Source organism: Balearica regulorum, chromosome 5 (assembly GCF_011004875.1).
Source record: "Balearica regulorum gibbericeps isolate bBalReg1 chromosome 5, bBalReg1.pri, whole genome shotgun sequence".
NCBI lineage: Eukaryota > Metazoa > Chordata > Aves > Gruiformes > Gruidae > Balearica > Balearica regulorum.
Window position 1 is genome coordinate 49,066,479 of NC_046188.1, and position 256,224 is coordinate 49,322,702.

General features: G+C 42.9%; 1 protein-coding gene and 1 long non-coding RNA gene across 5 annotated transcripts; both read right to left on the reverse strand.

Annotated features, from left to right (window-relative positions):
• Positions 1-20,195: 20,195 nt before the first annotated feature.
• On the reverse strand, positions 20,196-140,267 carry LDLRAD3 (low density lipoprotein receptor class A domain containing 3). Of its 4 annotated transcripts, none has more exons than XM_075754716.1 (6): positions 139,871-140,267; positions 102,891-103,037; positions 84,583-84,708; positions 81,238-81,369; positions 25,388-25,733; positions 20,196-23,735 (listed from the first exon to the last, which is right to left on the reverse strand). In XM_075754716.1, the coding sequence occupies exons 1-6, from the start codon at positions 140,229-140,231 to the stop codon at positions 23,474-23,476; spliced, it is 1,374 nt and encodes a 457-aa protein (XP_075610831.1). In that variant the 5' UTR covers positions 140,232-140,267; the 3' UTR covers positions 20,196-23,473. The 4 variants fall into 4 exon arrangements, with proteins under 4 accessions (XP_075610831.1, XP_075610830.1, XP_075610832.1 ...); XM_075754715.1 differs by having other exon boundaries at positions 81,238-81,372; XM_075754717.1 differs by lacking the exon at positions 81,238-81,369.
• Positions 140,268-148,312: 8,045 nt separating this feature from the next.
• Positions 148,313-156,277, reverse strand: LOC142602071 (uncharacterized). The gene is made up of 3 exons (XR_012835737.1): positions 156,159-156,277; positions 153,809-153,958; positions 148,313-148,574 (listed from the first exon to the last, which is right to left on the reverse strand). It is a non-coding gene; the product is annotated as an uncharacterized LOC142602071 (long non-coding RNA).
• Positions 156,278-256,224: the final 99,947 nt, after the last annotated feature.

The following is a 256,224-nucleotide window of genomic DNA, read 5'->3' on the forward strand; positions in this document are numbered from 1 at the left end:
TTAGGGGTGGCTCCTGTGAGTAGCTTCTAGAAGCTTCCACAGTGTCTGATAGAGCCAATGCCAGCCAGCTCCAAGATGGGCCCGCCCCTGGCCAAGGCCAAGCCAATCAGTGCCTCTGTGATAACATATTTAAGAAGGGGGAAGTCTTTTTTGCAACTTGAGGGGGAAGTGTGGAGATGTAACATCAAGGTCAGAGGAGGAAGCGCTCCAGACACCGGAGCAGAGATTCCCCCTGCAGCCTGTGGTGAACACCATGGTGAAGAAGGCTGTTCCCCTGCAGCCTGTGGAGGAAGGATGAGGTGGTGTAGAGATTCCACGTGCAGCCCGTGGAGGACCCCATGCTGGAGCAGGTGGAGGCACCTGAGGGAGGCTGTGGCCTGTGGGAAGCCTGGGCTGAAGGCAAGTCCCTGGCCAGACCGGTAGACCTGTGGAGAGGGGAGCCCAGCCAGGGCAGGTTTTGCTGGCAGGACTTGTGACCCTGTGGGAGACCCATGCTAGAGCAGTTTGCTCCTGAAGGTCTGCACCCCATGGAAGAGACCATGCTGGAGCAGTTCGGGAAGGACTGTAGCCTGTGGGAGAGACTCCATGTTGGAGCAGGGGAGCAATGAGAGGAGTCCTCCCTCTGAGGACAAAGAAGCGGCAGAAACAATGTGTGATGAACTGACTGCAACCCCCATCCCCCCCTGCCCCCCGTGCTGCTGAGGGGGGCGGAGGTTGAAGCAGGGAGTGAAGGTGAGCCTGGGGAGGTGTTTTAAGACTTGATGTTATTTTTTTCCTTTGCTCTATTCTGTTTAGTAATAAATTAGATAAATCCCTTTTCTAAGTTCAGTTTGTTTTGCTCGTGATGATAATTAGTGAGCTCTGCCTGTCCTTATCTTGACCCAAGCCTTTTGTTACACTTCTCCTCCCCATCATGCTGGGGGAGGGGTGAGCGAGCGGCCACCTGGTACCTTGCTGCTGGCTGGGCCTAAACCATGTCACTAACTTAACTAAGATCAGACTTAGCAAAACCTTTGATTTAGAAGATTAATACCTATATTCACTTGAAAAAAACAGCTTGTATTAAAAATATATATACTTATTCTGGCCTGACCCAGAAAGGCTAGATTTCCCCACAACCTGTGCAATGTTTAGAGAATGCAGCAGATGCACCTGGTCCTACAGATTTCAGTGCGGAGTTCAAGTCAGTTGTTTGAGTGAGCCAGGCCAGGTACAGCAGTAGGGATCCAGGTAGCGGCTCAAAGGGGAGAGCTGAGAATAGTGCTTTAAACAGACAATAGTCAGTCAGTATTTGCAATTTAGCAGGCTGTAAGCACAAAGGCCTCCAAATAAGAGAATTAACTGCTACATAAGGGTTTTGTGCTTCAGGTACTAGCTGGCAACAAAATTTGTGCCAATTCTGATGCAACAAGCTTTAATCCTGCTGTTATAGACAATGTATATTTCCTGGTTTAAACACTCCCAGTAGATAAAATGTCCTTGAAAACTCACTGTGTCTTTATTCCCAACACTTAAATTGAAAAAATAATCTTAAATATCACATTAAGCAATGGCCATAGCATCCTTCATCCATTCCAGGACCCTTTTCTATTTGATATTTACCACATTGTCACAATCCATTGAAGTAGACTCAGAAGGTCTGTTAAGAGACCCAGTGTAACACTGCTGAAGTCAGATGATGGATTGCCCTAAAACTACATATCCTGACATTCAAGGAGACATCTAAAGAAGTATCTCAGGAAAGGCAGAGTCTTTCAGAGGAGCAGAAAGCTGGACAGGGCACAGTAGAGACATTGTCCATGCCTTCATCTGATCACAAACTTAGACTGGTTGAGAATGAATCCTTAGAGAGCAATTTCATTTTATGGTTTTAAGCTCATGCAAATTTCAGGGTTCGGCCACACGATCAGCCTACCACCATTTAACACCTTGTTACATGTCATCTGAGCCATGCTAACTCACTAGTGCCTTCTGCTTCCAGCGCCTGAGAGCACACACAACTTAAATGGCAGCAATAGGCAGGTTAACACCTTTTACCTTACACTTACCTCATTCAAACAGGACGTGATCAGGTTGGAAATGCCAAGTTAAGGCCATACTGTATTGCCTTCTGAATGGTTGGGGCTAATCTGTCTCATCGTGTGTTGTGTTTAAATGTGTTTTGCTAGAAAAGGATTCACAGGAGATGAACCCACTCAAGCATCCATTCACTTGCTCTGCAAGCTTTCTGAACTCAACCTCTGAACTAATTTTTGTGACCAGTGCTACTCCAATGGCCAACTTGGCTCAGAGCTCTGCAGTGCTCAGGAGATGAGATGGAGTGTAATTTTGCAGCACAAGCCACTCTGTTGCAACAGAGATTCCTTGGCTTGCATAAACAAGCTCTTCGATGATGAGTCAGGGATGTGGCTTTCATGCCAACGTTTCCTCTTGCACACTGTCCCACTCTGAAGAATTTCAAGTGTGTGAGTCCCAGCTACAGCTCTTGCTTCGCAGACAGGCAGCAGCCTGGAATGATAATTGGAGATCATAACCTCAGTGAGAAGATCCTTGTGGCTTTCATTTCTGGCTGTTGTGCCTTCAGCATTATCAGGAGGAGTCAGAGAAAATCAAATGCAATGGCATCAGCATTTCAGGCAGTGGGAAGGAGAGGGCATGGAACACAGAAAAGTTTTTGGGAATCTGGGATGGGGAGGTGGTGTTTGGTATTTAAAATAACAACGCTACCAATTTCAAGATTAACTCTCATCGGCTGCAAAAGGCCTCAGATTAATTCCAATACTCCTGTCTCATCATCTCCTTCACCCAAACGCGTTGTGGTCCCCGTTGCTTAGGAACCCTAGAGGGAGGCTGGAGGAGGGAGGTCTGTTCCCCTCAGGCAACTTCTGCTGACAGGGACAGCATCCGACCCAAAGGGGATGTGGGGCTCAGTTGCAAATAAGTGTTCGACACAACCGCTTGCAGCTTTGTATATAAATTATATGTCACTGAGCAAAGGTACTTGCAGATCCTAGATTCACAGCCCCACAGAAAAAGGCTGACCACAGCCAACATCAGCAACAATGCAGAAGAAACACACACTCCAATGAAGCGATCAGCAGGAGGGACCAGTGCTGGGATTTTCAGCTCTGCCTGCAGGAGCTCCCACCAGTCAGACGGACAGATAGGACCCTGTGATCTGGGAGTCAAAACAGCATGTTCTGTCAGCCTGAAAGTGGCCAATGTTTCCCTCCGTGCCATCTCACTCTGAACTGCTCATTTGTATGTGCTTGACAGTGAAGGGGTTAACTGGGAGATAGTTCCTCAATACCCTCTTCTGAACGTGATGCAAATGTCAAGTGACCCCTCTGGTCCAGCATGTTCACTCAGACCAGAGGCTGCTTCCTCATTAGCAACAATAAATTCAAAGCAGCTGGGAAAACTGTGCTCCATTCTCTGATCCAGCTTTGAAAGCCCTTTGATTTCAGAATCCCTTGGCTGCTCTTTGACTTTTCTTGCTTGTCAAATTCCCTGGCAAGATTGATAGGGTTTGGACAGGAGGACATCAGTGCAAATTCTTGTATTGGTCCTCTTCCCTTCCAAATTTCCCACATTTGATCATGTTAATTGCAGTGTCTCCCTCTGCCTTTGACATAAAGACTCTTTGATTTTTTTTTTTCCTATCCTTCCTCCATCACCAGTTTATTACGACACTTTGCAAAGGCCAATGACTAGCTCCTTACCGTGTCTGCATTACTTCTCTCATACACAAACTGTATATCACCACGTCAGTCTAGGAACTGCTCAGATCTGTGGTAAGTTTCTTCAGAGAGCATGCTCTACTTTTTCCACACCACAAGCTAAAAGCCATGAAGTAAGGGAAAGCTTGGAAAGGACGACAAGATAGCAACCGAAGTACTAATGTCTGGAGAAGACTCCACAGCAAATGTAACGCCAGGACAGGGTCAGTGAATGATGCCCTCCCAGCACAGCTTGCAGACAGTTGGTCAGGCAGGAGCTGCAGAGCAACTCGGGCAGGAGACAGGTGCACTGCTGCTTTCGATGACTCTTTCCCTCAGCTGGCACAAGACATTTCCTGCAGCCCAACCTGTGCCTTGCTGCCTCTTTCACAAAGATCCTTTTCCCAGTCCCCAGCCTGGATGTGAATTTTCAGCTGACTGCTTCTTGTCCCACCTGGACAGTGGGAGACCAAGGGACCCTCTCCCTGCTGCCATTTCAGTCTCCTCTCACAGCTCCTGAGGCTGCGTGAGAGGACCCTGTGAAACAAGGAGGCACAGAAACAGTCATTTACTAAACATCACCCTGGAGACCAACCCTCACCCTGATGCCCTGACAGTTCAGCATCCTTCTGGAGGCTCAGAGCCATCTGCCTTCTCACTGCTCCTTAGAAAAGGCCTATTTTAGCTGTTGCCGTCCTGCCCCGCTCCATCCCATCCTGCCCTGCTAAAATCCCCTGCACAACTACTACCCCTGAGAAAGGAATCGTTTCCACCGGCGAAAACTCTGGGGAGCCCCAGGAGTAGGTAGGGGTCCCTCCCGCCATCCCTCAAAGCTCAGCTTGAACAAGGTAACACTAGCTGAGTAGGCTCAACATATACCCCATCTACCATCCCAGTGCCATTGCAGACAGAGTCCAGCTCTGCCAGTTAAGCCAGCTGCTATACTCCAATACACCGTTTCCACCTTTGATAAGCAAACTCGTGTTTCCCTGTGGATCTGTGATCTTGGTGGCAGAGGTTTGTGATCCCTGTTCCCCGCTGTCCTCCAGGTCACTGCAGACACTGCTCCTCACACATGAGCCAGGACAGGGGATAAAGAAACACTCCTGAAAACTGGACAGGTCCTAGCCGTCCTGGAGCTGTTCTGTCTGGCCCTGGCTCTTCAGGAAGGCCACAGCAAAGTTTACCTAAGCAAGGCGAGCTGAAATAATGAGGTTAAAAAGCTGTTGCATTGCATATAAACCTCTAGGAAAACCTAATCAATAAAACTAGCCTCAAATCACATTAGCCTGAGGTTTTTACCTCTCCCAGAGCTGCTAACCCGACAGTCTTCCAAAGTACAGCAAAATTTACTTTTATACATCACTATGATGATTCCCTACTCCTTGAAAAAAAATGTAGCAACACATATTGCTAGAACTAATGAATGGCTACTGGGATGCCTCAGCTGTCATGGCACATGGCAGGTGTGAGAGCATGGGTAAGATGCAGAGACATTCCTTTCACTAAAAGGAGCTCTCTAGTCACTGCCGGCAGGATTGAGCTTATGATGCACAGATCAGCGAAAAGCTGATTCCATGTAGTGAAAAACAACCATGTGTCAATCAGGTTTTTGACTAGACATTTACTTATGCCCAGTGCTTGATAATCCACCTTTTGTCCTCGAAACTATTGCAGGCAATGGATGTTTTTACACACCCCATAGTAACGCAGAGCCGTGCCAGTGGTGTATTCAACATGCACGAAGTAGTGAATTTTTGGAACACATGTTGAGCTTCCCTTAGATGCTTTCAAAGATCTCCCCATCATCATCCCTTTTCACTGAAGCCAGAGCACACAACTCACTTGTTGAAAGAACAAGCCAGGATCCAGGGGTCCCATCCTGACTCATGCAGCAAGCCTTATGCTCAGGCTGTTTCACCTCTCTCTGCCTGTGAGGTACACCAGGATAAAAGCCGGATCATAATTTCTTCCTAGCTTACACACAGAAGGTGAAAAGCTTTCATTCTCTCTAAGGGACTGCAATATAGCCTGCATAAGGATTTTGGGCCAGGACGGGGTGATGGTTGTTTCAGTTCTCTACAGAGATACAGCAGCGGGTGCACCCACACAGAGCTGATGCATGTCTGCATGAGAGGAATCTGCTCTTGCTTAAGCTACATATTTGTTATTCACTAAACCTAGTAAAAAGCCCAAAGTGACACTAAAGTTTCTCTCTGAAACTGAGCAGCTGCCACAGTTGTTTTGGCACGAAATGGAGTAGCAGCGAGCTGGGCCATCAGGGCACCCATGGCTCCTACTTGTTTCTGCTGTGGGAGATATGATCATAACAATTTTAATGATCAGAGAGAAGGGTGCAGGAGGGAACCTGCCATACAGCAAGGGGAGGTGCAAGATGTTGCTCAAAGGCTGCAAAACTGTCGTTTGATGATTATGGCAAGACTGAAGGCTGCTTTGCCTTCCTCCTCCTTTCAGGGTGCAATTGCAGGCACAGCAGAAACAAGCGTTTTGTTCACAGCAAACAAAAGCCAGGCAAACAAAACTGATTTCTAGTTCAGCAAGTCAGAAGAGAGAAACATCTGGCTGTGTGTTAATGAGGCTGCTGTGGAGACTTTGGCCAACAGAAGAGCACAGTTAATTTTTACTTGAAGTATCAGAATGTCAAACACTGAAATACCAAAGCTTTGGAGGTGTGTGTGTGTCTTGGATATTGATTTACTTGTTACCTCCGTGTAGTCAAGTATAGATGAGGGAGGGGGTTACTCTATAGCTAAGTGTACTTCTAAAATTCATTCCTTTCCTCCCAGCTTTGGTAGCTGGGCCTGAAACACAGGTGTCACCTCCCCTCTTCCCAGTCCGAGGGACTTCATCTTAGTTTAAGTGGATCACTTGTAACTTCCCAAAGTGTTCAACACTTAGGTAACTGCTTCCAATGCCATGACAGGGGCCAGCAACAAACTAGGACAGGGAAGGGAGCATAAAGGGGTGTCCTGGTTTCAGCAGGGATAGAGTTAATTTTCTTCCTAGCAGCTGGTATAGTGCTGCGTTTTGGATTTAGGCTAAGAATAATGCTGATGATAGCACACTGATGGTTTTAGTTGTTGCCAAGCAGTCAAGGACTTTTCAGCTTCTCATACTGGCCTGCCAGTGAGAAGAAGGGGGACACCCAAGAAGCTGGGAGGGGACGCAACCAGGACAGCTGCCTCAAACTGACCAAAGGGATATTCCGTACCATATGGCATCATTCTCTGTATATAACTGGGGGTTGGCCAGGAGGTAGGGCAGCTCGCGAACTTGCTGAGCATCAGCTTCAGGTGGTGAGAAATTATGCTGTTCATCACTTGTTTTGTATATTGATATTAACATCATAATCATCTTCCTTTTCTGCCCTATCAAATTGTCTTTATCTCAACCCACAAATTTTACTTTTTTTTTCATTTTTTGATTCTCTCCCCCATCCCACTGGGAGGGGTGTGTGAGTGAACAGCTGCGAGGTTGTTTTAGCTGCCAGATGGGTTAAATCACGACAAGGGGAGATGCTCCATTGCTCCAGCAGCGGAAGCCTTGGGAAGAGCAGCAATAAAATCAGTTTAGGGTTTTTCCTCAGCCTGCAGTCTTGGGGCAGATTCCACTACTGTGGACTTGAAATGAGTAAATTATTTGGGTTTGTCATTCTCTCACAACAGCTTATAAGTCTTAAGTCATAGTGTTTGTAAAGCAGACTGTAATGCCCAGAGAGAAAGTACCACTGAAAGGCCAACTAGCAGCATCAGCCAGCCTGCTGTCATGGAGCACAAGGCAGACCGGAGATGGTGCAGAGGGAGTAGAACCAGGGGAGCGATGAGGCAGCCGACCCAAGGACCTTCCTTCCCCAGCCCCTTTCCTGACTGAGGGAGAAGGTACTCAGCTTGCTACAATGCAGCCTGATATTCAGAGGGTCACAGTTTCAACTTTTGCCTTAGGCCTTCCAGACTCTCTGGCACAGCATTTCAAATTGCATTAGTTTGGGAAAGGAGCAAATAAAAAAAAATTGTGGTTTTGTTTTTGGTTTGTTGTTTTTGTTTTTTTTCCCCAGGCATTGCTTAAAATAGAAAGCAAACAAATGTCATTGCTGATACACACAGCCCCAAAGACAGCAGTAAGATGCACAGACCCAGACAGATGCATGCTGGCCCCTGTGCTTGAACAAGACTACAATTCCCTATCTGTCACCCCCAACATTTTCAGGATAGATTTTTTTTTTTTTTTAAATATCAGATTATGGAAGATAATTAAACACCTTTCTACTCACATGCCGGGCCACTTGGTGAGTAACATGAATACTGTGGTGGTTTGTTCTCAGTTTTCCACCACTTTCTTTTCCCCAGTCTCCTGTGTAATTTGCTCTGTCTGGCTATTTCAAAGCACATCTTTATGATGTCCTTTTACTCTATTCAAATCACCATCTGTTTGTTTCATTAGCAGTCTCATTGGGGGGGAGGGTTTATTTAGGAGGGCATTCAACATTCAAAAATTAAAAGCCTTGGAACTCGCATTATTCAACTGGAAAATGATAAAGTGCTGCTCTTCTGCATTTTTCAGAAGTTTGTTAAAAAGCACCCCAGTGTCAATTTCTTGATACTTTCTCCTTCTCTTTTACCTTTAACTGAGAATCACTGGTTTACTTGCAGACTAAAGAGAACTAAGCGCTTCATGCATTTCAAAGAGAGGTTGTTAAATAACTAGGCTTCTACTCAATGGGTTCACTTATTTATCTGAGTGCATGGCTCTTAGCAAAGAAATGTGATGTTACTGGACACAACCTCAGTCCCCTTATAACCACTGGCCCCTTCTACCCTGCCTTTAGTGGGGGTCAAATCTAATAAAGATTGCTCTAGGCCAAGCATGGCCACCACACAGCTTATCTAGAAAAATGCACAACGCCATAAAATAAGCAGGGCATAAAAAGAGGAGCGTTTGTCACCCACAGTGCCAGTGACACATGGAAGACAAAGGATCATCTTTCATGTCTCTACCAGAGAGCGCCAGGTTGTTGGGACATGATGGCAACTCATTGATCTAAGAAAAAATCTGAGTAATTTCTTGCTGAACTAGAGGGGGAGCAATGAATTCAGCTTCATGTCTGCAGGCCCCCATTGTTCTGTAGAACATAGGATGAAAAATAAGCCCAGCTGGAGAAAGAAAAGGAGACTATTGCATTGCATTTGATTATATTGCATTGCATTTGATTTTGGGGGGATGAGAGTAGCTTGGCTGCAGGGGGAAAAATGGAGATCAGGCAGACTAGAAGCATGAAGGGTCACACAGTGATTTGTTCCTTCACTGGGCCATTAATTCAGCAGTAACCATCCCAGATGTTTTATTGATTTAGATCCTGGATTTGAAAGATTCTTCCTTAAGTTGTGACTCCTAGGTTCACCAGACTACAGCCAACGCTATCATTTCTGACTGGAAAAAAGAAGACACTTGAAAACCACAAACACATCGTAACTAATGCACTGCTAATCTGCCTGAATCCAGGGTCCTGCTAACTGAGAGGTACACTACCACTTCTATCTGCATGGGCTGCTGACTGAAAATATGACTGCATTAGAAAAGGGTAAGTGGTACCTCAGACACTGGGGATGGGTGGTGTCACCAAGCCATTGCTTGTGTACTGCTAGAGAGAGACTTCTCCAACCTGCCACCTCAGAAGAGGGATGTGTACTCGTCTCTTCCCACTGCCCACCTAAAGAGAGTGAGCAGAGATCCAAGCAGTTGGTCAAGCCACAGCAGTGCAGCCAGACCTGCTCCATGCTGACAAGCTTTGGGACAAAACTGTCAGAAATAGTGTCAGAAATAGTGTGGCCAGCAGGACTAGGGAAGTGATTGTGCCCCTGTACTCAGCACTGGTGAGGCCACACCTTGAGTGCTGTGTTCAGTTTTGGGCCCCTCCCTACAAGAAAGACGTTGAGGTGCTGGAGCACGTCCAAAGAAGAGCAATGAAGCTGGTGAGGGTTCTAGAGAACAAGTCTTATGAAGAGCAGCTGAGGGAACTGGGGTGGTTTACCCTGGTGAAAAGGAGGCTGAGGGGAGACCTTATCACTGTCTACAACTACCTGAAAGGAGGTTGTCGCCAGGTGGGTGTTGGTCTCTTCTCCCAAGTAACAAGCAATAGGATGAGAAGAAAAATCCTCAAGTTGTGCCAGGGGAGGTTTAGGTGGATATTAGGAAAAATGTCTTCACTGAAAGGGTTGTCAATCATTGGAACAGGCTGCCCAGGGAAGTGGTTGAGTCAGCATCCCTGGAGGTATTTAAAAGATGTGTAGATGTGGTGCTTAGGGACATGGTTTAGTGGTGAACTTGGCAGTGCTAGGTTAATGGTTGGACCTTGATGATCTTAAAGGTCCAACCTAAACGATTCTATGATTCTAAAACCCATCATACAAGAAGGTACAAAGCCCATACAAGATGGCTTCATCCCAAATTGTGATAGAAACCGTTGGCAGATGTTGGGCTGTGAAAATATCCCAGAAAAGTTCAGAGATGGCCTTTCATTGCTTGAGTAACCTTCCATCAGCAGGGCACCGTAAAGCAGTCATGTAAGCTGAAGAGAAAGCAAGGGCAGAAGGCGGTCCTCAGACTGAGCAGGCACAGAAGCACCAGACCTTCACCAAAGGGAAACATAACAAGAAGCTGGCAGAAGAGATCTAACCACAGGCACAAATAAACCAATAAATTCTTCAGGGCATCTTAATAAACTCTCAGACTGAACAGAGATGAGGGTAGACATACCCAGTGGTGTTTTTCTAGTAGCTGTGAGTGGTGGGGGAAAGCCCCCCCCAAAGCCTCAGGGATCCTTCGTAGGCCCCTGCTTGGTAACAGTGTGAAGTCAGACACTCACCAAAGAGTACAGCACAAGCTCGTTTCCAGATGACATTTCATGTTCTTATCCTTCCCCCCCTTCATTTCCCCCTGCCTCCCCCTTTGCCTTTGGACCTGTCACAGTCCATTTGGTAAAGATGAACTGCATTGCTTCTGTTTAAGGGGATGCTTGGATTCCATAATGTGGTTTAAAGGCTTTCAGACAGACTTACTCCTGGGGCTACTGTGCAGGCTCAGCTACCATTGTCAGTCACTGGAAGAAGGCTGAAGCCCAAAGCCCTCATCTTGAGCATATCTAGCAATAAGATCTCCCCTCATAAAGGAGACCTGAAAAATAAAAATCTAGGGATAATTAATTCCTTAAAGGCTCTCTTAAATCAGAAGTAGGACAGTGTGGTGGGTTGACCCTGTCTGAGGGCCAGGTGCCCACCAGAGCCGCTCTATCACTCCCCTCCTTCATTAGACAGGGGAGAAAAAGTACAACGAAAAAAACTTATGGGTCGAGATAAGGACAGGGAGAGATCACTCACTAATTATTGTCACGAGCAAAATAGACTGAACTTAGGGAATTCATCTAATTTATTACTAAGCAAAACAGAGTAGAGGAATGAGAAATAAAACCAAATCTTAAAACACCTCCCCCCACCCCTCCCGTCTTCCCGGGCTCAACTTCACTCCCGGCTTCAAACCTCCGCCCCCCTCAGCGGCACAGGGGGATGGGGAGTGGGGGTTACGGTCAGGTCATCATGCGGTGTTTCTGCTGCTTCTTCATCCTCAGGGGGAGGACTCCTCTCATCGTTCCCCTGCTCCAGCATGGAGTCCCTCTCACGGGAGACAGTCCTTCACAACCTTCTCCAACGTGAGACCTTCCCACAGGCTACAGTCCTTCATGAAACTGCTTCCAGCGTGGTCTCTTCCATGGGGTGCAGACCTTCAGGAGCAACTGCTCCAGTGTGGGTCCCCCACAGGGTCACAAGTCCTGCCAGCAAACCTGCCTTGGCGTGGGCTCCCCTCTCCACAGGTCTACCGGTCTGGCCAGGGACTTGCTTCAGCCTGGGCTTCCCACGGGCCACAGCCTCCTTCAGGTGCCTCCACCTGGTGCGGCGTGGGGTCCTCCATGGGCTGCAGGTGGAATCTCTACACCCCCTCATCCTTCCTCCATGGGCTGCAGGGGGACAGCCTGCTTCACCATGGTCTTCACCACAGGCTGCAGGGGGATCTCTGCTCCAGCGCCTGGAGCACCTCCTCCCCCTCCTTCTGCACTGACCTTGGTGTCTGCAGAGTTTCTTACATCTTCTCACTCCTCTCTCTGGCTGCAAAAGCGCTCTCTAACTGTTTTTTTCTCTTTCTTAAATATGTTATCACAGAGGTGCTGATTGGCTCGGCCTTGGCCAGCAGTGGGTCTGTCTTGGAGCCGGCTGGCATTGGCTCTATCAGACACAGGGGAAGCTTCTAGCAGCTTCTCACAGAAGCCACCCCTGTAGCCCCCCCACCGCTACCAAAACCTTGCCACACAAAACCAACACAGCCAGCCACCATCAAAAGTCCACTCAGCACAGCTCAGCAAGACAAGAGATGAACGACTGGGTACTGGTGATTTTAGAAGCTCAGTTCAGACTCTGCTTCCACTGAAATAAAGGTCTGTTTCTTCAAAAGAACGTGAAACCCTCAGGTGTGCCCGTGCAGGCAGGTTCTGTGTCACTGAGAAATAATGGATAACCCCTGAAGCTGCTGGTGCTACCAAGCACACCACGCAGCAGTATTAACCTCCACACAAGGGTTATAAGCCTCATTACCCAGCAGCTTAATGGATGCACACCCTGACACAGCAGTATTTATTTCAGCTCTCATGTTAGCTGGGATCTCACCATACATGTGGCATATGTACACCCCCAGGAAGAAAACAAGGGTGAAGGCAATTTCTGCCTTGATGCGATTAGCAGGCAGTAATGCTATTAGCTCTCCAGCTCCCTGCCTCCCTCCTCCTCCCCAGCCAGGGCCTCATCCTCCTGGGATTTTGCATTCAGTCCTCTGTCATGTCTCATCACACCTTCCCCTTACAGCCCGAAGCATGCGCTCAAAGCCCACCTTGCTGTGCACAGTAAGTGCTTCTCTATTCTGCACCTAGTCTGTGCTGGAAACAGAGCTCCTCTGCTTACTTTGTCAGATTAACACAAAAAAATGCTATCAGCATAGTGACAGGCTCTTAATAATGATTAATAGTTGCAACTTAGGCATGATTAATGAAGGGAAGGGTTAATGTCAGTGTTTGTGTGACTGAGGCTGTCAGTGGGGATTAGGGGAAACACCCATCACATCTCCAAGTTCTTGTCTGCTTCCACTTTCTTTTAAACAGAACATATTTTGGATAGTATTAAAGTAATTGGGCTCATTATTTTTTTTGTTTTTCGTTTGCTTTCTGCAGATCATGGCTTTTTTTTCTTCCTCTGGTCATCATCACCATTGGAAATTAGCTCCAAAAGTCTTACTAATGCTTTGCTGACCGTCTTTAATGGCCTCGGATCTCACAAGCATTTCATTCATCTGGCGACAGCCAAGCTGTGAGAGCACTGGGGTGCTCTCCTTCCCGCACCCCCCCTCCTCAAAGCAGAGATAAGAGTGCAGCTATTTTAAAAGCAGGAGGTGAGATGAAAGAGCCTGCTTCAGATCAGACGCTGATGCCGTTCCATAATTAACTTCACCTAAATTTTCAAAGGAAGAAAAAAAAAAAATATCCAAAAATCATTTCAAACCACTCTCTCCCTGACATGTCATCTCATTCTTGGTACCAATATCAAGAAAAGAAATTGGGGACATTTTTTTTTTTTTTTAAATAATATTACCAAGCCACCTTTCAAAGCACTATCCTGAGCTCATTTTTCAAATGCCAGCATAAAAGGCAGCCAGGTTGCTTTCTTCTCTCTGTAGTTCCCTGTATCACTTTGGGCTACCTGTATGCTCAGGGTCAAAATGACATTTCTTCCTCCCGCTTCCTCCCCATCCTTTCTCAATTGCATAAAGCAAAAAATGTTGGTGCCGGCTGTCCAACAAAGTGTTCCCAGAGCCCCTGTAGGAAGCTGACCCTTGTGGCAGGAGCACCTCCTGCCTCCCTGCAGGTCTAACAGCACGGCCCAGGGGTACGTTGGTGGCTGGTGTGGCAGAAAGCACGTGTGCTGCCTGGCACATACGCAGAGACCCCCCCCAGCAGCGTACCCCAGATACCTGAGCCCACCAGAGACCACCTCAGCCAATAAGTCCACTTAGGAGACCCCTCAGCCAAAAGGAGCTGTATGCGACTACGACCAATCAATGACCACAGTTCAGATCCAACCTAAGGTATAAATGGGGCCCCAGCTGGAGACCCCCTTTGAGTGGTTCTTGCGGGAGAGCAGGTCTCTGACTGGAAGCCCTCCCGTTGGATCAGGACACCGTCCAAAGTAACTTCCTGGGACTGAATGTCCTCACCTTATAGGTGAGTGTTATACGCATTTTGTGTCATCATTCTAAGCTTAGATTCAGTCACACATCAGGTAGCATTAGTTCCCAGTTGACATCCTGTACTTGTAAATAAGTTGTGTCTGCTAAGCGTTTGTGATATAACAACCCTGTTCAGTTTCACCGTTCTACCTTTTTCCTGACCCCATTAAACTCTTGTTTTAGAACCTATTTTGTCGATCTTAGAGTTCCACGACAGCCCCTACCCTCCAGAAACTGCAATTGCAGTTTGCATGTTTAAAGCAGCATTATTGATGGCAAGCCACTTCCAGTACACTCTAGCTCCCTTCTGGGAGACATTCACAGTCCACATATTTGTTAACCTGTGGAAACCTGCAGAAATACCTACTCTAGGTTAAGTCTCAGCCTGGAAACTTATTCTAGAGCAGAATCCTCCACACAAGGAGCTATTGTTTCAGTAAGTCTGCAAATATAAATAAGGCAAACAAGAACCTAGAGATTAGATCACTGCCCAAATTTTTGCAAAAAGGAAGAGAACTCGAAACAGTTACCTGCAGTTCCAGACTTGCTACTTTTTTTTTTTTTCTCAAATCTGCAAAAATCTTCTGCTAAATTGAATGAATTTAAAAGATTACAAACGGATGGATAAGACACCACCCCCCAGTGGTTAGGAGGCTAGATCTTGGAAGATGCAGGTTCTGTTATTCCTGAAACTCATCTTGATGCTCTCCCTGTCTCAGGTGTTGCCACTTAAAAAACTGCAAATCTTCCTCCCTCCTTGTAACTGATAAAAAGGAAGAAAGAGAGTAACAAAAGTGATTAGTTGCTTGAGAAACATGACTTCAACAAAGCAGTCAGAGGATTTCTATCTAGCTTCCTGAAGGAATGATTTCCACATATTTCAGGTATCAAATACCAGACAGACCAACTCATGCTACCGAACCCGTATCAGCCATTGCTTTCAACTGTGAGTGCTGCATCAGCACCAGTTCCACCCAGGCTTATGGCATGGGAATTTCTAACCCTGACCTGCAGCCAGATCCTAGAGACTGGCTTTGCTAATGAAGATCTGCTCCATCGCTCAGATTGTTGGGTTTTTTCCCCTGTAGAAGTTCGGGTATGATTTTATCTTATGTAATCCAGGTCTTAACCAGCATATCTAACACGACCCCTTGAAAGTGGATATTTAAGCCAGCTCCATTATTTCTGAAGCAGACCACTCTCCAAATTCACTTTGGATAATTCATTGGTTCTGCTAACTCCTCTGCTCTGCAGAAACTGCCAAGGGAGAACAATAAATATAGCAACAGATGCATGGAGAATTTTTGCTCTTAACTTTGCATCGTATTCGAGTAAACAGAAACTAGCAAAAGAGCAGCAAAATATCAACCATGTTTCCTTAGTCTGCAAACGCACTTATTGTACAGCATTTAAATATTTCTTATTGTCATGGTTTAACCGCAGCCGGCAACTAAGCACCACACAGCCACTTGTTCACTCCCCCCCTGGTGGGATAGGGGGGAGAATCAGAAGAGTAAAAGTGAGAAAACTTGTGGGTTGAGATAAAGACAGTTTAATAGGTAAGGCAAAAGCCGCACGCACAAGCAAAGCAAGACAAGGAATTCATTCACCACTTCCCATGGGCAGGCAGGTGTTCAGCCATCTCCAGGAAAGCAGGGCTCTGTCACATGTAACGGTTACTTGGGAAGACAAACGCCATCACTCCATACATTACCCCCTTCCCCTTTCTCTTCCCCCCAGCCCCTGATATATGCTGAGCAAGATGTCATATGATATAGAATATCCCTTTGGTCAGCTGGGGTCAGCTGTCCCGGCTGTGTCCCCTCCCCAGCACCTCGTGCACCCCCAGCCTACTCACTGGTGGGGTGGTGTGAGAAGCAGAAAAGGCCTTGGCTCTGTGTCAGCACTGCTCAGCAGTAACTAAAACATCCCTGTGTTATCAACACTGTTTTCAGCACAAATCCAAAACACAGCTCCATACTAGCTACTGTGAAGAAAAGTAACTATCCCAGTCCAAACCAGCACACTTATGGAGGTTTAACAACCAGAACACTTAACCTCTTTGGAGGTTTTTATCTGTATCAAACAGCCAAACTTAGTGTCCTCCCTTTACCCTGCATCTCTGCAAGCTAGTTTGACTTTCGATGCAGTGCTGGGAGAAGAGCATTTTCTAAGATAACTCTGTCACAAACAAATGAGAAGAAAAATCTACTCTGTCAAATAAAACATCATATTTCTTCATCACTGTGCTGCAACATGACTCACATTTGTCAAGGAAATAGCAGGTATTCCAAATAAATGCAATAGACCATTCATTCATGCAATCAAATTGACGCTGCCAAGGCACTCCTCTGGAAGTGGGTTAGGGTCAAGCTGAGCTATTACTCCTACTGTTCTTACACAGATGAAGGCTCTTGTACTTTTGTGCTGAGAAATGACCATGGTTGAAATTCGAAGGAGTTACAGGCTGTGGTATCAAGTAATGAGATATGAAAATTTTTACCTCAGGGTAACTGGTAGAAATTAACCTTAGGTGGAAGGCACCAAAAAAAAAAAAAAGTACTTACCTGTACAGTGGTTGTGGGGAAGCATATAGGAAGTGATGGTCCCAAATCAGTTCTCAGTGAAAAAGGGGTCTTCTGCATGGTATCCAGCACCAAAGCATCTGCACGTTGTGCCCATTCCCACAGAAACGCTAAGGGCTGGATCAGCTGCAAAACTGCTCTACCTTTTCATCTGCAGTGGTCCCCTCAGTAAGGCTGTAAGGAATACTGTTAGGACTTTGGGAAGCAGAGAATCATGTTTTGATTTATCAATTCACAGGAAATTTGGTAGAAAATCAAAATTCCCTAGAGAGATCAACCCAGTACTTTTCCAAAGTGCTTTATGCAATATGTATATCCTCAAATTTGTTTTGAAAAGCAAAGAAGAGCTGTGAATTTCCACATGGACGTGTCTTTACCTCAGTTAATAACAACACATAATTTTGGACTACAGCTCCCCAGAAAGTGAAAAGCTACTTAGTTCTCTCACCAATGAAGCTGAAGCTGCGTGATTAACAGACTGCTTGCAAATCAGCAAAAAAAGATGCCACACTCAAATCACTGCTAAAATAAACTACATATTTAATTTTTAAGTTGTAAAAATTAAGATCTTTAAACAAATCGAAGCAGAGAGAATTAAAATGATTAATCGGGGAGCTTCACTGGAGAGTATGCTATTTATTTTCATAAGTGGCTGTCTTCTGAATCAACATTTCTTAAACATAGGTCTTGCTGGGAGATGATTGAATGAGCCAGCTCTGAGACCCCAGCGTTCCCTCCCCTGCAGAGAGCCCATTGTGGCAGCCACAACAACTCCATCTCCCTTGTGCCACTGCTGTGAATTCTGGACCCACAGCTATTTATTTTGGGGCAGTTTGCCAGCATCAAAGAAAGATTACCATCTGAGAATTTCAGTGAGGGTATATGACTTAATTAGCCAGGATAATGATAAAACTGACATGCCTTTGTGAAGGTAGCAAGTGGAGATGAGTCATGGAAGTGAAATATGTCAACCTCTATATACTTATATAAATTGAGGTATTTGGATGCAACATTTGAACCCATTCTCCTTAGTCTGGGAAAATAACTTCGTAACTTAAGGGGTACTTCTTAACGCTAGTCCCTTGTGTGACAGGACTGTCTCTAATGAAGTACCTTGTCAAGAAGAGTGGCTATGATCCAGACGTGAAGTGGGTCTGGACTTCATGGGGCTGGATGGTTCCCATGACAGTGGTGGTGCCTACATCAGGTGTCTGCTAGGGAAATAGCCTGCACAGAGAATCTCTACCTGAATCCGGCTCACGCATCTGGCACATGATCATGGACCTGGAGATAAACAGGAACATTGTGCTGGGAATGCAACTGGTGGGAAATTGGCAGGCAGAAGGGGGCAGGTAGAAGCTAATGCTAAAGGCCCCTTAGCTCTGCTAGTAAATCTGTATGCAGCAACCAGCACAGAGCACCAATCTCTGCTGAAGCCTCTACAGCTTTGCTACAAAGCATGACTGCTTCAGATGCCTTGTTTTTGATAGTACAAACAGAATGGCAAAATGAGAATGAGAAATTACGAAATTAAGCTATTTTCATTTGTATAAATATGGAGCCATATGTATCAGTATATCTTTATACACACATGTAGATCAGAAGGACATGGACCTGTTGGAGCAAGTCCAGAGGAGGGCCACAAAGATGATCAGAGGGCTGGAGCACCTCTACTATGAGGACAGGCTGAGAGAGTTGGGCTTGTTCAGCCTGGAGAAGAGAAGGCTCTGGGGAGACCTTATTTCAGCCTTCCAGTACCTAAAGGGGCCTACAGGAAAGATGGTGAGGGACTGTTTACAAGGGCATGTAGTGATAGGACAAGGGGTGATGGCTTTAAACTAAAAGAGGGCAGATTTAGACTAGATGTTAGGAAGAAATTCTTTACTGTGAGGGTGATGAGGCACTGGAACAGGTTGCCCAGGGAAGTTGTGGATGCCCCATCCCTGGAAGTGTTTAAGGCCAGGCTGGATGGGGCTTTGGGTAACCTGGTCTAGTGAAGGGTGTCCCTGCCCATGGCAGGACAGTTGGGACTAGATGGTCTTTAAGGTCCTTTCCAAGTCAAACCATTCTATGATTCTATGTGTGTTTCCAATATCATTTCCTTTTAAGAATATGTTTCAATCCCATAAAGATTTAAAAAAACCTTAACATTGAATGCAAAAGAAGTTGGAAAAAGCCTCATGTAGGAGGCTAGAAATCTAAACCGAGACTTTATGAGACGGGGACATCCTCACTTGTGAACAGTATTAAAACACCAACTTTATTCAGGAATACAGAATACATTTTTGAAGATTTCCAGTTTACAAAACTTCAAGACAAAGTTGGGTTTCAACATACAACCTCCCTTAAAGCTCTTATATAACATACCCATTTCAAGTTGACAAAACCCCTCAAATCAGAAAGGAAAAAAAAAAAAAAAAAAGAGACAAATGAAGGCCACAGTCCTGTACTGGGATACATTCAGACAGAATCCAGCACGGTATTGAAATTCTGCACATATTTTAGTCCATGGGTGCAATATAGCCTTGTGTTAATAAAAAATATTTCAGATCTAGTATGAACTGGAAGAAGACCACTTACTTGCCTTACCATTTCAGTTCCAGGCATTATATGCAAAGTAGCTTCTGATGAGCAACAGTTATAAACAGTACTTGCCATCTGATCACCACGTTAAAAATACAGCTTTAAATTCTTCCTTCATTTATACAATTTTAAATATTCATTAAAAATTAAATTCAACATCAGTGCCCCTCTATCCTTTTCATCATTAATAGTTTTTCTTATCTACTAAACCCATTTGTTTTTCCTAAGATGTCTAAAAAGTAAAGCACACAAGATTAACAAGCTGCAGCATTAATTAAAATGAGAGTCATCATCTCTTTCCTCCACCCAGCTTCTAAATCTATCGCAAGGGCCCTATCAGCTGTATTAAAGTGAAGTGGTGTAAATAAACTGATTTGACTTAAAAGGAGAGGAAGAAAGAATACAGAGTTATTTAAAAATTGCAATGCAGTCAGTGTTGTCGTGTATGTCACTGTAGACAAGAGCTGAGAAAATTATTCACAGGCTTTCTTATAAAAGCATTACTGCCAGTTTTCCATTACTACAATACCAGAGAGGTAAACTGTAATTTGCCTCACAAGGAACTTCAGATTATTATCAAGCAGATTCACTAATGGCCTAATTTTAAATACAGAGGACTCTGACTTCAGCAGAGGTTACAGACACTCAAAACTGAAATTTATTTATTTATTTTTAAATAACCCAAATCTTATTTCCAACAGGCTAATCCAATTCCTTCATTTACCTCAAGTAGTCATCTCTTCAAATTGTTCTGTTGGAATCAAATATATTAATACCTGCACTGAGGAGAGCTACTCATTACAGTGGTCACCATTCAATACAGATGTGGAATCAGAATTTGGCTCTGGAAGAAAACTTTATTGTTTTACTTTTGTAAAAATAGATCTTTGAAATAATATCCATTATTTTAAATATTAAGTATAAAGGAAAGCTCCTAGAGGACTCACCTGAACTAAAACTAACCAGCTACTGAAAAGAAATCCTACCACATGGTATTTGATGAACATTTAACTTCAGCCTTACAAGCTGCAGGATTTTCAATGAAATATTTAATTTCATCAGCGTGGTTGTTGCTACCATGCTTTCCTAAAGATTCCACTGAATAATGCAGTATAATGTTGTATTAACACTTCTACAAGTGACATGTTATAAACAATTTCTGTGTGATATTACAGCAATTTCCAAAGAAACCAGCTAGCAAATCTCTTCTATAAACCAGAAAACTGGAGTAAGATGAAAACTCACCTTAAAATCTTAGCATGCCTTTTCGGAACAAGATACTGAACTTCTGTGCTCCTCAAAGTTCAGTGGTCCCCATAAGTAACAACAAAGAGGAAGACAAGACTTGCTTCTCTTTTTGGATCTCTAGACAATGATATGTAACAACGCCCAGAAATGTAGTTAACAGCCTCCCAAATCAACATTCAATCAGAAAGGCACAATCTCCTTTCGTAACTTGTGTTCTCAAAAACTAAAAAGATTCCTATACAAAGATAAATATACCCTTAGCTGGAAGGGAAAACATCACACCATTTAGAATGTTTTTTTCCTTTTTTTTTTTTTTTGTAAAGTCCAAATGCAAAAGTTATATGAATATATACAACCTGAAAGAGTATTTTTTTAAACATACATATATATATATGTACATATATGACAGTGACTGACATAGAAGGCAGAAGCAGCAGCCTATGTCCACTCTTTTCCTATTTCTTAGCAACGCAAGGCGATGTTTTTCAGATGCCCCAGGCAAGCAACATTCTGTTTGCACACACCCTGGTGTCTCAGAATACACGTGGTGAAATGCAGTTCCCTGTAGAAGGCTTGTGTGAGGGATACGTGCCATGTATCTGGACACACTGAACACTCTTAACAGCCTTAGGCAACTTTAAAATTAAAAAGATGTCTAATTCTAATGGAACTATGGCAAACTCTTCAAGAGTATATTTTAAAGTCCAAAGTAATGTTTCAAAAACTGTGACAGAAAAATGTTAAGGGTAATTCTGATACAGTATTATGTAGCTCTCTTACAGAGGCCGAGCAGAACCTTAACAAAAGACAAGAGGGACAGCAGGCCCAGTGCTCACAGGAGACACCCCTGCACCCACCTTTACTATTATCTCAGCTATGTACCCAAGTTTAACCTACCTGTAAAATAAAGAATAACTGTCTGCTATGTGACAATGACAACAGTCTGCCTATCAAGTCGGACAGTCTAATTAGCCAAGTCCTGCTTTGTGAAAGACAGCGTAATTACATTGCTTGAAGCTCCCAGCAGGATGAAAACCTGACCCAATCTTGTACATTGCTTTACAAGGACCTAGGAGCATCCTCACCAACGCACTTCAAGCTGCTTAACTCTGTAAAGAAAGGCTGCCACTAATCTCCCTCCAAAGTCAGCCAAGCCCATCAGCATTAGAATTCTCCAGTGCTCCCCACCGTGTCATCTCAGTCCTGGAATGACCTCTGCTTGCAAATCCATCCAGCCCCTCCCTCCTACTTACCATGGCAGTAGACTCCAGAGCTAGAAAAAAAAGAAACACTATAAAAAATTTCAGGTGTACGTGTGGGAACTGAGACTGAACTCAAGTTGTTCCCCTGCCTACACTCAAGCTCAACAATCCTTGGGTTGTGAGCACATCACCTTTGGGTGAAAGAAGTTACCTTAGAAAGATGGGGAGGAAGAAAGCGGATGTGGGCAGTCAGCTTCCTTCATTTCCATTAAACAGTGAAGTCTGTTTAATGACACTGTTCATTACATAGAAGAAAGAGTGGGAAATATGTCTGATAGGCAAATATAAATCATTTTACAAGGCCAATTTCCCTCTGGACAAGAGGAAGACACTGCATTGTTTTCTGTATACTGAGCACAACCATAGCACTGCAGTGGCATTTGAATTCACAGCTTACCTCCCCTCTTGCCACTCTAAATACCTTTACCTCTGAGATGCTTTCACACAGGTGATTCAACACTGTGCACTGAAACACACTTCACAGGAGACCATTCAAGAGTCAGGACAAAAGAAACGCACATAATTCTGTTTTTTTGCAGAAGCCAGAATTTCAGCCAAATGAACATGAATATTGGCAAACTCCATAAAAAAAAAAAGAGAGAGTATCATAAGTGAAACTTTGACATTTTAAGAGTTCTACTGGTGCAGTAGAACTAAACCTACGCAATACACTACTTACATACATACGCAGAGTATTAAACATCGTGTACGTATACGCGCTGTAGACAGGGCTGACAAGCCCAACACCTTTCACTACATGACCTGCTTTCTGTTAATTTACAAATATAACAAACAAGACATTCACACTAAAGCTTTCCGTGCCGGGCGTTTGCCTCTGGCTGGTTTTGGTGTTCAAGATTTAGCTGAAACAGTTTGGAGTTTTTTGTTTTGTTGTTTGGTTGTTTTGGTTTTTTTTAAGAAGGAACACACGGAGTAATGTTGTTTTGCCACACTTGAAAAGAAGTATTGCGCTGGTTTGTTGAGAAGCTTCAGTGTCTCTGTACTCAGCCTTGAAGTCTGACAGATAAGCCAACCTTTGTGGTGGTCCTGAGAAAACCTGTGCAAATTTGGTCTAGATATTAGCATCTGGGAAACCCCCTCATTTGCTCAGTTACAGAGTTGTTTGCCATCCTTACAATCTTAAACTTTGAAAATTACATTCACAGTGATAATGTTCAGGCCATGAAGAGAAGGGTCAAGTAGGACATTTTCTGCAACTTGAGCACTGCCAGTGGGCTAGCATTGGGCACCAGACCTCCAAGCAGAAAGACTGCCTCTGATGTGCTTCAGTGACAACCAGTTGGCACCAGGCAGTAATAAGAAACAGCTCACATTGCGACAGGACAGGAGACAGTCTGAAAACAAGAGTCCTTTTGGCATAGTTTTTGTGTGCAACATTGGTATATATTACACATGCACATATATACATTCATATACAGTAAATAGTCCAAGAAATACATCACATCAGTTCTTTGACACAGCACTGATGTTTCTCTTACTAGTCTGAACCAGAACTTGCTTGCAGAAATATTGTGGAGAGCTGATGTGACTCTTAGGTTTAATTCTCACAGCTCTGTCTTTGATGAGCCCAAAATGTTGAATTCACATATTAACTTAGTGTGGATTCAAATCAAGTAATCATTCAGGCACATGTCCCCCTGAAATCTATTAGCTACAGCAGATTAACCCATACAGACTTGAAAAAGTAAATGTCTTCCTGCCCATCTCAAAGCAGTTACACTTCTCTTTCAGTAATATGGTTGACCAGAGAATCGCTTTGATCTGCTGTCCTCTCGAGAAGAGTCCTGTGGCCATCCATGCTGTCATGGATGTCTCTTGTCCAGCTGCCGACTGTGCCCAGAGGGATTCCTGCCATGGGGATGTCTGTGCTCACCAAGCTTCCCGTTCGAGATCGGTAAGGAGGAAGATCTGGCTGATTAGGGGATTCAGACGCAGAACAGTAAGGTGGTGGAGGAAGGTCAAACCAAGGAGGTCTGCTGTAAGATACACAACATAGTAAGAGGTTACCAAAAACAGTGGTACAGAAGAAAGTACATATTTTCCAATTATGAAAAAAACAAACACTATTTCTTAGCTTTTCCATGGTGACACCTATCAGATCTCAAACAGACCGGCCTACATTATTCAGGTCATTCCAAAACATCCACAGCACCACTGGGCACCAAGGTTTTTGGTCAAGATGCAACATAGCTAATTACATCCTGCTTAACACTCTACACTCCGATTTTCATGGGTATGTACTTGCAACAAATCTCAGCTTACCCTCAAAGAAAACTGCAAGAGGTGAGAATTTCTCCTATATAACATTTACACAACATGAGAAAGCACTTTAAAAGAAATAAGGGAAGTAGTGGATTTATACCTATAGATAATGATGTGGACACAAGAAAGCTCTAAGGAAACCTCTGTTAAGTGACAGAGGTTAATTGCTTATGGTCTACAAATAAATAAAGAACTGAATTCTCCACATGACAAATCACTGTTGCTGTCATGATATCACATGCAGAGCAACTGCTAAGTAGGCATAAATGAGTACTGGATTCAGGAAAACTGTTTTTTGGTTCTGATAGTAAACAAGTAAAGGGACTGAAGGGTTTAGCACATTGATAACAGATCCTGGGAGCAATAAGCTCTGAAATTGCTGATGGTTTGTATCAGCCCAGGTGAGAAGCGATTACAATCTGGACAGCTGCTTATTTAGTTCTCCTTACTAATGAAAAGATATCATTATTCTGAATGTCAACATTAAGACATGGGAGCTGCTGCCAAATGCAGCAGAGAACAGGAATGTAAATAATTATATTAGCATTCTTAGATCCCAGAGTTCGTACCAGAAAATACTGACAGGGTGACAGTGGACAATATGGATCATTAAAGTTCATACCATACCCTTTTTATGTACAGAGGATGTCAGTCTAAGAGTTTTGTTTGGAAAGACTTTACAGACAGGTTAAAACGAAGGTTAATTATCTACAAATAAAACCAGTGTCATAACTACAAAAACATCATAACCCAAACCACACCCACCCACAAAACTTCAAAGCACTTTAAACTATTTAAAATGAGAACAGCACTTTCCATTTCAGAATCCTATTCTTATCTTCTATTGGTAAAAGAAAAGCAGTGCAGAGCAGAGGGACTATACAATTTCTTTATGCAAGAATTGAAGACCTGTTACCTTTATATACTTACCACATATGACCAGGGTAATTTTTTTATAAATAGTATGACCTACAACCTAGCTGGTTCTTGGCAAAACTCCAAATTCAGTTTTCATGTTTTGATTCCAGACTGGCACAGGATATCACCACTAGACAAGTGATACATTTCTTTGCATTCTCCTGCCATCCTCAAAATCTCTACTACTGACGACACGTGCTAAAGAGAGTATGACTTAAGTTTGCCTTAAATCCCTTTACTACCAGTAACAGTAAGGGAACCTGAGGACCATGAATTTTTCATACACAGGAGGAGCTCAAATTTGGCCCTATGCATGTGACAGAATTGCAATGCCGTATTACTGTCAAAAGCAGTCATAAGGATAAATGGGGACCAGCAGAACAGATTAACAGAGTTGCAACCAGTAGCCTGAAACTTTGGTGAGCTCAGAAGTAGCTCCTGTACATACCTTTGGTCAAGCACAGCCTCTGAATAGGATGGTGGAGAGTCCAGGTCCACTGGCCTGTGGTACGCCTGGTTGGACATGTACTGGATCCCATTGTTGACGTTGTAGGTGACGCTGCAGTGGTGTGGGTGATCAAGGACCACCAGCCGGGACAGCAGGACAGGGTGCTGCAGTCGATGCACTGGCAGGGTCATGAGATTGTTGCGTTTGCGTTGGTGATGCAGGACTAAGGCAAGAAAGGCCACCACAAGTACGAAAATGACAGAGCTACCAATGATAGCATAGGTAATACTAGGGTAGTAAAGCAGCTGATTTTCTGAGGTCACATAATCTTGGCCACTGCCTGCCTCTGCAAGACAAAAGGAAAAGGAAGCCTGAGATTTGTTTCAGTATAAAACTGCTCTTAACCTATGCTGTGTTTTCTGGTAACACACTGTGTGGCCAAAGCAAGTTTTCCTTTTTCCTTTAGATTGTAGAAAATTACCTTATTTGCATATGCATGCAAATCAGAGATTGGCTAAGACTGAGTGATAGTCAGCCAATCTTTGATTTGCATGCATATGCAAATAAGCTGCTTTTCCACAATCCAATCAGTCCATCCTCACACACAGTAAGTGCCAGCAGATAAACTACTAGGGAGAGACAAACCGAGAAAGAGGAAAACACACACAATAGTAGGAACCATGTGCACTATCATGGGACTATCTCCCCCCCATCCCTACCTATTAGTCACAAATTTTTGCTTCCAGAGGTAAGACACCCAGTTCCGAGGCATAAACAGAGTACCTCAGCTGTATCCAGCAAAGCACGCTAGAATCAGAGATGTAAAAGGCCTGATCTTTACTCTTAATGATAACTTGGCAGCACAGTCAGAGTTTACTAAATCCTATGTTCCACAGATCTAACAGTCCAAAATAAGTACGGGAGAAAAATATATATAGCTGCTCAGTAAAGGGTGGTTATTTGGATGTTTGTGATCACAAGACCGCAATGTAAGCCTAGTAGATGTGATACCAGTAAGAGATGTGAAAGTCTAAAAGCAAAGAGTGCAATGAAAGAAGTGAATGGTAAAAACAAAACAAAACCCCCAAACCAAACAAAAAACCAGGTTAGGATAGAACAAGATGAGGAAAAGAAAAACATGAGCTGGGCTAAGGCCATTAAAGATCACACAAGTGAGCTTCAACTTGAGATGGAAATGGTGAAGTGAATGGTTGGAACCGAGTGGCAGGGAGCAGGAGCAGAAGCACGACCCTAAACAGCAGTATTAGAGGGATGATGATAAGGCCAAATCAGAATAGGTACATTTCAGAGAGCATATACGATACGTTTCATTTGCGGGAGGCATCAAGCAACCGGCAGTTAACAAAAATTGTAACAGAAGTTATACTTGGATTTGTTCAGAGTCATAATATAGGAGAAGGAATTCCCGCCCCGGCTCTGGGCCCAGACAAACAAAAAGGTAATGGAATAATGACTTTGGACAACATTTGAATGGATCTTAAACTTCATACAAATCTTATGAGAAAACACAATAAAAGGCAACAAAATACAAATGAAGAAAGAGGATCAGAGAAGCAAAATGGCATAAACACACAGGTGCGACTCTGCCACACTCAAGGTCCATGCCAGCACCATAGAACCATGTTCCACTGACTCCATTTCAGCCCCCTGTTCACAAGGTCATACAGCCTTTGAGTATTGTTTTCTTTTTTGGGGGAGAATTTCTATTTCTGTGCAGGCTGTTACTCCTTATAGCCCAAAAAGAAAAATACTATTCTGATATAGGACATTCATCTACCTCAAGAAAAATGAGAGGTTGAGTAAAAAAACAAACAAAACAAACTCAACCCTTGACCTCCAAAATCCACACAATTACAAGAGGACTATCCATCCAAATTCTTTATTTCCTACTGCAGAAGGCTGGGACAGTAAATCTTAACATACGATTTTCCTATCTCTCGCCTATCAACTAAACCCATTTTTTGGTCACTAAGAATTGCAACTGAGCCACTTACAAATTTCCCTAGCAACAAAATAATGAAATATAGACAACTGTCTGGCATAACAGAAGATCCTCCCTCAAGCACCCATTGCTCCGCACCAAGATGCTTTGGGTATTTCTCTCAATATTTGATTTTGGTAGTTTGCTTCCATGGTTAAACACCAAACCACGTTTTCCAGCATCACTAAAAATAACTTATGCATTAGTTAGGTTAAGATAATACAACATAAAATGGCTAATCCTTTAAACATCTCCATTTTAAGTCATAGATATTTTAGTAAGAACAGATGAGATGGGAAAGAAAGACTGTACCAGAACTAAGAGAACATGATTATTAGTCCTGCTACTAAGAAAACTACTTCTCTTAAATAGATCTGTTTTACTGATGATGCCACTACAACCACAGACCAGAGCTATGCAGGCCAGCTGCAAGCTACACAGTTTTCTTGATACCCAGTGTCACACCTCAGCAAGGATCCTTCCTAAATTTATTTCCCCATGCAACTGTGCTGGAGAGAAAGCAGAAATCATTCTCACCAGTCAACACCAGGTCTCTGCTCACTCAAAGTGAACAAAGTCTGCATGAAGAATGTAAATCAAAGCAGAAGGGAGGAAAGGAACTTACATGCATTAGTAATTTTAATTACAGCTCATCACATATTGCTGTGGCTTCTTTAATACACTCCCTAAATTCACCAGCTGAGAAATGAACTCATGTCACATATCACGGACAAGGGCCAGCATAGGGAACACAGTGACAAGCAGATCATTTTTATGCAAATGTCAACAAATTTATTTGCAAGGAATGATCCATGGATGAATACCAATACCTGCAATTCTTCAGTGCAAGAAAAGTAAATATATTATGACATCCTGTAAAACATCACAAGGCTTTCATATAACTTGGCTTACTGGTTACAGCGCATTGGCATAACAATGAGAACAGGATGCCTTTGGAGACCTGATGAGACCTAATTAGTTACCGTGGGATCATTCTGCAGCAGCACAGTCCCTTCTTTTTATAATCTCCATCTTACTAAAAGTGAAGAAAATTGAGAGAAGTGAATTATATGTCAACTTCTTTTCAAAACTGTTAAGGTTATCCATCTGTTTAGGATAACATCTTCTAGGTCCTGCATGAAAAGCCTCCATAAATCCAAACAGATCAACCAAATTGCTGAAGAACAAATATTTTGTCAAAAGTCAAATGGGATCTGATGACCAACTTTAGGAAAGTCTGAAACAAAACATCTACTTGATCTAGTTTTATGATCCTTTTCATGCAACAACCACCCACATATTTTGCAGAGATTTTGTGTCAATTTGCAGTTAACATGCTGTTTTGGAGCTTTGGGATTACTGTGGCTAATGAAACATCGTTTGTTTACCAGTAAGTCTCTATCTCTTTTTAAGTTTTTAGATCTATTGCTTGTATTCCCATTTAGTTCACTGTATCTGTGAGAACAAGAGCAATCTAAGGACATGCCTACACTAGGGACTACAGGTCTCTGTAGAGATCTCTGAACCAGAAGCAGAAACATGAAGGTACTGTTTGGAATAGTGCTATCTGGTGCAGCCTTTGAACTGGTCAACACGGCAATATTGCTTTTGGGATTTGAATGAGCATCTCCATCAGTTCAGCTGGTTCTAGCTTGTGTGTCTCTCATATGGAGCTGCACTGAGGAGATATATCCTGTAAAGAGGGAAAGAACTTGATTTATCTGTCAAATGTTTTTTCTTGTGTCCTGAGCAGTGCAGAGACACACTCTCCCTCCCCATGCAAAGAATCCAACTCCCTAAACATGCACAGTCTTTATACCTTTACAGGAACAGACACAGAGCGCACCATATCTCTGAGATCATAGAGTCATAGAATATCCTGAGTTGGAAGGGACCCATAAGGATCAGATGGAGATAGAGTTCTGCCTAGGAAGATTCAGCTATCATTGAAACAAAGTCGTCCTCCACCACCGTAACAACCTTATTCTTGCCTTGTAGATGGGTTTTCTGGGCCAAGATGACACAATCCTTAGCAAAACATGCTCGCAAGTGAAGTCCAGTGGTATTTAGCTTCTGCTGTGGCATATGTAAACCAAGAAAGATGAACATGCATCCAACCTCCCTTTTCTAGCAAAGTAAATCCAAACCTACAAAAGATGAAAGTGACATTACCTGATCCTATCAGCACAGCTTGGCTTGTAGCCCTAGAGATGGTACTTCCCATTTAAGGAAAAGAAATGAACTGCCCTTAATGGTCTTCCAAAATAATGCTCCAGCAAGAAAACTGCTCTATAGCACAGCTAAAAGTAGCAGAACTATGAGACAGTTTTGCATAAAAGAGACTTTTACATCAAGTTTTTTCTTTGTCTTACTACGTATCTGGTCATGTTGAAATGAGTAACTTCTTGGTAATTCCTTAGTAACATTCTGGTTTTTTTGGAGAGACAGGTGTGGAAGGGAATGACGAGTATCTAGCTGAGACTGCCCGATAAACCTCTATCCATTTTGTGCACATTGTAATAGGGAGAAGGTGAAGATATAAGAACATCTGAAAAAATCATAGCTGGACATGCACGACTGCTTTAGAAAGGAAAAACCATGACTCTCTAGTTCAGCTCTAGTAACTTTTAGCAAATGTTTACACATCACAGAAGTCATTGAACTGAATTTCTTGATAATTTGGTGTCCTGGTTTTCATCTGGGATAGAATTAATTTTCACAAGAAGCTGGGAGGAGGCACAGCCAGGACAGGTGACCCCAACTATCCAAAGGGGTATTCCATACCATGATGTCATGGTCAGCATATAAGGGGGAAGCTGGCTGTGGAGGAGGAGTTGCTGCTTAGGGACAGTCTGGGCATCGGGCTTCTGGGCGGTGAGTAAATTCCATCGTGTATCACCCCCTTTATATACTCTGTTATAAGTGATGTTGTTATTTTCCTCTTCCTTTGCTGTTGTAATAAACTATCCTTATCCCAACCCATGAGTTTTACCTTTTTCTTCCGATTCCCCTCCCCATCCCACTGAGGGGGGAGCGGGGGGAGTGTGAGTGAGCGGCCACATGGTACTCAGCTGCCGGCTGGAGCTAAACCATGACATTCAGTCATCTTCTCCCAGAAGAAGCAGCTATTACACAAGCAGGTTTAAAAAGTTCTATCTGCTCTGCTGTTAAATGCAAATTCACAAAAAAGGTGAGTGGGCAAGCTAATTTAGCTTAAATTCACGGAGTATTTATTCTTTCATGCCCCCCCCCCCCCCAAAGATCTATGTTTTCTAATCACAACACATATAAACAGTTTATCAATGTCATTTATGCCTATTAGACCTTATTACCTGGGAATTGCTGAATTTGCAGATTAGACATTTTTGGAGTGTAAAAAGCTTTGCAAATAATTTAGGAAAAGACTGATAAAGGAAACATAACAGGTTGCACTCAGAGAGTAACTGCATTAAGCCTGTCAGACACAGGGATGAGGGACTATTATTTTATCTTTCGCAATCCTTTGCTCAAGCCTGGCTTTTCACAGTTCATCAGAGAAAAAGCTTTTGAAATACATAATCTGAGCAGACATCTGTAGCCTTAATGAGCACAAGCCACGGTCCATCTCCAACAAAGACGCTACTGTAACAACACATTTAAATTCCAACTGGTTAAAGAGCAGAGCTGCAGCTTGGAAGGTTAAAGACGACAAAAATCAAATACAGACAGGCAGAGCCTCTGCACATTATTTACTTTCTGTGCTAGGAGTTCCTAGGGCATCCAGCTAAATCTCCAAAAGCTCTTAAATTTCCCATCTTTAATGATTTTATGTCCCACTAAAACAAGTCATGTATATTTTGCGTACTGGACTTTCAGAATATTCTTTATTCTAGTAATGTCCTTTCTAAGCCGGTTATCTTTTTTCGCTACTGCCCTTCTCCAAGCTACAAACAAGATCTTGCCCAGACAGCACAGCACCGTGACTTCATGGAGTATCACACTCAGTTACCATTTGTTCCCCTCCCCAAACAACTTCGTATTTCCCTTAGACACCCAAGACAAGGATTTGTTTTCAACTGCATTCAGAGGAGTGTTTCTGCCCTGCTTTGGCTTTCTCTGTTTCATGCACAGGAGAGATTTGTTAACAGATCTGTTACACATACTGAACAGATCTTATCTATGGAATTGGCCAAAGTAATACAATATGATTACATCTTTGCTTACCATGTACTTGGTAAATGGATAAGCTTTCTGGGAAAGCAGCAGGATGAAACCTCAAGCTCCTTCCAGGTATGTCTACAACACTGATGGCTTCACAGCCAGACACCACTGATCTGCACAGATGTCCTGGGATGAAATGGCACCAGATTATTCTTTGTTTCACCCCATGGTAATCACAAGTGTCCCTAATACCCATGGACCAGAACTACCAGCAGCCAGCACAGCCCTCGAGAGAAGAAATTGGAGCAGAGGGTGGCTTTCTTCCCAGCTCTTGAAGTTGCCTATCAGGTAATTTTCTCCACCTCTGCCTGGCTCCCTGCCCTGCTATCCCACCTAAAAACTAGATAATGATGTTCTTGGGCTCTCAGGACATTCTCCCAAGCTCTTCTGTACTGACAAGAACTACATTTTCCTCAAAATCGTAAGTGTCAAATATTAATCATCAGTTTCAATATCACTGGGTGCTCTGTCTTTGCCTATTCTTTCAGATGACTGAGAAGACATTTATGACCTTGCCTGCATAAACAGAGTAGGACATGTAGATATGGAGAACTTGTTATCCATCCATATAATTTTTTTAATCATTATTGGTATTAGTATGGCACCTTGGTGCTCTAGTAATGAAGTAGAATTTCTCTGGATAATGTACTGTGTGGGCTCTAAGCAAGACAATGGCCATTGTTCCAAAGAATTTAAAGCTAAGCATAAGACTTGGAACTATATATAGTTATAAACCTATATGACTAGCCAGCAAGACACAGATAAACCTCAAGACAGTATTAGTCAGCAGAATTAGCAGTAGTCTCAGCACATCACATTCAGTGCATCAGAATAAGTGCATTATGCATGCCTTCCTCCCTCACCCTGACCACACGTTACAAAAAAAGTGCTTTCAAGTCTTTGCAGCTGCTGAAAGAGCAGCTGAGTCATCAGACTGAAGATCAAGAGCCTCACCTCTCACATGCCCTCCTTTTTATCTTCTGCAGAGTAGGATAAATATTCAATGCATTTCACACATCACAGTTCAAATGTAAAAAAAAAAAGCAGCAAACTGAACAAGTAAGTAGAGAATGAAGAAATACTTAGCAGTAGCCATGGCAACTAAAGTTCTAAAATTAACTTGGCAGCAATGTAAAAACCCGTAAAGCCAAAATCTGCCATCAAGCATAGAAACAAAAGGTCCAGGCTTGGCAGCTGGATGGAGGCCAAGGAGGAAATTAAAGTATTACTCAAATGCAATTCAGGATCATTCTGACATTGATCTAAGCAGCACTTCCTGGACACGTGATAGCCCAAAAGGCTAGTGGTATAATTTGATTATTTCACAGACAGTACAGAAACTATAAAGCAGAGGCAGAACATAAAAAGGATGAACTTTCTCCTAATAAAGTCCTTCTCTCTAAATAGAGGGTTCAGTTACTTATGTTTGTCTCATCTTTCTCCTTTGAAAATGGAGGGTCATCATCAAGGAGACTGCCAAGAAGTTACTTACTATACATTTCTCACATTTTATGACAGGAAGATGCCACTCAGCAAGAACTTGATGCACTGAAAGTTCTAGGGGCTTCCACTACTATTGTCCTCCTCCCAGTCAGTAAATTAAATCTGTTCTGCAGAATGAAAATCTCAAATAGCAGCAAGGCTAAAAGGCTCTTTGGTGGACCAAGCTTACAAAATAAAGCAAGAATGTGCTTCAAAGAAAGTAAAACTGCATTGTTTTCATAGCATAAATGTGCTCTTGGTGCTCTTGCCAAGACCTATGTCAACTAGCAGCAGCCCAGGCTCTAGCCCCAGTGCAAGCACTGTGCCTAAGGTGGAGATAACAGCCCTTGATCCGGTCCCACAGCCTGCTCCTTCCCCTAATCTCCCAAGAGATATTCCAATCTCACCTTGTTCAAGTCACAAACAGTACTCCCCAACAGCAGGAGAAGTCCAGATTTTGGATCTCTGGTTGCTGTGTAATCCATTGTGTACAATTAATAAGTAGTATTGTATAGTCTTGGAAGTTAAAACTTACAACTTAATGGAAAAGTTAACAGAACTGTCTGTGAAATTCAACCAGCAAGACCCAAGCAGACTCACAGTTAGCCTCCAACATCAGCTTTATCTTCACTTCTTCAATGGCATAACAAGTATATTCTTTACCAAATACCCTTGGGAACACTGGCATATTTATCTGCAAGTGCACCATCCTGTCTTCTGCAATGGTTAATTGGAATAACAGAGCTCTGAGGTTGGCAAGAGCCTGGGCTTTGTATCAGCTCCCTGCTCCCTTCCAGCACAGAAGCATGGTCTACCTACCTTGATTAATTTTGAAAGGTTTTAAGCAGTTTCAAGGCAAAAGTATGAAGAAAAATAGATTTGTCAAAGGCCATGGGTGGCTTTGCCTTTCCTATGCCAGTCTGACCCTGAGAGTTTAGAATCCAAGTTTCCATTGCATGCTCTGCTAACATTCCTTGGAATCATTTGAATACCTAGGAGGAAAAAAACAAACTCCAAACAAAAAGTAAACTAATTAAAATGAAAATCGGTGGATTAAATGCTTGTGGTTTTATCATCTATCAACCCTGAAACTAAATTATACCATGTTGCAAAACTGTTACCAATTTATCTTGGGTGATCTGCATGCCTGCAAAAATGCATGTTATTTCAATAGAATGTCTGGAAAAAGCTGAACATGGGATGCTGTACAGGACAGACACATGAATCACATTTTTACAGCGTTTATTGTGGAGGTTGGTAAGAACAGACACATACTGTTTAGCTAGAATGGGCACATTAACTTTTTCCTAAATGCGGCATCAGTGGTACAGACAGCTGGTGCACAAGAAGGATAATAAGGCTTGAAGAGATGCGGTGCAGGGTTTACAGAGCCTGCAGAGTCAGCTATACTTGGCAAAGAATACTGTTTAAGTGTGATTTAGATATACTGTAAAGTAAGTTTTTAATCAGCTTTTAAGTTTAGTCTAATCATTCAAGGACTGTATTGTAATGGCTTTGCTTTTTGAAAAAGAGTTAGTACAAAGTCCATGCCCTGTCTTATCTATTATTATTATCAATCCTATTTTTTTCTAGAGTTGTGAAGAGGAAGAGATGTCAGATATGCAGTCCACATAGCTTCACTTGTTCAAAATAGTGTCCTAATGATTTAGAAACCATTAGCAGGTTGTGATCTTGAGTTAAAAAAGAATCAAAACAGAAAGCAGAGACAGACAAGACCTGCTAGGTCACCTAATCCCTTTGGTAGGGTCACATTTCACATCATCCATTCATACCTACCCAATGCCCCTTCACTGACGGCTTCTAGGATGCAGCAGGTGGCAAATCCATTCTAGCAAGAGCCCTGCAGGCTGCCCTGTTTGCCTCTAGGAAGCAAAAGGAGACAGGGGAGGAAAGCAAGTCCACGACTGAGTGAACTTGGGTAGATGTGCAGTTCAAACCAAGATGGAGCTCAGTGCTGGGTTCCACCAGAGAAAGCACCTGTGTGAAGTTACATCATCAGATGCTTTGCTTCTGAAAGTTATCCTGACTTCACATTACAATTGTTTGGCGTACAAACGAACATTTCTTTCTAGCTACAAGCTCTGTAAACTCAGTGTAAACTGAAAGTATTGCCAAACGGTGGCCTCAGTAGCTTCACTATGTTCAGGTTACACCTTCAGGAAGGTCTTAACAAACATCATACTTGGTTGTAAATCAAACTCTAAGTCTTTCCTTTAATATTATAAAAGAAGAAATAAAGCATTAAATGAAACAGCAAAGATGGCAACAACTGGTTGTGAAAGTAGCTATTGCATAGCCCTGTTTGGTCTTCCTGATCGCAAGACACAGACTATCTAATGCCAGAGAAAGAGAGGGGGAAGAAAAACGAAAAAAAGATAAGCAAGCAAAGGGAAGAAAAAAAAAAAAAGATAAGCAAGTCAAGCAAAGAGGAAAAAAGAAAGGGGAAAAAAGCTGCATCTGAAAGCTAGTGTACACAAATGGGACACCAACGAGCATCTAGAAGGCATTAACTCCAGGAAGAAGGTAAACTTGTGCTTTTCATCGTCTGGTAAAAATCTAACTTGATCAGAAAGTATGACATGGCAAATAGGGAGTAGGAGGAAACCATTCAAAGGCTGTGGCTGCCAGTGGTTCATTACAAAATGGAAAGCTTTTCAGGGAGGCCCAAAGGGCTCTGCTCTGAATCTGATACTATTCAATAACTACCTGAATGACAAAGTAGAGAGAATATGCTTATTCAGCTCGCTGTTAGGCAACACAAGCACCCTGCTAGACAAGATTAAAATTCAAAATGATCAGAAAATAGCGGAGATGGTCAGGATCACATGTAGTCAGATGTCAGCAGAGAACAGGGTGTTAACTGGTGGTGAAAAATGCAACCCCGATAGTACCCAGCCCTAGCAGGGTGTCTGCTCAGGACACCACACTTCACAAAAAGCAAAGATGAATCAGAACTTGGTGGAGAACAACATGACTTACCAGATGTCCATTAGACACTAACTACCAAGAAAGGTTGTAAGAGTTAGGGTTGTTTAGGCTGAAGAAAACATTGCAAAGAAGCTTTTAATATTTTCAAATACAGAAGTTTGAAACGAAAGAGAATCAAAACAATGCCTGCTCCAACTAACAACATAAACTCAGTAATTTCAAAAGCTGCAGGAAAGCATCCCAAATGACTAACATAAGAGATCACAGCTTTACTTCATACATCTAATTGATTAGAGCTGCTGTCTTTGTCTATGAGTGAATGGTAGTAGCACCACATGGCTCCATGCCTTCGGATTTCCAGTTACCCTTACCGCTCTGATGGTTTTATCGTAGGGCTATCATCCCTTTATGTCCTTGGGAGAGTTTCCCAATTTTTTTCTGCAGAATATCAAAAATCCTATGAAATTTAAGTAACTACAAGCCAGATTGAATCTGAACCACTTACCCCCAAATCACCACAAGAACTTACTATAAACTTCCTAAGCCACATGTGTAGCTCTGGTGTCAGATGCAGCTTGCTCATTGGCAAGAATAATGAAGCACTGGAACATATCACCTTGAGCCAGCAATGGTTTAGATGCATCTTTGGAGTACCCCAAGACCTCTAATAGTCCTGAATGTATATGCTGGCCAAACCCACCCACTCCATCCCACCCCCTGCCAATCAAATAACCCAAAACACCCCATAAAAAACAAATTTGGGTTATTTCTCTAAGTGAGCTGACAAACCTGCATTAGTTTCACCAAGCCTGTCTTTCAGATAAGCAGAAAAAAGACCAAAACCACCCTATAACAATGAGGATGGAGCTGCTCTTACAAAGAATTTTATTTCACTTGTTAACATGATCCCATCCTACTGCCAAGTTCAGCAGAAGTTCATACTTCACTGACAAATCTATAAATTCTACAAGCCTTAGAAGCTAATCATGCAGTCATAAAAGAAGAAGGAGCTCATCTCCTCCTCTAACGTGTAAAGGAAATTTGGATAGCTTTCCTCTGTGGATGGACTCAGCATAACATTTCAGACAGTAAATAAAGATATTATAGTACCTGGGACTTTATCCAGAACCTTTTCGAAATATGTATTATAAAAACTTTGGTCTCACTTCAGCAAGTTTTCATATAAATGAATTAAGCAAAAAATATCTTTAATTACAGAACGAGGAAAATTGCTGCACTTGATGAAAGGTTGTTTATTCAGTGCTGAATAAATAGCCTAATGAATGTGACAGTGCCAGACTTTTTTCTTGCGGAAGATGTAGTCTTGCTTTTTGTTTCCACAGAGATTGTGGAAACACTTATTTCCCCTTTGACTCTGGCTGACTGACTGAACTGTGCAATTCTTGATATGAAAAGCATGTGTACAATGCAAGAAAGAAAAATGTATTTTAAAATTTGTATTAAGAGGCAAGAATCATAATTATTAATCACTATGTCAAGATAATTACTGTATGCAAGGACAAATGAAGAGATTTTTTAGTAGCATACTTATAGTTCACATTCTGCATGGAAAGACTGGAGGCAAATAATAATGATTAGTACAGCTAAGCATAGTTTAAAAGGCACTGAATTAGCTAATGTGTCACATGAAAATGAACCTTTATTGACAGAATCTTGGTCTAATGCATAACAGTGGTACAGAAGGTTAATAGAAAACTGGCTTATCACAAGCAAAGGATATTAAACATATTGTTGCATGATTCTACAAAACCCCAATGAAACCACATTTGAACGCTGGCATCCTATTTTGGCCAGCTTATTTGAAGAGAGACAGAATTAGGTTGGTGAAAGTACAGCATGAGAAACAAAGATGATGAATGGGGAAACAGGGCTTAAATATCAAGAGAGAAAAAAGTAGGATTTATTTAGTCTTGAGAAAATACGTGATTGAAGTATTTATAATAGCTATGGCTTATAAAAATTAAGCTCAGTGACTCATTTTTAGATTGTTGGGCACTCCAGAACTAAAGGCAACATGGGTAAAAGAGAATAGACTCAGGACAAATTTAATGATACACTTCACAGAAAGAAGAGAAAATAGGTGAAATGATGTTTCGTGACTATACTTAAACAAAAGCTGGGTGACCATATAGAATATGTGCTGTGGAATAACCACATCATGTGGGAAAAACTAGGGAGCATAGCTGGGACATGTATCTATACACACACACACAAAAAAGCATCTGCAGAAATTTTAAAAAATCATTGTTAAAACAAAAAAGGTTAAGAGCTTACCTAATTTCGAACAGGAGGAAAAAAAATTTACTAGTACTCCTTTATAATACAGAAGCAAATAACTAACTATACTATTTCTTTTATAGTAGTCTTCCTTCAAGTATTTACAGACAAATCACAGAAATGTTACAGTGGTCCAATAAGACAGGTAAACCTATTTCCTACCTAAAAGACAAGGCTTAAATCAAAAAAATTATTCACCTAAAATTGCAGAGATAAAAATTGTCAGTCAGAATCCGAAATGGGAGTTCTCAGCTTCCATCAGCCTGCTCTCCACACACAGACTTTAATGGATTATTTACTTTTTCTTTACCATCATATAGGAGGTAACTTTGCTTTACTCTTAGGGTGCACTTAATTATCCTTGAGCAACTCAGTACTGTCCTCTCCAGCACTTTGTGGTATTTTAACAAGCCCTCTACAGTGTCCATACATTCAAGATGGAGATTGATTTAACATGCCTACTTACCAGCCTAAAAGCTTGACTAAACACAAATTAGGAGAGAAAATTTTAAAAAAGAACAAAATCACACTGGATTCTAGACTAAGTGGAACATACTAAATATCTAGAAAATATTGAATAAAAACCCAAAACAAATCACATACATACATTTGATCCTCACAGCTCCTTGCTCCCTTTACAAAACCACTTTTCTTGAATTTTTCACCTAATTTCTGTTTCTATACATAAGGACCCCATAAAAAAGACCTCTGGATGCTGACTCTGATTTTAACATTGTGTACAGCAGTCATTTGTGTCTCATGCTATTGAAGATCAGGATGGTTCCTCCACCTCATGCTCACCTGTTCAACTATACATCTTTCTCTTTGAACATTTTAAATACACAAACAATAAAATGTGCAATTTGCTTTGATCAGGCTTTTCACAAAAGTTTCAAGAGCTGAAAAATTGGAACATAATGGTTACCTATGACTCATCGAGTGACAGATGACCTGGGAGACCTCTACACATGAAAAATAGATCCTAAAAAGTCATTTTCACACTCTGGGGTGTAACTACCCTGCCTTGGGAGTTTCACAGCAGTTTTGGAGGGATGAAAACAAAGAACAGCCTCTATAACTAAGCCAGCTAAAAGTTTAATTAAATAGAATTGCTTGCTGTGCTTCCCTTCCCCAAACAGCCTCATGAATATTCATTGCTCTAATTACAGCAGTAAAAACCTCCACAACTAATTATGCCACGCTCCTCATATTCTATATGCCTGGATTTTTTTACATAATTACTACTGAAATTAATTGCAAGTTACTTAATTTTGCACTTTGTCCTTTCAAGCTTAATTGAAAATTAAAATTTTTCAAACCAAGTCATTCTTGTAAGCATGGTGCTTTTACCTCAGATGGTGCCATATACCAAAATGTTCTTTTAATTGCTTTTAGTAATGTAGCATTGAGGACTAGTAATGTGACATAGAGGAGTAGTGTAAATTTTATCATTTAAAGTGAGAGTGTTGCCCTAATACATATTTACTATCTGCTTGTTAGTTGTATACTCTTCAAAGAATATTCAACCTGCCCGCTGTCACTTGACATCTTATGCAGTACATTAGTATGTCATCCCCTGAAACACAGGCTACTCCATCAGTGCCACAGTTAGCTTAGGTCAAGCTCAAACCTGGAATTTTCTTTGATTGTGGTTCAAACATTGTGCTTAAAATTTCAAGGGTGACTAATGATTTCAGATGTCCAGTTCTACAATGAATTTTGAAAAAAGTAACAAACATTTCTTCTCTTGAGAGGTGGGGGAAGAGAAACTTAATCCCATCACCTGTGTTGAAAACTGCTTATTACAGCATGTGACATTAGTGCTAAAGGCTTGAGCAATACAAAGCTGGCACAGGGTTAAAGTTGTCTTGGACCACATCTACAGACACAGAAAGGGACTTTCATCAAGTCAGGAGGAGGTGTACATCTTAATCACCAGAGTAGCTACTAAAAGGAAGGTGGAAACTAAATAGCCAAGAGGAATTCCTCGTTTCAAAACTCCTGAGTCACGAGCCAATAGTGAGTTCCCAGGGTGGATGGGGAGTAATTAAAAAGGTAATTAAAAAGAAAAAGCATTGAAAGTCAAGACCCCAAGAATGCCAAAAAAGCACTTTCAGTAAGTGCTGTACAGACCTATGATTAGTGATCCCTTATCAGTAAAGCAAATGAATACAGTATTTGTTCTGTCTCAGTAGTCTGAAAACTGTTGAACCTGTGAGCCACGTGTCTATTATTATCTAGGAGGTTATGAACAAACTAGACTGGTACACTGCCAGAAAGCAATGATTTCTGTTTTACAGATAAATTGCAATTCAATGGGGAAAAATACCTACTTGTTTACCATGTCCAATTTAAAAAGTAAAGCAAAATATAAATTCAGTTGCATAATTTCATTGACTATAGTTAAATACTTCTAATCACATAAAATTGCAAAGTTCTTTGTAAACAAGTCTAAAATTTTCTTAACGAAAGAGAATTTTTTTCTTCATTCTGCTAGTGGCTAGCAATAGTATTACACAGATATATACACAAAAATACTATGAATAGTTTGGCGTGAAATTTTTCAAGTTTTTATGTAGTCTTTCATCTGATGAAAGTCTTTTATGCTATTATTTCAAACGTGGAAAATTCCTGCTAGGAACATCCCAGGGTAGTGCATATTTCCTATGGATTTCTCCATGCATACCTACATACTATACTTAGAAACATTTTTAAAACGTAAGAAGAAAAAAAGAAAAAAAAATCATATTATGACAGTCTTTTAAATGTTGACTGTCATTTATTTCAACTACTGAACCATAATACTTCTGCTTTTATTAAATATCAAATTGGTCAAGTAGGCATGCAGATTTAATTACTGCTGTGGTTTAAAATGAGCTTTTTTCCCCTTGAAACCAGTGAAGGTTAGCAGAATGACCTCAGTCTAATGGAAAATCCTCAGTCTGGCAAGATTCTGGACACAGGAATTTGTCTCTTATGGGATAGTTTAAATACCATTCTCAATAATACAATGCTCAAAGTAGTACTGGTTTAACAAGTTTAATCCAAACATACCTAAGATCTATGGCAGCTGAATATTTGATGGAAATAAATGAACTGGACCGTTATAGGGAAATGGCTGATTCAGCATTAACTTTGTCAGCTCAATAAGAGCGGACCTGATGTCAGAAGTCCCTAAACATCTTCAGGTTTGATTGATACTTTTCTCCTCTGACTCATTATTCTCACCAACCATTTCACTCAGCCACCTTGGTACAGGAGTCAGGGGTCAGGTCACTTCAACTGAAATGGTCAGAGCTCCCATAGGCAGTATAGGAAAGGGGAAAGAAAAGAGGAAACCTAGTTAACAGCTTTGAGGCAGAAGTGAGAGCAGAGGTGACTGAGGGACAGAAGAGTGTTTTAGGTCACAAAGCATCAGTACAAAGTGTTTCCCATCAAACACTGAGAATGAGGATTGTCACCCTAAGCAGAGTCTCTCTGCAGAGCTTCCTGTTCACATCAAGAGTTTGGAAGAGACCAAGAACACACTCAACATGACAATGATAAGAAGTTCTGTTCTCTCCTGAGGTATGTCCTAACAGAACTTCTAGATTAGTTGTCAGCAATCTGAAACCTACCTCACTGACTTCCAGTCCTCTGTGAAGGAAAACCTGTGTACATCTTCATTCTTTTTCTGCACTAAGATTTTGGACCAAGAATCTCAAAAGCCTATGTGTCAGATGGAGACAGTGATTCTGGTTCTGGACAAAACCCAAGCAATGAAAGCAGTAACTTGCTTAATAATACCTGAGTTGCTGAACACAGGCCAAAGCCATTTAGTAGGAAGCAACTGCAGGCATTTGGATTTATTAAAAAAAAATAACTATTCAGTGAAAAGCAACTGGCAGCTGAGAAGATACTTAGTAATATAGTCCTCTTGCATTTAAAAATTGCAGATGTTCCCGAGTATCTTTATAACCCTACTTTAATACTCTGTCTAGACAAAAAACTCATAGAACTTATAGCATATGACACTTTCTACATCCTCTGTGGGGATTAACCAATAAATCAGGTTTACAGATCAGAAAAATTGCATCCTTTTAAAGTGACTTGCCAAATTTCAGTAAAGGAAAAGTTTTCTGCACTTGGGAATAAAACTATGATGCTTTAAGGACAAGTAGCAAGAGACCATAGTCAGGAAAATTATTAAACCAGTATTGAAGTAATAGAATCTGTAGAGATGAAGGAGAAAATGACAATTTCTGTGCTGCACACCATCTTTCAATGCTGCATCTTACACAAAGACTCCAAACTTGACACTCATTGTATAGAACAAGTATTATGCATATTCTTCATTGCATGCTAATTCCGTAACAGAACTGCAGCGTTATGACATTTAACACAAAATTCTAACTAATAACTCTTCTATTCTCCTCCTTCACCAGCATCTGATAGCAAAGGAAATTGGGGTTGTGTAACCTTATCTGTTCAAGGAAGGTCAAATCCATGTTCTTTCATCTCCCCAAAGTTACTGAACCTACTAGGTCATGGCCTAGCAATTAGATAGTTCACCTGGGAAACAGGAGATGTCAATTCTGATGTCTTGTCCAAGGACTTACGCTTTTCTATACAGTGCAACATATAAATACATAAGCCATACTTAAGGAGGAGAATGGAATACAGAGCTGCCTCCTCCAGTGCCATTTTTGCAGCCTCCTTCCTCTTTCTCCCCCTTAACAGCTCAAGGACTCTCAAATTCTCTCCTGCAAAGGAAAAAAAAAAAAAGAATGTTTCCACACAAATAGCCTGAAGCTGTACAGTTAAATGGTCTCTCAAGGTGTTTTGGTTTTAATCACCTTGGGATGAGGGCAGCAAGCTGTTCCATACCCTTGGACAAAGATTTAACTAACTATGATAGTGGATGAAAGGGGAAAAGCAGCTTATTCTGGATCTTTCTGAGCTAAGGAGATGCAAATGCTACGTTTCCGGTAGAACTTAATCCTCTTTGTGCATGTGAGTCCTCCACTTGGGGAGTCTTTGGCGAATGAACTCCTGCTACGAGTATCCCAGTCAGATACAGATGCGAAAGCAAAGCCAAACTGCTTTGCCTTTCCCAAATAGAAGCAGAGACAGAACACTTCAACAGCATTAATCTAGGTCTATTTTTTCAACCAACTACTTGCCACACCTCAATGACATATATCTTTCAAACATGCATCCTTCTCATTCTGTTGTCTCCACCATTATCATCAGTGTAGTTCTAAATTATGGGGGACAGATGAGGAACAAACTTTCTTTCTTTGGCATAGTTTCTTTGCTGAAACTCTAAATCTAATTATTTACTTGCTTACTAGTTGCTTGCTGTTTCACTGCTAACTGGATATAAAGCATTTCATTTAACGAACTGCACATCCTTATTTAATGATTCTTTATGCTGCACTGCATTTTAATAATGTGGTGAGTGGAAAAAAAAGATACTGCATTACATCACCCAAGGCTGATACTTTTTTAAATAAGGGAAATTTCCCTTAATCTGAAGTCCAACAGACCAACTTCATCTGTCCTGTTTACTTATACTCGGTGAACGCAGGCCACAAAGCATAAGCATTTGCCATGGCAATATATTCAGTACTAGGGCTTTTGGTATGTGATAAACATTTTAAACCTATATGCAAATTCCTTCTCTTCCAGCAGAGGCAAGCTCCTATTCATTTATCTACTGTGCATTTTTAACAGTTCAAGGGGTCACTCCAATAAACCCTAACCCAGACTGAATTGTATAGAAATAGTCCAAGGCTCTGATTTTCTCCTGTAACTAATGACACTTTCTCCTAAAACACACAGTACGCGTCCCTTACTATTGTTCTTGATATCTTACAGCAAACCAGGTACCTTGGAATTCTCCTTTCACCACTTCCTGCTTCACAGAGAAATCAATTTGGTTTTTTATACTGGATCCAAAGTTTCTCACGCTCTAAGTGTAACTCCAACAAACTCCGGAACATGAAAATGTCCTAAAAACATGCAGACAAATGCGTTCACCTGTCTAGGTGAATATTCCAACCTAGGTCGAAAAGCAGGAAACAGAAGATACAGGCCTACACTTTTCAAGTTACAACTTGCCCGTGGATGAAGCCTGCTGTTCATTACTGAAAGCGCTTTGGCAGGAAGAAAATATGCCAGGCACCCTATTCTCCAGTAATACATGCACATGTATGTAAAAAAGAACACATCTGTCAAGACTGTACTAACTTTCATGTTTAAATACTCTGGTCAAACAATTAACCTGCTTTGCTAATTAAAAAAAGTAACTGTCTCCCCCTTCTAGTTAATAAATAGTGTTTTCCATCAACAAAAGAATACATTCTTCTGTGGGACACTCAGAGCTGTGTGTCCAGGTTTACTGTTCCGCCTCGGGGTTGTACCGTGCATCTTAAATCATACAGCATTTAAGCTAAAATAATACTAAGTTTATGATCCTGTTGGTTTTTAAAAGCTAATGATATGTGCTACTTGCAGCAAACTGCAAGCCCAGTGGGAGGCATTTTAATTAATACAGTTTGTTCAAAGAAAAAGAAATGCAATTCCCCCTCAGCTGTCAGCCAGCTGTACTGCAACCTGAATGCAAGGAACGCAGAACAATAAAGCAAGCCCATGAGAAAATCAGACAGAACTGGGACTTGACTAAGAACAGTAAGAATATAAGCCAATTATGTCAATATTAGCCAGGAAGATTTGAATTTTGTAGCATCTACTTCTTAATAAATATAAATTTTCACCATCTGTTCTGATTTCAGGTTTATCTTTCCTAGCAGAGATTAGCAGACAATTCTGAAATACTCTCCCCCAAGGAGAACTCTTCAATTGTACTATACAGTGCTCTAGTTCATGAGAGCTTGCAAATTCAGGTATGGAGGAAAAGCATGGTAGCAATGTGGGGAAAGAACAAAGAAAGGAGTGTGCACAGCAGAATTGGCCATGAGCCCCTGAAGACATACCCACACCCATCAGAGGCCTCCAATTAGTCACTGATCTGATATTGATTTTAATCTCATTTAAACGAGATTAATTACTACAATACCAGATGACTTACTACCCATTTAAAATAGAGTATGTTATAGTGAGATCAGTTCTTTAACATTTTGACAGTCCCAATATTGATTCCCCTAGGGCAACTAGTCTTGGAGAATTCATCTCAGTAACATCTACAAAGCAATTTAAACTACTTAGGTATTCCTTTCTTTTCTTTTTTTGTTTGTTTGGGGTTTTTGGGGGTTTTTTTTAGACAACAAAAAAACCCTCAAGACTGGTTGACAAGTTCTCACAACAAATACTGTCACACCGATCAGTACTTGGTAATAATTTCGTGCTTCAGTATTAGCGTTGAACTTCAAGCACTTGCCGAAGCTTGAAACAACAGAGACATTTCATTTTTTGGACCGATGCAAATGTAAGTTTATTAACATACCGTGCTGTTGAAATAAGACAGCCTCTATATGAATATGATACCAATCTTGTGGACTACAGGTTAGCTAATAGTTTCCAGTCAGGACACGGGGATGAGAACAGATATCCTTTGGCAGAAATCAATCTAGATAATGGAAGGGAAGCAATCTCTTCCCTTCCCGCTGTGATGAAGCGATCCAAGAGCTGTCAACTGAATACTTAAGTTGAGGCATATATATCTGTATGGCTAAGTTTAACATCATGCCAGCAGCAACACATTATTGGGCACGTCTTCACGCACACAAGCCTGCACATCTCCATCTTCCTTCACCTCTGGGCTCCATTTTGCAATGCCCAATACTTGTTTCTATCTTAAGATGTTCAATACTTTTAATTTCAGAAAAATGAAGAAAAGATTCAACCTGTTCTTCTCTATACTGTGTATAAAATTCACCTGGCCCATGAAAGAAGTGATTGCAAGAGGTGTAACATCAAGATCCTTCCTCTTAGCCCATTTCCCCTCAAAACACAAAGACTACTAGTGTATGCGCTGCTTCTAATTGGGTTAAAAGGAAATGAAAATTGGCAGGTAATGGCATGTACTGCAGATCTACTTACAAAGAAAATTACTCAAGATCTGGCATTTTTGACATTTTAAATATTTTTTTCCACTGTTTCTCCTCCTTCCCTCTCCCCACAACTCTACAGACATGAAACAAATCTAATTTGCAAGTCCCAAAATTTCCCTTGGCACAAAACTTGTAATAATATACCATTTTTTGAGCAAAAGGGCAATTCTAAGACCACACAACGTAGAGGAGCTCAGGATAGCATCCACCAGCACCCAACCAGGTAAGTGAAAAACTGCTGTCACCACCAGCATCAGATCTTCTCCTCGGAGCTGATTACCGCATTGCTCCATTTTTTGCTTAGCTTAGTATTACAGTGCTATGTAGTGAAGCTCTGTGGTAAATCATATTCATTTGAAAATGTGTCCACCATGAGGAAATGCAATAATAGATAACTGCTTTATTTTTCACTGACTACTATAAATTTTAATAATTGTTCCAGCCTCTGTTCTTCTCACTTGGCCTTTTCTATTTAGAAAATCATACACTTTAAGGCAATGGGTGTTTTCACCTCACACAACATCCTGACCCCAATTTGCTGGATTTTCAGCTTGACTGGTCTCTTCTTTGAACTGATGATTTAAAGTGGTAGGGATTGTATTTCCCCCACATTTATCCATGAAAGAATTATTGATATCTTTTAAATTTGAGTAATTTGAGGACTGTTTCACTTAGTTATCCAAAGAAATTGAACAGAAGCAGCTTAATGAGCAGCACTGAATATAGAATTCGTATCAGTGAACTGTATATCCCACATAATGTTTTATATGATGTGTTTTTTATATTAATTCTTTTCAGCATGTACAGAAACATATAAAATTCAGAATTGTCTTCAGAACAGAAAAATGGCTTTTATTTTTAATTGTTTAGAATTATTCTTTCAGACTGAAACAACTTTTGGAGATACCAAAATGAAACAGTCTTCTCACATATAGATTAGAAACAATTAGCAAACAAAAGCTGTTCTTTGTTGAGCTGAGGTAGGACAGGAGTATCTTCATATGCGTACAGACTTTGGATTGTCACAAAATCAAGCAGTAATGAGTCTCTTATCCCTAGTACCTTCACAGCATTTGCGTCATCCCCTAAACTCCAAGGGGCTTGTATATTTTAACTTCAGGGGAACAGAAGCTGGCATGTACACAAACTGTGTGAACACGATCATTATGAAGATGCTAACAAAGAAATTACTTTCCAAGTAAAAACCCTCTGTAGAACACCAGATGCTTCTTCCTGCTGCTAATAACAATGAAAATCCTCTCCCACCCCTATAATAAAGTGAAAGCCATTTTACCAAATGAAAAAACCTCAGTGCCTTCTCTGTGCTACACCTCATGTTTACTTCATGTTCTGGCCTTCATCACTCATTTACAGCTAAAATCCTCTCTTTCGATATCACTGACTTCCAATAAGAGCTGCCCTGAATAGGCATAAGTTTAGCTCTTGAAGAACACTATGAAAACACTCTTAACTAATTGCATTATTTTAGCTAACAGGTATTTTTCTCTTCCTGATGAGTAGTGGATTTGATTAATAAAGGCAGTCTTTCAAAGAACTAAAGTATGCCTTTCTAATACACACCAAGCTTGATTAAAAAAAACCCCATAGAATCAGAAAAGACTTCACTGGAAGCAGAGGATAACATACCTACACTCATTAGAAGTATATGCCAAGACTAGGAAAAGTCTACCTAAGCCCTTCATCCTCTCAAGAGACACAAATTGATAAATTTCTTATCCATGTAAGCAAAACACCCCCAAAGAATAAGAGACAACTGATAAACTTCCCATCATAACCACCTACTTGCACAGCAGAAGCAGAAGAGTGACTTAATTATGTTCTGATATTCTGACATCTATATTTAGGAACCGCTGGATTGATTTCAAACAAAAATGTATAAATATGAAAAGGGGTAAGTGTGTTTATGTTCTCCTATTTTGCTAGATATGAATAAAAAACATTTTAGAGAGACATTTAGAGGTCAGAGTGAGTATTTTGAGATCTGAATGTAAATGGTTCTTTTGCAAATATCCTCTTGTCCCCACATTATTTTTTTTCATACAACTCCAAAGTGTTAGCTTCCAGGAATTCAGAGGTGAAATGGGTCTTCTGTATTAAACTGTCTTCTCGCTGCTTGAGAGGATTAACAATGGATAGAAGAGTCATGCTAAAAAAAACAAAGATAAAAGGTCTAGAATCAGACTGGATTGATCAGAAAGGGAACTACATTTTTTATTGCACTTCAAATTGCTGAGTGATACAAACATTTTCCACACACAGAAAGAAGGCCATTTCACCTCTGCAGAGGTCAGACAGCAGTTCTACTAGCATTTTGGGTAACAAAGTTTTGATTTCTTTTGGGAAACTCCATATACACAAGCTCCATGTTATTAGTGAAATAATTGACTAGGAGAAACACAGTTTGAATCTAACCATGTTTAAGACCACTGGTAAACCCATTCATATCTCAATGCAAGGTATTGCCCCATTCACTTAAAAAAAAAAAAGTATTTTTCCTATTTACCAGAAGTCTTGGTCTGTTTAGATAGTAAATTCGTGTTTTGCAGCTTGTGTGGATAATACAAAACACCCTGCTAAAAGCAGAGATATAATCTTTCAGCAAATAGGTAACCTACTGCAAGTTCTGGATACCACATTAAGGTGCAAACAACATTACCCAAACACCATGACTTGGAGATTTTGCCACTTTCAGCATACAATTGACTGACTACTCACAACAGAGCTTTGTGGTTTTTGTTGGTTTTTTTTTTTCTAATTACCTGAATTTATAGCTACTCTGTCAAGCTTAAAATCATGTAAATGATTCTCCTCCTCCCTTAAAATTTATAAGAGCCCTTAAGAAGAAAGATGAACTTATTTTTATATGTGTGCTGTCAAAAAATAAGCAAGCCAATGGTAACAAGCATGAGGAGATATTCAGTACAATTGCAGGATTGCAAAGAACAAAACCGTTTTCTACTAATGTATTGGTTTGACAATTAAAAATTATTTATGCAGCCTTTTGAAAACACTGCAAATCAAATAATGCATCTGTTAAGTGCCCACAATCAGATGATTACAGTGTGCATTTATCACCTATCATTCTTCCCTGACAATCTGGAGAGTAGTGAAAGCAGCTATGTTAAACCCGCAAACTCTGCCCCACTTCTTTAGAACATGCAGATGTTGCATACATGTAAAACACCACCATGCCCATAGTCTTCCAAAGAACAAGTGCAAGTCTGCTGAAGGCTATTTATCTGCTGAAGAAATCTATCAACTTTGAGAGTGAAGCTCTCCTCCTGAAGAAAGAGAGCTCAAACACCAGAATGCTGTAATGGTAATGGCTGAATTTTGCACTGGAATAAATCAGAAGTGCTTATCTTCCTGCAGCTGCAAAACAGCTTCCCACAGCTGGGCACAACTGAGCATTAGTACAGGGTGCAGTTTGTGTCATGGTACTTGCATGCTTCCCCACCTACCCGTTTAAGAGCCATGAACACACACATCACTTTTCAGAAACACAACTCTCCTTTGCCTCTTCTCAAACTTTTTTCTAATAAAGGGCGTTGGTGGGTTAGCAGGTCTGTGCTTTGCCTGTATCTGCCTGGTGGACAGGGCAAAAGCTGTCCTTTACTTTTGCTGACTTCCATCCCTGGATAAATACTAAACAAGTATGGCAGCACAAGGACTAAGAGACACTATTAAATCTGGTGTATGTAGGGTATCCTTCCTTCAACAAATAGAGAAAAACACCACGCAAGTATTAGTCAATCCCACGACACACCTTTTTCAGTGTCTTAGCACAATGTTAAAAAAATTTTTCCTTTTTTGTTTTTTTTTTTTTTTTTTGCTTAGAGTCTTCAGTAAGCAATCAACAAATAGTTGACATAATCACCAACTACATACTTGGGAGATGAGGGAAGCACTACTGCTATTTTAAAAATTGGGGGGGGGGGAAATTATCGAGACAGAAACTTGCTGTAAGTCATACAGTAGGATCACAGATGATCAAGGAACTTCATTTGATTTCTCAATTCTTTGATTAGGATAGCCCAAGTGGCAACAACACTTTCTTTGATCTTTACCCTTAAGATCTCTGGTGACAATTAAAGTATGCCAGGAAGCCTACAGACAGATTGTCCCTATATTTATACTCTAGCTACAATAGTAGAAAAGTATTTTTAAAAATAAAAATGACATCTTCTTTGACTTGCAAAATTAGTTGCCAACAACGCAGATCCTCTTATTAACATTGAGGAGTTCAACAGCAAGGAATACCTCCACATATTCAGCAAGTAAGCACGCTGTCGTGGCTTAGCCCCAGCCAGCAGCTAAGCACCATGTGGCCACTTGCTTACCCCTCCCCTTCCCCCAGTGGGACGGGGAGGAGAATCAGGAGAAAAAGGTAAAACTTGTGGGTTGGGATAAGGACAGTTTGTTACCACAGCAAAGGAAGAGGAAAATAACAACAACAATACTTAGAATATACAAAGCAGGTGATACACAATGGAATTGTGGAATGGAAGCCCGATGCCCAGACCGTCTCCAGGCAACGACTCCCCCTCCCCAGATAGCTCCCTCCTCTTATATACTCACCATGACATCATGGTACAGAATACCCCTTTGGCTACTTTGGGTCACCTGTCCTGGCTGTGTCCCCTCCAAGCTTCTTGTGAAAATTAGCTCTATGCCAGATGAAAACCAAGACATCATCAACTCCTTATGCTATACCATCTATGTCACACCCAGATCCTACACTTCCCAATTAATTACCAACATTTTCTCTATCATCTTTGATATTTACATATACACACACACACACACACAGAGACATCATTCCCTTAGTCAATGGGCCATCCCTCTGAAATGTCCCTTGAGTTCATTTAGTCCATGACTTTGGGCTCCATCTGTTGTAACAGTCTCTCAGGGCAGGAGAGATGGTGTGTACTGCTGGATTGTTGCATGCTGCATCCGGAGCTCACGGCTGGTGTATGTGGCATGGCCCATGCTCATGGCCTGTGTGTTGAAGATGTCAGTTGCTGCAGCCAGTTCTAGTTCCATCATCACTGCACTTTGCTCAGTTTCATCAAAGTTCATAGTTTGTTAATTTGTGTGATTTTTACTGTAATACCATTGATACAGCATATAGCAACTGTAGTAGTGATGACAGACGATGGCAGGGCTATTTAGCAATTAACATCAAATTAATTTATTGGCTTTTCCCACCCAAAATCAAATCCCCTTGAGGTACACATCAGACTTCCCCACCCTTCTGCATTACCCACCAAGTGCACCCAGGTCCTTGAGCAAAAGCGATCCAGTGAATGGATTTGCCTTTGCCTGAAGCAGGGCTAACCCAGACTGTCTTCCCTAACATATTCTTCATCTGCACTACAGGGAATTTATCCCCTTCTACAGTACATGGAAGTTTTGACTGGGCAGGGCCAGCTCGATTGGTAGATCCCCTAGTGTTAACTAACCAGATGGCCTTTGCTAACTGTGTATCCCAGTGTTTGATGGTCCCGCCACCCGGTGCTCTCAGTGTAGTCTTTAGCAGTCCATTGTAGCGTTTGCTTTTCCCAGAGGCTGGTGCATGACAGGGGATGTGATACACCCACTCAGTGCCATGCTCTTTGTCCCAGGTGTCTATGAGGTTGTTTTGGAAATGACCCCCATTGTCAGACTCAGTTCTTTCTGGGGTGCCATGTCACCACCAGACTCGCTTTTCAAGGCCCAGGATAGCGTTCCAGGTGGTGGCATGGGACACGGGATATGTTTCCAGCCATCCGGCAGTTGCTTCCACCATTGTGAGGACATAGTGCTTGCCTTGGTGGGTTTGTGGGAGTGTGATATAATCGATCTGCCAGGCCTCCTCATATTTATATTTCAGCCATTGTCCTCCACACCAGAGAGGCTTTAACTGCTTGGCTTGCTTGATTGCAGCACACGTTTCACATTCATGGATGACCTGTATAATAGCATCCATGGTCAGGTCCACCCCTTGATCATGAGCCCATCTATGTGTTGGATCCCTTCCTTGATGGCCTGAGGTGTCATGGGCCCACTGAGCTATAAATAAATCACCCTTATGTTGCCAGTCCAAATCCACCTGAGCCACTTCAATCTCAGCAGCCTGATCCACTGCTGGTCGTTTTGATGTTCCTCAGTGGCTCAGCTTTTTGGTACATGGGCATCTATGTGACATACTTTTACAATCAGCTTCTCTAGCCAGGCAGCAGTATCTTGCCACAGTGGGGCAGCCCAGATGTGTTTGCCTCTGTGCTGCCAGTTGCTCCAAAATCCCAGGGGTCGACTTCAAGTCTCCCCTGGTGCTTTCTGCCAGAGACACCAGGTAGGGCCATTCTCCCCAGCTGCAGTGTACAGCACATTTTTTACATCTAGTCCTGCCCAGACTGGCCCAAGGGCTACTGCATGAACTATGTCCTGTTTAATTTGTCCAAAGGCTTGTCATTGCTCCAGGCCCAATTTGAAATCACTCTTCTTCTGAGGCACCTGATAGGGCTTACAATCAGACTGTAATTTGGAATATGCATTTGCCAGAAACCCACAATGCCTAAGAAAGCTTGTGTTTCCTTTTTGCTAGTTGGTAGAGATATAGCTACTATTTTGCTGATTGCATCCGTTGGAATCTGACAACACCCATCTTGCCATTCTGTTCCTTTAAATTGGATGTCCTGTGCAGGTCCCTTGACCTTGCTTTGTTTTATGGTGAAACCGGCTTTCTGAAGGATTTCTTCCCTTTCTCAGAGACAGCTTCTCCTGTGCTGCCCTGTATGATGATGTCATCAGTGTACTGTAGGTGCTCTGGAGCTTCACTCCGTTCCAGTGCAGTCTGGATCAGTCCATGGCAAATGGTGGGGCTGTGTTTCCACCCCTGGGGCAGCTGGTTATGGGTATACTGGACACTCCTCCAAGTGAAAGCAAAATGTGGCTTGCACTCTGCTGCCAAAGGGATTGAGAAAAACACATTTGCAATATCAGTTGTGGCATACTGCTTGGCTGCCTTTGACTCCAGTTCATGTTGATGTTCCAGCATGTCTGGCACAGCAGCACTCAGTGGCGGCATGAACTTGTTCAGGCCACGACAGTTTACTGTTAGTCTCCACTCTCCTTTAGACTTTTGCACTGGCCATATGGGACTGTTAAAGGGTGAACAAGTTCTGCTGATCGCTCCTTGGTTCTCCAGTCAACAAATCAGCTTATGGATGGGAATCAGGGAGTCTCGGTTGGTGCCATATTGCCTCTGGTACACTTTTGTGGTAGAGATTGGCACCTGTTGTTCTTCAACCCCCAGCAACCTACAACAGAAGGGTTATCTAAGAGACTGGGCAAAGTAGACAACTGTTCAAATTTCTCTGTCTCCAACGCAGCTATACCAAAAGCCCACCGATACCCTTTTGAGTCACTGAAATACCCTCTCCGGAGGTAGTCTATGCCCAGGACGCACAGAGCCTCTGGACCAGTCACAACAGGGTGCTTTTGCCACTCATTCCCAGTTAGACTCACCTCAGCCTCCAGTACAGTTAGCTGCTGGGATCCCCCTGTCACTCCAGAAATACAGATGAGTTCCACCCCTTCATAGCTTGATGGCATTAGGGTACACTGTGCATAGGTGTCCACTAGAGCCTTATACTCTTGTGGATCTGATGTGCCAGGCCATCAGATCCACACAGTCCAATAAACTCATTTGTCCCTCTCCTCCACCTGGCTGGAGGCAGGGCCCCTCTAATCCGGCTTATCACATTCATTACTTGCTTCTTGCAAAAATGACGTACAAGTCCCTTCCAGAGAATCATATGTACAAGGAGGCCTTCCACTCTGTCTGGGGAACTGCCTACTGGAAGTGGAGTGGCATTTTTCCTGGAAGAATCCCCTTTTGTAACTGTTTTTCCTTGCAACTCACACACTCATTCCTCTTGGGTCAGGCTAGGTTTTCCACCTCACTTCTTCATGTCTTCTCTGTGGTCACACAGGTAAAACCACAGCATGCCTTGTGGTGTTTACCCTCTATATCCTCTCTCTTGAGCAGAGGAACACTTACTCCTAATAGTTGAGATACTGGTCCAAACAGGTGGGGAATATGACGTATTCTCTTTGAGCTGCTGGAACTCCCAGGACAGTTTCTCCACAGCTGAGACAAGGGAGGAAGAGAGATTTTCTTTGTATTGCCAGAGTCAGCCAGCCACTTCATCCACTGTTGGTACCTCTTCACCTTTCCTGTCCATTACTGCCAGTGAGTTGGCATGCAATGATGGTGTGCTCTGTACAAACTTCCGCCACGTGGGTCGGGTACATTGGACTTCATCAGGGTTTGTGGGTAACTGCACATTGTCTGGGTCATAATAAACCATCTCCCGTACAGCTAATTCCCTCAGGTAATTGATACCTCTTCTCCATGGTGGTTCACTTGCCTGGATGGCATACAACATCTTCACTGAAGGGACACATTTCCTTCATGCTTGAAAGAAGTCACCTCCAGAGGCTGAGGGCTTGTGTCTTTTTCCCAATCGCCTTGTCAACACCCCCTTCCCTAGACAGGGATCCCAGCTGCTTGGCTTCCCTACCCCCTAATTCCAGGCTATGGGCCCCATTATCCCAGCATCGGAGCAGCCAGGTGACAAGTTGCTCACCTCGATGGTGGCTGAAATCTTTTCACATATCTCACAGCTCACTGAGGGACAGAGATGGGGTAATTACTTCTGGTTCTGCCTCTTCCTCCTGTTCTTGTGATGGTCCTGGTTCATCATCATCCCTTACTAAGCAAACTGAATTTTTTTGTGTGTTTCTTATTCTGCATAGGGGCAACTAATGCGGGCATGTGTTGTTTCTTTGGTTCAGCTGCAGTGCCTGTCACTGGGGTTTGAGCAGCCACAGTGCGGGTCACTCCATTTTCCCTCTCTTCCCCTTGAGAGTGCTGCCTAATATCAAGCAGTGTTTGGTAGATACTGGCCAGGGCCCAGCACAGTGCGGTAAGTTGTGCCTCTTTGGAATAACCAGAGCGTTTTCCTTTCAAATATTCTATCACTTTATCAGGGTCCTGCAGTTGTTTGGGAGTGAAGTTCCACACCACTGGAGGTGTTAAGTTCTCTACATACCTGCCCATGTTCTCCCACATGCCACGCCATGCCACCCATGACTATCCAGCCTTGGGGCAGATCTGTGGGTGGTATTCTTAAAACAATTTTTGGTAACCCTAAACAAGACCTGGAACACATTCAGGAGACATAGCAATAAGAGCACAATGGCTTGAACATCCCAAGGGTATCTAAAATTCTCAAAAGCTGTTGTAACCAGCCTGAAGGCAAAAAAAGGGATGTAAAAAAGCAGGAGAAAGTTGTTCCCCATCCTGTCTTCCCCATAGATTGGGTGTGATTATTATATTAATAAATTCTCAGAGATGTTGTCGAAGGTATGGGCATGACAGCAATGCTATGTACAAATAACCAGCTTAACCTCACGACCGGTGGTGTTACCATAAGTTGATATCACACAGTACAGCAAAATGAGAATCCTGACGCCTCTCCCAGGGGTGACAAACAAGTCAGGTGGTCTATTTCAGCTCAGGATAGCAGTATATGAAACATGCAGTGAATATCTGCTCACCTATGGTGCTTCAATATCCTTCCTAGATTAGGTGCGTTCTGTCGAGCCACTGTATCCCCAGCACAAGTCCTGGGGCCACAGACTGTAATCTGAAATCAAAAATACCTGGGCCATGTTATGCAAAGTGCTAGTTTGGGATAGGAAATTTATTAAAAACAAGTAAATTATTGTGTCTGAAGACTTTACCTGTATAGGCATGATCTGTCCTCCTTCATCCGACCTAAACCTAATGTCATGACTAACAACAAAAGTATTGGTCAAATCTGTACCACTGGCAGATACAACAGCACACATCTGATAAAACAGCACACATCCCCAGAATTAATCATTCTGGAATCATGGTCTCAAACCAGTCCTATACTCTGGCACAAGGCAGTTTGCAAGAAGACAGCATTGATCATCCATGCCTCATCTGTGGGTATTAATTCTTTGGGGCTGAAAACAGGGGGCTTGTTTGTATGGGTGGTTTAGGTTTACAGCTACTGGCTACTTTTAGAAATTCTACTATAGTTCAGAGGCAATATTATCCCCTTCCATCAGGGAACAAAAGAAACAGGAGGTACAGAAATAATCAGAGCCACAGGGTTTGCAGGGACAGTTACCCAAAGTATGCAAAGAATTCATAGTGTCAAAGGATGCAGACACAACAAGCTAAATGTTAATCTGATGTGATGCCAAAAAAAAGAAAAAAGAAAAAAAAGACTGAAAAGAAAATATTTGACAGTACATTCTCTGGATTATTAACAACATCTAGAAATACCCTTGGTCAGCAACTTTCCTTGTCACAAGCGATCCATTCATAAAGGCAAGTCAGCCTTCCACTAAATCCCAATCAATAAAAAAATCCACATGATATAGAGACATCATCTTTTGGCAAGTTAAATAGCCAGTGCTTTGAATGCTCTGACTAAGCATCGTAGTAGGGGAACCAACAATTAAAGTAGCAGAAAGCTACAGAGGAACACGAGGGGGAAGTGCAGAGGACTGAAATTTATAAGACTAGCATTCAAGCTGCATGTCACAGCGCCTCTCACAAGCACTCTATTTACATAGCTGGTCTGAAAACTCATGTAAAATACGTATTTCCTTTGGAAAAAGTATCTACTTGGCATGCAAGAATCAATCACATGATTACATGTTAATAGACAGAAACAGAATGCTCTGAATGCATCTAATTATAGTAATTGGAACCAGAAGGGAAAACATTATTTTCTGGAGTGACAGAGGCGATGGCAAGTTATTCTGATAGGAAATCAAACATATTATTCCAGAGCTTTCTATATGTAGACCAGAGAAGAAAGATCTTCCCTTCGCTCTAATAATTTTAAACACAAACCAAACTCAGCATTTACACGATACCAGTAATAGCAAAACAGAAACTACAAATCTAACTAGCATAACCCTGGCATGGCACAAATATATGAAAGGTTGATAATTCCCCACAGAGTGACTGTAACACAGCAGAAAAGCTCAGCTGCAACACAACCCAGAGCAGATTTCTTTATCTACACTACAGGAGCACAGAAGCTGTTCAGACACAAGCTTACTCAATAACAGCTCAAGACATTTCACTTTTCTGTGACAGAGGCCATGTGGTTGTCATCACAGCAAATTATACACAACTCTGACATTGAAGTGTGAAGTTTCTCATTTTAAAGGTTCATCTTGAGAAAGGTCTAGCTCAAATTTTATACAGGAAAGTGTCTGAAGTGGCCCATATTCAAGTCATAAAAATATGATGAAACAGGCACATCCACGGCTCTGGGGCAAAATATAGGAAATATTCCAAACATTAGTTCAGCTTTCAAAGAAACTTCTGCATTGAACCAGGAGGAAAAAAAAATGTTTAAAACTCACAATGATGTGTTGCATATGCACGAATCAGATCACAGAAAATGAAACCACTACCAGTAGAGATGCTCTGGATCTGCTGATCCTTGGAATGCAACATTGTGCTCATTGCACAAGGGAGGTGTTACCACTGAACACTCACGCTGCGGCTAGCAAGTGTCTCCTGACAGTGAGATTGCCATTGGTGAGATGCCTGTGATAGTTCACTTCAAAATGAAGCATTACCTTCCATCAGTATCTGGTCGCAAAGACTAGGACAACAGAATGCAACTCATTTACCTTGCTGGTGTGAGGATGAAGGAAGGTGAAGCATTAGTGGAAGGATCCATTGTATGATTGAGACTAGCAGAGTAGTGTTCAAATCAGACCGTACCATAAAGACACTGCAGAGATTATACTGAGTAATCATCAAGTTACTCTAAGCCTAAAGCCACAGGAAAGTGAACAGATTTCCATATTTTAAAAAAAAATCACTCACCTCTAGCTACATATATTGCTTATTAAATATTCTGCAACAATCAAACTACAAGTCTAGTAGTGCTAAGAAGCCCCACTCTCCATGTTCTTGGCATAACACAGACCTGCAAAGGAACGTTCTTTGCTAAACATAAAATTATCTATTTAAGAAGTGAACCTCACCTCCCATCCGGAGCAGTGTTTTAAGATTGGTAAAATAACACATCAACCATTGCAAGCTTCAAAGTCAGAATTAATGGACTAACACTAACAACCTTTTAAGGTTAAAGACACGTTAACTAATGTGCTTTGAAGTATGATCTTGAACCATCTGTCTACTCAATCTCCTTCCCTACTATGAAAAGCTAGAAGGAATGTATTTTCACAGGAGGGGACAAACTTGCGTACATTATTTCAAAAAGCATTTGAAAGTGTTCACAAAAGGTAATTTTGGCACCATGTACCATACATTGCAGCTTCACAGAAGTACACAGTTCTCCAAGTGCAAATAAATCCTCCCATGCCCATCACCTGTCCCCACCAGCTCCTGCCTGTACACAACTACCACCCACACAGTAGATTTTAAGGAGGCTTCTCTCCTGCTCTTTTGGTAGGGGAACTACCTGACAGGGGAACTTCCAGAGCTGTGCCCCAGCCAGGAGAGCTTCAGGAAGCGGGGTGTTCCAAGGGATTTTCTCCTTCCCCTCACGCTGGATGAGACATGTAATCAACAACAAATACATCAGGCCTCCAGAAGCAATAGGAATACGGTTTTGTCAAGTATCACCACCCCTAAGCATACACATCATGTGTCATGTTAGACAAAACTAGGGATCCAATACTATTTTTAAATTTTTTTTAACCAGATAGCCAGAAGCGCTTGTTCTTAAAGCATACTCCTTTCTACACATTTTCAACAGGAGCATGGCCTCACCCAACACGTACCTTTTCTTTAGGAAAGCCAGCAATTACACAGCAGTAATCACCAAGCCTCAGTGCGATGCATACAATGCAATGCGGGACACTGTCTCATCTGGCAGCCACTGTCAGACAGTCGGATTTGTGTGTTTTATACTGTCAAGATGTTTTAGAGTCTTAAAGATTAATTATAAATCAAAGTAACACGACTCTCTTTCAAAAGAACAGATAGTTCCGCCTAGCTTTCGCAGGATGCATCCCATGCAGTGCTCTAGACAGATGCTTATTAATCTCACGGCAACTGCTCAAGTTAAAGAAACACATTTACATAATGAGATTGTGAGATAAACTCCTGGAAACCAAGAATTCAAAGTTAACAGTCAACTCTTTGTCAATGCTAATGATGTGCATACTTACGTGCATGTGAGTGGGCAACAATCATCTGCAAAATGAAAAAATTGCATTAGCATTAAATTTTGAATTTTCTGTGTCTTGCTTGGATTGCAGATTTAATTACTTTTTAATACAGGCTTCTTGTCCATTTTTTCAAAAGGGGAAAAAAATAGAGGGGTATGAAAAATAAAATATATCCACAGAACTTTATTGCTTTAGCCAAGTAATTATTTTTAAACTGTTTTAATGTTTTGAAAGCTTGATGTCAAGTAATCAAATATCATGAACAGCTTTCTTAAAGTGGTATTTATGAATGCAACTGCTACAGCAATTTATTCTCAACCTATTAGCTCACTGGGTCTCATGAGTCAAACACAGGATTAGGGTGAATGAGTTTCCCGAGATACCTGTGACAGTGTGAAGAGAGGAAGAAAGGGAAGAAAAAAGCTACTGCAAACAGCAGAAATAGAAATTCAGCAAGTTAAATGCCCACTTTTATCAGGAACACTGCCACACCACCATGCTAGAATATTATGCAATATTCAAGGCTTCATCTCAGATGAAAACACAAGGTCCTGACCGAAATACAGCCCTGTATTTCAAGTTACAATACCTGATCTGCAGTTTACTTGGCATTTTTCACAGGACTCAAATTACAATTTAGCTTAGTCTGTGCCCCACTACCCTCAGTGCAATTCCTCTGGAAAGGTACCTAAAACCAGAAGAACTATCACCACACCACATCACTAACTGTTCAAGGAGAGCAAAGCAGTTTCTCTGTGCGAGCTCTTAGGACTCCCACTTTGCCTTCTGGACTTCACTGAACACATCTCTTCTGAGCAAGCTGTTGTAATTAATTTGGCTTTCGCTAGTCTGCAAGGAAAAACTGAACGTAGGATGCACCTAACAACACAGACTGAATGACTTTCCAATTGAGGGCAGCAATGCTGGGAGGAACAGGTGGACACAGTCCATAAATGCATGGCTCTGTGGCTGGTGTCAACGCCATAACTTTGGGTTCTTTGACAATGGGGCGGCCTACACGGCACCAGGCCTGATGAACTCTGATGGGATTCACCTCTCTCAAAGGGGGAAGAGGATCTTTGCCCAGGAACTAGCGGGGGTCATCATCAGAGCTTTAAACTAGGCTCGAAGGGGGATAACATCAGGCTTCCCAGCGACATGTTGTGGGACGGCATGCCCAGGTTGGAGGGATGGGGCGCTGGTGAGGGCCCTCAGCCTACTGCTCAGAGACCTGCTGGATGCACTACAGCACGCTCAAAGCCTAGAGATGAGCCAGGGGCTCCAGATGCAACAGGAACCAACAGGGTAACACGGGGAAGATACATCAAAAGAATTCCTGCCACTCCAGCCAACAAGTCAGCCTCATCGGGGGCACAACTGAAATGCCTCTATGTGAATGCACGGAGCACGGGGAATAACCAAGAGGTGCTGGAGACGTGTGTGCGCCTGCAAGGCTATGACCTTATTGGCATTACAGAGAAGTGGTGGGATAGCTCCCATAACTGGAGTGTTGGGATGGAAGGGTAGAGGCTCTTTAGGAAGGACAGGCAGGGCAGACGAGGAGGGGGCATTGCCCTCTACATCAATGACCAGCTGGAGTGCATGGAGCTCCACCTGGGGATGGATGAGGAGCTGACCGAGAGCCTATGGGTCAGGATTAAAGGGAGGGCTGGGGCAGGGGACATCACGGTTGGGGTCTGCTACAGGCCACCTGATCAGGGGTACTAAGCAGATGAAGCCCTCTATATGCAGACAGGAGCAGCCTCACGTTCACAAGCCCTGGTCCTTATGGGGGGACTTCAACCACCCCGACATCTGTTGGAGGGACAACGCAGCAGAGCGCAAGCAATCCAGGAAGTTCCTGGAATGTGCTGATGACAACTCTCTCCTCCAAGTGACAGAGGAGCCCATGAGGAGAGGTGCCATGCTGGACCATGTTCTTACCAACAAGGAGAGCCTGGTAGGTGATGTCAAGCTCAAGGGCAGCCTTGGCTGCAGTGACCACGAAATGGTGGAATTCAGGATCCTCAGGGCAGTGAGGAGGGCGCGCAGCAAGCTCACTTCAGGAGAGCAGACTTTGGCCTCTTCAGGGATCTGCTTGGTAGAATACCATGGGACAATGCCCTGGAAGGAAGAGGGGCCCAAGACAGCTGGCTAATATTCACGGGTCACCTCCTCCAAGTGCAGGAGCGATGCATCCCAACAAAGAGGAAGTCAGGCAAAAACACCAAGAGGCCCCCATGGATGAACAAGATGCTCCTGCGCAAAGTCAAAAAAAAAAGGAAGCCTACAGAGGGTGGAAGCAAGGGCAGGTAGCCTGGGAGGAATACAGAGAAACTGTCCAAGCAGCCAGGGATCAGGTTAGGAAAGCCAAACCCCTGATAGAAATTAGTCTGGCCAGGGATGTCAAGGACAAGAAGAAAAGCTTCTATAGGTATGTTAGTGAGAAAAGGAGGACAACGGAAAATTTGGCTCCCCTCCAGAATGAAATGGGTGACCTGGTTACCCAGGATATGGAGAAGGCTGAGGTAGTCAACGACTCCTTTGCCTCAGTCTTCACTGGCAAATGCTTGAGCCACACTGCCCAGGTCATAGAAGGCAAAGGCAGGGACTTGGAGAATGCAGAACTGCCTACTGTAGGAGAAGATCATGTTTGAGAGTATCTAAGGAACCTGAAGGTGCACAAGTCCATGGGACCTGATGAGATGCATCCACGGGTCTTGAGGGAACAGGTCAATGAAGTGACCAGGCCACTCTCCATCATATTTGAGAAGTCCTGGCAGTCTGGCGAAGTTCCCACCAACTGGAAGAGGGGGAAACATAACCCCCATTTTTAAGAAGGGTAAAAAGGAAGACCCAGGGAACTACATGCCGGTCAGTCTCACCCTCCGTGCCTGGCAAGATCATGGAGCAGACCCTCCTGGAGACTATGCTCAGGCACATGGAAAATAAGGAGGTGACTGGTGACAGCCAACACGGCTTCACTAAGGGCAAATCGTGCCTGACAAATTTGGTGGCCTTCTACAATGGGGTTACAGTGTTGATGGATAAGGGAAGAGCAACTGACATCATCTACCTGGACTTGTGCAAGGCATTTGACACTGTCCCACACAACATCCTTGTCTCTAAATTGGAGAGATGTGGATTCAAAATAGGGACCACTCGGTGGATAAGGAATTGGCCGGATGGTCACACTCAAAGAGTTGTGGTCAACAGCTCAATGTCCAAGTGGAGAATGGTGACGAGTGGGGTTCCTCAGGGGTCAGTACTGGGACTGGCACTGTTCAACATCTTTGTCAGCAACATGGACAGTGAGTGCACCCTCAGCAAGTTTGCCAACACCACCAAGCTGTGTGGTGCGGTCGACACGCTGGAGGGAAGGGATGCCATCCAGAGGGACCTTGACAAGCTTGAGCGGTGGGCCCAAGCGAACCACATGAAGTTCAACAAGGCCAAGTGCAAGGTCCTGCACATGGGTTGGCGCAATCCCAAGCACAACTATAGGCTGGGTGAGGAATGGATTGAGAGCAGCCCTGAGGAGAAGGACTTGGGGGTGTTGGTTGATGAGAAGCTGAACATGAGCCGGCAGTGTGTGCTTGCAGCCCATAAAGCCAGCCGTGTCCTGGGCTGCCATCAGAAGAGGTGTGACCAGCAGGTCGACAGAGGTGATTCTCCCCCTTTCCTCCTCTCTCATGAGACCCCACCTGGAGTACTGTGTCCAGCTCTGGGGGTCCCAGTACAAGAGAGACATGGACCTGTTGGAGAGAGTCCAGAGGAGGGCCCCAAAGCTGATCAGAGGGCTGGAGCACCTCTACTATGAGGACAGGCTGAGAGAGTTGGGATTGTCCAGCCTGGAGAAAAGGCGGCTCCGGGGAGATCTAATTGTGGCTTACCAGTACCTGAAGGGGGCCTACAGGAAAGATGGTGAGGGACTGTTTATCAGGGAGTGTAGTGACAGGACAAGGGGTAATGGGTTTAAGCTGAAGGAGGGCCGATTTAGATTAGATGTTGGAAAGAAATTCTTTACTGTTAGAGTGGTGAGGCACTGGAACAGGCTGCCCAGAGAGGTTGTGGAGGCCCCATCCCTGGAAGTGTTTAAGACCAGGTTGGATGAGGCTTTGGGCAACAGGGCAACATGGTCTAAGTGGAGGGTGTTCCTGCCTGCAGCAGGGGGGTTGGAACTAGATGATCTTTAAGGTCCCTTCCAACCCAAACCATTCTATAATTCTATGACCTGAGCTCTGGACGTCTACATGAAGCATTTTAAAAATGTATGTTTATATGCAATGTGGCAAAAGATGCAGTGATATGTTGTATGAACTGATGGTGACTGTAGAGTGGGAAGTCCACTCTCTCCTGAAGAACACGTTAACACTAAGAACTCCTGCTGCAGTGACAGCTCTCCCTCAATGAACCAAATCCGTGCTTCGTTTAAAGCACACTTGGGCAGAGCAGAGGTGGCACTGTAATTTATAATAGTAAATGCTTTTAAATGACAACAAGCAGGAGTTTCATCCTTGTGCGGAATGATTGTAACCTTACCTAAGCATGTGAAACAAGAAAAGGCAGCAACTTTCTCCAGGGCTGACGGAACATATGGCTAAGACGCAGCATGAAATCAAGAGGGATAAGACAGGTTGACACTCTCTTCTGAAAATGCATTCACTCACAGCTTGCAGACGTTCCTCACTCATGCTTTCCTGTCACAGAACAGCCTCCTCTCTCCCTTAGACTGCACGGTGGTAAAGGGTCACATCTCCCACTTACATCTACTTTTCCACTTTTCCCACTACCGCTTCTCCACCAACAGAACAAAAACCATAGCATCCAAACAGTGGTTTTACCCACAGGCCATTTACCAACAGTGGTGGAAAACTGCCCTGGGGAAGGGTGACACCGAATCACCAAGCTTGCAGGGCCACGCAGAAAAGCCCTAAGCTTCTCATGTCACTCAGACATGCTGTTCAACAGGCAGCATCTCTTTCAGATTAACCAGAAACTGCCAAATCAGCTGGTGTGAGGACACCAGAGCACTTTCCCCAATTAAGTAGAGAACAGATTGTCTTCAGAATTACCAATACAAGCAATAACCTCTCCTTTTTGTGCTGTGCAATAGCAAACATTTCAGCAGAGCACCCCTGACTCAGGAAAGGCCACTGGAGAACCGCCTGCACTACAAAGCACTCTTTGCTTGAAGGGCAAAGGAAAGGCTTTTCACCAACAGTGGTGAGACAGGGGACTGGTACAGTGCTTTCCAGTGAAGGAATGTGAGATGAGAATGATTCAAGAGGATGGGGCCAGACTGTTTTCAGTGGTGCCTGGTGACAGGACAAGGGGCAACAGGCACAAACTGCAAGTTCCATCTGAACATGAGGAAAAACTTCTTTACTTTGAAGGTGACCGAGCACTGGAACAGGCTGCCCAGAGAGGTTGTGGAGTCTCCTTCTCTGGAGATAATCAAAAGTTGCCTGAATGGGATCCTGTGCAACCTGCTCTAGGTGAACCTACTTCAGGAGGGGGGTTGGACTAGATGATCTCCAGAAGTCCCTTCCAACCCCTACCATTCCATGATTCTGTGATTCTATGGAGCAATGAATGACAGAATGAAAATACCTTGTAACAAGCAGCAGCAGCAAGTGCAAATTTTAAGACATACTGGGATGGGGGGGGAGAAAGTAAAAGGGGGACTCTCACAGACTTCACTATTTTGGCCAAAGAGATCCCCCTTTCCACCTCACTGATCTCCTTCTGACAGCTTCTGATGTCTACACACTTACAGATGTAGAAGTTTCTGCCTGATGTTCCAGCAGATTCTTCCAGCGTTGGGTTTTAATGAAGAGAAACATTCCAGCTACATAGAGATGAAACAAAGTGGTGCAGAGAACTGAGGGCTGAAGGGGGCACGCACAGCACCCCCAGCTGAGCTCTGGATGGGGCTTGTACTGCCTGCGCCCAACCTCAGCCTCTGGGCAGATCATGCTTTTTCTTCAGGCCACGTAAAAGGGGTACATACACAGTATGTCAACATGTTCCACACCAGTAAAGCGTACACACCTTCCCTTCTCCCTCCCTCTTCCTGTAATGGCTTGGCAATGTGGCACCAACTCTTCTTGACACTTTCAAACCTGGCTTGTGTGCCTATTTGCAAAAACCTCATCTCATCTGCTGAGATGTCCTGAAAGTAAAAAAAATGTCAGTGGGTAGCTTACACAGTCCTGGAGAATATGACAGGTCGTTTCCACAGTCAAAGGAATTGTAGAAACGTTGCTTTGAAGTCTCACCACGGAAAATATCTTTAAAACGTATTAAAGCACAAAAAAGCCTAGAACATTTTCCAAGCCAATGAAGATACTTAACATTGTTCTTAAGTAGGATAAATACTTTGAAGCTGCACATAAACTGCTCTGCAAGAGGAACTGCCAGAGAAAGCAGTATACATAAGTGCTCTGAAGAACCAGGTCACTCAAGTCATATTACCCTATTTCTATACACTCATGTTTATAAAATTACATTAATTACATCCAGGTTTGAAATGAAAACAAACAAGTCAATAAACAGATAGATGTAAGTACATGGTAAGCTGTGAGAGGTGCTGTTTCAAAGCAGTAAAAAATACAAAACTGCTACCTTCCTCTTCTCCTTGCACCCTCACAAGGAAGGTCTCCTCCTAACCAGATCTGTTTTCTGGACATTTCACACAATACTTGGCAAGTAAAACATGTTTCTGCTTCCTGAAATCATTTTCATGCAGCTTGAAAGCACCTAAGAAAACAGATGCTGTTGAACACTCACAGCAGAGCTGCCTTTCACCCACAGCAGCCAGACGCCAGGCACAGTCCTCCCCACAGAGGGGCCCAGCTGGGGACATGGGCCTGGGCCTGCACCCCTCCCGGCTCCTCAGGGCATTTCCATGCTGGCCACCAGGAACTGGATCCTGCCCAAGAGACAAGCAAAACCCCCAAGCTTTTTCCCAGACCCACAAGATACACTTTCAGCCTGAAACACTAAATGTAAACTATGTAGGGCAGAAGAAAATTGAGATCCAGCAAAAAGAGAAATAGGTAATAAATTCAGCTGGACTGAGGAATGATTCATGTGATTTATCAGTCACTGACTCTGTAAGAAACAACTTCAGTCACTTCCATCCAAGGAGAGTGAAACTAGTCCCAAGAAAAATGAAAGAGAATCCTTATTCGATCATTATTTTGAATTCCAGAGATCAGAAAAGCCCAAACAGTATAATAAATAAAGTCATAACATCTGCATCCCTCCTGTACTCCTCTGAAATGAAGCACCTATGCAAACACATGAACTTGGGCCAGGGGCAGCGGGGGAAAGGACACACAACCCACAACAGATAAAATGCAGAGAACAGAAGGAGATCAGGGCAGGCCGAACCACACACAAAATGTTAACAGAAAGGTCATTGTTTAAAGATGAAGCCACAGAGCAACAGTTTAGTAAGTTCCTAATGACAGAATGGGCCTGAATTCACTGGAAAAGTAACAAGCCAGAAGACAAGCTCAGCACTACATGATCCTACCTCAGGACAAACAGAATCTTCCTGCAAGAGAGTTATTTAGCAAGACTCAGCAACAACTGGTCCATGACATCTTCATTAAAAAATGCAGACAGGATGGAGTGTTCATTAAATGCAGGGCGCATGTTCACTGTACAGTTCACAGCAAGAGCAGAAGCAGCCCAGTGTAGGGCAGAGCTCTCTAACATCAACATCAGTCTTCACCCACAACAGTTGAGATAAATCTACTCCCCTATTTGGGAAATCAAAAAACTAGAGAGTTTTTTCTGCATGGAAAACAGAAAGGAAAGGTAAAGGTTAGAGTCATTCTGTACCCACAATAAGTGACCTGAACTAGAGGCTTGTAGAGGCCCAGAAACCAAGTAGGGAATGTAATACTTGGAAAGTTTTACTTCAGAGCAGAGGTGAAGTTAGAACAGGAAAAATTGTGATAACTGCAGGTACAATAATCATCCAGGAACGGTAATGAAATCCTCACAACCGGAGGCCTTGAAACTTACACTGAACAAAGCACAACAGAGTGGTGCTGCACAGGGCGAACTGAATTGTCAAGCAGTGGAGATCCTCTTTGAAGCCTCTAACAAGGAGGGAAGCAAAAACAAAATCTGTGCAATATCTGCTGAAGTTGGTGTTCTTGCAAACAGGGAGAAGTTTTGCTTGCATCAAGTTGTCTTTGGTGCTTCATTATTTACCTCCTTTAAAAAAAAAAAAAGACTTTACATAAAAAGGGTGATGCCTAAGAGCACAGAACTTACTAAAAGTTGACCTTACTTGTGTATCTAAACAGACACTTTGGGGAAAAAATCCACCATCATAGTTTTTAGCTTTCTTGTTGGGACATAGCCATAGCATACAAGAGAGAGAGACATTCCTTTCTCAGTGTGAAAAGGGCAGAGGTGTGCAGCACCCTCTTCATTTCCCTGGCGCTCTCATTACTTTGCATAGTAAAAGTAGAAGGGAAAAGGGTATGGAAAAAAAGAGAGAAAAAGGAAAAAGCTAAAAAAGACCCTTCTAACTACCAGGAGAAGACACAGACTATGTTGCAATTGCAATTCCAGAGGCAACTACCATATGAGTAATATAACAGCTTTGGAGAGGCAAGTCCTGTAACACCTGGAAAGGAAGGAATTTAAAAATCTATTTTTTTCCCCTCCCCTCTCTCCTCAATCAGCTCCCACAACTGAAAAACTTGGGGAAGAGCACTGCAGAGAACTCCATCCTGTTGCAAATGACAAAAATTTGTGGTTGAAAAGCATCAAAAACCCAGGGGAGATTTTTCTTAGAAGCATAATTCAAAGACCTCACAGCAGTGACGAATGCTTCAAGACAACTGCTGGTGGCAGCCTGCCCTCAACCCAGCTGCAAAGGCGTCCTCTCCCTCCACCCTTTTAATTAGAGTGGGCACCTTTAAGTAGTACAGCTCCTGCTCTCCACACCAACTGCTCCAGTGCTGTGTTGGCTGCCATGTGCTGTGCGTGGCAGGGGGCTGGCCAAATAGTTGCTCCCAGCTTACACTCCAGAATCAGACTATTAACCCAGTTCCTGTGGAGACTTCGTCCTCTAGCATGTGTTTAACACAGTAATTTCTTTCAAGACCCCCTTTCCACTGCAAGGGCTCGGTTCCAGTGTCAAATGGGAACGTGCTGCGGTGAACGCACACACCTCATGTCAAAAGCATCAGGAGATTGCTCCCACCTAGCAAACCACAGCCAGGGAACTGCTAGCAGTGTCAGAGAAATTTGTGACATACACTATAAATCAAGGCCGTAAAATAAAAGCAGTACAAATAATGTAGTAAAATAGGTGGAAAAGAAATTCCTGCTCTAAGAACCTTTAGCACAACCAGAGCAGAAATTGACTCTTTTTCTCACCTGATTGTGACTTGCAGACAGCATTAAATTTGTAATATTAAATCTCTGCTGAAATTATAATCAAGAAACACACACTTGGTATGAATATTGCCATATTGTTAATGTTCTCGTAGAGAGCCACTGTCTGGCATTTGTATCAGAGAGGAGAGATGTGGTCCATCTCAGACAGTTGGATGGAACAGAAAGAAATGTATACCCAGTCTTCTCAGGGAGATGTACGATTTCTCCCGCATATGGGTTTTGGGGGTTGTTTTCTATTTGTTTGTGTGTTTTAAGTCTGGAGCACTTCCTGCCCTCCAGGGTGACACTAAAATATGAGAACAATGATTGAATAGGAAAGATTTACCTGAATAGGGCAAGAAAACTTTTTGACTATTTTAACTGTAAGTAGTGGAATGAAGTCTGAATATGGCTTAATGTATAGTTCCTCTTGTTTGATACCTCCAGAAAAGCCAAAAACAAACATATGAATAAAGAGCATGATAAAAAAACTGAAGAGAGAAAGAAACCAGAAAGCAAACAAGTGAGGAAAAGCCCCTGATGGCTTACAGGAAAGAGGGCAATTAAAAACAACAACAACAAAAAACCAAACCCCAACAAAATCCCAAAAACAAACCAGGGGGAAGCACAAATTTGACTTAATTTTTTTACAAATAAAAACTTAATAAACTGCTTGAAGAGGTTTTCCAACAAGCGAAAGTAGACAATACGGTGAGGGTGAAACCATGAATGAAAGAGCACAGGAACAGGTTCAGTGTATTTTCTCTACTCCGTATTTACACTAGGCTTTCTGGAAAGACTGACCACATTACTGATTTACAGATAAGAAAGGCACAGACCAAAAGCATTCCTGTACCTTCCTGGGAAATTCATTATTCAAAGGTTAACTCATTTCACAGTATTTTTCCAAGTTGCTTGGTTTGTACCTCAGACGGGCCATAATATTGCAAAGGCATTGTGCTGCAGTCTCTCTCCAATATGCAACCTCACTTCTGCATGTTTCCTCAGGCACCTCCAACCACTGCTCCTTCACATATGGAGTCTTGAATTACATTCAGCTTGGCCAGGAAGGTACTCTCTGGATATTTTCTTGCAATTATTAGTCATGACTAGAATCTGATCTCATATGGCTGCCATCTAATCATTAACTCTGGGATTTATATATCAAGAGGTGGTGGAAATGGCAGTCTGGAAAACAAGGGAAAGATCAGCAGTGGCTTCTGCAAACACTCAGTGATTCAATCACACCTGTGTTGTGAGCTCAATGGAAAGAGCAAGAATTTGGGCTGTGGAACGTAAAACTTGGCAGCTGATTCATCACAAAACTGATGATGTGTACATAAGAGAAGGTTACCACCATCTCAGTCTTAATTATATGAGCTGGCTCCCACACAATAGCAAATGACAAGACTGTGGCCAAGTGAGCCTTTCATAAAACAAAATTAAAAAAAAAAGTAGGAGCATGGCTTAAGCTCCTATGTATGATCTCCACCCTCTATTTGCAAGCCAGTCTCTGTTCACTGTCACTATGTCTTATTTTTATCATAACAGCTGCTTCAGTCCTCTCATACTTGCTGTAGCCACCCTGTTGTCTGAGCCTGTGTCTGAAGAACCTCTCTATCTAACAGATCACCAACATACCTGTTCCAATCTGGTCAGACAAATTTGGCAAGCAAAAACAACAGAAAAAAATCAGCCTGGAATCTGATAGCTTTTGAACAGAACATATGGTCTTCTCATCTGCCTTTTCCTGGTTGATCACAGTCATCCAGTTATTAAAGAAGGATGTAACTTCCCCCATAGCATTGCTTTCCTGAACTCACATGCTTATTGTTTTCTGCTTCTAGAGTGTGAAAAAAGAAAATTAAATTTGACAGCAAGTTAGTCACTGTAAGGACACTCTCTTTCCCATATAGTATTCCTACAGCTATGGGTCCTTACAAGCATCAGTGCCAAATACCTTACAAAGCTTCCATTTAATTGCACGTAATGATCCATTTCCCTCAAGCCAAGTCCAAACCACCTCCTTGCAAACCAGTCAGCAAGGCTCCAGCCACCATGGACTTCAAAGTTAACTGATGCAATAGTTCAAGTTTCTGTTCAGAAAACCTTTCTCAGAGAAAACTCTCAGCTCTAGAACTTGCTCTGTAGGACAGTCCTAAGTCTTCTCCTGTAGAGAGTAAACCATGAGCACCATTTGCCATGGAAAAACCTGTCTCAAAAAGTCTAAAAGCATTTTCCTGGACAGCCGTCACTAAAACGAGGTTGGTGTTTGCGAGCTCTTCAGCATGTAGGAAGCAAAAAGAAATGACGATCTAAGAATAAACAGTTGAACAAATGGAACAAGCTAGTTTTTTAATTCCCAGAGGTTTTAGTGCAGTGTAACACATTTCCTAACCTCTTAACAAAAACACCAGATCCTCAAACTTACTTCCACTTAACAACTAGTTGGTAATCACTGCATTTACTGGGGTGTAATAATGCTACTAGAATAAATGAAGCTTTCAGCTTCTGCTTTGAAGCCTCAGAGGATGTAATTCAGCACCAATGCCCAGACCCCACAGTGACTGGTCCGTGCACTTCAGGTGACGGATAATATTCAGAAGTGATTCATTATATTTATTTTCTTCAAATGATGTTATAATACTGCGTAAAGCTTTCAAAAGTTAGAAGTTTGGTATTCTTCAACTGTAAAATAGAGATCAGGCATATGTCAGACGTTAACCCAAAATGCCCAAGGTCATTTACCATGCCAATACCAGGAAGCATCAGGCAGCTCTAGCTGCTGCCACCTCTGTGCTCAGGACACATGAACAGGCACCCCCATTGTCCCAACCTTCAGCCATATTAGTGGAAACACTGCTTAACTAATAGGGCATAGGTATGAACAGGACTTCTGCACCCAATGATTCCCACTCACCAGGTTGCTACATCCCTTAAGAGCCAGTACCTACACATTGACATCTGAACTGAATAGGTATACTAAAAGCACTTTATGGCACTGTACCCGCCACACTCTGCCCTCTGCTTGTTCTCCAGGTTTTACTGTTTGCATAGACAAATAAACAGAAAATTAATTATTGAGCTTCTAATTCCCATTGCATGTTGATGTTTATGTAATTGAAAACCATATAATCGCTTTACGTTTTTAACATCCCTCATAAATATGGATTTTTAACACAATCCTTTATAGCAAATTAGCACAGAATATCTGGTAATGTGAGATGAGAGCACGAGTTAGTTTGGCAAGCTCAGGGAACAGCACATAGACTAAAGACTGGTGTGATGTATCTCACCACCTCATATTTTTTAGCAGCCAGAAGAAAATCTGCTGTGGTGCTCAGTCTTCCAAGGAACCTTGATCAGACTATGGGATGCAAGTTTTAATGCAAAAACGGTAAAGAAGGGAAAGCTAGAATTCAACAGCCTCTTCCTTCACAGATTTACAGATACTGAAGTGCTTGGCTGAGGATGAATCTCAGCTTAATCTAAAGCCTGGCAAGACACTTTCTTTTCTGTGGTAATCCATTTGCTTATCAAGTTTCATTTGCTTGTTCTAGATCAAGCAGTATGAAATACCTTCTGTGGAACACTGGCTGGCAACTTGCTCAGGTTTTAAAAATCATCCTGAAGCAATTTATGCTCCACAACACACTGGTACAGCAACTTAAGTGTGACCTGCAATAAAGAAACAAATGCCATTTGCGTCAGCTGCAGAAAGTTAATGCTCCCACTGACCTGGCTGTGACCAACATTTGGAAGGAGTGAACATGAAGACACAGTGAGGTCTGATAGACACATTTTGATGTTAATACAACCTCATTTGTGAGGTATCCCCCCCAAATTCAGTTTTCTGTACCCTTATTTCTCCCATAAGATGATACAAAATGGTATTTTCTGTAAGGCAGAGTAAAATTGTAGCTATGCCAGCACAGTGAAACCGCTTAGAGAAAAACAACAGAATTACTCTAAGCCAGGATTTCTCAAAATAACAGACACAAACTGCCCAGACCTATCGAGGTCCTGCACACATGGGGTCGCCTACATTTCTGAGGGCAATTTTGCATTTCTAGCTGCTCTCCTTCGTACAAGTCAAGTGCATTGCACCAGCACAGTTTCTAGCTCCAGAGACATCTGGCTGACCTGGAGGCCCTGCATTTATTCTTGTGGAGCAGATGTCAGTAAAACTTTTCAACAGACCTTGGTAACCGTGCTCCAGGGGACTGTCTACACCAAAAAAAATGCTGCTTTAGGTCAATTACATAATTGATTATGTATTAAACTGCTAGAACATCTGAATAGAGACACTTTTACACCAGGTCGTGTTGGCTTTGTTTGTGGCTTTACATTTGAATAAGAACACACAGACAAGCTTTGACAGAGTTCACACGTCACAAATTATTCCTGGATATAACTGAAGTTGTGAAAAGATGCAGATTTTAACCACATGCAAAACTAGTTTCAGCTGGGGACAGAGTTGCAGCCTGACATTTTAGGAGCCCCATCTTCCAACTTTATTGCTGACAGCTGCAGGGGGAAGAAACAAAGCAAAAAAATCTGCCCCAAAGTCTGACACACAGGATGCTGGGATCTGTTTCTCCTATTCACACAGGTCTGAGCAGCAAAACTGGTCTTCTATTCAATTCCACTGCTGCACAAAAAGAACAGCCCAACTCCTAAAGATCAAGGAAGGAAAACTCCTGTGCTCTCTGCACAAGTCCCTGTGCAAACTGCTGGACGTAGCGAGCTTCTTCAATAGTTCACCTTGGGAAATCATTTCTAAGTCGTGGTTACAGACATGACAATGCCAGACCAAGATCTGCGAAGGCACTGAAGCATAAATTAACTTCAGGCTTTTTGCTGCCCTGGTTAATGCAGACAGGTCTCAAAGCTAGATTTAGGCTGAAGCATTATCACTTAGCTAAGATTGATGTTAATAATCAGGGTAAAGAACAAGGTTTGCCATTTGGCTGAAACTGCAGGGCTAATAGGCCGACACCTGGCACGAGAGTCATGCAGACCAGCTCCCAGCTGGCCTTGGAAGTAGAATTACAGGTTGGGACAGGCTAGTCTGCTGAATGAAGGTTAGGACTAGAAACAGAAGAGACAGCCAAGCTAACTCCCGTTCTGCTAGCAACAGCTTCTCTTCAGTACTTAAGCCAGGAAACCTTTGCTGTGGCTCCTCCCTGACAGACATTTGCTATGACAATGACCATTTTCCAACAAAAAACACGTCCCAGTACTGAAATTGCCTTAACAAAAATTACAGTTTTATTTTTAATACAAACGCTATGATCCTTTTCTACAATAACTGTAGAAAAAGCACTTGGTCACCTTACCTGGAATTGATTTTGTTTTACAGCAAGTCAAAGATTAACACCTGTGAGTTTTATTTGGATTCCCTCCATTGACAGCACAAAGACTAGGGGCTGGCATCTCTGGTCCAGCAACAGAAGTCTTCAACAATTAAATGACGCTGACATCTATGAAAAGTTAATGCAATTCAGCAGCCAGGACATGGTGTGACAGGCAAATATGTATAGTATATTTCAAACACATACATGCTGTTAAAAACTTGTGGAAAATGTATTTGAAAGGAATTGATTTTTTCTAATGAGAGCTCAAGAGAGAATTTAATTAGCTTCAAGAACTACAGGGAAAAAGAATGTCTTGTATTTTAAACTTGTCTTCCTCTAGTGTCACATTTTATCACCTGTTTTTGAAGTTTTGAAGTACAAGCAAAGAAACTGGATATTCATGTCATCACCTTTTTTTGGAACTGTTAATTAGGCATCAATACCACAAAGTGAAGGTAAAAATATCTGGACACAATTGTTAAGAGCTCATATTTCATTTCTGCACAGGTGAGAAAAAACCCCATGCCATGTACAGTCCCCATTCCCAGCTCCACTCCTCAGCCACTGGCTGAAAGGAAAGTAGCTGATACATACAAAAAAACCCCAAATAAATAACCCCACCCAAACCCAAACAAAAAACCCCAAAACCCCATGAGATTAAAGCAAGAGCCCAATAAGGCACTCCTATAAGAACAGCGCTTCCATCATGGGAGTAAGCTGTGCCTTGATGGAGGGCTACCATCAGCACCCTCAAATACATCTGTCTACAGAACAGGTGTAATATGAGCTGGAGACACAAAGTCAGTTCCCTGTCCTTGCTATCTTCAAGGAATTGTTTTCAGGGCAAGGTCATTGCTGCCAGATCCTCTTTTTCTTCCTTTTTTTCCCCTGCTAGAGCTGTTGACAAACATGGTGAGCCCCCAGTGATACAGCACCTTGTCTAAGATTTGACCTAGGTAATAAAACTGATTTTTATACTAGCCAAGTCATCGTCTGCTGATAACTGCTTTGAGCTTCAAGCCATCAAAGGTGGGCTGAACAGGACATCAGGTGAAGAGGCTGGACACCTCCCAGGTCTGGAAACACCCTTTTAAGTAAGTTTGTTGTCCATCTGGAGACCTGAAGTCATTGCTTGTCTATTGCCATGTTATAGTTGCTCTTAATAGAAGAGCTGCTCACCAGCGGTAGTATACCATTTTGGCAGCATGTCTGTTATTATTCTGCCAAAATACTAGGCCAAAGTGCCTGCAGAAGCAACGTGCTGATCCACAAGACAATGCTTTCTCAGGTACATATGCCTGTTCTGCAACAAAACCCTGACATCTTCACAAGCTGAGGGAGCTGCAAGATGTAGCAACTCCAATCCACCTAGCAAGGAGATGTAGCAACTCGTACCAGCTGCCTGGACCTCTCCTGGAGGTCCCAACATCTATTTTACACTACTTTAATTGCAAAGCCTCTGTGCACAGTGAAGTAAGAATTCCTCCCCTAGTCCCACTCAGAAGTTACCATACTTCTGAATGAGTCTGGGACCATCTACAATAATGTCTGTGTTATCTGCTGTTCAAATGAAGTGATCAATAATCAATTTTACAAACAACAGACTGGCCTGGGAGGCAGCAGGGACATGGAGTCCGCATACTGTTGAAATAAGAGCACAGATGAACTTACTGGAACATCTGCCTACTGTAGTTCACCTTACATTTTAGTCTCCATGCAGATGGACCAATTTTTTTGACAAGAACCCTCTCAAATAAATAATCTTATGAGGAGAGAAAAAATGGAAAGAGGAGGAAGCCTGGACTTAATCCAGGAATGGAGGAACAGAGGAAAGAAGGAATTCACAGCTGACAAAAACATTTCCATCTAGCAAGTGTTATAAAACAGGGATATTAGAGAGCTAAATATGCTCAGGCAAAGCCTTCATTTAATAAAACATTCAGTGACATTTTATTTGTATCCTTCCTTAAGGTTCTGCTTCTATTCAGTCTGCCTCTGAGTATTAAATTCCTGCTGTAGGCTGAATCTGGGCTAAGCTGATGCACAATAATTGCAAGTTGAGCTTTAGTTTGCAGACTGAGTCAATAATCAGTCAAAGAGAGACTCAGTAAAAGCTGCCAGGATCAGACTACAAAGCTTTGGGATGTGTAAGTGATACCATCACATTTGGGAATTTCAGAATTTAAATTTGCCACGTGCAGAGGGCTGGCTACAAGCTCCATATGGAGTGGGATGTTCTGGGAGCTATTTGTGTTTCATAAACTAGGTTTTGTGGTATATCACTGAAATTTAGAGTATGTCTGTTCCACTTGGCTGTCAGTTCTAAAACCCACATTTGCTTTGCAACTCAATTGTGCAAACACCAACAACGGGTCGTAGCATTTACCATTACAGCCAGTCCCCTTCCAACTTCTCACCTATACCTAAATCCACAGAAATTATCATTACAGAATTTACATTATCACTTAGAAGTTAATTTTAGTAAGTCAACCTTTTGAATCATTTTCCACTTGTTTCACACAGGGTCAAATTCTTCATTTTTAATATGCTGCCAATTTTTATTTATACATGCAATTTATACATGCTACAGAGGAAAGAACAGAGACTTCAACACCTTCTTCTAAATCTGTATATGCTTCTAAATCTGTTTTAGAATACTGGGGTATGTCAAAATCCTAACACAAATTCAATGAAAAACTATGCAAAAATAGAAAAGGAGGTATCCACATGTGCAACAGTGGACATTACCAAATACACTGTAGAAACATAGGGTAGGAATAAACTTCAGGACATTTGCAAAACATTTGGTTTATAATTTGACCACAATGGTACTGTTTACTAACAACTGCAGAGCTAGACTTGTAGGAACATTACTGAAGCCAAGAGCCTCTCTCTACAGCACCAGAGTGAATATAGACTCACAGCAATAAAACCCGCTTTCCTAGGCAATGGGGTTAAAGCTAATAAAGGTATTTAGCAAACTTAGAAGGAAAGAAAAGAAGTGTCATGAAAGGAAAAGGAGATTGAATTAAAATATTCAGTATGCTTTTGCTGGTGTTAAAGCCAAAACGGAAGAAAAACTAAAGGAAGAAGTAGTGTGAAGACGTTTACATAAAAAGCAATTATTAACATGGTTGTTCAAAAATATTAAGAAAAAGGAATTCCCTTCCAATTAAGTGGATGCCTGTCACAGAGCACGAAATGCCCCCCAGCAACAGGTGGGCCTGAGGAGTACACTCATAGTAGCTGCTGTGAATGATTAGCACTGTCAGCTAACTCGAGGCATATGAACTTTCCTGGATTAAGATCCATTAAATATAAACCAAGAGCAGAAATTTCCAATCACTGCAAGTGTTAAAACTAGAATAACGCCCTAGAAAGAACAATTCATATATGCAACTCGTGTGGACAATTCAAGCAATTATATGCTCCATCCAATCCCAAGACTCAGGCACATACTTTGATGAATACAACACATTCCAGACTAAGGGAAATGTCCGGCCATACTAATTCAATGCTGGAAAATGGAGATGACCAAAGTATAGGTGGGTTGGGATTAAATGAACAGCTCTGAAGTTTACTGTGGCAGCTACAAATAATTACTGTCAGGAATTAGAGCAGAATTATTTGACTTGCTGCTAAATTTTCACAGTTTAAGTTTTTAAACTGACACTTTCCCCATGACATACAAACCTTTGTAAGATATGTAATGCTCAATTACAAGTGGTAAGGAGAAAGGAAGCAGGAATTTATTCTCAAAAATTTGACCTTGCTCCCATTTTCACAACTAAATCCTGGGATCTCTGTCTTCCTCCCCTCAAATGAATCCACCCCTACCTTATGACTGAAATTAATTTCTATAAGCCCATGGCTTCAGGCTCATCACAAATTGCAGCATGCTAGCAAAGCTATTATTCATTAAGTACAGCACATTTTGAAGTGTTCCATGTCATAGCTGGGTCAATATGTTTTTCAGTAAGAGGTCACATTCCTGTTTTTCTAGCCTGCAGAGTGACCCTTCTTGATTGAAAGGACCTTTATGCATGGAGGAGTATCTGACACAAACGAAACAGATATGCTACTGGAGCTTTCCAGTAATGACAGCAGGATAAAGGAGGCCTTTGAAGTTCATGGAGGACTAGGAAGAGGTGTTAATTTAAAAAGCTTGTCAGTATACTCAAGAGCAGAAGGAGAGCAAAGTACCAATTAATAATTCACACTTCTATTCCACATGTTATCACAGTATCTCAAAACAGCTTGCAAACATTGGTTAAGTCTCATGACATCCCCCTGAAGCAGACAAGCACGGGTGAAGCTCTACTTCTACCAGCCAGGATGTCACTCTGGGACCACTTCATTTAGCCTGTCTATGCCACCTCTTCCCCATCTGTTAAATGGCGATAATGACACTATCATACAGTGGTTCAGAGGGCTTAGAGATTTCTAAATCAACACATTTTTAGATAGAAAAATAGCACACAAGGGCAATCTCGTATGTCAGACCACACTCAATCACACTGAACTAAAGCTACTGCATTCTACGTGATAACATAGCTAGTGGGAAGAAACCCGTTTATCTTGATTTTATAATACCCTACAGATTTGCTTTGCTCTGTCCCTAAGAACTAGAAATGAAGTGCTCTGGGTAAAGACTGTGATTCTTGGGTGCTGTGTTAACATGAAAACTCACTGTAATTACAGTAATTAGATCTGCTGTAGAAAGAACTGTGAGAAATGACAGACTGTCCACAGTAGCCTCTAATTCTCAATTAACACAAAGTAGTTTGTGTATTTGGAAGCCAGGACAGACATACCCATAGCTGCAAGCTCCAGAGGGAATCCTCATTTACATTCAGATGGGAAGTTAAGCACATTATACTGTTTAATCCTTGCTTTGAAAGACAGGTACAAGAGCATTGCCTACTTACCACGAAATGGCAGTTCAGGGAGGCTCTGAGCTGCCAATGGGCAAAGGCAATCACCTACATTCCCCACAACCAGCATTTTACTTTGGGAAATCCTCATACCCAACCCTGTACTTGGATTCTCTTTTTTTTTTTTTTTTTTAAATAAAAAAAGCCCCAAATCATTGCTGCTCTGGTCTTAATGAGAGAGACTTCCTTCTTCCCTGTTTGGGGCTCTTTCCTGCATAGAATCAGATAGAATTACTTTGCTTAAACCTCTTACTAATCTGACATTTCCAGAAGGGCCAAAGACAAAAGACAAAAGTAACGGCTTCATGAAATTCAGCTCTTTTCTTCTCCTGAGCCTGACAGTCACTTCCAAAAGCAGATTGTCATGACAACAAACAACCTGGAGGCAATCCAGCCAATTAATCTGCAGAGGAAGCAGTCATCCCAACTTTGGAAAAGCACACTGCTGCTTTAAGCTTCAGAAGCCAAAAAAAAAAAAAAAAAAGGACCCCAAACCCCAACAAGAAATCTTACCACCCACATTAATCTTATTAGGCTGCCTTAGGCTTGTAGTAAAAAACAATTCAGCCCTCAGTACAGGGGCAGCAGCATTGGTGCAGCAGCAGCAATACACACACGCTAGTCCCTCATCAGCCCTTTCCTCCCGACTCCAGACAGAGGGCAGGGGCAGCCAGATGCCCCTCTCTGAGGCTCTGATCTGAGCAGAGCTATGTTCCCAGGCTGCAACGTAGCCCAGCAAGCAGGCAAGTTACCAGGATGATCCCTTTCAGCCCTTACACACAGAGCCAAAGGAAACAATTTGTAGGTTAGGCAGAGGAATGGCACAGAAGAGATTGTCACATACCATTGCAATAAACCCTGTTTTGTTGGCATTGCTGTTGCATGTTTTCCCTCTTCCCCTGTGAGCTGTCAAGAATATTTATCGCCATGTTAAGCTCCGAATTATTTTCTCTTCCACAAAGGACTAAATCATCAGTGCAGCTAGATATTGACATCATTCTCTTTCAATTTCCCTAATTTCTTCTTCCTTCATACCCTACTTTATCTCTTTTCATGTGTCTTTCTTTCTATAGAGCCAAGCACATCACGTCTCCCCTGCAAATATCCACCAACTCCCATTTTTCGCCTACTCTGATCTCTCACTAGTAACTCAGACATGAACATTTTTAGCATTTGATTCCCACACACATCATTTCTTAACCTCAAGTCATTCATTTATACTTCACGTTTTACAAAATACTATGGTACTAAGTTATAGAAGACAAAACTGAGGAGCACTAGATGTAGACTTACAGCATAAGTTAAAACGGAAAAAACCCATCAGAGATTGTGTTTTGGGATTCTCGCAACACAATACAAAACAATTTTCAAACAAAAATTTTCTTCCCTATCCCCTTCCTTTTCTCTAAAGACAGAAACAAGGAAGGGTAGGAATAAATTCTTTCATTGTAGAGTTGTCCTGCAGTGTCTTCCAGAAAGTATCTGAGCACTGAGGATCTAAAGCTTTAAGCCTACACAGATTTACTCATCTGGTAAATAGACTGCTGAACTACTTCAAACCAAAGTTTTATTATTGATCCCTCTGGGCCCAATCCATCTCTCAAAGTCATTAAATGGATTCCCAGCAACTTCAGAGAGCACTGGATCACAGATCATAAGCACTTCCTGCAAAAGTACATTTTTACTAATCTGAAAAAGATACCAGTCTTCTCTGAGCACTGAGAATGAAACATATGCGCACACATACTCCACACATTTCACTCTCTTTATTTGCAGAATTAGGAAACCACAGCTCTAGCCAACACAGAGCAAGCCAACAGAGTCGTATTTTCTACTAAGCCTGTTCCACATTAATCGGAGTTGGTACAGAATAGAAGAAAAACCCTGTGCCTACCTTGAGGGTTTTCACAGCTTTCTTCATCACTGTTGTCTTGACAGTTATTTTGACTGTCGCATACAAAACTTTTATCAATGCAGAGACCATTTTTACAGTGGAATCGTGCAGTAGAGCAAAGCAAGGGATTTGCTGCTGCAAAAAGAGAAAGTGACATCTTGCATTAGAAATTCTCTTACCCAGGCAGTGAAATAGCCGTTAAGCAATCAATGACAACAGGTCACAACTCAACAGTTGGTCAATTCACTGAATATGTGGGAGTAACTTGGCAATCAAATCAACCTTGTCTCTATAAACAGAGCACGCTGAAATTTCTAATTCGTGCAAGATTCATTACAATTAGCAGAGATTTGGTACACCCACAGTTGTGATAAGCCTTCTGTTCACTTTCTCATGAGAGACCCTAGCATGATCACTGTTCCGTGCTCAGCATTTGCTCACACTGAAGACATGGAGGGTAGCACCGCGTACCATAAACACTGCCTGTTGCTTCCCACTATAACAAACTCAGTTTAGCTCAAGCTTCATATTATAAGCCAATAACCCTGGCTGAGAACTGCCTGGTAGTGATTTATTTACCTCTGTGTCTGTCTTTTTCCACCTTCCTCATTCTCCTCATTATTTTGAATTTATACAATGCAATGTTAACATTTCTCAGGTTCTCAGTGTTTTGAAGGAGCTGAATATGCATATTACAGTAGCTCCCTGAAAATCCTTTCACATAAGGCCCAGTGTTGCACACAGAGCAAAAACAGAATAGTATTTAAGCAGACTCGTTTAGGTGGAGTAGTCTCCTCACCCACACCAAACCCCGCAGTATACTGTAAGATGCTATGTCTAGTTCAGTTAAAGCTTCAAGCAGGGCAGTTTTCACCACTTCTGCTAGCAGTATACATCACAGCTTCAATGCATCTCACTGCCAAGGAGGTTTCCTTGATATTCATCTTAGTTTTCTCTTTCCTACTCTTAGCTATAGCCCAGCATACATAACTACATAATCCCTCCTTGAACAGTGTTTGCACCCTTCATATACAGCATGTATAGCCTTATCTTCCAACATAGCCATTGCTTAGCTGAGATATGCATAATTTAGCAGTTTTTAATATCTTCTCATAAATCAATCTCTCTGTCCCTTAATCATTTTTGGCACTCTTCTCTGAACTCTTGCCAGTTTTTGGTAATGAGGTGACTGAAACAAAATGCAACTTTCCAATTGAAAACCTTAAAAAAGCTGCTTACATGCCTTGTCTGCTTCAAAGTGCTTCTCTGCCATAATAACAAAGGGGATTACAGTTCCCAAATACTAACTGGCTTCCGTTTTTTTATTCTTTAAAGAGCTGCCTTTAAAAAGTCTTTAAAAAAAAAAAAACTAACATAAAAACTTTGAAGCCTGCCATGCATATAACCTGCAGTATATATAATAAACACTCCTGTCCTGTTTTTGTCTGGGATAAGAGCTAATTTTCTTCCTAGTAGCTGGTATAGTGCTGTGTTTTGGATTTAGTATGAAAATAAAGTTGGTAATACACTAACATTTTAGTTGTTGCTAAGCTGTGTTTACAATTAAGTCAAGGACATTTCAGCTTCCCAAGCCCTGCCAGCAAGGAGGCATGAGCCTTCTGCAGGAGGTGCACAAGAAGCTGGGAGGGGGCACAGCCAGGACAGCTGAACCAAACTGGCCAAGGGGATATTCCATACCATAAGACATCATGTTCAGTATATAAGCTGGGAGGACTTGTCCAAGGAGGACCATGGCTTGGGAACTAGCTGGGCATCAGTAAGCAGGTGGTGTGTAATTGTGCTGTGCATCACTTGTTCTGTATATTCTTTTATTATTATTATTAAAACACAACAACTCTCAATTCCTCCAGCTCCCAAAAAGCACATTTATCACGAACACACAAAATCTTTGGTCTGAAACTGCTGCTCGCTTGCATAGCATGTTGATTTTCCAGGTTACTTTATGACCTACAGTGTTGTTCCTCTACATAAGCAAAGCAGTGATTAGACACTTGGATATGCTAGAAAACACAAGTGTGTGCTTAAATGGCATAGAGAAATGGGGAGATTAGCAGCATGTTATCATCAGCTGTAAGGTCGTGTTGGAGTTACACACTATGAGCTCATGGGAAATTATGTCATTCTTAACCAACTCCATGAGCTGGTGCATTTTCAGTTGAGACCTGCCACTTGTCGGTCTATCACCTCAAGGATATTCAAAGCATGTATGTCAAAGCCTCTTTCTAGTTCACTTGTTTAAGCATAACCCAAAGTAATTTCCTTAGCCTTCAATCTTCTTTCCGTAGCTTCACTTGCCCTGCAGAGGTGCTGTCTCCTTGCCACAGTCCTCCCAGGGCCCAAACCAGATGCTCTAGACCAACAACAGATGGCACCTTAAGAAATGTTCATGTCATGGGGTAAAGCACACAAACAAGAAAGGCAAGTATTCCAAGAAGCAGACAGTGATGGATCACTGTAAAGATCGCCTCTTTTGTTATCTTTGAAAGCTAGTGTCTGTTGTCCTCCTCCTGACCTTTAAATGTCATTAAAAGGAAAAACTGAACACTCCAACAAGACAATGAGCAAGTATTTGCTCCAAGCTTCCGCCTACAGACCCATGCTTTTACCAGCTCCTGATACCAGCTCCAACAGAGCTGCTGGATTGAACATAACCTTTGCTTATTGCTATGATATACCCCTGCTAGACTTACAGATACAAATGGATCTATGCAGCCACACGCAGGGGGTTTAGCCCAAGTCAAGTAGTACTTCAGATGATCTCTCTGCTGCAACTTCCCTGCAAGCTGCTGAACAGCAGCTCAAGCTAGTGCACTGGCAGGCATGTTTAACTTCAAGAACCTCCTTCTCCTTCCCAGAATCTGTTTCACTAAATATCCCTTTATTTTCTTTTTTTGTAGTTTGAGAACATGTATAAACAGAGAAATCTAAATGTGCTGATGAACAAATAAGTCATATCTTTAGTGACAAGAAACAGGCAAGTAAAAATTAAACAATTTTAAGTCATATTTAATATTTGCCCAATTTGAGTTACATTTAAGTACAGAGAATCTGTTCAAAGCAAACATGCAGCTTAAATCTCATTTCAAAGTCACAAAGGGGCTTGAAGTATCATAGAGGTATTATATACAAAACAAGACTGAGCTAGATCTTAAAAAAAGAGACTGTCATTTACAAAGTGAAAAGCACAAGGATCATCTAGGTCTTAAATGACAGGGAGAATATTTGACTCAGAAACTAAAGGCTAACAAATACTTCCTCCCTAAGCAGTATTAATTAGTTGAAACAAAAAGAATCACCCTAACTTGCAAGCAGGCTTGCACTTACTGCAGTTCTCCTCATCGCTGCCGTCAGGACAGTCCTCGAAGCCATTGCACCGGAAACGGCCAATGATGCAGTGGATCCCACTAGCGCAGGGGAAGAAGGTCGCACCACATTTGGATTTGGCTTTTGCTGGGAGAAGATATAGACAGAAGAGGGTAAACATGAGAGAAATAATTAAGAAAGGTTAGAGATCCTTTTGTAGCAGTATAGGTTCGGGTACTCTAGGCAGCACTGGTGGCGCCAATGTTAGGTGCCTTCCAAGCTCCCTGTGGCCTGCTTTCAACTGCTTCAAGTTTTTTTTGTGAGATTTCACTTGCTTGGGCTGATTTTTTTTCCAATTTGTATAATTTCCAGAATGACTGAAACTTAAAACTAGTCAAATGACCTCTCCAAAGAAATTTAAATTGCTCAATGCTTTGGAGTACAAGCTTGTAAATTTGGCAGGCAGGTACTCCTAACTGTCCCTTAAATATCCATGTGAATTCAACCAACTTAGAAGCATTGGAAGAAAAAATATTAAAATAGAGGGTTATACTTCACAAAAACCAAAAGCAACTATCTCCTCTTTGCATGGAAGTCTGTTGTAAATGTCACTGCCCCAGGCATAAGTCTCGGAGACAGATATCTAGGCAGGTCCTTCGGTGGCAGACAACCACCCCTGGAAGCAAAGATCTAGCTGGACTAGTAGCTCTCCCCCACACCCAACCTACAGCTGTATGTCATGCTGAGTCCACAAACACTAAATAGCAGCAAAAGTCTAGATTTGGTACACCACCAAGCTTCTCTTGCTTGCTCAGAGAAGCCAAACAGTGAAGAGTCTAAGGTAGACAGAGATAATGAACACGGTAGCAAGTTCAGAGAATTTGGGATCTGGAGGCAAACTTGGGCAAAGACAGGTGTACAAAGAGTACGAAAACATCTGGAGAAGGAAAGGAGGACTACAGAAATGTCAGGTGAGTTAGTGTCTTCGTGAGAATAAGAAACACAAGAGACCACCATTAAAGTATTTTTCAGGCTGCAAAATAAAACCCAAAAAAGAAAATGATACAATTAACACTGCCTTTATTCAGCACAATTTACATAAAATTGGGTGCAGAAGGAACATGAGTTACATGAATTGCATCTATTGCTGTACTTTCTCTCCATCATCCATTATACAGCTCTTCAGGACATAAACTACATCTATTTCATAGTACCACAGTTATTCATGTAACACTAAATACTAACAATCACATCAAAATGTGTTTAACAAATGATTACAGAATCTCATTATGGTCTCCAGTACTTCACATTTTTTACTTCACTGCACAGTAGCTCTTCATGGCAAGAAGAGAACGCTGCCCTCAGCTAGAGTGATGCAGATGCTTCCACCACAATGCTCAAGGCAAGCACCAGTTAAGTCTTGTAGCATCACCAATTTAGAACACAGTAATTCCTGAAGTAAAAAATAATTTAACGAGACATGTGGTTAGATTTTTTTCTCCCTTTGGCTTTTTCAAATTAGCACATGACACAATAGACCACATCACAGGATGCTGAACTCTTCAGAAAGCCAGTCACTGCAGGAAAAGCATTCTGTTAACTGCAAGAAGGTGCGTATGGTGCCACGCGAACACACGGTAACACTATGCAAAGATCAATGATGGGAGAACACCAGAAAAGAGGCCAGCTCCATAACCTGCGGGCCTTTTGAGTAAATGTTTCCTACTCCTACACCAAATCTACAAGATGTGTTTACAACTCCCAGGTTTTGAGATGTGACAGATCTGGAGATCAGAGCGACAGACAATCTTTTTATGTAGCCATATGGCACATGAATACGCCAAGCTGTGCAGTTTTATAAGGCCAGGACAAGGTCAGGGACAACTGGAGTACAGACAAAAAAAAGTATATCCAATAGGGACAAACAGCTTCAGCATTAATTTGGAAGGAATCTTCCAGGGTTAAAAGCTAAGCGCAGCTGTAGCAAAGCTTTCTTCCACCACTCAGCAGAGTGCATATAAACTGTTTTAAACCACAGCTACAGTAACTCTCACTTGATTTGGTGTCGTCCAAAAGCAAATTCCTGCAGTTCCTCTCTTACATGTTTGTCTTTATTATACCAGTAGTTTTCAGTTAGGATTATGAAGTGTAAGACAGGATGTATCACTGAATTCCCATATTCAACTACACTTTTTCTGAAGAGTAACCAAGGCCTACTTGGGGCGAAAAGAAATGAGAACCATTACTTAGTAGAAAAATAGGTGATAAATTACCCTGAAGTAGATGCTGTACTTAACGCCACCGGCAATTGAAAACCCTCAGCCAAGACATTCAAGCCCCCTGCAATTCTTCACACAACTTCAAAGAGCAACTTCTGTGTGAAGAGTTTTGAGGCAGACTGATCTCAGCAATAAATCAGTAACCACAAAGTTCGAGGCAGTATCATACCCCAGTCTCTAAACAAAAGCAGCAAAACACACACCTCAGCAACAGATTCCCAGACCGTCACCGAAGCAAGAAGTCTGTATTAGCCTTTGACGAATATTCAGCACGCTAACCAAGCTGCTGCTGGGAGCGTGTGGCAATAACACACATATATGAAGAGCTGCCCAACGCTTCACATTATGTTTTTGTTGTTGTTTTTCTAAAAACTAACATCTTTTCAAAACTGTGCAGTGCATTTACATTCCCCAGACCAAATGACTGCCTCTAATCAGCTTCCTTTTTTTTTTTTTTTTTGAGATGTATTTTGAGCCAGAACAGTTCCAAGGGGAGAAGAGGGAGAAGAAATAAGAAAAGGGGAATGCAAGTGTGGTTTTGCCCCTGTTAACATTTACTGGATCTCATTTCTTCAAGCAGGTTTACTTCAGTCATTCGGGGTCTGAATTCAGAGACTATCAACTTTCTGGCAAATCCATATTTAGACATGCCCTTTGCCATCTTTGAAAATCCTGCCAAATTACCGCTTCAAAATTATTTACTTCTAAAATTTCTAATATGGAGTATCTCTTACAGCTTTACTCTTCCAGACAGACTTCAGACTGAGAATTGTCAAAACCTGAGCCTCTGGCCCTCTGAAGAGCAGAATTCATGTGCCTGCACTTTCCTGACCAGAGCTACAAGCTGTGGCAACTGCTGCAGGAGCTCCCTTTGAGGTACGACAGACACACATCGTAGCAACCTCAGCTCTCCTGGCCCCTAAGGAAAGAAGGCCTCAAGCACGTCTGGTGCATTACCTTGAGCTACCTCAGTAAAATCATAAGCAAAATTTAATGTTTGACAACACTGGGAGGAAAAAAAATATGCTGGAACAACATTTTCTCTCCAGACTTTTTCTTATCTCCTCCTCCTTTTGAAACAGCAGCCAGAGAGCAAGAAAATTCTGTTTCAAAATAACTGTTTATCAAAAGAGCACATACTTGTAACCACAGACCAAAAACAAACAAGAAACTAAACATCTTCAAATTATCTCTGAGTTTCCCTTTTACATAGTCTACTGATTTTTTTTTTTTTTAAACTCAAGGGAAGGTAAAAACAACAAACAAAATACAAATGCAATTCTCCATATTTGCAACAGGCACAATATATAAACAAACCAATCCCAATTCAAACCTACATTTACTCGAGACACCCCAAAAAGATAAAAAAGCATTTCAAATGCCACAGTGATTCAATAGTCACACAGCTAGCAGTTTACTAGACACAAGTCTGACTCCCAAACAGAACTCAGTTTTCCGAGTTCTAAATCCAGACACAAAATGCATTTCTCATGTGCTGTGCATAAATGCAGGAAAACTAAGAAACCAGTAACGGCTTAGTCCAAGCCACATCCCCTGACTCTGAAGAACTCGACTAGGGAATTTCTGCTTTATTTTCAACTTGACATCCTTCTTGTCCTCTGGCACAGTTTTCCCAAGGTTTTCAAGCAAGTGGTGTTTGGTCATTGCTCAAAAAGTTCCTATGCAAAGCACTACCATTTCTTCCTGAGCAGAAATACACCATCCCATTCTGCAATGATCTCTGGAGATCCCTTAACATGAAGGGGCTATCTATTTTCTTCAGGCCTTTGGCATCCTCACACGTAACAGATATGTATACCAGGATCATGACTGCCTACAGCAGATTCAAGTCATATTCTGCACTATTCACAGCACTCCTCTGCAATTCCTACTCCCATTACACCACTGTTAAAAAAAAGTTTTCTTCTCCTTTGCTCATCATTGTGTCTTCTACTGCACAGATCTCAAGTTTTCAGGCAGATCTGTATGTGAAAAGCTTTACGTTTATTTAAAAGCAGCTACCTATTTGGCTCCTTCAGTGACTTCAGCCTTGATAAGCTTTCAAGGACAGCATTATCTTGCAAACTATATCTTTCTGTTACACTCGGCTGAAATGGGCTCAGGGTCATCAAAAATTACCAAGATATCAGGAAATTACAAAAGAGAAGTGAAAAAGGAAACAGACATGTGTGGATCATATGACCTTATCTAGCCTTGGTGTTACAACCACCACGGAGAAGCTGGTTGTTTTTAAAGGAACTGGCAAGTCCTCCTGAGCCTAGGTCTCCAGACCCTAAGAAACTGTGACATCACACGTTGGAGGGGAAGGGGTAAGGACTGAGAGACACACTTGAAATACAGCAAGAAATCACACAGTAACTTACAAAATTGTGTCTAAAGAAAGGCTGCTCAAATAGCAGATCCAGTCTGGATCCAATTGTAGAAATATAGCAAGTACAAAACCCACCCCAAATAAACTGACATTTCACAAATTTGGGAACCTGTGCCAGAGAAGGATCAATTCACTCCAGTTCCATTTTTAATTTGTTACCTAGTCAAGGCAAAAGGAATACAGGACTGAAACATTTACATGAATTTTTATTTATATTACACAAAAGGGAATTGCCGTGGTATTTAGAAAGAGATGTCAGTGAACCACTGTGTACTGGAGGAGCACCCTCTGACTCCATTAGCCATGGGAAGAAACTGCTCTTCACTAAAATAGTCTTATCTCTTAAAATTCAAACATGAATCAAGTGGTGAAGATGGTGGCAGAGAACTGCTGGCCACAGTATAAGCTTGCTAAACATCCCTCCCCAGGATGGTTTGCTTAAGTTCAAGAAAACTATTTTGACAGTTGTACGTGTGAGTGTGTGAAGTCACTCCTTATGCCACGCAGAAATCAATCCTCCCACCCCCTTCTTTTAAGGCTCTAAAAACATCGTAACTTCCCATCAAGACCAGTTGTACATTTTACTGAAGCTGTGACAGTTTGCAGGCATGGCTGTAACAGAAAAATTTTTTGCTATCTTTAGGGTACCTAGTGTGAAACAGCACTATTTTCAAAAAGTGTAATCCATTTTATTGGATTTTTTCTCAGCAGAGATGAACAGCGGGTGGGGGGGGGAGATTTGGGATGTTCTTCATTAAACCTTATACTGTATATAGATACACCCTTGTATAAAAGCAGTTCTGACACTTGACTGCGCTACGAGGACTTAAAACCTGACTAGAAGATTACAATAGATCTTCTATGATGGACAAGTGATTTTTCTTTCCATAGATAGAGCAGCAAAGACATCAAATGTCTTCTACAATCATCAACAAGTAAAGTGCAGTTGTGGACTACAGATTTGACGAATATAGGCAGGACAAGATGGCATTGCCCAACTTCTTGGAAAAAAATTTGTCATATGTAACTGTAAGTAGATACTAACCTACTGTTTAAATATCACAGTAAAATTTTAGAGCTGTGCCCCACTATAATGACACAATGCTTAAAGAGAAGACATTATACATTTATAACACATTGAGTTTCTCTTACAGAAGCCAGTACACAGTCTTGCTAATGAAATTAGGGAAGAAACTTTCTGACTGAATCCTACTGTTGAGCCACCACCTCCAGCATTTCACACCTAGTTACAATGAACTAGGCACTGTTTATTGCTTCCCACAGATGTAAAGATAGCACACAACAGGCACCCCACATGATGCTGCCACTAGGACAAGCACTTCCTCCTTTTAACTCTACAAATATTTCTATTTTGAAACATTTCTCAGTTACTTTGCAATCTGAAGAGAGGGAAACAGGGCATAGCAGATCCACAGCAGACACTTTGTGACAACCTGCAGTTAGAAGTAAACTGCATAGTATTTCAACATCAGCATCTTTGAACTCAAATTGTTGCCTTAGAACCCCTCCAGGTAGCAATCAGGCAAAATAACTTTATGCTGCTGCTTCACACCCACACATTTCAATCCAACAACAGATGATGATTTATTCAGCTAATCAAAATTTGATTACTTGCATGTGACAAGAGCTACTCTCCCAGCAGAAACTGTTGTGTGCAGATGCTGCATTATTGCAGAGCCACAGGTATTTTCCTGACTTTGATAATGAACCACCTTAAACTTTTCTGCTGCTGTTAATTTATGTTGAGAGATGCCACAGCCACATCAGACAGCACTGTAAATCCAGTCTCTCTCGATGCATGCATGGCAAGGCACAGTATTTCAGTAAAGACTCTATGTGAAGGAGTTAAAGGTAGCCATCTTTTTGTCTTGTCCCTGCTCTTTGAAAAACAGGTTTTAACTCCAATTTATGAAGAAAAGAAGGATTGATTTTACAACACTACAGAACACAAGCAGGATGGCACCAGGATACAATGCCTTTAACCCCAAGAACCAATATAAATGCTATATATATATGTATAAAAATGTTAATACAGTTATTTTGCGCTAGTTAATCGCTGTTTGGAACCTACAGTATTTTCAGTTCAGTTCCAGGTGGGAAAGTCACCACTATCTGCAGTCATTCAGCTGCCTCAGCACAGAAGGCAAGTGTGTCATTTGCTGGCTCACGGAGCTCTTCAACATGGCTGTCTTGCAGAATGATATGGACACATTTCACTTCCTCTGCTTGCTTTTTCCTATCTAGAAAAAAAACAAACTAGCACGTGATTACTGTTCCCAGTATGAAATCTACTGAACAGTCTACTACACCAGAAGTTTCCCAATTCAAGACAAAACAACTGCTTAATTTAATGAGTTTTGATGCAAAACACAGCCATCTTTAGAGCATTTATCGCACCTACAAAAAGCCCTTAGGCCACTCTTACCTTTGCTCCGTTTAACCACTCAGGTGAAAGAGTTGCTAGTCATAAATTGCTAATGTAAACTCAGAGAAAGAGAGCTGAAAAAGTACTTTATTTAAAAAAAAAAAAAAATTGCTGCCTTTAAAAGTAGTGAAATTAGCCCCATAGGAAACATCAGAGGTTGCCTCCAACACAGTAACGTATCACCCACTTACATGGGCAATATTTACACTATAGTTTACACTAAAAGAGTAAAGTAAAAAAGCCAATGGAATCTGCTGCCATGAAGAGTAAACTGCTTCCTTTGAAAAGGGGAAAAAGAGAAAGCACTTCGGAGTTGGACTATGATGGGTCAGTGGCTTTTACTTCTTGCCAGACAGTAAGGCCTTAAAGTAATCTTTCATGGTCTGGAAGTCTATGTTTCAGTCCATCACAAAGCAGGTGAGACGTCAGAAGACAGCACTCACTAAAAGAAGTATTTTAGGAGTTACTACTCATTAAAGAAGCTGAACAATAATATCATATGAAAGGACAAATTCTAAATCAGCTGTTGTACCATCCAAGTCAAGCACAACTTCAAAGTTGTTAGGTTACTCAGGATGCACACAGGCAGGACAGAACACCACCCTCAAGGGACTTCAGTAGCAGGGGCAACCCTCCTCAGAGGACATCAGCATGCCTGATGGGCTACAATCCCTCACCCCATCCTGGGCTACTAGCTACTTGATCTTTTTATTTCAGTTGTGCCACTGATTCCATCCAACTGTTAAACCTGTCTCAATTCCAAGCTCTCCAAATCGGGCTATTTACTGACCCCCATCTAGAGAAGACCATCAAGAGGATTAAATAATTAGCACCACAAACCCTCTTTATCTCCCTGCATAAAAAGCTATCAAATGTAAAGTAGCTATTGCACTTGCCCTTACTCATGTGTAAATTTCAGTAATTGAGCTTCAAATGAAACATTTGCCATGGTCACTTCATTATAAATCTTGTAACTACTAAGTATTTGGTTGCTTAATCATGAGTGAAAACAAGAGTTAATTCCAGTTTAATATATTCCAAGTTTGAGAGCCATCTGAGTAAGTGACAAAAAGATCAGCAGCTGGCTTACAGCATCCTCCCAATTAATGCAGATGCTCATTTCACGCATTGTTTAATATTCAGCTTTGCTTAAGAATTCTGATGTTTATCACCTACCTGCAAGAAATATTCCAGGTCAACCAGGAGATAACAGGAAGCAGTGAGAAAAACAGAAGGAGACTTAAAAGCACTTAGTGATTGTAAGTTGTGAAGAGAAGTCCAGAGGTCTTTCAATGGGTATACGTACAACTACTACAATACATACAACTACTTTTATAGAGGAATTCTTAGCTTTCTGCTATATCTTCTGGTTATTTAGAAAAAGGCTAGTGAAATTAACACCTTTTTACACAAGTTATTACTGGATTATAAAGAAGAACGGGACCACTAAAGATTATTTTTGTACAGTTTTATAAGATTGTTTGCACAACACCTAGGAGCCTGGAATCCTAGAACATGACAATGCTTAATACACAAGATCTACTTTGACTGCAGCTTTTCATTGCCATGATCCTTCTAGGGTGCAAGCTCTGGTAGAATGCTTCTCTCTTCCTTAGTTCTGGCCCTGCTGTTAGATTTTCTCCTTCCATATATTAATCCCCCCCCCCCCCCCATAATTAGTAAAAAAAAAAAAATTTAAAAAAGCTTACTTATGTTTCCTTACAGACTTGTGCTTTCTCCACAAACATTTAAATGCACTAGACAGAGATGTAGTGTAAGGTAGGGCACCACAAAGGTAGACTGTCAGTCCTGTTTATAAGGAGACTTAAATTCCCAGATCATGCTCTCAAAAAAACCTACAAGCCCCACACTTCCACCATTTCACACAGATTTTAGCAGGAACGCATAGTTTTAAAGCATTCGAGTTGCTGTAATTATACTAGTTATTTTAACATATTGCTATTATATTTATCTCTATGTCCTTACGTTCCTTGGGCCTGTATCCTCCTCCTTCATGCTCATGGGGGAACACAGAGCACATTAAATCAGTCAGTATTTGATGGCTAGCTTGGTTATATGTATCAACCATTCAGCTGTCTTTGGACACATCCGTTTGCAGCAGAGGCTTACCACCATCTCCAAAACTGCGCACAGATAATGACAAAGTTCACAGCCACCTAAGCTTCTGATGAGTACCATGAGCCATGTCACAACCACTCCGCACTTCCCAAAGTAGTGGATACGCATTTGATGAACTAAAGAGTACAAGCTCAGCTCTAATACTTTTGAATGGTGTTAGAATCACAAGATAAAAATCCTCAAACATGACAAAGTGATTTAGATGCTGGAGTTCCTTTTTTTTTTTTTTTTTTAAAAAAAAGACAGGTTGCTAAATCACTTACTTGGAAGTATTCATTACTTGCTTATTTATCTTTTCCAAAAGATGGTGAGCTTTGATAAAACACACACTTTACAGCTATTTAGCTCACACTACTGTAAGCTATTAGCTAACGAGAGAATTCAAACTTAGAAAACAGCACTGGAAACTTCTCAATGCTAAAGTGCAACAGACTGCAGATGAGATGACTTCACCTTTACACATGATGAGGCAAGTCCAAAAAATTGTTGCAAATATGCGATGCTGGATCTTAATCCCAGGAATCTGAATGTATCTCTTGAAAATATTACCCTGCCCCTCATCTTCTATAGCATTAGCCTTAGTTAACACCAGGCTTTAACTGATGCTTTAAGAATCATTTTTTGGGGGCCAACAATATATTAAACAATTCAAAGTCAGTAACCTTTACAGATGGGTAGGATTAGTCCTACCCAAGGTCTTAGCCTGCTGCTGTATTTCTAGGTGGTCTCAGCTGGTTTAGACAATCCCTAAAGCTTACTGATGTTACTTATGAATTGGGCAGACATTTCTTATTAACAAAACACTGCATCTCATTCTTCATCATACTGAGCTCTGCTTGTTGAGCCAAAAGCCTAGTATTTAAAAAGAGAGCCGCCAGAGTTATTTTGTGCCCTTTGTTCCTGTACATGAAAGCCATTCATTAGACTGACTCTGAGTGGCTGAACTCAAGCAAAATATTTTCAGCTGTAATAATTCTACTATCATAATAAGCAGTTATTACATAGCTTACAGAGATTGCAGAACTCATTGTCTCTACAAGACCTTTTCTCTCTTTTACAAGTGGCTTCTAGATCTTGTTACTTATTCTTAGCAGTATGGAAGTCAGGAATTTGACTGTTCTCACAGCAAAGCTTAAGGAAAGGCAAGGACAAGCATCTAAATTCAAACTGTCACCAGAATGATTTGGGTTGATAGTAATGACCATTTATTAAATTTTGTCTGTGCCTCAATTTTAATTTCAGGACTTACAAAGGGAAAAGCATGGGTACATAATGTGCCTTAATATAATTCCAGCTTGTGATCTCCCTGTAAAGCAGATTCTAAGCATGCTCCTGATCAAGGGCAAACTCCATGATTTTTTTTTTTTTTTTTTTTTAAAAAGCAGTGAGCAGCAACAAATCTAAAGGCCTTCTGCTGAAATCTACCCCACATCAAAGAGGGCAGGACAAGGCAGCCTGACAGTCCTCATCTGAGGCTTCCAGGCACAACATGGTTTTGAAGATGGTGCAGTTCCCACTCAATCATCCTCCTTCATACTGCAGCTGCACTGGGCAGTCTAGGAGTTCTTGCACTCAACAGCTTCTCCAATGACAGAGTAAATTCCTCAGCCATGACTTTGGTTTCTGTGGGCTTTTTAAAATAATTTCCACCCCTCTGATGCTGTGAAGCTTTTAATACACACAGTTCTTCAAAAACTACCTCTTTTGTAGAAACTGGACGTAATTAAGTCAGTCAAAATGCATCTGAAGTACCAGTCTGAAGATGAAAACCTCACCAACCTGCCTTTGTTCTGTGAGAGTTTCAGTTTCCCAACTGAAAGGTTTTAGAGTACAGGAAAAGATTCTTCACATAATCTAGGAAATCCAGGCTGATAATTTCAGAGTGTGGGTTTCATTTAGCATTCTTGTGAATAGACTCTTTGTATTATGCATCCACAACTGCGTGTAGTTGTTACGAACACTTACCCGCAGACCCTCCATTCCTGAACATGCAGAGCAGTAAAACCTGTTGCAAGTGAACACCAGAGGGAGCAGTAAACATTTGTCTGGTAGGCAGTTTTTAAATTTGAGATGGAAAAATAAGGTACAGGAAACCTTGGGTAAACTTAAAAATGGTTATGGGCTGTATTTTGAAAATAAGATATATTGCTAATTCAGTCTAATTCTCTACCAGTGCAGGGTCAATGAACAGTAAGAGCAAGTGTGCAGATAAAACCACTTTGAATGATGCAAGCTTAGTTGTGCCACATCTCTCACCCCCTCACTCCACCCCCTGATGACACCAGAAGATTTATAAAGTCTAAGACTATAAAGCATTTATAGAAAATGCTGTGTGCATTTAGATAGATTACATGGAACTGAAAATATACCCAACATAGAAAAGATAGACACAAAATGGAATGTGAAAATAGAGCATTTTTATTGTATATAAAAACAGAGTTCAAACTCTACAGGGTAAAACCAAGAACATAGTTAAGAGACACATGAGAGAAGATGAAATCAAGGACTTATATGCCAACATATCAATGATGAACAAGTAATTACAGCACTACCTCAAATACTATTCTACTAACATGCCAAAGACAGTTAAAAATGCTTGCAAAAACAATAGAAGCATGGTTACAACCATAAAGACATGGATCAGAAAACACTCCCACTACACATTAATAAAAGCACCCCAAAACACTTTAAGGAATTCAACATAAAAAGAAAATTTAAGTTAAGTTTTCTCAGGCCTTCATCTTTGCACTAAAGCATGCAGCCTACCAGATCTAGGAGTTCCTAGGGTATTCGTCACCAGGACCCTGGTGTCAGCATGGATCTCAAGGGCTTCAGTTCCCTGATACAGAAACAGAAAGGCTCCTACCCAATCTGCTAGATACCTGGATTAAATTGGTTTCTCAGATTGCCCAAATACACAGCCTTCAAGGCTATTAGAGTTAGCCTGCTGGTGTGGGACTCCAGAAAAGCTTGGTGCACCACACCATGCAGCATGCAACCCACAACTGCAGACATCATAAACCCTTCAGTTCCAACTGCAAGGAGTCCCCCTGCAAGCCCATGTGTTTCAGGCAAGAGACAAGGCTGACCTTTAGCGGAAGCATGCTTGGCAGGTGGCTTCAATACCTGCCTGGGGAATGCTAGTTAAAATTGACCATTTTCATGCAGCACTTCATTTAATGAAGACATTCTCCCCCATGGAGAAGACTTGCTCATAAAGGCTGCCTGAAGGACAATCAGAGCAAGGTCAGATGATGACGGATTGTTGGTGATGAAATGAGCTTTTTACTACTGCAGTTCCAGATGTTCCTACAGAGGCCAGCTCTTGCTAGCCAGTGCAGAAGTGTCTTGGCAGCACATTCTTACAAGCACCCTTACAACAAGGATGATGCCCTGCTGCTCAGACATCTACACACTGCCACCACACAGCCTTTAGCATTAACTTAAAAACCTGCTTTACCTTTATGTTTGTGTTGAATGAGCAACAGTGGCAACTGGAAACAGAAACATGTCAGAGACAGCAGTTCCTAGCACATGCACACATCACCCCAAGGCTATCCTTGCATAGGATTTTTTTCTAGCCTACAGCCTACATTCTTTAGCCCTTGGATTAACACAGTCACTGTATGCCACTATTTGCTCATAGCTGAACACACAAACTTGGCATGTAAGAAACAGTTCTCAGAAGAGCTATGAAGGAAGATCTAGACTTCTGGGTATATGGTATGTCTCTAATTCTGGCTGCTGTCATGCCAGGTACTTAGCACAGATGATGTGCCATGTTCTGAATCTACACCATCTGCTGCTCGTTAGCTGACAAAGGCAGCTACATGCCATCTCTCCATTAGCTGTTGCTCATTAGCTGACAAAAGCTGTTTTCAGTGTTCACATTGTATCAGATTATTACAGAAAGAACAAAGATGTACAAAGAGCAATGAAAAAAGGAAACAAAGATGACAGAGTAAATTATGAGCTTAACTAAGAACATTAGTGTACTCCTAAATCTCAAGAAGAGAATCCTTCTAACAGTGGGATGCAGGTCTTGGCCCCAAAGAAATATGTCAGCAGGTAGGTATAAAGGTCAGCACTAAAGATAATCCCTTTACCTCAAAATATTTTGAAACATGCAAGCACACATTTCTAGGCTCTTTCCATTCAGGTTCTCTATTCTGTGCTATTTTGGATCTTCCATCTCTAGTAACAGAGTGGCTGACAGCATGCAGCTCCCACCATGACCAGTGCAAGCACTAACCCCAGGTATATATATATGCTTAGTATGCAACCAGAGCAGGATTTAGGAGCTACACAATCAACACCTATAAGGTCCACAGGAAAGTCCTGTTGGTAAAGATTCTGCATTTGTCGAGAAGAGCCTCGGCTTCCATTATAAATAGCTAAATAGTGGTAGTAGTTAAAAGCCCGCTAACATTTAAAAGAAACCTGCATGACAGATATTGCACTACACAGGCTGATGAGCAATCCAACAGAGAAGAACCAGCAGAGCCAGGGGGAATGGACTACAAAAGGGTTCTCCATTTTGGGAGATGCACTGATGATAGCAGATTACTCAAACCATAGAGAGCTGGAAATACTCACAAAACGTTTACACTGCTATGGTCAATTAATTCTTTTTCAAGCTCAATTAGTGGCTTGGAGGAAAAGCCAAAGAGATACTTTGCTTCAAGGAAAAGCAGTTCTTATTTACAACAATGAGAAGTCACTGTCTCAGCTTATTCCCTCCCTCTTATGCCTTTTCTCAAGCCTCCTCCCCATATAAAACTAGATGAAATTTTTCTGTCATCACATCGCCATGACAGAAGGCAAGAGTACAAGAAATGTTCTGTGCACTAAACAGTATACAGACAGCTGGCATGGGAAGTGTTAAACTGATCATAGTCAGGGCACAGAGGAAGCAAGGAAGATGACAGATTGTATAGATTCTGGCAAGTGTGGGACACACAGAAAAAGCCCACAAAGTGACATGGTTAACAGAGATGATCCTGCAAAGCAGGAAGAAGAAAGGGAACAAAAGGAAGAGAGGGAAAAGATAAGACATGAATGGAAGAGGTGCAGGTAATTCTGCTTTGCATCTTATTTCCTCCTCACGCCCAGACCAGCACTTTTCACTCACTGGCCACAGAAAATGAGAACCAGATCATGAGTTGTAAGTTTTCCTGTTTGGAGGGGGACAGACAGGATGAGATGCTATAGCAATAGAATTGATGGACATTCACATTCAACTATAAGGCAATCCAAAAGAGAAAGACTTTGCACATAACCACACACATGTGCATGAAACTTCCTCAGTGGCACACCACAACACTTGTCTTCACAGAAATACCAGTCCACAGTACCAAATGAATCTTGTAACCAAACTCCTATTCACACACAAACACTTTAAAGCAAGGTTAAAGCTTTTTGATGTGAACTAGTTAGTCTATGAGGAATCACAGAAAAAAACAGCTTAAAGCATGTCTCAGTAGTAACACACTGGGAACTCAGCCATCCCATGCTGCTAATGCAACTCTTACGGCTTTGTCTTCATTATCAACAGTTCAGCTAATGCAAAGCAACATCACAGCAGAAAACAAAGGACTCCAATTTTACTGCAAGGTAAGTTTTCTTAACTAGAGCTCTGTTCTGATAGGAGGAAGGTAACAAAGCCTAGCCTAAAATGCTTAAAAAAAATATTTATACTTATTATCTATACACACACACTCCAACCCCTGCAATGCTAGCATGGCTGTCCTCCCTGGAGTTGCCTGACACAAGTAACACACCACACACTGGTACAATGACACAACCAGCTGTGACGCACACACTTGCACGTTTTGAATGCCAACTGTTCTTACTTTTCAGCTGCTGCTTCTACAGTCAAGAAGAACAATTCCTGGGCTCCTACATTCCCCTCTCTCACTCACTAAGGCCAGAGGATCTAAATGTTAATCACACTGCACATCTTCAAAAATAATTTGGTTCCATTTCTGTCTCATCACTGGAAATTGATCAAGTACCAGGAAAAAGATTCTCAGCGGGCATATCCAAACCCTGGAACAGGTACCCAGTGGTGCTGTGGACTCTGCATCCTTGGAAACGTGCAAAACTTGACCAGACAAGTCCCTGAGCAACCCTGATCAAAGTTAGTCCTGCTCTGAGCAGGCAGCTGGACCAAACGAGTCCTTTCCAGCCTAAACCTAGGAGCCTATTTTTACAGATTGACACAGGCTGGAGGGGGGAAGAGACAAGTGATTTTTCTTCTTCCTTTGCCCTTCTCAGACCAGATGCTAGGGCTGCCTTTCAATGCCTTAACTCTGAGTTAGGAATTCCTCTAATACCAGATTTGGGCTGTATAAGCCCATCGAAATTTTGATTACTCTCTGATGTAAAAGACTGGTTAGTAACACAGTACACCATTAGAATGGGACCATTTTCAAAATTCATCAAAAGAGCAAATGAAACTTAAGTTTAACATACACACACTGTATGTATATATCCACATACATAAGTGACTGATTGTCCCTCTGAAGCTATTAGCAAGGCCAGGTGTTTAGCAGGATTCAAAAGGGGATGTTTCATGCGTTAGAAGGATCATCCATCCTTAAGACAGTAAGCCAACTTCTTCAATTCAGACATAAGCCAACAACTAACAACGCAAAACCTTTCCAGCCTCCTTACTAATGCTGTAATTCTTTCTCCCAGCAGCTCCTCTCACATCCCGTGTCTCCACCATGGTGCACAGACTGTAGCTACACAGGCATATTCAGCATCCCCCACACAGAGTGGCTGGTTCATTAGGCATGCTTCTCATGGCAGCATACACAGAGTTAAAAGCTGCCTACTAAAATGAAGAGGATGGAGATGCAGAACAGGCAGCTTGAAGCTCTCTGGATGCACTACAGAACCCTGTTCGCATGAATATTAATTTTTTGTTTGGAGATTCAAATGAGCACTATCTCCATTCTGTTTTGGCTTATCTGACCTGTTAACAGCAGGCCAGCGCAGGATAGGAATCCCTTGCTCTCCCTGTTGTCTCTTTTCCATACTAATTTTACATTTATGAAGGTCTAATTATCTCCATTAATTTGGGCAGGACCAAAAGGATGCTCATCCAGAAAACTGTTAACCAATCAAGTGGGTTGGAAGTATTTAAATAAAAAACGCAAAGGACAATTCCGCAGAAACCTAAATTCATAGTTGCACCACGGCCTAGATCAGTGACATTTGAGTCTGTCGTGACAAGAACAACTTTTATGAACTGTCATTTTGCAGCTATTTATATTTTATTGTCAGTTACTATGTTCCTTACTACCTGCAATTCACTAGATCCAACTAATTTTGGTAAGGAAATTTTTGAACAGGGAGTCACAAAGTATATTTTCCTGTTACCAATTCATGGTTAAATACCCAGCCCAGCCTTCATTAAGAAAATCTTCATTAAGGTTAATGAAAATCTTCATTAAGATTTTCTAACAGTAACAGGTGAAACAAAATTCATGCAAGGCAGAAGATGAGAATGCTCTTGGAGACAGAAAACATCCTGGTTTGTATCCTACAAATACAGAGAAGTGCCATCATTCAGCTTGTTTTAAGAAGTAGAAACAGCACACCAAAAGTCATGCTAGCAGCATATTCATGAGCCAGGTAATGAGGAACCCGAGAGTCACACAGCTGTTGTCATCAGGAACATCTCACTGAAAGGTAGCAGTTGAACTTAAGGACATTTTTTATTCTTGCCAAAGCTCCCACTAATATAAATTCTGCTAGGGTTTGAACAGACATGAATCACAATGATCAATCCTTAGAACAGGTCCATCCTTTCCTAAGATGTTAAAATCTAAGAAAAAAAAATATTAACCTGCCTTCAATGTTGCAACACAAGTCTGATGCTTTATAAAGACTGCAAAGCATCAGATATTTTATACAGATACTTTTAATGCCTTAGAAAGGGAGACAAGCTCACTGACTTAAAGCAATGCTATGTATGGAGATTTCCACAGCACAGTTATTAAAGCCTCCTTATTTTAAAAAGGGATGGATAACTGGGATTAAAGAAGATGCATCAAGTTAAATAAGCAAGAACATTTAAGAAAAATACAGTACTTCTAGTCAGTTAATTTGGAAGAAGCTATTCTTTCTTCCTTCTGCTCCATAAGCAAAGCTAATGATGTCTTGGAAGTATCCTGGGAAAGGTAAGCTTCTTACAATTCAGTTTAATTTTAATGAAAACCTCCATAAAGTATATGTAAAAAACCAACATCTGTTAGATGAAAAGCAGTAACTTTCTTCTCAGAAATGTCTCAGTCACTCTAGAAGCACATGAAATTTGAGGGTTTTTTTCACTCCCAACTGGATTTCAAATCATCGTGTTATGCTGCTGCTACATAATCTTGCTGTCTGGGTAAAATGTGTAGGCTTGAAAGTTTCATGCTAACTAATGACTGAATAACATTATCTAAAGCTTCATTAATGCTAAGAAAAAGATGCAATCACAGAGGAGAACCATATCAGATTTTTTTTAGCTCTTTAGAACTGGGAGTTCTGTAGAGAGGATTAAAACAGGTAAACACTAGTAGTCAATTCATTTAGTCTATTTTCCAAAAAGTTAGTATTAAGTTTCAAAGGGGTAAGAACTACATTTTGACAGGAGAGAACAAAAATAACAGGATATAATCAACAATTTTGAAATAAAAAGAACTAGTCTTGATGGTAGTGAAGGTCAACTTAGAGCACTAGGCCAATGTGCTGAAGCAATATACACAGAATCCCTAAAAATCACAGGGTATCACTCTTCCACTGGAAGAATTATGAATCAAGTCTGTCTCAATTTATTCATCTGTGAATAGAGGTTTAGGTACTTGCTACGAAGTGCTGTATTAAAACTGGACAATTTTAAGAACCTTGAAGACCTGAAATAATAAGAAAGGCTGTATATTTTTTTATAACAATAGCAAAACTAAGAAACTGGCAGTAGCTTTGTTACTCACCTAACATATGCTACAGAACACACCAGTAACACCACCTAGCCAAGCCTTGTAATATTAAGCATGTTAAGGTCATAGCAATGGTCACTTACGGCATTCCTTCTCATCACTGTCATCAAAGCAGTCCGGCAGCCCATCACACTGCCAAGCCCCTGGGATACAGCGCCCGTTACTGCACATGAAGTTTCCAGGAATGTTGCATTCATTTGTGAAGTTATTCCCAGGCAAAAGTTGGCTCTCTGCAACAAACAAAAAAGACAAAAGTTTACAGGGGATTTTTTAAAAAGGGTGCAAAAGTAGTCACTGAGCAAGCTGTTTATCAGTGGTTGAATGAACATGAGACAAATAGATCTTGACCCTGGTTGTTTTGTCATTATCCTATCAGTATCCTGAGTACGGTACTTGGTAGCACTTTTTCCTAAATTATCATTTTATGTGTTCTCCATTCACACTCCCCATTTTACCAATTTCTTTCTTGCTGTTTTCTTTCTGGGAACACACATGCAGCCTTCTATGTATCCTCAGGTCAAAGCAAAGTAATTTTAAAAAACTCTCTCCTTCACAGGGTTGGTCTAAACATAAGTCTAAACATAAGTTTAGATGAGGCTGCAAGAACTCAGCTCCATACTCCATACATGTCTTTGTCAGATCGGTACTTAGCTTGTAGAATATTTTGTTGTTGCTGTTGCTACTCAAGGGCTAGGAACTAGGTAACACATTGACTAATTCATACTAGGTTTTCAATTAAGTTTTAATCATAGTGCTACTGATCAAAGTTAGACTTGAGCTGCTTAGTGTTAATATTGTCCCCTGGCATACATCTATCCACAGGCTAGTAAGGCAGTTGGCACATTAAGAGTCTGCAAAGTGGAGGATGTTTAGTAGCAGGATACTGGAGATCAAGAGAACAGTGCGAGAGGGAAACTTAGAGATTTGCCTTCAAGGTTAAACACAGCTCTAGTCATTTTAATCTACTGCATTTCCCACTTTGTGCATTGTTTTTGGAATACAGGTATCACAGAAACACAGACTTCAGTGAAGGAAGATAATGACACTCAGTGATTTTAATAAGCACCAAAATGGCACGTCATGTTGTCAAGCTGGGGGGAAGATGGACTTGATGATCTTAGAGGTCTTTTCCAACCTTAAAGATTCTATGATTCTATGTAAGACAAGGCAGAGGATGAGAGAAAGAATATCCTTCCCCTTGTCTTCCTCTGTCATGTTCCAGACTAGTCCCAGGCAATATGCACTTGACCAGACAAAAACCAGAAATACAAACCTTCCTGCATAAGGGTGGAGGTGCTACAAAAAGATGTCGTCCCCCGCCACCTGCCCACATATCTTCATAGTTCAAAACCAGGAAGAACAAATTAAGCTGATGCACAGCTTAATAACTTGCCTATCATTTACCTATTTTAAGGATAATTGCTTGATTTTTAGAACTCTGGAAGAGTGACAGAGCTGCAGCCAGTTCCCTCCACTGCCCACCCTACACCAGCTTGCTTCTTGCTCCTGTTGGAGTCCAACAGCTTCCTCTCCCCGGGAAGGCCTGAGTTCCAGGGGCAAGCAGAAGCACTATAAACACAACATGTCCAGTGCCTTGTTCTTTGATGCTGCACGGGGCACAGAGCAGATCACAGCTGCCAGGATCAGCAGTTGCAGCCGTCTCCTAGTTCATTCCTGTAGTCCCAGGGAGGAACCTGGTCCTTACAGGCACCTTTGGAGAACTCAGCTGTCAAAACAATGAGTCTAAGAATGAGGCTTTCCAGAAACTCCTGAATCAGCCAAATACAGATGGTTCCCTTCCTCATCCACAACGTAGCAAAACATTCCATCCCTGACAGAGGCAAAACTGCTAAGTTTTACATCACTCTTTCAAAAGACACGATAGCAATGCTTTAGGGAGATATTTTTTTATGCCTATGTCTGCCCCAAACAATGTTATTTCCTCTCAAATGTTATTTCTTGAAAATAGCTGACTGTCCTGGGGATGCTTTAAGAATCTGCCAGCACAGAGCAGATACCTTAATGGAAATTTGCCCTGAGCTGTTAAAAGACAAGGTAGTTCAGAAAAAGGTAGAAATAAGGCCGCCTGAGGCAGGTGGGACAATCTCAGTCACTGGCCACACACCCAGCGCCAGCTGTAACTCCTGCTGTAGCACCTTAAAGAAAGTGACAGCCAGCAAAACCCAAGCTCAGGCTATGCAGCTAGCAATTTGATGTCTTTTTGCTTTTAGCACCTTCATTCCTTGCATCACTGCTCTTCTGATCAAGAAAGAACGTGTTTGCTCTCTGCACTGCGATAGGAAAAGGCTACAACCTAGAGCTCACCTCCAGCCCACTCCAGCAGAGCCTTCACTGCTTCCAGCAGCTCCCAGGGAAACGCTGTACCCAACTCTACTTTATGTCTGACTCCCTAAATCTAAATCAGCATTGGGAACGGTTTGTCCTTGGATAGTCCTGCCATGAAACACTGAACAGATATGGCGTTGTCAATAACCATCCACTAGCAAGGGCTACTGCAGCCTTACAGCATCACAACTAAGTTGTTCTATTCTATCTTCAACCAGCAAGGGGTTTTTTGTTGTTGTTGTTGTGGTTTGTTCTTTTTTCCTTAAACCGGTGATTGAACCATTCAAATCAGTCTTTGTATCATTGACCTCTACCTGGTAAGTAATCACCAAACCAAAACTGCCACTCAAAGAGCTAGAAAGGGTGAAACTGTCAGCATTACACAACCTCCTATTAACAAGCAACTCCAAGTGCGCTAATAACACCTCTGCCTACCGCAGTATTACAAGCTATGGCATGCCATCACCAAATCAAGATATGAAAGAGATGAGATACCCAGGTATTCTTTGCAATGTAAAGGTACAGCCAATATGCCATGTTCTCAAGTTTGTTATAAAGCGTCCAAGAGCTTCAACGGCAGAACCTAACTCCTTTCTCCACACTCCCCTCAAAAAATAGCTTTCAGGTCAGTATGGTACCACTGGAAGACTTCCCTGGTAGTTTCCATAACTTTTATTAGAGAGAATTCCCAAGTTCTCAACTATTACAAAACTGAAATGTCCTGGCTAAGAATAAATCTCTGGTGTAAATCAGAGTTATTTCAAGCTTGACAAGAGAACTAGGAATTACAGAGGCTTTTGTTCTGTCAGAACCTAAGCATCTAGGTCTCACAGGTACCTGCCCTAACTACAGAACTCTCTTCTCCCTCTAAGCACCCCTAAGTGTTCCTGAAAAAACATAATTTGATGCATTTCAAGCACTGTAACACCTCCTGTGCAGAATAACTAAAGTTCAGCTCCTGTCAGATCTACTGCTGTTATTTTGCCTGAAAAGCTTTAGCCATGATCTCCACACTTCTTTAATGAAAAAATTTAGATCAAGCCAAATAATTTAAGAAGTTTTTAGAGTTTCAAAAAGCAAAACACAAACCAAGAAACAACCCCCCGGAAAAGTTACTGAGTCCCTTTGCTTTTAACAACTCCTTTAAATAAATGCTGTACTTCTACCCTACTAAATTGAAGCAACATTCCAGGAACAGATAACAAATTTTATTTGTTACCTAGTAAGTTGTTTGTTTATAGGATTTCCTTTGTCATACAATCAATTTATCCTCAATGTATTATTAACCTTTTCACCAAACAGGAAACAAAAGACACTGGCATATCAAGTTACTTGTCAACAGCCCTACGCAAGCTTTGCTGCAGAATGGAAACACAGAACTCTGACTCAGTCCAAAGCAACAGCTATTTCTCTTAAAACATGACCTTCATCAGCTGCTAGAATAGAGCTGCAGGTTACAGAGAGCAATTTGAGAATCATATGCACATAGCAAGTTTATATATGCATTGCCTTACTCCATCTCCAAAAAATCCTTTGGTGGATAAAGAACTGTCAAAACAATTATGCATGTGGAACTGTTTTAAATTGTATTGCTCCTTTTACTTCCTTCACTTTGCAAGTCTCTTCTATCACATGTAAAAACCGTCAAAGAAATCCTCAGCGTGGTCATCACCTCCCAACCCTCAGGAACGCAATGTTCCTGCCCACTCAGCACACAGCTCACTGCATAACTCAGGGGGCTCTGTGCACACACACGAGGAGGAGCAGTGTTACAGACATGCACAAGACGGACATGGAAAGGAGTGAACTAGATCATCTTGTCCATTTTTCTAATAAGGTCCATACAGATGCCAACTTGCTATACCGCCTGTTGGCAGAGCAGAAATTCCTTCAATCTGGCAGAGCTGGCTTTCCAATAGTTGACATATTTGCCCTGCAACCTCTATAATTAATTTTGAATTCAAGCCAAATACGAGCTACGCGGATGTGTTAAGTACAGGAGGAAGGGAAGAAGGGGAAAGAAGTAGTCCATTTTCACTGCAACACATTGCTCACTTTAAGAAACATACCATCTGGGCTGAATTAAAAAAATAAAAAAAATAAAAAAAAAAAAAAAAGAGACTCCTGTTTCACTTTGAAGGGGACTGAGCAAGGAAAGTCAATCTGGTTTAGCAGCCACTTCCAAAAACGTTAGCATCTAAATATTTAATACTCACTGAAAAAGAATCAGGGAAAAATAAATAAAAGGACAAGTCATACTGAGCGCTTCACATTGTATTAAGAAGACAAGTCAAGTTTATCTTTCACAAAAAACCCTTTACCTGCAAGCACTCCAGATAACTGTGCACATTACAGGACAGATCACTATTGACAACACTGCTGCCTCTGTATCAGAAAGTGTAATCAGTAAGAGTAGGCAGTCACCCTGGCCAAGGAGGTTTAGAGGAAGAAATACAAGACACTTATGTGTTCAGCACCCTCATGAACAATGCCAGTAATTTCAGCCTCTTTGCAAAGAGGATCTATTGCCAAGGATAAAGCATGAACTCTTCACTGCCAAACCTTTGGCGAGTCTTTTGTGGGAATCCTGGGATCTTCACTGGATACTTTCAACGGATCATTGTCTGAAGTTTGTCAAACGTGAAGAGAATTACTTTGATCCAGGCTGGTATGTAGCTATGAGGCCGAAGGAACACTCGTGATACTTTCCTACCACACAATGCACACAGTACACTCCATACTTGAATGAATTCATTCTTTCTTTCTGCTTATCCCCTTGCCAGGTGTAAATCCACACCAGGTTTCACTTCAGCACGTCAGAAATATGTTCTCACTGTACTGAAATCTGCAACATGTTGTGAAAACAAAAGGAGAGTCAGTAACTGGAATTTGCAGCAAGATGGCATCAAAAAGGCATACCTTCAATATCTGCCAGTATTTACTCACCAGCAAAACACATCACAACTAAAGAAAAGTGAGCAATAATGGCAGACTTGAACACTTTTTGACCTTCCTCCATCATCTTAAAAGATAGCAAATAAGGAGTGCTAAGTGCCTGGTATTAGAAAATTTGATTCCTCAGGGACTGCAAAACTATTTACAAATGCTTACATTCAGGTCCAGTTACTTCCGTAAATTTAGCAGCTAAGAACAGATGTATCTTATCATACTTCTTTATGTTGACATGAAGCATCTGACTCACTCCACATCTACTTTACAGCTATCTACTAATGCAGATGATGCATCCAGAAGAGGAATTCAAAAGCTGAGTATAAAGAAACTCCAAACATTGTGCTTTGCCTATAAACTTTAGTTTAACATGTGCATGCATAAACTTCACTGGCAATAGAAGTATGTTGTCAGCAAGATAACACCAGTGGAATTAAGGTAAACTTAACACTCACTGCACTGAAACAGAAGGCAGAGCTGATTTGTGCTTATCAGAGAACAAAATCAGGACTCTCGCAGCCACCCAAAGAGTCTGCGACAACAAACTTAACCTCTTTACTACACTTTACCCATTGTTAAAATGAAAGCAGGCCACTAGCTTAAGAGGAAGGTCCCATACTCAGTTCAAGTACTTAGGGCATAAAAAGATTGCCTATTAACAGCACCAAACAGGTAAGGGAAGTACGCTAATGAGGACTAACTTCACTTTCCATCTCTTAAATAAGCACCTTTGATATCACCCAAAGTTGTTTGCAGCTGCATGTTCATAAGCATGTTTCAAATCCCCACAAATGCTAGTAGTCTTCAGCTTGATTTGCTTTTCTATGCACTACCGCAAAGGTGCCTTCCTAGAACAGAAGAAAAGCATCCTAGTGCAAATTCAGGCTGGCTTTGGGAAGCAAAGAATAAGAGAAGCTCTCTTTTGCTCTGCCATGAAGCCTCTGACAACACCTAAGCCATCTGTCACAAGTAAAGGACACCTGCCAGTGATTATCTGACAACTTAAATCCCCTTGAACAGTTTTAATCCCTATCCTCCCCTATCCTCATTTAAACTGACTGGTGATTACATTGCTTATGCAACATCAGAAGTTATGAGGGTTATTTGCAAAGGCACATTGACAGCCTCACTGCAACACGACTGCTCAAATATGCTTCTTCACTGAAATAGCAAGTAAATTAGTAATTATTCAAGGAACTGCTCACTGTTCAGGTTCCCCTCCTTCAGTTTTCCAACTGTGATCCATGAGATGTGATGTATTCAATATCTAGCATTTTCAAGATTTAAAATGGATCAGGGCTAGTCAAAGAGCAGAAACTCCTATGGTCAGTTCCAATTAAACATTAAAGATTACTGAGGCAAGTCAAAGTCAATAGGAAAACCCTTTTTAGAGCATTAAAAAGGATAGCTTCTTTCAATTTATACAGAAAAACTACAGTGGCAGGGAATGCAGACTACTATTAGATGCCCATCCTTCACCCATTAATTCCTCACAGAAAAAGCTGCCTTTATTGAAGGTACACATTGTGATCTCCACCATAAATAATACAATATGCATAGAACAGAATATATTTTTCTAAATATCATATAGTGTTAGTTTAAGCAATTGGCACATTCCCTATAGTAGGTGGCTGTATTTCAGCACTTAGCCATGCAAGCGCCTGAATTAAATATAGTCTTCTAAATCATTCCCTAATAAACATTTGCTTTTTCCTTGCATCACCACGTGCAGGAAATGAGCTGAGGTGAACAGGCTTAATTTAATCCTACAGCCTTCATGGCTGGATTCTATATTTGGGGGACTGGGCATTTCACTAGACCCCCCATGTTTGCTTGTCTCCAAAAATACATACATCTCCTAGGTCCGTGGGTTCGCAGCACAGTTAGTGCAGTGGATGAGAAACAGCCTATAGGTCATTAAGAGTAGAGAGTGAACACAGCTCCAAACTAGCACAAGTTTAAACAGAAAAAGGAGGAGGAGGAAAGGAGGACGAAATACTCCTTTAGATTACTGAACTGAGTGCACCTAGAAAGAGAAGCATTCCTCAGCAAGAAGGTATCCAAACTAAAGCTACCCAACCAGATCGCTTCCTTACAGAAGCGGCAGAGGTAAATGTATCTTATTTTTAATACCTTTGAGGGATGTATTGCTATACCACCCTGAGGACATTATTTTTGTCTTCACAAAGGATTTAAGCACAATAGCGCAGTAGACCTACAACAGATCTTGGGACAGAATTTAGATTTCACGATCCCAGTCTCTGCTTTAGCAATATACTTGTAATTACTTGCCAACAGGAGTCAAACTGGAGTGTTTGTATCAACCAGCTGTAACTAAGAGAAATTAAATGGGGGGTAAAGGTGAAAGAGGAGATAGCAAGCTCATGTGTCCCATCACCTCCTGATGACCAGACCAAGCTGACATTCTGCCTGGAAAATATGAAGATCATGCCTGAACTGTGACAGCCACGAGACTGAGCCACTTTTTCATTCACTAATGAATTTAAGCATTTAACTCCAAAGAGTACATGTTCTGCTCCAGACAAGAACAAAGTAATGATGGAGTTGAGCCCTTTTTAACCCATGGTAAATAACGTTCATGATCCTTCACAAGGCAATGGAGCCATCACATGGCTGCCTTTCTCCCTAATTTTGGTTAGTGGAGACTCCTGGATACTCATGGCAAAAATGGGTCAGTACATGACCCTCAACTTCTTTCAACTATAATGGCCACATGAGTACATGGTTATCTTTACCGAATAGTTTCCCCATCCTGCTTGCCCTCAACCCCCCAAGATAACTTACAGCAGAAGACCAACTCAGACCACCCAACCCCTACAGCAAAATCAATACTCCAAATATAGGATTGTTTTGTTTATCCCAGAGTCCTCTCCAGTTCCTCCCCCCTCAGTGATTTTAAGCAAACTATGAAAACCATTACTTCGCAATGAATTAGAGCATGCACTTACACAGAACCCTCTAATAATTAACATCCTCTGGAATGGAAACATTTTACCTAATTATGTGTTCCTTATACTCTCAGAAAAGCTTAGCTATTATCTCCAGGCACTTAAACAGAAAGTTAACACAGTCCAGAACAAAAATCTGAAATACAAAGAACATATTCCATCAATTGTCATCTGCAGGTAATGAACAGCGACTCTCTTCTAATCATTTCACCTTACCTACAGGTTATTACTCTATCTTTCTGATCTTCCAAAAGAGCATAAGATGTTGTCACAAAAGAACATTCCACAACAGCACAATTGAACAAAGCAGGCAGCCCCCCACCATCACACTGACTCCCTGGAAACATGGAGTCCAGAAAGAACCTACTCTCTGACAGAGGAAAGCTGACCAGTTACTGTCTCCACATCAGCTCCACAGTCAGGTTTTTAATTGCTTTAACTTCTGTGCAGCTGAAAGTCAGGTATACATTCGTACATCTTGGTAAGCGGAATGAGGAGAGAAACAGAAGGGATTGTTGCATGGTTGCCAGACAAGTCTACAGGATCTTTGATTTATTGAAGTAATGTGCATAGTTAGCAAAAAGTGAAAAGGTAAGACCAGCAGACTTTGGGGGATTGTTTTAGTTTCTGCTGCACCAGGAGAAGCTCATGTTTTGGATTTTGGCATGGCAGTGAGCACAGTTCTTTATAGACCATTAAGGCTTTCAAACAGCAATGATGACTACTGACTTGGGCCTTTCAGTTTTCAGAAGATACCTCCTTTAGCACAGTGCTTTGAGTCATAGGGCAGAGGCATTCCTCCCTTGAAATCACTCCTGGCAATTTTCAGCTCTACTCTAAACACCAGCATGTTAACAGCACAGCTTGCCTTTGTGCTTCTTAGTAGAAGGCACTGCTTCTGAAGGCATAGTCCTGCGTTCAGACAGATTATTTTGAAGTTTGGCTTCAGCATCAGAAAGCAGTAGCTATCTTCACAGGCTGTGTGACAGACCTGCCCATTTCTGTAACAGCTCTGGCTCTCCTGTCCTGACTAGTGCCAACAGTTTGATTTACACCCTTATAGGAGTATAGCAGTGCTGTTTCCCAAGAGAGACACTGTTGCATGAAACTGCTTTGACTGCAATCAGGTTAGTGTCTGATGTATAACCCTTTTCCAGATGTTCCCTGGCTAGAAACACATACTTTTTGAATTTAACTTCAGGCTTATTTTGATGGAAGTATACAAGAGTACTGGTGGCAAAAAGATAAGCGATAGAAGTACACATCAAAAAAATGCAACTGAGCATCCTGATGGGGATAACAGCAAAACCAGAAATAACAAAAACTTAAAGATGTAATTTCTCTATTCAAATATGCGAAAAGCAAAGCTAATCCTATTGATTTTATACCCTCCATACTCAGCAACTTTCAAGACACTTCTTATTAAAAGACAGAACCTGTGTATATAGAAAAGAATCCAACTTCTTCATCAACAATGTATGTAATACATTCATCACTATACACCGGCTACTCTACAACAAAAGGCAACAGTAAGGCACCCCACAGAGCACATTACAAACTACAGACACCTACAGAGGACAAAAAAGATAATTGTTTTTAGCATCTCAGAAAAGAGTATTTTTATCTTGTTTTGCTCAGCAGCACCCTTATGGTAGTTAGGTATATTATCCTCCTCTTGGACAGAGCCAGACCATGCTTTGAAGAAACAGTAAATCAGGTTATACCATAACTAGTGTCAAACGAATAAAAGTACAAGTATCTGACACAGTGAATAACCTCAGATTAGTCCGCCAGTTATGCCTTAAAAGCTTGGATTTCAAAAAAAGGGAAGGAGGCCTAACTTTGCCTTGGTAAACTTTATGATCAGTAGAGTATCATCTGTCCTCCCACAGACAACAGTGCTGCATCTCACCAAACTGAACAGCTATGCTGTCTGCATCAAGTCTGCACTCTCTGGTCATTTGGTATTAGTCACCCTGAAAACAGCCTAAATTATTCTCAACAGGGCACGGATGTAAAGAGAGTTAAGTAATCTCAGTCTTGTTTCTCATGTCCCAAACTACCATCAATATCAAATCCTTGTATCAAACTGCCCTCCCCACCCCTGCCATGTATGATTGCAAAAAATCCTAGAACTGTACACCTCATGCTCAAATTACTACCTGTCATCATTTTGGAAGATAAAACCCACTTGATTTTCACAGCTTTTAAACATCAGCTTACTTAGAACAGATGTATCTGAAATACTTTCTTTAGAAACAGGACTGTTGCAGGTTGCAACATCAGCTCTAACTGCTGGTCTGACCCACCGCAGAAACCAAATCCATCTTTTATCAGGGCAGGCGGGTGGAGCTGACTGGAAAGTTGAATGATACCAATCATAGCAAAGGAGATGGAGACAGAGGAATGCGAACAACTCTGCATGCTGAAACTCTTCCTCCACGAGTCTCATCTCACTGCTTACTCTGCTGATAAGATAGGGTAAAAGAAATGTACTCATGGCCATCATCCATCTAGCAATAAGATTTCCAAGCTGAATCTTATCTTCTTTCTTCAACGGGAGGAAGTCTGAGCACTAATCTTGAAGCGCCTATTGATAGGGAAGAAAGAAAAGAAGTAAGAGTCTCATATCGACAGATAAACACCTTGAAGGGAGGTGTACTACTAGTAAGTTCTAGTTTTTCAAGTACCTTTCCTACAGATGCAATACAAATTTGCCTTTATTTCACAAGCTGCTGAAATAATTACATTCTGTCTGCAAAAAACAATAGAACATGAAATTTTAAAATGATCTCGCAATGCAGGGCTTAATCAGCCACCCATAAATCTGGCCTTTAAATATTCATGTGAGATGAAACCAAACTGCTACATACAGATCTGTACATAGTTACTTTCTCTTGTTATGCCCAGGTTTTGGCTACTTGTTCTTTCAGCAAACACAGCCCTCTTTGTCTAACATTCTCCTTGGCAACCGGATACTTCCGACAGCATCACCCGGTATAAATCATAGGCTTGTGTAAACAGGTAAGGACAGATGGCAGAACTAGACAGTAAATCTTGTACAAAGTGAACACCAAAATTAAAAAAGCATGTATCATTCAATTAAATGATAGGAAGTGCAAGAAAAGGAATAAAGAACAACAAAGTTTGAACCGAATTTGGGATTTTGCAGCACGGCTGCAGAAACAGTAGAAATTCTGTCAGTTCAGGTACACACATCTGGTAAAGAAACACTTGTCCAAGCAATACATAGCAAGCTGCAGGTCCAGAACAAAAGTGAATTCAATGTCCGAAATTAACCAAATTTAAAGGAATAACCTACAACAACAGAAGTGATCAACAATAATTCCACTTAAATACGAGCTCTTTGGGTTTTGTTTTTTTGGTTTGTTTTTCTAACAGTTGAAAGAGGCTAGGTTTAAATTTCCTCAGACGATATTCCATGTCAATAAAAACCTACTTAGCACAAATAAGTTTAAGTTTCCCAATCACAGAATCTGAACATTTACTTTCAAAGATCAAAGGTTTTTAATTGTTGAGACTTGTTTCTGCAAGGATTTTTTTTTTTTTTTGCACTATGCAGATCCAAGAGGTCATAAGAGACTGCTGTTAACCACATTTTCTTGCTTAAGAACATGTATTGAATTACCTGTACTTAGGGGTACCTCTCTTCAGAGATGATAGGTGGCTGTGCAGACTCTGGGATGTTCAGCCTTACTAGCTGGGCAGATTCTTTTAGGTCTTACACCCAATTAAAGAGAAACCCCACAGTTCTATCTGGAGAAAACAACTGAATTCACTATTTATTTCCCCACACACAAGTGCTACTTCAAGCTGTTCTGTTGTGCTATATGATGATGACTTAATGAGTGCTTCAATGAAAAGTAATCACAAGGAGTGGCAGCAGTTAACTGTGAGGCTGTAAATGTCAGTGTTAATTCTTTGCCAAAAAAAAATTTAAAAATTCTATAATGTCAGTTGCTCTAGGAGCAGTTCGCTATAGAAGTGGTTAATGTATGCTGTAACTTACAGGCATAAAAAGCACTGAAGTCCTTTGGAGTTGGTACCTGGTACTGGAAATACTATCCCTCTCTACATCCCAGCATACAAACCCAACAGTGCGCAAATATGCAGTAATACAAAAATGTGGAAGGGGAGGAGAGGAAGGGGGAAAAGGGTTAGCTATGAAGCAGAATGCCAATCTCTTCCCTCAGCAGGATGCTAAAGAGGTATCGTCTTGCCCTTTCTCCAATGAGTGGTCACTCAGCACTTACAAGAATATTTATTATTTCTGCAGTCTTCTGTCCCACCACACATATCACACACAGAATCAACCTCTGCAAATGAATGCAGTTTAAGCAATAGCTACGCATTACAGAAAAAAAAAACCCTTATAAACAGAAATCATTAACTGGTAGGCAGTTTCACCCAGTGAGGAAAAAAAAAAAAAAACAAACACAAAACAAAACACCTCCAGAGACATTACAGTCCAAATGCATAAGATGACAGTACACAATGATATTATTGGTCAGTGACAGAAGCACCACGTCAAACTAACCATAGCTGCTTTTTGTACATAGCTGTGATTAGCTAAACGTGCATCTCCTCAACAGCTTAAGCTAATAGCCCCATCTTTCTCAGACCCCAGCTATAAATTCCTGTCTTCCCTCTTACTATCCAGTTGCATAAATTCCACCACAGGTAGGCAGCAAGCTTTAAAAAACTTAACCTAAAAAGCCTTTAGTTCTCAGTGCTGTCTGAATCAACCCACCACCAAGATCATCTGCCATCACAGAAGAGAGGGAGAGGAACATACATGCCCTGGAAGGAGAGACTTCCCGAACGTCTTATGCTGCTGTGGAAATGCACCCCTAGGTTAAAAGCAAGACAAAGACTGTAGCCTTTTCTCAGGCTAAACCAGATAACTAAAACCAAAACACTCCTGCCATTTTCAACTCTAAGAATCTAATAAAGTTGCTTGTTCTTAACAACTACGCCACAATTCCTTCTTTAAGCAACGAAGAAAAGTTTTCTAGAGCAATATGCATCTTGGCAGCTGCATATCAAAGTCCTCCCCAGTAAGGAAAGCTGCATGTCGGAACCAGACATTCCATGCTGTGTCCCTGCAAGCATGTAGGTGGTGAAGGCCAATATCTATCCCATGCTGACATCTTACCGGTGAATAACCATTTGACAGGTGTGCTACAGCCAGAATGTGCAGGGCTCTGAAAGCAAACTCACTGGGTAAGCATGGTAGGGAAAGCGAAATAAGATGAAGTTATGATAATGATATCTTCCTGATGCTATCAGGAGAGTAATTTATGCATTTAGGATCTGACTGCATGTCAGTACAGCACATCAGGAGGAGAAAGCAAGCTGCGGTATCAGTAACAAGGGAAGAACTTTGGCTGTGCGTCTACATGAAAAGGCCACACCTCCAAAAAAGCCTGCAAGACACAGCTGGGATGTGAGGCTCTGCAGAGGGGCCAAGTCCAAGAAAGGCCAGGATGTAAGCCAGAGTAACAAAACAAAAGATCAACAACGTCTTTACAATACAGAAAAAACTCATGACCTCTCACTCAGCAATACTGAACTAATTTCCAAGTGTGAGGAGATTGATGACAGATAACCACGATTTTAATCTAGACAGGGACACAGATCTGCAGACTTCCCTACCCTGGGAAGGTAACTCAGTTCCTGCTTTGAAGTCTTGCCCTAAGAACAGAAAACAAGGATACCAGAAACCTTTCTCCTGAGGCTCCTAAAAAAAAAAAAATCTGGAAGAGGAAACAAGAATGTTTTTCCAAACAATACACTGAAGCAATACTTAAAGTTAGGAGAAGAATTAGCAGAAGACAGCGTCAAGGAAAGGCAACAGTTTAAGAGGAAGAAGGTGACTGTACGAGGTGCTAGTGACAGCATGCATCCAGTGAAGACGAGGTACTGTTCCTAAACAGAAGCGTTACCTGGAAATAGATAACCTCTTCAAATAGGAATGCAAATCCAACAAAGATATAAGAGTTAGACTGAAAAGAGGGCATACATGAAGACCATGTGAGTTGGGCGACAGAGCATCGTGCAAAGTGAACTTGGAACTTCCCTGGATCTTCAAAAGGAAAGAACTCATTCTTCTCCAGCTGCAATGATAATGCAGAAATGCACATATACACCTTTAGAAAAAACAAGTTCAACATAAGCCAAATTAGAGCCTTGATTTCAGTGGATCACCAGGTTGGGTTATAATGAGCCAATTTTCATCTACCCTACATTGAAAACATGACAAGCCATGGCACAGCCACAGCAACATCCCTTAGATCATTCAGGACCTCACACCACTCTCACAGTATTTTGGAGATTACTGCTAATATACTGGTCTAATTCAACAGTGAGACATCACAGGACACAAGGCTCTTCAAATGTCATGCCCTAGGTCTTGTGAAGAGATTTTACCATTACTTTAGAATGGAGAGGTTTCTTTTATAAAAGACAGTGTGCATTTGCCCTTTTCCTATAGCTCTGGTCACATGTCCTCCACTAGGCAAGCCTCAAAGAGAGTTAAGTGGTGGCAGAAGATGCGGCTCAGGAATGACAGATGTATACAACAACTGGTTATTTATTTGAAGTTGGGAATTTCCCATAATCACTACCAGAGATCTAGAAAATAATCACTTCAAGTGAAAAATAACAGCTTTTATAACCACCTACCTAAAGCCTGATTTTTCTCCCATTCAGACTGAGCTCTTTGCTATGCTTTATACAGTAATAATAAAAACTTATACAGAAGATAAAGTGACTCAGAATTTGCTGCATGAATTAGATTTCTGCTGCTTTCTGTAAGCAAATCAATAACAGAGAAATAAATGGCATTTGCATTTTGTCAATGGGAAACAAGCTGTTAGGAAGATACACAGCAGGGATTATATTGAAGTGAGAGGCTTTTCACAGGAATTTAGTTTCACTTCATCTATTTTACTTATTCATTGTATCAGAAGCCCTAGCTAAGAGCAATGATGTTTTTCTATTGTAGAGGACGTTAATGCAGGGTGTGTAGTATGGCTGTGCAATCTTTCTGCAAGACACTAGTGACCAATTCTTTCCAGCAAACACTGCCACAGCAAGATATCATCCATGCACACCATATATTATAAACTGTTTTCAAGCTAGCAGTAAAATCAGGGGCTTGTTTGCAATACAGGCAATCCTGGATTTTGGCTTTTTCAACAGTTGCTGTGTTTTACAGCACAGTGAAGAATACTGGAACGAAGATAGAGGAAGATCCAGCAAAAAGCAGAAAAACTTCTGATGCATGCATGCATGAGAAAAATGAATGGTTCCCCAGGAGCAGGAGGCAACTGCGGTCAATGTCTCTGGAAAGGGCCACACAAGAAACTGTCTAGGATTTAGTCTATGTGGTGTACCAGTTTGCTTTCTTTTCCCATTTTTTGCTGCTGCTTTGATTCCTGCCAATTCTGTTTCCTTTGTTTCCTAAAATCCTCCGAACAGTTTCCAATAAAGAAAAGTAGCACCTGCTTTTTCACGTCTATCCTGGCCTCAAAGAAAAAAAAAAAAAAGAAAAATCATGCCACCCTACTCAAAGTGCCTATTAGACAAAAAGTCTTGAACAGAAGCTTCCCAGTAGACTCCAGTTAAGAAATAATAAGCATTTGTATACTTCAGTCCCTAATCCAAATATTTTGGTGTCTCACTTGAGCCGCTTGCAGCTTCCAAACCTGGATGTGTTTTGCTCACATGGGTCAATCCCAGGACAAACTCAGAGTTAACAAAAATTAGTAAGTTTCTGGTTAACTACCAAACCATTTTTGGCTTTTAAGGCTTCATTCAACATTTTTTGTATCAGGTATTTTACCACTGAGCCAAATCAAAACTCAGGAGATCTCTAAAACCTTGCTTTAACCCCATACACCATTTTGCTGGTTAAGCAAACTGAAAACTCCACATTCCTCCTGGCATCCATCATATTTATGCCTGCTACAAAGCGTACTTTCTGAAGAAGCCGGGGCAGAGACATGTCCAGACAGAACATGCCAAACTGGCAATTGCTGGGAGGGCCGTAGAGCAAACACATGAGCTGGGGAATCACCTACAGAGTTACACAGATGAGGACCAGAAGGAACTTACAAGATCTCAGGAATTTCATAAAAATTTTCCACAAAAACAGAAGTCTATAATATTTCAGTGACCCAGAGAACTCAAGATGCCCAGGTAAAAGACATGGCTTCTATATATTCAGTAATAAAGTTTTATTCTCAAAGCGCATATCTACTTGGTTCCAAGGCAAGATACATTTGTTTTTACACAAAACCCAAACTGAAACTTAGGATGTACTAAGTTCATAGATTTGCCAATCTTTTTTTGAGGTTCTAGGGAAGCAAGCATTACCACTTGCAGTAGCACCTGACACTAGCCATAACAGAGGTTCTTGAGAGCCTTGATGAATACACTAATGAAACAGCAGTTTCAGCATGTTGCCATTAGGGGTTAATTTTAATTTTGAGTCTCATTGGCCTAGTTGGCCATTCCCATAAATACCAACCCAGCAGATATAATTGCAAAGCACGTATATTTGGTACCAATCATTCTGCCAATTTAGCAGCAACTAATGTCTGAAAATTACAGGGTGTAAATGTAGCATAAGTGGATCTCTCCCATTGTGCTTTTTTACTTGTAGAGAGTGTATTTGATTAATCAGAATTAAAAGAAAGATACCACGTTTTATGAAAGCTTGTCTATTTTTCCCCCCTAATCTCTGGAAAGAAAGAAATAAGAAAAATCAGACTGTATTGACTGGATAATGACAAAGGCAGTACAGCTCAAAACTGTGCATTTCTGAGTTTCAACAATCATTTCTTTCAGGTCGATGAGCAGAGAATTGCTAGTGCCAAGCAATGCTAAGACTTCTGCCATGCAGCTTTTAAATCTGGGTAAGATAAGGCAAGCAGGAAGAGACATCTTTGAAATACAAGGACAACCTGAACATATTTTCTCTGTAACAACCACGTTCAAATTTCTTTTATAGCCCCAAGGAATCATCACAACTGGCTAGCTCTAACCGTGGCTCTCCACTACCACTCACATACACATTTGTACCTTCCTTTCTGTCCTTCTCACACACTACAAGAAGTTCAAAAGACAAAAAAACCTGTACATAATAGATATTTTTAAGGACACTCTGGTAGGTAATATATAGTGCTAGACTGACAGCCATTGCCATCAAAATAGACCACCAGCGTAACATTATACAGGCACTAGCCAAAGTTTCTCCTACTCCATTTAATGCAAGTGTGCAACAGCAGTGACCAAAGCAGTCTCCAGCCTTTGCATTTCCATGAGCCATTGTGTCTGTGCACCACTGCTGTTATCGTAACTCAACTCGTTACTTGACAGAACAGTGTATCAACCCACTTGCAGCCCATACTGGCTGCTGCTCGTTTGGATTTAGATTTTTCTAATGAAGTACCTAAGCAGACTTACTAAGATTTTCAGCCCCTCAGCACCGGAGCTGCTGCCACACATACCATCACTTTAAACACATGGGCCCATATTTAAAAGAATGGGAGTCTTGCTGAACATTCAAAACTAATTTTTCTACTGGGAAAAACTGAATTGAAAACACTCGGGAACAATAAAGATCTTTAAAAAGGCATCTGAGATTCTTCATAGACTCATGTATTTAATTTTGATTCCCAGCTACTGCAATAATTTCTACTTTTCTTAAGACAAGCTGACACATTCTGTTCACATCTTCTGTCAAAGAGTTACAAAGAGTTACCTTCCCAGTCAGAAAGCTGGGTAAACTGCAATCACCCATACACGGAGGTTTTCTCTCTTCTCTGAATCCACTTCATTAGCATCAGAGAAACAGGCCTCACAGGCGAGGTACAAAGCTCTTTGAGGTAACAGACCCTGCTATAACTTTGCAATATTAGTTAAACACTTCAGAAAGAGATCACATACTTCAGACAAGATGCAAAGCAAATGGAAAAACAAATTAAAAAACCAAAGACTTTCTTCCTACAAAAGAAGTAGGAGGGGGCTTTCATTTAACACAATTATCTTCCCTAAATTTTCCCTTCACTTATACTTCCCAATACTGGCAAGTTACTGAAGTATATAGAGATCAGTACTTTAGCACAAAAATCACTCTTATAAAGGCAAAAGTATTTGGCCAAGAAGGTAAATCCTGCACTTATATCATACAGACCATGAACTCAGGACCTTTTTTAATCTGGTTTTTCTTACAAACAAAAAAATGTCACTATCCTTCAAGATGCTGCTAAAAAATGGCGTTCCTCTTTATAAACGCTAATGCTTAGTGACACCCTGTCACAGCAATTTAAGAGGACAGCACTACTGTCCTGTTAGGAGACAGTACATATTAGCAGAAGACAATAAGCCATACTGTCTAGGACACAGGATAAGCACCATCATGAGAGATGGGTGATGTCACTGGATAACCTGTGACCTCGTACATTACACAATACATCAGACTGTTCTGTTTTCAGAGAGACCCGCACAAGTGCCTCCCAGACCAATTCATTCCAGACAGGCCTTCATTTGCCAGCATGTAAGAGGATTGTAACATAAAAGTAAATTCCTTGCATTCAAGAACTAGAGTTTTGTGAAAGATATCGCCAAATCACCTGCATTTTCCACTTCAGGTCTTGAAGAAAGCCTGTCTACATCTCACACTACTTCATGTGGAACGAGACTCCTGTGACCCTGGCAACTAGCACAGAGGAAAGAGGATAGTTGACAGTTAGGAGTGGCTTCCTTCAGTAATACTTTATTAAGAATTTAACTTGCTAATGGCCATGTAACTGGAGTGGTTGCAGGAGAAAAGTAGTGTATAGTTGTCCATTATATTGAAAGCACTTCAACTATCTTCACTTTCTACTTCAACTATCTTCGCTTTCTACTTCAACAACAGTGCTTCTCTTTTGTTCAAGGGTTAGTCCCTTCTAAATAGGAAAAAAAGTGTGAAGCTCAGTTAATAAATACAATTAATTTAACTTAAATTTTTAATCACTCAAAAAAAGCTGAATGTGATTACTATAGGTCCTTCCCATTTTTCTAACCTCCTATGCAATTAATTTTCACATATTCAAACACAATATAGTCTATAACATATAAAGATTTATGCACTTGTCACTTCAGTGCAAGCTATGTATTTGGATATTTCTGATTCGGGAAGTTAACACAAAAATAATATTACTGTTGACTATGTACATTGACCCATATTTTGTGAACTAGCTGAAAGCTAGTTCAAAGGAAAAACTAAGATATAGAAAATACAATGCAATATCAAAACTTTCCTAGGACTCTAGCACCAAACAACTTTGTTCTTGGTAAACACAACACAAGCTGTAAGTGTCCTACACCATATTTATGTGTTTCATACACAAAGCAGACGATGTGGCTCAGCCAGCAGCACTTAAAATTATCCACTAGCTCATTGCACTATGGGTGTGGTTTCTCCAGATTTCCAAAGAAATAAATTTAAAAGGAATACTGCAGTATTGACTGCATTACAGCTGATGACTGCACAAACAAACTTAACTGAAGTGTTCACCACCACCACCAAATAACACAAGTTCATTCCATGTGTGAACTCAAAAGAAGGACACCTGAACATCTCTCATACAATTTCCCAAACACAGACATCCTTAAGCTGACCATGAAAGTTCTTGCTTCCTTTCCACTTACAGTCACTAAGATTACTCATATGATCAGCATTTCATCTATAATGTGCCATATGCTGACTCCAAAGAGAAGGAGGGAGCAACACACAAGGAACAAGTAGCAGTAGCAACACGAGTCCTCACAGCTAGCTAGAGGCTGTACAGAAGATACAATCAGAAATCCGATGCCAAAGAAATGAGCTCTCTGGGGAAAATTAATTTCTTACTTCCTCTAAAAATAACCTGCCAATGGTACAGAGTATCTTTTCAGTAGTCAGGAAGGTTCATCTCAAAGGCAGGAAGACTTTCTCACAGAGACTGCTACCAGCAAGGTAACTTTGCACCTTCATTACTGTCATTATTGGAGTGCCCATTAAAAAATTCTCACTGTATAGAATGTGTAGAACAGCCTTTGAGAATGTTTCTCACTGCCAAACCCTGCACAGGTGTTAAACTGTCTTTACGTTGCAGAATCTGAACTATGTCCCAAACTACAGAAAAGTGATCAGAAGATACTATGATGAAAGTCCTGTTGTATTTACTTACCTTCGGATCTTCATCCAACAAAGAGGATGACAGATACTTAAGTAGCCCCAGGGGATAAACTATACAGACAAACCAATAGTCCTTCCCCACCTCTCATTTCTAGGTATGTAAGATTGTGATACTGCACTGCTTCCTCATTTGTATTTTAGTTCATAACTTACATAGAACAGAGACTATCCTATGCTAAGAGAAACAAGCACCACATATTTTCCAGGACATCTATTTTAAAATTCCCCTCTTTAGTGTCCAAACTGCTGCCAGAAAAGAAGTCTGCCATACTCCACCCTGGGAGACTGGAGGGACTCACCCTTTTGCAGTCAGGAAACACTGGAAGGAGAACCTATGTAATTTCAAATCCTCATTTCTGATGGTACAATTTAAAGTACATTCCTCACATAAAAAAAGCAAAATATAACTACAACTGTCATCCACTCCAAAACTATGTATTCCCATTATGATGGAAAACCATCAGAAATAGCTCACACACAATTCAAAGTAGGGATACAAAAGAAACAACTGAAACAGTCTTCTCAGCCAAGCTTATAGACAACAGCATCAGACAAAAGTAGCAAACCTTTAAGCACTTTGAGCACCAGCAAGAAAAAAAAGACAGCAGTCCAGGAGAAGCCTCTCCATCTGAACAAGACAAACATAAGTGACCCACAGTGACGGTGTGTCATACATGCAAGGCTGAGCCCTCCAACTCCAGTCTGTCTGTGGTTCAGCCTTCCTTGGACACACGGCTGATAGAAAAAGAAATCCACAACCCCATCTGAGGCTGTTTGCCCCATTCTTTTTGTAAGGTCCTCCAGTTACATTGTGGCCCTAGGGCAAAGCATCCATGGAAGAAGAGTGAAAAGGCATGTAGACAACTCCTCCATGAAACGTTGGCAAAAGCAGTGAAGTGGAAGTGACAGGGGAAACGTACAATTTCCTAGCGTCCTACTTACCAAATCAATCAGAAATCAGCTCCAGCAATTAAGTGATAATGAATTATTGATGACACTCACTTTGGGGAACCGAGCACTTGCCAGCATTTATGAAACTAAAGAAACTGAGGTGGGTAAGTGATATCTCCATTTTAAGTAAGGTACAAAGCAGGGCAGACAGCAATTAATTTGCCTTGATGTTTTGCACTGCCAAGGATCACCGTTATCTCTAGGATGTTATCTTAGTTCTATTTGCACATGATCACACATCGCCTTGATTTGTGTCCCATTTCACCCATGTGTAAAATATTCCCACTTCAGAGAAGTACAGTGAGCGCTCCATGTACAAAATTCAATAATTTCAGTAACCACATCTTACTACCTTTCCAGAAAGCAAAAAAAAAAAAAGACCTGTGTTCAAACTAAAGGGCAGCAAAATGGGAACCAGGGAAAAAACACTTTAAAATGTGATCTACAACATGTGTTTAGTGGCAGAATTTGCCCCTGAGAAAGCAAAGAAGCCCTTCAAGCCCTGCTATTTCAAGATATTTTACGTCTGCGCATAGCATGCCTTCAAGTCAGCCAACTTTTTTGCCAATGCAAATAAATTCAACTAGAAGCTCAGTAGAAAGCCAAGGCATTCACTCTTGGATTTAAAATATTCTTGCCAGCCACTGAAGGCTGTCAATAATACCATGCAGGCACATTTCCTATCACTAATGCACAAAGGTAATCTAGGAAAGAGAACTCAGTCTACTCCTACCGTACTTCACACCTGAGCTTTCTACTGATGCCATTATCTATCTGATACTATTAAAAACCAAATAGACACATGATGACATAAGCATTCACTGCACATTATGTAAGCTATCCTGCCCCTTCCCAATTCTTCATCAAGCTTACCAAGCAGACAGCCCTACATACTGGCTACATGCACTTAAATGTGTCTCACACTCCTAGAGCTTTCACCCTCAACAGCAATTGCCAGAGTTGAGGCAGACACAGATTCAGCTTTACAAAGTGGCAGCCATGTGTCATCCAACTAGCATTAAACACCATGATGCTGCGTTAAACACAACAGTTTAATACTAGTGTGCCGACTCCTAGTCCACTCCCCGACAGGAATGTTGGCAATGCACGCTTCAGGAGGAGGAAGATTAATGTCAGTACTTACAACATAGTCCAGTTTTGCAGACAGGATCCGTTTTAGGAAAAGGCTGCTTTCTGGGTAGAATTTGAGAAGACCGGAGACAGGGTTCAGCCCTGCCACAGATGTCTTATATGATCATATTACTCTGCTTTCCTTGGCTTCAGTCTTCCTTATCTGTTAATGATTACTAATACTCTTCTATCCCATGGGAATGCTGCAAGCATCTATAATTTATGTTTCCATGCTGCTCAGATGTTGAGATGAGTACCTGAAGATATATACTCATCAGTAGTTTTCTAAATATATAAACTGTTTTTCAAGAACCATAATAAAAAAATGCAAAGTATTAATATTAAAGCCCACAGGTGTATATTGAATAATTTATTCCTCAGTAGCAAAACAAGCAAAGTCTTAAACAAAAATCTTTAGGCAGGCATGCAGCTAATACTCAGTCCAAGGAATCTGATGAAAATATAGGTAAGCCCACTCTCTACCAGATGAAACTCCAATTTCCCAAACTCCTGCCCATTCAACTACCAACTCGACTCAGTTCATACAGTAACTCTCTATAGAGAGAAGTTGTCCTCTGGACCTAGAAAATTCAAGCCATTTGAGATATAGAAACTAACTGCCCTCTTATTTATACTCATGGTGTCAATTCTTGTTTTCCTCTTGCATGCATACATACCTACCCCTTTTGTTTAATGCTGGGGCATGATTTGTGGGAGGAGAAGGCAACAACTTGGGAAGCTTGTTAAAAGAGATTATGAATCTGTACATTTCAAGGTATCAAAATGACTTTGCCGTGGAAATATGCAATGACTAGGTATTGGTACAGCTGCTTACACCTAGGGTTTAATTTTGACAGTTGAGCTCACTCAAACTGTTCTCTAACATTTTTTCCACAACAATAGGCCAACACAGTCCTTCCAAACTGAAGTAAACAACACTGGAATATTTACTAAATCTATGCTGAGTTATTTTTCTTATAGGGATGTGCAGAGTTGCTCAGAAGACTCGGGTGTTTGCAAACACCCAAGTCATTCCATCTTCAAGGGCCAGACTGGCAAAAGTGGAAAGAGTGCTTTATTTCCCAAAAGTCACTGCCCCTTTGAGATGTCCCACATCAGACACGTTTCCTAGCCAAAACAGAGATAACCACCAGGTATTTTAGAAGTCTAAGTCACGTGGGTTTAATTTTAACAGGATCTGATGGGCCTTATACAGGTCTCTTCGATACAGGCCCAAAGGAAGTTACGTTGATGGTTCTTAAATGGGAAAGACTGTTCACAAAAGTGGGCTGGCTAATTTTGCAATTGTTGATGAGCAAACAAATGAAGCACCAACACTGCAGGGAAAAATTAGCTAAACTGTGCTTTACAAGCTGAGCAAAGTTTCCTCATAAGACTACTTACAAGGAGCAGTGGCAGTCAGCAGGCCAGCAACTCTGGATTCAAGCTCAGTTAGAACAAAAATATCCTGCCAGTGATCAGAACTGCTTTTTGTATTTTCAGACTTCATTTGACTCAGCTAATTGGCCATGAGGCTCCAATAAGGTGGACATTTATCTACAGATAACACAAGGAAATTGTAAAGTAAGCAGCCTGAGGCTACCCTGAAGACAACCAAATAGCAAGGCAGAGCTCCATTAAAACAATTCATTCAAAAACCTATATAGTCCCTTGGCAGATTTTCAAGGATCCCATTAGAAAATTTAAGGATACCCAATCTGATTAGACACCAAAGTCTAACTCATGCAGAAGTCATTAATAAGTAGAGAGCCTTTAACTTTGAAAGCCTGAAAGTTATCAGAGCTGCTGCAGGAGACACTGGGCATTTCTGCTTAACTAATATGCATAGTTTTGCATAAGAATAGCAAAAGCTTTCTATACTATATTAAAAAAGTGAAACTGATGAAAAAGTATAGCTGTGCAAACCCACGTCATCAAGTACCTACTACTTTTGGGTGGACTCTGTTGATCTACGTGACAAACACTTTTATGTTACCTCAAAAGAGCCTACATCAGGAGTTCTCCATGAAATGTCTACTAATATCTCAGTTGTTGAAAAGGATAGGCATTTCAAAGAGAAAATCACTTGAAGTTGCAGTGCAAACAGGAAATTATGCTGTAAAACATTTTGTTTCTACATTTTATGAAAACTGTAAGGAGGAAGAAAAATGGTTAATTGTGCTCTTACCCTTAATGGACATGTAATTCAAGTATGAAATAAGGTCACTGAAACTATTCTGAACTTTTTTTTGGAAGAGAAAGGTTGCAATAAAAAAAATGTTTCGAAAAAGTGCGATGCTGTCACCATTCCTTACACAAAAAAAGCAAGCTGACAACATCACTCTACCTCAAACTTGCAATTTAGAAGCTAAGACTCCTCACAAATGATTTTTAGGGTACAACTGGTTCTGCCAATTTGTATTGTTTATATTACTCTCAGGAACTCTACTATCAACATCCTTTTTATCTTCCAAGTACTCTGCTAATGTTCTAGTCAGATCACTTTGATCTTTGGTCAGAAGTATACACCTGATTTGTTCGTTACACATGGTGGCTCCTTTTTCAGAGAAGTAAAAAAGAATTAGTTCCTGAAACTCACATACTGCTTGCAGATCTAGGGGGAAGCCCACCATCTGACTGTAAAAGGACAAATGCTTGTGGTTTGCTTTAGAGCTCACAGGCTGAAATATTACAAGACTTCACTTTTCTCCTACCTTCACACTTGCTGATATTCAAAACCAGTACATTCACAAGATTGAAACACCCAACAATTGGCGGTAGATCTCACCTTTTAAGAAAGGGCTAGCAAACAAAAATTTCTTAGAGAATGTAAATCAGAATTCCAACAGAACTTGATTTAATAAAGGACAAGTTTAACATGCAGAACCTCAGTCACACGGTAAAGTGAGTATGTTCATTTAAAAGTTCACAATGTTGTGGTTTGGGGTTTTTGTGTGTTTGTTGTTGGTTTGGGGTTTTTTTTGGGGGGGTGGGTTTGTTTTTTGTTTGTTTGGGGTTTGTGTTTTTTTTTGCAATTCTACCTGTAGCTCCATGAAGGCTTTTATTCAGCTCACTATCAGGTATCTGAAATACAGTCAGCACTTTATTAAGAGATGTAACTAACACCAGCCACACAGATTTTTTTTTTGTCCCTCTCCACCTTCTTTTCACCTTCCAAAAACAATCTTAAAGAAAAAAAAAAAGCCTTTTTTAAAGTTTAAATAGACAGCAATCACCACACAGTTGTTGCTTGTTAGCCAATTTTGAATTATGCCTAATTAGTTTAATGACTTAGTCTTTTAAAATGGATTGAGCATAAGTACAGTTCTTCCAGACTCCAGGGTTTCACAAGTGCAGTTTGCATTCTGTCAGCCTGAGTGGATCTTGATCTCAGCATCTGTATTGTGTCTTTCCAGTTACCCCTAACAGGCAAAGCTGTAGACTGTTTTAAGTGGTAAGTCCTTGAGAAGACCTGTTTCTCAGTGTTGCTCAGATCATGGAAGAGTTAGTCCCCCATCCCCAAGATCAGCATCAGAACCACAAACTCTTCTGGTAGACAGCCATTCTCCTTAAGACAAAATACATGCACTTCAGGTTCCAGTTAGACCCTATATTCATTTCAGCAGTGTGCAGTTCCACCCAGCTCTTAAGATGGCAGAGTTTTTGGACCTAACCACAACAGCAACTTGTGCCATTGTCAGGAAACTGGTTTGCAAGTTAGAGGATTTATTTTGCCTTTGAAGTTCATTGACTGCAGTGTGTTTCATTTGGAGGTTGTCAGTGCTGACTCTATCAGTTTATCTGTTCATGAAGAACTGATGTGCTTTGGCAAGTGAAGCAAAGTAGAGCTACTCTGCATATTTAACAACAGAAGAAACTGCTCTAGCATGCTTTATATCAGTCTAACAGTGTCCACATTCACAAATTATTTAGCCATTTATACGTGCACACCTTGCGTTGTGTATCAAGTAAATATTAACTGTACCTAATAAATGATCCCTGAGAAATTGAGTAATTTGCTCAAGATGCACAATTCACTTGTAAAACTGTATCAAGAACCTAGAGAGACCAAGTCCCAAGCAGTCTGCTCTAACCAAACACCACCTTCAAAACTCGGCTACATCACAAGTTACACACAGCCCAAACCTGGGCCTTAACACACAGCACAGCTAAGCAATGGATAGGAGGAAGGACAGGTAGAAGGGGGACAGCAGCATAAGATCATCCTATGCATCAAAGTTTCCCAGATCAGTGATTTCATATTCCATTGAATGTAAGATCCAAATCAAGGAGAAAGATGAAGTGGACCACAAAGTATAGGAAAGGCACTCTCACTACAGGACAGCAATACGAACTGGGACACTAGACTGCAGCCAAAGATGGCAAAGTGGTGCAGAGCACTTGCAACAGACGCAAGGGAAAGACAATTCCTAGCTGCAGATTTGGCCTACAGAAGCGTACAATCCTAGCATGTAGGTATAATAAGCACACATGCCAGCTTCTTTCTTGTATAAGTACGGAATCAAAGGCATGACGAGGAAAACCATGGCTAGAACTATATAAAAATGGGTACAATTTCACGTGAGGTCATGAGGTACAACAAAAAAAAAGGAAAGGTACTGAGATGCAAGGAGTGGGGAGATAATACAAATCAGGTATGGAAAGAAGCAAGTGAAGACTAAGCAATCAACAAACAGCTACAGAACAAGAGAAGGATACAGAAAGAAAGAAAGGGAAAGAAGTTTGAATTTTACAAGAAAGGGATTCACAATCGGAGAAATAATGGTTATTTTTAGCTGCAGAATTTTAGCTAAGCTTATAGAAAGACCAGTAGAAACATTTAATAGCACTTGACATAACTTATTCTTACATCAGGAGAACAGCAGCAGCATACCAGTCCCAAGATTGCATTTGCAGCCTCCAAACTCAAAACCAAAAGCCAAATCATAGAATTGTTTAGGTTGGAAAAGACCTCTAGGATCATCAAATCCAACTGATAACCTAGCACTGCCAAGTCCACCACTAAACCATGTCCCTAAGCACCACATCTACACATCTTTTAAATACCTCCAGGGATGCTGACTCAACCACTTCCCTGGGCAGCCTGTTCCAATGATTGACAACCCTTTCAGTGAAGACATTTTTCCTAATATCCAATCTAAACCTCCCCTGGCACAACTTGAGGACATTTCCTCTTGTCCTATCGCTTGTTACTTGGGAGAAGAGACCAACACCCACCTGCCTACAACCTCCTTTCAGGTAGTTCTAGAAAGCAATAAGGTCTCCCCTCAGCCTCCTTTTCTCCAGACTAAACATCCCCAGTTCCCTCAGCTGCTCCGCACAGGACTTGTGCTCTGGACCCTTCACCAGCTTCATTGATCTTCTCTGGACATGTCCCAGCACCTCAATGTCTTTCTTGTAGGGAGGAGCCCAAAACTGAACACAGCACTCAAGGTGTGGCCTCACCAGTGCCGAGTACAGGGGCACAATCACTCCCCTAGTCCTGCTGGCCACAATCTTTCTGATACAAGCCAGGATGCTGTTGGCCTTCTTGGCCACCTGGGCACACTGCTGGCTCATATTCAGTCAGCTGTTGACCAACATCCCAAGGTCCTTTTCCGCCAGGCAGCTTTCCAGCCACTCTTCCCCAAGCCTGTAGCGTTGCAGGGGGTTGTTATGACCCAAGTGCAGGGCCCGGCACTGAGCCTTGTTGAACCTCATACAATTGGCCTCGGCCCATCGATCCAGCCTGTCCAGATCCCTCTGTAGAGCCTTCCTACCCTCAAGCAGATCAACACTCCCACCCAACTTGGTGTCATCTGCAAACTTACCAAGGGCACACTTGATCCCCTCGTCCAGATCATTAATAAACACGTTAAACAGAACTGGCCCCAGGACTGAATCCTGAGGAACACCACTGGTGATGAGCCACTAACTGGATTTAACTCCATTCACCACAAATCTTTGGGCCTGGCCTTCCAGCCAGTTTTTTATCCAACAAAGCATATGCCCATCCAAGCCATGAGCAGCCAGTTTCTCCAGGAGAATGCTGTGGGAAACAGTGTCAAAGGCTTTACTACAGTCCAGGTAGACAACATCCACAGCCTTTCCCTCATCCACTAAGCAGGTCACCTTGTCATAGAAGGAGATCAGGTTGGCCAAGCAGGACCTGCCCATGCTGACTGGGCCTGATCACCGGGTTAACATGTACATGCTGCATGATGGCACTCAAGATGATCTGCTCCGTAACCTTCCCTGGCACCGAGGTCACACTGACAAGCCTGTAGTTCCCCGGATCCTCCTTCCAGCCCTTCTTGTAGAGGGGCATCACGTTTGCTAACCTCCAGTCAACCAGGACCTCCCTGGTTAGCCAGGACTGCTGATAAACGCTGGAAAGTGGGCTTGGTGAGCACTTCCTCCAGCTCCCTCAGTATCCTTGGGTGGATCCCATCTGGCCCCATAGACTTGTGTGTGTCTAAGTGGTGTAGCAGGTCACTAATCATTTCCCCTTGGATTATGGGGGCTTCATTCAGGTCACCGTCCCTGTCTTCCAGCTCAAGGAACTTGGTACCCGGAGAACAACTGGTCTTACTATTAAGGACCGAGGCAAAGAAGATATTAAGTACTTTGATAGTACAAAGATATCAGCCTTTGTCACTGTGTTTCCCCCATACCCATTACCTTCTGTAGCCACCTGTGGGCAACAACCACATTCTCTGTGAATCGGCCATTAGCTAGCAGGTTCAATACAGTACTGCACAACAGGTTACCTGTGAAGAGTACCCTGGACAAGCAACAGTTCCCAACTCTTGCCCTGCCTTACAAAAGGGGGGAAAAATGCAACTTGCCAATACATGGATTTTCATAATTATATCAATTTGTGTGTCTATATCATGTTTCACATTTTTCTCAACCTAAAACTCCTCTGACTGAAAAATCTAAATGACTTTGCTGTAACAACAAAAAAGAGGAAGCAAAAATAGGAATACTTGAGAAAATTTCATCATATCAAGAAAAATCTACTTGTCTTGCATCCAACCCCTACCAGCAAGACAGAACACTTCTTCAAGGCAAAGAGTTATTCTGAACTGTAGAAAGATATGCCTGTTGTTATATGTAGCATATAGCTCTTGACTAAAATTAGGGCAGCACTAATAGCATAAAAGAAAGATGGGAAGAAAGAGAGTTGGTGTCCAAAAAACCTTATTAAACAGGTAAAAGGGAAGTGAGTACAGTGAGAAAAGAAATAGATCTTGCCCAAAGTCCTACTGCTGATCAGTAATACAACCTGGAGTAGATCCTGCAGTACTAAGAACCTGAACAGCTTTGCCCAGCAGAGTGCAAGTCTACAGCTGACACATACATGGCTGGCAACTGCATTCTGTCTGGAGCGATAAGCATCATCTGACTTGTTAACAACTGAAGTGATAAATTTGTGCAAAATATATAGAGCAAGAGAAAGGTCTCCAAGGAATGAAGGAATCTGAATACAAAGTTATACTTAGTAGCCAGAAATCACATCTTAATATTTAATACCACAACCTACTTGCTGCAGTAACATTACTGTATTTTATCAAAACCGGAGATAAATCTCCACAGGAAAATGTTACTTAAAATTGAACTTTTCATCCAACAAACCCAGCTGTTTCAAAATAGACCAACACAGGCTACCTACTCCAATGTAGTTGGTTTCCATCTAAAATCTTCAATAAAAGAACTCTGAACCAGGAAGCTCCCCCACCACGTTCCCCAGGACCCATCTGGAATAAATTTGTCTAAGCAGATGAAATGTTAACATCCCAACACCAGAGACTCATAGCAAGGTGTGGCACTTGGGAATTTTCCTTTAATTTAAAAGGGAAAAAAAAAATCAGGATCCCTACTAAAAGGGATAAAGAGACTAGTAAAAAATATAGCACTAAAAACTGAAAAATTGTATTTTTGGCCCTATTGAAAGAAACTATTTCATAACAGAACAGCACACTTCAACCACATTCAACTTATATGCTTCCCAACCTTTAATAAATTAAGCCTCACATGCTGCCTGAGAGATACTAAATCCATTTACAAACTAAAACCTCCAGGCTAAGAGGACACAGTATCAGGATCTCCCAAGATCTGCTATGAGTTTATCAGTCCCTAATCTTAAATCACCCCACACAACAGGTTAAAAGCTCATTCTTTATGATACAGAGATCATTTTAGCCGAGTTTCACAGCCACATCACGTTCCACTCATTACCTCAGCTCCCTGTTCACTGCAACACGTCACACGCTGTGACACAGCAACTGAAAAAACCATTTACTCATACACAAAAAGCAGCTTTGCTTGATATGTTTTAATTGTGTCCAAGTTCACAGTGTCCAGGCCACAGCAGGATGAAGGCTAAATATCATGGAGAAGAAAGTTCTCGCTAACCACCCTGCCGCAAATTGCTTCCATTTTGATTTTATTCATCTGGGCCCTTTTTATTATCCACCCACGATGCCCCAGTCCTACAACACGTTTCTCACACTAACAGGAACTACCTATTATTTCTCTCGAACTTTCAAAGAGGACATATTTCTATAAGCTGCAGCTAAATTAGGTATCTGATTCCACAAGCTCCTTTGCAACCAACACATGGACATCTGTGCAAGCAGACGAGAACAAGAACACGCAGAGAGACCAATGGCTCCATTTAGGAATATCTTCAACATTTCCCATGTGCAAATTAAAACACAAACACACACCAAAAACAATTAGCATTACTCCATCTTCTCCTTTAAAAGGACTTTTCTGTCCTGATAGCCAACTCTGCATGCACTGCATGGTTGGCCTAAATTGTCTTTTAATCTGACAGTTTTACTAGCACAAGAGGCTGCATGAAAAAAACCCACACTATAACGCATGATCAAGTTACTGCAATTTAACTAGTTTCTACATGTCAAATAAGCAAGTATCTGGATACACAGTACACAGCAAATGCAAACCTCCATTCATCATATAAGTTAGAAGTTTCATTATCAGAGATACTGATTTAGTTAACTGCTTTCTGTAGGGGTGTTTGCCAAGTTGTTGGGGTTTTTTTTGTTTTTCTTAAGCCATTTGTTTAAGTTTTTGTCTTTGTCGTGTGTTGTTTTTTTTTTTTAAACACATGAAAAAAATTCTTCAGCAGCCAGTAAATTTATGATAAACTGATTGTACTAATGACTGACTATACAATTACCTCCAGCCATGATCTACTTACATTTCAGGCAAAGGACAGACTGTCATTCAATGTTTCACTTCAGAGATATCTTAAAATACATCATTAAAACTGGTTTCACTTGAAATGTTCTATTTTGCATCTTAGTATATCCTGTTATGAGATCTTGCCAGAGCAGAAGAGTCTTGTTTTAATAAAAGAGAAAAGAGAAAAATGCCCAAAATGAAGAACAACTATTGAGACATAAGATCTCTCTCCCTCCTCATCTTCAAAATCTACCTGCTGATAATGAAACTGTTTTCAAGTTCAAACCCTCAAAATGCCAGTTTAAGTATTTATCACAGAGTACCATATACCAAAGGACATCCACAGCTTCAGTCTGCAGCAAGTAGGACAACTGAACAATGACAGCCTACAAGGCTTCCTATGAATTCATAAAACTAATCATTAGCTTCCACAATGGACAAGGATACTGAAATGGAGAGCACTGCTATCACCACAGCAGATCTCACACTACAGATTTTTCAGGCCTGCTCCATTACTGCATTTCTGCTTACACAGACAGAAAGAACAACCACAGGACAGGATATAACACAGAAACTCTTCTGGTAAGATTTACCAGTTTGGAAAAAAAACAAACACAAAACAAAGTCTGTCCTCAGGTGATAAATTAATTTTGCATTAGGCCTTCCTGCACTACTGCCCTGGAACAGAGATATGTTTGAATCTCAGCTCATTTCATCATTGCTGCCTAACAAACCATCATGTCCCTGTTACAGTCTACCAGATTTACAGCAAAGGGATCCATTTTATTTCTCACCTGGTAGCATACAGATGGAAGTAGGATGGAGGTTACTGTTGTCACAATAAACACAGCATCACATGGAATTTTTTTCATCCAAAGAAGTATGGAGCTTGCTAGTCTCCCAGACTATCAGGCACTGCAGACTGACTGTAAGCTTGTAATAATTTATTTCACATTTGTACAAAAGGTGCATTTTTACTACGTATTTTATAGTTAACAATCTCCACTTCCTATCACAACATGTGACTGCAACATCGCAATCATGCTTTCATCCTCACAGCTCTTGGCAACTGTAGACTACTGTTGTGGCAAAGTTATCTCCCAAGTGGGATGGGATGGGTGGAAGCTCCTGGGTCCTGCAACTCTCCACACCCGAGGACAGACAGGAACCTACAGAAGTCCAGACAAGGACACATCCCTTTCCCTGACACTATTCAAAATCCTTGAAGCTTACATGAAAGCCACCAAATCATTACCTGCTTACTTCAGTTCCTGCATCAAAAATGTACTTGCAACAGTAAAGTCTGACAACAGCCTCAAAAATCAAACACCTAATAACCAGAAACTAAGAGAACCTGTCCGTGGGTGCTGGTTCCTGTGAGAAATCCCAAACATTCTCCCCAGCATGGATGGGGAGCTTTGCACTAAGGTTAGTACTCCCCGGCTGCTCTCATCACAAACGCTGGCAGACTTAACAACTTCAGCAAATATCCAATGCTTGTTGTGTATCACCTATTTCTCCTATTTGCCAAGTCAGAAGTTTCTTGACTTGCCAAAGCTACTACAAGAATCCTTGTCCATATCTAACACGCTGACATGCTACACAAGCCCACAGCTGGCTTGTGTACTGAGAGAGACAAACACTAGTTAGGAAGCATTAGACTCAGTTTAAGAGTTTTTAAGAGGATTGCATCAAAAATATGAAATAGATATACTGTATACACAGGAGAGACGTGAGTATCCAACTAGAGAGTGGTTTTATTGCTCTCTACTTATACAGCAGTAGAGCGGAACAGTATTCAGCAGTGCTCTTCCCATGCAGTACACAGAGGTTTTCAGCAAAGAAATTCTACTAAAAGCAATACCTCTGAACGTCAGTATAAATGAAGACCCACGTGGAAGTTTTAAGGTAGTAGACAGTACACAATGTAGATTAATGTGGTAACATTACTCACGAAGCAGCTCTGACCCCTGCTTGATTTGGGAATGCTCTGTTTTTTTCCAAGCTTTTGAGATATAGCTGCGAATATGAAAGCACGTGTAGCCCTGCATGTTCATGCTCTCTGTGGAATAGGGCCCTGATTCCAACAGTATTAGACCAAAAGATTAGATGTAACAAGACACAAAAGCCTCCCTTTAATAGAGAGCAAGTTGAGTATATTTTAAGAGGTGTAATATCCGCATTATATATTTGGTTTACCCCTCAGAAAGCTCCTTACACTGAACTGTGACATCTTGGGGACCATACTCAGAAATTCCAGCTGTGCACTGCATTCTGACTCTCCAGCCAGTTGAAGACTGACATTAAGACCTACTTCACAGCTAAAACAGGAAGGTTTTGTAGTTGTCAAAAAAAGTAATTTTCCTTTTCCACTCACTTTGTAATCGCACTTTTTAAAAGCATTTCATTTAGCTAAATATTTGTGACTCCTTGCCATCATATCTCTCCTTAATGGACAATATACAGGTTGAAGAAAATTACATAAATCTGTGTTCAAAACTTATTCAGTAGATTTAGGTTTCTTTGAATTAAAAAAAGTATTGTCCCAAAGATACACCACAGTGGTAGTCAGGATTACAAAGAGCCCATTTTTCTTTTAGGGACTGTTTACATTTTATTGGTTTATTCAGCTATAATGTACTTGCAATTCTCCGAAACAATCCCTTCCTAAACTCACTATAACTGTGTGTAGCTCGACTTCTATTACTTAAGTAATACAAACTGTGAAAGAAGATAAACATAGATGTCTGTTTTCTAACTAACAAACCTACTTCTACATTAACTTAACCCAATAAAGTTGTCACATTCTAAGCTGGTAACTGGAGTCCTTGCAGGACCTAATCCACATCCAGGAACTCCTGGGCTGACGCTGAGCCAAAGTAAAGCTCTGGGAACTGGGTCAGACCATGGCACATGCAGGGTAACAGGACGGGATCAGAGCTGAGCACAACCTGCTTATACTGGCAAGAGCACAGAGACACGAAAGAGGCTGGGTGTGCATGTGTGGGCATGCACCTGAGAGCTTGATGAGACTTGAAACAAGGCAGGGATTGGAAAAGGAAAGCAAGTTCATCGGGGAGCTCCTGTGTGGGGAACAGAGGTTAAAGCTTCATATCATCTCTTTCTGATCAATTATCAGTTCCAATTACAAAATGAAATTAAACCAGAGTAGTACAAGTTCACACTATATGTCAAAACAAGACAAAGCCTTTCCCATGCAGATAAGGATCAAAAGCACTACTGGATCCAACTATAATATTAAGAATAAAGATGCAAATAAAAGATCAAATTTTGCCTTGCAAATTTTCAGACACAGTCCAAGTCAACAGTTTCTACACACTAACAGAACAACTGTTTAGACAGAGACACCATACAGTATTTATTTTCTGTTAAGTGAAATTGATCCCCAGGGCTTCAAGGTTTCCCATCTGTACCCAAAAAAAGACTCAATAGGAAAAAAATATTTTCAGGAGTTATCAGAACTAAAATTCAAAACAGAGGGAAGGCCAGGCAGAGACAAACTAATTCTCCCTGTGGGAAGCTTGCAGGGGTGCCAAAATATACAGAGGAAGTAACATTTAAAAAACAAATCCCCAAAGACCCCATACTTTATTCTTCAAAAGAAAAACATAACCAAGTTTAAAAAAAAAAAAAAAAAAAGATTTCAGAAGGCTCTTTGAATCTGCCCCAAAGTAAGCCACAGCCTCTGGTTAAATAACTGCAGGATAACTGTTGTGCAAGAATAGCAGTTTGCAGTCCTGAAGCTGAAGTACTAACTTTCAGAGGAGAAACAGGTCTTCTTGATCACTGCCCCCAGGCCAAGGTGGAGCAGGAACATAGGGTGTGGATGACTGGGAAATCTTCACCATGTAAAGATCAGTATTATGTAGGATGGAACCCTCTGTGCTAATCTAAGGGTGATATTACAAGCAAATATATTCAACACATTGAAACATATACCATTCTATGAATAATGAGGTGAACTTTTGGCATCATTACTGTAGTAAAATGGAAATTAATAAGGAAGAAGGCAACACAATCTAGAAAAACAAACCTGAGCTTTGCATGAAGCTTTCCAAAAAAGGAACTGCTGAAATAGTTTTGCAAAGACACACAAACCTACACAAGACTTACAAACGTCGCAGCTGAAGTTTGCAATTATGTAATTTCAACAGTGCAAGTCCTATTACACTTCTCCTCCTTTCTACCCATCTACAACAAATTCAGAACAAACTTTTATCACATAAGTTTCACACCCTCCCAGTTCTTCACGACAACAAATATTCTTCAAAAAAACAAAATTAATTTTATAATCTAAGTTTTACCCACTGCGTGTCATCACTTCATCGCCAAGGCGCGATTCGGAAACAGACACAGCAGCATGCAGCCAGGCTATTTACACTGTCTGGAAAAGCGCCCGCTAAGATCATGTTGCAGAAACAATTCACACCTGCAGCAAAGCTGCACAAAACATTATCAACTCGCCGACTTTGACAGACGTATGCCGACTGTGGGGGGAAAGAGAGTTTCTACAAAGATAAATATTAATAAAAAGTAGGAAATCCCCCTTCAACACCCCAAGTGAAGCCAGGCAGGACGCGAGCGCTTCACTTGGGTGCATGGACCCCGCCGCGGCCCCGCCAGCCTAGCCCGCCTGCCCACCGGCGGAGGGTCAGCTGCACCCGCGACGGCCTCCTTCGCCCCGGGAAGGCCTCGGAAGGGAGAATGGGGCCCGGGTCTGCCCGGCCCGGGCCGCACCAGCGGGGCCGCGGCCCCTTCGGCCCGGCGGTGGCTTCGACAGGCACAGGGGCGCCTGACCCGGAACCATCCCGCCCGCCTCGGCCCCGCTAACTCCTCCGGGCGTCTCGCCTCACGCCGGCTCCACACACCCCCCGGCGGGGGCGCCGGGATCTCCCCGAGCACGCCCTGAAAGGAGGGAGGGGACGGAAACGCGCGCACGCCCCCGCCGTGGGCATCCCCGCCCGGTACGGCAAAGCACGGCACGGCACGGCCCAGCCCACCCAGCTGAGCCGCGGGGCAGGCGGTGCCCCGCGCCCGGCCCGCCAGGGGGAGGGGAGAGGAGCTGATGGGAGGGGAGGCCGGCGGCGCCCCCGGCCCGGCCCGGCCCGCAACGAGCCGCCGAGGGGAGGCGGGAGGAGGCAGGGAGGCCCTGGCACCCTCCTCCGCCGAGCGGAGCACGCCCCCTCGCTCCCGGGCAGCGCCCCGGGACGCCGCCACCGTCCGCACTCACCCGCCGAGCCCAGCAGCAGCCACAGCAGCCACATGGCCCCGGCGCCGACCACTCCGCAAACTTCGGGTCTGCTCCGCCAGACCGGCCCCGACGGAGCCTGCGGCCGGGGGCGGTGAGGCGGAGGGAGGGCGGGAGGAGGGCCCGAGGGCGGTGCCCGCCACCGCCCCGCCCCACCTCGCCGGACGGTCGTGCCCACCCGCTGCCACCGCCCGGCCCGCGGGCGGCTCACTGCACCCCCGCCCGGGCGGGGCCTGGGCCCGGGGCGCCGCCGAGGGACCGGCGCGGAGCCATGCCCTGGGCCCGGGAACCGGGCGGGAAGTCTTGCGGGGGCTGCAGGCCTACGGACCTCGCTGCCCGCCATCGTACCCGGGAAAGCACAACCGGGCCCCTCGGTGAACGGGGCGTTGCTGGCGGCCCGCCCCGCAGGGTCATCCCGCTCTCCTGCTTGGGAGAGCGTGCAGCGCGGCTTGGGTTGTCGCCGGGCATGACAGCCCTGCAGGCCGTGCCGGTGACCCGGCCTCTTGCTCCGCGGCTGTCGTCTGACGTTCTGGCAGATCGCACGGCTCTGTTTCAGCCCGGCTGATGTCACTGGGAGGTTGTTGCTGGTGAGCACCTGCGAGTTGCCCGTAGCACATTGTGGCAGCAGGCCTAACCACTGACACCCACCTCATCTTTCTCAAGTCGGTCGCCCATCAGACACCTACATGCACTTTTGAGGACTGGGGGGGGGGGTGTGTGTGTGTGGTGGCGTTGGCATGTCATACAACAAACCCTCCCCTTGCCGTGTAACAGCAGGCAGGAGCCCTTCAGTGACGCCTGGAAGGGTCTGGGTCAGAGCTGCACCCCTGCAGACAGGCTGTACCTTCATGAGGCACATACATGCTTGCTCTGCCCCTCCTGCAATAAGGAAAGGGTATATGGCTCTCAGAAAGCCTCCCTTTCCATCTTCAGATGCATTATCCTCTCATCTTCATTCCCTAACTGGAAGACAAGAAACATTTTCATTAATCAATCAGAGCTAGCCTGTGGGATTTAATATCCTTGTAAAGCTCTGAAACCCAGCATTTAGGAAACTTACTTAAATTGCATTTTCAGTCTAGTGACCCAATCCTGATCCTACCTGACTTCAATGGGAGGAGGAGTAGGCCTTGTTTTAAGGGACATTATTTTTCAATATATAATGACCAGAAGTGAAGAAGCATTAGTGCGTGAGCCATTCTGCTTTTATGGGAAAATTGCTGCCTGTTCATTAAGTGGTACCTTTTGGTTGTAAAGTATTCCCCTGTGTGTGTGTCAAGTACATAAGTAGATCTGCATGTATACAGAATAAAGTTTAACTCTCTAAAAAGCTTGCAGCATGTATTTAATAGCTGAAGAGGAAGGCTTAGTGCAGAAGGTATTTTAGGTAAGAATTAAAGCCAGTTTATAACAGTAAAAAGCTGCCAAATGATTTCTAAAACTGTGCTCAGCTAATCTGCACAAAAATACCATTTCAAGCAGAATTCTTACAATTCGTGTTTAATATAGTCAAAGGAGCTTGAGGAGACTTATTGATAAGGATTTCACATCATTTGGAAGGATGAATTTAATATTTTACTTAAAATAAGACTTCTATTTTAATATCTAGGTTTAGCTTCTGTTAGTTCTTTAATGGTATTTTAACCCCTGATAGCTAATTCCCACGTGGAAGTCAGCTTGGGAAGTAGTTTCCAGAAGGGGGGGTTGAGATGGAGGAGTGTTTTCTGACTGCCAACGGCTGTGGCTCTGGGAATTTCCTCCACCTGCCAGGATGCAGATCACCAGCCGCTGCCCTTCCTGCCTGGGTTGCCAGTGTCATGATCCAGCGTGGCCCATCTCACCACTCAGCGGGCTGCAGCCAACTCACCTCAACTACATACAGAAATAGAGGTTAAGAGGTGAAGAAAGGTGGATGGATGCCTCCTTGGCAGTTACCAAAAAGCCCGATCTTGGTAAGAGATTAAGTGGGAAGCTCTCAGGCTGTAGAAGCATTTTATTCACCTCATTGTCTTAGTCATCACAGGATAAAGGGTCCAGTGTGATTCTTCATTACCTTGTGGGTGCTGGGTTGCTTGATTAAAAGTGCAATCCCTGTAAACACAAAGATGCAGCGAGAACAAAGACAGGCTGTGTTGGGTTTGTGTGGCAAGGTTTTGGTAGCGGGTGGGGGCATGGGCTACAGGGGTGGCTCCTGTGAGGGGCTTCTAGAAGCTTCCACAGTGTCTGATAGAGCCAATGCCAGCTGGCTCCAAGACAGACCCACCGCTGGCCAAGGCCAAGCCAATCAGTGCCTCTGTGATAACATATTTAAGAAAGAGAAAAAAACAGTTAGAGAGCGCTTTTGCAGCCAGAGAGAGGAGTGAGAAGATGTAAGAAACTCTGCAGACACCAAGGTCAGTGCAGAAGGAGGGGGAGGAGGTGCTCCAGGCGCTGGAGCAGAGATCCCCCTGCAGCCTGTGGTGAAGACCATGGTGAAGCAGGCTGTCCCCCTGCAGCCCATGGAGGAAGGATGAGGGGGTGTAGAGATTCCACCTGCAGCCCATGGAGGACCCCACGCCGCACCAGGTGGAGGCACCTGAAGGAGGCTGTGGCCCGTGGGAAGCCCAGGCTGAAGCAAGTCCCTGGCCAGACCGGTAGACCTGTGGAGAGGGGAGCCCACGCCAGGGCAGGTTTGCTGGCAGGACTTGTGACCCTGTGGGGGACCCACACTGGAGCAGTTTGCTCCTGAAGGTCTGCACCCCATGGAAGAGACCACACGGGAGCAGTTCATGAAGGACTGTAGCCCGTGGGAGAGACTCCATGTTGGAGCAGGGGAGCGATGAGAGGAGTCCTCCCCCTGAGGATGAAGAAGCAGCAGAAACACCGCATGATGAACTGACCGTAACCCCCATTCCCCATCCCCCTGTGCCGCTGAGGGGGGCGGAGGTTGAAGCCGGGAGTGAAGTTGAGCCCGGGAAGATGGGAGGGGTGGGGGGAGGTGTTTTAAGAGTTGATGTTATTTTCTCATTGCTCTACTCTGTTTTGTTTAGTAATAAATTAGATTAATCTCCTTTCTAAGTTCAGTCTGTTTTGCTCGTGACGATAATTAGTGATCTCTCCCTGTCCTTATCTTGACCCAAGCCTTTTGTTATACTTCTCCTCCCCATCATGCTGGGGGAGGGGTGAGCGAGCGGCCGCATGGTACCTTGCTGCCGGCTGGGCCTAAACCATGACACAGGCAGAGAAACGTCAGTAACCTCATCAGGGAAAATGGGTCACACAACATTGACTGCTCCCAAGCACATCACAGAATCACAGAATGGTAGGGGTTGGAAGGAACCCCTGGAGATCATCTAATTCAGCCCCCCTGCTAGAGCAGGATCACCTACAGCATGTTGCACAGGATTGCGTCCAGGCGAGTTTTGAATATCTCCAGAGAAGGACACTCCACAACCTCTCTGGGCAGCCTGTTCCAGTGCTCAGTCACCCTCAAAGTGACGTTTATCCTCACATTCGGATGGAGCTTCCTGTGTTCCAGTCTGTGCCCATTGCCCCTTGTCCTGTCACCAGGCACCACTGAAAAGAGTCTGGCCCCATCTTCTTGACATCCACCCTTTAGATATTTATAAGTGTTGATAAGATCCCCTCTCAGTCCTCTCTTCTCCAGGCTAAAGAGACCCAGCTCTCTCAGCCTTTCCTCTTAAGAGAGATGTTCCAGTACCCTAATCAGCCTTGTAGCCCTCCTCTGGACTCTCTCCAGTAGTTCCTTGTCTTTCTTGAACTGGGGAGCCCAGAATTGGACACCGGACTCCAGATGTGGGCTCACCAGGGCAGAGTAGAGGGGGAGGATAACCTCCCTTGACCTGCTGGCCACGCTCTTCTTAATGCACCCCAGGACAGATACCATTGGCCTTCTTGGCCACAAGGGCACATCAGAGAAGACTGACTAGACTTTGTTACCTGGGGTGAAGCCTGCCAAGATAAGTCAACCAAGAAACTGTCTCCCAGATGCCTTGCAAACTAAAGGTGGTTATTGCCTATGATATAGGACACATTAAGAGATGCAAAGGTAACAGCATTTTGGAAACATGCAAGACTTTTACTATACAATGTTTAGGGCAAAGACCAAAGGAGGGGAGAGGGAAGGTTTGAGGTGGATCGAGGAGGAAAAAACATAGGAAAATAAAGGGAAAAGGGGATAAAAGGGGTTGGCCAAGTGTAGCTGAGCCCTGTGTTTGATCACCACAGCCTATCCTATATTCTAGTTAAATCCTGTTTTTAGCTATCTTATGTGTAGGTGCACTGTTGATTCTGAGTGGGTATGTGTGAGCACTAGCAAACTTCAAACTAGATTTGCCAGCAAACAAGAGGTCTGAGTATCTGTAAGTGAGTAGGACCACAGACCTCAGGTGAACAATATGCAATCTGATTCACTTTACCCTTGTGTGAACTGCCTTTCTATCCCCGGGGTGGATTTCTGTTTTTTTTACCTGGAAGGATGATGAGATCCCAGCTCTGTTGCAGAATTGGTGTGGCCTTGAGTAAGTCACTCTTGGCAACCCATGCTTTGACTCTTGATGAAACTACAGGCCATCTACACCACAAAGATATTGCAAGAATAGATAAATAATTTCAGGTTGCTCAGAATGTGGCTAGATTCTGAATGGCTACTGAGAATGCAGGGTACAAGCCGATGATCAGAACAAACAGGGAATATACTCTGAAAAAAAAAAGATTATTTTCTTGCTTCTATTAGGTTCATAGTAAATTATGCTGAAGTAATGAAGAGATGTGCTTGGCCTGTGGTCTTGGAAGGATTCATTATGAGATAGCCACTTATTGTAGCTTTGTGCATGATGGCTAACGGGTAAAAAGGGAAATTTTCTTCAGAGCCACGCTTGTCAGGGATGGCACATATTGCTACTAGCCAAAGTTTCTGACACTTCCTTCACTACTCTAAAAAGATGTGGGATTTTGCTGCTGGATTTTAATTTCCAAATGCAACTTCACCTTCTGTCCTATCTTGAAATGAAATCATCAGTACTCTAATTTATAAACATCCAAATCCTCTGACATCAAACAGCATTTAATAAAACTGCATGCGATGGGAGTGTCCACTTGGCTTACATAGTTACACTCTCCCACAGGAAGGTTGCAGGTGGCTTCAGGGAAGCTGAAGTAGGGACAGATGTAATGGAAGTACTAAGGAGGCTGGGAGTGCCCTGCATGAGTACTGTCTTGTGCAGGTGCCAAATTAGGTGTAAGATGTACACAATCTTTGTCTCCATCCACATCATAGCTGTAGTCTTTCCTGCTTAGAAATTTCTTTGAGGCAAATCAGTGAATAAATCAGATGCTCTTTCAGAAATCTGTGTGTCAAAGTTTGGATGTCTGATGATGGAAGAATAGGTGTGAGGATATCTGGCTTTGGCATAAAGTTATCTCTCCATGTTAATGTGCTGCCAAGGGGCAGGCATTTAACCTTTGTAATGCAAACCTGCCACCAGGATTGTAGGATTTAACCCCTTTTTGGTTACATATTCTTTTGAGATGCCCAGATAAAAGATAACCAGTAACATAAAAGGTTTCCTACGGGGGGGGGGGGGGGGGGGGGGGGGGGGGGGGGGGGGGGAATCCTGATTTTTGTTGAAACTAATCTCTGCCAATTACTAACCTAAAGAGTGTTCTTTTTAGGTTATTGCAGATGATGGAGTTCTTCAACTCATATTGGCAGACCTGCCAGTTCTTACTCTGGGAGCAAAGGATTATTCATAAATACTTTGCAGAGGATCTGCATCTCCAAGAGAACCTGACCTCTCTAGGAGGTACCAGTGCTCAGCATGTTGTAAGCTGAAGCTTAGATTTTTCATTTCTCATTTCTAACTAGTTCAGGATACAACTCATATTTAATTTTATAATCATTCTTGTAAGCTAGAAGTTGATTTTTTAGGGAGTTCACACTGGTTTGAGGCAAAAGAGCAAAATGCAATAATGTCTCTAGATGCAATCTAAATTTGCTGGCTTCAATCTGGAAATAGTGCTCTGAAAAAATTAATTCTAATCATTTATATGTGTCATGCCCAGTGACAGGATTGATGATGATGAAAAGTCAGGACTGTGTTCTGTAAGGATAAAAATCTGTAGTAATATATTGCAATATTTTGTATCTGACTGAATTGCCACTTAGCAAGCCACGGAGTTTCGAGCTGTGCTTAGCAACAGCTTTTTGATGGATCCAAAATAATAATAATCTCATTTTTAATATATTGCAGCAAAATGATAAATGTAGATCCAAATACATTTATACATTTGTCATCATCATTAACATCTATCAAGTTAAACAGGTATATTAGCATATCAGTCTATATCCATCTATCCATTAGAATTCATCTCCATTATGGCTTTGCAATGATTTGATCTTTAGCCCTGCACCAAGCTTGAAGCTCTCCTGAACGTTGCAGCGTTATTCTCTTTAGAAAACAGAGTCAGAGATCAGTTTTCAAAGGAGGCATCATAATAGGCATTCGGATTCCCTCATATCAGTTGTATGCTACTCTCATGACATCTTAACATGTAAACTGTATGCATTGATGTGATCCTCATCACTATGCCAGTTGAAAACATAAAGATCAAATCAAAAGTAAGAAACAGTTCTGACATGTGCAATTACATTGGCAGCCTCCTCAAAAAAGCAAATTGAAATACAATATGTAGCTCAAAGAGGGTGTGAGACAAACCTCCCCCAACCTCTGCATACTGTGGGCTCCAGAGCCTGCAGTGACAGGGGACACCTGGACAAACTAATGTACCTTTCCTGGAGCTCCAGAAGTGCCAGGCTTGGATTGAAGCGGCCTGCCTCTGTGCTCCCAGGAGCTCACTCCTCACACCTGCCTGACGCACACAAGTGGTTAATACTAGGACTGGTCTCCACAGACTCAAGCTACTCTATATTCTGTGTGCAAAAAGGGTTTTAATGAGCATTCAGCAAGAGTGTGTTATGACAGACCTAGTCTGGGATGTTCTGCTAGTACAAATAAAGCTAGCTTAAGTGTTAAATCCTCTTCCTCCTCTTCTGCCAGGCTGTGGGCTCAGCACGTTAGAAAATGCGCAGAAACTCCTTCGTCTAGAATAGCCACTGGCTTTTCTGCCCTAGTGCTATGGAAAGGGAAGGCCCTGAAGCTCTGGTCCATTCATTTTCATTTTCTTCTTCGCGCAATCTGCAAAGAGCTCCCTGTGGCACAACTCCCATTTGGCCTGAGCTGCAGCTGTAACAGCATTCTCTGTTTGAGACTCAGAAACTTGAGATGGAAACGGCTTGCAAGGTCAATTTGTCCATACCCTGGGCAATGCAGGACCGTTCTCCATTGCACAGTAAATCTTTATGTCCCCTGCCTAGGTTCCTCTTACTGACCGGCAGTGAAGGGACTGCCACACTGTGCTCCAGGAGACTACCCCACACTCTGAGGGTGTGTTTAGACCCTCATCCACTCTTTCTGGCTCATCACTGCTTGATTTCCTCCATCTACCTACTACCTACCTTTTGCTTGTGATTTTTGGGACTGGGAGGCAGTGGGGGGACAAAAATCCTCCTCTTTTTTTGTGCCACAGGCATGACCTTGGGCCTCACAATTTCAGTCCTGTCCTGCCCTGCCCGCCCTTAGCACAAATTGCATCAGTGGTGGTACATGATTGCTCTACTGTTAGCACAACGGGATCCACTTGGTTTTGAGCTCTCCCCTGCCGCCAAAGCCATGGTAGGAGGCTGTAATGCCACAGGAGTAGCAGTATGTCCTAGGGCACAGCGCAGCAGCAGGGCAAGGGGCTTAGCTCATCACTCTGCCCACCATGACGGCAACTTGTGTTACTGGGTGACATCTATGTTTACCCTAGTGACATAAAAGGTGCAGGATCCCACCCCTGAGTTGTATTGCTCAGGTGGCACACAGCTGTTTTTCCTTCTCCTCATTTTAGTCTGAGCTATATTAAATTTCAGCTGGAGTATTTTCAGAGCAGTCTTCCCACTCCCTGCCCCCCCTCCCCCAAAATATGTAGTTGCCCTGGACAATTCCACATGTCAACATCTCTTGCTGAAGCCAAGCAAATTCCCAATTACAGCTACCCTGATACAAAGGACAAAGTTCAAAATCAGAAATGCTGGTGGAAAGTTCTGATGCCTGTTTTACCTTTTAATCCTAGATGTGGAGCAGCAGGTGGCTGCACTAGGAGAATCAATTGGAAAATAAAAGTACTTTCAAAAAAATTGCATCCTTTCCATTTTACATATTTATAAATGTACATATAAATTAGGCAGTTCTATAGTTACAGTTCTCTAGCTACAAAGCCAGACAGAATTCTTGTTTGCAAGCTCCTCACCCCTCACCCACTCAGGTCACAGTTTTATTATACTTGACCTTCTGAGTACTTGTGTTTTCTGGAGGGGCTCATTAGAAACCCATTGCATTTGCCGTTTGTTTATTTTTTAATTCAAAAAGTAATTTTGTTTCTTTAATGTGAGTTTTATTCATTACCTAACATGTCAATATTTTCAGCTAATGATTTCAAAGTAAGTAATCATAGAGAGCATGTAGAACAGCAAGATGATTATGTTGTCTCCAGGTCTTCCGATCACCTCCTGGACAATTAGCATATCAATACTTTCCATTAATGTAATGGGCAATGTGTGAAATTTCCAGGCTGCTTCCAGAATCTAAAGTGGATGAAGACAAGCAAGCAGAGAGGATTATTTGGCAGTAAACCAGATGATAATCAATAAATGAATGCCCATATCAATACATATTTCTAGCAGGACCACAGCAGTTTAGTTCCAGCTGTCCCTTAAAGAGGTTCTAACAAATAAATAACAAAACTCAAATTGATATGTCGTGATGATGAAAATTTGCTGTAATTTTCAGGAAAATGACATAAAACTACATTATGCATGTAAATCCCCAGCTAAAGTAAAATGTTACACCACCTATGGTGTCTATGCCACCTGAAGGTCTGAGAGTTTAACTCATGCCTCTGGTTTAACACCTGTTTTAAAAGTAGAGTGCCTCTCTTTTGCTCCAGATCATGAAAAAAATACATCATGAAAGCCTCCTTTTATGTGCGTGTGTGAGAATTTATTTTTTTATATATTTTCACAAAATATTTGGTGCTATCTCACACTGATGTCTTTGTATACAGGGTAGAGGAAATGTAACAAGAAGCAGGCAAGTCATTAAAAATACAAGGTGGGAGGGAATGGAGTAGCCATGATCCTAAAACCTTCAGAGGAAAATAAGACCTAAGCTAAAACTGAATTTTCTGAGTGCCAGATCTTAAATTAATTCTTTTGGAATTGAACCCTGATGTTCTTAATCAGACACCTTTAAAAATGGTCTTGAACACAAAATGACTTTGTGATTAGGTAAGAGGTGAAGAAAGGAACCCATCTTATCTCTTCTAAGCCCTCCTGAAATGCAAGGCAACAAGATGTCAGGAGAAGATAGTCTATATGGTGTTTGCAGCTCCTAATTGGGAACCCGGGTGGTATTTGAAAAACTGTGAATTAAGTCATTTTGTGTTTGCTAACAAGGGTAAATTGTATGCTTGCCTACATTAAAATGTTTGTTTAAAATGTTATATTTTTAAATGGTAATCTGGAATTTGGAGTTTGTCCAAAATTCAGTCTTTTCAATGGCTAATGTTCCTCAAGCTGTTCAAGGATAAAGTCCTCCTAGAAAGCACTTTTTAAAAGTCTGTTTCAGGATGAGCTAAATCCACAAAAATGCCTATTTCTCTCCATCAAATGTGAAAGAAGCCCACAATGTCTGGCTCCAGCGGAAACAACTGCACTGGAAATATCTGGAGCTAAGGGGAGATGAATCCCCCTGCAGCGTGACAGCTCATACATTTACAGACAGACATCAGACTGGCTGTGCCTGCAGTGAAGCATATCCTCTTGACAGATCCAGAGCCAGCACCCTGTGAGCAGCAGCACTCCTGGGGCAAGAGGGGATGCTCAAACTGGGCCTCAGATCACTTCTGCCCCTGAGATGCAACCATCAGTAGTGAGTGCAGCGAGAAGTTTGCACCCTGGGAAGCACAGGAGGCTCAGTAGAAATTTATGACCCACACAGGAACTTGTCCAGGTTTCTCTTGTGACCAGCAGGTCAAGGGAGGTGATTCTGCCCCTCTACTCTGCTCTTGTGAGACCCCACCTGGAGTACTGTGTCCAGCTCTGGGGTCCCCAGGACAAGACAGACATGGACCTGTTGGAGAGAGTCCAGAGGAGGGCCATGAAGCTGATCAGAGGGCTGGAGCACCTCTACTATGAGGACAGGCTGAGAGAGTTGGGCTTCTTCAGCCTGGAGAAAAGGCGGCTCCGGGGAGATCTAATTGCGGCTTACCAGTACCTGAAGGGGGCCTACAGGAAAGATGGTGAGGGACTGTTTATCAGGGAGTGTAGTGACGGGACAAGGGGTAATGGGTTTAAGCTGAAGGAGGGTTGATTTAGATTAGATGTTAGAAAGAAATTCTTTACTGTTAGAGTGGTGAGGTACTGGAACAGGTTGCCCAGAGAGATTGTGGAGGCCCCATCCCTGGAAGTGTTTAAGACCAGGTTGGATGGGGCTTTGGGCAACGTGGTCTAGTGGAGGGTGTCCCTGCCCACAGCAGGGGTGGTTGGAACTAGATGATCTTTAAGGTCCCTTCCAACCCAAACCATGCTATGATTCTATGATTCTCTAGTTTTCAGAAGTGTGAAGAACTCGCTGGTTATTGCAAGGACCCCTTAATGACATGTCATTTGGGTGCATGGGGAAAAGGGAAAACTTCAGGTTTTGCAGCACTGTTAGTACAGTGGCTCTGGCAGCCTTGATTTAAGAAAAGTGCATCTCCCATTTCCTTGCCACAATTTCTGAACACTTTGAAGCTTCCTAACTGAGAAATGTGCTGGCTAAACCATGTTTAATATATAAGATCACAGCACAAGCTTGTATGACCAGAGGTCTGATGCAGAGGCCAGAAATACTGCATCTCTATTTCCTAGTGCCTAACAGAGGAAGAGGAGCAACAGCTGAATGAATCTGGCCCACCAGCTCAGTTGTCTCAGCTGGACTGCATACAGTATAGACATAGATATAGTATCTATTTAGATAAGGGATATGCTTCGCATATCTTTTTAGTATTTGCTGTTTGATTGTGATCAATGCAGGGAGTTGGAAGGGAATAAGACCCCAAGTTGTAACACAGAGTTGTTCTTATTTTACACAAGAGAGCAATGGCATATTGAAACACTCACTTTGATGGTTTCCCTGGTCTGCAGGGAGTGCTCAGTAAAAGCTTTCTGCTACGTCTGGATCGACATAACTGGGATTGTTGGTCCCACATGAATTGAGCCAGGAAGTACTGCAGTACAGAGATGGTCCAGATAAGAAAACAAATGTCACTGACAGGCAAGATCTAATTTCAGTGTTAGGCTAACGATGTGACTGATGCTGAGCCAGTAGGAAATTATTATGGCCTAGATTAGATTACGCATGCAATGTCAGAAGAGCCCTTCTCCACCCCTGCATGCATCCCTGCCCTTCCCTAGCACACTCCAGAGAGCAGCAGGCCCCTTGCCTCTCTTCCGTCATGCTTTTGTTGATACAGATAGGTTAGAAAGCTGTATAAGCAATTACAAGCTCCATAATAATGTTCTATCAACCACATTCTCTCACCCTCTCCTGAAATCTTGTTAAAGAAAAGATACCTGTCTGTATGGAAATCCAAAGTGACCTCTCTTACACATGCATTGGTATTTGTTTCACCTGCTAGAAGCACAAAGGGTTTTTCAGGTCCAGAGGCTTCTGGGAGCGTCAATAGGGGCAAAATGAATGACTGTGTCACAAACCAGAATGGGAATTTGAACGTCAGCAGCTCCGGTCGCACCTGAAACTCTTCAGCCAGAAAATCCCTCTGGCCCAGCATTGGCCAGCATGTGTCCCTCAGCAAAAAACTCTCCTTCTCTTCCTCTGTCCAACAAAAGGAGCAGGTTTGGGTTACAGTACAGGACAGCTTATATTTGTGAAATGTCTCATTGAATAGGAGAGAAGCCACCTTTGCTCATCAGCCAGAGTTAACAGAGCATTGTGCAAAGCTACACATGCACATATGGTGGGACACCAAGATGAAGCTCATGTTACATGGCAAGGTAAAGGACTATCCCACTGACTTCAAGAGACAAAGTACAGCCTTCATGGATGTAGGGAAACACCACAGAATCACTACTAGAGAAGCTATTTCTATCATGTAGGCTTACAATCAAACCTCAGCATGAGCTAAGTCTGATGAAAGGTACAAGTTTAACAGTAGGTATAGGGGCGGATACAGAAAAAAGCAGCAGTGATCCCTGTTTCTTTGCACGTGGCTGCGTAACAACAGGGGTTGTGCAGAAAGTGCAGGTCCTGCATGACAGAAGGTTTGGGTTCCCCTACTCAGCAGCGTGTACTCAGATCCCACACTGCTTGAACTTAGGTGGATCTGAGTCAGCTCTGGTGACACAAGTGTCTCACAGGTGTGAGTCAGAGTTGAACTGAAAAAAAAAGATAGTTTTTACTGGCTTGGACTTTCATATGAAACCAGTGCAAATTTGGATCTGAAAACAAAATGTCCCAAAAGTCCAGTGGGTTAAGTTTTTAGAAGCTGGTGCTAATTCCCATGAAATAGCTTCATTACTGTTTGTATTACACTAACAGTTTTGCATGGGATGTTGCACAAATATTTGGCATGGGCTTCTCCTGCACTTACATGGCCACTGGGTTGATTGATTTGGGTTATTTGGTAACAGCTGACTGTTTATTCATTGTATTGTTAGAAGCCTCTTAAGGTTGACTAGAGTGCTGTATAGGCATTAATTTGGCTTAGCTTGTAAAAATTTAGTCATATAAACAAGAAGTGCTCCCCTGAGTTTGGAGACATTAGCCCAAGTCAGGCCCTAGCAGAGCTGTTGGAAATGCTGGCGGCTGGACTTGCTGGGATGGCATGAAAATGGGATTTATCTTTATTAACCCTCTTTTCAAAGCTTTATTTTTGAGTCAGTCAATTCTTTCCAAGTTTGACCTTATTAATGGCTACATTGTGACTAGCACTGAGATGCAGGAAGTCAGATTAAGCTGTCCTGAAACCAGCTGATAGGTGTCATTTAAAAGACAGCTGTCTGTACTCTAATTTCTCCATGAAACAAAAGCTCCAGCTTAGGATCACATTTGAGTATAATCTTCTGTCCCATGCAGCCAGTCAAGATTGTAAAACATAGCAAATGGATGAGTAAAGAAAAATAAAATCAGGAGAATCCCATGGCAAGCAGAGTTGAAGACTCTAAAAGAGCAAAACAAGTTGTAAAAGTATTTTTTTTTTTCAAAAGTGAGAGGAATCCTAGCAATGGCATTAGTTCATCATGACAAATTTCCTGTCTTCATCACTAAGGCAGGAGGACAGAGGTTTTTTCTGTTCTGTACAGAGGAAGGAGTTAATGAATTGATACCACATCACATCTGTCAAGATACTTTAAAGCAAATGGTAAGTAAACAGGAAGCTAGGCAACAGGAATTCTAAGAAGCAGCTATTAAGATCAGGCAATCTAAAATCACTAGGTCAAGACAACTTCTGGCTGGCATGTTATTACAGACTGCTACCTTGCATCAATCCTGTCCTGAATAAAAGAGTTAAATCAATGCTTAGGGTCTGCCCTATTGTTCTGAAGCAGGAACTAGATTTTCAAATCATCCATACCAGAGGTGTATGGCCTAAATGCAAAGACTTACCAGAGGCACTTAAGAGCTTCCAAGAAATCCTTCCAGGAGAAGGATACTCTCAAAAGATTGCAACACTACATTAACAAAATTCTTTCCTGAAGCACGTAGGATTTAACAAACTTCATCTGCTATGATACTGCTTTTCGCCCTTAACGCTTACCTCCTCCACCTCCCTTTTGACACTGATATCAGGGACTTCTTCATGGCATCTATGATTCATAGTTAACAGTCTGTCTTCATGAGTGTCATTGTAGGGAATCATTGAGGACTACCCCTACAGGAAACATCAGAGAAATGCAAAAGCAGGCACCTGGGAAAAAAACAAGGAGGCTATTAAAAATAGAGAACACATCTTTGAATTTAACCTGCATCCAGAAGAGAGAATGGGGACTTACACCAAGAATGGGAAAATAATTTCACACTGTAGGACTAACCCAGAAAGTCTTTGCCTTGGCAGAGTACTGGTGTGCTGGCATCCATCCCCAGCGTGAGTTATATTAGTTGACAAAGAAGATACCCTATTCCGTTAATTTTCCACTTTGTGAGGCAACAGCTAATCCTAGCATTTCTTTGAGGTCGTTTCCCCTCTATTCTTCACCTGTTTGGAGGATAGTTTCCCAATGGGCTAGCCCTGTGCTCAGCCTGAGGAAGACCTCACCCATGACTGTGACCTGTGTACCATGCAGCTATAACAAATGTGTTTGTTAGTGCGGTGCAGTGTCCAGCTATTTGCCTTAGGTGATGAGATGACCAGATGACATTTCTGCTTTTGGGGAGGCAGACTGGGTGATGTTCAGAGGCTGCAGCTGGGTGATGTTCAGAGTTAGCTCTCAGATGGCCAAAGCCTACAAACATGGCAGAGATCTGTCCCTCCATGGAGAAGGAAAGAGACTACCAGGAATGGGCTCTGGGAAGCCCCCAGGCTCTAGTTTTGCTAGCCCAGGCAAAGTACCTGTGTCTAGTACCCATCCAGGGCTTCCTCCCCTAGAGCTGGAGAACCAAAGCGTAGAAACTTGGGTTGGTGCCTGGTGGTAGCTTGCTGGGGCTTCATGTCACACTGAGGGGCCATCAGATCACACTTGTCCTGCTTTGATCTGCTTTCACAGATTAAAGGCTCCATCTCAGTCCCCCAGGCTGCCCCACCCATACTGTGGTTGGCAGTGCCGAGCAGCCTGGCACATACTAGCTGGATGACATACTGTGCTTATACATTAAAAATGCCATAAAGTGGGGTGGCTGGTTCCAAGCAGAAGAGCCTCATGGCCTACTGCCTGCCCCCAGCACAGCCGGCACCCAATAATAATGGGTCATGGGAGCCATGAAATGCTTCCATCCATGCCTGGGCTGTCTGAAGCTTCACCTTCTGAGGCGACATACCCTGGGTAAAGGGGAAGGGCAGATGGAGGGGAAGGAGGGACCAGGGTGGCCCCCAAGTCCTGCTGGGTCCTGTGGCAGCTTCACGCCAGGCAGTGGGCAGGGAGGAGAAGCTGGCGGCAGGCACCAGACCTGCCTGCACTTCATCTCACAGGACTTAATACCCTTCTCAACTTGATGTGTCTATCTTTGTAGATGCTTTGTAGCATTGCCTGTCCTCCTGTAACAGGCATTACACTATTATAAGCATTTATCAAAGGCACCCAGGACCTAGACACTGTAATTAGAGGGCATTTAAGGTCAGACAAGTGATTAGGTCACAGTAGTTCTCTGACTCAGCTTATGTGCCTTGTTTATCTTCATTCAAAGCGATTTAGTTTGCTAACAGTCATATAATTTTCTGCTAGGTAATCCTGAACATGTGTTTGGCCATGAAATCTTTCCCAAAATTACCAGAAGCTGAAGGCTGAATTACTGTTTTGCAGGGGAGCATTCTCCCTGGCCTGCCACCGCCGAGCTCAGTGTCTCAGTCCTCTCCCATACCATGTTGTGCCCACACACACATAGGCAGCCTTTTGTGTAGCTTCTAAAGTTCTACTAATTAATCTAGTCAATGAGAAGTACTTATATTATGCTGATAATTTCAGGCATTTTTATTCTGCATGCATTTTGCTTTGACTCACAGATGCATGTTTATTTGACAGGTCTCATCCTTGCGCAGGAATTTAGGATTCGTTTATGGAGACCGAAACGTGCAAAGTTACACGTGAGAAGACAGGGCGATAGTGATCTGGATTGCCTGAGTCCAGCCTCCTGCACAAGCATCTGTCATTTTCAATGTCAGACTGAGGATTTTACATTTGTTTTGACTATGTTAGGAGAACAATGTCTCCTTATCCCAGTACACTACTAGTAAAAATAAATGCCCATAGCAGGGAGGAAAAATATTGTCCTTGATTTCATATCCAATCCAAGGTAATTATTTTCTTTTCATCTTAATGCTCTTTTTTCTTTGTATGCCCTTCCTTTTTCCCTATTAGCCTTTTCCTGTACACAATAGAGGGCTTGCAAGGTTAGCAGAGATTTTTTTATTTTTTTTTTAGCTTTATGAAGGGCACATCAGCACATTAACTTACCAGACATGTACCATAGCTGCTCAGAACACCACACCAACAGCACCAACAGCCGGCAACCCAGCATGCTCCCTGGCAAAGGCACTGCCCTCCAGCACTCAGGGGAAGCACTCCGAAACGTTACACAGAAGATCAGGGTGATTTTAACAGTCTTTCTGGCCTTAAAATATGCAAAGCTTCAAGTAAGGGAAACGATCCTTTTGCAGCAGAAAGGCTATCATCCCCTAATGCAGCTCACACCATTGGAAAGCAACCTGACACAGAGTACTTGGATTATTACATGACTGATACTTCCACTTCTAAAAAATCTGGTCAAAAACTACCCCAAAAAACCATGTTAAAATATAGTTAGAATACCAAATAAATTTATAGAACTCTGTTTGCTTTTTCACTCTCTCATTGCATTGTCCTGGGTTTTTTTTATGTGGTAAGTTTATCATCTGCTGGTTGCATCAGGTGTGTATCAAAGCTGCCCTTGCACTGTAGACCTACTCTTGGGGGACGAGCTGCAGCCCTGCAGAGATCTACTGGCAACCACGACAGAAAAGTTGTTGTGTCCATACCAAACTACATGTTTGGAGAGGACAGTCATTTCTCCAGCCAGAGGAAAGCAATCATAACAGCAAAATTATAGGACTTCAAAGCTTAGACTGCATTGTAAATCCTAAGCACAGCAGCTGCCGGGTATTGTCCTGGTGAGCAAAACTGATCATTCTCATTTAATCACGTCACGCTTCATTTGTGCCACAAGTGTCAGGAAGCTGATCAAAACAAGGTTAACGGGCTACAGTGCATCACAAGCTGATAATCAGATTAAGCGGGCAGTTGCCCAGTTACTGGCCATGATTATATTCATGCTACAATATAGCTTTTAACTATTTGTGACTAGGTTGCCAATCGAGTATTAGAGGCAGGAAGGACAAAGCTAAGAACCCAGAGCAAATTGGTTATTGCTAGAGATTAAATGGGGCTCCCACAAGGTGCAAAATAAAAATTGACAAGAAAGACAGAGGAATTTGCATTTTCACATACTCTGTTTTTTAATATTGTGAGAGGCCATTAGTATGAGCACAATCATTTTTAAACTCTCTTTATACACATGTATATTTACTTCAGCAGCAATCCATTAAGTAATCTATTAAAAATAAAACTTGGGAAAATGAATGGGGCCTTTTCCTGGTACTTTATAGGTCATAACAAAATAGGACCTTTCCTTCGACACTTTCTTGATTATTCAACTGGAAATGCATTTTTCAGAGCTCTCAGATTTTATTGCTTCATCACCAGCTCAGTGGGGACAGAGCATAAACTGTACGGTCTCAGTGTGGCTCCAGGTCAGGTTACAAGTTTGTGGGGTCCTACAGACTAAGTATACGCAGAAAGTGACGTCATTTGAAAAGAGGCACAGGTCAGCATGTGCTAATGTCCCCAGCTGCCTGGCATCTGGGGCTAATGTCCTGGGCTGCTGGGACTTCATGTAGAGTTGCTATGGGAAATAGCAATGTAGGAAATACACAGATTAAAAAAGTCAGTGTTTTAAAACCTGTGTGATAAATAAAAACACAAACTCTCCTCCTCACCCTCCCTTCAGTTTTTAGGGAGCTGCAACTTTGCTGAAGGCTGTGGGGTGAACATGGTAGGAGGGACCTGGCGTGGCAGTGCCCCTCTCATGACCTGCCTCCTGGCAGCGGTCGGAGCAGCCGCTGTGCTCCTCCCTTGCTATTTCTCACAGGGATGAAACAGAGGGATGCGAGCTGGCCACCCACCTTCCATCATGCAGTACTACCCTTTTGCCAAGGAGAGTAAAAATGGTCCCAAGTTTATATAGAAATAGGTAATTAATGAAAATGTGTCAGATTAAATTAAATTGGTTTATTATTTTGGGATCCTGACCTTTTCTACACTGAGATTCATGTTCTTTGGCTTGGCGTGTGTTCCTGTGTAAAGTTAGACACACGTTTTTCTTCTGTGACTCAGTTTTACTGTCTGTAAAGCATATTTGATCCTATTATGATATGAAGCCTTACTAGGCAAACAATCAAAGCAACTCTCAGATTCCCCAGCAAAGCCCTGATTTTCCTTCACGTGCAGCTTCGCCAACTGGTAGAGCTCCTCCAGTTCAGGGTCTTTGCCTCATGAAATTAAAGCATTTAACACAAATAGGAAGAAGTATTCCTCTACGCACTTTGCTTGGCTGGTGGAACAGAGCCCCAGAACAAAGGACAGAGCCAAGCTAACCACAATGCCAAAATGCTTTGAGATACCAGCAGTGTGGGCTTTGCACCCTGCGCCCCAGCCAGTGAGTGGCAGGTTTGCTCTCACCCTTGCCCAGCATGGGGGCTATTAAACCAGTGAGGCAAAAAACACCATTGGAAATTATCTTAAAAGCAGAAGAATCGAGGAACCTCCTGAACCCAGGCTGATTCGAAACAGCCACAGCTGTTGGAGCACATGCTCATGGGTGAAGTCAGGCCATAGGCACTTTGCATTTTGAGGCTGTCAGCACATCCTTCACTGTCGCATCCCCTCCATCTGGCATACACCTGTGTCTTGCTCCTGGCTCTTGGCAGCACAGATGCCTGAATACAGAAGAAGCCTTCTTTCAGCGGGTTCAGAGAGGATGACAAATTGATTTCTCCCCTGACTTCCCAGTCAGAGCACCCCTTAATCCACTTTAGGTAAAATGACCTGGATTAATTTAAACAATGTAAGTAGATGCTGTCAGTTATTCTGGTTGGGTTTGCCTGGAGCAGGACTGTGAGTGCTCACACAAACAAGTTTGCCAGGAGAGCTGATGAATGGTGGTGGCTGTAACTGGAGGAGGAGGAGGAGGTACCACCTCTGGCTGGCACAGCTGGAGCAGGGATAGGACTTGTGGCCACGATCCTCTGCCTGGAAGGACAAAACTTGTTTCTTTTCCCTTTCTAATACAAAAGGTAGGTTTTATCCCTGGAAGTTTCTGGGAGAGGCCCAATAAATCTGCACAGAGAAGCACAGTCTCAGTGCAATGGTTGCTTTAACGTGCAGTTGGAGCAAAAGGAAATAGAGCTGAATGAGAGACACTCCCTGAGATTCCATGTTGGCCAGGGAGGGTGGTACAAGCCTGTGGGGATTGTCTAGGGAGAAAGCCAATAATGGGAAAGCTTGCAAAATCCAAACTTAATCTCTCGCACTGCAGAGAACTAATCCTCATGCATGACATTAATCTTTTCAATGGAGATATAACACCCTTATCTTCCATGTTGCTCATTGAGCCAGAAAGTAGGGCCTATGGTCTTTATAGGCTGCATATGGAGCTGCAGAAATCCTTACACTGACATTGTCTTTCCACTGGCTTTTCTTCAGATTTCAATATGGACTGGGCTCTCTGATGACAGCCCACCTTTGCTCTTTTTTAAGAAATACACTCACATGTAGTCCTGATACAGCCCCTTCTCTTAAAATAGGAAATCTCTCTTGGCCCAGCAAGGAAGAGGCCATTGGCAAGTAGGACTGTAACAACCTGCCATCACCTCACTGGAAGATCTCCAGATTTGGAGCTGGCTGGCAGTGGGTATGGCTCTAGTGGGTATGGCTCTAGTCTCTTCCGTGGTCTTGTACACGGCATCACCTGGAGGGTCCTCATAGTTTGGGTTTACTGGCATAAAACCAGTACTTGTGTTGCAAATGATGGCAGCCCAATTAGCCTGGAGACAAAAGCCTTGTTTTCCTCACTGGAGCAGCAGCCACACAGCTTGCCCTACCTGCAGTGCTCGAGCCAAAGCTCACTGAATTTTCTGGTCTTCTAGGCCAGGCCTGTAAGTTCACCCACCTCTACCTCTTTCTGACCCACAGGCCTTTCTGGATATTTTTTATTTCTCCCTTTCCCCTTCCTTACTTCTGTTTTTGTTGCTCTTACTTTTGTTTCTTTAAAGAGAAAGGCTTTAAGTGAGTACAACACATGGCAGAATCCCTTGCACTAACCAAGGCCTTGAGGCAGGAATATTTAGATGCTCACTCAGCATCTCCATAAGCTGCAAGATAACATACTGGCTTCTATGGAATCAGGAAACGTTGAACTTCACTGTTTGAGATAAAACTCAAAGGATACAATCCTTCATTCATCAGCAGCCATGCTGTGGCAGAGCAGCCCAGCCTGTCCAGAGTCTAAAAGCAAACCGTGAAACAAATCCGTGTGTATGTGTCTTAATACACATTAATTGCAACTAGAATTAGATCTCCTTGGACTGCCAAAACTATAAACACAGTCAAAATCTTCAGGGTTTCCAGATAACTCTAGGATTTGGGAATAACAGAGAAACGGGCAGTAGCAACAGAAGTAATCGAAGCTTCTATATATCATATTGATTAAAACACAAGGACTGCCCTTCAAGGAGGAACTTTGCGTCAGGAGGGAGCTATACTGGCTGCACTCATAAGCTGCTGCCAGCTCTGCCAGCAGTGATTCAGGACATGTGACTATGTTGTCATAGATAAAAACAAATCTGTGTTTTCAGCCTCTCTACAGTAAAGAAATAGCCCAGGAAGGATACATGTCTTAATTAAACCCTCGGGAACAGAATACAAAAGCAAATAACAAACAGAATACCACACAGATGGAAAGCATTTTGATAACAAATCCTTTGAAGTCAGATGAATTTTTTGTTTGTTTTCATACAAAAGAAAAACCAACTTTGTCTGGCAGCCTAGCAAAAGGTCACAAAACACTGGAGCCCTGTAAGAGTCCAATTTCAAAGACCCAAATGAGGCACTGTGTGGATTTCACCTACTGACTGTTGCGCTTCTGTTGGCAGGAATTCCAGCTGTGTGTGGGTTGCCGCTTTGCTACACAGGATGCAGGAGCAGGACTGAAGTATGATAAGTTGACATTGCTATTGCCTTTGAGCAACAGATGCCCACTTTTGACATCGCTTGGATCTCTCACTTAAACAGTGAGAGCAAATGGGCCTATTTAAAGTTTGTACAAGCAGGTGCATGTTGCCCTTTGGCTATACACAAACACTCAAAAAGCACAATAAAACCACGAAGAAAACAAAATGTCTGTTTTGTTTGCAGCCCAAGCACAGGACAACTGTGCAGTGGGGTGAAGAGCAGAGGGAGAAGAACAAAGAACAGTTTGTACTAGGCTGACACAGATGAGAGATGCTCTGCATTTTCCTGAGACACCTCTCACCAGTGTAAGAACCCGTAGCCTGAGCAGATCCCAGCAGACTCCAAAATGGCAAAAGTTTGTCTCATATATTTCATGGAAATAGAATTTTCTTCCAAGATATTTTCTAGCTGATTTTCTATAGAACAGAAAGAAAAGCCCTTTTCTTGGTGAAGGGATTACTTGGCCTCAAAAAAAGCTCATCTGTTGGCAGTGCTGCTCAGCTCACATCACATCAGCATCTTATCTGTCAATACCTGGGTAGCAATCAGGGGCCAAGCGAGCTGCCAGGGTCACACAGGAAGGCTGCGGCCCAGTTGGAAAGGTGATTTTGCTCAAATACACTCCAGGCAGGCATCCACTCCCATTGTTTTCTTCCCCACCACAGGAAAGGCAGCAGCGCTGGTGCAGGGAGGCCACCACAGTGGGTTTTCCCCATGGTTAGACAGAGTTGAGTGCATGTTGCGCTCAGGAATGCAACTGTGCCTTTAATATTGCCCTAAACATGTGTTGGCAATAACCCCCAGGAAGATGACAGCGTTACCCTCTTGGTGCTGGCCACCTGCTCATTGGGCTGAAGACTTTATTCACCCCACCATTTTCTCAGTACCTGCCCCTACAGATGGCCAAAGCCTGGCTAAGCTCCTGCCTGCCATGCAGCATACATGCTGCCGGAAAAAGCCGGCTGCCTTGTCGTATCAGAGGAAATGCCCTATACCCACCTCAGAGAGGCAGGCATCATCAGCTTATAAATATGTCCTGAAATCAGTTGTATCTTCAGGCAAGAAATGTAAATGCAATGATGATACATGGGCAGAGAAAGATACTGCCCTGATAATGCCTGATTACAAGAAGCAGCGCTTGAAGATTGTTTCTTCACCTGTTACCTTCTTATTCCCTCTTAGATCTAAGCATCATCCCTCAGCCATACTAATTACCCAAATCACATTCACACATTTGCTCTCCGCAAGCAGAGATTCTTTTCAGGTCGAAAAAGACACTGAGGAAAATGGCATTACTTCAGGCAGTTGGGCAGGGGTTGGCAATTGGGCAGGGATGCAAGATGCACCTAAACCAAATCTTTGATTTCATTTTTGAAGTTCCCTTGGCTGGAGATGATCCTTGTCTCTGTCAAGCTTCTCCCAGCACCACTGCCCTGAGGATGTGGTATGCACTCTCTGGGCGTGCAGTCACCAAGGGCAGGAGCAGCTGGGGACACGCTGATCCCTTGTTGCACAGTGCATCCTCAGCAAATGCTAGGTGGGCACATTGATGTGGCTGCACTTTTTGGGCCAGCACAACTTTTAAAATCTCTACTCCCACTACTTTCTACCTCATATTCTTGACTCATTAGCCTGTAAACTTGAAGGGACATTTTTTAAATCCTTATGACCACCTTTGACTAAGCCACTTTGGCCTAAGTGGACTAAGTGATATTTTATGAGAGATTTATCTAACAGCTGATCATCTTTCAAATGCCGGTAGTGGCAAAGGGATTCCCTGGGGATCTTTAATATACCCTCACCTCACTCTTTAACAGGACTACCTCCAAAGGCTGTGGCGCTCTGGTTATGTGCCCTCTGCAAAAATGGTGAGGAGAAATTTATGGTCCTCCGATTTGGAAGCAAAGGTATCAAAACAGAATAAAAACCTAGAGCCAGACTGCGATTTTAGTGAGACAAATGGAAACACTGAGGGACTCCTATAAGGAAAGGGGAACTGCTGGAGATTCTTATCTGCTGGAAATAAGAATCCAGCCCAAAGACAAGAAAGATGGGGCCAGATGGCTCGCTGTGCTGGTTTGCTAGCTTGCGCTACAGTGTCCCTGCCTTCTGCAAGCCTCAAGAGCCACATGGAATGGTGAGCTGCACCATATCAGCCCTACAGATTTCGGCATGGCCTTTGTTTAAATTGCCTTCAGGTGCTAATTTTGAGAGGCACCAAACACCCAGAATTCTATTTAAAGCCACTAAGCACCATGGACACACTGCACCTAGGGACATGGGGCCCTGAAAGCAACTGTTTACCCACAGAAAGCCATGACATGCAAGTGTCTCACAACCCCATTGGCCAGAGAGCACAGCCAAAGCAGGATGGCCTGGGAGCTCAGCATGGCAACATGCACTTTGTACCCAATTTACTTTCCAGACTGCTGTGCTGCTTTGCTTTCTCCACTGACATTTTCTTTCAGACAGCAGCAATATAAAGAGGAATAAGGTCAGCTCACACTTGCGAATAAGAGTGATTCTGAGAAGCTGTCCCAGAATAGATCTGAATTAACTGAATATTAAGGAGCCAAGATGCAGCCCAGCCTCAGGGGCTGAAAGATGAGTAGGCACATACACACAGGTACAGACTACCTCCTTTCCACTTTCCTCCTCCACTTTCTGGAGTTGCCTCCAGAGCCTCCCTTGCCAAAGCTGCTGATTGAGGAAGCAATGCCTTTCTCTTGTATTACCATAGTTTTGGGGTGACTCTTTGCCATGACAGCAGCTGTTTCCCAAGTGAGGTGTAAAAGAGAGGATCATCACTGACCATTAAAGTTCCCAGGACACATTTCCACTAGGGGCATTTTTAATTTCTGATTCTGGATCAAAATTTTCTCCATTATATTGCTGCTGCAGACTTTCTTGGGAAGATGCTACCCTTTCTGTCCTGAAGCTCCACCTCCCCAGTATGCCCAATAATTGCTAATAGACATAGTGAGAAATCTTGTACCTGTTGGAAAGGAAGCAAACCTCCTTTGAATCAGTCAATAGAAAACAAGGTTTTCTGGAAAAGAAAATTCTCATTCGCACAACTAGGAAGTAAATTGCAGCTCTACATTAATTATCTTGAGCTCCTTGGACAGTGGAGAGAGCTGCCAGGGTGACCTCAGGAAACAGCGTTAGGAGCCTGGGAGGGAGAGGCCTCAAAGTAGGCGGCCAACTGCTCTGGGGTGTGCTGGTGTTCCTGCAGGCTGAACACTCTGCTGCCACTTAGTCACTGGCTTCTTTGCATCACTGTAGCTAATTAACAGCAAGCACAGTGGTGAAATGCTTTCTGCATTGACATATGGTCACCATAAGCAATCCAGAGCTGTGAGCTCACTGTGCGCTGCCAATGGAGTGGTGGAGCTAACAGCAAGAGCTTTCACTGATGCCAGTCCTGGTCTGGCTCAACGTAGCAGTGCTGCTTCCCCACAACGCTCCCATGAGCTGTCTTCTCATCTGACTTTCATTCCTTTATCCTGTTGCTGAACAAGGCACTTGAAGCCAGCAAAGTCTTAGTATCTGGGCAATCTTCTCCTACTATAAATAACAGCAGCCTCCTTTGGTAAAGTGCCATCAGCCCAGCTCTTCAGCAAGCAATACTGGCAGGTGAATTGTTAGTCTATCTGCAGAGGATGCAAAATTGTACCTAACGTCTCTCACCATCCCAAAACAATCCTGGAGGAGTATCCTGTGCCATCTGACTTGCCTTCATTAACTTTTCTCTCCTGCTTTGCACTGCACAGTCCATAAGGTAGGTTGACTATGCAAGACTGCAACTGTTAATAAATATGTCACGTTGAGCAAATAGGACACACAAATTGGAAGGAGTAAGGAACCTTTGTGGCACTAGGACTGCAGAGGAGCCTTTGCGAGGCTGTTCTTCATTGTGACAGCAAGAGTGTGCAAACTACACAGGTAGTACAAAGGCAGATATATATAGCATCTAAAATGCTGTTTCTGAATTTCCCCATGAATCTTAAATCCTTGAGCTCGCTCTCTCATACACACACACAGAAGGCAGTTCTGATCATCTGAATGAGAAAAGAAACATAATGCATAGACAGCTAACATAATTTTCAGTGGAAAAAATAGGTATTATGATAGCAAGCTGCTATTTGAGATTGAGGACACATTGCATAAATGTTGTACACATCCAGCTATTCTCTATCTCTAGACATACACCTACTTTCTTTAGCTTAATAAGTCTTGTTATATCCCCACACTGAACACCTCAAGTCAAACTGCAGCATGTACGGCAATCAGGTTTTCAGGGCTTCAGCCCCCTTTTCCACACTCTTTTTCTGGGTTTCAACTTGACTTGTGTTGCTTCTCCTTCACAACCTAACACAGCCCACATAGCCCTGGCTGCATCAGAGAAGCTCAGGGGCTGAAGCTAGGCCAAGACAAAAGTCGCAAGAGCTGACTGTGGTCAGGACAATCTCTAAGCTCTCAAGAAAAGGAGACAGAGAGTTTCCCTTGATTTCCTCTCCTGCTTCTCCAAACAACTCTAGCCCTCCGCCTTGTGAAACAGGCTTATCTAATAAAGCTATCATGTTGTATATAATAACAAGAATAAACTCCAACCATCCTCATTTTGCAAGCTCTTAACATTTCCTCAGCTGATTTTACACCAAACATCCACCATCAACAGGTGATCTTTACTGGATCAGAATAAAGTTACCTTTCCTTCTCCAGTTACTTCTTAGGAAAAAAGACAAAGATTTTAAGGAAAGCAAGGAGAAAGGAAGTGTGTGTGGGCAAGTGACAAGTGTAACTGGAGTAAGGAGGAGCAGTGCTCATTGTTTCATAAAATTCACCATATGTTGTGTGGCTTCATTACTCAAATCTTGTATGTGCTTGTTTGATGATTTGATCAGCTGTTGACTTCATTCCATACTGCTGCCAAAGCATGACTTGGCTGATTTGATTTGAATTGTATCCCTAACTCAAGGATTACATTTTGCTAATTTTCAGTCATTTTAGTTATTAAGAAAAATTGTAGTCTGCTTTAGAGGTATTTTTAATGCTTTAGAGGTATTTTTAATGATGTATGTGGTGATTTAATTTGTAGTAAGGCCTAACAGGAAAACATAGCCCAGAGACTTACTGCTAAGTCCCCAGAAAGGCCACCCACCCACTGGGTACAGGCACAGGCAACCATAATGTTCTGCTGCTTCGACTTTCACAAGCTGCTGGGACATTTACTGGCTACAAGGTATCTTGAAGATTACTAGGAGTATAAAGAAGGGACTTGATGGACCACCAAAACCAGCTTCCTGCAACTACAGATAAGCATGTTTTATAATCCTCCTTCATACACTTCCCATGTAAACTTACTAACGTGTAGCTTTCAAAAGTGACAGTATTCTCTCTTGGGGATTATGTATTGTTACCTATAAACCATGGGTAAGGTGCTTGTTTTCCTGTAAGCATTTTAGAAAATTTACATGAATAGACACCTCAAGCTATTGCTGAATTTTTCTTCAACAGCATGAACATCAGATAGAAACTAAAAGAGCTATGTAGCTTCAGTTCCACTTTTGCCCTTATTACCCATGAGAGCCTGTGCCTGGTGAACAGAGACATCTGTGGTCCGAGCAATGCTCTCCACATGAGTACGATTAGGGCTGAGTTTGAAAGAAGTGTGTGATTGTACATATCAGACTGTGATGCGCAAGTCCATATGGTTTAGTGCGACATGCGGACTTGATCCTGGGAGGTGGTGAAAATGCTAATGCGTGCTCTGTGAATCTGGGCCATCCAACATTTGTGTGGTTCAGACCTTCACCCTCAAGAATAAGCCTTGCCTGCTCTTTTTGTTTCCCAGGCAGTGAAGCAAGCCAGAAAGGTTTTGGGGAAATTCTCTTTTTCCTCTCCATACTGAAGTCTTGTGTATTTTTCCCTGACATGCTGCAGATGCTACTAATGTCAAAAAATATTAGACATTAATGAATAACAGTAGCTACAGCCCTAATGTGATGCCCTTTTGCAAGCGGACAGAGCAGCACAGTAGTGATATATCGCAAAATGCCAGGGAAAAGCTGATCAGGAAAAGATGTATCTGGACAAGGTGCAACATACACTAAGGGAGCATTTACTCTTGAGATTTTTTTTTTTTGCTGGATTTCAGATGAAGATGCAGAAAATGCATTAAACACGACTGTCTTTCATTTGAACGTGTGTGTCTGTGCACTCATAGCATGCCTGGAAGTAGAGAACATGCAAATAAGAAATCCTCCCATGATACACAGAAAACCAGGCAAGAAACTGAGATGCAGCCACAGCGGCCCAGTGTGTGCTGTTGTGCTCTTTGCTCACCATCTGCTTTTGAGCAAATGCAGGAGACTATAAGGGCTACATACCAAATAGACCACACACATCTTAGGGAACAGTGTGTGGACAGCAAGTGAGCCATGGCCGTGGTTACTCATGGTTACTTAGCAGTGGAGAGAAAGAAGTCAGGGGAGAGTCCTCTGTCTGGGAGGTGTTGACAGGCAAAGGAATAGATGAAGGAGCCAAGCAATGCAGAAAGAGCTGTTGATTATATACATGCGTATATAGAAAGAACAGGAGGAAAAAGAGAGAGAAAAAGAAAGAGATTAATATGAATAGAAAATGTTGGGAAAATATTTGTCCAGGTTCACAAACTGAAAACAAATCTCATTTCACTTGCCCTCTTCCCTGTTCTCATCTATTCACAGGACTGCACTTTAGCAGTAGTAGTGGCGTGGATCTAATACAATCACGTAGCCATCTTGCCAGAAATACCACTAGCCACCATAGGGGAGCTGCAGCAGCATGGAGCTTAACAAGGCTCACAACTCTAGCAAAGTAAATTCAAAAAATGGATTATTTTTTTCCCTTAAGACAGCAGGGATATGGTCTGCTCCAGATTTCTGATCACACCACACACCTGAAGGACAAAAGGATCTGAGCAGCAGAGCCTTAAACTGTGTTAATGACAATTAATTTCCAGACTACAAAAACAATAGAAGGCAGAGTTTTAATTAAAAAGTTTGAAGATGGCACAGGTAGAGGGAGAGAGATTTATGACCTGGTTTCTGTTTTTCAGAGGAACCGAGCATCTGCAGCACCTGCTAAAACTAGTGGGATTCATGGATGCCCAGTACCTGTGAAAACTAGGACATATTTGTCTTGTCCGCTCTGCAGATGGGGAAGAAGCCATGGAAATGTACTTTTTTACTTGGAAATCTATTTATTGTCTTTTTTGGAGGAGCTGTCAGTTGCTTTATGTATTATTTCTCTCTCTGCCAATATTCCCACAAGATCCAGAACAGGGAGGCATGGGAAGGGTTTACTCTGCGTCCTTTAGGGTTGCCAGTGACTTCTCTTGCCCTCTTGTAAGCTGACAGGTTGTACTGCACAGCCCTTCTGCCTGCAGGAGGCAGGGTTTACCTTGGCAGGACCCTCCTTTCACCCCTGCTTCCCTCCCACCCAGCAGGGACATGTGTTTTGCTGTACACATGCCTTGGTAGCTCCTTGGTATCCTCATAACTCCCCATTGTTCACCCTCGTCTTACAGAACCACACAATCTCCTTAAGCTGTAAGCAGCACCTTGGCTCTCCCACCCTGGGGGCAGCAGAAGTCTGCAGGTAGTATTACTCCAGGATGTGCCAAACTCCACTCCCCCAGAAACACTGGGAAAGCCACGAGAGCAGCACCGAGGCTAGGTAGGAGGTGGGAGCACAGTGGTATCTCAGTGAATTAGACATGTTAGTGGGAAAGTCCAAATGCAGGCATGTGTCTAACCCAAGGTGACACTTGTGGCAACAATAAAACCATCACCCAAGTCCACCCTGGAGATTCAGAAAGACTCACTGCCTCTTTCTCAGGACACAGCAAAAAGCGAGTGTTAGGTGTTGGTCCCCTGCTCTCTGAGGGCCGAGTTGCGTTAAAAAAAACCACAGCCTGAGGAAACAGCTCTGACTCTTCAGGCGTGCTCAGGACCTTCTGCAAACACTCCCCAAGGGTATGTACTTGAAATGCCACCTGGGACATCACTCCAACTTTGAGTATAGCCACCACATTGCCAAAGCTCGTTACCAGTTTGAGGAGCTTTGATTTTTAGGGGTCAGAGCTTGACAGAGTTGAGCTTCCAAAGGTGCCAGGTACACCCTGCTCCCCAGACCCTGCTCACTCCCAGGCTGTTCCCTCTGGAACTGTGGTGGTGGTGAAGGAGGGCTTACACTAACACAGGCCAGGCAAACCCCAGGATACAACTTTACACTGCAGGGGTCAGCAGGCTTTCAGGTTGACTCCGGGGTGCCCTGGCCTGGACAGGAGCTCAGAGTGGGCAGTACGGCATGCTCTGGGTCCCTGCTGCCACTCCAGCAATGTCCCTGGCTCAACACCCAGCATCCTCCATGTTTCAGAGAGGATAGTAAGTTTCCACTGACTTCAATTATCTGAAAATGCTGTTTATTTATGAAAAAAAGCTTTTCCGTGGAGCTCAAGTGATTTGCCAGTGGCTGTGACCTGTCTCTATGCCTATGAAGAACCAGCCAGCAGGAAACACAGATGCTGAAAACCTGCTAGCATGAAGTGGCTCCCTAAATGAATATATTTTCTTGGGTAGCATGAGGGCTTTTGCTTATGGTGTATTTAATATACTTTACTGCTGACAAGAGCATCAAAAAAAAAAAAAAGGAAATTAATTTTATGATTTACTCTATCTCAAAAAAAACCTAAGAGACCGGTTACTGCTGGTCTTCCTGTTAGGAGAGGGGACACAATATTTACAGAGTGCAGTGCTGATCAACAGGCTACTCCTGACCATGAAACGAGTGGCACATTTTTCTTTTGGGCCCTGGCATGTGATATATGTGGCTGTCAGACCCCTGCCAGAGCAGCCACGAAAGGCACCCTGGACCCGACAGACACTGGGCAGGAGCTGCCTGCCAGCTCCATCTTCCCCACACACTCAGCTGCCCGCCAGTAGGATTTATGGCTTTGGGATTTCATCCCCCCGGCTACCTACAACAAACTAGAGTGGCACTGCAATTCCCACCAGGAAAGACCATCTGTGCCACCTTTTTTCCTGCCTCACCTCTTCTTAAAGTGGGAGAGAAATTAAAAGGAGCACGGGAACACAAGAAACGGGCAGATGCGTGACCCTGCTGCATCCGAAGGCATCCCTCAGCCCCGGAGGGATCCAAAGGATTGTTTGTTTTTTCACTGGAGAGGGTAAGTGCTCAGCCACACTTTCTGCATTGCCCTTTTCTCAGGGTGTTGCCAGTGAGACTGATGGAGGAGACACCAGCGTGATGGTGGGGAGCAATGTGGTGCAGGCTCTCGGCTGCCTTGCCACCTCCCTGAACACGGTGGGGACCCAGTCTTTCCAGTCACCAGCAAAGAGGTTGCAGTTGACTTGGGGAAACCACCGGGGCCACGTCCAGGCCTGAGGCATGAGAGCTAAACCCAAACACTTCCCAGCTGCTGCATACCCAAACTGGCTGCAGTGAGACCCAGGCACAGGGCGATGGTGCTGCTGCTTCCCCACAGCCTGCGCTCACACATAGCTGTCTCCTTGCTGGTGGACGCATTTATTTCTGACACTTTTGCAGTGGCTGCTGCTTTGTGCCTCAGTTTCCCCACTTAGGAATACAGACAATTTTTTTGCCTCCTCTGGGATATTTTGCGTCTTTGTCACATGGCTCTTGGGGACAGGAACCATCTGCTGATGTATTTCTCCAGGGCCACACACAGTGGTGCCCCGCAGGACCCGCCTGCTAATATTAAACAGAGTTTTGGAGCTGGTTCAGACTATAAATTCACATTAGCACCATGGCAAGACTGTGCATGGTGGACAGAGCTGTGGTGGCCCCAAGTGTTCGCCCTTGCCCTCCTGGCTGTGGCACTCCTCGGGCATATTGCTGGGTGGCCCTAGCAGCCCCCCAGCCCTGCCTGAACCACAGCAGCATCCCCCACCTCTCCCTCCACCGCAGAGGAGGACAGGCTGGGGGGGGGGGCCCATAGCCAGGCTGCTTCGCTTTCACCCCCTTGTTCCTTACCATAAACCCTCAGCTGCAAGGAGCTGGACCTGCTCTAAAGAAAGAAACCGCCTTTTCTAAAGCTGGAAGACAAAGCCCTTGTTTTCAATATACCTCAACAGGGAGGAATTCATCATTTTCGATTTCTTTGGATTTGCACATCAGGGAGCTTGTTTCTTTTTTATTTGCCTCAAACATCGTGGGTGGTTTTTCTGCAATAAGTTGGGGAGGGGGGAGGCCCTTATTTATTTACTTCCCTATGGAAAGATCTCAGCTGGTTTTAGTTAACAATGCAATTTTGCAGCAGGGAGATAATATTTTGAGGGGAGACTTTCTCTTACTGGCCTGAGCTGGGGCATCTGCTCATGGAGGGAGTTTACCCTCCCCAGAGCTGCTGAATAGAGAAGCAGCAAGAAGCAGCCGTGACTCCTCACAGCCTTTTCGTGTACCGTACAGAGATAACTATTTTTGCCTGCAGTTCTGACATTTGGCTGTACAGAAAAGACAAAGCCACCCACTGAGTACAAGGTCTGCTCAGTACTGCTGTTCTTTTAAACTTGATTATTTTTGTTTGTTTGTTTGTTTAAGCTCAATCAGACCACTGGAGCACCATCAGGGGCTTGACAAACAACATTCAAATTTGGACTTTTCCAAAGTATAAGAGAACTTAAAGTTTTAAAGCAGCATTTAATTTCCATTTAAACACTGCTGGGTCCAGGCTGAAAAGGCTGAGATCTCTTTTGCTGTGGTCTGTAGAGCCTCCTGACACACTGCTGGGAACCCCCCAATGCTGCAGAAGGAAAAGGTGACCACAGACAGGTGCTTTTCACCACTCATTGCAACGTGGTAATGATCAAATAGGAGGGTGGCATACATCCTTATAAATCCATGCAGTCTAATCCCAAGTCCTGCAAGCCACATTCCTGTGTTTCGTTGAACTTGATTTTGTTTCTCTTGTACCCTGGCAGGAGCATTTCCCATTCAAAGGAGGTCAAAGACAATCTTCTCAAGTCCCAGCCCACAGAGGATTAAATACTTGGCAACTCTGGGAACAGCAGGAGCTGGGCATACATGTGATCGCAGGCAGTATCCCAACCCTGCTCCCCTCAGCTTCAGCGGGTGTTTTAGCAGCTGGTTGAGTGCCTAAACTAGGCTAAACCCCTGAATTTCTCTTCTGGAGCTAAAACACATTGCCTCATCCAATCGGGCTGCCCCCCTGAAACCAGGGTGTCTTTCTCTCTGGGTCCATTGGAGATAACTATTAATGGGTAGACAGCTTCGTAGGGAGAAAACAAATAAAGAAACAAAACCAACCCCCAAACCACATTTTGGACTACAACCACAAAAAGAATAAGGGTAGCAGCTCTGAACATAACATCGTGGTACCTTGCATGGCCTGACCCAAAATGGAGAGCACAAAGTGGAGCACAAAGCTTCAGCAACTGCACTGAAATGCCCCACGGTTTCCGGCTTGGAGCATTTGTCTTACAGGTGGGCAGGTCAGACCCTCTGAAGCAGTGGAGGAAGATCATCTCAATTCAGTCCTGCCCCAGGAAAGGGACTATAACAGAAGCATTAGACAGAGAAGAGAAGTGGCACTACCAGCACGTGCTCCTCTGTTTTGCAGTCAGCCCCACCGCATACAATTGCCCTGCAAGTCCTGCAGACCTACCAGTGCTCACACATGGGGCTCACACGAGAGCTCATCTCGCGGCAGCTCAGGACTTTACTGTTTTGGGTACATCCACCTGCAAACAACTAGCTGCTTAGAAAGCCTCCCAGCTGAAATGTGAAAGCCTGTGTTAGGCAACCCAGGAACACGGCAGCCATTGAGTGCTGATGTTAAAGACCAAAGGTTTTCCTTCAAATGCTTCTAGCATCACCACGTCTTTTTTGTTGCGGGTATAGACCTCATTTCAACTTTCCAAGAGTAGGACCTGCTATTTAATATTGCCTTAACCTGCTGCCCTCTCATGCTGTCCTCTTTCTCAACTTTGCAGAAACAATTATTAAACTTTTGTTTAGTCTTGGGAAAAGCTGAAACATTGTGAATTTATTCACCAAGGAGATGCACATGCTGTGCATCCTGGCTTTTGCTGAATTAAAGATTAAAGTTGCTACACAGGCTACTGCCTGCCTTTGGAGAGCTTCCAGAGGTGCCTGGCATCCTTTGGGTGCAGTTTGAATGTGCCCTGGAAAGCAGATACCATGCAAAAGCAGGATCCCAGTCAAGCTCCGCCTCTTCTCTCCACCACTGGTTGTACAGTCCCTAGATCATATTACACTTTAACCCCTCTAATAGCAGGTAAAGTTACATTTAATAAAGAATTTGAGAGCAGATCTCATTTAACTGTGATGAGAAGCTGCTCTAACACAAGTACAATGCTGCAGATGCAAGGGAGTGTTATATTAAAAAAATAAACACCCGGAGCACAGAAGTGCTTATGCATTGGATGACTGGGCACCAAAAGGACAGGTGAAGCAGCGCATCCCCTTCTCTTGGCTGCAAATTCAGGCAGAAGAGCACAAACTTGGAGGACTAATTAAGGTACTTGTGAGCCAGCTATTAAAGGCAGGTGTTTATACTAGTTTTCTTGCTGTTGGCTTGTAGAAATATGGCTGCTAGGAAAGAAGTGGTCAGCTTTCTCTATTACTTTTTTGCTTCTTTCTCTGATGGGCAGTTAAGGCTACAGAAAGCAAAAAATTTCTTCTGAGAAGGTGTATTTGTTTATACTACTTCTATATTTATCCTTCAGAGCAATGGATAATCCCTACTTTTATCTTTGTCAATTTTGCAAGCTGTAGAAATACATGATCCACTAGCTGTGAGAAAACCCCGTTGAGGGCTTTGTTTACAGACCTTTCCAAGAGAAACAATCACATACACGTAATGGGATTAGGCTAGGATAGCATGTTCCTCTGGTTTTCTTCATCAGCTACTGGACTAGCCTGCTTCTTGCTAGGATCAGGCTGAAGGCTTATTTTAAACTGAGAAAGCTCTAAAGAGAAATAAAAACTCTGGATTTTTTTCTTTTTTAATAAGACTTTGAAGAGAAATAAAGGACCTGAAAAATCATAGCCTAAGAAAAGCTTTCCCCAGCTGGGCTCTCTCTCTCTCCTTAAGAAAGCTTTGTTCAATGGAACTAGCTGCCTTGGGTGCATAAAGGTTGCTTTCAGGCACTCCTGCTTGCCTGATGGAAGGAGATCGTTACGTGTGGTGGGAGCTGTGTGAGAAGGGATATGTCTGTGAGATGTTCTATGGATTTTTTTTTTTTCCTTTGAAAACATAATTCTGTTGGCTCTGATCTTGCGTTAGCTTCCATTTAATTCCTCTCATGTGAAAGCAAACCACAGAACAACTGATGCAAATTTGCCACACAGGGTCATCTTCAGATGCTTGTGTCCTGGCCCACTAGAGGCAGTGCGCAGCGTTGGCAGATGTTGTCCTGTGATGGTTTTGTGGCCCTCTGTGGTTTCTTTTTTCTCTGGCTGCCTGAGGGGAAGGAGTATGTTTCTCTTCCTTCTTGGCTGTAACAGAAGCAGAGGCAAGCGTGATGACTCTGCCTGGCATTGTTCTCCCTCACAGCCTCCCGTGATCAGCTCTCTGCCTGCCTCAAAAACAGCAGATGTGAGGGGAGCTACTGCCAGGCTGCATGAGATGCACTGGAGGTACTAGAGACACAGGTTGAGTATCACTGTAGCAGATGATTTCTGTGATCTGTGAGAGCCATCATGCAGGCAAGTTTTAAACAAAGATCCAGCATCAAGGTGATTCAGAACAGTATGTGCAGCTTTGCCAGCTGAGATAAAATTACAAGGTTCATCAGCTCTCAGGCTTCAGGGCTTGAAGCTGACCACAAGCTGGCAGCAGGAAAAGCGTCCCCTTGAGGAAGCTACATCTTCCTTCAAAGCAGCTGGAGCTGTGGGTCCTGCCGGCACGATGCTGCCCCAGCTGCCCCATTGGTCTGCTCAGGACAGAAGTTGTCAGGCTGTGATGAGTGGCAAACAAAACCATCCCTGCCTCCTGCTATACAGCAAGGGCTGATGTCAGGGGAAGACAGGTCCCTGGGAAGTCTGTGATCTCTCCATACTGCCCTCCGTGGCAGGCTGAGCACTGTGGGAAGGTGTCTGCAGAGCCAGTGCCTGAGCATCATCTCCTACCTCCTCTCCCCCTCAGCCATGCCAGGGTATGAACAGGGCTCAGCTGTGCTGCTGCTTTTGAGTAAAGAGTTGTCTCGTCTTTTTAGCGTCTTTTCACAGCTCTACATTTCTTCATCAGCCCATGTTCACTCCTCTCAGTGCAAAGTATTTCACAGCCATAGAAACCCAACTATCTTCATGTTCACTGCAAATGCATGGAAAGTCACCAGAAATCACAACCACGCAGAGATAGGAGCCACCCTGCTAGCTCGCTCTACAGGAACTGGTGTCTGAAGCACCACCATATTGCAATGCTCGCTGAAGAGCGGTGGCAAACGGGATACTACACGTGCATGTGTCTGCTCCAATTATTTCCCTGTTTAAAGTCCAACTTTATGTATAAAGGCTAGAGAGGTGTCAAGTGATAACTAGCACCTTACATTTGTATAATTAAATCAACTTCCCCAGAAAGTTGCATGACAAAATGCGTTCTAAGGAAAGAGGAAATAAGGAATGCTGTACATCCTTAAACTGCTTTGTTTTGCCAGAAGATTTCATTATTTAAGGCTTAGTGAAAGAAGGGGGTGAAGGCTGTCAGCCAGGGGAGCCCTCTTGGCCTACATTCAGCTTCCAGTGCCTTAAAGATATTTGATGTGGCCACTGGGAGAGTGTCAGCTCCCTATTGCGGTTATACTTGAAGCTTGGCAAGGAGGGGAGGCAGATGAGCACCTGGGAGCACAAGGACAGGCTCGAGTGAGTGCTGCAGCGCTAAAAGTTCAGGATCCAGAGCTTCACCCAAGGGCACTGAGCTTGAGGCAAACTCCTCACATTCTATCAACGCCAGTGAGGTTGCTCCAGTTGCACCGGGCTGCAGACAAGATCCCCTCTTCCTCTGTTATAGGAAAGATGGTATAAAGTTGATGTACAACATGCTCTTTTGGGGGGTTCCAATAAAATAGATGATTAAGGAGCATCAGGTTGAGATGAACCTCTTGATCTCACAGAGGCCCAGTGTACGCTCAGGCTGCAACAGCAAAAGCCAAGTGAGACTTGCTGTGATGGAGGCAGCAGCATTTAAGCCACATTGAAAGCTTGTTATTGGGTCTATTCAAGCATTATTTCTCCCTGTTGCTACCTCTGTCATTACGACTGACTGCTGGCATGCCTCATTCATTGCCTTCCTGTAGAGATGAGTCTTTGACTTTGCACTACTGTCAGAGAAAGTGCCTGGCGAGTTCAGAGAGCAAAGCAAGCTAAAAGCTGGCACCTCTGGATGACTAGCCTGCAGCCACCAGCAGCATGCAGTTTCTCAATGCAGAGCCAGAAAATGAAGAAAAGAAAAAAAAAAAAAAAAAGCAACCCCCACCGCCCAGGATTCACAGTTTTTTGAAGTAATTTCTATGAAAAAGTTTGTTTTACCCTCAAGAGTCTGTAAGTCCAGTAAAAAATAATGCTGATGTTGCTAATACTTCAGTCTGATGGGCCCTTTACATCCTTCTGAAAACAGACTAACAGAAGTGGCACAGTACAGTTCATCATCTGGGACATGGTTTGTAAAATCTATGTTATGAAGTAAGAGCTCAATGCAAACAAAGCCAAAACAGTAGCTGTCATCAGGGTTGAGGTGGTGGTGGTAGCGGTGTTTGTCTGTTTTAAAAGAGAAACAAGGCTATCTTTATTTTCCAAGCCAGAGGATTAGCAAGTGTTAAAAACACATAGTTCTTCAACATACCAAAAGCACCTAAATGCATACACAGGAATACCTATACAGTCAGGCAGAATTAGCTTACTGATATTGGTTAGTTAGCAACTCAGGCACAGGTTTAAAAAAAAAAACAACAAAACCCCCCCAAAAAACGAAAGAAGAATTACAGCCCTCTCTCAGAAAAGAAATTAAATATCCTGGTCTCCATCTACTTCAGATTCCTGGGAATCTTCCTGATCTTTCTTTGGGAAATGCCCCATGATAACTTTAACTGAGAAAGGACTGAATAAAATTAAGTGGTACATCAGAATCTGGCCTTTCATCCTGCAATCAGATCTACTGCCTTTTGTCCCATGTGTAACACTCGTGGCACCAAGAGAGGTCTGCTTAAGGGCAGGCGTCTGTCTGCTCCAGCTAACTATAGTGCAGGAACTGCAATTATCAACATTTGCATTCTCCAAATTCCTTTGCTGGAGATTTTTATCCACTAGGGTAATATTATAGTTATTCTTTGTTTGTGAATATAGATACTTTACCAGACTAATTAGCTGGGAATTACATTTAAACTGAAGCCACACGACATAATCCAAGGGGGTTTTTTAAACAGTCATGTTATGAAAAAGTGACCTTCGCTCTGTAAGCCATGAGCACAAATGCTTTGTGTCCAGTAGATGGAAGGATGGAATAAGGTTAAATGTAAAATCAACCAAAAAGCTTACAGAAAGTTACATGGGTTACTGTGAAACCACTTTCTTAAAAAGCCCCTTATGCTCTTGGTTCCATAGTACAGATGGACACGTGGAGGCTCACAGAGATCAACGCTGAAATTAACTCCAATTAGCTGGAATTAACTTCACGGTTACTGACGTGGTTTAGCCCCAGCCGGTAGCTAAGTGCCACGCGCCGCTCGCTCACCCCTCCCCCGGCGGGATGGGGAGGAGAACGGAAAAACAACGGCAAAGCCTCAAGGGTTGGGATAAGGGCAGGTTACTGGGACAGCAAGGGAGAGGGAAACGATCAACAACAGTGCTGATAACAGATAGTAACAATGGGTGATAACAGATTTACCGATTTACCGATCCGACGACCGACCGACTGACCGACCGGATGCTCAACCCACCCCGGAGCCACGCCGACACGCCGAACCCGCCCCTGCCCAACTGGCCCCCTTTTATGGTGAGCATGACGTCACATGGTATGGCATAGCCCCCGGCCAGCTTGGCTCACCTGTCCTGGCTCCTTGGGAAATTAACTCTATCCTTGCCAGAACCAGGACAGTTACTAAGGCCACCTCTCATTCTAAAAAGTGGCCAAAATATTTTAAAACCTTCTACAAATAATATACTGTGTTCTTCATGTGTTAATTTTCTAGCAGCCCGGGTGCTGCTTCGATGTGGTTGCTTTCCCGTGCAACTTGTGTGATTAAGAACTGAGCAAGGATGGGGTTTATTGGGGTGATTGTTAAATAAAGTCCTTAAGTATCTGACTAATTTTGAATTCAGTGGGACTTAAGCTCATGCTTTGCTCTAAGTACCTTCTTAAGCATATGGCTGAAGTAGGGCTTAGCCAAGACTGGTTGAGCCTGGCCATACACAGGAAGGTACAGACTGCACAGGGCATCTCTATCTGGTGATGGTAAAATTAGAGATGTGCAACAAAACATTGAAAGAACAGCCTACTGCTGATAATTGACATTTGCTTGAAAGGGTGTTTTCATCCTCACCCGAGGGCTGTCACATCGCATTGCTGTTTCTGAGACCGACAGGCTCCCGGTAGAAGAGGGCCTTGGTCACTCAGGAACGATTAATTGGTGACACTGGCAATTATGTCTGGATTGATCACCTTGCTTTTCAGGTTCATTCAGAGGTAAGCAATAATGATATTACACCATGCTCTCTAGTTATGACAGGACTTGATTTGTGGTCTTTATAGAAATTAATTGGAGTTCAAACCAACAGTCTCAGAAGCTAAATGAGCAGAGAGGCTCATAATTTCTGCACAGAGGTGGTAAAATTCTCCATTGCAGCAATTCTGTTCCATGCACTTTAGCAAGTTGAAAGTGTTTTTTTAAACGGCAATATTTAGGAGAAATGCTCTTTTGGCAGAGAGAAAAAATATATCTACCTACGTGGAAGACTGCCATGGTATAATGAGATGGTTAAGATCTGTATGCCTAAACAAAGTTGTATGGTATCATCTGTGGGCCAGAAGTACTGCACACAACCAGTGACCAGGCTCACTATTGCCAAGTGTGAGTCAGAGGGTATAGATAGTTTCATTTAAGAAGTGGCATCGCTGTTTTTCTTTCAGACTGTCCTCCCTGGTATTGTCTCTACTATGAGCCTAACACAGCAGCAAAGAAGTCTGGAGAGGAAATGAGTGGCTGCTCTGCTGGGAGAGCACCATTGCACCAAGCTCAGGCTGAGGACTCCTAAGGGCAGAGGTCAGCTCTGTCCTGTGCTTGCACAGCTCCAGCACATCAGAGTTGGGGTTAATGGGCAGGTTTCCATGCTCCTATGATACCAGCAATAACGTTAACAATAAAACCTGGTCATTAATCCTAAGAACAGGAGAGTGGGCCACTTGGGGCTGTTACCTGCCTCCCTAATAAAGGCTTATTCAGTATTTCAAGAAGCGGTGCAATGCAGGCCAGGTCAAATCAAAACAGAATTCAGTCTAAATCTGAATAATGCACCAGCACCTAAGCAGCACTGTCTAGAAACAAAATGGAAACAGTGCGATTTTCATGCTCAAGGGCTAAAATGGCACTGTGTAGCCTATGGGTACCTGCTGTAGCAATCAGGGGAAATATAATGGGATTTAAAATGATAAAATGAGTAAACCAGAAACCCTGGCCTGTTCTGTATAAGCCATTGCCCTGTATTTAATGTACTTGCTGCTTCTAGTTTATCAGGTGTCCTAGACAGTATTAAACTGTAAAAAAGACCAGAAACTCCCCTTAAGGATACTGTGGTGCCTCTTTACTGATTACTGATTTTTACAGAGAGTTTCTAGATTGTAGTCTTTAGTGTTAGGCAAATTTTGATTTAGAGGAAGCTGAGCTGTTTGATCCTGGATTGAAAACATTATTTTCTTTAAAAATTATGATATCACAAAGCAAAAGCTAATGAGAAAAAAAAAACCCACACAATCAGGCACATGATTCAAAAAACAACTAAACCCACCAAATGCTACAGTACACCTAACAGCCTGTGACTGAATCTGGCACTGCAAGGAGCGAGGGGAAGATTCCCTCTAAAAGATTCAGGACCCAGTTTTCCTCCCTCCTGCCCATCACTGGTTTCATTGGTCTTACTGTCTGAGTGGCTATAACCGTCTCCCCTCAACCTTCCCTTATAATTTCAGGTTATCCTAGAAACTGAAATGAGAAACAGAAACATAGAAAGTTGTTAAACTGTACATTATATGCAAACTAATTGACCACTCATGTAGGATCACTCCATGACTTCAAAGAGTGGCCAGAGACCTTGGGTCCACTCATCCATCTCTGCCAACAGAAAGTTAGGGGTATAAACAAGATACACAATGAACCTTGCAAAGCAAATGGGAGAAAGCCTGAATAATTTCCCTATGTATAATCATCACTGCAAAGTCGGGGCAGTACATTTCACACAACACATGCATTCCAACTGTAATATACATCTGCAGTGTAACTCACCCACCTAACATATAGACAGGAAATAAGGTTTTTCCACTGTCTGAGTGTAACAAGATAAAGCAGCAGAGTTTAACCCTATCGACACCAGCACTTGAGCAGGAAGAAGCCAAGAGGACTGTTCACGTACTTACAGCATCTTGCTGAATCAGCATCTTAACTGAATCTGGTTGCCGGATATTTTTATCTTTTGGCAGGGGAATAAAATGGCTGGTCCAGGGGCAGCTTCTGATTGTGGCATGGTTATTATCTTCAGAGTTTCTTCATACAGGATGACAGCCTCATTGTTACCAGGGAAGGCAGCTCTTGTGGGGACACATGAACATTGAAGCAGAGAGCATCTCAGGACCAGCCCACACACGGCTGTGAGCAGACTCCCCACCTACAGCCAGCTCAGGGCATTGGGGAACAGCCTGGGCCACTCAGTTCTGCTGCTGCACACCACACGCAGCTCTTTTGGGGCTATTCAAGGTAGAAGTAGCAAAAAATTGAGCCCAGAGGGCAGAAACACAAGAACCCTCAGGACTGTGCCTGAGGAGACTCTGACGTGTTTTGGCCATGAAGAGGGAGGCAGCTCAGACTGTACAGGCACCTCAACAGCCAAGGGGAGCTAGAAACCACAACCTGGGTTCACATGCACAAGGACAAATCTCTGTACAGAAGGACACAAAGGGAATGCCACATGCCTTACATCTGGCAGCATGACACACCAAGTTCCTGGAGGCCATGAAAAAACCAGTTGATGGAAACTTCCCAAGTCCTTGTCCCTTAGTGAGCACTTTGGATTTCCAGTTTGCTTTATAACCGTGAATGAGCACATCCTTGCTGGGGAGCAGGGTAGTAATCCTTCCCATTTTCAGAGGACAACACCATAGTAGAGCTATTCTGTAGTTGAATGGAAGATTATAAACCTGCCTCCTAGCCACAGCTCAGCGCTGCTTGGCCTCACAGCTTCAGTGGAGAACACAATCATTTATCAGGTTTAGTCTTTTCATAATAAAGAGAAAAATTCTCATCAAATGTATCTGTGATGCTTAAAGGGACACCCAACAGACTGTCCTGACAAGTGGCTCTGCTGGCTACACAGAGCTAATCCTTTCAAATCATTTTACCGAGCCCAGGAACATAAACAGATGAAGCTCACAGCTTCCACACCAGGAGAGTTCCTGTGTGAGCGGGACATGGTGAGAACTAAGGGGTCATACCTGAAAATGCTCTCTGGCACAGCGCTTACAAAGACAGCAAGGTCATGAACCCCTTGGGACTACAGGTAGGAAGCCGCCTGTTTGCAGTGTTTGCAAGTAAGATTTGCAGGACTGGACTCTAACGATACATGTGGACCTTTAATTTCAAAGCTGTTCTGATGCCCTAAAACCTGTTCAATAAGGGTGCAAGCCGGCCTGGAACCTCCTGAGGCTTTGGGGAGATGGAGGAAGGAAGATAAAAGTGATCATGACCACTGAGCTTTGCAGCTGGGGAGAACTCTCTCTTGCAACCCTCTGCTGTGAGACACAGTAGGTGGGACTGCTCTTGGCCTGCCATATTTCACCCTTACATCAATGGGTTCCTCCCCCGCTCTCTGTACCGACTTATCCTTGAGAGGATTTCCTTCTGACCCACTCTGGAAAGCTTGTGTCATGAACTGGCACTTCATTGTGGGAGCTTGTGGTCGGACAGGTCTTTGGTCCTCCCTACAGCCTGATATGCCTCCCCTCTGCTGCCGCCTGCATCACCATTGGTTTCCACACAAAGTGCCTCACGGCAGGCTGTGGCAGGATGGCTGGGATCTCCAGGCTTTCTGGCTTCCTCCCAGATATGTCCCCTCACTTTGCATAATCCTCACTCAGGATGCACCTCCCTCCTTTTATAAAACAGGCTCAGAAATTGTACAACTGTGCTGAGCTATTACACAGTAATTCCGGCAGCATTTTTAAGGATATACTAAATTAAATTGTTAACTATACCCCTGAAATCCTTCTTTTTGAAAGACCATTTCTACCTCTTACCATTTATTAATGTCAGCTGCACTGAATTATTAAACTGAAATCCTCAATTACTCCCATCACTAAAAATACCAGTGTGGCTTTTAGACCCATATTTCTACTTTTTACTGTAAAGCATTCTTCATTTTAATTACTGGCACCATATTTTCAAAGACCAGTGCCTTATCTTTGCAGGATATTTGTCAACCTAAAAAAAGGTTGACGAGTGAATAAATCATTTGATGTGACAAGCAGTGAATTCTTGAAGGAGAAGTATGTGGAAAAAAAAAAATCACATTATCTAGGCAAACCAAAGACATGTCAAAGTGAAGTAACAGGAGGAAACATCAGCTGCTTCTCCTGCCACAGGTGTGCATCGCTCAGGACATTTCTCTGGTGTTAATTACCAGAAGGAGACTGAATAGAAATTTTTCTATGAAGGGAAAAGAAATCTTTTGTAAGAAAGAGTAAGTTTGTGAACTAAAAGGAAAACAAGGACTCCCCAGCTAAAATTCCTAAATGAAGAAATGAAGATCGCTTCTAATCAAAACCACAAAAGACGCCCAAACAACATCTCCAGCCCAAAGTAAATCTCATCTGGCCGATGGCTCCTAACAATGAAGCACTGCAGTCCTCTGATTGCCATTACTTTTTCTGATTCAAAGAGCAGATGCTGTCATGAACATCCTATCCTCAAGGTCTGTCAATGGTCTAGCTGGTGGAGGCCCACCATACAAACTCATCTGCACCAGTATGCAGGAATGATAACTAACTCAGGAATGATAGAAGAGTATCATCTGTGTGACCCAACCCATTTCTGAGCACCCCACTGACCTGCCAGCTGGTCAGGGCAACTAGAAGGGTCTCCTTAGGAAAGCAAAAGGTTGGTTGTGACGTGGGGCTGCCGGCTGTGTTAGCTTTTCTCTAACCAGAAGAGACACTTCAAAAAAAACCCAGCACACACTGATGAAGGGTCCAGCAAAACACAGGTGTGTGGAAACTGATGTCTTTACCTTGGTCGTTAGCCCACACTGATGCCTCTCATGCTACATTTTCGTTTTTGCTACCCAGGCCAGCTGCCTGTGTCAAAGTCACTCCTGGGCCTTGTTGTGCAGACACACCTGCACGCCAGCTGTGACACCTCATAGGTTTATGGTATGGGCACTGCCTTGCAGGAAAGCTGGCTTTAGGTTCTCTAATGTAATCCCTGTCAGCGGATGATAATTATCCCCAGCATTCAAGTTGGAGCACATGTGAGGAGACAGTAAAATGCCCAGCACTACATCCTTAGTATCCTAAAGTCAAACACAGTAATGGGCTTCCTTCCTCAGGGAGCAATGTATTCAGCCATCACCTTTTTAAATTCACCTCCACCTAGTACAACAAGAGTCATTCTTTTTCTGTCTAGTTTCTTTCTTATTTGTGTGCTTTTGATTTCACTACTTGTAAAAATCCCAGGACCAACAATGACTTCAGCAAATAGAGATAAAGTAGAAAATGCAGGGAAGACTCTAGAGACCACACTGGTTTTTTTTTCCTTACAAGACAAGTAATGTATTACATTATACCTCTCATTCCCCTTCTAACCTTTGTAATAAGAAGAGACAAACACAAGCCCAGGTGCACACAGCCAACATCTGACAGGGTCAAAAACTTTTAACCCACAGCATTTGTGGTTATACTAAAGGCGCTACGAAAAGTAGTTTTCTGGAACCTCTACCACCAGAAGGATATTCTGGAGATGATTTATATAAAGGTCCTGTTAGTTTTTCAAACTAATCTATTGCCAGCTGGAAATGCTAGAGTAACCACCCCTGAGGCTGAATCACTACTGCAATCTGCAGAGCAGGAGTAGTACAGGATGGGAAATACAACTTTCTCTTGTGCCACTCTGTCAGCCAGCTTCAGTTTTGATCTAGCAGCCACCTCCTGCAGGCATGAGAAGGGATCTTAAACCTTTGCCTTTCTGGAGTTACTGGATCTCCTCAGCCACCTGTGCCCTTCAAGGGTAGGGCTGGAAGATTCATTAACTCACCTTACCAGTTGCCTTGTTCATTTAGCATCAGGCAGAGACTGAATTTTGATAAACAGATGTAATCATGTTTCCCAGAGTAATTCTAGCCTACCAGTTAAGAGGTAGAAAAGGTAAATACTCGAACTCTACCTCTGGCTCTTCTCTTCTAGGGGAAAAAAGAAGGAGAAAAGAAATAGACCTTGTCCCACATACATGGAGAGCTCCCTCCACCCACCAATACAATGGGCACTACACTGAAAGAGTGTCCTCCAGCTGCTTTCAGTGTACTGCATGAGAGTTAGTATCAGGGTCACACTGAGGAACCAGCTACCAGAGCTGCTCTGAACGCTATCAGAAACACCTTCTTTTGCTGGGGTAGATGTGCCTCTTACATGGCTGGTACCATTGGTGTGCTCATGAAAGCCACGTGTTTTTATACTGTGCTCTCTTGTCCAGTCTCTGCCTTTCTATGTAATCCTGCTGAAAACTTCAGTTTGCTTCTCATTTTAAAAGAGGACAAGGAAAATCAAAACAGAGCATGCATATGAACAAGAACAGTATCTGCGAAGATACAAAGTAGGGCTGAATTTTCAAGGACCATCAGTGGATGAATCAATACAGAAAGGTCCCTCTGCAATTCATAATCCTATGCTGAAAAAGGTGAATTGCATTTTTGTTCATGAAAATGGCTGTTAATGTTTATATATGCATTAACTATCCCACCCATTTTTAATAGCCACTATTGCATCACAGGAGTAGAAGGACTACACCATCTTCCAGACCTTGCTCCTGGGGCAACAAAACTACCTGGGCCCTTAATGTAGTGTGGTTGGTCAAGTCTTTTATCTTTTTAATTTATATCACATCACCTCCCAGAGCCCCATCTTTCACTCTGTGCTGCTGGTTTCAGAGCCCCACTGCAGTCCTTAGAAGTGGCTCTCTGCTATTCAGTGCAGTTGGCTTTTGAATGAAACATGAGGTTCTTTAGCACTTCAGGAGGCTGAGCGTGCTTTAGCAGCCCAGTCCCAGCCTCAGCACAAGGACTGCCCTTTAATTCAGCGTTGTTGGTTTTGCCCCTACTCGGGAGGGGAGCTTAGTGGGAAAGTCAAAACAGATCTCAGGCAAAGGGAAAAAATAATAAAGCAAGCCCATAAATTAAGTCAAGCAAGTGTATCCTAGGAACAAGAAAGAGCTCATACAGACGAGGCAAACCATGCCATGCATAGAAAGCGAATCCCCACTGTTGGTCCTCCCTCATGTCATTCCAAAGAAGCAATTCTCTATGTGAAGTGTTTGTGAGCATGCTGGAAACAGAGGGGCCCTGGAAAAATAATTAAGAAATAAATTCCACTATTCGGTGGCATTTGTTCCAAAGGAGACAAAGTGTCTTTTGTGAAACATTCCCATCAGAAGCCTTGCAGAATTTGGTATTAAACCTAAAGTGAGATCTTATTGTGTGCCTTTCCTTTTACTACTGAAAATCCAAACAGATTTAAAAATATCTGACTAATCAAGTAGGTCTGAGCTGCACTTTTCCCAGGTTATGAATCACCTTTATTATAATTTTTAAAAATCTATTAGCATTGTTATGGCAAGAAGAGTACCACAGAAAGTAAGAGGGGGTAAGGTGCTTAAACACAGTGAGGAGATTATCCCTAGACTTTAGCAATAAGCCCCTGCTCACTCATCATATGAAGTCGTATCAAGTCTGTAGTATTGTTTGCTAACTAGCATGTATTAAGTAAGGATGGAATTAAGCCCCTTCCAAAAATCCCTTCCAGTTCAGTAGGGTTTGGAAACCTAGCTAATGTAACACCTTACAAAACTCCCAGCTAAGCACCTTCATGTTTACTTTCTTTGCTCTGAAACTCTGAGAAGCCAACACAGACCGATCACACTGCCTTATGTATTGTGGGAGATGCAGTGGGGCCGCAGGGTAAAAACCAAGCCCAGGCTGATTTACAGATATTGCCAGAGCAGGAAGAGCTTTAGCAAAGGTTCCAGGGAAATTGTCAAATCACTGGAAGTGTGTGATCCTTCTTTTCCTTTTTTTTCACTGAGGAGGGTTGGTAAGTGAAGTGCAAGATACCTGTAAAGCTTCCCCTTGCAGGCAAAATCACTGTCTCTGCAGGGTCCATTAGCAGAGGATGCCTCATCGTCATCATCTTGCCTTTCTCCTGGGAAGGAGAAATGGGAGGGAAAGGATGAGCTCTGTAAGCAAGACAAAGTAGAGAATGGGAAAGAGCTGAGAGACCAATTAAGCAGTGCACACATGTAGGCTCCCTGCATGGCAGCTGACCTACAAAGGATATTCAGTGTAGACAAAGGGCTGCACTTTGAACTGATGATGCAAAAGCAATGAAGCATCAAGCCGTGTTGAAGGGGAGTAGATTACCCTCACATTAACTATTATAAAGAGATGATCAACGGCACATAAATGAAAGCAGATACATCGGCATAAATAGCCAGATACAGCAACACTGTCTTGCATATGCTTGGTAATAGAGTTTGCAACACTTTAAATACAAAAGGAAAAGGCAGTTGCCATAAAATGTCTTTCATTGTATTTGCAATTATGCAGCTGGGTGAAGCTGGAAGAAAGCTCCCTCTGGAAAATCCAGTTCACCTGCCACCCCACGGGAAGGCAGAGCTTAAGTAGGCCACCATCACCTTGCAAGAACTGGGGGATGAGTCCATTTTGCTCCTTCTTCTCCTACAAACAGCCCTGCTTTTTCCTGCTGGGAAGAAGGCAGTGAGTGACAGGTGGGAAGGGGTAAACAAGGCAAATGAGGGCGTGAAAATTTGCAATTCTGTGTGTGGCTTGTTTGCAAGTGAGCACTGAAGTGTGTCCCTAGACAGATACATCATGGTGAGTGAAAGGAGTGCTTTTAAGAATAATAATCTTTTAAAGTGTATCATTTGAGATGTAATCTGAGTTCAGATGAATGATTTTTCAACCTATTACACTGGCAATAGTATACTTTCCAATCTCCCCCTCCTCCCCTTACTAAGAAATGCTTCCACTCCTGCTTCTTCCTTTCAAGCCAGGGATATTGGAAAGATGAGCCCTCAGAGACTGTTTACTTCCATGGAGATCTTTAATAAAAATGCAATGACTGGAAACTGTGAAAATAAAGTGGCCTGAGAAACAGGAAATTTAAAGACACAAATATGCAAAACTCCTCGAGATGCTGCCAAGGCAGCAATTTCAGAAGGAAAATAATGCTGAGTAACATAATTTCCCCCAGTAACACAAGTCATTGGGCAACCTTGAATTAAACCCACACCTCTGCTGTCTCTGCACAGCCTCACGAGAGAGGAATTAAATCCTTTATCAGCAGTACCAAAAACCCCTCCAAACAGCATAAATATTAGAAGGCCCCAATTAAAGTTAGGGAGCTGGCAGCTGCTCTGCAATGATTAATGGGTTCACACATCCCCCTACACCCTGGCTCAACCATGCTGAGCTAATGTTTGAGAATTTCATAACCTGAGCTGCCCTTCTGCTTTCAAAAGACATAGCCTCGGCTGTCCAGTGATTTCTCCAAGAGACAGGTAAGATGAGAGTTTGGTTTCCTCTTTATCTCTCCTCTTTTTTGAAAACATCCTTAAAACTGGGGCATTGATCAGGGACTACTGAATCGCTGTAGTCAGTAACACATCGTACATGGAAATAAAGAACAACTGGACCTTCACAGTAAGGAGGAGATTAGAGAAATTTGTTTTCATAAACAAACACGATGAGCAACACAAGTGGGTGATGGGCTAATAATAAAGAATACTGCATTACTGCTAGGAAAAATTCAGCAGTAAAAACAAAGGAGAAAAGTAGGCACACACAGACACTCTGTGCATCAAGAAACCTCCCAGAGTGCACGTCCTGGCTTCAGCAGGCTGCGTGAACCCATGTACCAGCCTGGCTCCTGTTTGGCTGCAAACACACATGCATATTTAAATGCATCTACATGCCTAAATAAGACATGCAGGGGAAAGAAAATGGAAACTAAGAGAAGCAAGAAAGGTGCCGGTAAGGACAGAGTCCCAATTAACAACTGAAGAGAGAGCTGATCCGTACCTTTCATGCTGTGAGTCTAGTTGCAATTTGTACCCTTGAAATCAATTTCTAATTTGCAATGACAAATTAATTTGCTGCTTTTGATGCCTGACTTCAGAGTCATTGAAACATGCTACTGATGCAGCCCTGGAGGCTGATGCCCCATTAAGCCTCAAAACAGGCACCATCTCCCACTCTGCCGAAGGTCCTGTCAGTAAGAGCTGGGTTGGATGTCCAGGACATTTCAATCCTTAGTCTCTCCTAGGGTAGCTTCCAAGAGCTGACGAAGGTCATCCAGAGTGCTGGTACAATGGCTATGTGCCTAATAATCCACCAGGGACTTTGACGGTAAAAATCACAAGTTCTGCAAAACAGACCCTATGTTGTCAATCTTTTAGTCCCTTCCAATTGTGCAAGCTACAGGTAAAGCAAACTAGGTCCCTGTGTGATGATGAACCCCTTCAAAGCAGTTTTCCTAGCATACTGATCTCAATGAGAAAGCCAGTTCAGACCTCTACAAACATCAAGTGAGATACTGAGGCATCCAGCTATCCTGCCCTCCAAGTTTCTGCAACCTGTCCTGTCCGGTCTGTCCCCAGAGTTGTCTGGGGACACGGGGACACTGGGCATGGAAGCCAGACAGCTCTGCCTTTGCAGTTTTGCTGGGCCTTTCAGCAGAAGATTTGTGAGCACATTAGCAAAATTCCACCACAGCACTACAGACAGGGCAAGCGCCCTCATTTACAGTTTGCCGCAAAAGGGACCAAAGCAGCAGATCAATCAACTTCCTAAGGCCACAAACCATGTAGGTGGCACAGCTCAGGCTCTGCTGTCCTGGCGAGCAGTTCTCCCCTCCTCAGTAAGCTACAGATCTTGGAAAAGCTCAAGACCCAAGACGTGTCTTAGGCCACTGTGGGTGAACATGTGGGGCTACGCCACACTACGTTCTTGGTAGTCATAGTCACACAGTGCACAAGAATCTATTGACTGCATGCATGTATGTACGTTCAGACCAGTATCTCTGCGTAGCATGCTTCAGCTGCAAATAAACCTGCCTATAGTATTCAATACCATTGCATACCTATTAAATGTGTGCACAGAAAGGGTGCTAATTGCTTTTCCATTCACCAGTTATAGTCACTACTGCTGTAGAAAGTATATTCAACACAAAGTGAATTCATGTTTAGGAAACAGAGCTGCTTCCAGGAACCTCCTGCATTTTAATTACCATCTGGATATATGTGGGATCCTCTGGTTTATAATAATGCTACTGTTTCAGCCTTTCCCACTCCTTTAAGACGGAGATTTTTATTGTCAGCCATATCTTTTAATTGTGGTGGCAGTGCTGTGAACAGGGCCCTCAGGTGCTTCATATATACAATTCCTTCAGGCGTGACTGCAGCAATACCGACTGCCAAAACAGTACGTGAGTCTAAAGGAGCGTCACAGGCAATCATGAGGGAAAGCTCAAGGCCTGTCCCAGGCAGTTGTGGTCAGTGGCAGCAGAGCGGCTTACTGTTCTGTTGGGGAATCTCAGCAAGTCATCTCCACTTTGTGCCACATGCTGAAATTTCCCCAGCACATTTGTCTTCCACAGCATCTGTTTTGCAGCCCATCCATCATCTAAGAGGCAAGGGGGGGGACAGGGAGCAGGAAAACAAACACTCAACCCACATTTTATGCGTTGTACAAGGAGGCGAGGGCAGGGGATGCAGCGACAGAGCTGCAGGGAGCTTCCCCAGTGGATGGGGGGAGCGGGGGAAGAGAAGGGAATAGGGCAGTGCTGATGGGGCGGGATGCGGCGGGGGAGAAAGGAGGCCAGCTTGGTCATTTGTGAACGAAGCCTTTATCTTACAAGCCTGAGTCTGGGAAGAACATCTCAGGGGCAATCACCTCCAAGGCAACTGGAGTGGAAATTCCCCACATTTGTTTAGTGGCAAGCCTTATTTCAATCAGCTTGTGTGCAGTCTTAATTGAAGGGCAACTCCAAATCCGAAGTAAAGGACACAGTACCAAAATCTCCTGCGCCAGCCACGCACTTCCAAAGCTCACATGACAGTTTCAGATTGGAGACTATGCCTAATAAATCTACCCAACTGCTTTGTGCTAATTCTTATCCAGGACTAATCTTTTCACTTCTCAGATACACTGCCCTGTCTCAGATGCATGTGTGCATAAGCAGCAAGGAAGAAACTTGAGCAATTTCTTCCAACAGTACAAATTTTTGCTTTCCATCTGGCAGTCCAAGAAAAGACCCCCTCTGGTCTCCCTCTCACCCATTCAGATAAAAGCCTTTGACTGGAGACATTAGGGTTAACAGAAATCTGCCTCATGTGTTGGTTCTGCTTCATACTTAGGCAGCACTGCTGAACATACTTAACTTCCTAGCTTTGGCTTGAACACGATGATGTTTGGCACAGTATGACTACGGACCAAAAAAAACAGCAAAAAGAAGAGGTGAAATATTCAAAGACGAGAATATATTATTTATCTTGCAGAGAAACCAGGCAGCACCGATAGCCCTGTAGGAAAGAAAGAAGTCTGAGGTTCAGTAGTTTCTGTTAAACCTGTTTCTATTAAACAATCTGGGACATTTTCAGTGTGATCCGGTTGGAGGCAGCAAAAACACGAATCTCTGAAAGCAGGCGAGGAGCCGTTCAAGCAGCTCATTCACACTTCAAGGGGCTCTCAAAGCTGTCCTACACCTTGCACACAAGTGGGAAAGTGCCTGGAATGATAACACATGTGCCACTCATCAGGCTGTCCCTGGGAGAGGTGTCTTCAAGGACAAGCCAATAATAAAATCTCTCTCTTCTGCTCCCAAAATTGTTACTATTATCTACCTCCTTGTTTGCCAGAGGTTTCAGGCTTGCTTGGGAAAATTCAGATTCTGTCACCTTCTCTGATCACATCAGGCATGATTTACCAAGGAAGCCTGCTGAATTTCTTCTGTATTCCTTCTTACTTTAGTGTTCAATCAGTATCATGAAAAAACCCCAAACCCCGCAAACAGCTAAGTTTCTTCTCACTTGGTAGATGAAATGCAATCTTGGTTTCATGCATCACTTACACTTTGTGCAAATATGTATAATACACACATGTGCACACTCCCTGGAAACAAATGGTCACTTTACATAAAAGTACAGAAATGCTATTTTTCCACCCAAGGGCCTGCTGCAAGTATTTTTAAACAGGTCAGCTGGTTCAACAGTTGTGCTGAAGGGCCCTTATGGAGATCGGGGCTCTGCTACATTAAAGCAGCGTACACAACAGTCCCTCACTCAGAGACCTGGCTCGTAGCAAACAGCCCAGAGAAGAAGCCTGAAAGGGGAATAAACAAAAGGGACGTTTCCATTTCACAGCATTTGTGCCCAAAGGCAGCGTTGCCTTTTGGCTGAAGTGGTTTCTAATTTCAGCTGTTCATCTTGCACTCTCCGAGGCTTTGCTGCCGGCAGAGTAAGGATGGCTGAGAGGGACATATATATGGTCCTCGGCTGCTGCAGCTTATTTTTGTCTTGTGCAGTTTCTATCTGTGTTGTAATAGAGGGCTGTGGACTGGAAATGTGCCCCATTCAGCAGTTGTTTTAGCATGAAGCTCTTGGCAGGGGGAGGGCTAAGGCAGCAGCATTTCAGACTCCGCTGCTAAAAGAGACTGCAATTGTTAAGTGGGGTCCTGAAAGGGGACTCCTAGTCCAAAGCCCCAGTCACTGAACGTCCGTCCTTAGCTTTTTCTGTTGTCATTGGCTATTCAGCAGTGCAAATGATCATAGGCAAACCGACTTCCAGAGCTTCTTTTCATTGAGAGGGACAATCTCAAACGGTGGACAGTCATACTCCAGGTTTTGCTAACATTCACTTGCCTTCAGAGGTAAGAGCCTGCCCAGTGACAGCAGCAGAGATGGTGAGTGCCTACCAAACCCACCTGCATTAGCCTAAATTAACAACTTATTTAATTGCATTTTTCCTCTTTTAGTCCAGAAAGGAACTACAAAAATATATGCTTCAACACAAAACCAACCGTATACAAAACACTGCAGCAAAAGAGTAAGATAAAATAGGAAAAACATATTAAAAGTCACTTGGAATAGCAGCTACAGCATTGTAGCCTCTTATTAAGGAAAGCAGAATAAGGGACATGATGCACACATACCTATTCTTTACATGAGTGTGTCTGCTCAAGTAAGACCTTGAATTGTCAGATGAATGTACTCTGAGGTTTTAGTTTATAAATACATCTCATTTCTTTTCTTTTCTTCCCTGTTCTTCCACTCCAGGCCTCTAAAAAGTATAGGACCAAACACAATTTCCTCTCATGGTTTTGATTCATTCTTGAGAATGTAGATTAGAAGCAGGAAGCCAGGGAGACCTTGGGATGATTTTAATTGCCTGTGGTTTCTTTTGGAAAAGAGGAGAATAGATATGCAAGATCCTCTATGAAAGGCAGATGGATGACTAAGGTCTGCCTCATTACAAGCTGCTGCAGCACAAACATGGCATGACTAATTTGAGCACACACACAATCTTACCATCTCCTCACAAAGACAGACAACATTAGAGGCTCTCCACAGCTGGATGGCAAGTTCTTGGGATGAGACTATGATGTGCATGCAGATACCATGAAATGAATTAGGACTGGACAATAGAGAGGAGGGGAGGAAAAAGGGCAAAGTCCTCAAATGATTCATTTCGCATCTTCAGAAACCATGCTTGCACTCCCCCCAGTAACACACCTCCAACTTGGCCAGAAGGAATTTTTCCTGTGATGCAGAGCATCTACCCTTTGTCTCATGCTGTGTCTGCTAGAACTGCTTTCTTCTTATTATCTAGATCTGCAACTCATTGGCAACCAGAAGGATGCCACAGACACCTTTCATACGAATCACAGGAAGAAGTCACAGCTAACAGGCTCTCTCCCAGAGGGAACCCCCATCTCTCATTTTAAGTTGACGTCGTTTTATGCAACCAGCCTGTTGTTCCTTGTCCTAAAGCTTACAAAGATCTATAATGCCTCGTTTCTTTAGGGTCTGGTTAACCCCTTGCACTGTTTGCATTAGACTGATTTCTTTACTTGCGCCTGGGTTTGTGGGTTTGTTCTTTCTTTCGTGTGCTGCTGAGGAGGAGGAGCTGCACAGTGAAGAAGGACAAAGAGGAAGCCAGAGTTGTTAAGACCTCAGTTTGACAGGTTGGCCCATACACCATTCAAGAGCAGCAGCTGTTCTCTACCAAAACTGTCACTGCTGCTACCACGTAAAAATTTTCCTTCAAGAGAACATTTAGGTAGAAAAGCAAAGTATAGAGATCAATACCTTTGTGATAATGTGACTTCTGAAATTCCATTAGGCCCTTGACAGAAGGGCTGGTGTTTCAGCAGACATGCAAGCAGCAAGTATGCTCAGTGGTGTTGTCTACACCGAGGATGGTGCTTCTCCTTTGGATGCTGCTTTGCCAAGCACATTAGGTCAATTGGCTGATACTTCTCTTGGATTACAAAGGAAAAGAAATTACTCATAATTCAATTTATAATTAAAAACATTTTATAAATTCATGAAAGAACAAACGGTTTCACTGTTCAAAGAATAAGTAGTTATATAGGGTCATGTTTAAGTTTTTAAAGAAAGGAGGGTACTGTCAAAGATATTTGACAGCTTCAAAAGTTAAACATGAAGAGTAAATTATATATGGACACTAATGGATTTACAGGAGACATTTCAGCCTCACAAAGTCTTTGCAATTCTTTAATGAGATTTCTGGTCTCCTCTTGGTCGAGTCAGCATTGAGAACATACCCAAGTGGTGCTTCATCACAGCAAGCAGCAGAAATAGGAGGCACATGGCAACAGACTAAATGAGAGACAAAATAATTTTGCTCAGAAAAAGGACAAAAATGCTACTAAGAAATGATAATAGTTAATAATATGAAGAAGACACTGTCTCCTAAGCATTACAGAGCCCTAAACTGAGGCTGGACCAGGAGAAATCAAGAGGAAGCAATTCACTTCCCCAGGGAGCAGAGGACTAGGCTTATGAAAAACCTCTAGACATCACAGGACTGGGAACCTTGACTTCCCAACAGCACTACAGAGCATCATTACATGATGAAGTGTCCAAATACTGACAGTAGGGGCATGATGTTAACTGCTCTGCACACAGAAAGAAGCGTCAAGTGGGCTTGCTAAGGAGCTGATAGAAGTTTTTGGAAGACACAATATGCTCGAATAGACTCCCCCCAGTCACATCTGCTGGTGTTCATTGTTCAGGGAGAGTAGAGGGGACAAAAGTAATTAAAAGCCCATACTTCTGTTTTTAATAATGAATTATGTTTTTTTTAATTGTTTCTGCAAGTTAAATAGATGTTCCAGGTAAAACTTTGCAGACAATATGGGTGCTAGAGCCTTTAGTATGGAGATTGGCTACTACCTTTTCAAAGTACTTACAAAATATCATTAAATGTCAGACCTCTTGCCTCTTTCCTATTTGTGTTCTGTGAACCACTACATGCATTGTAATGCAAAGCATACAAAATATCTATACTACCTGTATTCTTTCCATATTGTCACAGTATCTCACAAGAAACATGATTTCAGAGCCAGTGAAAGCCATCATTCCCCGCTGTGCAACCTGCGCAACAGTGGTTTTAGCCATTTGCATCAGAGTTGCAGTAGGACAAGGACAACCACCACATTTAACAATGTGAAACATCTTTTGTGCCACTCACAACAGCAGAATGTTCTCGTAGGGGCGGCTTCCTTTAAAACAAACCAACTTGCAGCACAAACATGAAAGCCTTTAGTCTGTATCACAGATACACATAAAAATCCAACGTTAAAGAGGAGAGACTGGAACGCTCACAGCAATCTGCATTAGAGGAATATTAAGGAGAAGCAAGGAGACATGCAAGGTAGCGAAGGTCCTGGATGCCCACAAGGCCCTCGGCTGCACCGCCGCCCCACACGTTCCTCCAGTAGTGCTTCCTGCCTCGCAGCGCACTGTAGCATTTCACCATGCTGTCCATGTCAGGCTAGTTCAAATTCATTCTCGCTGCCTGACAGAAGTGACCCGCGAGAAGCAGCTGACAAGCAGTCATTTCATTGCTTCATGAAAGACGGTCCTATTCTGTGCCATTCAAGCTTGATTTTTCGCAAGAACAAGAATGTGCTGTTCCAAATGTTGCACTCAGCATCTTGGAATAATGCCTGTGATCAGGGGCGCCAGGGCTGGCAGAAAAATTAATTACTACACAAAGATGGTGTCTTTGTCCATTTCCACAGTTTAAGGGAAAGATGCAGGCACGTAACCAACTGCTTGATACAGTTGTTTCTGTAATATGCAGGACCCTGCTAGATTTCCAGCACATAGACATGACCAAACTGTGCTTCTGAATCAAATGTCAGCCTACTTGATTCCTGAAAATGGTGGAAGTGACAGTGTACGAGAGGATGCTGTGCCCGCAGTGGGTTAGAAATCACTTTGTGGTAGACAAAGACACAGTAAAGCAAGGTTTTGCTCAAAATCGGTAACAGAAGCATGACTAGTGATTATTATTTCTATAGGTTGTTCATTTTTATCTCACAATTGTTCATGAATAAATGGGAATTTTTTTTAAAATGCTTTGCCTGGAAAATAAATTGTTTGCTAAATCATAAATATTTGGTCTTCTTCCCAGGAACAATCACAATCCTCAGATCAGAAAAGTACTTAGGCTGCCCTTGGCTCATGCTCAGGTGCCTCCTTTTATAAAAATGAACACCTATAAATTGTATTATAGCAATTACAAATATACCCATTAACAAATGGGGAGCTGTGAAATTTCATGATGCAATCTGAAAAATAGACAGGAAACTACAGAAAGAGGGACAAGGAAGAAAAAAAAAATCCACATAATTAAATCAGTGAGGTGAACCCCTCTAGCACACATAGTCATACCTCCCCAGAAACTCACCATGCACTGTGATGCACTGGCTCATCACAGGTCTATTTCTATAGAGAGAACTGAGTTGTGATTTATCATGCATTCCTGTGCTTCCATGAGGTCCCAAAGGATGCTCTCATTAAAAAGACTGCTGGAAATCCTGTCATTTCATTGCTGCCAGGTAGATTCCTACCTGTTGGCACACTCCTCTCACCCACTTCACCAAACATCTCCCAGATGGCTTCCTCTCCCCTCAAGCTCTCAGAGTACAGCAGCAAGTACGGTCAAATCACACTCTTTAGCACAAATGTGGAGTGATTTCTACTTTATATATTTAAAACTGGGATCACCAGGGACACAGGGTAACTTAATCCACTCTTCACTCATCCTAGGATAAAATAGTGAACCCAGGATGCAATGATTCCCCCTGAACCACAAGGAAGCCCTGAATAGGGAAGCCCTGTTTCCTTCTACCACAAATAAATACATCCTGTCCAGACTAGGCTCCATCTCAAACTAGTCGTATTTTTGCCTCTGTTTTTTTGACAGGAACAAAATTGTGCTGTTCCAAATTCTGTAAGTTAAAGTCTGCTTCAGAGCATCAATTTTCCTACAGTTAAAAAGTTTCTTCTAATTTCTAGCCTAAATGTCTTCATCACCAGGCTGTTCCCTGCTGTTCTTGTGCCAAGACTGTCTGTTAGCTTAAATTATTCCTTCCAGCACATAGGGCAAACCTGTGTTGGTTTTACAGACTGCAATCATATTGCCTCTTTGCCATCATTTTACTATGCGACACAAATCTTCTTCTCCCTTTGTATTACCTTTTCATTAAAGCAAACTGTCACTGAACGTATTTCTAAGTTCATCCTTCTTGAACACGAGTGACCAGAACTGCGCTCTTGATTCCAAATACACAACAGCTTTAGTGCCCCTCTCTATCAACTCTACAGTTAGGATTGCATTCACCTTTTCCCCAGGTGCAACACGTTGGCATCTTATTCTGCAAAATACAGTACAGGGTTTTTTTTTTTAAAAAAACCCAAACAAAAAAACATATCGCAGATTAGCCTAATCCTTTTCTGCAATAAAATAATTGAATTTGCAGACAAAGCCAATGCAGCTTTGGGGCAAGCCACTAGCATCTTTCTCTGCCTCACTCCTCTCTAAGCTATGAGCCCAGTTTACAGCAAAGTGGATTATGTTTAATCCTTAGGTGAATAACCTTGTACTTGGTATTATTCAATTTTATAACATTTCTACTGCTTAATCTTCAAGGTCATCCAATTCTTCTTGCACAAATCTTGATCTTCCTTTTATTGACGTGTCTCACAACTTTGTGTCAGTAACAGAAAGCCATTTCATTAACTACACTTTCTGAGCCAAAGCCACTAATAAAAATATTAAGCAAGATTAGTCCCAAGACTGCTCCTTCATAAAGTCTCAATATCCTCTCTCCAACCTTTCTTCCCTTTACAGTATCACTTCCTGCCATCTCCCCGTTACCCAAGTGCTTGTACTACTTTCTAATCTCTGTCTTCTCCAGCTTATCTAACTCCCTGTGAAACATGGCATCAACTAATTTCTGTTTCTTGCACTTCTTTGCCAAGGAGATTAGTTAGTTAATTACTTAAAGGTAGCATATAAATTTGGCACAATCTCTGAAAACACTATGTTGCATATTTTTCCTACTTGCATTTATTCTTGCTCATTCTCTGCTTCCCAAATTGGTCTATAGTCCTGCATACATAATGAGATTACATTAGCATATCTGCCTGTCTCTGAGATTTCCTGTTCTTTAGTCAAATGGTGTAAACTTAGACTTCACAGGAAAAAAATATCCTTATTTCCACACTAGGACTTTGTGTACAAATTGTAGCAGAATTCTGGGAAAGATATAACCAACCCCTCAGGCATGTCCACTAAATTCTCAGAGTTTTGCATCCACCTTGAATGTGGTAGTGGCCTCTTATAGACTCATAGAATCATTTAGGTTGGAAAAGACCTCTAGGATCATCAAGACCAACTGATAACCTAGCACTGCCAAGTCCACCACTAAACCATGTCCCTAAGCACCACATCTACACCTTTTAAATATCTCCAGGGATGCTGACTCAACCACTTCCCTGGGCAGCCTGTTCCAATGATTGACAACCCTTTCAGTGAAGACATTTTTCCTAATATCCAATCTAAACCTCCCCTGGCACAACTTGAGGACATTTCCTCTTGTCCTATCGCTTGTTACTTGGGAGAAGAGACCAACACCCACCTGCCTACAACCTCCTTTCAGGTAGTTCTGGAAAGCCATAAGGTCTCCCCTCAGCCTCCTTTTCTCCAGACTAAACATCCCCAGTTCCCTCAGCTGCTCCGCACAGGACTTGTGCTCTAGAACCCTTCACCAGCTTCATTGCTCTTCTTTGGACGTGCTCCAGCACCTCAATGTCTTTCTTGTAGGGAGGGGCCCAAAACTGAACACAGCACTCAAGGTGTGGCCTCACCAGTGCCGAGTACAGGGGCACAATCACTCCCCTAGTCCTGCTGGCCACAATCTTTCTGATACAAGCCAGGATGCTGTTGGCCTTCTTGGCCACCTGGGCACATTGCTGGCTCATATTCAGTCAGCTGTTGACCAACATCCCAAGGTCCTTTTCTGCCAGGCAGCTTCCCCAAGCCTGTAGCGTTGCAGGGGGTTGTTATGACCCAAGTGCAGGGCCCGGCACTGAGCCTTGTTGAACCTCATACAATTGGCCTCGGCCCATCGATCCAGCCTGTCCAGATCCCTCTGTAGAGCCTTCCTACCCTCAAGCAGATCAACACTCCCATCCAACTTGGTGTCATTTGCAAACTTACTGATCGATCCCCCCATCCAGATCGTTGATAAAGATACTAAACAGAACTGGCCTCAATACTGAGCCCTGGGGAACACCACTTGTGACTGACTGCTAACTGGATTCACCACAATGGGCCTGGCCTTCCAGCCAGCTTTTTATCCAGCAAAGTATATGTCCATCCAAGCCATGAGCAGCCAGTTTCTCCAGGAGAATGCTGTGGGAAACAGTGTCAAAGGCTTTGCTGAAGTCCAGGTAGACAATGTCCGCAGCCTTCATACCCCAGAGCTACTAGTCACCTTCCCTTTGTTCACCCCAGGTACTGAACAAGGTTGGGAAGTGTCATGGTTTAACCTGGCAGGCAGGTAAAATAACCACACAGCCCAGTGGGATGGAGGAGAGAATTGAAAATGGAGAAGAAAAAAACCCAAAACACAACCTTGTGGGTTGAGATAAAGATGGTTCAATAGGACAGAAAAAGGATGATGATTATGATGATAATAATAATAATAAAAGCATATACAAACCAAGCGATGAACCGCAGAATTTCTCACCACCCGAAGTCGATGCTCCACAAGACCCCAAGCTGCCCCGCCTCCCAGCCCACACCCCAGTTAGTTATATATGGAACATGACATCATAAGGTACAGAATATCCCTTTGGTCAGTTTGGGGCAGCTGTCCTGACTGTGTACCCTCCCAGCTTCTTGGGTGCCCCCTGCCTTCATGTTGGCAGGACAGTATGAGAAGCTGAAAAGTCCTTGACTGCTTGGCAACAACTAAAAACATCAGTGTGTTATCAACATTATTCTCATACTAAATCCAAAACACATACCAGCTCCTAGGAAGAAAATTAACTCTATCCCTGCTGAAACTAGGACAGGAAGGTATTGGCCTGATCAGGTCCAACTGAATCATCTTTTCTGAACAGAAAGGCAAAGCAGTTTCTTAGTTTTGGGGCTTCACCTATGTTACATTTAATTGTAACCCATCTTTATTGCATAGTGCATCTCTGCTCATCCTCTCACTGTTTCATCATTTTGTAATTATTTGATTGCAAGATCTTTATTCTATTATTTGCTTTACTTCCCTTTGCTTTGAGTTTAGCTCAAGCTGGTTTTTGACAGTTCTTACTTTCTCTCTAGGGAGCCATGTGATATTTCCCTTTCAGTTTTAAACTTCTGTCTTATTTAAGCTACTCCATTAATTTAGACCTGGGGCCTAAAAATTCTATTTCTGCTTTCTAGAACTTTTTAATGTCAGAAGTGTGAATCACCCTCTGGGATAAAAGAAATGTTAAGGCTGAGATTCTCCAACAATCATGTTCACCATAGTTTAAACATCTACCCTGAATAAGACTTTTCCAACTTAATTGCCCCAAAGATTGAGAAGAACAGGCAAAACTCCCAGAACAAAACCCATTCATGTTGCTTCACTCCTCATTAAGTATCACATTCTGATATTGTTTCAGTCTTAGAAGTTGAACAGTTGATTGTCTCCATAATTAACTCTCCTCCTTTCTCTCAGCTCAATGATGATCTACTAAGGAGTACACCTGCTCACTCTGAAGATAGGGATGTCTCCCAGGGATCCCACATAATGAACAACAATAACAAAAGATGGCAAGGCCTAGGAACGTTTTTTACTGCTAAATACACATTGGGAGAGATGGGAAAAACAGAAGACAAAAGGTTACAGTTATTGCTTGCTCATTAGCTCTGCTTAAATGTTTGGGAGCTCACACTCGTTACCATGAGTCATTAGCAATTTCCCTTCCAGATAAGCTGGACAAAATGAAAAAAAGAAGTATTCATGTCAAAGGGAATTCCCTGTCCTCGGAGGGCTTATGAGGCCACGTTCCACTGGAGTGGTGAGGCCTTCATTTAGCCAGGGAGCTTGGGCCAAACCCTATGTCCACTGTCTACTGTGTGCTCCTGTGCAAACCTGCGCTCTGGCAGCTCTCCATCACTTCCAATGGGCAACAGAGTTAAACTGTCTTGCACCTGGTGGTGCTCCAGGCTCTCAGCTCTTCTGGAGCAGTGAATTCAGTGGAGATTATTTTGCAACAGCAAATGTCTCTTCCTACAACTCACCTCGTATAATAAGTGGGGCAGAAAAATTGAACAGTTCTTTTTTCCACTATTAAGTATCCAATAAATGTATTTAAGAAATGAGGAAAATGGGTAGCATTTATATATAAATGCAAGATAGAGAGTTCCCTCTTTCATATGCCCTCAGAAGACCAGGGAAAACATGCCACAGAGACATCTGGAGGGAAGTCAGGAGTACTTTCCATCTGGGACCATAAATAAAAAAGCAGCACTGCAAAAATTTTCCATTTCTAGACCAGACAACAAAATTTCCTACCCCAAAGACATTTGATGCCAGAATGGAAAAAAGGTATGTGGCTAAAATAGCCAACTATTTAAATCTTCATTTTTAATAATTATTGATCAAAACTGAGGTGCAGTTATATGCAGCAGTAGCTAGGACAGAATTGGTAGTGCATGCCTGCCGATCAGCCAAAACCAACAATGTTCTACTACAACTACAAATAGCAAATCCAACACAAAGTACTGACATATTTGCAGGCACAAAGCTGAGATGCAGCAAGTTAGTGCAGGCCTGATCCTGCTGCCAATGTGTCCACCAGAGTCCTGCCCCTGAGTGCTCCAGGAGACAGCTGGTTAGCACAACAGCTTGCATGAACAAATGCTGCTCAAAAGATATATGCTGCTCAAAAGATATATGCACTCCAATATAGCTGGACAAAGCAGCTGACAGTGAAACTCTGGCAAGATTCTACTGTTATATTGGCCAAATTCTAAAATTTTGTCCAAAACCCAAACAAAGCAAACCAAAATTCCCACTACAGTCAAGTGGACTGTTGTACGAACATGGCTAACCAAGGTCTTTCAGACAGTGACTGTTCTCCTCTTAGACCTCTGGCTCATTTCTGGAAGCAGCTCTACAATTAATACTAATGAATTAGAATTAATACTACCACAAAGACTGATCTTTTGGAAACTGCCTGGGCAATACAGATGCCTATTCCCCTCCTTTTTTACTGGGAGCTATCTGTCCAAATGCGTTAAAACCTTTCTCTGTTCCCACATAGCACATAAAACCCCTTCCTTGATAAGCAGCCCTATCTGCTTGGAACAGTCCTGGCACAGAGACAAAGCATGAGGTGACCTTCCTCTGAAAAAAAATGGTTTCTCCATGTCTGCTCCAGGCAGAGAGGACTGCTGCTCCCAAGAAGCTGCAGCAGAACAGCGTTCTTCAGCACTGAAAGTGGCACACGCCCTTGTCCTGCCTAACACACACATGCTCAAGCTGGAGAACATCTTTAATGAGCCACTGTGCCAGCTAATGCAAAGGTTTTATACCACATAAACCAAGGGGTAAATGCAGTTTTAAAATGGAAAAGATTCTCTTCTATACAAACATGCATCATTTCACTATAGAGGGTGATTTACATTTATTGCATACAGAGGACCATAAATTTTTGCAAAATATACATTTCTAAAAAGTGAGAATCATTTATAAATTGTTTACAAAAACACCTCCCTTGAAACTATGTAGGGTATTTCAGAGTAATCACATCTTCATTGTTTATTTCTCATCTTCAGGGTAGACTGGCCAGCTCAGGATTCCCATACCCCACTCCTCTTGTGGGACTGTCAGTCAAACCATCCCCACCTCCAGTAGTGAAGTGTCAAGTCCCCAGGCCTCTTGCAGTGCAGTTTCCTTATTCTAGTTTGGCTCATCTGAGCACAGCCAGAGCAGGAATTAAAACAAAAAACCCTGCAAATTGACTAGAGCAGGACTACAATCCAACATAAGATCTCAGTTCTTGTTTTTCATTCCCTATACAATTTGATTACAACTTGACAAACAACATACTACAATCCACCACCTCGGTGGCCTGGAGACAGAACAGATGAATTACTGTAAATGTTCTTCTAATCAAAATTCACAATCCTGTGCCACCAGGTCACTGATGTAGTTCGGAAGGCTTGAGCACTGTTAACAGTTTTGACTCTAAGGCAAGATGCCATTCCTGGCAGAAGCGGCACCAATGCTTACACTGCTGTCACTGCACTGAAGAAATTGTCCTTCATCCACATAGCACTGGCCTTGTCTTAAAAGAGGATGTCATTTCCCATCTGTAATCTCCAGAAGCATTTCTGAGTAGCACTTGGATGCCATGTCTGTAAGTGCCGACAGCAGAGAACAACTTAAATTAAGACATAATGAGATAAACATTGGCCTGTATATTGTATTCCTTTTTTTCCCCCTTGCCAAATAGCACTGCACGCAAAAGGAGTTCTGCACCACAAGTAAATCATCAGCAAAGAGCACCATAGTCACAGTCTTACTCAGTAATTTCCCAAGGTTCAGTGTGCCACCACTGCTAGACAACAGCCTGGAAGGTGGAAAATTCAAAAGTATTTTTTCATAACAAACTGCTTCCTGTTCTAACTTCACATATGTTTGCACTGCCTGCCTCTGCTCCTAAATTTAATTTGGAGTTGAATCTTGGACACTTCCAAAAAATCCGCAAAAACTATTCATGAAAAAAATCGCCAAGGTTTATACAACTGCCATCTGAAGGTGCAATTTACCTGGACTTTTTCTGAAGTAATTACTGAAACAGGAAAGATGCTAGACCTTCAGTGCTGGAAATTTTTCAGGAATAGTTCAAAAATGAGGCAGGACTGAAAACTACAGCAGCTTGTATGATCAAGCTCCACAGCTCTGCCACTTTACACAACACTGATATAAGGGGGAAGGTGTGGGGTATCATGCCAAAAGGACCCGACTAAATCTGTTCCCATCACTTCTACTTAACCAAAGGGAAAAGTGCTCTGAAATCACAACTCTCAGATTCAGTTATGAAATAAGGTGCATGGAAATCTTTGCACCAGGAATCAATTTGGCTTAATATGTCAAGACTGTATAAACAAGTGGCCGTGGCAACTGGGCAGTTTATTGTCCTCCCCACCTCTTTCGGCATAGACATGAAGCAGCAGATATTAACCATTATAAATTTCCAGCTAAAAAAAAGCAGTAAAGGGTAGTAGTACCAATAAGAGCTTATCCATAAAGGAATATTTCAAAACTATTTCAAAATCAACTAAGAACCTATATCTGAGGCACAACAGCTATTTAGCTTTCACTCCCCATCTGCACACATGCCTTTCACATTCAGGATTCCTCTTTGCAGTTTAACGTCTGAAGTGATTATGCCTAAACCACATGACAGCATTTGCAGTGTGGAAAAAGAGCATTGAATGTGGCGGGGGCAGAATAGTCCCTGCAAAACCACAATTCCCAGCTAGTTGTCTGAACCAATAAACCTGAGGAGAAGCCTTTCTCCTGCATCAAAAATGTAAGCAGCAATGGACCTACTGGGTGCCCCCTAGAAACTGCTGTTATGTACATGCATATAAACACAGGGGTTAAATTATCTCTTTCAAGGTGATGCAGAGATTTCATTACTTTGAAATGATAGAATCCAGTGCAGGTGAGTCCTTATTAGATAGAGTGGTCAAGTGAAACACATTGTTTTATTCATGATGAGATCGTGACTGTATTATCAAAAAAGCCTACAGGTCTCAACTCAGCATTACCTAATTCTGCTGCTCTGGTTCAAACCAGGTCTCCTGTTCTTTGGTTTTCCAGCCTTTCAGCCTTTACCTCTTCCAATCTCTGAAAACAAAGCCCACCAGTTTGAGACCTGAATGCTTGGTTTGGTGACTCAGTGCTCAGGACACTGACCACGCAGTCCTGGTGTCTAGTCACAGATATTTTGTGGCCAGCTGGATCTAATACAGTAAAATGGGACCAAGGACCCTTGCCTTCAGATGCGGATGTGGGGAAAGAACAGAAGAGACTGAAAAGGGCTAAGAAGTCTGGGAACTGGGGCTTCCACATTCTAGTCCTTCCTTTGGCTTACCTAATCGATGACCTCTAGCTGATCACATAGTTCCTCTGTGCGACTGTTTTCTCAGCTGACTCACAAGGGTGTTAGGAAGGCTGAGCACCTTACGGGCTCAGTGATACACAAAATAGCTCTGGTGGGTTTCTCATGTCTTCAAAAGACTTGGAAAGCATCCAGAAACAATGTGAGTGCATGGTATATAAAAATTTGCATGTCTGTGTTTGGAGGAGGTGACAGATCTAGTAGAGCTTGGGTCAAGTAGGAGAGCTGGAGACATTTAAATGCCTCCCTTTGGCACTCTTCACTCTGCACTTGGGTCTGCGCAAGCCCTCTGGTCCCCTTGCGCTTCTCCCCTTCTGTACCCTCCCCACACACTCTACAATTCACGTGAGCACTTGGAAGTTTGGTGCTGTTTGAACTCCCAACATCTGCCACCAAATTATTTCTCTCTCCCGGTTCACTGAGCAGAGATTCTGCATCACTGAACTACAGAGTTTATACACAGGCTTATCACAGCAGCGCCAACCTTTGCAGCTAAAGCATGCATATGTGAGGGGAAGCACTCAAAGCATTCTGCAAAATAAGAAAGGGGATGGTTCCTCAGATAAATACAGAGAGTTTCTTCCCTTTGCCAGCTCAAAAAAAAACCTCAAAGAAGGTATCTGCTACAGTAAGTGGTCCATTAAATTGAGCCAGCCGCTAAATGACAGTGGAACGCCTATGGCATGAACAGATGTGCCCGTTGTGTATGCAACAAATTGATTAAGGTCCATACTGTCACAAGGAACAGTCAATCAATCCAGAAGGGCTGCTTGCTAATTTCTAGTGAGGAGGAAGCTTCCCCACTACGTGGGGGATTATGCAAGCCTGACTCTACAGGCACGCTTTTCCCTTGCTCCCTTGGCAGCTCAATGGGCATATGGATAATGCTTTTAAGTGTCCATTTACTGATTTAAATTAGGAAAAAAAATTAAATCCAAAGTGCTCATGACATCTACATGAATGCAAAATGAATTCATCATGATTGGCACTATTACAATGAACAGCAAATGCATTCATAATGGCAGGACATTTAAGAAGTAATGTGTTGCTGGATCTCTTGTCCATAAAAATGATAATAAGGAAATGGGCGCATTACATAAATTTAAGAGGAATTCAGGCACTCGCAAGCTGCTGCTTCAAAGGCTCAAAAGAGATATACAAGCGCATGTGGGTTTTAGCACCTCAGTAGCAAAATTATTGTTGCTCTGTACAGTAATGGATCTTTTTCCATTTCTGAATCCCAGCCATCTAGACCACTTCCCAATGCAGAAATGCCCTCTATAGGATACTTGTTGCTGCACTACTGCCTTCTGGTTTTCAGGCATCTGAACAGAGAGGTTTTCGACAATTCCCCTGGAAAATTTTATACCGTCTCAGGAAGGTTAAGGATTGGAACAAGTGCCTGTAACTGAACCCAAAACTCTTTTCTTAATTAGTTCATCTACAGTCAGGATTAGATTTGGAAGACGCCTAAGGCACACAAGTTTCCTTTCCACTGTTACATCAAATCAGCCAGCAAAGAGCGAAGTCATCTCACCAAAGGCAAAGCACTGGTTACTATCAAGCTCACCTAAGTGCAAAAAAATGCTAGGGGAGGGCACAAGTGTGCACGTACAGACTAGTAAGGCCAGGAACATTCCCTGGGACAGGTATCCAAAACCTTCTCTGCAAATGCCCTATCTGGGGCAATCTCAGCTTCGCACCCTGAAGCACTTAAAATCTGTTATCGAAAGCCTGCCTTAATAGGCTTCTCTCTTGGAAAGGTACACCAGCAGGGCATGGAGCACACAGCGCTTCCACCACCCCATTTCAGCAGCACACAATTGTCTTCAGAACAAAAGGCAGAGAAGATGAACAATTTCTGCATCTTTCTGTCTCTTTTTTCTCCTCTTCACATGTGGGAGGAGTGTGTCACTCTCAGGGACACTTGGTTAGCCAAGACACAGGCTCCCCTTTTTAGGCTTTCCACCAAGAAATGATGAGAGAAATCCTGGGAAGAACTGCCCCGTACCTGCATTCCCTTTACACCTGTGCCAACTGGGCAGCACAGGGTGTGACAGCCCTCAAGCGCAGAAAGAAAACAGGGGCAAGTAACTCGGTGGCAAAGCTTTCAGCAACAGCTGTAACCAAATCACACCACCGGCAGAAGTTGTGCCAGTGTTTGGAAATTCCCTTTTTCCTCATCCTATGATCAAAGATTAAAAGCGTCTTGGGTAGCTAGCTATTCATCACAACAACTTGGGGAAAAAATACCCAATGGGAAGCAGAGGATGTGGAACTGCTGAAGTAAATGAATGTAGCACTGCTGAAAGCTGGGTAGCTGCATTGCTGTGTACCACCAGTGCTGATTTTGGCTCAGTGCCTTCAGCACGTTATGGAAATTGGAAGTCCTGGGGCCCTCCCCACAGAGGACATGAAGTAGCTCTCCTGTGAGCCTCCCTGGGTTTGTGAGATACCATCATCCGCAATAAAATGATTCCTTTTCCTGCTCCTCTGATGTGATGAAAAGCTCCCTTTTTAACACGAACAGGCCACAGCAGGGTAATGGAGTTACATTTTAAGCTTGTATTATAAAGCGAACAAGAGCTAGAAACTCTTTACTTTTTTTGTCCTTGAAAAGGAAAGAACCATTTGCTGGTGCTGTCGTAACATGATGCTCCCAAGAATGCTTTGACAGCAAGAGCATTTATAAACTTGGCAATTTTATTTAAAAAATTAAAATTTCAGATGCTAAGAACAAATAGGTTTGAGGTCTCATACACAAAAACAATCTCTATGTACAAGTCTCATTAAATTCCTATGAAAGTTAGTGGTCTCTCTGTTTTAAGCTGCTTTTGGAAATAGGTGACTAGGAAGTTGTTCCTATGTGCTTTTAAAATGTGATTTTGTCTACAACCAATTTCACAAGAACTCGGTAAACTAACTTGAAAACATCTCCCTCTCATATTTGTTACAGGGTGCTAATACACAAGAGACTCATTCAGCAGCTCTGCTTTTGCGCTTTCATTTTGCTTCAACATCAGTGTTTTTGTAGAAAAATGTCACACTACACCCAAGCTATACATCAGGCCCAAAGATTCACTGTTGCCTGTTTCTGAAAAGGAAACCCAGAAAGCAACGAAGAAATTCACTTGCAAGCTGCAGAATGGGTGCTGTTTTTCAATAATACCCAAAATTACTGCTACAGTGAATTCATAAGAAGAAGGGTATCCTGCTTTGCGATTTTTTGCTGGCTTCCAAACCCAGTATAAGAGAAAATAATGTGTCACGCAGTTCTCACACCATGTTTTCAAATACAGCCATGAAACTGCCTTGCTCCATTTCTGAACACCCTAGTGAGCAGGAAGAACCCGAGCCAGGCTTTCTGCTCCACCTCGGCAGAGGCTGAGAAACTGCCCGAGTGCCCAGCTAAGCCCAAACTGTGGGGCTTCCACACTGAGATTTATTTCTCCTATTGCCTGTGCCTGGCTTTTGGGTGCAGAGATAGAGTCTTAAAATTCTTGTTCTTTGGAGAAAGACTGTACTTGCAGGACACAGTTCTCCCTCTTTCAGAGGTCAGTCCCACTACCAAGGCAATCGAAGTGCAGGCAAGAGAGGCTCTTTTCTAAGTGCAGCAAAAAACCACACAATGGTAGACTTCACCACAGGCAGGCACCAAGGGTAGTGTATCACAGTAAAACTGCAGATATTGCAGAGTCAAACTGCTGAAAAAAAGTTATGAGAAACTTTTAAAAAGAAAAAAAGTCAATTTGGAAATCCTGGCGGGTACTCAAGCTGGATGTGAAATTACAATAAGCTGAAAAAGCTGTCTTTCAAATACGAGAATCTTCTACAGTCTTATTACAGCCCAGCTACAACAGTGGCTGAGTATACATTTTGCACATTTCCCCCCATATCTATCTCACTGTGACAGTAAAGCAAACCAGTGGGGAAAAAAACCCTAAAAGCTAAGCATGCATCCTTCCTGTAATGGCCTTCCCTCTACTTTATTGTGTACAAGCAGACAGTAAAACAGCTATAAGAGAACATCCAGTAATACATAAGACAGATAAAAAAGTAATGTCTCCAAAAAGCTTGACAGGCAAAAAAGTGATACCGTGAAAGCCAGAGAAAGGGTTAAACCCAAAGGGGATTAGGGTGGTGTGATGTGACTCCTATCTTAACACACAGAGGACCCTGAGAGCAGAAGGCAGGCAGGAAGTTTGGTACATCACTTGTCTTATGAGACAGTTCACCAGCTCCCCTCCTGTATTACTAACCAGCCACCCTCATGTAACAGCTTCTGGTCTCAACTGGCCTAGAATGAATTTTAACAGGTATCTCCAACCCTTGTGCCTCACGCAGAGATCTTGCTGGATAGATATGCTTTGGCTGAGCACAAGTTACGGGTCCAGCGCAGCAGCACCAGATGAAATTCCCAACCTTGACTTCTGGGGATGATCTGATAGTCCCTTCTAACTCTAACGTGTGGTAACTCGCTGAAATCACGCCATTCCCTTTACTGACTTTTACAACTGCAATGCAGTGGAGCCTTTACACTCGCTTTACTCTAAGGAAGCATTGCCTAACAAACAGCAGCAGAGTTAATTAGTCTTAGCATTGAAATCATAGGTTAAGCCATAAATAACACTGAGTCTTCAAGCAGATGATGAAGCAATGTTTACAGCTTTCAGACTAAAGAAAGATGTTCAATGTTTTTGTTTACTTACTAAAGTGGAGTGCTATCTCTGCTGACACAGACTCTGACCTGGTTTATCTACACTGAAATGCAATTGAATTACTTACTCTTTGGTAAGAGAGACTTTTTAAAAATCAGACATAACAGCACTACATTAAGGGGACAAAACTGAGAACCTCTGAAATCTGGAATTGAGGTTTTGGAGTGGTGAGAAGTAATACTGGCTACCAATTCCTTCCACACTCACCAAAGAACCCCTGATCATGGGTCTTCAATGTTTAGTGCTGTTTTAACAGAGAGAGGATGAACAGATACAACAGCATAACTGGGATTCCAGTATGCCTACAACAGGTGAAAAGAAAGTAATCAAATATTGTGAGGCCAAAAGAGCTCTTTACATGATTTCCCCTTCCAGAAGTATGAAAATCCTATTTGCAACTCAACTGAGATGCAGCAGTATATTAAAAAACTAAGAAAAAACCTGACTTTTTCAGCTACACAACTGCTTCACTCTGAACTGATAACTCATCATGGCCTTTAAGAAAGGTATTTTGGGGAAAAAGACACTCTATTACTCTCCCTTATCCAAGAAACAGGATGACTGCAAGGCCTCCTCTGCTCACCTCGGAGCTCTTGCCCTGTCATTAACATGATTATCTATTTAAACTGTAAGATATTAAGCTATATAAGATAGCCTTCAAAAAGCATTTATTTGGCATAGGGACAATCTTGTGCACTAAGTTTTCATGAAGTCCACCAAAGTGATGTTCTCAGGCATGCCACCCTTCCCCTGGCTCAAAGCATAAATTAATAACATTTAACACACAATATCTTGCACAAATACCTCAGTATATTACTAGAGTATGCAGCAGAAGTGAAAGTATCATGACTGCAATTTATTACACCACTTCTACCTATGGATGCATAAGAGTAATAAACATAACATTACAACTTGGCACTATCTATCTAGCTCATAAGTAAATTGCATTAAAATATACCTCCTAACTGCAGCTCATTACCACTGTGCTGAAAAAACTTTCAACCTACATAAATCTGAAGTAGCATTTCCCTAGTCCTATTTCTGCATATTGTCTGAAAGGTAAATGAAATATCATGAAACCAAGAGGATAAGGAATGCTTTATTTATTTATTTTAATGCTAAAGCAGTTAAACACGCAGCTTGTATGCAAGAGGCATTCTGAATTCCCTTGGTAAACTATCAAGGGGTTTTACACCACTGTACTCCATTACAATAAATCAGTGCCTTTCAGGTAAAAATCAATAGTGACATTCAAGACTACCATTTCGCACATCTCCCTTTTCAGGGTAGAGTTGACTTGTGGTTTTAACTTTAAAAATATTTCTAGACAGTGGCAGAAATTGCTATGGAAGGGCTAGCACAGGACACTACGGGATTGGATTCTGTTGTTGATTGTACATTTAGCTCAATGACAGGGATTCCTGAACCATTACTGAGATGCCTCTGCAGACCGGCAGTGCTGATAATAAATACCAGCTGGTTTTCCTCTTCGGCACTGGTCAGCGTCTCTCACGTTTTATGTGGCAGCAGAAGACTGCCCCTTGCACACCATGCTGGAAGGGGGGAGCTCCCAAAATTTGCATGCCCCGAATATTTCAAGAGGATGTTTACAAATAGCACAGCAGAGGCAAAATCAAAACAGATGGTAGACAGATGTGAGTGGAGTCAGGAAGGGGAAAGCTGCCTGGAAATGTTTTTAGCAGTGTCACACTCTGGCTTACCCAAAACCTACCCCCAGGCATCAGCAGGGAGTGGAGGAAGTCTTGCACAACCAGAAAAAGCATCTGCATCGCTGACATGGAGTCCCAGAAAGGCCTGAATTTTCACACATTGATCAAACTACAACCAGACTGACAGCACCTCTTTCCATTCCTCTGTATTACTATTTCCCTCTCCTTCAGAGCACAACAGGTCAAACACGATGGCAGCACCTGTGCTCCCTGACAAGGGGTGCAGACCTTGCTCCAAAGGAGCTGGAGCACTGCACAAACAGACATTAATCTTAATCTTAGATGAGCTCTGCACAATTATTATCCAGATATTATAGATAAAGAGAAGCAGACAGTAGAGGGTCATGCTTACAGTCATACAGGAGATAAGTTGCTGATCCAAGCAGGGTGCCAGGGGAGCTACCTGCTTGCCAATCCTCAGCTGCTCTGACCACTGCTCCAGGCTCCCTCCTGAATCCTGGGGTTTCATGGCTGATGTGCAGCATCTGGACAAAGAAGGATGGGCACAGGTTATCTGCTAGCTATCAGGAAATGAGTAAATGTCAAGTCTCCATCTTTTTAAATGAAATCTATTCCCGTATGCCCTTACCAGACAGCAGTAGGTAATTTATTTCTTTAGAACAAAAACTTGAATATATCACCCTAGCAGCCTTCTACATTATGACCCCCACACTAATCTTATTAAGACAGAGGTTACTGGGCTCTTTGTTGGTGAACAGCACATTAATGAGATGTCCTTGAAATAATCCCATCTTTAATATGCAGGGACAAGTATATTTTCCAGCATAATTACTATGTCAGTCAAAAGCCCAGCTCCATCATTAATTGCTGTCATGGTTTAACCCCAGCTGGCAGCTGAGCACCACACGGCTGCTTGCTCAGCCCTCACCCCCTCCAGTGGGACGGGGAGGAGAATCAGAAGAAAAAGGTAAAACTCGCGGGTTGATTTAAGTACAGTTTAATAGGACAGCAAAGGAAGAAGAAAACAACAACAATAATACTAATAAAAGAATATACAAAGTGGGTGATACACAATGCAATCTGCTCACCATCGGAAACCTCATGCCCAGCCCGTCCCTGAGCAGCGGTTGTCCCTCCCCAGCCAGCTACCCCCTTATATACTGACCATGACATTATTGGGTCAACTGTCCTGGCTGTGTCCCTCCCAGCTTCTTGTGAAAATTAACTCTATCCCAGCCAAAAATCAGGACAATTGCTTTTCAGCCAATTCCAACAGCTTCTTGTCAAGCAGTGAAACTCCAGAAGAGGACGGGGAAAGACACCCTGAAAGTTCATCTTAAGTAAAACCAACAACGGCTCTGGGAGGCTTTGCCTGGCTGGAGTCTGTTGTTTTAACAGTGGAAGCTGCAGACATCCTGGCAGGTTGGTCAGAAGTAGGTCACTTTGTTAGGGAACATCCTTCTGCCACATCTCCTCCCTGCTGAGACCATCTCGGCCACAGAACCTTGGGGGACTGCAGTGGCACACAACTCCTCCCCAGCAGAGGGCTGTGAAGCCAAACCTCTCTCCCTGCAAGCACTCAAGTCTCATAGACGAGACAGGGTCAAGCCTAGTCGCATCTTGAGAGGACTGGCTGTGGAGAAACCGGAGCCATGAAGGGGACAGTGGTCAGTTGGAAGATGACACCCATCGTCCTTTTGCTCAGTCCTAAGCCAAGGACCAGGGCAACAATAAGGAGGGAGTTTACATGCTGTTTTCTTTTAGAAAAGACACAAAGACAGAGATGTGATCAAAAGAAGCTGCTTGCTAGAGTGTTCAATATCCCATTAGGGCAGCAGGAAAGGCACAGGGAGGGCAAGGAGGGATGCTGGGCAGAGGCAGGAGGTGAGGTGTCACGAGGGGGAGCAAGACCTACTGCAGCAAGAGGATTTGTGCCCCCATGACAGCGGGATGACCTGGCACTTGCAGCCCTGCCACCGACTTGCACTCAGTAGGGGCATTCAGCTCCCTTCTTAAATTTGAGGGGTTTCCAGTTTGTCTTAAATAAATCAATAAAATTCAAAGGCAGTGGGCTCCTGCCTTTGCATCTGGTAACAAAAGGGAGCTGAAGATCTCTTTGAGAAACTTAATACAGATAAGTGTGATTGAGGAAGCTAAACCTGACACCTTGCTTGTGAAAAATACAGCCACAACTTCTTCGTACTTTCATCTGCAATAAAAACATAACATTTTGTCTGAGAAAGAATGAAAACATTGTAAAACAATAAAATATTGGTCTTCCACAGTCTCAATCAGAAGATGGAGTTTACACCAGAAGATTTTATGCAAACATGCAAGTCAGAGTTTGGGCCCTAGTAAAGCATTAACAGCTTTGGGTCAGTAATCATTTGTCAGGTGCTTTGTGCAGGAAAAACAGGTGGTTATTGCTGTATATCACTGTCAAACTATAGAGGGGTTCTCATTTCCCCCACCTCAGGGGTCTTCAAGAGTAACTGACAGAGCATCACTTTTAGTTCAGGAGAAGTATTAGTCAGCTCCAGCTGACACACCCCAACTTCCCAGCCTGGGTAATTGCAGAAATAGCCCTGACCCTATGCACACACCTAGTGCCTCACAGCGAGCGAGCTCCCACCTCAGTGAGCCTGGAAATAGTGCACAAGAAAGAACGTATTTCTAAAGAGCATTTACGTGCTAATGGACAAGCGGAAGCAGGAGCAAAAAAAGGAAGATTCCTGGGGAAAAAAATACATCTGAGAAAGAAGGTATTTGAAGGAAGGGAATAAGAAACTAATTATGTCTTTTTAATCACTTTTCACTGAGAGTGAAAACAGTTCCAAAACATTAATGAACGGAAAACTTATCCAGCAACAAAAAGCTTGCCTGCAGGGAAATCCATGGAGTAGGGGCCCTGAAAGAGCTGTCTGAGAGGAAAGGAATAAAGAGACCCCTAACCACAGACATACTTGAAAAGGGGAGAAAAAAGAAAGAAAAGAAGAAAAAACAATAAAAAAAAAAGATAGTACATAGCAAGGAACAGCTTTATTTTGAATGGGGACAAACAAGCCAGCTAGAAGGTTTCCAGTCTGCCTAATTGTTGAGGTTCTGTTCTGCCAAAAACAGAGGGGTTGTTCTTCCTTAAAGTTTACCCTGTGAAAACTCTCCATAAAAACCCAGAAGTGCCACCCAGTAACCTGTCCCACACAGCCGCAGCACACACAGGTGGACTTATGCCTCTCCATGCAATTAGACCTCCCAGAATTCCTATGTGACTTTAAAGCAGCTGCACAGAAGAGAGATGTACCCAGACCTCCTCTTCGTCTGTGCCATCCACCTTGAGTGAGTTTGCCACATGAGAGCAACAACTGAAGAAGGAAAAGCAGCAAAGTCTTGGCTACATTGTGAGCCCTATTTGAGACCCTCAAGACAGACAGACTGACCTGATTGCTAGTGCTTACAGCCAAGCAGCTGGCAGCCTTCGCGATGTCTCTGCCTTGTTACTACACAAGATATTTGTGCGTCTTATATGCAAATGAGCTACTTCAATAAGATACACAACACAGCATCAATTGCAGGATGCTAAATTTCTCTACTTCAATCATTTTTAGTAAAGAACTTGCAGAGACAGAAAACACACAAGTCCCTCTTGGGGGACACACCACCAGGCCTATTTCCTCCCACTTCTCTCATTTTATAGTCCCTTTTCCCAGGTGCTGATTGAGGTGCTATAGAGGGTACACCAGGGTGTGTAGTCAAGAAGTTTCTCAGCAGCAGCCTTTAATCAAAAAAGTCTTCTTGCTGAGAGGGCCTGACCCACCCATTAACTTCTCCGTCAATATCACATTTTATTACACTACACATGAAACACAACCCTGGGGAGAGAAGAGGAGAAGAAAACCCTGCACCAACAGGGTAAAAAATGGCCTTTCCTTTGTCCATGGCTGCTCAGCCTCTGGGAGGCAGCTGAAAATTGAAACTCAGCAAGGAAGATGGGAACAAATGCTCCATTTGCTGAGTGTGGCAGCAGGCGGCTTCTTGTGTCCATGGGAAGCTGCTCACGATCCAGTGAGGCAGGTTAGGGCCAAGGGACCAGGAGAGCTTTCAGCAGTGGCCAACACCACCTCCTCCCCCGATGCTGCCCCCACTTGGCTCTTCCTGCCCCCAGGGAACACGGGTCAGTCCCTGCAGCTATGGGAGAGGGCAACCTTCCTGCCCTCTGCTTTTTGACATCTAGCTGTCAGCAGCATCTTTGAGACTGTCATCCTGATGAGCTGTGAATGTGCTCCAAGGGGTGCTGTCATGGCTGGGATTTTAAAAGACTTTCCCAAGCTCAGAGAGACTCAGTAGCAGAGAAAAGAGCACCCAGCTCTCAAAAAAGGGTCAGCAACATTAACTGCTACTTTGTCACACAGATATTATTTATTTTTTAAATAGCTGAATAATTTTTTTAAAGGAAAAAAAACACTGCAAAAGTAATTCTGACATGGCCAGAGACCCCAGTTCAGCCAATACAAGATCTGCAGCATGATTTGAAAACAGGATCAAAGCTGAATGCAGGCCACCTTTTTTTTTTTTTTTTTTTTCCAGCAGCATTTGAATTAGATAGGAGAAACGACAGCATTCCTCTAAGAGCCTTTCAGCTCTTTGCATCCCTGAGTATAGACCCTTTGTTTGAGGAATCAAATTCTCCCAATTCGGGGAACTTCTCAGTGCAGGGCACAGGGGCACTCACAGAAGCTTTGAATCACCATGGCTGCATGAAAGTATTTTGAATGTTCCTTTTTTTCTGTGCATCTGACTCATTAACTGCTTACTTAGAGATAAATCTGTGGGTTTGGGGTTTTTTACTTTTAAATCAGATGGGAAAACTCGGGATTTCAGAAGGACCAGATTACTTTAAGTGAGTGAGGAAAAATGATTGCATTTAAGACCTCATTCAGGCCTGCACCTCCTGCAACACAGAATGGCAGGACTTTGACAAAGGTACCACAATGTAAGTTCCCAGATAAATTTAAGTGATTTTATCCGATTTTTCTTCTTCTTTTTTTTTTTTTTTTCCTCAGCACAGTCTACCAGCTGGGCTGGATCATAAAATGAATATGAAATTTTATTATGAATCATATGATACCAGCAGGAGTAGAGAAAGTTGAAAACTGCATGAATGTTTAATATTGGGCACTAAAGAAAAACACTTTCCCCTTCTCTTTTATTTATTTCCTTGGGCTTTTCTAAAGCTGAGATGTCTCTTAGCCTGCCCAGTCTGACAATCACTTCAATGATGCCAAATCATTGAACCAAATCAAGAGTCCACTGGCCAATAATTAAAATGAGTCTGACCCTTATTACAGATTTCTGCCCCACCCATACTGACAGGTAACCCACTGAAAGAACCTTTGTAAAATGCTCTTCGTTAATCATGTGCAAAGTGAGTTGAGCAACACTTGAAGACTCAAAATGGTATGGTCATGAAAAAATTGCTTGAGCATTTGAAGAGTCAATCACATCTCTGGCAAAAATAAAATTAGCAATAAAAACATGATCGTCTCAAAGGACTTTCATTTTATCTGCATAAACTTGTGGACTTTCAGTTCCCAGGTGATGTATTGACTATTTTTGGATGAAATGCTTGATCATTTATTGCTTAAACTCTACTCAACTTTTAAAATGAAAATATATCAAAGAGAAAGCTCGGACAGAGCAAAGCACTTCAGTCAGCTAACTGTCTGTTAGGTGAGAAAGGAGCACCACATTATAAATCCTCAGTGAAATCCTACCATGAAATCAGGCTGAGAAAGTATCTCTCTGATTCCTGCTGCTTTCCTATGGTGAAACAAGAGACATTAATGCCAGCAGTATCAAAAGGCAGTTTTGGAAGGGATAGTAGGACAGTCAGGGCTGATACTGAGTTCGGTGCCTCCAGAGGGATATTGTGTCAGAGCACTGAGCCATTCTTACTAATAAGTAATTCCCAGATTTCATAAATAATTATCAGATGCTTTCTGCCTTAAGTGAAGTCTCTGGAGAAATCTATATACCCAGAGACAGACATTTACCATGAAATTTTTCTCCCTGTGCCCCATGTCTTCTCCCTCTAGCCACTACTGATGAGTCCTCAGCCACATCTCCAGGAAGCGTTGGAAACCCCCTGTGAGGGAGGGATGCTCCAGCAGCCCCTCCAGAGCTTCCACACAGCAGTGCCTTCCAGACTGCCCAGAGCAAACCTCATCTTGTGCATACAAACCTTTGCACCAGAGCCAAGGAGAGGCCTCCGAATAACCACCCTACCCCATACTTACCCGCTCCGTCATGTCCCAGTGACTTGCCCCACAGCCTTGAGTAAGGCTCACTGCCTGACCAGTGCTTTCCATGGGCAGGAGGGAGCAAGCCCAGGAGCCGAATACCTACACTAGCTCTCTTCTGCTCTCCCAAGGTCTGTGTGCACCTATCTCTAGAAGCTCACATTGGCCAGAGAAAACAGTAGCTGCCTATGTAGGCTTGGTCCACCTGAACACCATGGTAGAGCACAGCTGGCTCTTTCCAAAGACTTTAGGACCAGAACATACCAATTTCCGTGTCTTGCAGGCCCCTCCCATCCCCTCACTGCTCTCTGACTAAGGGCTAAGATACCTTGAAGTCTCATACGTTGTTTCTGCAAAGATCTCAGAACTACTGCTATGGCTGCCTGGAAAAAAAAATAATCCATTTTGTCTATCCCCACTTGGATAAACTGTGAGGAGAGAAAAGGCGATTGTCACTGCTGCTCAAAGAACAACACTTGCCTCAACAGACTAATAAAGAGGGACTGGAACGAGAAGAGTTTGTCTTGTTGCTCAGCCTGGCTTACTCTGAAAGGTGACATTCAAGCAGGCAATGTTGCCACTGGTAAGAGCACCTAGCACTGCATGAAAATCCCTCAAGCAGCAGCACCCCTCTGCTTTTGGCTCTCCATGGTGCTCAGCCTTCATTAAGGATACCCCCATCCTGTCCCTTCGACGCATGCCTGTAAGCACGGCGCCGCATCTGTTCCTGGGATATGTGCCACTCTGGGACAACTCACCCTCTTCTCAGCAGTTTCAAACATGTTCACAAGCCTGTTTCTTGCCATTCAGGGCTTTGTGGGAGCTCAGCATCAGGCTGGACAGGGCTCCAGGCAAAACAGTCAGTTATTTGGTTGGCAATACTGAAGAGGCCTTCGTGAAGATCAGAATAGGGACAGCGCAATGCTCCACTCTTATTTTAGCTATGGACTTGTTTTCCATCCTTGGGACACTGTGGGACTTGGTCATTGACATCATTGCACAGGTTATCCATGAATGGGAACATGCGCCATAATAAAACACCCTAGTGGCTAAAGCCTCTCTGGTGTAGAGTATGGTGGCTGAAATATCAATATGGGGAAGACTGGTGGATTGATTATATTCTATCATACTACCTCAAACCTGCCATGGCTCCCCTGCAAGGAGGAGGGAGTTGGACTCAGTGATCCTTATGGATCCCGTCCAACTTGAGATATTCTATGTTTCTACAGGCAGATGCAGGAGGCCTAGTGCAGTTGCACCAGCAATATGCGGAGTAAATCTGCAGACCGCGCGTGGTCCTGGAGTGGGATCATCCAGACCACGTCAGAAGATACTACATAGGGATGGATCAAGCACTCCTGAAGTTTCCCATGACGTACTGACTAGAGTGCTCTCTGGACGTTGAAGAAGTTGCTTCAAAGCCTAGATGATATAGGCACGGCCTGAAGACAGCTACCGAAAGCTCTGTAACAAAACAGACTAGAAGCAGCTATTGGTTTCCCAACACCTGAGCTGCTTTTGATAAACAATTTACATCAAAAAGGAAGATAGCCCACACATGCCAGAGGGACTTGCACTGAGGCACTAGCTACGTTCCCTGTGTGCTCTGCTGTTCTTCAAAAAGCAGCGTAATGCACTGCGTGGCTGCCCGCTGCTCTGAACAACCCTCACCTCCTCACTACAAGAACACCACCACAACCAGAGTAGAGTCCTTCACTTTGGAGAGGACAACTGACCAGCTGTGGCTTCTGCAAAATCTCTCCTCCTCAAAGACAGTGCTAAACAACGTAACCGAGAACATATAGGAGTAAGAAAAGGGCTATTGGCCTGACAAATTGGCCAAGAAACTCTCAAATATTACTTTGGCTTCTGTTGCTGCTATCTCTAGAAATTTAGCAAAACTTCCTAGTCTCCACTTCTCTCTATGTCAAATGGATGAGATTTGTCTTCTGGGAAGTGCCTCGGGTCATACACACAACATAGAGCAAAGTATTGTTACTTGAGTTTTTATTACTGCCTGTTCTGAACACTGATCTTCTTTCCCTTTTTTTAATTAATGTGCAAAAAGTGTGCTTAAAAAGTACATGGCATGTAGGCCAGTCCACTAAAGATGCTAAGAAAATGCTAGTAGAAAATGGAAGCACGAGGATTTATGGAGAAGATTGCTATTAAATACAAACTATCATAAATTAAGATGGCCTCATTAAATCAATCCAATAAGCAATTATTAACAGACCACTTCACATGTTCTGTTTTGGAAGACAGTCTGTCAGCAGCACACTGAAGCTTACCGAGTGAGAGCCGTGATTACTGAGCAGTTTATTCTGAAAATGAATTACTACTTTGTCTTATTAAAAATTAAACCAAAAGAAAAACTGCCTAAATTTATACAAACTGCTTCCATCTTGTACGAGAGAAGAGGAAAAGGACTCAGCTTATTTGTACTGTGAGACGACTTCATGCGCCAGTCCTCTACGAATGCCTCTACATCCCTTTGAATGATGAATGGCTATATGCTCCCACATCCCATGCTTCCCAAGCCTCACGCCACATGCCTGTTTCTTCACAAGTGCACTAAAATTAAGATAATGCAATGACAGAGCAATGGACCAGTAACTGAAAAAAGGAAGGAAGTGGCTGAAGTAATGCTCTTTGTGCCATGAAGCAGCTTGGAGAAGCACTTTGTCCGTCCATTGCACAGCAGTGGACAAAGCATTAACAAAACAGATGCTTCAAAGCAGATGATGTTGCTCAGGTCACCAGTATGGATGCTTTACTCAGTGCCAACTATCTCTAATAAAAACGCTAATGTTAAAGTGAAAACAGAAGCCAGAATCTCCTGTTATGTATACCCAGGGAAATTTGGAACTACTTTGATTAATTTTTGAATTACACTGTTCTCACCTCAGCATGAGAGGAATCAGGCCTCTGTCCCCAGTATGTGAAAGCTGATCAGCTCTGCAAGTGCAGAGTGGTATTTTTAAAGCCAAGCTATCCCACCATGAGGAAGCCTGGCATAGGAAACACTGAAGGTCTGTGTTCTAGCAACTGAAAAGATGTTATCGCTCAAGTTTCCAATTATTTCATGCCTTTTTTTGTATACAACTTACTACTAAACCAAAGTATGGCTTGTACTGGGGACAGGAAAAGTGGCATGAGCATTATATGGAGCTTGTAAGCTGTAATATTGCTTTTTGATACATAAAAGATAGGCTAAGTACTTGCCTGTCAAATCAAACAAACCACTTGCCTTTTCATCATCCCAGGAAGCTTTTGTGCTTGGCCTGCTAGGTTTTTGCACGACATTTGCCATAGCTTAACATTTTCCCTTCAGATTAAGCAGTTGAAGGGTAAAGCCAAACTAAACAGAAAGAAAACTCAGGAAAAGCAGAAAGAGAATAGAAAAATGTTTCTTCAAAATAGGAAGCTTCCTGTTTAAACATCCAGTTTTCAAACCTATTCTTTGCAAAAACCCTTTTAAAATGACTAAGCATTAGTTCAATCTCCATTTCCGGCCACATCAATATGCCCCCACTCAAGCCATTTCTAGTCAAGCTGAGACAGAAGTCAGATGGACAATGGACAACTACTCCCCAGTGGCAAAATTAAGCTATTAGCTCAGTACTGGTCTGTGTAAGGTGAGCAGATTGGTCTGGTTCATAATTTATTCTTCTGCTGGGATCCTGTTAACATCTCTTTATTGTGATGGAGACAGCTTTAGCTTGTCTTGGATTCCCCAAAGGCAGTCCAGGGTTGAATGTGTTCCCAAAGTCACTTTTGGAAGTTATTTTAACAACAGAGATTGTCCTTGATACATAAAATTGAAGGCCTTTTGTAAGTGAGGTTTCAAAAGCAACCCATGGCCATAAAAAACAGAATTAGAGTCCAATATCACCAAAATTCAGATAACTCCATGCAGGCTCCATACACCACGTGCTCTACCAGAGTGTTCAAGGTTCATTTTGTCATTGTCAATTTTAGGCCAGTCTCTTCAGCAGTCTTAGGGATGTCAGTGATGCTTAGAATAACTACTAACTGGACCTGAGAAAATCATCAATGTGGAATGAAAGTATAGTTTCTGGCATACCACAGTATATTAGCATTGTCAACACAGAAATGGCTGAAGAAATAATGCTATGAGTCATTTGTTATGTTGCAGAGAGGATTGAAAATAAATTACAAAAGCAAAGTCATTCTGAGTTAGCCATTAAGGCAGAAAAATTGCCTTTTGTATTTCCAGAGGAGTTTTCATCATGCTACAGAACAGCAGTAAAACACAAAGCCCACACAGAAGGCAATAATATAAGATGCAGAGAAGGGGAAGGACCAAGAACATCAAGGAAACGCCCATCTCATGAAGGGTACATGTTAACATCCATACAAACTTTTGACTTCAAAGGTTTTAACTATAAAATACTGACTTTTACATAGATTATCCAAACCATTCTATGATTCTACAATTCTATGTAAACTGGAAGGGTGGTGCCTTCTATCTGGGGCCTCCTCCTACTAGAAGGAACCAAATGCCCTAGCTCTTGGGCCAGCACTTCCCACTTTCAGATATGCTTCAGTCTCCAAAGACAATGCACTGTGTCTTTGGAAAGGGTTCAGGAGGAGTTACGGTTGTAGGGGAAGACTTTCTGGAATTTCCAGAGTTCTTTGCTGGGATGCAAATAGCACAGGTCTCCGTGCCAAATGCTGTTTCTTCGGTACCTATGGAGTCAGATTGTCTTTTGCAATTACTCCTTTCTCTACTGCAGCAGACAGCCTCACTGGCAGCTGACACAGCCCAAGCAAAAAAGGTCTCATATACTCAGTTGCAAATTATTTCTAAAACCTGTTGCAAGGTCCCTGGGTGCTGCAGCCTCCAATATAAATTTTGCAGTAGTTTCAGGTATATTCCATTTGCAAAGCTTATATTTAACTAGAATAGCTCCCGATTTTTTACTTTTTAAAGCAAACTATATATATAGACTACATAGAGAAACAGAGACTGTATCTGCATATAGTGTATTTATATATAAATATATACACAGTATATATATACATATATAATTCCTAAGCTTCTCATTCTAACAATTGTATCTTTTCATGTTACTATATAGGATAAAGAGACAGAGATAGAAGGAATAAACACTTCCTATAATTGTCCGTAGCAGACAAAGTATCACACAGTCTGGGGCTCAAACAATTCAAACTGGTAGACAAACTGCAGCTGCAGTTAAAAAAAAACCAATTCCTAGTTTTATTTTTAACTCAGTTCTCCCACTCAGGCTGTCTTGTCACCTCTCTCCATCTCCAAGGCACACACATTAAACCGCAGTCCAATAGTGTTATCAGCACCTTTGTCAACAAAATATGTTTGTCTCCCCAGGGTGGTGAAATGTGTGTCACAAATGAATGAGATTTCTGGAGTTCAGCAGCAACCTACAGGTAAGTGTTAATTAGAACAGACTGAATCACAAGGAAGCTCAACAGACACAAACTAATTAGCACCAACGAGTGTAGCAGGGCAGCTCTGCGGAGACAGCACTCCATCACTGGCTTCTAAGAAGTTAGCACTCTTTCCTATTTCCTGGCTTGAGTCTCAAAATGACATTAAAACATATGTGACCAGACCAAGAGTCCCACAACCATATAGAAGGAAGATCTGCTTTTTCTCCGTCACCCAGTTACTCATTCTCGCCACAGCATTCAACTCAGTCTAAGCACAAAGATCTTCATCCAGCTAGGAGAGAGTGGGTGCTCAGAAAGGTATGCATCCATCCTGAGTCTTGGCTGGACTGACAGTCTATAATTGTTACCAGTTTCCTTGGGGAATCTAAGAACACTGGGTATCAGTGCAGAATTGAACTAGACAGCTTCCATGCAGAACAACAAGGGATTCTAAAAGTCCAGCAAGAATCTGGGAAAAGAAAAACTAGAAAGAGCCATTCAGCATGTCAGCTTATGATCTTACAGCTTAAATATTGCTGACAAGCTGATGTTAGTCAAGAAGAAAAAAAAAGCTTCCTAAGTGTTGTATGAGATGTTCTCCAGATGAATCCCCATTTTTTCCCAGATGTAACCTAGCAGATGGACTTGTGCACAAGTAATTCTGTAAGCAGATGCAAAAAAAAAAAAAAGAGATTAAAAAATAGAAAGCAGTATGAAGCACTTTAGTTAATGCTTGTTTCTCATGTTCCTGTGCTCACTAATTTCCTCATTTTTAAGGGAAAAGATTTCAGACTGAATACAGGTTATACATAACACTAGTAAGCATCCATGGTTTCACCAGCTTCTGGCTTATAGCTATAAAATTGAAAGCAATACTGTAAGCTGAAGAACCCATACTTACAAACACCTAACACTTCAATAACCTTATATGCTAAATTTTGCCTTTGTACCATGACTATTTAAAACACTACATGTCCACCAGTTCATATCTCCTTCTGCCAGTAGCCCAAGCTCCTTCTTGATTCAAGCACATAATTCCTTTAATAAACACAATGCTAGAACTCTTTGGTATCTTGTCTCATTACTTCTTTTGGTCAAGAACTTAACCTCATCTGATGGTTACAAGCTTTCTTCTCCACTCCAGCCTAAATGTGCTTGACAGGCATAAAAGAATGTAGTGTTAAAACTGGTTCCTAAATAAACAAAAGTCAAAGTACAGGTCCAGCCAAAGCTAATGGGAACTGTGGATGCATAACACATGCTAAGAACAAACTATTTCAGCATGCTTTTAGGTACCAGTGTTTGAGCATTTTAACAACAAGCACCTTTTGGCATAAATTGGATTAGAGGGAGGTTTTTCAACATTAATGCTGTGACCAGTCCCTTCTGGCCCGTACAAATTTCTAAAAGCATCTGCTCTCAAAATTGAATTTCAGATATCAAAGAAGGCAGGATTAGAAAAGCAGGGGGAATAAAAGTGTTCCTCGACTCAGCTCTGCAAGCAGGAAAAGAAAAAAAATGAGGGTGTTAGATTCAGCATTTTTGAAAACTATCTTTTCTGAAGCAAACACTTAACTATAGGAGAGTCTATCACCTGCTGTCATTAGGGGAGACAAGACCTTACAGTCTGATGACTGAGGACATCATCCTCACATATGACTGAGTCAAGAAGGAGCTAACAGGCCAAATGCTTTTATTGCTGCATTTAGATAGCACAACAATATATGATCACAGCAGTTTATGAAGGATTAAAATACATATACACCCTCCTTAAGCCCTGTTTTCTTTCCTTTTATACTTGTAGAGAACTGGGACCAATATTGTCCAATCACAGTAACACCATGGTACCTCCTGCTACAGAAGGAACTGATCAGTTATCCTTTGTGTACTGAAGCAGATGGTGTGTAAATACCAGGATCTTAATGATACCTAGCATTTCAGAGATCTCATTTCTTTTTCATAGCAAAGTTTAAATTAAACTGCAAATGCTGCAGACATAGGGACAGATTCTTTCTTCTCACAAACCACTGCAGTAAGAATGAACTCCAATCAACAAAAATAGAGGTGTAAAACAAGTAGCAGGAGAGAATCACTGCTCTTTGAAGCCATACATGTTACAGAAGGCATCAAGATTACTTATATCAGGTGATTGTAACTGCAGCAGTCACACAAGATCTGTGCAGAGTGGAGTTTTTGCAATGGGCACACACAAAAAACACCTTTTCCCCTGCTCCCCACTGCTTTCACCCAGAGAAAGGCAGAGGGACAGAACTGTACTAAGCAAGCCTTGATTTCTAACTGCTTGGGGAATCTGGAAGGCAGTTATGTTATATAAACCAAAGCAGTCATGCAATTTACACGCTTTGCATAACTAAGCAACTAAACACCTACAGCATACCTCAGCACACCTCAGACCACTTCAAGCAGTTGCCTTGTAGGTCAACTGAAGCCTTGTGGACAGCTGTTTGAAAGACATTATATTAAGACATCTTTGCTTACAGATAATTTTCTTACTGTTATTTAGGCATTTACATGAACTATGATAATGTAGATTGCTTTCTCCTCTTGCTGCTAATTCCTCACTGTCCATCTGAGCAAGGGCAGAAATCTGGCTGGATATATTCACACTCCCTGCTATTTTTCACCCTTGTCTATCACCCTTGCGGTGAACAATGAGAGGTAGGCTTGCAAAAGATCTGAGATACAGAGTAAAACACAAAGCCTGTGGTCAAGTGAAGAACCAGTTAGGCTCTTAGAAAGCAAATCCCTTCTCTGAGGCTATTCACCAGACTGCTGGCTATGAGAGAATTCTAAAAACATGGTTTTCTTTTCGTTATTATGCTGCCTCTGTTTTATTTCCCTTTCTCCCAGGAGAAATGGGTAAGGGAAATACTGATACTTTTGTTTACAGTTCATTTTAATTCTGAACTCAGAGGAGAGCACAAGTGAGATCCAAGCTTGCAATCCATTTCATTGTTTTGCCTGTGCTAACACAGAGACACTCAAGCCTGGGTTGCAAGCATCATTGCAGGCATCACATTGATGGACTTATTTTAACAAAGAGGAAAAAATACAAAATATTTGCTTCTTCTGCCTCCCCTAAACACACACCCGCCATTGTAAAAATCAGTTTCCTTTCCCCTCGAGCAATAAAAGAGTAATCCTGTGCATCATCAATTCATACCCAAGAAAGGAGGTGTCAGATACAAATTTGTTTAATACCTGATCAAAGGCTATGTGTAGCATAAGGGAATCCAAACTCCTAACACATCTGGGGCCAGTTAGTGGGACACTGGTATAGCTACTTTGAAGTGTGTACGTTTAAAGCATGTACTGATTTGCTCCTTTGGTTTTGGAAAGAGCAGGCCAGCTCCTGTATAAGCCTAACGACCTGCTTTGTCAGAAAGCTGCACTAGGTCTTTCTGACTTGATGCAACATGCTTCAAGCTCTCACAGTTGCACAAACTGATTATGAAATGAAATGTGATGATGAAATACACTAATTGTCAAACTCCTAGATCAGAATGGTGCCTGTTTTATCCAATTTTACTCATCTGAACAGTAAAAAAATGGCTTAAAGTGTCTTTTGAACTTACTGTGTAACACTGCTGCTATGGTTCCCTGCAGCCATATGGGGAATTAGTCATTTCTTTATTGTGTGGCAAGTTATAAGGGTCTTGGTGCACTGTACTTCATTATGTTGGAACAGGTGAGCCCATGACTCTGTACTGGAAACCTTGTGACCCACATGGTAAAGCCATTCATGACCCAAAACCTATGCCCCCCCAGTTTCTTCCCAGATGTAGTAAGGTAAAGGTAGCAAACACCAATTCTGTTTTTCCTCAGCACTCCAGGCTGTGTACCATTCCAAAGTGTAGAAGGTACTTCAGGACCCATGAAGCCATCTTCCATGATAACCTCTGAGAAATGAGCAGGACAATGCAACTTAATCTGGTGCTGCTCACAAATTACAGCCTGCACATAAGAGACAATCCAGTTCAGTTCATATAGAGGAAATGCAGAGATATGATGACGTACTTACTGAGTTATTGATGACTTACAATACGGTAGTACCCAAGGTCCCAATTCCCAGACGAGGCATGTTTCATGTCCATTTAAAGCCTGATTCAAAAGTGTAGGGACCTTCACACAAAATCCAAGACACCCTTCCCTAACACTTGGAGACAGTCATGTGCAGCTACAAATTCTACTGTACCACCTGCACTTCAAATGCAAAGCCCCCTGGTGCTAGTAGTAATGATTTGGATTAGCACTGTGATTCTCCCACTGCCAGGGAAACAAAAATCTCATAGTACCACTATCAGAGATTTCTGTGGCAACTCAGTGAATAACGGTTAAAGCAGCTGCAAAAGAGCAAGTGAACAAAGACTATAGAGATATAATGGTGACTCAAGAACTTTTCAATTCAGCTGTTAAAGTGTCTGCGGTTCCCTTTATGCTGCACGTGAATCAAAAGTGATTGAGTGATTAATCAAAAGTGATTAATCTCTCCCTAGAGCATTAAAAAAAAGTTTCAGTGCAGACTTGCTGGACTTTTTCAAATCTGAGTTTCTTAAAAAATCCTCTGTGCTGTAACACCAGTGAACTGAATGTCCAATGAACTGAATTTCAGCAGACAGAGTTTTGGAGGACTGAGTTAAAAGAATTATGTGAATTAAAAGTGTATATATTGAGATGATAGGCTTCTAGTTGAAATATATAAGGCTTCAGGAAATACTGATATTGAACTGCAAACTCTCCATGCAATCAGAATTATCAGTCTTACTACACCCTCTCATCTATTTAGCTCTGTTTTCTAAGGGACCAATTTCATTTTTATCTTTCTTGGGTTTGTTGGAATTTCTCCATATGTATATCTGGGCCAGAAACCGAGTTTCTAGACATGCAATTACTCAAAATGATTTACAGCCTCCATGTGAAGAACTATAATACTAAGGGAGTTCAACATCAAGGTTGCTTTGTCCAAGTAAGATGTGGACTGCTCAAACCTTCATTGCTCTCCTTCATTTCTACAATGTGCCCAAGCAGAATTTTGAATATGAAGACTTCAAAATATAATTGAGCAAATCCATACCCAGAATCTGGTTTGTATCAGAGAAGAAGGGAAATCCTTCACTGATCTACGCTTCATGGACAGCCATCCAGGACCCAGGCAACGAGGAGAAAGCTTAGAGATGTACAGGCTCTTGGGTATCTAGATGATTTAAGAATGGTGTCTGTAATAGTAACAACAGTCTCTTTTTCTAGATACACATATGCAATATTGCATCTACAACAGTTCTTGCTTTCAAAAAGCATTGCTGCAGAGAAGGGATTGGACTATAAGGGAGCTTTGAATAGCTGGGTGTCCCTATTTGTCAGCTGAGTTATAAAAATGATAAAGCGCTCTTTCACTTTTTATGAAGCAACAGCATCTCTCAATAATGTTATGTAAAATATGCCAGAAATACAGTATTAAGTGGCTGAAGACATTTGGCTTTTTGCCCTATAACCACTGAAAATATGTGGGCATCTAAATGTAACCACATAACTTGTCCTGCATTATTACTCACATCATGGCTTATCATCCTGGATACTTAGTGGCATTTATGAACACATTTAACGCTGATATAAGCAACAGAAGAGTAAGCCAAGGAGTAATCCACTTTACCTGTTCTTAGGTTTTACTTCAGGTTTGAGCAAGGCTAGCTCACTGAAGGCAGGTGTTCAATTGCCTTCAGGTTTCTGTGATCAGATTTGCCATACGGACATGGATTTCAGCCAGCACCACAGTCAGACAAGCAGCAGCCACTGCTTTCCGCAGGTTCTTGAGGCGAGAGCACTCTGCTCTTCCTGCCAGACCAGCTGCCATGCTTTATCAAGCTCCTGCTGAATATGCATTTTAGCCTCTCCATGTTACCTGCAGATCTTAGGAGAGAAAAATCCCTTTTGATAAAGTCAACACTGTTCATCCTCAAAGAACTGTCTGGATGCAGATAAAGTGTAACTGAAACACATAACCGAACTTTGGCTATACTCCTGGACATGGCCTTAGAACAGAGTCCATACCAGACCATGCCTTGAAGGAGGAAGTTTCACCCTGAAACTCATTTCCCCCTTCTTTGAGTGAATCCTGATCATCCTCTAGAAGTACAGCACTTACAGCTCCTGGGATACAGCACAGATCTGCTACCAGACTCAGAAGGCGGCAAACCCCTCTTATCTGTACAGAACCCATAATATTCCTGTGCTCCAGGGTACTTCCGAGTCTCTGTTACTGCTCAGGAGAACATCACCACATGTAGAGTCTGACGAACACTGTATCGGTGAAGAAGATATTATGGAAAACAAAATCCCCTCTAAGAATTAATGTATAACTTGAGATTGGTGGATACAGAGGTGGGATAAACTAAAGCTATGGAGGCTTAAAATTAACACGGTCAGTTAACAGATAATGGCCACTTCCTAATGTCTTATCTCAATTACCAACAATTAGGCTACAAGCAGTAAAAATAAACTTCATTAAAGTAATTTGATTTTAACCAGGAAGGTTTCAAAAACTAATATAAAAAAATGGACTCATAGTAAAAAGTCGTTATAAACAGCTACAGCAGCAGGGTGGAGAACTATTTTCCCAACAAAACTGTATCATTCCTTCATTGCTTCAAGATTTCCTACCTTACCTACAAAAAAATTGTTTTGTGAAAAATCCATTTTGCTCTTGTGTTCCTAGAAAAAATATGTGAGTGAGCAGAGGCAGGCTGTGTACCTTAACCAGCGGAACTCAGCAACTTTCCTGTGGCCTGTAGGTACCGGTGAAAGACTGGGTAAGACAGGGTTTGTGGTCAGACAGACTATCTCAGATTAGATCAAGCAGTAGAGCTGAGAGAAGCAGAGACGCTTTTGGGCACACAAATCATAATTAGGTGCTGCCTGTGTCTTTGAAAGCATCTTTGACTTTTCCAGCTGTATTTGCTGGTTTAATACAATACCTTATACCTACAAACCTCGGATTGCCTATGTGCTTTGATTGTCACAACTCTGACAACACACCAAACAAAAATAATCAATGAACAAAACAAATCATGTTTAAAAACTGGATAGTAGCTACAGGTTCAGTATGCTCTTGAATTTAAAACCTGTTAAACTAATTTTCTTCCTTGACAGAGTATTCTATACTGGGTCACAAAGTCTCAGGGACATGAAGTTTAGTTTCATGACTGATTTTCTGGTTTCACCACAGTGACTGATATGAATAAACAGTTTTACTTAATTAATTATCTCCCCCCTCCCCATTAAAGGCAGAGTATGCAAGACTAGTATACATATTTTTAATTTATTGCCTTTATCTCTAAACAAAGGTCTTTGAGACATAGATCTGGGTCCTGATATTTGTGAAAACGAGAGCCCAGGGGCAATGCCAAGCTAAAGCTCTTTTGCTCATGATTGACAGAGGGGAATTTGCCCTGCCAGAGGCAAATTAGGCATAATGCCACTTACAGTGTCCAACCACCTCTGAATACAGTGAAATGACTGTCCATCTTTTTGGATCTAGCCTGCGTCTACAGACCTAATCAGATAATTGGCATTACATAAATAAATAAGAAGTTTTTAAAAGGTGCATTTAGTTGACAGAATGAGTCTCAAACCAGAGAACAAGAGCAACATGTTCATTATGCTGACAGCCAGTTTTGACACCTCTCGTGCAGAAGATGCTGCTAATCCTGATGAATATTCATTCTCCTCTGAGCAGGAGCCTGAAATGCAATGCATAAATTCATACCTCTCAAACAGAACATCTTTCGGAAGCCATCAAAATACAACATTCTCCACCCATTTTTCCACTTTGGCCTGTCCTTTGTATTTCAATTAATTATTACCTGCATATGACTATATGTACACAGCGAAGAAAACCACTGTGTTCTCAAAGGTCAGGCCTCAATACTAAGGCCATACACATACCACTGGCACATGAACAAGTAATATTTTTCTCCCCTTAACATACATTGTTCATACAATAAAACACTTCCTTGAGATACTGTAATTAATTGCCTTTAATGGCAAAACAAGCATTCTAGGGGAAATATAAACAAATAATTATCATTTGTTAATGGGTAGCCAGCACCCCCTAAGGTTTAAGGGCAATGCAGACCCCACACCCTGATGCAGACCCCACAATAAAGCAAAAATCCCGTGGGTCTTCATTGTTACCATGGAAGCCTGAAGAGACAGACTTCCTCATGATCCAGAAGATCCTGGGACTAAACTACAAAACATTCTTCCCGGAAAGGAGAATCTACGAGAGGAAGAAGGTCACCAAATACCAATCACTGAAGGTGGGAACTGAAAATTGGATCACCAGGAACAGTTTCAGAACAGTAATTGCCACAGATGAGCTACAGGACTCTGTCACAACACACAAAAAGGCAACCAGTTATCTGAGACATACTTGTCCTGCAGAGCAGGGTGACCTCTGCAGAGCTGGCCAATTCTGACCTCCAAGGAAAGTTTCATTGGTAACTGATGGACAATAAGGCTATTATTTTTCCCCTCACATCTAACTTCACTGGTTTTAATTTTGTTGTGACTTAATGGGACTAGATTCCATTAACAATTAACACCATTAATTAAATGCCAACAGTTCACAAATGACAAGTGCTTTTCAACAGTCACAGCAAACATTTTTGTTTTATCTGTAGAGAAAATGGTAGCAAAAGGAGGATTTGAAGAACAGTTCGGGTTTTAAAGTAAAACACCAGGATAGTTTTGAAGTTAGTGACTTAGCACTTACAAGTAAAACTGTTTCTAACCAAGAAGGTCCTGTCATGACTCCAATGGACAGATTCTCAAATTGCTCAGCACAAAGCATGTTGAGCACTCTAAAATGGAGTTGCCGCCCAGTGCCTATATACTATGCCCACCTTTTCTCCCACAGGCATTACAACATGTCCTAGAAATGCACAGCCTCAGATTCTCACCTGTAAGAAGAGCCAGAGCTTGCCAAGGCAACAGCTTGCAGAGGCAACAGCAATTCTTCTGGACTCTGTGAACTCAGACTTCTCTGTCAAAAGATTCTCACATCAGATGTCATTGACAATGAGCTGAAACTTGAAGAGGTTGTTATCCACATTTTCCACAGATAAGTGGTGGGACCAGGTTTGCCAGTATCTACTCTATTTCACTGGTCAAAACTGGGCAACTTTCAAGGAAAAGTAGCATGACTACAGCAATTCCAGTGCAACAGTACCAAAATGGGCATTTTATTTTTCTTCATCAGAAGAAGAAAAGTTATCTCAGAATCTGGGAATCCAGCCCCAGAAGGCTTTCTCTATCAAGCCAAGACTATCCTCTTATCCAAAAACCACTCAGCTAACTGTCACTACCAGGCCCTGGTACAATATATTCCATGTGAAGTACCCCTAAGGAAGCAAGCACCACCGTTCTCCCTCAATGAAGTTTGAGTCACCTTCATGGGTCACCCCACAAAGAGCACATTGCAGCAACCTTATAGTGCTTTGTGTGTTTTGCAAAGATACTTGAACTCAGGGAAAAATTCAGACAAAAAAAGTGTGATCTTGCTTCAGAGGGGTTTTCAGTGCTCTACAGGGCAGAGACTGTCTTTATTTATGTCTTGTACATACAAAGAACACAGACTTAGCAAAATGGAGGAAATTAGATCAAAGCTTCTTTTACCTACACACATTTGAGCCAAGCAGAATACATGAGGTAAAATCTTGTCTGTTCAGGGTCTACTCAGAAGGACAAAGGACTAATAATATCAGGACTCAGTGTTCTGAACAAAAGGACATCACCTCCAACAGGGTCCCCTTCTCACTTTAAGAACTGAGGTGCAAATGAAAGGAGTATCTTTTTTAGTTTCTAAGAAGCTACGGAGAAGGCTGAGCAGTTTGGAAGTGGACTATGATATTTAAATAATAGAATTGCTTCATTTAAGATTAATCAGAAGGAGATATTCTTCCAATAGGGTTGGGTTTTTTTTTTTTTTTTGGAGGGGGAGAAAAGAAAAAAATTTCTATACTGACCAATGTTATTGCTTTAACCATATCATTAGATTCTTTCTCCCTGCACGCTCCATCTGCTTCATATAGTACAGCCTCTGCAACAAACAAAAGGGATGCAGCAACTTACATCCCTCTATAACCCCTTTCATTCTCAGAGCAGGTCTACTGCGGTCAAAACTACCTGCAGTCTCAGTAACGATCTTTTCTACATGAGTTTCATATGTAGGTCAAAATCAAAATTAACTGCAAGAAGAAATTCTAGGAAAACCCAACAGAACAGAACTATCATAATGTGATCTCACATTTTCACCCTCAGTGACCAATGGAAACACTTAACCTCCCATTCTGCCTTGAAGACCTCTTTTACTTGGGCAAACACAGCAGCTTTCATGAGTAACAGTTGTTTGCCTTTGTATTGATAAGCCAGAGAAGGAACAAAGCAAAATGCCTGCGGGGTTTAGAGGTACTAGCTGCCAGCAAGTTCTGTTGGACATCTGCCTGCAGGGAAGCGCAGCCTTCCTTGTCCTGTACTCCTGCTTCCTTTGAAATGCCAGGAACACATGAGGTAATCCTCATGGGGAGCTGGGTCAGGCAGTTGATCCAGCAGAAAGCTTGCTTGGGTTATTTTTCCTGGATTGCCCAGTGGGAACATGCCAAAGGAGCAAGAGAGAGTTGGGCTGCCACCTCTGGCAGCAGAGTAGACTAAGACCCTGGCTGATAACAGTCATGGGTTCCTCTCCAGAGGGTGTACCATATGGCATGCTTGTTTGGACAAAGACCCTCCTGTCTTTCTTCCTACTTGCTTGGCTCCTTCTGACCTGTCTCTTCCCCTGTCTCTAACTAGTGCATGGCATATCCATCTTTGCTTGGTCTGCTCACCAGCACACTGGTCAGCAATAAGCAATGGGACAGGTTTAGCTTTTCAGTGAACAGAAAACCTTCCTGTTCAGCAAGAAAACTTTGAGGTCACTGCTGCATACACATGATATGGCTTAAAACCAGGCAACTTCTCACAGAAGGGGAAGTGCTCGCTCATGAGCCCAAAGGCCACTCCTCTGCCAAATCCCAAAACCGGCTTCCACGTATTTGGGGCACTCCAGCTCATGGAGAAGGCAGCTGCCAGGATGCGTTTGCTCATTTGTTTTAATGTAAAGCAATGCTCTCCTCCTAGTCTTTTTCCTGGAAAAGGCTGGACTTTTTTTCAGATGAAAACCTAAAAATAATATGGTGTGCTGAGTTGTGGCTAAGATAGTGTGTTGGGTTTGTGTGGCAAGGTTTTGGTAGCGGGTGGGGGCATGGGCTATAGGGGTGGCTCCTGTGAGTAGCTTCTAGAAGCTTCCACAGTGTCTGATAGAGCCAATGCCAGCCAGGTCCAAGTTGGGCCCGCCCCTGGCCAAGGCCAAGCCAATCAGCGCCTCTGTGATAACATATTTAAGAAGGTGGGAAGTTTTTTTACATCCGGAGGGGGAGGTGCGGAGATGTAACATTAAGGTCAGTGCAGGAGGAGGAGGAGGGGGGAGGAGGAGGCGCTCCAGACACCGGAGCAGAGATCCCCCTGCAGCCCGTGGTGAAAACCATGGTGAAGCAGGCTGTTCCCCTGCAGCCCATGGAGGACCGATGAGGGGGTGTAGAGATTCCACCTGCAGCCCGTGGAGGACCCTACGCTGGAGCAGGTGGAGGTACCCGAGGGAGGCAGTGGCCTGTGGGAAGCCCAGGCTGAAGCAAGTCTCTGGCCGGACCGGTAGACCCGTGGAGAGGGGAGCCCACGCCAGGGCAGGTTTTGGTGGCAGGACTTGTGACCCTGTGGGAGACCCATGCTGGAACAGTTTTCTCCTAAAGGTCTGCACCCCATGGAAGAGACCACGCCGGAGTAGTTCGGGAAGGACTGTAGCCCGTGGGAGAGACTCCATTTTGGAGCAGGGGAAGGATGAGAGGAGTCCTCCCCCCGAGGACAACGAAGCGGCAGAAACAACGTGCGCTGCACTGACCGCAACCCCCATCCCCCTCCCCCATTCCCCCCCGCCACTGAGGGGGGGAGGAGGTTGAAGCCGGGAGTGAAGTTGAGCCCGGGAAGGGGGGAGGGGTGGGGGGAGGTGTTTTAAGGCTTGATGTTACTTGGGTTTTTTTTTTCATTGCTCTATTCTGTTTAGTAATAAATTAGATTAATCCCTCTTTCTAAGTTCAGTTTGTTTTGCTCGTGATGATAATTAGCTCTCCCTGTCCTTATCTCGACCCGAGCCTTTTGTTAACTTCTCCTCCCCATCATGCTGGGGAAGGAGTGAGTGAGCGGCCGTGTGGCGCTCAGCTGCCGGCTGGGCCTAAACCACGACAGGTAGATAGGGTTAATTTTGACAAGAAGCTGGGACAGCACACAGCCAGGTGACTCAAACTAGCCAAAGGGGTATTCCATACTATATGACGTCATGCTCACCATAAAAGGGGGCTACTCGGGGAGAGGCAGGGCTCCAGGACGGTCTGAGTGCACTGTGGTCAGGTTATGCCGTCGAGTGAGAAATTGCATTGTGTATCATCCTCTGTATATATTCTGCTATCAGTACTGTTGTTATTTTCCTCTCCCTTTGCTGTCCCAGTGAACTGTCCTTATCCCAATCCATGAGTTTTACCTCTGTCTTCTGATTCTCCTTCTCATCCTGCCGGGATGGGCCACGTGGTGCTCAGCTGCCAGCTGGGGCTGAAACACAGCACATGGTGAGATAGATAGCCCAGCAGAAAATTTCAGCCTGAATGTTCCATGATTTGGTAACACTATAATCAATTGAGAACTGCTTAGGACACAGAGCTGAGGTGATCATAATATGAAAATGTCTTACTGCAATTAGAACAGAGACAGAAAAAAATATATTCTTTACAGCTCATGCTAGATACCATCCACAGGCAGCATCTTTGAACTGGCACAGGTTAACCCTGATTGACGGGCCAGGCTGATAGCAGTAGGCAGCTTTCTATGTTACAGGTTTCCTTTTAATTAACATGGTTAGATATTGGTGGAAGCCTGTGAGGAAAGTTCTCTTCAGAACTGCTCACAGAGCATCCTCCAGCAAAAACGCAGAAGGGTAAAGGGCTGGAAGCAGCAGAGGCAGGCAGCCAAACCAGCACGCTCACTGCGGATGCACTTATCCTATTAACCAGCCATCCTGCTGGGTACAAAGGCTCTGTGCCTCACCTTAGGAACAAATTGAAACAACAGTGGAATTGGAAGTGGAAATCTAATAATAAAAATCAAGGTAGGAGCATCATCTCAGGTGCTTATCTGAGTGGTTGCTGTTTTGAAAAGGAAAAAGGTAAGTAAAAGAAAAGAGGAAGGGGACATCCTCTTCCTGCCAGGATCTGTCCTGCCCTGCCTGCACAGCAGCAACAGTGGCTGGAGTGTTACCCCATCTGAATTTTGAAGTCTGTAAGCCTGGAATCAGAATTTCTCCATCTGTTCTTAGTGGATTTATACGGCTGCTCTCCAAAGCTCTGGTCTGGTCCAGGGGTGATGCATTTTGTTGTTGTTGTTTCAAGAAGTTTAATTAGGTGACTGGAACCAAGTGCCAAAAATATCCTCTGCACAGAGTTCTTCCCAAAATAAAACCTGATTACTGTAAGTAAGGGCCATGCCTTGAGAGAATTTGCAATCCTCACACTATTTTCAGTCCAGCTTTTCCCTTCATTCATGGCATTTTCTTTGGCAGGAAAGAAAAAAAAGCAGAGACCAGTCAGATGGTGGTATTTCTCACTGGCACTAACTGGGTATCTGCTCATCAGCTAATTGTGTTTGAAGTTTCAGATGCTCATACAGCACATATCTGGAAATTTTTGTAGCATGGGGGATAGCAGAATAACTATTCATTTCCAATCTGAATTTAAATTTAATGTCTGTCTTGCAGGAGGCACTGTATGCAGTCAGACTGCTGGAAAACAGCTTCCTGAGAAGTCAGGGAAATGGCAGCAACATGCCAGCACTATGTCTTACACTTTGGCTGTAGTGTTGGAAGCAGGTAGCTCTAAACTACTGTAACTTTCAACAACTTTTGATTGCCACATTACTCACCAACTGTTGCATGGTTAAATTCAGCACCGCCTTGGGAAATTAGAGAGTACTCACACCTACAACAAAATTCACAGAAAGAAGCCAGAGTCTTTCCCCATATGCTGGCTAAGTGGGACTTTACATGATAAGAGATTACCCCAATCTTTGTTAGGAAAAATCTGGCACTGATGCCTCCCTGGAAAGGATCCATCTTTCTAATGTCATGGAGAAAAGCCCTAAAGCTAGCAAAGCACCTTTTCCCTACTCCTTTAAGTTCCATCCAAGTTTTATTGCTTTATAAACAGCAGGGGAAAAAATGCAACTTCCTTTCCCTTGTTTGTGCTCCTCAGAAAACAGCAGCAGCCTGTCAAGTAATAATTGAATGTAAAAAGAAAATTTTAAAAAGAATTTGAAAGAGCTGGGTATATCCTGCCAAAACAGTTCTGTACTCCACCACTGGGAAGGCAGGCAGACACCAGCAGCAGGTGAGGAGATGCCCCCTCTCCACCAGATCCATACCTGGCATCGCTCACCACTGACGCTGGGAATCTCCAGTTGGGCAAAGTAGTCTGCTGTGAAGGATGACAAGAGAGTGCTCCCCCTTGGAGCCAAGGGTCCCCTTCCTGCCCTCTGGGTAACAACCATACTCGCTGATGGCAGGAGATGTCTTAATCCAAATGCCACAGCCACCTTGATCTACAGTCTCCACCAGGTAAAATTCTCCAAAAGGTCTTAGCCCCTCAGTGTATGAGGGAGTAAATAAGTGAAGAAAGATCTCAGCCTTTGCCCAAAAGCCCCTGAAAGTACAGTAAAGTCCTACTGAAAAGATATCAGCACCAGCAAGCAATCAAAACATCAAATTCTACTTTGCTCTCAAACTGTCCCTGCCTTTTGCAGGACACTTGTTGGGTGCTCGAAGAGGAAGAGTGCAGATGGATACTTGACTTAGCTTCTTTTGGTGTTTTGTTTTTTTAAACGTAGTTTTAATGGTTCTTTTGGGGTCTAAAAAAATTCTGGCTGTGCAAAGGGAGGTTTATACTCAACTTCATGCATGTCTGTCAGATGCAACTCTATAAGATTTCAACCACTGTACTTTACAAAAAGGAAAGCTTTCACTTGAAAGCAACAGGTCATGTAATACAGGGAATATTGCACAAGCAACTGCAAGACTAGAGAGAACTCATCCACAGGCGTTCCCTCCAGCAGCAGTGCTGTGAAACGATCAGCGCTGAGCAGCCAAGGGGGATGCGGGCACCTCGTATGAGTGACTTGCCCAGGGTCAGATCAAGTTTACAGCTGACAAGATGGTGAATTCATGTCTCCTGACTCTCGTACTTTGGTCTGTTGCTTTGCACCTCGTGCAAGTCCTTGACAGAGGGCAGAGTGAGCCTGCCTGCTCTTTCAGGCAGCTGGCAGGATGGGACAAACACACTTCTCTGTTCCTGGGCCAGACACTCATGAGGTAAAAAGCCGGCAATTAAAACCACATTTTCCCCTCTCAGCAATTTCAGGAACAGTCCTTCACAAATATCCAAGTTCTTCTGTTTAACATGCAGTTTAGTTCCCTCAGAAACAATGTCTCTAACCATAGCTTAGCGTCTCATTAGCACAATGGGCACTTTACCTTTTGATGGCTGCTTGCCTGGAGTGCCAGGTAGATTGGCCAACATAAAGGGGGGGGGGTTAACGAACAACAGTCCTTTTTCAACACAGCTGAAGAATACTTAATTTTCCATACATATTCCTCTAACACTTTATGTCTATGCTAGAGCATATCTATTTATTTAAAATCCCAGAGCAGGTGCTAGTTTCTTCACTGTGAAATAATAAACCCCTATAAGGAAATGATGAAGAAACACATGGTCTAAGAGTAACTCTGCCCAGCAGGCTTGCAGTGTGATGTTGCCCAGCCATCTTTTAATTAACACTTGAAATGCACATGTCAAACCCACACAGTTTAACAGTCTGGAGTTCAGTGTGAGATTAGCTGTACCTAATCCTTCCTGCTCTGCTGTACAGCAGCTGCAGCAAAAACATGGGCTCCTGGGCTGGCAGTGAGAAACTCTCCAGCATTTTTCCCACAGGCCCTACACTTCTGTGCTCTCAACAGCCCCCCACAACTACTTTCTTATCTCCTGCTTCCTTGGACCTGCTTTCAGTGTATTTACCCTTCAGTGACATTTAACCTTTGTTCCCCAAATTCCAGTTTATTTTCCTGTACTGTTTACCCTTAGCTCTGCTAAAAAGCGAGCTGCTTTTCCCCCAGCCTGCTCTTTGAGAGCTACAGCCCCATATGGATTCCTACTTATTTTTTGAGTTAATATAGAAAAGATCAGTTAGAAAAACAAGTCAATCCACCCCTTCCTCAAGCTTCTCAAAGAGCCAGCACTCTGCTGACTTCCCTTCCCTGGTTGAGATAAGGTCCTTTTACGGCCCTGAGGAGATTTATTTTCAGAATAAGCAGATCCTGAACACAGACACTGGCTGTTTCAGATTAGAGAATGAGGTGAAAAGTCCAGAGGTGGCAGAGGAAGAGATTACAGCATATCAAGAGTCATAGTTCACAGAGCTATAAACTGTACATCTAGCTGTGCAGGTGAATAGGCTAGAGAGTGTCTTGGGTGTCATTTTAACCATCCTGCCCGGGAACAGACCCAAAACAGTGGGTCCTCCACCATTTCACCTATCAGTACAGCAGAAGCAGTAGCAAACAGAATTTGTATATTAGAATCCATTCAGTGATCGCCACAGCATACATTACATCCTGCTAACCAGGTCTAGCTCCAAGAGAGGACATAAACTTATACCACGCATCCCCTTCATTTGTTCCCTCCTTGCTTACTCTCCCCACTAAATGGGGGTTCAAGATCATTCCAAAAGGAATAATATAAATAAATACAAGAACTATGTATTTTATTATCATCATTGCAAATATCAGTCAAGAAAAAGGGTGTGGGGGTGCAAGTTAAGACAGCTGAATGCATCTCTCTGCAAATGCTGCTGTTAGTAATTTAGTCACACCAGCAGAATTATATAAATCTAGAGTGAATGTTAAAGTATCATCTCTGGCTTCCTGTGTTGGTTTTGCGTGGCAAGGTTTTGGTAGCAGGGGGGCTACAGGGGTGGCTTCTGTGAGAAGCTGCTAGAAGCTTCCCCTGTGTCTGATAGAGCCAATGCCAGCCAGCTCCAAGACGGACCCGCCGCTAGCCAAGGCCAAGCCAATCAGCGCCTCTGTGATAACATATTTAAGAAAGAGAAAAACAGTTAGAGAGCGCTTTTGCAGCCAGAGAGAGGAGTGAGAAGATGTAAGAACATCTGCAGACACCAAGGTCAGTGCAGAAGGAGGGGGAGGAGGTGCTCCAGGCACCGGAGCAAGATTCCCCTGCAGCCCGTGGTGAAGACCATGGTGAAGCAGGCTGTCCCCCTGCAGCCCATGGAGGAAGGATGAGGGGGTGTAGCGATTCCACCTGCAGCCCATGGAGGGAGGATGAGGGGGTGTAGAGATTCCACCTGCAGCCCGTGGAGGACCCCACGCCGGAGCAGGTGGAGACACCTGAAGGAGGCTGTGGCCCCGTGGGAAGCCCGCACTGGAGCAAGCTCCTGGCAGGACCTGTGGATCTGTGGAGAGAGGAGCCCACGCCAGAGCAGGTTTGCTGGCAGGACTTGTGACCCCGTGGGGGACCCATGCTGGAGCAGTTTGCTCCTGAAGGTCTGCACCCTGTGGAGGAGACTCACGTTGGAGAAGGTCATGAAGGACTGTCTCCCGTGAGAGGGACCCCACGCTGGAGCGGGGGAACGATGAGTCCTCCCCCTGAGGATGAAGAAGCGGCAGAAACACCACATGATGAACTGACCATAACCCCCACTCCCCGTCCCCCTGTGCCGCTGGGGGGGGGCGGAGGTTGAAGCAGGGAGTGAAGTTGAGCCCGGGAAGATGGGAGGGGTGTGGGGAGGTGTTTTTTAAGATTTGGCTTTATTTCTCATTCCTCTACTCTGTTTTGCTTAGTAATAAATAAGATGAATTCCCTCTCTAAGTTCGGTCTGTTTTGCTTGTGATGATAATTAGAGAATGATCTCTCCCTGTCCTTATCTCGACCCATAAGTTTTCTTTCATTGTACCTTTTCTCCCAACCCGGGCCTCCCGCATGGCAGGCGAGAATTCTACCACTGAACCACCAATGCAAAACCAACACACTTCCTAAGTCATAGGTCCCAATGGCTGTATCAAGTGGTAAAAAACTCTTCAAGACCTCTTCACTTGATCTTTGGCTTCACTCATTTTTGGCACACCATGCTGGCTGCAGAGCCAGAAACAAGAAAGATGCATGTGAATCATCTGCTCTTGGCAGTGCCTGCCCTCCAGCACAGCATGGTCTTAGCATTCCTGCAGCTCGCGGGTGGTCCTGGAGGACTCTTCTAGCAGTGGAAATTCAGCGACCAGCAGGCACCTGAGGTAAAGTAACCTTCCCAAAACTGCCTCTTCCCACAACTCATCAGCCCCTTCACCTCATTTTTGCTGCCCCACTCAGACAATGAAAAATCTTACAGCAGTCTGCGCAATTGCACCAAAAACTGGCAGATGTCTTCTTTCTGCTTTGCTGTTTCATAAATGGCGCCATCATCCAGTGCTTCTATGGCCTGACATGTTTTCTGACTAAGAACACAGCTGATTGATTATTCTAGATCGCTTCAGCCAGATCCTGTCAACCCTTCCCCCATTTTACTTAATGAATTAATCTGAAATTCATGTCAGAGCATCTGGTATGAAGCATTTTTGCAAGTGGGAACACTGAACAAACCACTTATTAATAAGGAATAAGTACTTGCAGTAGTTATTCTTAATGAAAAATGGAAGGTGGTAGTGGTAGGAGTACTCAAGAGCTAATAATAGTGGGTTTAAATTACAGGAAGGAAAATTTAAGACAGACATTAGGAAAAGCTTTCTAATGCTCAGGGTAGTAACAGACTTGTGCTGACTTCCTAAGGAGGCTGTGGAATACCACTGCTGAGGGTTTGCATTACAAGGTTAGATAAACGTCTGTTGGAAATAGCAAATACAAATGATTGATCCTGCCCTGAGGGAAGGGCAGACTTTGATGCTCCCTGGAGCATCTTTCCATTTGCATTTTTTGTGAGTTTCTATGTTCTGCTCTGGCAGCACCAACAGGGTGGCCGTGGCAGTGGCTGAAACCTGCTGCAGACAGCCCCTTCTGAGCCGCACTGCCTCAGCTCCTGCTATCACCAGAGATGATTTCTCACATATAAAAGCCTAAGCCACAGTCAAGAGCTCCACTGACTGGTGGGTCAAAACCACCTCCTGAGTGAGGTTTGAGCAAGGCAACCCTGCCAGTCTGTATTGGGTTTGCGTGGCAAGGTTTTGTTAGCAGGGGGGCTACAGGGGTGGCTTCTGCAAGAAGCTGCTAGAAGCTTCCCCTGTGTCTGATGGACCTACCACTGGCCAAGGCCGAGCCAATCAGTGGCAGTGGTAGTGCCCCTGGGATAACATAGTTAAGAAGGGGGGGGGAAAAAAACAGGAGGAATTGCAGCCAGAGAGAAGAGTGAGAAGATGTGAAACAACTCTGCAGACACCAAGGTCAGTGCAGAAGGAGGGGGAGGAGGTGCTCCAGGCGCTGGAGCAGAGATTCCCCTGCAGCCCATGGTGAAGACCATGGTGAAGCAGGCTGTCCCCCTGCAGCCCATGGAGGTTGATGGTGGACCAGAGATTCCACTTGCAGCCTGTGGAGGACCCCACACCAGAGCAAGTGGATGCACCCGAAGGAGGCTGTGACCCTGTGGGAAGCCCACGCTGGAGCAAATTCCTGGCAGGACCTGTGGCCCCATGAAGAAAGGAGCCCACGCTGGAGCAGGTTTGCAGGCAGGACTTGTGACCCCATGGAAAAGACTCACTCTGGAGCAGTTTATGAAGAATTGTAGCCCGTGGGAAGGACTCACATTGGAGAAGTTAATGGAGGACTCTCTCCCATGGGAGGGACCCCACGCTAGAGCAGGGGAAGAGTGTAAGGAGTCTTCCCCCTGAGGAGGAAGGAGCGGCAGAGACAATGTGTGATGAACTGACCGTAACCCCCATTCCCCATCCCCCTGTGCTGGGGGGGGGGGGGCAGAGGGAGAGAATTCAAGAGTGAAGTTGAGCCCAGGAAGAAGGGAAGGGTGGGGGGAGGTGGTTTTAAGATTTGGTTTTATTTCTCATTACTCAACTCTGATTTGATTGGTAATAAATTAAACTAATTTCCCCAAGTTGAGTCTGTTTTGCCTGTGATGGTGAGTGATCTCTCCCTGTCCTTATCTTGACCACAAGCCTTTCGTTACGTTTTCTCTCTCCTGTCCAGCTGAGGAGGGGAGTGATAGAGCAGCTTTGGTGGGCACCTGGCCTCCAGCCAGCATCAACCCACCACACAGCCATCCCTCCAGTAAGTCTAGCTGCTGAGATAGATATGAAAAGCCCTGGAACAGAGACTAAGCAATCTCAACACAGAAAATGTACAAAAAAGCAGTATCAGCATGGACACAGACTGTTTACCATGTGAACTAGTGGTGGGAGTTGTGGCTATTCTTGATCGCAAAGATGCACTGGAGCTACATTTCATCAGTGGACTTCTTTTATTCCCTCTTTGTGAGCTATCACTTCACCATGCTTTAACCACGTCATAAACAACTACACACCCTCTCCATCACATATATCCTGAAGTAGTCCCAGGACTCTCCAAGGAACAATTTTGTTTTTTTTAATTTTTATTTTGGGTTTTAGGTGTTTGTTTGGGGTTTTTTTAAAACAGCTATCTTATCCAATGCTAAAAGCTGGAGAGAACAAGTGCACTCCAGACAACGACAAAGGAAGTGGGTGGTTCAAAGTGACACAAGGAGCTGGGGGCCTTCATGCAGGCAGGCACTATTTTTAAACCCTGATGTGGAATGTTTGTTCTACTCAGAGAAAATCCATTCCCCCATGCTGTGCCATGCCCACTCACTTTAAATTGAAAGACTTCAAACACCATCCATCTACTCTTTCTAGTCTCTGCTGTAGGACTGGGTACAGAACTGTTTCACAGGAAGCTCTTCAGATCCCAGAGACTCTGTAAAACATTTTTTTCTTTCCATAAGAACTTCCCTCCCAGTTGCTTTCAGCGAGCAGTAGCACAAATACTGTCTCCAACACATACTCATTACTAATATTTTAATCTCCACATTAAAAACATGACTCACCACGGCTTTTTCTCCCCACTCAACTAACACAAGTGACAAAGAATTCATGTTGATCCCAGTAAGGGGATATTTTTTTAAATGGGGGAGGGTGAAAGGAAAAAAAAAAAATTTCCACTGTGTCCCTATACCTGCTGAGACAGGGACTGTCTCTGTGCCACCTTGTCTAGGATCTAGACTGCCAGGTGAATCAGCCTGCCTTCTCCAGGACTCAGGGTACAGTCAGAGGACAGGACAGCTGCCATGTGTACACTAGGCACAAAAAATAACACATGCATTTAAGATCCTGAGGCACTGACACACGAGGTCCAAATCCCACTGCAGAAACACAGTACAATATGCCAGCCTGTGGAAGTGCACTGCAGAGGGGAGCTGCATGGACAAAGCACCACTGACTTAATACAGCCAGGGTCCCAGCATTACCACCTCAGCTGTTACCAAGTGTGACTACTTATAAAAGACAGACATATTGTCCCTGTCATTTGCTTCTCCATCGCACAGCCTGTGCTCCCCAAAGGGGACAAGCTGCCGTGGCATCACTGACCTCTCCTCCTGGGAAACGCTGGCCTGACCTACTTTTGCATGCAGGATAGTCTAGAGCACCATCAGCACTGATGCAGCTTAACGTGCTTTCAGAAAAAAAACAGTTATTGCCTCCCTGATACAAACACAGCCTTGTCGATACTACTAGTGCTATTTTTTTTCTGTGGGAAATGCATTACTGATCAATACAGTATGTGCTACTTTGTGAGAAGTTGAGTAATTGGATGAATTACAAACAGAAGGTCCTTCTCTTCTGCTGACACTATCCCTCACCCATTCCTTCTCCTCTGCATAAATTCTGCCTGGCATCTTAGGAATGACCCAGTGAAAGATCTCACAGCCAGAATAAGATTCATGATTAGATCTTTATCTGTAACTCAGGTCTCCTCAATTCATAAAGTTCAGTCTCCTCCTCTCCTTAACTCAAGTCAGATCCTTCAGCCCAAACTAAGTATCGAGATGAACTAGGAGAGAATAAGACGACTGTCAAAAACAACTCAGCCACTTGATCACTATTTTCATAATAAAGCTATATAGGTATACCTTGAGAGTCTTAAATTAAATGTCAAATATTACCTGGCACCAGGAACATGAAGTATAGTCACCTACAGGGAAAAGGGGTCTGACAGCTTTGCTCTGCTTGTCAAAACTGGAGTTGCCTCATTCAGCTTTTCAGGCAAAAGAACCACCATTTGCCAGACAAAAAGTTACCAGAATCTACTCACTGATGCCTACCAAAAACAGGTGCTGGTGATAGTAGGGATTATGGGCAATTTTTTAATCCTATTCAGATGTTGAAAAGACTAATTTCTCCACTTGAAACAGTGGAACAGAAGAATATAAATATATTAATATATATTTTATATAAAAATATATATTCATAAATAATAATACATATTAATAAATATTACTTTTTTTTTTTTTTTTTTAAGTTGAGGTTGAAACAAGGTCATTAAATCTTCTCTCCTTTCAGTTTGCCTGTGTCCTCCTCACCAGTGAAACAAAAGAAATGCCTTGAGTTTGTTTCCCTCTCCGGCAACTCAGGAACTGTTGAATAGACTCCAGAAAGCTTGCCAGCTGAAGTTTATGAAGTCTAGTTAATTGCTTCAGCATATTGATTTCATGTTTGTATGGAGAAACATATAGCTGGAGACACCCCTAGCTGGTTAGCCCTCCAGTGGCTGGCACCGCAGCACAGCCACACTGCTCACTGTTGCACTGGCAACTCTGCTTGGTGGAGGAAAAGGTAGGATCCTCTAACACAGCAACTGCTGCTGTGTCCAGAGGCACAAAACAAAAGCAAAAAACCAAACTTCCCAAAGTCTAAAGCATCGCTACAAAGGTACATTACTAGGAACTGCTGATAATCATCCAGATTTTAGAAAATGTTGCACCAAAGAGAGAAATTTTGCTTTCAGAAAAGCAGAATAATTTAGATAACAATAACTTTTCCTAAGCATCTAATTCTGTTGACAAGGAACATTTTTGTGCACAGATCTGGAGTGCAGCCCTCCCAGTGTGTGGGGAGCTACACTGCAAGCAGGAAGAGGACACAGGAAGAAAACAGCAGCTCCCAACTGGCACGAGTGGGCACATTTGCATGCCTAAGCACATGCTGGAAAATATACGGTAATTACAGCTGGCTCCCTTATGCATTAAATTAATTTTAAGTGGGGTTTTGGGTGTAAACTGGAAACTAGACTTAGGTTTGCCAGGAAACAGCTACGGTGTACAGCACGCTTGACTTGGAGAAAAAAAAAAAATCCATGGGATCAACTGTATCCCGGTCAGACTGTAACACCACAGTCAGGCTTGGATGTCCAAGAAGGACAGTAACACACAAGATACAAGCAGACACACACAAATTCATTCTTGACATTTCTTACTGAAAAAAAAAAAAAATCTTTCCCTGTGCCCTCACAAGGGCAAACTCATTGCCTACTGAAATCACACGTGGACATGTTACCTGCAGGAGGAAATGCAAGAGTGGATGAAAACATTAAAGCACAAAATAAAGCAAGTTTCCATCATGAAAATTCTGTTCAGGTGCTCACATGCTTAAGCAACCTTTCTTCTCCCAGCTCGCAACAGAAAGTGCTAAAAGGGCTCTTTCCAGGATGAAGATTTACAAAGTTTTAATGGCCACAAACAAGAGCAGAAATTTTAGATGTGCTGAACTGCACAAGGGGTGTGAGACCCACTCTGACCCATGGTCACGAGTCAAGACTTCTGGCCCTTGCAGCTCTTTAATTACGTACAAGGCAATTTTGGGCATTGGGGTGGGGGGGTCGGTGTTGGAATCCATCCAAGTTGTAGCAGAGAAAGGAAAGGCTCTGAGATTTGTAGGAGACAAAATCATAAATCTTCATCCAGCCTTTGCAGAGCTCTAATGTTAATGCTAAAAATAACTACAGCGCCTGTGGGATTTCAGCATTTGGATTAATCAAGCCTTGGGGTGTTAGAGGGGAAAAAAAAAAAAGCAGCAGAGGAACAAAGGGCAGAAGGATTTCAGAACCTGAGCGTACCAACAAGGACACGGCATCCAGAGAACAAGCTGCCATTTGTTCGTGGCTGGGGCAGATGTTCCATAAGGATTACAGCAGGGGAAGGAAGGGAGAAAAAATCTGGCAGGCACAAAAGCACATCGAGAAGTGGGTCAGGCTAGAGCAGAGCTGTCTGCCTGCCTTACCCACAGTATTAAAGCTTAATTAGTCTGAGATCTCTTATTAAGGTCCACAAGCCAGGATAGCCTATCCAGGAGCTGCAAGTTTTCAGTCACAACTTTCCTACATGGCCTTTCAGATGTCTAGCATTGGCTTGCCACTGCTATATAACTTCCACATTTGATGCAAACTTCACAAGTGCTAAAGTATGTGACTCAGCAGCTCAGAAGAGCAGAAACCATCATCATGCTCCAGAGGAAAATAAATACTAAGGGTTAGAGATAGGAAAGACCTGTTGGGGTATCTTGGCTACTTCCTCTAGTCTCTGGTTTATGCTATTTTATCCTGTCCAATTTATATCAAAATAAGGCAGCTAAACTTCTGGTGTCTTCCTGAAAGGAAGATTATTATTGACTTTGAGGTTTGGGACTTCTTTCTAATGTGTGATCCCAATTTGCTTTTCTTTACAGTCATGAAAAGCTGCTTGTACAAAACATGAATCTCAATCCTACCAATATGCTTTATTTTACAAATATGTTGTGGTTAGAAGCCACCTCTCTTTTTTTATGGTTGCTTATAAAATACTAGACTGTGTCTTTGCCCTCTAGCTTCCCCACTCGTGACACCTCAGTAGAAGCTCCAAAGCCACCTTATTTGATACTTCCATTTTTGGGTGTTGATTAGCAAATTAGGATTTATGCTAGCTATAACCATTGGTAGCTCTTGTTCCAATGTCAGACGGAAGATCCAGTACTCTGGATGTTGCTCTTTCTCTTCTATTTCCAGAAAGACCTTCCAGGCAGCTTTGTCATATTCACTCCTCCTGATACTATTTCTAGCATGTGTTCTGACACTGCATGAAAAGCTGAGAACAACTTTGACTTCTCTATGATGCGCCAGTACAACCTTAGCTACAGCCTGGCAAAGTCTGGACCTTTCATGCGATGCTTGTCCAAAGCCATTTTATAACGAAAGCTAGCCTTTAAGGTAAGGAACTTGTACCACAGTGTTTAAAGCACTTGTCTGCAATTCAGAGAAAAAAACCCAACAAAACAACAAATCCACACTTACCAGTTACATTTTTGTAGTCAGAAAACTGAAGGGGGAAATATGACTTACTATCAGGCATATTAGAAGCCTGCTTTCTCGGGTTTTTTGATTGGCAGGCTTAATTAGAGCTTAATGCAATGTTCAGATAGGCATTAACAATACACTGCACTTAAATCAAGGAGAATGAAAGGCAAGAGCAAGCAAGCAAATGCTCAAACAAGCAATCACTTCTGTAACTTACTTTTGGGTCTGTGAACTTGAACTTTAGCCTTTCCACCATCTCCAGCCTGAGCAGGTTCATCGCAACAGGCTCTGTTCTGTAAAGATGGGGAGCAGAGGGCACTAGACAGCACTTATTTCAACTCCGCAAAGCACAACAAAGATTCTCCGTAAACAATGGGAGGCAGCAATTTTTCAGCTTATTCTATCAGCCAAGTTGCAGCAAAACTATGAATACATTAGCCTGCCCTTGTGGGACTGCTTTTGTTCAGTCAAAAGGACCAAGAAAGAATAAAAAAAAAAAAAAAAAAAAGCAAGCATGAATTGGGAAAAGAAAAAAAAGGAAGAAAGACTAGCTGCCAAGTGAACTGGGAAACCTGATAGAATGAAAATTAAATGCAATTGCACAGGCAAATCATTTTTCTTATGGCTTTTTTGCATCCTTGTTAATGAAGTCGGGCTATGAGAGATGTTCCTGGATGCTCCACAGCCACCACCAAAGTCAGTGGCTCAGGAGCTTGTGGGGGGCACTCAGTCCATGCATGTACAGGTGTTAAAGTTGGTCTCTAGAATGCACTTTGAGTGCCTGATAAATTAATACTCTGAATTTCTATTTTGATTTATTTATAAACAGGAATAGAGAGAGATTTTAAAAGTACTAATTAAGGCAGCAATCAAGGATGTATGCTTCAGGAGAGAAAAAGTGTGCAGCACTTCAGGAATACCTGAAATACTTGTTTTCTTTGCTTCAACTACTCCCTGCAAAAAATTGTTGCTCTTACTTGAAAGACAGCAGCTTGTTGATAAATGAAAGAGTTGAGGCAGAGTCTAATGGACACTTTTTCCAGAAGCCTTTTCTGATTTTATCTACAGCATTTAACAGAATAGAACCCAAAAAACGTGCTGACACCTTGCTAGAGGGAGGCTTAGATAACTAACCCCTGATTCAAATGCCAACATCCAAAATGTAAATCCTCAGCCTCCCACCTAATCCTAAAGACACTTGAGCGTCTGCCAACAAAATACTTCAGATACCCTTCCCCCCACCCCCCACCGCCCCGAGCATAGAGTGTGTGGAAACCACCTAAGTCTCAAAGAGCAAAGGGCTCAGCAGCAGCCTCGCACATTGTTTCCCATTGAATTCATCCACTGAACCATTCTTCTGCCTTTGCCACAGGCAGGCCACATGTAAAACAAAGTGAAGCAATGCTCTCGTGATCCCGTCTTGCATAGCCAGCACCCTTCTAACAAAGATCAGGCTCAGTGATGCTGTCTGCTTGATAGATCTGAAGCCAGGTCCTCTTGGGAGAAGTGCCACAACTCTTGGTCTGCTGGCCCTTCTGGGGCAGGACTCGGTATCTCCTCCTCTCTGGGTAAATAATTAGGTACCAGTTAGAACACAGAAAAAGGAGAAGATTCATTGCTGTATATCCCAAGCTGAAACAGCTGTTTTCCTTGGCATCAAAGACAAAAGACAAAGCTTAAAGTACATACTTCTCCTAACCATTTCTGTCTGCCGACACCATGGATCCACATTCTGGCTTTCCTAAATCACTCGGGCAGTAACTGTTCTCACACGTATCAGAGGAAGCCTAGGCCCTAAATGAGAAGAGTATTTGGTATTACAGTAGTTGCCTGATGACTCCAAAGCTGGGAGATGCGATGCTTAGACTAAGGCTCTTTCCCAAACCTAGCCCCTTAGAGACACCTCTTTTGTCAAAACTCCCCCTTGTTCACATACTGAAGAGTGCTAAGAATGCAGGAAGTCCTCTATGTGTTTCTGCACAGCCATCCACCCCACATACTAACAATACTAGTGGATTTTGGCATCAATTTGCTGCTAATTTTGCTTTATCCTGATACCACCCTCTACTACAGCCCACCAGGGACAAGAGACAGCTGAACCAAACCGGCACTATCTGTTATCGGGCACTTCAGCTCCGAGCTCCACTCCCAACTGCAAACAAAGAAGTGGTATAGATATCCTCCCTAGCCATGGTCCCAACCTTCCAGTCCAGGGACACATCACTGCACTTACAAGGGTGGCCAATGCTAGCGCAGAAGCCTTCCAAAGTGAGTGTGGGGCAAAGACCAGGCTAAACTAACTGTACCACTGGAGACAAGGAGAGCTGGAAAAGGAGATCACCTCCCAAGGGCACTGATGGCACTGGCAACAACAGTACCAACAATGTGGTTTTGGATGCACCTTGATTGACCCTAACAGTATCCCTTCTGATGCACGTAAATGCTCCTTTGCCATACTACCAACTACCACTACCTCAAGACTTTTCCACTTCACAGTATTCATCCCACTGCTGAAGAGCCCCTCTAAACATCATTCACCAGACTGTCACAAATGCTATTTCATATGTGTTTGGTTTCTGGTACATGGAAATGAATGAGTTTCCCCCGCTCTTCACCCTCCTTTCTTGCTCTAAGTCCCATGATGCTTAGGGAGTGCCAGTCACTAGACTTCCCAGGTAATTCATCCTCCACTTTGGACAGCACAATTATCACTTGAGCAATCAGCTTGTGACATAACAAGCATGAACAACAGCAAGAGATAAAAATCAAAAGCAACAATTGCCAAACAAGGAAACCGTAAACTCGTAACATATGGTATGGTAGCAGGATTGCTTCCAAATAGATACTTTTTTTCCAAGCAGCATCAGTGTCAAGTGTCCTGAGGGACTAGTAATACTCAAGACAGAAAGCAGAATGACTTTAATGAGCCAAGAAGCATCCCAGTAGTCCATTAACATCCCCCCTGAAGTGACTGATAAAAGCAGAAAACAAGAACTTTTTTTTCCCCCTCTCTCAGGAGACACTGCAGACACTGAACACAAAATTGGAGAGATTTATGTACGAGTTCCTCCTGACTACAGCTTCAGCCGTGGCCTGGCTCCACTTCAGCAGCTCCGCGTCTCTGACTGCTGATCAGCATGGGGCAGTTTCTGCACTTTTGGTTTCCCTTGCTATATGGCTCTTCTGCAGGATAACAGTACTGTCCCAACTACTTTGCATTACTGTTCTCTCTTAAGGAAGCATTAATACACTAATAAGTGGACATAACAGCAACACACAGGGGGGCTTCTGCAGGGTCGGGAAGTTAGTCCTTTAGGCCTATACACAGACATTACAGTCAATGTGATCTATCCCAGCATTAAAAAATGTTAGCTGTTAAAGCCTCTCCAGTCTGGACAAAGCCAACAATTTGAAGTACGCACAACTACTAATGCATCTTATTTGGCCTCCACCTGAGCCAAGCTCCCTCCATGCAGCAGGAAGCCTACTGACCCATAGACGTGGAGCCAGGTACTAAGTGCCTGGGAGGGTGTCAGCAGGACACATGATAAACACAAACTTGCTAGCTCATTTCAAGAAAATTAGTATTCCAAGGAAATCAAAGCTTTAGCTAGTAAGTATTTATCTTGTCAGTAATGGAGATGGGAGCATCATGATTAGATTTGGGTAAATATAAATCAGTAACATTCAATTAATTTAACCTGTGTACATTGTGATATAAATAGGAGTCAGCAGGGGAGCAGGGGCATCATGCAGTGACAGAACGGACTGTCAGTACTCTCACTGCAACACCAGAGACCACTTCACTCCAAACCAGACTCCAGGGGAGACCTTAAAAAGGTGAGGTCGTATCAAGGGCTCAAGCATCTATACTTTCTTTTGGTAGCAGCTTGAACCAAAGCACAAAATGTATGAAGGGACTCTTGCTTCCTACAAAAGCAGGGGTGCTTGAGACCAAACTAAGCTCAGATAGCCATGTTTCTTCCTGATTTTCTGGATTTCTTGGTTTGCTTAACATCTCAAGACAGATGTGGACAAACAAGAACACCCACAGCTATCCAGCAACCTTATTTGTGTGAGCAGGTCTGTGGTATGACACTTCATTTAGAAAAAAGGAAAGCCGTGACCTTCAGAAGGAACCTGAAGCATTAAAGACCACAGGCTACCCCCAGAAGACAACTTGAAGTTACATTTCTTCCATTCCCCTAGATAATAGCCCTCATTTCTCAGAAACTTTAATACGCCTAATTTCCACTGAAGTCACAGCAGACCCTGGGCACAAAACAGGAGCTGTTTCTATAAACCCCGGACACTGAAATCCCAACATCACATACAAAATATGCTAAGTCATAACAATATGTAAGTTTGTCTCACCATGCTTTAGTCTAGCAGTTGGAAAAAAAACCCTCACAGTTTTTTTGCTAACACTGCCCTCTGAGACAACACTCGTGCTATATGCACTACCAATAGCTCCCATGACCATCACATGGCAATAGCCTTCCATCGCAATTGGAAGCAACCCGGAGGCTAAAAACCTGATATTTTGCTAACATAGCCCCGAACCAGTCCATTCTCCTCCCTCAGTAGTGCAGGGGTTGAGGAGGAACTTCCAAAAGCATCCAGCAGCGAAGGAATGTGGGAGAACACAGAGAGTGCTTGCTTCTTCCACTGACTGTTTTGTCTGTTAATGAATTGTCAAGTGAGTAATGAACTCCCAGTCCCTGGAGCTTCAACTGAATATCCTCCCCTCCATGTCTATTTCAGTAGTTACAAAATTAACACTATGATTTAAAAGCCTCCGACTGCTATAGAGTAGCACCTTTACTGGGCTCTCAGGAAAGCAGCCACCAGGCACCTTCATGAGACATACAGTAAGACTTACTAGGGTTATGAGGGCACCATGCGCCAGCAGATTCTTGGAGCACCCCTGAAGCTCCCACCTGCCTGGGCAAGAGGACTTGCACACTCAGCCACCTCCTGCAGTGACATGGCAGGAGGCACAGAGGAGAGGTGTTTGGGAGAGGCCAGCCGGGTGGCAGAGACATCAAGGAAATCCAGCACGGCAAGGATTAGGGAGAGCCACATGCACAATTACAACTTATGCCAGGAGCTCCCAGTTGTTTCCCCTCACAGAAAGCACCCATTGCCCTGGACTGGTGGCAGCTTCCCCCCACCTCACACAATGCTCTGCCTTTGACCATCCTTGACCTCATCTTCATGTCGTCCCCAACCGCTCCTTCACTCCCATGGCACCTCCAGGCCATATACACCAAAGCAAGCGCTCCCCAGCTTTAACAGAGAAGTCACGCCCTGACGCTCCCGAGGCTCGGTCCAAGCGTGTCTTAGCATCTCCCCCTGCCCCTGCAGAAAGAGCAAGCGGTTCTGCGCGACCGCTGGCTGTTTCTCGGGTATTGGGGCAGCAGGGGGCTGGTTGCTCGGAGTTTCCTCGCTATGGTTACCGCCAGTGCAGCACCGCTGCCAGGACCGCAGCGCCGACAAACGCCCGCGGCGGTTCGCAGGGTGCAGTCGACACCAAGCGCCGCCCGGACGGGCAGGGCTCAGCCCGGCGGCCGCCGGAGGCTCCCTGCCCAGTAACACCGCCCAGGCGGCGCGACAAGCCAGCGGCACTCCCGACGCTGCCCTGCGACCGGCGTGACCGGCCCCGAAGCGGGCGCAGCTGAGCGGAGCGCAGCTCAGCACCGCCCCGCCCCGCCCGGCTCGGCCTCCCCCGCGCCGGGCGGGGCGGGGCCGGGCCCTCCGGCGCCTTAAAGCGGCGATGCCGGCCGTGTGGGGTCGGCGAGTGGAGGCGCTGCACGGCGATGTGGGGCCGCGGCTCGGCAGAGCCCGACGCCCCTCCAAAACGTGTCCTTTGGGGGCCTAAACAGGCGGTGTTCTGCAATACACACCCATGCACCCACGAACACACCCTGCACCCGCCCCCACACGCTTACTTTTGACAGAGAATCCACTCTGCATCACCAAGGACTCGTAGTTGCTGCGGAACAAGCTATTAGCTATTATCCTTAATCGTGGTCTAAATTATCACTGCTATTGGCTTGGTTGTTATCGGTGATGAACTTTAGGCAATGTAGCCATATGCACTGTAAATCTGTTATTGTTTACTTGGGGCTAAGTTCCCACTGCAGCACCGGTACCTGTTTTCTTCAAAGTGCTTATCCTAGATAGTCATGTCCTCTGGTTTTATTCTTGCACAACAGGGGATGAAGACGGTGGGTTCTCCAATGGCAAAATCCATCAAGGCAAACTCTCAGGGAAAAATGGTCGTTAGCAGCGCCCTTTTTTATTGCACTAAATGGAGGCTAACGTGATGCTATTAGCTGTGTCCCAGCTTTTCCGTGGAGATGCTTTGTTTCATTACAGCTGCGCTCCAGACACTTTATTCGATAAGACCCAGTGGACCCAGAGCTTAGGCTCGCAGCGGCTCACCTTTTGCCTGCAGGCAGCGACTGAGCTGGTGGCTCCTTGGGCAGAGCTGAAACAGCAGTGTTCGTGGCCCCAGACTGCCATGTGTTTCACCTCCTTGCCTTGCACAGGTGAATGCGGCCAGACTGCCACACCACCTCTGGCAGCCAGAGCCAACCTTGCACCCAAAAATACTGACAAGGATGCAGAGGCACCTTCCCACCCACGTGAGGGGAGCGCTCAGGATGGGAACTGTGCCGTGGCTCTGGTAGGGGAAGTGAGTACAGGTGACTGCGAATGATGGCACTAAAGTGTTTGAAGCCATCAGTGGAGATGGATGCTGCCCTGAGCTCCCTCCGGTGCAAAGTATACCGGCTGCACTTTCATGGGAGCAGGCTGTCATTTGAATCCAGAGCTGCAGCAGTGCAAACCTTACACCTGTGAGCATTTATCGGCTTGCTTTCATACAAAATTGCAGTTGCATTCAAAATGCTATCTGGACACCAATTTTAGCCCTTACTCTTCCATCTGACCCTGGCAGGAGGAAAGCCACCCACCAGAACACCCATCTATGCCCCAGGGAATCCCTTGGTAGACAAATCAGCAGTGCAGCTCCATGCCATAGGCGCCCCATGGAGAGATGGGTGTGCGACAGGGGACATGAGGGTTGTTCTCTGCTCCTCTCTATTTTGTAATATAATGGACCACCACATCTCCTTGGCACAGTCCTTGAGGGCTTTTGAAATG

Bases quoted from the DNA above. Each gene is read 5' to 3' on its own strand.
- LDLRAD3 (XM_075754715.1), bottom strand. From the start codon at position 140,231: ATGGCGGGCAGCGAGGTCCGTAGGCCTGCAGCCCCCGCAAGACTTCCC. The intron at 103,038-139,870 runs GTGAGTGCGGAC...TGTTTGTTGCAG, and splicing joins GCTGCTGCTGGGCTCGGCGG to AGAGCCAACTTTTGCCTGGG. The intron at 84,709-102,890 runs GTAAGTGACCAT...ATCTTCTCCCAG, and splicing joins CAGTGATGAGAAGGAATGCC to CAAAAGCCAAATCCAAATGT.